This window comes from Periophthalmus magnuspinnatus, chromosome 6 (genome assembly GCF_009829125.3).
Source record: "Periophthalmus magnuspinnatus isolate fPerMag1 chromosome 6, fPerMag1.2.pri, whole genome shotgun sequence".
Classification (NCBI taxonomy): domain Eukaryota; kingdom Metazoa; phylum Chordata; class Actinopteri; order Gobiiformes; family Gobiidae; genus Periophthalmus; species Periophthalmus magnuspinnatus.
In genome coordinates, this window is record NC_047131.1 from 2,608,490 (window position 1) to 2,852,815 (window position 244,326).

Below are 244,326 nucleotides of genomic sequence, written 5' to 3' on the forward strand. Positions count from 1 at the left end.
ACCTGCATATTTAGGCAGAGTTTTTCTCTCAAACACTGAAAACACTCTGTTTCACCTTGTGATGTCATGTGGTAATGCATGAAGTGCGCCACGGTTTTGCAACAATTTTTTGTTCTAAACGTGACAAAATAGACAAAACAAAGGTAGTACACGATCGAGGACACTGTGGATGTTTGTACAAGTTATGCTAGACTCATCTCTGTGGCAAAGAGTTAAGATTCCAGAACGACACTGGAGTAGAGGACCATATTTTTTTATGTAGATGCACATGTATTTGCATCTGGTAAGGCATTTGACTTTCACACAGGGGGACCTGGGTTCAAACCTCCCCCAGCCCCATTGAGCAATCATCAACAGCCAATTAGCATGAGTCACATGAGTGCTGCAGAGAAAAGGGGCGGGGCATAGCAGAAATCACATGACAGTTGCAGAGAAAAGGGGCAGGGCTTAGCAAGAACCATGTGAGAAAAGTGGTGGAGCTTAGCATGAATCATAGAACTGTTAGATGAGGGTAAATCAGACAACTGTCACAGAGAAAAAGCATAGAAAAATTGCACAGTAAACTAGTATTTTCCAATTTGGGTCAGCAAAGTATAAATCTATTCATTTTTCATACATATATTCATATATATATATATATATATATATATATATATATATATATATATATATATATATATATATATATATATATATATATATATATATATATATATATATATATATATATATATATATATATATATATATATATATATATGTAATTACTTGATCAAAAGTACAGTTTAAAAATGTAGTTAAAGAAAGTGCAGATACCTTTTACGTCATTATGTTCCACCACTGCATCTCTACTTCATCTGTTCCAAAGTCATCCAATGGAAACAGGGCTATAGAGGACCTTTTTTGTTTATATTTTCACAAAGTATAGTACTTCAGATGAAATAAAATGCCAACTGGAATAGAACATGGTCCACATCAATCTTTCATTTTAGTCTCATTTTCATTATGATATCCTGTGATGACGCACACAACTCCACATCACATGGGGACCAAACCCTGTACACGAATGCAATAAAGACGCTGGCAAACAACATAATGGCAGCCATATATCAATATGACACAGTTTGTACAAGTGAGTGTTAGTTTCTGTGTCCTTTAAGTCCCCTTCACGTCCCAAACATTGCATCACTTTGCAGGTAGTGGCCTCCCCGAAGAACCCTCTGATTTATTAATGTGAGAAAGTAGAGTTTAGAGCAGCAGATGGGGAAGAATTATTAACATAAAGCTCGTATAAGTAAAAGGCATTCATCATTGCACATAATAATCATATAACAGGACCATGTATATTTGATGAGACTCATCTGCATATTGTAATCGCGTGTAATTGACTGGAGATACATTATATAATATGATTGGTTTTAATGTTTTGGAATAGTTTCTAATGGAGATTTCATTTGGTCTGCTGAATCTGCTGATCTGCTTTGGCCAGGTGTATCGCTAATAGAATAAAAGAGTTTGAAAAAATGAACTAAACCAATGTTCAAAGTCTTCTCTGGCACACACATTATTATTATCATTATTATGTTATTATGTCAAATAACCTTGTTCAGAATGAGCTTGTAAGGTTTTCTATAGGAAAGTACAGAAAAGACGTCTCCCTGCTGAAACCTTATATAAAGTAAAGTTTTGTTTAAAGCTTAAAGTGTGTAAAATGTCCAGTGTTTCTGTAAACCAACAAGTCAACAACACACCCTTCTCTAGCTCAGATCAATATAGGTTAATAAAGTTTTAGTTATTGACACGGAACCACATTCAAGTCCTGAACAGGGTTTGGTCTTAAAGCCTGGCATCACCGCATGATTTTTCTTCATCTTATAAGATTGTTGAATGTTGCACTACACGACGTGGGGAAGGTAAATTGTCTGGCAACACAAAGACACACTGAGATGGTGCACGAGATCAGTCATGGCTACAGCGAAAGTCTGTCTGAGTGAATATCAGGCTCCAGCTCTGTGTGGTAACATGTCCGTAACTGTACAGCTTCTCTCAATTACGGAATAAAATACGGAATCTTTGCATGATTGAAAAGCAAAGTCAATGAAATTTACGAGTCTAAAGGAATGATACACGGCCTGGCCAAAAAAAAAAGTCGCCACATGGATTTAACTAAGCAAATATGTTGGGGTTGCTGCAGTTGGTCTGGTCTAGGTTCAGCAACAGTCTGTGCTCAAAGAATGAGGTCAGCTGACACCTGAATATACTGAATGACCAGGTTATTCCATCATTGGATTTTTTTCTTCCCTGATGGCACGGGCTTATTCCAAGATGACAATGCCAGGATTCATCAGGCTCAAATTGTGACAGAGTGGTTCAGGAGCATGAGACATTTTCACACATGGATTGTTCACCACAGAGTCCAGACCTTAACCCCATTGAGAATCTTTGGGATGTGCTGGAGAAGCTTTGTGCAGCGTCAGACTCGACCATCATCAATGCAACATCTTGGTGAAAAGTTAATGCAACACTGGATTTAAATAAATCTTGTGACATTGCAGAAGCGAAATCAAAACAATGCCACAGTAAATGTGTGACGTAATCAAAGCTAAAGGCGGAACAACCAAATATTAGAGTGTGTGAGCTTTTTTTGGTGGCAACTTTCTGAATGAAGCTGTCCCAGTCAGTTAGTCACCAGTACTATCAGAACTCCCGATCTGAGTAGCCAGAGACCGGGAGTTCTGATAGTACTGGCGACTAACTTTATTAACTAAGTGGACACCCGGCTTTATGTGGAGTTTGCGCAATCCCTCAGTCGTTTCCTCCACATCCACAGGGCATCTCCATCAGTAACTTCATGCACAATGGGCCAATCATCTGGTTACTGTTGCTACTTGATGAACCAAATTTAAAATCTCCCGCTGGGTCTCCGTACCCCCATGTGGCTTTGAAGGATGAATGAAAAGAAGAGAGTCCGCTACCTGTTTGTCTCCATGGAGATGTTGTAGTTTTCTTGAATATCATTAAACTTACCTATCTGTACAGACACATAATATTTTTTGCCAATACAAACCACTGTAATTGATTAAATGCGAGGTAGATACGTTTATTGCTAGTCCTACATTCCATTCAAAGCAATAACATCTCCATGGAGACAAGCAAGTGACCAAACCTTTCACCTGGAACATTTAACCTACAGTAAAATAATAATAAAAACATTTGTCTTGATATAAACAATATAAACAACATACAATCCAGTAGATACAGAGCTCCATTTGACATTTGCTTACTGATGAGATGACACTGATGAAAAATACGTGCCTAATAGACTGGACTAGGTGTCGAGAGCAAAGGGAATATTTAACCACTCCTATCAGTGCATAGTGTATCCATCAATGTAGCGCCCGCAGACACTTGGGTTAGCATGCGGCAGGTGCTGTGATGGCTGTGAGAGTGAAAGTGGCTCTCAAAATGCACGATCGCCTGTCATCCAGAGCCTTAGGGGGGAACGCCGCTGCCCTATGCCCACTCCCTCTCTCCGTTTGCAAGGAAGGTGGCGTAAATCTGCGTCCATTGGCTGGTGGCGCGATGGCTGTTTGGGGAGTAGTTCAGATTGATGGAGGAGATGTTGATAGATGGAGGTAATAAAGGGTGGATGTCCTGTCTTGTTGCTGGAGATGGGGCCCGCATGAATGAGGCGTCTGGGAGCCATCCGCACGACGCTGCCCTGTCCACTTGTATCGCCAGAGCACGCCACACTTCTAAGGCTAAAGAAACAATGTGTGCTTTTACATTTATGCTGAATGAGGGAACTATTCATGGGTTTCAGGTTTCTGTTAAATGGCTTTTTAGGACTTCATTTACATTGAAAAGATATATTTTGTTTAACATTTTTAATCGCTGTGGCAACTGTCATAATTCTGTGTCAAATGGATAAGTCTGTACATTGACAAAAATGTGTAGGCTTATTATCAGGGTTGGACTAAATACAAGTACTATAAATAGTAACTGTTTGGTAGTATTCTTCAAATCAAAGTAACACATCATGGAACTTGATCCTGCAAGTTAGGCTTCAAACGACACAACATCAGTAAGAGAAAAAAATTGAAAACATATGCTCTTGTGATGAGTGGTGTGCTATTTTTCCTCCTCTAATTAGTGATACATAAATCAGAACAAACAGTTCTGTTAAATCCTGTTCCTTGACTATAATACAATGTAACCCATTGTGTATTCTAAATACTCAGAATACACTGCTCTGACTGGCCCTTGTAACAGAATGTACTTGAAAATACATTTTAATGCAGGTATGTAGTATTCTGTACCTAAAAACATTCTTCCCCACAGTGTAAGATTATTATTATTTTATATTGTGGGTTAAGCCTGAAAACTTGTAACTGATTTACATTTGTCCATTAATCACACAGACCTGAGGCACAAACATGATGGCTCCTGTACTGCCCCAACGGCCCCTCCAACCATCACCACTTACTACAGTAAAACATTCACTACACAAGGGAACTGTCACACAATTCATACAATGAGAATATGCAATGCTAGCTTTAGAATTCATTGTTTGTTTTTTGTTTTTGTTTTTTTTATTAACGTCTGCTATGGTTTTGGTTTATTGTTCTTTTTTTCTAGTAAAAACTTACTTGAAAAAACAATAATGTTGATAGCCTATGTCATATGTTCTATTTACGTGTTAGTTGAATGTGTAATCATTCATACGTGTTTAGTGTGAGTTCTTTTCTCAAATGGAAAACACTCTGTTCCACCTTGTGATGTCATCATGTGGTAATACAGGAAGTGCTCCACTGTGTTTTTAAACTCCATACACCTTCACTAGAATCATTTGGATCATTTCAGCCCTGGAATTGCCAATCTCTACTGAGCTAAAGGTAAAAGGAGCTGTTCACTTGAAAACGACCACTTCATGACATCACAAGGTGGAACAGAGCATTTTGAGCTTTTGAGATGTAGACACATCAATAATCCAAGATTATTCAAACATGTATGAATGAAACAAAACACAACTCCAGGCATATTTTTGATGAGGTAACAGCATTATAACATGGCTTAAAGTTCATACGAGTAATTTTTTCCTAATATAAGACCTTTAAGACACATTTAAAATAGACATAGATTATTTGTGTTGGACCAAATTAAAAGGATAAAGTGGAAAGATATGCAATAAAACAGTAAAGTCAACAGATGAGTTTGTGAGTGTGATGCACTGGTAAAAGAGCTCTTCCTCACTCCATGTTGGTGAAGTTGAAAAATATTAAGCAGGATATGAGGCTGATAAATCTTTATGGCTGGATCCGAGTAGTCGCTCACTCATATTATCAGATTATGTAGTGCTTTATGAATAGGGTGGACATCCAGCCGCAGCCATTTTCTACCAGAACTGTACCAGTATCTCCCCATATACCCAGTGACACATACTGTGTCTTGTTTATTACGCCCATCTCAAACCTCTGCATCTTCATCATCATGGCTGCACTCGGGTCATTAATTGCGTGTCTAAACAGCACTTGTTGAGTGATTGCCATGCATGAGTGAGAGTGAAAAATCCAATCAAGTCTCCCACCAGCCGGGTCGACTGAAGAAAAGAAGGGCCATGCCAAATTGCAGTGTTTGTGTCAACATATAACGCGTTAATGATCTCAGATGATAATTGCCGGCTGGGTTCGGGGCGAGAGGAGGCTGGAACTGAGTCAGACTTCCCCACGATGAGAAACAAGAAGCAGCCCCAAGTGCTCTCCAAGTGACACGCTGCTGTAGGCAACACAATTCATCACAGGCACATGAATATTCAAGCGCGCTCACCAGCCTCTCCTCCGGGGCGGGCCAGATCACGCCTGCATTAAAGTGCATATGACAGGTTAGACTACTCATTTCATGAAAACATAATCAACATAATTATACTGAAGATTTTACTACAAAAAAAAAAAAAAAAATCTTGCCTGTGTTTTTTTTTTTTTTTTTTTTTTTTTTTTTTTAAGTTCATAATTTTACTTCCTGTTGGATTCGAGCAGCAAATAAGATATAGGTAATTCCATCACTCTTACCTAGCAGGCATAATGTTCTTTTGCACAATACTTATGACTAGAATTATGCAAAATGACAGCCTTTTTGTTCAATCAACGTTTAATCTGTCAGAAAAATGTGCTACTTAACTGCACATACACTGTCTACACATTTTGGATGGAATTTTTGGTGTTGATGACACAGGTAGAGGTCATAGACTGTACAAAAAAGTAAACTAAGTGAGTGTGACGTCACCCTCAGTGTTCGACTCCAGTCAAATGAAGCTCATCGAGGCTGGAGCAGTTATAGAGACAATTTAGAGCTGAGTTCCATATTTGGAATTCCGACAGTGAGTATCATAGCAACCAAAGAGCCAATCCAGAGCGAGGCTGTTGAAGGTAAGGCCCCTCCCCTGCCTAGTGGTTGAATTTACTGCTACTTCCTGTGTTTTGTACTTTTCTTCTCAACTTTTTTTCCTTGAACTGCCACTTGCCTGATGTAAAACCATAATAAATATTCACCATAGGTACGATCCCACCAAACCCCGTAATAATTAAAAAAATCATAAAACCTGTCATATGCGCTTAAAGTGTGTGGGATTTGCTGTGGACTGAAGCCACCTGACCCATGCGCCCTCTCATTACTGCAGCTCTTCGCCCGCTAGGCCGCGTGCCGGAGAGGGGGATGGGGTGGAGGGGCGTTTCATTAAAATAAAAAGGACATTTCACTCACACGGTGCACTAACAAGCCACAGGTCAGCCGCGTAAATAATTGTGCGCTCACCTGGCTCCTCGCAGGTCAGCGGATGATTGGAGAGAATGGAGACGGGGCTAAAGGCTGGTTAGTTAGATCATCATAAAACCTATAGTTAAGGAGGAAAACGAGAAGTTTAAAGTCACAGGAGAGACTCAGGAGATGCGGTTGAACCTATGGATAATTTATTCAATGGAAAATATTTGCATTGGGTAATTTTACTGCAACACATTTGTCTATGTTTGTGTTGTGCTTTTTAGGTTGAGAAATTTGCCTAATTACTTCAAAGCTGATTTGATTCCTGCTTCTGCATCCTGCCATGGTGTCCTTGAGCAAGACACTTCCCCCACCTCGCATCCACTATCTGCATAAGCTGTGAAAATGTGATGAAGTAAATGGTTGAATAGTTGCATAATGTCTCAACCAGTGCCAGAAACATGCATATTTAAACAAATTACTGCTAAAATATCATCCTATTAAAGAGGCAAAAGCTGTGTCATGAAATTTTTTGGTTTATGTAGAAAGAGACTTAATAGAGATTTAATGCTCAATTCAACTGCCCTAAGTGAAGCGTACAAGGCCAGCGGTGGTAGCCAATGGTGTGGGGGGTTCCTTTGGGCAATTTAGCCTCATTTCGGAGTGTCTTCTTCAGCCTTGACAGGAGCTGAGGGTGCCACCAATTGGTTTCTTGGGCATTCTTTTTTATCTCCACCCTCTCCCCAGACTGCAGTTTAAAAAGCGAGTAGGGGGAACTTGACTGACGTGCTCTGGCCTCGACTGTCCCTTGGGTGGGGGGAGAGAGGAGGTGGGTGGGTTTGGGGAGGGGGGTTGGGGGGGGGGGCAAACTGGCTCGCACTTCTGATACAATATTCTCCCGGCTGGCTGCATGCTCTGACTGTCAGGGAGAGGGGGGGAGACGATATCGCCCCCATGTATTATTCATCAGATCTTTCTTTTTACCGGGGCTTTGCTGTGTGTGGCAGCTATTGTTGGGGAAAAAAGAGTAATGGAGCTTGTCACAATACATTAACATAGTTTATTGTTCACAGGCACAGTTTGGAAACAACTTCACTTCCTTTGAAAGGGGCTATTGTCTGTCCCCCGAGTAGGAATTAATGATATAGGAGCGGATCACTCAGATGGGCAATTAAGAGAAGTTGCAAATTTGCTCTTGTGTGTCTTCAAATAGGCACTTTACGAGCGGCTCAGTCATGGTGACTAATTCTCATTCATGTTTTGTACATCTAACTAACTCAACTAACATATATTCTGACAGGAATCTTTCAGAAACATCATTCTTCAGTAATTTGGGCAACAACTTGTTTCTTGGAGAGGAGCTCACCTGTTGCTAGGTCATTACGGATGGATCACACACAAACAGGTACAAATCTGGATACAAAAACGCTCAAAGCAGTTTAGATCAATACTTTCTGGTAAAACATGCTTTTTGTGAAGGCGATCTAAACTCTGATGATAATGAGGTAAGGTCTGTGGACTTTCAGAAACACAGAGGAGCTATTCCTGGAGTAAGAAGGAAAAACATGCACGATAGGTATAATCCTCCAGCTAAGGTACTCCTGTCCTGATCAGCCCCTGCTCCAATGACAATAATGGGTCAAATGCAGAGGACACATTTCTCTATGGAAACAATAAGGTGTACTTTAACTTCAACCATAATACATTTTAATGATTAAAACAAAATGCAACCCAGGTCCATCTTTGCTATAAAGAAATATCATTTCATGTCTAAAGTCAGCTGGGCCTAACACACGGCTGCACTACTGTAACCCTACTGTAACCCTTCATCTGACATGTTGATTGAATATTCTCCAGCTGGCAGAGATTTTCCTCATCAACTGAAAAATTCCCTGTTTGATCCCTGCTACCACAAATGCCTGCTGCTGTTGTGTCCTTAGGCCAGACACCACCCACCTTTCCTGCATCAAGCTGTCAGAGAAGAATTCAGTGAAGGAGACAGCACCTTTTATTACAGCGCATCATCCACATCAAAACTTCTGCAACCTGTTCGCCAAAATAAAAGAAGTACTATATTTTATTAGCATAAGCAGCGTGTGATATTTTGGTTATATCGCAGCAGTCACCACCAGCGGCGATGCCCAGATATGACACAGACGCGTGCTGGCCTGTCTATTTGAAGCATGTTCGCTGCCTCTGCTCGTGATCAACTTGGCATTTACTTGTTGAAAAATCTGCAAGGGAAAATATCTCATCTTTGATGCTACATGACATCCCCCTTCACCGAGTATGACAAAAAACACGGGCCTCCTCCTTTTCCTCACCAGCGCTGAAGCCAGAGGACACGTTCTGTCACTGTGCAGTAAATAAGGCTGTATATAATGGAGCCCAGCCAGAGGAGCGAGGACCTCCATAGCAGTGCATATATATGTATGAGAACATGGCAGAGGCAACGGCATGTGATACTTCAGGGCTTTTTATATTGGTGGCACGATGATGAAGTGTTTAAGCTGCTCGTCTCACAGTGGGGTTGGATTCCATGAGTTAGTGTGTGTTCCCCATATCTAAGTGGTTTTTCTGATGCCCATCAGCCCAGGTAAAGGTATAAGCCAAACTAAAGTAGCTCAGGTGACTCATTAGGTTTGTCACACTGCAGGAACCTTTTGCAGGTTCTAGTACTTGTTTTAGTACAACCCCCTTTTGACACACTTGCACACCGAGGAGGAACAAGGGAGCTAGTATTTTTTACACGTGTAATGCACTTTACAGGCTTGTCGAAGCCTCTCAGAGAAGCTGTGGTCATTATTCATTCACAGCTCATTCAATGCTGGTAAGCTACTTCGGTAGTCACGGCGGCCTGGGGTAGACAGGCACAAGTGAGGCAATCTGTGGCATCCCCATCTGAACGTCACCACTCACACTCATGTTTACACTAGGCAAGGTGGATTAAGTGTTTTACCTAAGGACACAACAACAGAACAGAAACTAATGGAGCTTTGGGTTGGTGAATGAGTGCTCTAACCACTAAGACTTGTTGTTGTTTTTGAAGGTCAAATGCAGAGGGGGAACTTCCTTATGCCAACAATACATCATTATATTATTTTACATGTAAAGGTCAGTCATCAAGTTTGGACAAGATGTACTACACTTGACAATGGATAAGAGGAATGACAGAAATACAGATTGCAGTATATCTGTTAGCTATGGGAATACAAACTAACCTAAACCTAAATGAATGGAGGGAGGAGGCAAAAGTACCAAGAGAGAACCCATCTTAACCCCTACATTATACAGACTTTACTAGGAAAGATTCAAGCAGCCAGAGCATCTATCACACAACCCCCTCACACCAGCTCCTCTGCCACAGAATCCCATATATGCACAATAACAATGATACTAGTACAGTTTTATGTGTGTTGTTTATAGGGAGAATGTTTAAAGCAGAAGTGACATGAGGACATAAAGAAGCTTGTGCACAAAGTGAATACAGAGAGGATGCACGGCTCGACTGTTGCATCAGACAGAATATAGGCTGTGTGAAGACAAAAGAGCAGATGGATAATAAGAGGGACTTTCACAGATGAGCATAAAAGCTAAAAGAAAAATACTTTTAAATGGGGCGAATTACGCAAAAGCATTTTTTTCTTTAATATTTCTACCCCGTTGTTCATTTTATTTCCTCTAATCAAAACCATACTGTGCCAACCCACAGCGTCGGTTTGTGTCATTCACTCCAGTGTAAATAATCCTGGATTCTGTCTGACACTTGTTCACATTCAAACTGAAATCTGACTCCTGGAGCTTTAGGTTCACTCATTATTCACATCAGGTTTAGCAGTTTACATGTCATAAACTGCTCAATTTGTAGTGAGAAATCAAACGGACCATGATTAAAAAGAAATGAGATGATTTGGCTTTTTACACGGCTCCATAAATCCAATATGACTTTGATTTTGAGTGCACATGTAACCGCAGCCACTGTCTCTTCACATGTTTGTGGTGCACTGACTTTAAAATAGGCACAAACAGAATCAACTATGGCAGTGTTTACATTTTTGCTGTTTATCCTTATCGTTTGTATATTATCAATAAACCATGATGAACGAACATGTGAATATGAAGAATTATATTGTGTATTGTGTGTGTGTGTGTGTGTGTGTGTGTGTGTGTGTGTGTGTGTGTGTGTGTGTGTGTGTGTGTGTGTGTGTGTGTGTGAGTGCCTTCACAATAGCAGCTGCACAAAAGACTTTCTGTTTGACTAGAGCCAGTAGAGTGAAGCTCCAGCGCCATCTGCTGACCACACTGAGTAAGTTCAGAAGTACTAAAATGGTTCAGTATCTTAGTGTTTTATTGTTCTCTGCTTGTGTCACATTATCTGTATATTTGTTTTTTTGTTGACTTTTTATGTGAAGCACTTTGGGCAGCTGAAGTTGTTGTTAAATAATAAATGCTATATAAATAAAATTGAATTGGTTCACAGTAGTCTGGACCTCAAGGGTGTTAAAACAGGAAGAGATAATCAAGTTTCATTTTCTACAGACATAGGCCTGGACTCAAATGGTGAGTCTAAATGTGGATTAGTCAGTACTAACCTATAATAAACACAATCCAACACTGAGTTTGTTATGTATTTGTATGTTTATATTTTAATTTTTATAAATGATGCAGCATAAAAATGTACCTTCACCTTTAGATTGGATAAGCTGTTGGTAGTGACTCAATTAAATTTAAGTTTTCTTTTATTTTTCATCTTTAAATATGTAACTTCTACAAATAAGTAAAACATTTAAAAAGTAAAAATCGGATAAGTGAGTGAAACCAGTGTTACTGAGCTAATGGGTGACAGCAGCTCAAATGGTAGTGTTGGCGGTGCAATTCTAGCTCCTACAAATGACTGCTGTTGTCTTGTACTTGGGCAAGACACTTGACCCACCCTGCTCCCAGCGTCTGTGTACACTGGTGTGTGAATGGGTGAGTGGTTCCTTGATGTAAAGCGACTTGAATTTGGAAAAATACTATATAAACATGTGATTATTTACCATGTAATGCACTCTCTGATTTCTCATGCTGAACTGTGCTTACCTGAGCTACTGAAATTGACAATATTATCACACATTTTTATTTTCTTATGGTAATGGCATAGATAAAAAAAAAAAAAAAAAGTAATCCAATGTCTCTGGACAAAAATTTGTGACGTTTGTGCTGGTAGAGTAGACACAAGTTTAGGTATATTGTATTGGTGTTTTTCAGATTGTACAATGTGATGATGTCATACTTCCAAAATGGGGGCAAGAGCCAGATTTCCCTGTTAATGACATTGCGTTTTCCTACAAAAAATTCCAAACCTGATCATTTCTTTTAGTCACTAGACTCTAGAACTTGCTACATCACCAGACAAATCTGAATTTTAGCATCTGCATCAAGTATTATTGGCCTATAAAAAGCTGTGAGGTCATCTGAAACCCAGAAACAGGCCAAGTAATTCAAGATGAGCCTATAAAACCAGGCCTATAGAATGCAGATATTTTATTAAAAACAAGCAAAAGCCAGACAGCTCGTCTTTAGTTTGTTCTTTATTACACATTAAATAGGAGTGGTGAGATTCATGGCAAAAAATAGACTCATTTGAGATGGGATCACCACTGCACATTGCCCACAGCAGGTGTGTTGTAAAGTGGTCACTCATTCACTTCCCTTGACCTGGACCCAACCACATACACAAAGAGAGGAGACAAACTCCTTTAAAAAGCAACATTCATTTTAGACACACCAACCAAAAATGAAGCACAATTTACAAAATATGCACCGGCATTTCGGTATCACAACTATACAAAGGTTGTTAAAATACGATCCAGGTATAAATGATTCAGATGTAATCCGAATGCAGTTGGCACGCGATAAAACGGGAACATGGGGAGAAACTACACGTCAGTATTGTTAACAGGCTTCCAGGATTGCATTTACAGTCGTCTACTTCATGAAAAATGGAAGTTAAAATAACCGACAAATTAACAAGTCTGGAATTTTCTGCAATGTCTCTTTTCTACAAACAGCGTGTTGTCTTTTCTGAGTACACACACACAAGTAAATGTTTCACTACAGTCTAAAAGTAGCACCTAATGCAAAGAAAAGGCAAATTTAAAGTCCCCTGGGAAACAAGAGAGAAACCTGTGGTCAGATGGAAATCAACTACATAACCAGACAAGTTGTTTCAAACATTTGAATCTAAAAACAAAATGGCAATTTATAAGATAATTGAATCAACCTCAAGTAAGAGCATCATTTGAACTGACTGTGGCCCATTTAAAATCAGTTCAAAATTGTGTTCAAATGCAGTTTTTCAGTTTTTTTTTATTACAAATACAGCATTTGAACCCTTCTTTCACAAAAAATCTTGTTATGCCATACTTAAAAACAGTTTAAGACACAATCAAATTTTGTTATTGGTAATTCATTTTCAGATTCTAGATAATTCTGTGACAATGCAACTCTCATATGGAGCCGTATTCATGAATCAACCATTATCAGTAATAAAAAATCCTAAAGAAATCTCTGCTCAAACCTTGCAATTACCATATTCCTCTTGGCAGGCTCTGCAAGTTACTGACAATATTTAGCAGACCAAAACCCGTCGTAGACTGGGACTACATGTATGAACCATTCAAACCAAAACAAAGACTTCGGACATTCCCCACACGATACAACAAAGTTAATAGCCAGGATGGTTAAAGTATCTGGACAGGAGTAGTAGTCGGCATGCATACTATGAAAGACAGAACTAAGTCACAACAAGAAGAGGTCATTCATGTTGGGGGTCATTACACAGTGGATTTTGTCTATCTTGCCCCAATCCAGTTCAGAATACATCAATGGGATTATAAATTAGCTCTTTGGCACCCCAATACTAAAAAGGCCAGCATGCCTCTTCTAGCGCTCGGGGGGAAGTTTGATCCAACTGAAACCGTTTGTAGCTACAGCATTAAAATTGTATAAAATGTCCAAAATAGATGTTGGGATGAAGGCCACTGGCACTAACATAAGCTTATGGTGTCCGACTAGCAAACAACAAGGTTGTCAAAATGGGTACTTTAAAAGAGGCTAATAATTTAGTGTAATGTACAAAAATGTTGGGACTGGAACTGTTCAGTGTGGGTTGTTTTTTAATCCAGGGGGTAATTCACATGAGCGCACACTTTGTCTTGGACTTCTTTTTCTTCTTTTTGCCCTCCTTGCTCATTTTCTCCTTATGCTTCCGGATTTCTCGCACTAAAGTGTAGAAGGCATCGTCCACTCCCTGCAAGGAAGAGGGAAAGAGAAATTACAGCAAAGTTATTATTTCAACAGTATGAGGCGTGTGCTAGCTAGAACGCATTTGCATTTAAATGATGTTTTGGGTTTTCAAAAATGCCTGAAAAAGGTCAGTGTGGGGATAAGAGCAAAACACAATACAACCACTCTGGTCTGAGGTACTGAACTGTTGTTTTTCCCCACTCCAATTTTTATTTGAAGGGATTCTGTGAAATTAAAACATGAAAGAATCAGAATAACCCAGGGAGGTGCAGACGTTAAACTTGTCTGTAACATTCAGACATAAACTGTAGAATCTATGTACCAATTATCTACACTATCAGAGTTTACCTGAGAGATAAAATATTATCTCTCATATTATCCCATTTTCTTATCCATGTTAAAATGTTGTTTCCTCATGAAAATCATACCTGGAGTTTTGTTTCATTTCATTCACACATTTAAAAACACATTTAGGCCAAACGGAAAACACCCTGTTGTACCTTATGATGTCATGTGGTAATACAGGAAGTGCTCCACTGTGTTTTAAACTCCACACACCTTCACTAGAATCATTTGGATCATTTCAGCCCTGGAATTTCCAATCTCTACTGAACAAACGGTAAAAAGTAGCTGTTAATTTGAAAACTACCACTTTATGACATCACGAGGTGGAAGAGAGCATTCTGAGCTTTGACTTACCCTTTATTATTAGTCTTTCTCATTCACATGTTTCTGATGAGCTAACACCGTCCTAACATGGCTTACAGCTCACAATAGTTAAGTTCACATAATATAGAACCTTTAATACTCAATGGGATATCATCGCATCAAGTTTTTATACCAAGTACCACCTAAAAGTACTTGGGCAATATTTTGGACAACTAAAAAAAACATAACATAATAATTAGGAGAGATTAATATTCAAAACCCTCCTAAACCAGGATAATACTAAGAATTTACTTCCAGCCAATTCTAAACCAGGTCTAGCCCCAACTAAACCAGGACCAAATGTGGAAATGTACCGTATACCTTAATGTTTATATTCTGTGCTCATCTACAACATAGATTTATAGGAATACAATACAACAAGTTATTACAAAAGCAGCTAGTGTCTGCAAATTGCACACCGAGATAAAGCAGAAAGAAATTACCAAAAGTGCAAAGCTCGGCAAGATGCTGCAAAATAAAATCAAGAGTTTGTGAGGGGTCATTTAAGGGGATGAGACTTGGCCCAAACTCCAGCTCAGGAGAAGGCTCTTTCTCCCATAAGGACTCATGTAACAGAACAGCTCACATCCTCCAGGAAAGACTGCAGATAACAGCTGGGATTTACAGTAAAAGTCCAATCATGACCCCTCCGCACACAGGCCCCTCCCTGATTCACAAAGACTGGTTTTCTTTCACATTTGTGCACCTACAGCAATATCGTATCGTCATTCAACCTTCTGTACTTAAAATGTCATGTAGTTTTTCAAATTATGGATGCCACAATATAGGGCGGTGCAATATGGCGATAAAAATACAATCGTGATCTCATCCATGTGATTTTTTTTTGGGTATTGTCAGATTGTGATTCAGTGCTCGTCTGTTTAGCGGATCTCTATGTTCAAACAGACTTTTCCCCACTCAGTCCTATTTTTGGTCAACCTCGCTAAAGGTGCTGAGTGAGTGACAGGTGGAATTAACCAATCATAAGTACAAACTCTCATAAGCAGATGACTTTATTTAGCGCGTTAAAAAGCAAGTGTACATGAATCATGATTTAAATAGTTCCAAGGGATGAGGGGATACTGCAAAAACAATACCACAATTTCCTTGGAAAAAGATCACATTTGATGATTCATATGGGTGTGCAAAAATATAGAAATATTGATATATCGTATTGTTTCATTTAATGATATAGTATTGATATTGTGGGCAGATGTATACTGTATCACCAAGAGTATTAGTTTTTTGTATATATTACCAAATTATTCTGTCACAGTGGTACATTTGTGTGGCTTGTTTAGAGGGAAAAAACTTGTTTATGCAGAACATTTGACATTTGATTCACTGTTTTGATTAAAATAAACCTATTTTATATTAACTTTGGTTTAACAAAGACTTTTAGTATTACAGTTGTTTTAGTCGATACGTTGTGATCCTTCAGAGCCGTTAAAAACTGCACATGTCCCTGTCCATGTAAATGTGGAGCTCGTATAAGCTGTGGAAGAGTAATATTAACCAGTGAAAATCTGATGTGTTCTTCTAGTTAGCAAAACACTCTAAACAAAATTTACTTTATGTTCATTCATCTTCAGTAAATGGAAAATAAAAAAATATAAAAAATGAATGTTTATTTTTTTGTACAAATGGGGCTGATCATTAAGCAGCTCGAAAGCCTTTATTTTTTTACTGAATCGAATCGTTTTGTTGCCCATGTATCGAGGTATGTATCGTATCAGCAACTTCTTAATGATGCCCAGCCCTAATGATTCATGTAACTTTCTATTTTTTGTAACCTTAAAGAGATAGGTTCACATTTCACTGATTGGTTAAACCCACGGGTCACTCACTGAAGGTCTTACTGACCCAATAGGAGAAGTGGATGGAAAAAAGTGTTGTTTGAACACAGACATGCATTAAACAGAGGAAAAGTGAATCACTATATGATGAAGTGACCAAAAAAGCACTTAGTCATAAAGATGAGATCACGGTTTCATTTTGATCATTTTTACCGCTATAATCACCCTGCCCTATACTTTTATTCAGAGTGCAATATATTATTTACCATAGGTTTATAAAGCAACCACATTAATCATATGACGGCATTGAATTATATCAGGATGAAAGTACTGTGGCTCTATGCAAGTGTGAAAGCAGACCATAAAAGGCTGTGCAATGCAAGTCAACATTACCGATTCAAGTAAACAGACCCAGTGTGAAACAGGCATTCATTGACAATCAGCGAGAATGCAGAGAAATTCTACAAAACATAATTATGAATAAATTAATATCCAAACTGTTCAATTACAGCAGCACCACACGCCCAGAAGTACCCAGCAGGACAGCTAAGAGACCCCAGGAAGCCATGTCCCATAATTCTCCTGTTCTTATGTCCACAGAGGGTCCGCACACACACACATTGCCAGAGCTGTGGGCGCTGCTGCATTCACTTACCCCTTTCACTGCACAGTGCACTTTTTAAGCTTGACACAGCGCGGAGTCTTTTCTTCCTTGCTGAGCTTATTGAGGCGGTACTGCCTGATCTCCCGCACCAATGTGTAAAAGGCATCCTCCACTCTCTGCGCATGAAACACACCTTTTCTCAGTGGGGAGGAATCAACAGTGGATATACTCAATGGGCACTACATCCAAAATACTACAATTTTAAAATCATCTGTGTGCCAAAATGTGATGAAAATGTGTGAGAAATATGTAATTGTAGCCAATAGTAGTGAACTGTGTTAATGACTAGCTGTTCTGCCAAAAGGAAAAATAAATTAATACAACCAAAACTTTGCTGAAAATCTGCCAACTTTAAATAAAAATTCTTACAAGCAACCATCTGTGGACAGTGAACATATCTGCCACATGCCAACTACTCTAATTAATTGTGAGAATGACAAATGTATTCATTAATTATAGTCATCTGTACTATATACACTCAAATACACGCCATTTGCTGGGAAAAGAAGTTTGATTACAGTGCCTTAATAAATCAAAATGGCACAAGAAATGCAACTTAATTTGTGATTTTGATTTAAAAAAACTCTCAAAAAGGTCTACTGTTAGCATTTGTTACTACTTACTACTAGTGAAAGTGTGATGGGTACAGTTTTACATGTAGTAATGGACTACATAAAGTATAAATAAGTTGGTGTTGGTGAGCAGAGCTGTGAAATCAGTGTAGCGTGGATGTCCCTCTCCCACAGGAGCCAGATCACAGCAGCAGCTCAGAGGCCATGCTCTCACAATGAACCAGGCAGCACAATTTACACCACTCTTATCCTCATGCATACTCCTGTCACCTCTTAGTCCCCATTTCATTTGGTGCACCGGCATTTTCCAGACTGATTAAGCCACTTAACATGCACTGATTAGATAATCACCCATAAAATAAAAATTATTAACCAGTCAAACAACCTGAAACATGTCCAAGAAGCACTGATTTGATCATAAAATCCACCGAAATTTGACATGAAAAGGAACACACCGCATAATTTCTGATTCCTGATTATTATCCATTGACACCCATGATTGCCTCCTGCTGAAGCTGATTGAAGGTATCACAGAGACAGCCCTCACCGCTCACATGCTCCACATACCAGCAGAGGATTATAGCCATAATCTGCTGCTGCTGAACAGTTGAAGGAGTGGCCGTCTGGCCTGGACTCTCACCTGTCTGGTTTTGGCTGAGGTCTCAATAAAGGGAATGCCATAGCTGCGCGCTAAATCCTGAGCCTGCTTGGTGTCCACTGTCCGGGACGGGAGGTCACACTTGTTTCCTACCAACACCATTGGGACGTCCTCTGAGTCCTTCACCCGCTTGATCTGTTCTCTGTTGAAACACATTTTAAAATATAAACAGTGAAAAAGGTGACAGTTCATGGATGCTCGGAGCAAACCTTGAACTGGTTTGACCAGTTCACAGTTAAGACATGCCATTTAGTTTTTAAATATCTGCAAATACAATGCAATTTGTGCAAAAAAACACATTACATTGTAATTAACATGTAATAAGTCTAAGAGGCCAGGATGAGCCAATCGAGTCAATCCACACTGGACCCAAGCTCACCTGTAGTGGTGAATGTCCTCAAAGGACTTGATGTTGTTGATGGCAAAGACACATAAGAAGCCCTCCCCTGTCCTCATGTACTGGTCTCTCATGGCGCTGTACTCTTCCTGACCTGCAGTGTCCAGGATGTCCAGGAGACACGTCTCGCCGTCAATCACTACCTGCTTTCTGTATGAGTCCTGAAGCACACACAGGTCCAAACAAGAAATGATTAGCATGAATAAATCATGAGCACAATACAATAGTATTAAAACTTATATCTGAAAAAATACAGTACAAAGATACACAATGAACCTTTTTTACCTCGATGGTTGGGTCATATTCATCCACAAAGTGATTCTGGATGAGTTGAATAGTAAGTGCGCTCTTGCCAACACCACCAGCTCCCACCACGACCAGCTTATACTCTGTCATGATTCACCTGAAAACACATAGCACAGAGGGAGAGCTGCATTAGACCAGGAGCAAGAGCAAAAAGAGACACAGGACTGACACAGTTTTGTCCTCCACTGTCGATAGCTGCAGACTGACAACACAAACCCACCCCAGGCACAAATCCATAACTTTAGATCAAGGCGGACAGAATTGACCAGAGGGTTCTGCACAGTCTGCTGGCTTTTTACAGAAGCAGCATCAATAACAGCAGTGGTCCTTTCTTTTCAGATGGTACAGTTCACTGCTGTCAGAGCCCGCAGCCTGCAGCCAGGGAGGAGCTCTGATGATCACGGTTCAATCTACACTCAGAAAACTAGTAGCTAAATACAGCACAGGTTACAGGCTAAATACTAGGTGTTGCTTATCAATTTGAATCCAACTATTTCAAATAAGATTGTTGCATATATAGGCATGGGTAATACATGAATAATAAATAAAATGGTGATTATAACTCCACAATCTGCAAATATGTAGAATGATATTGAGATTTAGAACAGCCTTATGGCACACTGCATCAACTTACTCACTCCTGGCTAGTGTTTGGGGAAAACCAAATCAATATTGTAATCTACACTAAGAATAGCATTATGAGCTAAAGAGTATTATTTTAGGATATGATCTAGCCTAGTTTGATCTTAAACCTGTACCTTCCCCATTACAATAGTTTCCAGTTTTAGATGTAGTTTAGGTATTTCATGGAACTGAATTAAGGACAAACTGATAGCTCTAATATGGCCTACGATAGGTCAACATGGGCAGGGTTTTATATGGTTTTGGCACAGTTGTATATTATTTTGAAAAGTCATGCCTTTAACTGGAGGGATGCCTAACAGTGTGCTGGATCATGCCACTGTGTGTAACATACCAAACCTATCTGTGAAATACCTTCCCTGTGTGAAATACCTTCCCTGTCTGCCCACAGTAGTAATAAATGAAACTTTATCTCTAGCTTTCACACAGGTGCAGTTCTCTTGATGACCATATGTGTCACCCTTTAGAAGTCAAGGTAGAGACCAGTGTAGTAAGTAGTATAAAATAAGACTGCATTATTCTTACTGAGAGAATGGCAACTGCACATATTACAGAAATCGGCCCATTTTAGTCATCACTGTGCATGTTCAAATATTAGTAAGAATGGACAAGATTAAATATTTTATGTTAAAGGTTATGTTAAAGGTTTTCACTATAAGCAAGAGTATATAATAACTTTAGAACCAACTGAAAATGTCTGACATAAGTGACATATGCAAATTTAACTAAACACCTAATCTGATCTGTCCCCAAAGCATCTGCCTTTAAAGTTGCCATGCTGCACTGTATTCCTGTCATTCACCAGAGCCTTTACAGCTGACAAGGGACACATTGTAAATATTATACATTTACATAGCATATTTAGAGTATTTAAACACTTTACTCAAAGTTGCCAACATATGCATGAGTATATATATGCAGGAGTATATATATATGCAGGAGTATATATATATGCAGGAGTATATATATATGCATGGGTGCAGTGGCTTGTATTGTATAATGGGCCTATGTGATCTAGTTGCTACATAGAAGCTTTTCACAATACTTTGATCTAATTATAGAAGTACAAATGAAATTCCTCCTCTTCGTATAAGCAGGCATTAGCTCATAAAGAAGGGTCTAAAGACGAGAGGAATTCAGATCCGTGTTGTGCGCTTGCGGCTCCACGGCTTTAAAAACACCGACACCAGACCACAGCTAACTAGCTTAGCATGTAGCACACGGAAGCTTTCGGTTAAAACATTCAAAACTAACACATCCTTTACACTCCGGGTCACACACCGACACAACACCACAGTTAGACACATTTACAAACACCACTGACCAACATTTCATTCAAAATACCCGAGGTGCAGATGTTAGAGCCCCTCAGCCCGGGCCGGGGAAAGTCCTTTGCGCAGGGCCGGGGCCGGGGCTAGCAACGGGGCGTAGTTTCAAATAACAACACAAAGTACCATTAGTCGTGCACTTTGGTCGTTTGTCCTTGTATTTCAGTCGTGGATTCACACATCCTCACACATAAAGCAGACACGGGCTCTAAACGTCATTGTCATTAGTTTTACCTTTAGCGAGTGGAGTTCCGCGTCCGAAGTAGCGACCAAAAAGTCAAGCAGAAAGCGCCCGCGTTTCACCACATTTCTGCATGTCCTGTGTTCAAGCAAAACCCCAACATCTACACAGCTCTAACACGGTCCAGAAGCAAAAGGGAACATGCAAAAAAGCGGGGAATTTAATCGATTGATCGTTCCATTAGCCCTGCGCCCGGGCCTAGCTGCTCTCGTTGGCCTCTTCACGCGAGTATGGGCGTAAACCGGGGCGCACTTTACCCACAAAGCACAGCGGGGGATTGCAACCGGTTTGTATCAGACATGTCGCAATGAGCCCTCACTTTCTTTTGTTTGGGCCACTCTGCACAATTACATGGCGATTATAAAACACGTGTAACAAATAGTTTTTATTAGTTTTTCACAGAAGCTCCAAAGTGCAAATAAGTAAAAGGGAGAGTGCTGCGCTTGCATCAAACTCTGCCTATGGAGCTGTGTCTGTTTTGGTGAGCACTTAGGGGTAATTATTTACGTCTCTTATGCTATTTCTCCCAAACAAATAGTAGTATAAGTAAGAAGCAGCGGTTAGGTGACACGCTGTGGGTTTCAGGTGGTCTCCTCTGTGCGCGCTGCCTGCTGTTCTCTGCTGCATGGTCAACAAAGCCTAGAGGGCGACTCCTCTTTATATAGGCTCTAAATATAACTGGAATGTGCAAGAGAGACGTCATTCCCAGGCAAGGAATTGATTTGGCAATCCGTGTCACGTTGCCTCCCTTTTCCTCCGACTGCTTTCTGCGCTCATATAAACGCGATTTTATCCAAAACTATACGTTCAACTGTAACAAAACAAAATTAGAACAAGTATTCTACAGCAATGCGCTATATTTTCTTAGTATGTTGTTGGCCTAAAATAAATAATCTTGAAGGTTACTTACTTAACCCACGTATTTCGATTATCTTAGAGATGAGCATAGTCTATCAAAGTGTGAAAAATATACAATAACTTTCTGTGGATTGTATATTCTTTTTAAACGTGAAAATGTAAGGTTCTTGTGAGGTCACTGGTGTAACACGTTACAGCTCTGTGCGCTGCTCCGAGAGACCACAGAGGGGCAGTGCGCCTCTACTTTTGTATTTGGGTTCAGTAAACATATTATGGCATCTGAAATGAGCTTTAGAGTTTAAAGTGTGTTATCCTAGACAGTCAGATTCGAATAGGCTATTGCGCACTTAAATGTAGAGACATATAGACTTGTCATGTGACAGCTAGGATTTGGTAGCCTATTATATCCTGTTAGCTGCTGTATCAAGGTATATAGGCCACAGTGGCACATCTTGCCTACTGCTGTTGATGTGAACCTAATTTAGGTAATACGCCTATGAAAACAACTGCTCAATTCTAGCCAATTCTAATTCTGGAAACAAAAGGTTATGGGTCTTTTATACATTGGGTCTGAGTGCTATGTGGACAGATATGGGCTTTTTAGATTTCTTGGAGTGCGTTGAATTTATCTCCTCCTGTGATTGGTTTATGGTGATTTACTTTGATGGAGCATAAAGGTTCCATTTATTTTTGCTCTGTGGTAATTTGCCTTTTACGCACGACTCTATCAGCCATAATATGTAGATGAGAAATTGCAGCATTTGTTAATAGTAAAAATATTCTTGCATGAAAAGTTGACTCCAGGTAGCATCCCCATCGAGGCCGTGTTGCAGCTTTAAAACAGTCCACAATGCCTTGCGGTGCGGTGTCCCAGATCCAAAGCGATGTATTTACCAGAGGGGTGAGGATAGGGTTGCCAGATGTGCGATAACTATCGTATTTGTACGATAATGTTGACCCCTATACGATGTACAATCAATAATTCCAAAAGGGCCAAATGTATGATCATTTCAAAGCGTCAGATAAAGTCATATTTAATGCTTGTCTTATCTGGAGTCAGACTAAACCTCCATGTTCACCTTACACTTGATTTCTCATGGTCCACAGATAAACGGACCCAGGATCAGTAGTAAACAGTCCTGTCACGCGAGTGGAGCAGTGTGTGCGTGCCGTGTCCTGACATTTGATTGGTCAACCCCGACATGTGCGCTCTGCGCTTCCAAAAACAAAATATTGGCGCTTACAGTCGGTGCGATTGTCTCTTTTATAAATAGATTAATAGAGAGAACAGAATTTGCCAAATGAGTGCAAACGCTGGACACTGTAACACTGTATTTGTGGAAGAAACAGGGTGTCAAGCTACAAGAATAAATAGAGGAGCAACTCCACCACTCCGTGACACGACAGAACAACCCACGAAAGGCCAACGCGGTTTAATGTTAATACTAATGTGTAATGTTCATGGTTAAGTTCTGAAGTCCTGCATGAGTCCTTTGTCTGATGTTTAATGCTGTTGCGCACAATATTCTGTTTAAATAATAGCACGTTGTGAAGTCTAAGTGCGCACAGTGCGCACAGGTGGTTCGTGGTTCAAAGGCTGATTGTGTGTGTGTGCGTGTGTCTGTCCTTTGAAGCAGACAAGTTATTCTTTATTTAAGACATTGCAAACATATTTTAGCGCGTTATTTTCAAAATTTTTGTACTATATGATCATTTGGGCCAAAACACGATCATTTTGGCCTCTGTGCGATATTATGGTTTTGAGGATCTGGCAACACGGTGTAAAGCAACGGCACGGCTGCTCTTTTTTCTGCAGCCTCATATGAGACCGCTACTGATACACACACGGAGAACGCTTCAACTTTACGAGCGAGAAGAACAATTGTGTCGTGCGTTTGTTGTCGCCCCTCTGCTCCCCCACATCTCCGCTGTTTGCGCCTGAACGTCACTTTGTCGCAAGTGACTGAAGTGATTTACTGCTCAGTGCTGGAGCTTGGGTAGCTTTTTGCAGAATCAACGCATTTATTCGGTGTTTCATCCCAAACTTGTGTCCGGATAGGGTGAACCGAGTTGAATCCTGTTTCTTCAGCAAAGGTAAGACCATTATAGTCGTCTAATCACAGCAGCTTAATGCGCAACGCCATGGAGTTTTGGATAGGCTGAGATAACGGGAACATTTCGGAGGAATAGTTGCGTGAACCCGCTGCTCTGCGACCTAGTATTTCCATTTCAGAGCCCAGCACCCCCTTTAATCAAAAATGCACGCCAATTGGACTTCTAAAGACATAGATTCTGTTGGAACTGCCTGGTCGCATCCAAGCCAGGAGATTGTGAACAGAGCCTATTTTGGTCATTCTTAATTGGGTTTAGCGGTCTGACTAGCCAAAGCACTCACTTGTTGCTGGGACCTTTGCACATTTATAAAGACATCTGATTTCTGTGCATTGTTGTGGTATTGGTTTGTTACTGCATCTGCAAGGGCCAACACTTTATAGCCTACTAATGTTTTATCTAAGATCAAGATGCTATGGATTTACTGCAATAATAACCAACTTGTGCATTCTTAATTTAGTTTGTTCCAACTTTTTTAAAATCTTCAAATCTTACATGGAGTGCTGTTGTACTGCATTTGTTTTAGAAAGCTTTGATGTCTGCTGCCTACCCCCTCTATGGGCCCCTCTCCTCTGCATTTACTGCTTACAGTCTAGCACAGGACTAGTGAGCAGTGGAAATAAATGTGGATATGGCACTGGAACAAAGGCGGTATTATTGCTGGCTGAGCGTGCCGTCCAGATGTGCAGGATCCTGGCAGCATTGACCTCTCCAACGGGGGATCTGAACTTAATAGTTTAATATTAAGCAGCAAAGGAGAGAGTGGGTGCAGCCTGGAAGTTGTGCCAAGGTGCAGACAGGGCCATATCAGATACAGACATACTGGAGCATCAGATTGAACAGAAATATAGTTTCAGTTGCTGTTTGTTTATTTGACTTTATCTGCTTTATCATCAGTGGAGATAAGTTAGGAGTTATCATGCTGTTTAATATTTACACCTCAGTATTTGGGAGTTTTCAATAGGCCTATGTGAGATTGTGGGAATTGGGGAGCCTCAGTTTTGCACAAGTTCAGTGACAAAAGATGTTTTGTTCAGTCATGTTTCAAAAGTTCAAACTAAAATGTCTGTGTGGGCTGCAGTGAAACACAGTAATATAGTGTGTAGTTCAGATACATGACATGCCGAAAAGTGACCCAACAAGATTTTGCATGACAGAAGCTGGTCAATGGACAAAGCTGGTCTCTGCGCATCAAAACAGAGATCACAATATGAAATTTCAAGTTTTCACCAAATTATTATTGTTATTTTCATTGTGATATTGTCCAGCTTTGCCAGGATATTTCACATCAATATAAAAGCCAACTCATTCAAATGCATTTTAATACTTTGAGATAAATAATTAAAATCGTCAACTACATAATGATGGCTCTCCGATGTCCAAAATGGAAATCCAAACTGTAGCACTTACAAGGACATCATGAGACAAAACATCTAAGAATAACATATCCAGATGGCCCAAAAAGGACCATACTGTTATGAATAATCATGCACAGAAATGCTTCTCCCCCAATATGGTTCATTCTGACTCATATTAAACAAACCCACATACAAGGTGTCACGGCAAAGCTATTTAGTGTCACATTTCCGTCTGGATGACAGATACACAGGGAACATGTCTCTTATCTGTTAGTCATGGCCCGTTGGCTTCTCACAGCCCTGGAATGCAGCCTGGCATCTTATCACTGTACTCTTTACAGGATCAAGGGCCCATCTTTGGAAGCAGACTATACCACACTGTGTTTATGCTCCTGAGAGGGTTTAAAGAGCGCTATCAGGCATTTTTTTTCTGAGAGCAAAACTGAAACTGTGGTATAAAAAAATGTAATTATTATGACAGCAAAGAACGTACAATCTAAAATAATTTGTGTAGAATGTTTTCAAGGCATTGGTCCTAAATCATTATGGTATTAAAGTAAGTCTTTATTTCAAACTGCAAACATGGGAGTTATTTGTTTACTAAAGCCACAACTTTATTGAAACATAACACATCTACTACTATAATAATTGTTACTTTATGAAGAGGATCAAAGTTATCATCTTGTGTACTGCTTGTAAGGTTAAGGTGGTCACAGTTTTGTCCCTGTAATGAATTATTTTCCTCTGCAGTGGGGACCCATCCCCAGATCATGAGCTAGTCTTGGTCAAGACTATGTTAGCTGAGGGATTTTACCTTTTGTGCAGGTTTTGAGTTGACGGGGGAAACCAGAGACATGAGAAGAACAGTCAAATTTCTCACAGAAAGGCCTGGGCTTGCCAGGAATCAAATTTAAGACCTTCTTGCTGTGAGGCGAGAATGACAGCCGCTCAGAACATCCACAACAGTAATTTTCTCTGATCTTTCTCAAATAAGCAAAATAGAGATGCACTCTACAGCTCACTGTTGGTCACCTTTATAATAATGGCTTACACTTGTAATGCGCTTTTTCAAAGCCTCTCAAAGCACTACACTATAGTCATTATTACCTTTATAACTGAAAATGTCAGCTTGACCAAGTGCATTGCTGTTCTTGACCACCAAGACTGGTTTAAAAATGACCAATGCACTGTTAAAACACTCCTGGTACTAAGCTTTGACACAGACTAAACAAGTCAATCCATAACATTTAGTCTGATCAAACAGTATGAAGTACACAGTTTTGTCTACCTTTCCTTATTTGCTATGATTTTAGACTAAAGCTGGACTATACTCTGGCTTCACATAGTAAACTACAGCATCTGCGACTGACAGCCTGCGGAGCTCTATTTCACAACAGCTCTGTTACCAATTAGAGCAGCGCATAAATGTCTAGTAATTACATGTTGCACCACGGGGAGCGCAATCTAAAATACAGTGGGTTAGTAATCAGTGCATACTAAAAAGTGTCTGCCACTGCTAAATCTGAGTTTGTTAAAAAAAATGCCCCCATTGTTCTTAATTACAAACCACAAAATCTAAAATGAATAAAGTGCTGTTGCTTATTAGCTCTACAATTTTAAACGTCCAAAACAAACAAACAATGGTGTCCAAATCTGGCGAGGGACCACATGGCAAAGCTTTGACTGTTTTGAAGGAGGTTCTTGAAAGCATAGACCATAAATATTTTCCTGTGAGATCATATTTCTAGCTCTGTTGCTTACCCTGCAGGCTTGTTCCTGAGCAGAGCCGGATTGGTTTTGTTTTAAATGCAATGAATGCCCAGTTTGTTTGGCTCAAAATGATGTCTTTGTTGAAAAAGTGGCACTGCACACAAGCTGGTCTCCTTGGAACTTGTAAATGCACAAAAGAAGTGTGTTAAGCAATTCCTGGGATACAGTATATTGGTGTTAGTTGCAGAGAAGGTGGTTAGATTTTGGAGCAGCCATAGTAACATATGGAAGGAGTGTGGACACCAGCAGACAGTGGAAGCTTTTTCCCTGCCAACACTGAGTGCTCATGATGTGTACCAAGCAGCTCCATCCTAAACAGTTCATGATACATTTGTCTTGATTGCTTTTCCAGACAATCAACACTTCATTCACTCATTAACTTAATTTAAGATCTTCATGGAGCAGCAGTTACTCAAGTCACACTGAACCTTTTACACTGGGAACGGCAATGATCTTGCATTGCCACAGGAAGAGAATAGGACAAGATCTTGTGAGACAAAAAGATTGTGCACACATGAGAAAAATGATCTTCTGAGATTGTCTTTCCCATGTGTTTACATTTGGATTGGACAAAAAGGGGTTAAGTGTTGGCGAGTTACGTCTCTTGAAAAGCTGCATTTCCAAAAAGCAGAGCTACAATGACAGTAAAAAATATTAAAGTAAATGAAAATGGTGAGGCCAAAATTGAGATCTGAACCACAGCATTTATTTATTGAACATTTTAGCTCGTCTTGGCTCATTCTCGAATTACTAACCTTTCTTTAAATGGGCAATTGTCTGTGCCAATCCAGTATACTGTAGAGAGAGCTGTCCCCTGGATTGGACCCATTCTTCAAATGCCATCACGGCCGCCTTCCGGGAGCTTCCTCGCATCTTAAGCCAGGACCTTAGTTTAGATCTGGGTTATATCTGATGATTCAATTTAATTTTTTAAATGGGATTTGTTTTGTAAATGTAATCTAGAAGTAATCTGACCTCCAACTAACTCAAATAACTGATCACAATATTCAACATGGTTATTATCACATGCTTTTATTAACACATTGTGCACATAGGTAAACTGCTGCTCTCTTCTTAGTCTTGTGTGGCCCTATGCAGCCGATTGAAATTCCCAGCCTTCTCTCACCTCAGCGCTCAGCGAGGAATGCACTTTTGAGTCAACAGTATTTGCGCAGCGAGGGTGAGAAAACAAATGTATGCAGGTCCCTGATGGTGTGAGGTTTAGAGGCAGCCTGTGCTGCTGCAAAGCCTGGGCTTAAGGAAAATACAACTATATAAGCTTTTGTGTGGACGGCCTCTTTGGCTTTAAACAGCAGCACACATCGAAAAGTGGGCATCTCCCCAGATCAGAGCTAAACACACTTGTTTTGGTACTGAGCTGGTTAGCTAACATCAGCACCATCGCTGGCATTGGCAGTGTGTGTTCATATCAAAGGGGTTGTATGCTTTAGTAATGATTATTTATACCTTTGAACACATTGGCATTGAAAGTTTTATATAACCTAAATGAATGTGTGTATTAGAACAAGCTGCATGTCTTAATACACACACATTATTAGAGCATCTTTAACGAATATCTCTATCTCTAATAATATCCCTATATGCAAATCTATGCAGGGACTAATGTGTCTGTACAGCAGTGTTGTCACGATACTTAAATTTCAAACTCAATTTCAATACTCAGGAATAGACTTGATGCTCAATATCAATTTTGATGCCATGCTGATACAATAGAATGTGTCAGTATTAAATAATAGAACTTTCTTTTATATTCCCATATGATATTTAATCTGTGTAATCCTCAGTGTGCAGTAGGTTCATAGTGGTTCATGTGTGTATACTAGTCTATGTGTCTTATACTTATGAAAGATACAGTTTAAGATCATTCTAAAGATTTTCAAGAATGGTTGATTTCTGTCCAGTGAATGTGACTTTTTTAATATCAATACATGCTTAAATTAATATCTAGTTTCGATACTAGTTTTAGCATTGATTAGAATCTGATTTTTGATACTTTTGACAAAACTAGTAGAGACACACCCAAAACATTTAAGCCTGTGTGTTGGGTCCAAACAACAAAACTGTAGAAAGAAAGTCGATCCTTGCAGCAGTTCTTTTTATTTTCATTTCCTATTTTCAGTAACAGCACCTGTAGTGTGGTGACATTTCAGCATCAGTATGAGCTGTTTGGAGAGAGTTTTGTGTTTGTTTTTACGGTTGCTCAGTTTAGTTTATACAGTGTTGCTACATGAGATTGGATCTGCAGTATTATTTTAGCAAATGCAATTTGCACATGCCAAGACTCTGCAGTCCTACATAGATCTAATTTAGTTTTTTAGTCCAAAGTCAGTTCCGATTTAGTTCTGGTTTTGGTGGTTTGATTCTGGTTCTGTCCTGTTTTTTAGGCCTTGTTTAGTACTAATCTTATGAGTGTTTAGGGCTTTATTTTCATTATGGTGACTAAATACAGGCAATTGTACTTGATATTCAAGATACAGTTTGCAAAAACAGGTACATTTTAAAAAGTCATCAAAAGCTTGCAGTTTAGGCAAGGCACAATCCCTACACAAAGTAATTCAAAGTGCTTTACAGAATTAGAAAGACATTAAAATCACAATACATCAAATGAAAACAAATAATGATCAAAAAATGAACATTAAAGAGAAGAGGCAGAATAAAACCCTTTCAGTCATATGCACAGCTGAACAGAACCGTTTTGAACCTGAATTTAAACATTGTCAAAGTAGAGGCCTGTCGCACATCTTCAGGAAGACTGTTCCAGGTTTTAGCTGCAGAAAACTGAAATGATGATTCACCAGTCCTGGTTTAGTCCTAGTTTAGTCCTGACTCTGGGACCAGCAGGAGGCCGGTCCCTGAAGTCCTCCTCATGTGAGATGGTTCATGTGGCTCTAACATGTGGGAGATGTTCTTTGGTGCTGGTCCATGGAGAGACTTGTTCAGCTGCTTTAAAGTCTATTCTCTGAGCCACAGGAGCCAGAGACCTGAGCCACAGGACACATGTGTGAAGTACTTCCTGGTTCTAGTCAGGACCCGAGCAGCAGTTTTCTGGATGTACTGCAGCTGTCTTGAGGGTCGTTTGGAGAAATGCAAGTCTTTGTATAGTAATGTTTGCAAAAGCAAAAAGCTTGTTACATCAATCAGGACACTACTCCATCTTTCTTGATAAAATCCACCACTGGACATCATTTTCATTGACGATATATGTACAAGAAAAAAGAAATAATTTTTAACTTTTTTTTTTTTTTTTCAAAACTGAGATATCCACTTTTGCAATTGAACTCTTTGTTTCTTAATCTGTGCCGAGAGTTGAGTCATTTCTTTTATAAACAGTTATATAAGCATAACCCATTGTGCCGTCTTCCTTTGTAACAGAATGTTTCCTCTGGTGATCGGGGCCTGGTTTGCATCAAAAGTCTCCATAAGACTTGTCCTTTGTTAGAAAAGAAAGTCTTGACCAAAAAAGTGACAGTGCTTTGGCCTATTTCACCACAACTTTTTTTCTTTTATCCTCTTCTCTGCAGCCGCTAACGCCATTTAAGGACAGTCTATGTGGAGGACAAGACTGTTTCCAACCAGCCGTGAAACACACCAAGAATAGAGGGATCAGGACGAGGAGTAACACAGACAGATAGTAAGTATAATATTGCACCATTCAGAACATTTAGTAACAAGACAGTGCTTTTGTGTGTAAAAGAACAAGAGTAAGTGCATTCAGTGAGCAAAGAGTTAATCAATGAGTGTCTGGAGTTAACAAAGACGAGGAGATGAACATTTACAAATATTGATTCACAGTCGGCGGAACAGAAGTACATAGAAATTCTTTGTTGTCCTGAATACTTTTTTTAATCCATTATGCTTCAGTTGTGCATTTTGTCAACAGACTATTCATGATTATATACTGGTTAGCTATAGTTTTGTTCTGGGTACTGAGGCTTAAGGACTTGCCACAAATTTGTAAGAGAAGAAAGAAATCAATCAGAACGTTGATACTTCAGAATAACTTAAGTATAAAATGTATTATGATACTATGAACTACTCTTAGCAGTACTGTTGATTCAAAAAGTACTAACTAATGGCTTGTCTCCGTGATGATGTTAATGTTTTGCCTCAAATGTTCTGCAGTATGGCATTAAACTTATCTTTCATGCATTCATTCACCTGTGACCTGTAACTGACCCTGTCTCCATGGAGATAGATGCGTTTAATGCCATACCGTGGGACAGTCCTGCAAAACTATAACATACTCACGGACACAAGTAAGCGATGAACCCGTCACCAGAAAAATTAAAGGGCTTGTAGCCAGTTTTTCTCCATGTTTTGCTCTCATTGTTCGATAATCAGGAAATGTGTGTTAGCATGCTGGTTGTTGTTGGTATTACTGTGATGGCAAAACTGCGGTCTGGTCTCTGAAAGTTGTGAAAAGCTCTTCTAAACTCATCGCTGTGAATAATTAGGACGCTCTGAATGCATAAGGTAAGTGAGGAATAACTCATCACTCACGGTAACATAGAACTGGTCTGGTTTTCTGGTTTTGTAAATTTGACTTTGCGGTGCTGCTGATGTCTTTTCCAGCAGAAATATTGAAAGAATAGTCAGTCCAAGAGCGGTCTGGATGACTTTGTGAAAGTGTGGGGTGGGGGAGGTGTAATAGACGGGAGGGGGGGGGGGGGGCTTCAAACAATGGGACCTTTTGACTGTGGGGGATAGGTGCACTGAAGGTTAGATCCACGCGGAGCCGATAGCATCTGGAACGCTGCCATTCATTCCCTGTGTCTCCGTGCCGTGTCCTTGAAGGAGGTCTGAGGTATCCCGCCTGCTGAAGATTGTATTATAAGGCAATCTTTGTGGCGACAGTTAACCTTCACATTTGTAAGTGTGACTTTGTGACCACGTGAAGCCATTTGTTAGTATAAGAAAGTATCGCAGTTGGAGAGCGGGAATAGGCTTGTGTTTTGTACCTGCTTGTCTCTATGGAGATACTATACAACTGAAACAAGCAGGTCACACCACAAGGCCAAGTTACAAGTCAGAGCTATGGAGAGGCGATCCCACTTACAGTAATAATGCATGTTTTCCAAGGCATTTCTTTTAAATACAATTGAGTAAATGCACAACAGATAAGCGAGTTTGATGCCGTTCATCACATGCAAAGCAATAACATCTGTACAGAGACGAGCGGGTCACGTAAAGGCACATACTGCACCTTTAAATACCAGAATGCTTGGATAATAGAGGCAATTTCGCTCGCAACCGGGACATATAAGAGTAGGTAATGTGGGTTAAGTGCATTACCCAGTGGTACAACAGAAGTATCCACTCAACTGAGTGTCAACAAGCAGTTTCCTGGTTGAAGGGCATACTCCTAGTGCACTGCAACTCATTATTTGTTTTAAGTAGTAGTAGTAGTAGAAGATGCTCAGTAGTGTGGTGTTAACTATATTTCAATTATCCAGCTACTTTGACTTTGAATAAACATGGCTCTGACTCCGACATTTGTGTTCATTTAGCAAGATGGGTGTCCTCACAAGATGATACATAACACATTACATTCTGGTGCTTTAATAATAAGTTGTCCAGATTGCTGTTTCTATTTCTGACTCATATTTGTTTACTCTCTGCTGTGTTTTTGTTTCTCTGAACAAAAGCTAATCTGGAGCGGGGAATGTCTGCTGGCACCTTCCCTCTGCCTCCGACCGTCGTGTGACTATTCATAGACGAGAGGAGCAAAACAAGCTCTCCCACAGAGCAGCCCGTTCTGCACACAGGTACCTCTCATCACCGCTCTGCTAATGGGCCACAGAATAGTGTTATGATAAATCAGCCTTTTTAAGTGTTTAACAATGGTTTAATGTTGTCCCATATTTCAAACACACATAGCCTCTACTTTGAAACCTTTAGATCCACTTTTTCACTCAGCCCTTCGTTTCATAACAGGTGATGAGTTTAAACCCATCCCTGTTCACTCTATGAAAAAGTAGGTTGGCCGTTGCTATCTGTCAGAAGAGAACAACACTGTGTGAGACTCCCTGAATATCTCACTTGTTTGTTGAACTTCGATACGAGAAATTCCAACACAAGATCTCATGATTGTCTATGTCTAAAAACCGGCTGCACTACAAGTGAAATAGGAAAAAAACATTAGGTTATTTGCAAGGACATGCAAAACCCGAATACAATGGTGCCACAAAGACAATTTAATAACCTGCTGATAAACATTTATAATCACACCTGCTCCTGTTTTTACTGTTTTATATGGACCTATGTAGTTATTTGTTTTGTTTTTGTTTGTATTGTTCTGTATTTTCACAAAGGGCCCATGAAAAGGAGTCTCTGCACTCTCACTGGACTCTCCCTACATAAATAAAGATAAATGAAATGTAGGGGATTTCTTTGTTTTGCTATTTAATTATTGCCTTGGGGTGTAATCTTCCCTCCTGTTAACCTCCTGTAAACTTTGTTATATCACATTTATTTAATTAAAGGCATTTGTATTGCCAAAAAATGAATTCTTGACTTACTGAATTCTTACTGTGAGGAGGGTCAACTCTCCATGGATCTGAGCTGTAAAATAATCTGGTGTTGTTACCTACTTGGCTCCATGAAGAAGATCATACTGGCGTTTCCAGGCAAATCAGTAAAATCTCCATGGAAACTCCAAAAAGCTTGCATAGGGTACCTTTTAACATGCATATCTGCTTATTTTCCACTCTATTCATGAAACTGGAAGGGCTCCTGTGCGTGAAACCGTGCTTTTAGTTTTTACTGTAAAAGTCTGCGGTGGACCTCAGATCAAATCAAAGTGTTCAAACTGAAGGTGAAAGCCAAAGCTGCAGTATATACATGATCATATATTTAAGGGCACCTTCACACTCTGCCTGGTTTGGCCCTGGTTTGAGTCAAGCCTAGTCCTGATGTAGACTTGGTTTGGTTTGGTCCAGTCCCTGTTTAGTCCTAGTCTAGTCCAGGTTTAGTTTAGTCCCAATTCTGATGTGTTTTTTGTGCAAAGGCGTACAAATGTCTTAAAAAAAGTACTTACTCAGTGCTCAAAACCCTACATCCCCTATCATCGTTGTATCTAATAGCAGTGTGTAAAATCTGTGTTTAGCTTCCACCACAGCTTCACATAACAGTCTGTCCTTAAGCATATCCTGACTAACCGTTTCCTGTTTTGCCTCTTGTTTCCTGTTGGTCGAAGCTGCCGGAGGGCCATAGCAGTGACTACCATGTTAGGGCGGTCAGTGCGGAGAGGGCTCTGACCCAGCATGGAGCTCAAGGTGTGGGTGGATGGAGTCCAGAGGGTCGTGTGTGGAGTCACCGAGGCCACCACCTGTCAGGAAGTGGTCATCGCACTCGCCCAGGCCATAGGTGAGTCTGAGGAAAGGTGAATGTTTTATGAATGCTTTGTTCCTTTTAAAAGAATGAATATAGCACTGGGAAATTAATCACATTTTAATGAAATTGTGAGTAGTATTTCAATTTGTCAGTGATCAGATTGGTGGTTTCTAATTGAGACGTCTACAACCAATACACTCTATTCTATCTAATTATTATTTTTTTAAATTATTACAGTTTTGTTTTTTTGTTTTTTTTGCAATTCTTTGATGATTAATAGTAAAAAAATGTACTTTGCTTTGTGATTCTGAGTCTAAATCTAGAACATGGCGTACTCCTTGAGATTGAATGGGGCCCAGTATAAGATACCATTATGCCATTGTAAGGAGGCTTGAGCGTAGAGTTGACATCACTCCCCACACAGAGCAGAAGGAGGAGAGGAGAAGGAGAGGAGGGAAAAAGTGACTCATCCCCCCGTCCTGCCAAACTCCACACTGAGACCCTCCTCTGCCTTTTCTGTTTTGGACAGACGCGATGATGACTTTGTAAAGAGATCTGATATCAGTACTGGTGGCTCTTAAAGAGTCATAATGATATGTTTCCAAAGAATATTAGTCACGTTGCTGCCCTAAAATAATTCTGCTGCTGCTGTGTTATTTCTGCATGTATAAATAGGCTGTGTTTACTGAGGTTGTATTCTTCTAAACAGATGTAGACACTTTCATAGTTCATAGTCAGGCATAATACACCGTCACTGGACTCATTTTAGCTACCGTATTTTCCGGACTATAAGTCGCACTTTTTTCATAGTTTGTCTGGGGGTGCATCTTATACTCAGATGCGACTTATGTGAAGTTATTCAAATATTAATTTCACATCTTCGTTATTGTCGCACTGACAACCACGCAAGGACACTCTAGACTTGTACCAGTATAACAGCCATCTACTTTTGGAGTGGTGCTTCATCCACCTCCAGAGTTGGTGGAGTTGTTGTGTGACACCGAGGATGAAGAATTCAATGGATTTAGTGATTTGGAGTGAGATCCAGAGTAAACTTGTTAGCTTGTTTTTTATGCTTTATTTATCTGTTAACTGTTAAAAACTTACATTAAAATACCAGACACATGTTCAGCTCTGTCTATGCTTCATGTAGCTGAATAAATATAAATGTGTTATGTTAGTGTGCTGTACTGATATTCAGCCTGTTAGACGTTTTATTGTTATTATTATATCTTGCCTTTTAAAGATAAAATGTCTGTTCTTGGTCTTTAATTTTGTAAAATAAATTTCTCAAAAATGCGACTTATAGTCCAAGGACGACTTGTATAGGTTGTTTTCCATCATTATTACTCATTTTTTCGCTGGTGTCACTTGTACTCCGGAGCGACGTATAATCTGGAAAATACAGTAATTAAACTGGCTTCACTACAAAGCATCAATGTTTGGGTCATGTTGCTGTAAATAGCTATGCTGCTTTTTGACTGTAGTGTTTTAAATGAGATGGGGACTGAAAAAAGTTGGTTTATTGATAAATATAGTGAGATGATGGATCGTATCACTATATACAATAACAATTATCAGGCTCTACTTTTGAGGGTGTTTCTTGTCAGTATTTCTTATTAAATTACTTTGAATTTGATCTAATACTGGCTTCTGCCCCACAATTGAAAGTGTAGCATCAAACCTGATTCAGCTAAGGACTGGGCTATACTGATTTTGATACCACAATAATAATAATACAAAAAAACAAGTAATTGTAGTTTCGCTTTGTGGTCCTATTCTTTTTTTATTGTCAGCTAATTTCAATACTGTTTTTTGTATTGATTAGTATCTGGGTATACCCTTTTCGACAACCCCATTCTAAAGAAAATAATTGTAGCATGTATAATAACCTGCATATTTTTAACCTGCTCATTTCCCTGTGTCCTGTGCTCTGTCCTGTGCTCTGTCCTGTGCTCTGTCCTGTGCTCTGTCCTGTGCTCTGCCCTGTGCTCTGTCCTGTGTTCTGTCCTGTGCTCTGTCCTGTGCTCTGTCCTGTGCTCTGCCCTGTGCTCTGCCCTGTGCTCTGCCCTGTGCTCTGCCCTGTGCTCTGTCCTGTGCTCTGTCCTGTGCTCTGCCCTGTGCTCTGCCCTGTGCTCTGCCCTGTACTCTGCCCTGTACTCTGCCCTGTGCTCTGCCCTGTGCTCTGTCCTGTGCTCTGTCCTGCAGGTCGCACTGGCAGATACACTTTGGTGGAGAAATGGCGAGACACTGAGCGCCACCTGGCCCCTAACGAGAGCCCTGTGGCCTCTCTGAACACATGGGGTCAGTATGCAGGCGACGTCCAGCTGATCCTGCACCGCACCGGCCCCTCCCTGACTGAACGACCCCCATCTGAGGGCCCCCCGCTGAGAGGCCCTGAAAGAGGACTGCACCGCCAGAGCCTCCCCCCTCTCGCTAAACTCCGACACCCCAACAACGACCACTCTTTACGTCGCAGAGAGCCGCGTCGTAAGTCTTTGACATTCACTGGAGCGCCCAGGAGTCTGCGGGACATTCTGAGCGGGGTTCCCTTGAGCGAGGGGGAAGCAAAGCGGAGATATCTAAATGGCAACGGAGGAAGTCATCATCATCATCATACTGTTCCAGCTATGGGTACTGCGTCTCCGAGTCTATGGGCCTGTCGTATGGAGGACTTGGTCAGACTAGTAGGCCTGCAGCGAGAGACTTTGAATGTTCTTGAGAGGAAGTTGGAGGCATATGAGTCTGAACTACACCTCTGGGATGAAGGGCGGAGAGCAGCGAGAAGTACTGGGGACTTGTGTAACGGAGTAGGGTTGATGGAGGAGATTCTGAGATTGGAGAAACATCTGAGAAAGAATGAGGTGGAGATGGAGGAGGAGGAGTTTTGGGCCACAGAGCTGCAGATCGAGCTGGAGAGCGAGCGGCAGCTAGAAGACAGGCTCCAGGAGCTGCGCATGCGTCTGCAAGGATGTGAGCAGGAGATAGAAGAGAAGCTCGCTGTGGTGCAGGTGACATAAGTGAATTATTGATGCATTTTAAATCCATTTTATGTATGGGATGTAATACTGTGGCTATATAGAGATGTCTGTGTTACCACTACCACCCTTAGTCGTCCAGGTATGATTCATAGCAAAAGAAAAGTCAATTCTGTCAACTGGACAAAAGCTTTAGAGTGAAGCTCATCCAAGCAGCTTCAGTTCTGGTCAGATTACTGCTGGACACTGATTTATTTCTATCTGAAGATAACTAACACCTCTGTTAGCTAGGTGGGCATTGTAGTTAACTCCTCCCATCAGATAGACATAAAACAGTGTCCACCTGCAATCTGACCAGAACTGGATGATACATTTTCACTCTAAACTTTTGTCCAGTTGACAGAATTGAATTTTTCTTTTGCTATATAGAGATGTTACATTAACAAAATACATTTATCATTTTGTAAACCTGTTGGTCAAGTGTGGATTACTTATTTGAGGTAGAAAAGCAAAAAAATAAAGAGCTGCAACCCAGAATATCACTATTAATGTCACAACATTCGATCCGATGATAAAAAATGTGTACTGTTGCCCTAGTAGATAAAAATTCAATATCTTTTGAATAGTCAAACGTCCTCAAAATGTAACCTATAAGGATTTTTCCTGGATCTTTCTCATGTTGATAGCAAAGTACTTACAGGAATACAGGCCCTGATTCAAATCTCCACATTCTTGGATCTGATAAAAACCACATCAGTGTATAGCTCAACATCACAAGAGCAGGTCAAAAATGTGAAAAGCTGTTGGTCAGACAGGCAGATTAACCAACATTCACAGGAAACACCAAATGGATAATGGTCCCAGAGTGCCCCCTGTTCTTAGATCCTTCTTCTCTGCAAGGAAACATATGTTTTTATTTCATATTAAGTAAAACACCACTTAACTAACATGTTTTTCTTTTTTTGTTAGGGTGTGGAGGCGGGTCTGGAGGAGGAGCGTGTGCAGAGAGAGAGGCAGGAGACCCAGTGGGTGACAGCGGCAGAGGCCCGGGCTCAGGTGCTCCGGGTGAAGACAGAGCTCAAAGCCCAGGAGAGGCAGGCTGTGCAGCTGGAGGGCAGCTGCCGGGCTCTGGACCGCTCACTCGGACAGAGCAGTAAGAAGCTACAGGTGTGACGCTCCACCAGTAGAGTGTTGTTACAGCGTTGGCTCTGCAGTCCAAATATTGGCAGTGTGACTTTAGAGTGAATATAATCCTCTTTCCTGCCCATTTCTATAATTACAGCTATTTGCAAAGTCAATTCATTTTAAAATATTCCATATTAAAGTCCGAATGATAAACTAATATTAAAACATATATTTTGATTATGATGTTTTTTTGCACTAAAAACCTTAAAAACATGTACCCTTGTGAGCAAATGTATTCCCATGAAAACTATTGCTTTGGAGGAAATGTTCTCTATGGACAATGTTCTGAAATATGGTTTGAACTGTCGATATTTTATATGCATGACTTTGACCCTCACATCCTCCCATATCAATTTTCCACATTGGTTTTAAGGGCTTGTGGCTGTCTGACTTCTGAGTTCAAATGCAAGAATTGTATGAAGTAGCACATTCATGACTCCCAGCCTTTAAGTTAATCTGAATGATTATCAGTCTAGGCAAGGACACTACTTCCTCTTATGCATTGGAAAAGAGCAATTTACCTACCTAAATACCCACCTATATAGCCAGTGAAGATGGGTAACTTAATGTTATAACAATTTAAACTACAAACGTGTGAGACTGACAAGAACAGCTCAGAAATTCAAAAAAATGTATTTCTTAAGGGCCCACAATATTATAATGTAGTTTCCTCATCAAAAACGTACGTGGAGTTGTGTTTTGTTTTGTTTCACTTATGTTTAACACACAAACCCTGCATATTTAGGCTCTATCAAAAGTTCTTCTCTCAAATAGAAAACACTCAGTTCCACCTTGTGATGTCATGCGGTAGAAGTGACCTACTGTGTTTTAAACCCTTCACTAGATTTGTGTGGATAATTTCATCTCTGGAATCGCCAAGCTCTACTGAACTAAAAGCAAAAGGAGCTGTTAACTTGAAAACTACCACTTCATGACATCACAAGGTGGAACAGAGCATTTTGAGCTTTGGAGATGTAACAGACTAATAATAAAGTGTTAATCAAACATGTGTGAATGAAACAAAACACAACTCCAGGTCTGTTTTTGAGGCGGTAACAACATACTAACATACTAACATGGCTTAAAGTTCACAAGTCAGTTTTGCACAATATTAGACCTTTAACTTGATTTTTGTTTTGTTTTTTTTCCTTCGAAGGACATGCAGCAGGAGTTGGAACAGTTGACAAAGGAGCTGAGACAAGTGAACCTGCAGCAGTTCATCAGGCAAACTGGCACCAAAGTGACAGTGCTGCCAGCCGAACCCACGGAGGAGGAGAGCGCCCCCAACAGCCGGGGAATAGGTAACATCTTAACCTCTCTCACTGAAAATGATCTCATTAAAGGGAACCCATATGGTATTATTTGCCTAAATCATGACTAACCCATGTCTAAACACAAACTGAGTCTCAATCTTTAAAATAATCGTTTTCTCAGGTATGTTGAGGTAAACAGAATTACCTCAACATGCATGAATAAATCTAAATACAACTTTGAGTAAGTTAATGACCGGAAACAATTATAGCATGGTTAACAACTCATAAGTCAATTTTGCATAATATATCCACTCTAGGAATCGCTGAGGGGTCACGGATGCACAATGTAGCGAGCAGACCACCTTAATATTTCTTAAAATCCTATTGGTATTAGTTTCTTGCCTGATGTGTGGTATTAGATGCCATGTAGATTCCAGATTCCATGTTCAGATCACTTAGCAACCACAGGAACTGATGTCACAGTGAAAGTGCATGGACTCCATTTAGCTTGTTTCCTTGTGAGCGGGATAATTGGTGCACAACGCTTTTTATATTTCCCAGTCAGATTATGAGAGAGTGCTGAGAGCAAGTGACTCATCCTCTTGTTTGTGAGTGTGTAAATTTGGAATGGGGGAAATGCATCGCAGGCTGAACAGTGGAGAGTGTAGAAGAGAAAATGGAAAATGTTTAATATGCGTCATTTTCTGGACAATTTTGATAACATTGTACTTTTCCATGAGGTCTCCAACAGGTAAATTTCCAAATTGTTGAACCTGATACCAGCAACTACACCCTACAATGGATTATATTTGCATTTTAACAATATACATTTTAGCTCCTCCCATCTGTATTAAATATTATGAGCGTATAGCAATAGTATGTATCACTATTAAAACATTTGCAGTGTCATCTTTCAAGCAAGACTATAAAGTGATACTTCTGCTCTTATTCACTTTTTGTACTGTAGTTGAACCTTGGACAAAACAATCAGAAGCACGTATTCACATATTTCTAATGAACCGCAGTAATATCACCAGGATAATCCACTATTGAGAAATTCATTTTTGTCAATATCACCTGTCCCTGGAGTCTAGCGTATGTTTTACTCATATTATAATAACAGCTGCTGGATATGAACAGATTTGGCAGCATTCATTGAGACCCTCTGCGCTCATTCCCTGGTCTCTACCCTCTCCTCCCTCCTCCTCCGTCACCCATCCTCCCTCCCCCCGTCACACTCTCCCTTTTGCAGGCTCAGGGCTTTCTCCTAGGGCTTCTCGGACCACCAGGACTTGTTGTTTTTGAGGGGAGCCACCCAGCAGTAAACAAACATTGTGGATCGTTACGTAACGTGACCACACAATAGTTTCTGCCCCCACCAAACTGCTATTCAAACACTAAACATTACATTGTGGTTTGTTGTTAGATCTGTAAACTATTTGGGTAGCTCACAGTATGAAATGTGGAGTATTTTGTATATTCAGCTTTTTGCCACTTTGCAATGTACTGTACATAAGAGTAATCCTTTTCTTTTATAGTTACTCCTTTTATAGTGTGGCTGCAAGGTATTTTTAAGCCAGATGCCCTTTCTGCTGCTTATACTCCGACTTGTATGGGCCGTGTGTTAGTGAATTGCCTTGCCAAAGGAGTGTTTGGACAAGATTTGTTTTTATGAGAGACTCCCTTCTTACTGCTTAAATTATGACTTGAGTAGACAAAGGTTTAGTGAAGTGTCTTGCCAAAGGGCACTTTGGAGTGTGTGTTTGGACAAAGACTGAATTAGTTGTCCTCTGGTTGATGGGAACGCGCTCAATAAATATTTTCAAAAACAAGTTGGGGATTTTAATATGGAAGCTTATAAACATGGAGCTAAATTATGAATATTACATTAAAAGAAAAGTGTCTTAAAAGACCCCAAAATATGAACATGTATTTCTTGGATCTTGAATCGTGGGTTTAAATATCGCTTTGAACTCACATATAAAATGCTCTTTAACAGTTTCTTGACATATGCAGACATTATCACCCAATTACCATGTGCAGAGGTAGCATTAGAGCCCACTGTAACGAAGGTGATTTAAATAAGTGATGAATGGAGTGTGGGTGTCCTCTCTATAACCTTCCTTCACATGAGTATAAATCTGCAAGGTCTTCAGAGACACGCACATTTACTGCATTAGCGCCTTTCTGCAGAGCGACACACTGCCCCCTGGTGGATACTCACATATTATGGAGCAAAAAAAAGGGGGAAAAGAGGGAGGAAGACAGAAAAACAAACTGAAAAACAAATCTTCTATGTACCTTGCTATATTTCTCTTTTTGTGTGTGTGTGTGTAACTATAATGTGTTAATTAGTAGTTAATGTTAAGTAGATTAATAATTTTACCAATAGTAAACTTATAATAAATACATGGGAATAAAGTTTGGTAGTTGCAGCAGTCCTCATGGTGTTGGATTTAAAGTTGTGATAATTAGAGCTGCAAAATATAATGCAATTGAATCAAAATATCCTGCAATTTAATCAAAACCACAATCTGAGTTGGCACACTTCTGTTTTAATGTTAATTTTATGATTATTTGTGTTGTTATTTATGTTTTGATTTGTGTGATTTTAATGTCTTTCTTATTCTGTAAGGCACTTTGAATTACTTTGCTATTTGGTAATTGTGGCACGGCAAGGCAAGTTGTATTTGTATAGCACAATTTGTACACAAAGGATCCAATTATATAGGTAATCGAATGTCCTATGCAAAGAAGAAAATATCCCTCTATAAAAAATAGTAATAATAATAAATCTTGTTGCACCTGCAGCTTAGACCTTTACAAAATGTTCTGAAATACATGGGCTTCTTATTGTTTCACCAATTCATATTTTTTAGTCTTCTCTCAAATGTTAATGCTGTTAATGTTTACAATGTGCACTCTGAACAAAATCTACTTTTTTAAACATATATGCCAAATCTAATCACAATAGAATCATCTAGAAGTAATAATTATACTTCTAGTTGTCATAAAAATCATATATTTTACACTACACTAGCAGTATTCCATTCAAGTATCACATTCTAATCTCACATTTGTATCTTGTTTTTTCAGATCTACTTCCTCTCACTGGCTCCCTGAAGCGCCCTCCAGGCTCCCAGCATGCACCTGGCCACCTTCGGGTGCTCCACAGTCCACTGACCTCTGGCCTTAACCCAGAAGGCATCTATGTGTGAGTGAGGGAGCAAGTCTGGTCTTAACACAACCAAAAACTTAAGGACATGAGTATTGCAGTACAGGATACCTCACTAATACACTACTATGCACTGTTACTCAGATGTGTGTGAAAGCTACGAGTTTGAGCTAGTATCGTCAGACTAAAGCACTTTTGGAGTTAAAAGTCGATGTAAACTGATTAGGTGTAATATTAAGACTACTGGCAAGTGGAATGAGCGCAGCAAATTATCAAAATATCTCGAAATAGGCAAGAAGTATCCAGATTTGAATTAAAGACAGCTGAATCCATCCTGTGTAGAGTTCAACTATGGGTCTATCCTGCAGCCAGGTACTTCTGACCAACATGTCGCTTCAAATCTGGTGAAATCTGGTGAAATGTCCTGGGTTGCTACTACTGACAGATTGCCCCAGAGACATTGAAGGATGGGTCAAATGCAGATTTATACATTAAGTATGGCCACAATACAATAATAAATGATAGAGGATTGGATAAATCAAGCAGCAAGTGAACGTGTGAATTTTAAATCTTTGTCAGAAGCAAGAAAATGATGTTTAGGGGTTCAAAAAAACAGGGATAGACCTAGAACAAGTGGGCAAACAAAGTTGATCATATACAATAAACAAAACTGATAGAAATTTTAAGAGGCAGCACAATAACACTCTATAATAACTACACTTTAGCCTTAATGAAGCATGAACAGAGCCTCATTCATAATAAACACATTAAAGTTCTTTAAGAAGATTCAGGTTTAATGTAGCTACTCTGGTTTTCTTCATAAAAAAAAGAACTTTACATTCCGACTGATGTTCATGTGTGTCAATATTTAATTTTTTTCACACTTTCCACACCTTTTAACACCGTGAAAACTAAAAGACGGATAAAGGAACATTTTTTTTAGATCTGATACATGTAATAACATTTCAAATAAGCAGTAGTTAAGTAGCATATTTTGAACTCAGACGTCTTTTCTTTGCACTTTTCGCTCAATCTTTTCATTTTACTACTACTATTTTCTCCCTCTGTTTAACTTCCAGGGTAAAACATGTGCTCACGTGACTCACAAAAGGTCAGTTCTTTTTACACATAAAAGATATATGAAATTAATAAAATAAAGACAGCAATATTTTGACACATCTTGATCATTTAGATATAATTTAAATATAGAACAATCATTTTTTTAACTGACTTCTGAAAACAAATATACTGACACATTACAGCTACACTTACAGCTTAATCAATACCTTAACCTTTACTCCTTAATTAAGTAGTAGCTGAGCCTGAATCATTCTTAATCATTATGAATTAAGTCTTTTTTCATACTTTATTAAGGCTAATTGAATTGTGCAGTTAACGTCTACAGTCCTGGCCAAACTTAGCTCAAGATCTTGATAGATAATCTGTTGCGTACGGCTCCGGATCGCCTGTCCAGTGACATTCAAATAAAAAGGACAAAATAAAGTGTACTTTACCTTAATTTGCATATGCTCGTTTTGGAGTGTGGTCTTAATGTTGCGCCTGATCAGTATCACGTCCTATACTGCAGTATTTTGTTAATAGTGCACATGTTTTGGCAACACACTTTTAATTATGACGTTTGTAACTTTATGTACAATATAATAGCGTCTTCATTTGAATATTTTAGCATCCACTGAATAATTTTTTCCTGCATATTAACTCTGCAATTGCCTTTTAAACAGTTTTGGAATCTTGGTATGTGAACTTATGAAGTATTTAGCATATGCATTGTCTACAGTGATCTCCGCAGCATCGTGACTGGGCCTGATGATGAATGAAGGAGCCACTAATAGCATCTGTTTTAAAGCTGTTGAGATATCTTTTTGCATATTAAACGTTATGTGTAGCTGTTCATTTTAAACTATGCACAGGTGGATTTGTCCCTGTTGAATGTTAATCGTCTGTATGTGTCCAAATTAGTGGCATATTGTAAATAACTTTTCTTATTCCAAGCTTTATTTTGAGGATACTCTATTTTATTACCAAGGGGTTGCATTTTTGGTCACAGAAATGCAGTAGCCACATTCCCTCTCTGGTGGTTGAATTGACTACATAGTATATTTTTGCCAATTATAATCTTGCTTGTTTTTTTCTGTAAGGATCGGCGGTGGCCAAAGTTGCATGATTGTATTGTTGACGCAGCCGTATCAAAATGTGCAAACCACTTTCAATACAGTATTAACCTTCGTTAGCATGTACATGTGTCATGGTTAGAAACAGACTTTGTGAGTAAGTTAGTAATTAAAGAGATGGTCCAGTATTTTGTAAAAGGGCATTTTTAATACAAGGATTCAGTCATACTTTGATTCAGTTGTAAAAATACAAGTTGGAGGAGCGGACAGGAGCAGTCGTGAAGGTTTTGTGGTATGTTAAATGTATAGTCGCTTACATGGATTCAGTCCAGTGAGGTTCATGTTATCTTCGGAGTTTTTTTCAGACCAAGGTTTCGTTTGTTTTCATACTTGACAGTTTGGACTGCTCACTAGTGGTCGTCCTCAGTGGTGGTGGTCAGGTGATTTTGCTGTGAGGTGTCCGGTCAGCTGATTTTAAAAAGGCTTTGGTGCTATATTCTTACAGCGTAGGCAGGATGACGGCGCCATCTGCTGTCCGACTTCTTCAGGACAGTATCTCAGACGTGTGAGAGGACAAGAGAGAACTATTATTATATTATGGACTGGGACGGAGGACAACATCGTCACTGGATTAAGGAGGCAATCGAAACACAGAAACATGAGCACGGGACTTTAAACCGGGACAAGGGGGGCTTTTTGCTCTCACACACCTGGGATACTTTCCTGAATATAACATAAGGACACGTATGAATGTATGTACGGCTATGTGAAGTCAATAGTTTGGTTCAAGTTTGAAAGGAAAAAAAGCCTAAAGACAGAAGTGCAGTAGGTATAAGTGTGTTGCCCATTCACACAATAACAGTACACAATTTGGCAAGGTTTTAATGAGCCTCCCTTTGAGTTGTGAGTAAATACTCAACCCCATTGTGCCACTCTAGCCACTAAATTTGAATGCAATAGGAATGGGATTGCATAGAGTCTGAGTTATGTTTGCATTCAATAGTGTAGTCATTGTAGTCATTGTTGTGTGTGTTTTTATTAATCTGTTCATGTATTCAAACTAAGCACACACTACAATGTGGCCATTTAAACCACACTATGTCGGTTAATGTTATCTTAAGTTTATATAGTCACATCATCCATCATCTCTATTAATTAATGTTCTCTATACAGAGGACAGACCCTGCTTGCTTTTGTTTTCCTCATAGTTCTGTTGCTTCTTTCTGCTACTCCAAAAATACACCAACAACTGTATGAAATGACTATTAATTAAATGTGTCTGGCAATATCCTGGACTATCTCTTTAAAAGAATAGTATGCAAATCTTTAGGAACTCATTGTAGATAGTAGTTGAGCTGCTAAACATTCAAAGTGCCTTAAACGTGTCGAATTAAAATGCAGTAGTGCTTTAGTAGTGTATGTTTGGATATTAGTGCTATATACAAGGAGACACATTAGCACATATGTCTAATTGCAAATGAAATATGCTGTCATGTGTATTTGAAGATGTCATCGGTATTGTTATTGTTACACTATAGATTCTGCGTTCATTTGTGTTTTAATGTTTAGTCAGTTATTTCAATATGTACAAGGTGATAAATGAGAATAATTTTGTACTTGTGGCATTTCAGTCGAATCAGGGTGAGTCAAAAGAGTAAAATAATTAGGTAAAATGCCTTTACAGTAGATTAAAAGTACAGAGAAATAAAATGGACAGTTTAGCATATCATGAAATTTGAATATTACTGTAAAATAATAGGTCGACATTATCACTATGTTCTAATTTTAAACTTTATAACATTTATAAAGAAATACATATTTTTGTGATATAGGCTCATTTGAAATCTGATTTACTGACGTGTAATAATCTAGTATTTTGTTCTGATCATGTTAAATGCCGAATAATTAGTGTTTTAAGTTAGCGACAAGTTAAAACATCAGCACTATTTTCAAATGTAACTATTAAAAATATCTGTAGTGACAGTTCAAAGTATATTGGTGGATTTCCCTTTAAGAAACCACTTGCGCTTTCCACTCTGGGATGAGATGTCTTGTTTGTTGTTTACAAAATGCTATGTTAAATAGATCATGTACGATTTGAACTGTTCAGGTGCAGTTGTGCTCATGTTTCTCTGCCTTAATAAACTGCATTGTGGGATGTGGCTGCTGGTATGATACGGATTGCATGAATTAATAAAGTTTCTGAAAAAAAAAAATTGCAGAGGACTGTTCTTGTTCATATATTGTTTATCCAAAGCTTGTAGTTTTTTCATCTCACCGCTAGATGGCAGTATGTCCTTGCAAATGCTGCCTACAGTAAACTTTAAACCTTAAGTGCACTTATTATGGAATAGTATTTATTTGAGCTACTTTACCCCTAAATATGATTCATTTCTTTGTTATGAACAGAGTTACTGTAGAGTCATTCCTCTTTTTATCCCTCCTCACAAGAGACTACACACCATTAACACAGGCCTAGTTTACATCAAAGTATATTTTTGTATTTGGTCATTTGGAGTGATCTTCTGTCTCCACTCAATACCTGTTATTGATTTATTTAGTTAATTATGAAACCAGTCTTACATAAAGGTTTTGATAATCCCAGTTTTGATGTTAGTCCAGTATTTGAAATCCATCTTGACCATTATGTAACTTTACTACTTGGGCATTTAAACTAGACAAATATAGCCTACATCCCAGAAATGAATCAAGATACTCCTGAAAACATGCTCTAAATTAGGAGTTGGTGTTTACTTGTGGATCTACAGCAGTAGTTTGTTTGACCACAGGGACCATCCACCTAACAATGTATTGGGATAAAATAGAAATGGGCTACTTTCTTGACTGGTTTATTGAATAGTGTGATTTTTGAGCAAAATATTTTTAAAAAGATAAAACCATCTGCAACTTTTTAATCTATATTTTAGACTGACTTTGCTCCAAGGGTGTCAATAGCTTATACATGGCCTGCACTGAATGGTATAATATCTTTAAAGTGGTGATATCTTGAGGGCTTATCAGATATATCTTTAGTTCAACTTCAAGCCAATTAGAACTAAAGGTAACAGACTGAACATTACATAAGCAGTTATACAGTACTGGTAAGAATAATAGTGGATTTGCTCCTTCTCAAGCTTCTCCCATGTTCTGAGCTTGGCCCTTTGTTTTTCAGACAACCCAGATTGACAGTAATCTCACATTTAGCACATGACATTTGTTTGAAGCCTACTGTACATTCCTCTGTGCCTGTCAGCTGACTCCACTCCCTCCAAAACACAGAGAGATGGTCTGCTCAAAAACCAGGAGAGAAAAACAAGGAGTCAGTGGGTGTTTTCATGTTTATTTTACAACTCATGAGCAATAATTTATAACAGCATATGTGTAAAGCATTAACGAAATGTGCAACAGTTGCCCAGTTTAAAAAATTCATATACTTCTACAACAATGACAGACGTATAATTTCTGGTCTATTCACAAAATATATATATTAAGACGCACATGCCACTGTAGAGGCAGAGATCTGGAAAAATACAAAAGCCGTGTTGGATGGAAACCAAGTGCAGATGATTTTTTGCAGTGAACAAGCTACACTTAAAGGAGATAAACTTATAAAAACAGGCACCCTCACTGGTGTGCCATCACTCTAGCTGCTTCATCAGAATAGCTCATTACAAAGTCTGGTGTATACAGTAAAGAGTTCCTAAGAGTTCTTTCATGATAACTGCTTACTTAATGGGACAAAGCAGAAGAAAAGTGCACTTTACGCCTCGCACTGTAAGGATGATCATACAGTATGTACAAACATATCAGCTGGGAACAGTTACATTCAATATCAAAGGTTCATAAGGTGCTGTCCTAAGATCTCCTGCAGTAAACTGCATCATTCAGGCGCACGTGTGCTGGTCCACAGCCGCAGGCTGTCTGATTGTTTCTCTCTAAAGGTAAACACTGGGTTCAGCAGAAAACTGACAGAGCCATGTTTAAGTGAATACCACCTCAGGGTTGGTATTATTTGTGCAGATTAGCTAAAATGTTGCTCAAATTTTGTCTTTTGTTTCCAACTCTCCTAACCCCATGTGAGTATGAGATGAGGTAACAGGGGCAGGATGAATACCTCATTCAGGCCCGTTTAGTGCACATTTACAACTTGATGAATATAATAATATGTACAAAAATGAGCCAATAACCTTGGCAGAGGTCAGTTATAATCCCTACATCCAAAAAAGCCTCACTGATTGGGTAACTGCGCACTGTTGCAAAGATTTGGCACCAAACTGTTGCCGCTTTGAAAATATTTTATCAAAGAGGATACAAAAGTCAGCACAACACCCCATGTGAGCGTCAATCATTGTCGAGAATCATTCATAGTGATTAAGCGAAGTGCAAAGGCACGCACTCACAGCGGTCCCTACGCGACATGGAGCTTCCACCATGAGACACTTCAGTCCGTTTGACATGCAGAGAAGTGCAGCGGGCTCTTCTCAGCTGACGTTTCTGGTGCGTCATCGTCTGCGCTCTCGCTCGTGGGACTCACCTCGTGCTCCTCAGGTGAAGCAGCGTCGGCCTCGCGTGACCCCTCGCTGTCAGCTGTGAATGAGTCTTTGGTCTGAGCGGCAGCCGCCAGGTGCGCGGAAAGACCGGGAAACGCGGCAGCGGCAGCTGCTGCGGCGGAGGCGTGCGCGGGGTAAAGCCAGGGGAAGGGGGAGGCAAGGGCTGCTGCAGGGTACATGTACTTTTCAGAGCTGTTCTTGTCGAAAAAAGGCATGTAAGAGGCTGCGGCAGAGGGGTTAATGAAGTAGAAAGGCATGCAGATGGGCGTCTGCTGTCCAATATTAGTTATTCCCATCAAAGAGTTCATAAGCGAGAGTTCAGGCCTCGTGGGGTCAGCACTGCCCAACAAAGTCCCGGGCCAGTTCATCTTTGGTTTCTTAGCCGCGCGCTCCTCTCCAAACTCCTGCTTGATTTTCACCGGTTTGGTGCCGCGGCTTTTGTCACACTCCTTTTCTTTGCCCTCGCTCTTCTCCGCTTCGCCCCCGTACCCACTGTCTGTATCCGTGTCGTTCTCATTCAGCTCCCCGCCCTGGGTCCTCTGGATCACCGGGACACAATTGGCCTGACCATCACTCGTTTTCTGCCCATCCTGCTGCGCGTCCCCGCTGCTAAGCAGCTGATGTTGTAGCGGGGGCGCGCCCGACTGGAGCTGAGCCAGAACTTTGTGAAGGTGGTTGATGAGTTGTAGGCACCGCTGCTCTCGAGTGGTCCAGTTCTCAAACTGAGCCAAATATTGCAGGACCTCCTTGGCGCACGCCTGGAACCCCGACTGGAAGGCGTCCAGGTCCGCGTGGAGAGATGGCTTGATCGAACGGTCTCCTGAAAACAAAAACAGTCACACCTGAGTCAACTGGAACGTTTAGGCATGACCAGACACGGCATGCGTAAAATGTATGATCCAAACAGATGCATGACTATAGACCATCACATTTCAAGGAAACTTCTTCTCCTCGTACCATTCTCCAGAGCGATAATCTTCTGGTGCTGCTGCTCAGTGACTGCAGTCAGTGCATTTAAATGCTTCAGCGTTAACTCCAGCACCACGGCTTTCTCCAGATGTCCCAGGGTCTATAAAGACAACACGTGTCTGGTTAGATTATTGTCCTATATAGAAAGTACGGTAAACAAACCTTGAATCACTTTTGTGCTTTACCGAGAGCTTTAGGTGTTCGGGCAGTAGATCTTTGAGCTGACCAATACATTCGTTAATCCGATCCCGTCTCTTTTTCTCTATCAACCGGTGTGGCAACTTGTATGCGTCCTGTCGGCAGAGAAACACAGGGTTCAACACATACACTTTATTAGCACCGTATAAGCACGGATAACTTTGGTGAACAGAACGCACCTTGCCGCCGTCTTCTCGCTTGATTCCTCTCTTGGACTTGCACATATACAGAGCGGGGTAGTCCATCCTAAGTCATACAAAACTACAGTTAAACACAAAATTGCACTGAGTTGTAACTGATTGCCCCATAGTAAACTCACCCCAGAAAATCTGCGTGTTCCATGAATTGTCTGTCCTGTAAACGTGCTATTCTCTCGTCCATCGCGTCTCTGTCTCTTCGTCTTGGGTTCCTTTCTTATGTCTGATTCTCGTGCGTAAAAGTACCTCTCTCTACGGCGTGGTTTGAGCGGAGGGCTTGGAGATGCTGCACTGTCCGTGTCTGCGCTTCACACTGCTGTCTTCACTTCCCCTGAGCTGCCACTTTGCACAGCACTCAGCACAGTGGTCAGAGCGCACGCGCGTCTCTCCGGTAGGAAACAGCTCCCGACTCACGTGTAGGCTGCACCAGCACAAAGTCCGGTAATTAGAGCTAGTGTGTTACAGCAGCCATCTCTGCTTTTCCATAGCGCCGTGCTCGAGCCACTCCAACACCGAACTGCGCAGAGAAACGTGACGCAAACCATACAGCACCCAAGCAGTGTCCCCGCTTAACCCGCACAACTTGTATACCATTATGGAACAATCACAATGTTGACCTTATATCAGTCGCTCAGCTCTGTGAAAACAAGATACAAGATCAGCATCAGCCATGTAATTTTGTTTATTTTGTAATTTTGCCGATTTAGAAAAGTTTGTTAGCCTAGTTGCCCTGTGCCAGAAAAATAAAGCACGACGACGATCTGAATGCGCGTGCCCCAGCCATTTGTCGAGTCACTCTGGGTCTCGAGGGCATTCAGGGGTAACCTGCTCATGCCACATTCATGTTTTCAGTCACCCTGGCAACAACCGCCCTATGTGCGCAAACACGTGCGTCTCTGCGAGCAAACAGGCACGCTGATGTTTATGAACACAAGCCACGCAGTCACAACTTTCTTAAAAATGTGACCACGTAATTTGCTCATTTGGTGCTTTTGGATAAGTTACTTTAAAGTGGTAACACCTGTTGTCCTGCTCCGACTATAAGTGTTAAATTTTAAAAGAGCCGAGCGTGCGTAATGCCCTCACATGCCTCGTGATCACATTCCCCTTCCTGTCAGTCATGTGACTCCTCCTGGCCCGCAGCAGCGCTTGTATAATCGCGCTGACAAAGAGCCATCCAATCAGCAGTGCTTTTAATTTAAGAATAACCTGCGCCACATTGGCTTTGATTCAGCTCGTACCCACTGTTTATCTCCTCTGTTTCCCACCATCCTAAAGCCATGAAACCCGAAAGAACCGTGTGTTGCAGTACCCCTTATTCCTCTGTGCCCCCTCTCCCTCCTCTTCCCTCCCTCCACTGTGCTGCTGCTGCTCTAAATGTGGCTCCCTTTCGGAATCCCATCCAAATGTTTTCCATATTAGTTCAGCGCCTTCTCCTTTTCCACAGACGAGGTGGCCCGGGCAGGGAGGGGCCGAGTCAACACACAGCAGACCAGTCAAAGCACTCGGGGAACAGTGAAAGTTTGAGAGCGTATTATTGAGCGATGGGCCGGGGGCAGAAAGGGTCGTCGGACATGGAGAAGTTAAAAATGCGAGAAGAGAGTCCGGAGCCGGAGCGCGGAGGATGTCGCAAAGTGTGCCGCTTCCCCCTGCTCCTCGCCCTGCTCCAGCTGCTACTGGGGGTCGCTGTCGCTGTTGTGGCCTTTCTCAAGTTGTCCATCACCTCCTCCCTGTTGGTCAGGGAGACGCCACACTGGGCTGGGATCATTGTAAGCGCAGTGCTCACTATAATAAGGCAAAGTTGCATGAAGTTGGCGCTATCCACTTCTTGATTGTTTTGCATGGCGCACGTGTGTAAACATTCATATAGCACCTTTATGAGAGAAAGTGACCCTTATTTTAGACTTCTGTCTAGATTTGGGTTCAAGTAGCAATAACTGCAAAGATATCCAGGTCAGAGATACTTTTAAATATCAAGAGGTACAAAAAGTCACAGTAAAGGCAGCCATATGTGACAATGTAACATTTGGCGTTTCCGAAGCTTGAGGGCAAAAAATTTGCTTAAAGGTGCAGTATGTAACTTTTCTGTACACTTTCTAGAGGGTCTGCTAGCTGCCTGTTTCCATGGCGACGGTATTGCTTTGCCAGGAATGTTTCACAATAGTTATATCTTACAAAAAAGCATTATTTTTTCTCCTTTATCACGGAACTTAGCCTGGTGGAGTCAGCTGCTTGTGCCCATGGAGAACATTCTATAGGCAACGCAATAACATCTCCATGGACACAGTAAGGTAGTAGACACTCCACCAGAAAAGTTACACAGTGCACCCTTAAGGTAAGCTGCATGGGACCCAAGAGTATAAATCTCCTCAGGTCACATAGACTCCCAAGTAAACAGGAAAAGCCATAGTATAGAGTAGGTTTATAGTCTACTTCAAACAAATATGTAACTTATTACGACCCATCCCTGCTGATATCTGTTATATAATAAATGTACAGATTCTGTACGTCTGTCCTGATGTGACAAGACAGATCTGTTTTCTCATGACCTTTGAATGTCTAGTGACCTCACAATATCTGTTTACCTGCGTGCATGAATGGAACTCTTTGTCCCCAGAAAAATAAAAATAAATGAATATATAGTAGGCCAAGGTTTGGTATTAGACATGTTCCACCAAAACAAACAGCAGTAAAAGCAGACAAAAAGGCAGGTTAGTAACAAGGTGAGTTTGGAGTTGGAGTGGGTAGGTACTGGAGTTGGAGCAAGTAGACACTGCTGTTGGAGCGGGTAGGTACTGATGTTGGAGTGGGTAGGTACTGCTGTTGGAGTGGGTAGGTACTGCTGTTGGAGTGGGTAGGTACTGCTGTTGGAGTGGGTAGGTACTGCTGTTGGAGTGGGTAGGTACTGCTGTTGGAGTGGGTAGGTACTGCTGTTGGAGTGGGTAGACACTGCTGTTGGAGCGGGTAGGTACTGTTGTTGGAGCAGGCTGGTAGGCAAGGCAATCTGAGGGTTGCCGAAAAAATAAGGTTAGCTAAAAATTCAAAGCTGAGTTTAGATGTAAAGAGCTTAGAGCCCAGAGTTTTCTCACTGTGGTAAACTGACGATCTGGCAGAGAAGTGCAGAAAAGCCAAGGTTAAATACTGCAGCTGGTGAGACCATGGGATGCAGGTGAAGCAGGAGTAGCCACACCCACAGCAACAACACACATGAGGGAGGGAGAGCACAGAGGAAAACTGACACTATAACACCAACCTATTGAAATGTAATTCTATATTCTGCTTATATTGGTTATAAATGTGTCAGAAGCTATTTACAACTCAGAGTTAACTGGAGTTTTAAGCGGTTTGGTCCGACACTCTACTGGGTGGCTATATGTTGGTACAGCATGAAGGGAAATAATGTATTTGTAAAATCTGACATATATGATCCTCTAATTATTGACCATGAAGAAAAAATATTATAAAAATATCTGACATATACTATACAATATTTAGTGCTATGCCAAAGAGTTTTACAAAAGTTCTCAAATTCCAAACAAATGCAAAAAAAAAAAAAAAAAAAAATCCATTTAAAGATGCATAACTTTCCTGCTGGAGGGTCCATCACCTGTTTGTTTCAGTGGAGAAGTAAATGCTGTGTCTATAATGTTCCACAGTGTGGCATTAACTGTATTTCTAACTTTTATTTATTTGCAGATGTTTTTATTGCACAAAAATCCCTTGGGAAAAACATGCATTCTTACCCCACACATCAGATCTGTAAAATGTAACCTACTGGTGGTATCTGCTTGTCTCCATGGAGATAGATAAGTTTAATTCCATAATGTGGAACATTCTAGGCAAAGCAAAAACATCTCCATAGAGACAAGCAGATGACATACTCCCCATAAGAAAAGTTACGCAGTGCACCTTTAATCCTGAGACAAAAGTGAACTTGTGCGTGTCCTTAAACCTTTACATTAGTCCTTACATTCAGGTGGGGTGATTATGTAAATGATTTGCAGACTGCTGCTCACAGTTTGATCTTGTTTATCTTACATGGCATTGGCTGAAAAACAGATATCTGTGGACACTGCATCCCGAGTTCTCCGCTCACGAGATAAAGCCGGCGAAAAACACTGAGGTCATCGAGAACCTTCCAGACAAACCTGGGAAAAAACACTTAAATAAGATGCTGCACGTTAGTCACAAGACCGCTTTGCACTGACGAGAGAGAGAGAGTCATGAACCAGAGTAATGTAATCAGATGACACTTTCTGCTGAATCATATAAACTACACACCACCTGAGAATAAAAACAGCATGTAGAATTTGAACTACTGCAACATCTACTGTCAAACATGTCAGTATACATGTGTAGCCTATAATATGGTATATATGTGTAAAGCATGTTTCTGTGGTCCTGTGTTTTTCTACTGTTTTTTGGTGCATGCACATTTGTCATGACATTATTTTTCCATAGTTTGATCAATATAATTCTAACTTATTAACATTAGATACTGTAAAACACTGTAAAATTCTTATCATATTGATTTAAACATCATTTAAAGTCAGATAAGTCAAAATATTTATTTGTACTACAAGCCATTTCATGGGAGCAAGAAAATACAATAGTTATAAATTCAGTTTGAAAAGAAAAAAAATAAATAAACTACTACTCATTTTTGGTGATTCGACCCACCTCTGCATAAATAGGGGAGCACTGGGTCTATTTAACAAACGTGGCAAGATTGCTTTTTCTGTACAAAATGCAACAGAAAGCAACATGATTCACTGGATACTATTTAAATGTTTCCCTCATCTATTTTTAGCTTTGTTTGGTCTCTGTCGTGGGCCTGGTCCTGTACTGCGTCACCTCCCACCCAGATGAACGCTCCTTCCTACAATATACAGTCAAGGTAAGCGATTAGTGAACTGCAAATCTGGATGTTTTGTGCATGTTTCATTGTGTGTTTAGTGCATTTTCCCTTAGGTTATTCAAGTATTTGTCTTACATCCTTCTGCTACTGGTCACTTCTGTAAAATTAGTTTGGGCACTTTCACTATTCCTAACCTATAAATTAATGTATTATGGGTTAGCGGTTACAATCTTTCACTTTCAATTCATCTAACATCCTCTGCTGGTTAAAAGAAGGCATTAACTAGAATGAGGAAGTACAGAGAAAAACAAAAACAAACATATTGGAGCTTTATAATAAAATGAAAAGAAGTGATGCCTTATTATGTACTTTGTAACTTTTCTGGTGGAAATTCTATCACTTGTGTCTACGAGATGTTATTGCTTTACCTGGAATGCTACACAATATGACATCACATGTGTCTGTCACCATGGAGACAAGCAGGTAATGCCACCAGGCCAAGTTACAGGTCAGGGTTGTGGATATAGTGTGAATGCAGGATTTTCAAAGTGTTTAACAATAAAAACACCTTGTTGAGTAAAGGCAACATAAATGTACACTGTGATCTGTCCAGGTAAAGCAACAACATGGAAGCAAGCAGGTGGCTGAAAAGTTACATAGTACGCCTTTAACTGCGGTTCTGTGGCGTATACATGACATTTAACCCAGATGCTCTTCTTGATTCTTATCTATCCTGGCTTTGAGAAGCACCATTATACAGACTGGCACTCTAAATGTGTGTTGTTTTTTGTTTTGTCAGATCAGCTAAAACTGACTGACTGTACTGCCAGTTTTACTACAAAATCATTATCATTTATGCACTGTGCTACTCAAGCTAATGTCTTTGCCCTTGAATGGAGGTATTTAAGTATGCACAGCTCATTTAAGTAGATGCGGCCGTGGGCCCTGATAGCCTATAAAAGTATTTATAAGTGTCAGTGGGCTGCTGCAAGGGGACTGCTTTCAAACAGATATCAAAGGTCATAATGAAGACAATAACAACTTTAATACTCTTCTCAAAATGTTGGTTCCTGCTCATGATTGCGTTTTATTTTGCTCTTGGGGAACTAAATAAAACATAGGCTCATCTGCAAGGAATCGTTCTAAATGTAGCGAGGTCAAAGTATAACATAAACACTGTATTTAAAGATGCGCTATGTAACATTTCTGAAGGAGGGTCCACCACCTGCTTGGCTTCACGGGGATGGTATTGCTTTGTCTAATATGTTCTACACCAGGCCAGGTTGCAAGTCAGATCTGTGGAGAGGCATCCCTGATCACAGTAAGAATGCGGGTTTGGCAATAGAACACCTGAAATTGAACAAATGCAACATACACAACTGTAATGTCACCCTATGGAACATTCCAGGCAAAGCAATACCATCTCCGTGGACACAAGCATATAGCGAACCCTCCACCAGAGAAGTTACATAGTTAAGTACATAGTGAAGTAAAGAAGCATTTGTTATTTTCTTCTACTGCCATAACTGTATCCAAAAGACTGCTGTGTCGCTGGCCCGGACACTCCTATCTCCTCTCAGCGTCGGACGTGCGTTTTGCTGTGAATAATGCCTCTGTGTGGTGTTTGCTTTGGAGTCTGAGCCAAATGTCTGTCTCTGGATTAATCATGAGACATTGGCCTAATCAGCCTGTGGATTTTATGATTAAAAGTATTCTGGACAAAAAGACTTCATTTACCGGAGCACATGTCCCCTCAGGCCACACAGTGGGTTAGGAATATTCTTGGCAAAACAAGAAACTCTGACGTTCATGCTGCAAGAAACCAGATGTATAACAATTATGCTTTAAATGTGCACTTTTTAACTTTTCAATGGAGGGTCTGCCCCCGTTTGTCTCCATGGAGAAATGATCGCTTTACCTGGAATGTTTCACTGTATGGCATTAAACTTATCTATCCTACATGTGTTGTACATGGCTTGACAAACATGAGTTCTTACTGTGAGCGGGGTCACCTCTCCAAAGATCTGACCTGTAACATGGCTTTGTGGTAGCACATCCTCAACTTCACAGAGAACATCTCCATGGAAACAAGTGGCCTGTAAGTCAAATCACTGTGAGGGTTTGTTAAAAGACCATTTCAGATATATAAACCCAAATTTGAATTCAACCTGGTGCAATGTTTTACTGTTCAAGAATCAGAAAGTGCACGGTTAGCATGCTACTTGTTAACTTGCCTCTGAAAGTTGTGAAAAAGGCTTATAAACTCATACCTGTGAATAATTATGATGGTCAGAAGCCATAAGGTAAGTGAGAAAAGCTGAAAAATGGTTTAAAATGAACTTTTTCTGTTCTTCATACCTCAGTAAAGTAAAGTACAGCTCTTTTGAATGTGCACGATCATTCAAGAAGGTGGTGAACCCTCCACCGTAGAGACATCATTGTAAACCGTACCTTACGCTATTTAAAAATCGTACTTATTTTTCCAGCTGCTCTACTTCATCCTGTGCTCCATCGGCCTGGTCATTTCCGTTCTGGTCATCGCGTTTGCTGGGCACCACTACACCCAGGCGACTAGCTTTGCCTGTGAGCGCAAGGGGCCTACCTGTGTGTGCACCATGGAGCCTCAGGACCCTATAGCGCGTACTTTCTCCTACCTGGACGTGGACGACTGCGGGTACCTGACCAGCGACCTGCCAATGTTCTTCCTCATCCAGATCCTGCTCAACCTGGCCCAGGCTCTGGTCTGTGCTGCGGCCTGCTTCATCATGTGGAAGAACCGCTACCAGGTGTTCTTTGCCGGGCTGCAGATACCCTCATGGCAAAAGGTCTAAAAGAGAGAGACAGTCAATGAAAAGTGCCTTTATTATCCATGGATTTTAGAGTGATAAAAATTAGGACCGTTAACAATAGGTTGTGTTCACGTGACCTTGGAACTTTATATAATTCCCATAGTTTATTATTGAGCTGGAGCACAGGTTATGATTCTGTGTTGGAATTTGCTGTTTAACTCAGATTTATAGACCTGTTTTTTGTGATATCCTCATGGCAGAAGGTCTAAAAGAGACAGAGACAATCAGTGAAAAATGTCTCTTCATAAAATCCATGGGTTTCAGTGATAAAATAGAGGACTGTTGCCAGAATACTTTATGAAGATGTGAGTCTGTTCACCGGTGCATCTCCCGTTTTCAGATGGGAGTGACGGACAGGTGCGTTAGCCAATCCGAGCCATGCATAATCTGTCCATATCAAAACAAATATGTCTGCTTATGAGGTGAAAAAAATCACCTCATAAACAATAAACTCAAAATGTCTAAATAAAAAGTTGTGAGCAATGAGCTGCTTCGTTTTACATGCGTCACTGAAATAAATAAATGTGATCCATGGTTTTGTCTGAGTCTGGCTCGAGGCACGGTGGAGGGCGTTTGGACTGATATCCGTCTGTATGAAAAAATACAGACAAATATCATTCTGGACTTGCCATGGCTACGGTGCTAGTTTTTCTTCATTATGAAACCTACGGATAAGTTTGTATTTTGAAGTTTGTTTTCTACATGTGGCAGTGTACAGTAAATGTTCTTGCTGAATTATGTTTACAGGGGTATGTGAATTTTAAGATTTTTTTGTGTTACAGCTAAATATATATTATGTTTTTTTTTTGTTTTTTGTTTTTTTCATTTAAGCTTCCTGTCATGCATGATATTGTCTGTTTTATTTACTTCTGTTGAGTGTCATTTTTGTTTTCAGGATTGCAAAATGGAAATATTTATGAAAGAAAATTCTAAATCTCACTGGAACTTTCCTGGTTAAATAAAGAAATATATATATATAAATACATGCCTTCTACCACTTACCAGGAGCATAGAAAGAATAATACAATGCAAATTACATAACTATTAAAATGATGTAATGTCATTTGTGTGTTTATAAAGCTAAAGCTGGATTTTTCTCCTTTAAATGTGTTTTTGTGTTGGTCACAATCCAGGATGGGAGTCAGGAAGTCTTTAACAGTCAAACTACTGAAACCACAGCAGAGGGGGGTGAGAGGGGGACTCCAGACAACCGGCTGTCACTGTCATCTACACCACACATGTTTACAGGCTTCAGCAACGTGGAACACTGCCTTATTTTTAAGAATTTCTGTTATATTTACTGTGCCACATCTGCAAAACGTGTGCAAGACTCAACAATGTATCGAGATGCTAATCTGATATGGTTGAGATTATATTGTAAATCTAAATCCAAAGAAATCCAGACACTTGATTTGGAAAACAAAGTAATATTGTGATAATATTGCTGTCTCCCTTGTCAATTTGAAAGCAATCTCTATGCACATTTATTGAAATTAACCATTATATTGGTTAATGTATTATTTTCACTGTTGAGATTATATTAAAAAGGTAAATGCATAGAAATCCAGACACATAATTTTGCTAATCTGCTAATCTGACCATCTTCCTTGTCAGTCTGAAAACAACCTCTTGTCTATCTCTTTTAAAATTAACAATCAAAACAACTAATTCATGATGAAGTAGATTATGTCATTTAATGCATTTTCCCATCATGCATTTCCAACTTGCACGACTCTATCCTGTCCCATTCTGTGTGTGAGTGCGATCATTTCTTATGATGATATGGACAGGTCATGTGATCTGTAGAGCGAGGAGCCAGACAGGAAGTCACATGCCAGTCATCCCAGAACTGGTTTATTTTTAAATGACAGTTCACTTAAACCTAAACTGTCAACAACAACTGTGTGTGTGTGTGTGTGTGTGTGTGCGTGCGTGTGTGTGTGTGTGTGGCCAATGCTGCTTCCTACCTCAGGGACTTTTTATAATGTCATTTGTCACAAGCTTGGCCAATGTACTTGACGCTTGTTTTTTCACATTTCAGTCCTCTTATTGAAAAGCATTATGTAACTTTTCTGGTGGAGACACAAACAAGTCCCTCCTGATTTGAACGACTTTGTGAGGACCCAGTGAGGACCTTTCCCAATTTTGAAGATATAATAGTTTGATTTGAACTGCTTAATCGCTATTACAACGGAAGGCGGTTCCCATAGCTCAAAACCCATGAACTGATTTGCCAAGAATGTTCCACAGTATTGCATTAAACATATCTACCTCTAGAGACAAGTAGGTGATCCAAATTATAGATCACGTCTTTGAACAGGATCAAGATGTTTTTCACCTATAAAATCACCTTTAATTCAATAAATTTTAATGCAAAGTACTGCGATACTGTTTGACATTCCAAGTAGTTAAAAGGTAAAAAAAAAAAAGTTACACAATGCACCTTTAAATTTTTAAAGAAATATGCTGCAGTGTGAAAGACATTTTTTTTACAAGCCAGATGTTTGGAATTTTAGTATCACCACTTTAACATTGGACTTTACGGCTGTCAAAAGTACCAAAAATCAGATTAAAAACGTGACATTCACAGTCACATTCAATGAACCTTTCCTGAATCGCTGTAAAATGATTTTGAGCTGTTGTAAATGATACTCTATTGTCTAAATAAAAAGATCATCATTGTGGTATTTAGTATTGGCTCTTTACCAAAATCAGGTTTGAAATGTAAGTAACACTAGTAAGTACTGAATATTGTGCAGGCCCAAATCAAAATGACTCCCTGTGTTCACGAAGATGCTGTTAATGTCTAACAGAAATCCAACTGCTCTTACTTTGTTTTGGTCAAATGTTTTCTAGTAGCGTTGCTCTTTGCCTCGCTGTGTGTTTGGTGACAGCTGCTCACCATTATGGCCCTGTGTGTGAGCTCATGTTTATGTGTTTGAGGCAGAAGGAGCAAACAGAGTCCAGCCAAGAAGGACGGACGGCGCTGTGGAGGGTAACTGACGCCAACAACCCACCCAACATTACAGAATCAGTAAATGTTTAGTGAATAATGATCATCCATAAACAAACACTGGGAGAGTTATAATGTTCAACAAACATACACAACAGTCTTAGCTCAAATGTTGTGTTCTTGGGCAAAACACTTTTCCCACCATGTGTATTTAATAACTAGTGGTGATGGTAGGCTGGAAGTTGATACTCGCTGTACAACCATAATACTTCAAAATGACTAAAGCGTTTATTCACTTAACATACCTTATTGCATATTCTTTGCCTTGGTCACTTGGATAATTATAATAATAATAACAGATCAAGTCTTATGTATCACTTTTTCAGACATTCATAAACACTCACAAACCACATTCACATTAGCTCATGTGGATGAAGTGTCTTGCCTAAGGACACAACAGTAAACACTAGAGCCGCTGCTGCACCACTGCTGGACCTAGTATTCCCAGTGGTGTCCCATTCAAATACTAATACCGCTTAGCCTCTGAGATCAGACAAGATCGGGCACGGACAAGAAGGTATGACCACTTCTCACCATCACTAAAGCAGCACCCAGCCATTCATCCCCCTCTCCTTCCTCAAGATATATTTAAAAGTTGGCAGACCGACGCTGTAAGACAGAAAAGTAAATCGACAGTTGTCACCGATGACTCACCAAATATAACACATGATTATGGACAGTAGGAGAAAAGCCAGACTGCCCCAAGAAACCCAGCCAACTCCAGCTGTGATCGTGTCTTCCAAGCAGAAAACCCCATACTGGCACATACGCACATATAAATTCTGTTTCTCACATTGGTATTTAATGTCTGATAACGTAAAAGATCAGATCTGAGCTGTAAACTGAGCTGATGACGTCTCCATTGAGCACATTCCTGGCAAATCAATAACTCCTCCATGGAAACAATAAGGTTACGAACTCAATGCCCCTTTAAACTAGTGTATTTGTATAGAGAAGATAAAAAACCCCTGGGTACACAGTTTGCTGCCCTCTGCTGGTAACCAAGAGAAGACAATACATTTGGACATATTAGCAGCATAGCTATTGTCAACATGGTACTTTATCTTCAAAGTGATCACAGGTTAAGAATCCAAATAATAAGAAATGTTTTATGCAGGTAAATGGACATTAAAGATAGAGAGTTTCAATTACTGGTACTTCTAGCCAATCAAAAGAAAAAAAACAAAACAAAACATGGACCTTCAAGATCCACACAATTCAGATGAGGTTAATAAAAAGAATAAACCAAAGAACCAAGGAACAACCCTATTAAGTGCTAGTTCACTCAGAGTTAAGGTAGAATCATATAATGTCCTTTAGTTTAACATTAAGTTGAATTTAATTAGAGATTTGACTTTAACTTTTACTACAAAAATATCACAGTATAAAAGTGATCCCAGAAAATCCCAGATACAAATTTATTACAATTGACAAGATAAAATACTTTCTATACACATTTTAAACATGGGTCAGGACGCACACAGTTGGACATACACAATACAATCAGGGCTGGTCATAAGGATTTGACTGAAATTTAAAACTAGAAGAAAAAAACAAACATTCAAACAGCAACAAGTAACTGATTCAACACCAAGATTTGAGATTTGGAAATAAAAACATTCAAGTAAAAAGCAGTTATTTCTTCACATTAATTAAAACACAAATGAAATGGTGCAGTGACGGCACTGTTAACAAGGCAAAGATTGCAAAAATAATACCCAAAGCTGTGTTAACGTCCAGGCAAAACCCTTCTTAAAAAAGTGCACAATTAGCAAATGAGGTGTACCATTTTTAAAACGTTGACTAAGTAAGGCAGCATTAATTGTTATTACAAAAATATTCCAGTTAATAACTACATTTTACATAAATATTTGACACACATACACATTGAATACCACTTCTGGTCCCTTCAAAAAGCACTCACGGCTAAAATGGTCCATACAAATCCATACAAAGGTTTATATTGCATAACATGTTTAACACAATGTAACTGGCAGCTTGACAGAACGTTGGCAGGTGAGTGACAAGCCAACCAGTTACAGAGACAGGAGGACAGTGTTTGTAGTGGCTAAGTGACCACCATTTTGAATTGCAAAGGGCACTGTGTGTGAAGGCGAGGTGCACCCATAGGTGGTGCCTTGCTGCGGTGATGGGTTTATGAAAAAGTCCAGCCTTTTGAGCCCCTCAGTGTGATGGGATGTGGTGGTTGGACTGAGACCCGAGGAAACCCAGGCGCTGTTTGTTCTTTCTCTGTTCTGTCATCTATGGATCAAGAAAACACAGGATAAATTAATTATATTCTATTCAAGGATGTTTTTATTATGCCAGATGCCCTTCCTACATATACTTTGCTAAAATTTCACCCAAAACCATACAACATACAAATGAAAGAATAACAAGCTTTCATATGATTTTTCTCCTTGCTCATAAAACGCCAAAAATAAAAACACCCCCAGTAACAAGTATTATTCCAAATAATAATAATACAACAAAATATGCAAAAATCCAGCCTTTCCTGTGAGAAAAAGTATAACATTACTTTGGTATTGGTTGGAACTGGCAGATACGCAAGACCCATGTACACTCGTTAAATCAATGTGAATATATCAAACTGACCCAAAACCAGGGTAAGTACAAAGTGTTTCATCATTAACTCTGCAGCATTCTATGAACTAAAATGCATAAATATATTTATCAACAAATTATTCTGAAACGATAGCCTACCCCAGACATAAGACCCCAAACTAATGTGCTTCTCTTTGCGATTGTATTGTATTCAATTTGAAAACTTAAATTCATATAGGCTTAAAGGGCCCATATGGCGCTGTTTTCTGATGTATGTTATAATGTTTCCACTTCGCAAACAGACCTGGAGTTGTGTTTTGTTTCATTTAAACATGTTTAACACACAAACCCTGTATATTTAGGCGGAGTTCTTCTCTCAACCCAAAAACACTCTGTTTCACCTTGTGATGTCATCATGTGGTAATACAGGAAGTGCTCCATACATCTTTATTAGAATCATCTGGATAATTTCAGCTCTGAAATTGTCAATGTCTACGGAAATAAAGGCAAAAGGAGCTGTTAACTTGAAAACTACCACTTCATGACATCACAAGGTGGAACAGAGCATTTTGAGCTATGGAGAGCTCGACAAACTAATAATAAAGTGTTACTCAAACATGTGTGAATGAAACAAAACACAACTCCAGGTCTGTTTTTGAAGAGTTAACAACATTATAAAATGGCTTAAAGAGTTATTTTTGTGTAATATAGGACCTTTAATATGTGTTGCGTATTCACATAACAAAATTGGGACTAAACCCAAACTTAAACCTGGACTAAACCAGAAATGGAACGAGACCCGACCAAATCTACAACAGAACTGAAACTAGTGTGAACACAGCCATATACAGCACGGTGTATGAGAAAATCACAGGATCTCAAAGTTGCTGTTGCTCATTAATGACTCCAGTTACATCTGACGCCTTGTTGTATAAGTGTGCATGTCTTAATCAGGTGCTTCTGGCTCGTCACACCAGTTCCATTTGCACTGGTTTTTACTTGCGTCATTGAGTCAAGCCTTTGGTCCTTTAAACCACTACATGTATCAAAAAGAAGTGTGTGCAGAGACATAGGCCTGGATATGTACACACTTATATACAGAAATAATGTTTGGACTGAGAGAAGAGAGAAGAGAGAAGAGTAGAGACAGGAGAGAAATAGAGAGGGAAGACAGGAAGAGACTGGGGAAGAAGTGAGGAGAGGAGGGAGAAAGAGAAAGATGAGAGAAAATGGGGTATGTAGGAAAGAGGTAAGAGAGATATTAGAGAGGAAAGAGAGGAGATTGCAGAGGAGAGAGAAGAGGAAAACAAATGGGGATGAGGAGGGAGAAACAAAAAAGAAATGGAGAGCGAAAGAAGACAAAAAGAAGAGAGAGGAGAGGAGAGAAAGGAGAGAGAAAGGGGAGACAGGAGAGGAAAGAGGAGGGAGAGGGAAGAGGGGAGAGAAATGAGATAGAAGCGAAAATGAAAGGGTGGGATAGGAGGAAAAGGAGATTGAGGAGTGAGAAGAGAGAGAGGGAGGAGAGGGAGGAAAGAGAGTACAGAGAGAGAAGAAGGGAGAGGGTACAGAGGAGAGAGTAAGAGGAAAGCAGATGGGGATGAGGAATGAGAAACAAAAAGAGAAAGGAAGGGGAAAAGAAGACAAAAAAGAGAGAGGAGAGGAGAGAAAGGAGAGCGGGGAGACAGAAGGAGAGGAAAGAGGAGGGAGAGAGTGAGAGAGAAGAGAGGAGAGAGAGAGAGAAGGAGAAAGAGGGAAACGGGGAGAGAAATGAGATAGAACTGAAAACGAAAGGGAGGGTGCGATAGGAGGAAAAGGAGATTGAGGAGAGAGGAGAGAAAGAGGGAGGAGAGGGACAAAAGAGAGGACAGAGAGAGGAGAAGAGAGAGAGGGTGAGGAGGAGAGAGTAAGAGGAAAGCACATGGGGATGAGGAATGAGAAACAAAAAAGAAAGGGAGAGGGAAAGAAGACAAAAAGAAGAGGGAGGAGAGGAGAGAAAGGAGATAGAGGGGAGACAGAGAAGGAGAGGAAAGAGGAGGGAGAGAGTGAGAGAGGGAAAAGAGGAGAGAGAGAAGGAGAAAGAGGGAAAAGGGGAGAGAAATGAGATAGAACTGAAAACGAAAGGGAGGGTGAGTTAGGAGGAAAAGGAGATTGAGGAGAGAGGAGAGAGAAAGGGAGGAGAGGGAGGAAAAAGAGAAGAAGAGCTGAGGTCAGCATTAGTCCTAATGAGCAAACAGCGACTGGAGAACTTCCTCTGGGTCAAGTGGAGTTTAAGAGCAGAGATGCTGATTTGTTGACTTCACATCTTTTTAAGTTACAAAAATGAGCAAAAACATTAAAACTGGATGATTCAGAAACAGAACATGTAAACATATAATCCAAATATTTAACCTATAACAATATTTAATACTGATTTAAAACATACATTCACTTTGAAAGGTGATATAGAAATGTTATTTTTCATATTAAAAATGCCTCACCAGATGGCATTTGTTGGAATCATTGATGTTATCATTGGCAATATTTAGTGAAAGAACAGTCATTTTTTTATGTCGGCTGCACTGAAAGAGCAGGAGATCAAAGTCTATGATGTTTCCTCAACCTTTTATACACAGTATCCTTCAGTCACATAGGCCAGATGGGTGAAGTGTCTTGCTCAAGGACATAACAGTTTGCACTAGAACTGGAATGGAGCTGCCAAAATGCTTGTAAGAGCTTTCTTCACAACTGATCCAGGAAAGGTTGCTTAATTCTTATCAGTGTGTGGGGGAGAAGGATAGTTATCAGAACAAAGTGACTGTGGCGTTTACTGGAATATTCAAACATGTGCTTCATATCAGTAATTTAGAAACCTCCCTAAAAGTGACTTGTGACTTTTTGTCAAGATTAGATAAAAATAACACCTGATCTCTTAAAAAAAAAAAAAGAAGTTGCTGTTTGCATCATCTTGAATCTCATCTCAAAATGGACTTTTCTCCCTGTTGACATCTTTACAACGTTGAATTTGAAAAGAACTAGAATGAACAAGGCAATTTGTAATGCTGAAGATATTACAGCACATTCCCTACACGTTAACATGGAAATTATGATACTTAAAGAACTGACTTCTTGATTGCCACTATAGAGCTGCAACATTAATCACTAATCACTATTGAAATTTGAACAAACACAATTAGCAAGCAACTAGCTAGAAGAGTACGTTTTAGCAAGTAAATGCAGTTTTGAAGTACTATAAGTTCCTCCACAAAACAACAAAAATTACACTCATTCTGCATAAAATCTGCTAAGCCAGTAGTTTAGAGCTGTACAAACATGTTCTGAAATGTGATACTAGTATTAGTTTAACAGTTTATTTTCTCCTAGATGGAAGTGTGCACTTTGAACAGAATTCTATTATTTAAAAAAAAAATCGCTAATTTTATCAGAAAAAAACTGCAATACAATATTTTGGTTCACCCCTAATAGTGACCATTCATATTACGATTTAGACTCATTTTATATTAATCCTGAAGCCTTGATCTCACATTTAGCCTTTGTTTACTTGTTGTGAGTTGTTTTTGCACATCTGGCTGAGTGAAGGAGGAACAGTGCGGAGCCTATGACTGGATCACATGCAGAGGAGGCAGGTGATGAGAGCGCCGGTCACATTGTGGACTCATTCAAACAGCCGGAGGCACAAAAGGCAGACCTAAGTCTCCCCCAGACGCCCCTCCACAGATCTAACATGTCACCTGAAGAGTTTGGACATCCAGATTAAAGACATTTGTGAGTGTACAGCAAAAACAAGGGGGGGTTTGAAAAAGCAGACGTCATTCCTCGCATGTGATCAGTCTTCCCTCAGGCGTTTTAGGTGGTCGGGTCAAGTGCATATAGGGTTAGGGCTTATGTGGTAAACAACTCACTTGTTTTTCACTACCTTTTTATGTTAACTTTACCTGCATTGTAGCAAAGTCAACTGATTTGTGCTTTACATATAATAAAAAAAGTGTATATCCTGCTCATTGATACAGGATCCTGCTTGAATTTGATTTTTCCTCTATATTTTTAGTTCTTGTTTCACTAAAACAATTAATTCTAAATAAAAACATTAGATAACAAGTTAGAAGACTACTTTTTACTTGAGTAATGATATGTTAGAAAACAGTTTTCTTCATCACTACACATTTGAGCATCTCTAGAACTCTTTCCAGTATATTTTGGTTGGATATACACTTACACAGACTTCCAGTCAAAAGTTTGGACACTTCTTTCAATATTTTTATTTTATTTTATTTTGTACTACTTTCTATATTTTAGAAACATATAAAAGACATCAAATATATGAAGCAAGATATATAGAATTATGTAGTAAAGAAACAAAGTTAAATAACTAAATATTTTAGTAAGCAGAATAGTGGCTATTTGAGGATTTGAATATAAAATATACAAAAATTAAATAATATATAAAATATGTAGTACTATTTAGTAGAGTTATTTAACTTTTCTTGACTCTTAACTCCATACATCTTGCTTGTTTATGTCTTTTGTATGTATCTAAATAAAGAAATTTGTCAAAATAAATAAAATAAAAAAAACATTAAATGAGATGGTAGTGTATATCAGCAAATATGAACCTGTTTTGCTTGTATTTAAGCAAACAGAAAAGAAAAAGGAGAAAAGATTACAGAGAGGATTGATATTTTTGATTGAGTATATTCAGACAATCCTACAGTATTTTTTGAGGTGCTGGTGACTGGAGGGCAGCATACAGTACCTGCTCCTTGAGTTCGGCCAGCTGACTGGAGAGCTGTGCCACCAGAGTCACAGTGCTGTCTAACTTCTCCTGCAGACAGCGCATCTCATTCTGCTCACTGTCGCCCTCGCTGCTCACCAGGGACATGGCTCTCATGCGGGGGAACCACTCCAAGTTCTTCTCCTGCACAGAAGGACAGGGACAGATATAATGTGACAGGGGCAGACATGATGTTGCAGATAAGTGGAATAAACGGGGAATTTTCAACTTGTCAGACTGTTTGGTATAGGTGGACATATTACATATTACTTTAGTCCAGGAGTGTCCAAATTTTCCATCAAGGGCCACATGTTGAAATACAGACAAAGTGGAGGACCGATCGAAGGCCGTTGACTGGTGGACAATACAGTGAATAATTCAAATGGGTGCATTTAGCAGAAGACCTTAAATTAGACTAAGAACCTCAATAGGACACACTAAAATGTTTGATATTGACTTATACAAGGTAGGCTTCAAAACACACAACTTATGTGTGTTTGGGCCAAAAAATTGGTCTGAGGCCCGCGTTTGGCCTCTGGGTGATACTCTGGATATGTCTGCATTAGTCAGCGGTTTAGTCAATGTTTTTTCAAGTATGAAAACTATACATCATTGTGTGTTCACTTTTAAGTCGATTAAGAAACACAAAGGATTTTGATAAAACTATACACTGGTAAACTCTCACTCTCAATAATCCTCTAATTCAGGGGTAAATGCGTACTCACTTTTTAATATTTCACTCAAGATACGCTACATAACTTTTCTGGTCCACCCTATACTTGTCTCTGTGGACATATTTATGTTTATTTATCGTTATTTCTACAGGGAGAGCCCAATGAGAGCACTCAGGCTCCTTTTCATGGGCGCCCTGCTCAAAAATTACAAAGAAAAAACAAACAAAACAAGTAAGTACAGAAGTCAATTTAAAACATTAAACACACACTTAGTCCTTACACTTATACAATCATGTGATCTTGTATTAAATGTTCTCATATTAATGATTAACAAATAAGTGAGATATTCAGACAGTCTATCAATCAGTCCCTTAGAAATATATTTTATACAGTGTTGTTCTCTGTGCTCAGATAGCGATGGCCAAACTACTTTTTCACAGATATTACTGCATGGTAACCTCCTCAAAATATATACTTTTACTTGTATTTTTTAGAAGTGGCTTGGATGAGCAGCGAAACGTCTTCACTCTTACAATGATTTGTCCAGTTGACAGATTTTTACTTCGTCTTTTGTTATGGATCAGACCTGGACGACTGAAGGTTTAAACAGATATTTTTTAGGAAGTAAAACACAAAACAAAAAACAACATACTGAGGAACATTGCAGACTGACACATCCACCTGAAAAGTTGTAAGACTGTAACTTTTGGTTTTATTTTCATTTTATCTGCAATATCTTTCAGCGCTTTTAGGTGTCTTGCTGCCCTCTGCTGGCAACAGTGGGGAGTGAAACATTTTAATGACAAATTAGCAGCAAGGCACAAACACAGACAGATGTTTATGTGAAATGAACAATGTAAGCTCAGAATAAATCTGGACTTAAAAAGAGTCGTAGATCCTGGTTTCAATGGCTTAAACTACTGTTCAAAGCCACTGTATGAATGAAGCAAAGCACTAGCCCCAGCTATGTTTTTGAAATAAAAAAACTAAACACTCAATAACATTCATTTAGCATAGGACTGGGCTGGCAGTGGCTTAGTGGTAGAGCATTCGCCCACCTATTGAAGGCTGGTTGTTCTATCCTTACACTTTTTTTTGGTACCAAACAAAATCTGAGCTAGTGCCTCCTTCCTTGTTTAGTCTCCTGACAGTTTGAAGCCCGTTAACCGCAGGGCTGTCTCTTAGATACTGCACACCACAATTATACACTAAATGAAGAGGAAGTGGCATTTGAATTCGCACCCCCTCCACAAACTCCTTGTTAATGTGAGAATGAGTCACTGTGGCCTATCCAGAACACCACTGGGAGTAGCATGTAATTAGCCCACTGTATGCTACCATGCAAAACGCACATCTTGACTTTATTGTCTGTTGTTTAGTGGCAGCAGAGAGGACAGGACAAGCTATGGGCACTATACCAGCGAGTAATCTAAAGCTTTGGCATTATGTAACCGACTTAAGTGTGTTTGTACATGCGTGGGTGTGTGTTCTGCTGGGGGGGTAAGTGAAAGTGTAATTTATAACATGTACACATTCAATACAGTACAGGCACACGCATTAGCTGATCTTATGTAAAGATGGTTTCTCTGATAATAATGGCAGAAAACGATACTTAACAGTGGCCATAGAGCATCTAGACGGAGCGGTGTATTCTATTATACCCATGTTATTCAATGGCAGGATCCAAGGTTTTAAACTGAGGCATTATGCAGTAGTCAGGGGATTTCAACTGCATTAGGGAACTTCAGCCTTGATATTTGTTGTTTATCAAAAAATAATGCACAATATATGTCTGGAAAACAAGTAAAAGTTACTCGGTCTTGGGTTGTACTCAGTTACAGACTTACATTTTTAAGTTACTCAAATAAATGTAACAGTACGTTTTGGTCTTTGGTTTCAAAATGTGATTAAATCTGCAAGTGACAAAAGCTTTGTTAATATACACTATTAAAAGCAGTAATTTTGTTTTTCACAGTGAACCAGTGCACATTAATTATCACCTCCATTGGCTGAACTGTACTGTAGTTCCTAGACAATTACATTTTTATCAACATTCCTTCCCTTTTTCAGCCAGAAATTTTGAATTTTTGGGCTCATTTTGGATACCCATGACTTGCCTTGGCTTAGCTTCAATGTCTTAGATTAGTGGATTGAGAAAAAACTAAAACTTGTCATTTGTCACAGACCACAACCCGTGATTTTTGAACCAAACATTTATAATGAGATTTAGAACTAGAAATTTGTAGACAATAATGTGTGTATGCAGGTCAGGCGGGCCACACAAGACCATAGCCAACCAAAACAGTTGGTTAGAGCCTCCCACTGGTCACTTACTGCAGGTTAAGTTAAACAATGACCGTATATTTTGTTCATTGTAAAACACAATATTGATCTGAAATGGATTCATAATACAAATGGGTGTTTGGACTTTCAGTTCAGTTCACACTGGAATTTCACACTGGCAAGCAGCAAGATTTTCATTTACTGTTTTTAAAAAAATGGCTATAGGGACATAGGGAGTAGGTGAAAACGTAATTTTCATAAAATTCCGTGAGCCTCAAAAGGATTACTCAAACATACATGAAGCAATCAAAATGACTCTTTGGGGGAACACTTATGACATAGTTAAAAACTCATAAAAGCTGATTTTACATAATATTTCACCTTTAATCATTTTGTAAATATAAGCTATGTATTACTAAGATGTTATATTATGTCAGCTTTTATCACTTTGTTAATAGTTTAAGGAAATACATAAGAATAAGAGTTTCCTTTATTTGTAAAAATTTGCCAGAGGTGTCAAAGTATTTCCCACAGTTACAGGAGCCTGTGTAAAGAAAATGGACTAGGCATCATTAGTTAGAGCTGAGAATCAACGCATTTGCAACATACTATGGACACTTGTTCAAGCTAATTATTGCCGTTAGCATCTTTGGGCTGTAAAATCTAATTGAATTGCTTCCTTTTACACTTTTTTTGGAGTACACAAATCCTCTGTGTCCACAAAACTCAACCAACAGCCTTGGTGATGAAAACGTGGGTCTTTGGAAAACTCAGAACTGATTGATTAAATAACCTCAAAGATAGGCTCGCTGAGGTTATGATGTAGAAATACACTGTTCTGTTTGAGTGGTTGGTCACACACTTGCAGACAGAAGCATCATGGGAGTTTGGGGGGGTCTCCCTACTTTACCGCAGAGGAAAGTACAGTGTGAATGAATGAGTGACTGTTTAGTGATGCTCTACTGATCGATTGTACCACCTCAGTGAGAATAGGTCCACAGGCGCTCATGTGCTCGACAGCTGACTGAGAAGACGCCACATCACTGCAGAACATACTCTAAAAATCAATAGTACAGGTATTCTTAAGTCAGTAATATGTGTTCATCGGGACATTAGTGCATTGGTTAAGTGTTACGTGGTCAGTAGCAACTGGAAAGACATTTGACTTGACCATCGTCCAAACTGGACTCTGATCCTTTTGCTTGTCTATTTTTACCATTTTATACCAAATTAATATTATTCATTGTTTTATGTTGCATCATATTGCCTGTGCACTCCGATTTTCTTCACCGTTTATGGCTATAAAGCTTTTTCTGATTTCTGATTGTGAAATGTGCCTGGGGCCCAACGTGTTAAACACAGAAAATGGAAAAGTGAACCAAAAATAAACTTTCAAAACTGTAACTGATTCACACGAACACGGTTGTTTGTTGTCTTGTTTGTTTTTCCATTCATGGGCCATGAATCTGGAAATGAGTAAATGATAAAAAAGTAAAACATTAGTGGTTGTGCAAGATTGGATTGGATTTTTAAAACAAATTTTTTACTAAAAAAATGGCATGACAATTATTTTTGGAGCCAATGTATTTTTTTGTTTTTGTTTGGGCCCAACAATATTAATCAATAAAATGAAAAGTAAAATGACAAATTGTGTTTACTTATCCATATGCAAGCATTGCTGCATTATTGGAAGAGATAAAACATTAGAGAAAACAAAATGTTACCTTTAAACTAGAATAATCTAATTTAATAAATACTACATCAATAATATATTATATCAAGGCCACTGCTACTACTGTTACTTCACTAATTAACATGCACTTGTATGTTGCTTACCCCAACATAAACATTTCTATAGTGTTGTCACGATACAAACATTTCTAATTTCAATACAAAGGAACTTGATACTCAATACTAATTCTGATACCATGATAATAAAACACTTTCTTTAGACAATAGAATGCAATTTTCAACATTAAATGGCAGTACCTTCTTTAATATAACCATAACCACCACCAGATTTTCAGGAAAGGTTCATTTCTGTCCTGTGAATGTGACTTTTTTAGTACTGATACTTTCTCAGATGAGTATCTCTTTTCAGTACTAGTCTTAGTATCAATTAGTATCTATTTTCAATACTTCTGTCAATCCCATCTGTACCAACAGCTTCCCTTATCTGATGTGCTAGACCCTATTATGCAAACAATTGAACTTTGACCTCCCTGATCTCAGACTGGGGGCAGAGGAGATAACGTGTCGTGTAGAGTGTGTAGTGTGTGTAGATTGTGTAGTGTGTAGTGTGAAAGGGAGACAGAAAGGACAGGGCAGCACGTGAACACAAGGCTGATCTATTAGCTGGCCACTTGAGATGGGTTATGTAACAGCGCTGGGACTAACACACTACCTGCTGGCCCTGCACTGCGGCCACTACTCCACACACAAACATTATTCACATGTACAACAGGTAACTCTACACCTGTCCTTTTGACAGCCTGAACGAAGAAGCACACAAAGACTGGGGACAATGCCATTAGGTTTCAGCAGAGTTTTCCCAAGGAGTAATCGGACAAATAGGTCTTCAAATCTCCTTGTACATGTTGTAAGATATATTTAGAGGATGGACTGACTTTGTTGAGGTCGTAGCCTTAGATTGTGTTATGATATTCACTAAAAAATAAACAAATAAATCAAACCACAAAAAAAAAAAAGTAAATAGGACAAAATTTGACCTTTCGTGAATAGTTTTAGAATGGCTGATATAAAAACTAGTTTAAAAATTAACTGTATGCAAGATTTGGATTTTAAATTCCAAAACCATGACCTGTGTGTGTCCATGTATGAAAAATATACTGATAACAACTGTAATGCTGGTTTATTCTTAGTTGTTTATGTAGTAATTTGGTGTGTTTGTTCTCAAGACAATTATCTATGAATTAAACCTAAAAGGATTCTCTGTGATCTGAATGGTCACTACCTAAACTCCAGCACATGCAACCAATAATCATTAATCATTTGGCTGTTCTACTGCAGTATACGCTAACCATATACTGAGCATGTATCTTTTGCCCTCTATATACAGATTAAGGCATTGGCAAGCAGGTTCAGTTGTAATTGCAATACCTGTAAAAAAAAAATTGAAACTGTAACTTGCAATTAGATTGGCCAGCCTGCCTATCTATGCATCTATGTTATCTATATATCTGCTGTCTGATAGTGTGCCAGCTTTGGTCTGACAGAAAAAGACCAGAGAGCACAGTTAAGTCTGAACAAAGGCCAGGTGAGGGGAAGAGGAGGGGGGCAGGTTTCGCATCTGCCATCTATTGGTAAAAAAAAAAAAAAAAAAAAAAAAAAGCTAGATAGATTGGAGATAGACTCTAATGCCTTGTAATTGGATGAGTGTTAAACATTATTAGTATAAAATGAATAGATGTAAAAAACGAGTTCATATATTATAATTTTAGGTACTTATTTGACAGACATCAGCTTGTGTGAGACCGTGTTAACCCCCCTGCATGGTACATTAGAGCCCCATCATATAAATTCTTTACTTCATTAGCCCATACCTGGATTGGCATCATAGGAGCCACCTGCTAGAAGCCCAGCCAACGCATATTAATTCAACGCCTGCTACCCCGTCCGTTATGCAAATTGGTCATTTTAATGGGTCTATTCTTATGCCCATCATGGCTGAATGTTAATCACAAAATGTGCTATTGTGCTGCGAGGCTTCATTTGAATCCATTAACCTAACAGCTACACCTTTAGTTGCCCTTACATCCCGCAACTTCTTGTTCTTGTGTGTTAGTGAGCGAGTCCGCGCATTGGAGATAATAGGGCCGGAGCGGGTTTAATTACTATTTAACAGAACTGTGTCCCAGCAGGGTGGAAACTTGGCAAAATGAAGACTACCTAAGCACAAAGAGTGGTCTCTCCCAGGCAGTGGAGGGGAGAGAGGATAAATTGGGATGCTTGGCACAGGCCTGCAGGCTCAGTCTCATTTTTTCGATCGCTTGGTGTGCTGGAGAGGCTTGCCGCTGTGCAAGTCTGAGGAAGAAAGACGGAGACTGTAACTAGTCTCCAGCATCATCTGTATTCTGCAGGCTACAACGTGCCAACAGTGCACAAATTAGGATTTTGAACGAGGGTATTTGTTGGTTCAAACGTCTTTAGAATAATAAGTGGAATATGTTAGGAATGGTTTTCAGAATTGATTCAGTCGGTTCATATTAAAGGTGCAGTGTGTAACTTTCTGGATTCTGGTGGTGTCGGGCACCTTCTCGTCTCCATGGGGGTGTCGTTACTTTCTCTTGCATTCTTCCACAGTGTATGGCATAAAACATCTCTATCTCCATGGAGACCAGCAAGTGACACCACCAGACCAGTTACAGGTCAGATCTGTGGAGAGGTGAACCCACAGTAAGAATGCAACGTTATTTCTTTTCCCAGACATCTCAGTCTCCGTAGAAACAAGCTGCTAGCCGTCTCCCACCAGAAAAGTTACATAATGTCCTTTTAAATGTCAATGCCAAAAATTGTGGTAAGATAAAAACTTACTGCGATCATTTGAGCCACGTAGCTCTCCGGGCCGGTGTACTCAGTGGGATCCTTCACCCTCACCAGGACCAGGAAGTAGAGGTAGTGCCACATGTTGTGTTCAGATTTGATGTGCTCCTCAAACGAGACGGTTTTGTTGTCAAATTTGTCCCTTTCCAAGCCTACAAAACATGGTCACATTCCTCATCACCGTTCTTAAATGACATATCATCAGTAATACTTTAACTATAATGTAAACCTTTTGTTTCAATACATAAATTTAAGGTTAGTTTGAGGACATTTTTGAAATATTAGTACTTGAATTAGCATGGGGTTAAAAGGAAAAGTGGGGGCTATTGTCAGAGCTATTAGAAGCAATAATTCATTCAAAAAAGATTATCTCTACTCTTGAATAAATCTTGTATAATCTAAAAGTTGTCAGTGGCTGGTCAATTTTATGTCTACTTTTGGGAAACAAACTGCATTTCAAATGTCCACTACCTCTTTCACCTTGTCAACTTGTCATAAACATTACATTTCCAGTACCATTATTTGATATTACGCACCACATATGAAGCATGTTGTTTTCAGAATCTCCTCCTTCCTCTGCTTTTCACTCCTCAGGTCGGCGAAAGTATCGATGATGACTCCAAAAATGAGGTTCAGGACGATGATGATGACCACGAAGAAGAAGAGCAGATCATACACCACTCGCGCCGCAAACAGAGGCTCCTGCAGAGACGGCACTCGTCAGACACACATAGCACATACACTCAGTCAAAATGATTAGGCTAATGGATAATTGTGATTGGTCTGGTCACAATATAAGAATTAAGACTAACAAAATAGATAACTGTGACTATTTGAGGAAAAAAACTGCATTACCTAAATTTCAAATCCCAAAGGGGGGAACATATAAAGAAAAAATATACGGATCCACATATACAGCTATTCTAGAGCGTGCAGAGCTTTAGAACATTTTTTTTTATATATACAGCAAAGTAAAGCAGGGATGGATGGCTAACACTTTGGCTCCTTCTTGAATTTGTGATTGACAAAATACTTTCTGATACAATGACCACTGCATTGAATAATAAAGTGCTTATTTTACAATATACTGAGTGAAAAAAAACCCATTAGTCATCATTGCACTTTGACAAGAGTTAAGTTGGGTAGCCCATCTACAAGTCATTTCAGTTCAATCTACACTCCCAACAGTGACCCCAAATTTAAGAGCAGTTTTATGTCACTGTTTATGTCACATTAACTTTTCTTTATATCCACAAAGTTGGATTTAATAACGCTGGCCATATACTTGAGGAATGACAACGTATAAGACTATGTGCATGAATACATTTCACTGTTGTTTTGGTTGTGGTGTCAATTGTAAAACTGCAATGTTTCACTAATATTTAATCATGACCCTGGACACAGGACAGATAGGACAAACTAGTGTTACCTCTTTGGAGGGTCTCCTGAGGATGTCCCCCACCCCTCCTCCATTTCGAAGGCCCTGGTTCAGCACCGTGATGATGCACATGAGCAGAGTATCGCACACTCGCTCTGTCCCGTCATCGTCCCCTGGAGGGAATAAACAAAGGACAAGACAAAGTCAATGAAATCATCTGGAACATCGTCTTTCAGGGGGTACAGGCCTATCTCAACATCTTTGAGCCTCAGACTTAGGATTGTGGTCAAACAAACAATGGCCTTTAATGCACACAACTCACCGACATGTAAAGTAGAGCTGAATGATTGCGATTTTTCTCACAAACGTTGAAACTGCAATTACATTTGCAATTTGATATTTTATTCTGTTCAAATTTTGCAAAAAAAGCTAAAATATGAGCTGACAAACAAATACAAGAATCACAGTTCAGAACTTGTTTGTATAGATATAAACTACAGGGTTAGCAGTTTTTATACAGTAAAAGACAGAATATTTTGTCGATTCAAGACTTCAATCTTTGTAGCCTTTGAAATTTTCTAATTGCAAATAGAGATTTTGATTCAATAGCAGTTTCTCTTGTACCTCTCACTGTAAATCACGATGTCAATGTGATCCCTTATTTACGCAGGAGTGGTTCAAAAGGTTACAAAAGGTTTTGAAGGTAGTGCTATGGACAATGATTCATGTTATTATCAATGTTTTTTCATTGTTCAGACACATTTTGAATCCCTTTCTACCTTAAAATTCCCATGTTCAGATCAAGCAGACTCGACCTACAGAATTTTGGTTATTTTAAGACAAGCTGTATGTGTTAGAAGGGTGTAAGGACGAACTGAAGTGAATATCTCTTTATCCTTTCAACCACAACACCCTCACCTCTTACCTTGCCAAAAATGATTGAGTCACCCTTTGTCCTCATGTGGCAAGTCCAGAATGATATTTCTCTGTATTTTTAATAAACTGGCATATCAGTCTGGTCCCCACGCCCCCTTTTACACATGAGCCCGACCAAACATGACGCAATCACATTTGTTTTTTTTTAGGTGACACATCTGAGATGACGGAGCTCACTGGTCATCTATCATTTAAAAAACAAAATGACATTTCTCTCACCTCAGATTAACAGAGTTTAGTGCTTCGCTCACTGATTCTGCAGAAATCCGTGATGTTGTTCAATCCCTTGTGATATTTATTTTTCTCCTTTTTCCTTGTAAGTAGCCATATTTGTTTTGTTATCTGAACTTGGGGAGATATACCGATCACACTCACATCTTCATAAAGTTTTGAAATAAAGAATTGAAGAAGTGTGGATCCCAGGCAACCTTTTTCCCATTTGTCCGCTTAGAATGATGAGGTTCTATCAGTGGTTGTGTTGTGAGTAGTTCTGAGATATTGAAGTTCTGGCCTCTCATAGAACACAGTGGAATCGGGAAATAAACCTAAAAAAAAAATTACCAAATACCACAAAATCTTGATAACGTGTACAGAATGTATTCGGGAAGAAGAACTCAATTTCAACAAAACGTCAGAGAGAACGTTATAATTCTAAGGGGATGAATTCTCTAGATGTCAAAACAATTACTTTTACTTGTTGACTTTACTAAACGTAAATGAATAGCTTCCACTTCCACACATCTACAGGTAGGTTCATCCTGGTTTAGTCCTGATCATCATCAAATACAGTCAAATGTCCGTCAATGGAAACAGATCTCTCCTTCAATTTGTTTGCACAAGATTTCTTTCTTTTCCACCCCGTTTTTAATTTTTTTGCTAGTCAAGAAATGGGGTCTAAGGACAGGGAACACACCAGCACAATTATCCACGGGGTTGTTTCACAGTTGACAGTTGAACATCTATCATTTTTCTTGTCTGTTTTGTTGTTCAATATATGTTTTTGTGTTTGATCAATTCCGCCATTTCTTTAAAGCGCCATGAGGCAACTGCTATCGTGATATGTGACAGTAATAAATGGTCACTTGTCAAACTAAACTAAAAATATCTCTGTGGAAAAATTCAGTCTTTCATATCCTCTAAAATACTTTCATACACGGCGCATAAACAACCTAAAGATTTGAACAAAACTGTATTATTACTATTGCTGAACACTTGGAAATGAAAAGGATTCTGTTCAGAATGCACATTGTAACTTGTAACAGCGATTCTATTGTGATATACACACTTCTTCAATACTATATGAAGATGTGAATATGTGAATACAATGGTCCCTCGCTATACATGCAATTTTACATGTTTTTTTATATACGGTATGAACGTGCATTGTGTTCTGTGTGATTGGCTAAGGGAGTGTAGACCATTGTCGATCACTCTCCTCTATGCCAGAATGTACAAAATGAGTTCAACCAAATTTACATAAATGGACACAACAGCAGGTGGATTGACAGGTGGATTAGCCAATGAGGGAAACGTATATATAGATGTATAAAAGATACAGAGAGATTTCATTCTGGTCATGCCAAGCAAATATATTATACATCTCTCAGCCTTATTTTATTCTTATTATAACTGCATCCTTTTTATAAATACATCCTGTAGTAAGAAATATATAGGAGGAAAAGTCCATCTCCTTTTATTCTAAACATTATCTGAGAACAGCTCCATACAAAGTGTCTATAGTGAATATTAAATGCCAGCTCAGCGTGACAGGGGGAGCAGTGGAGGGCGAGTGGTACGGTCACGTGCACGGCCCTATAGTGCAGGTGACCGTGGAGAAGCAGGAGAACAAACACCCGAATGACTCACCTCTCTGCCTCATCAAGTTTCATTGTGTGTGTGAGGAGCACTATGATTACCTGTGAGTGTGAGAGAGGCCGGGGAACCTATCAGCTACTGACCACGGACGAAAGGTCACGCCCACAACGTGTCAGGGAGAGACATTCAAAGTTACATCAATGTACTGGTGACTTAAACAGGCAGTTTCATAAAATATTTGTGGCTCTTGTAAAGCATTCTGGACAATACTGCTGTTTTTGTTAAAATAATGTGTACTGTGCAAAGGTAGGAGTTATTCAGAAAATATCTAAATGTTTTTGCAGTATATTTGTGAAATATTTTGTGTGCAATGTATATAATAGTTGTCTGTAAATGTATTGGTTGAGGATCACAAAAATATGAATGGACGGAAGTGCAGAAATGTAATTTTTTAACGCTTTTAGTCGTTTTTTATTATTGGCTGCTTAATTCAAATTTTGGCATATCCCCAAAACAGCTATTTTTTGCCCATTTCTAGTAGCATGTATTGAAAATGGCAAGGCTATATTGTCAATTATAACTTACCGTGAGGTGAAAACAATTAAAATGCTGAAATGAACAGAACTAACCCACACAGGCACTAATGCAGCTAAACCCGAGCTCTCACCAAATGGGATTAAACGAAAAACACTATGAAGGTTTGTTTTTAAGGTGCAGGCGACCTTATAACATGGCTAAAGGTTCTTTTGTAATATCATTGCTCAATGTCTCCAAGTCTTACCAGAACTAGGACAGCTATCCTTGGTGCATGTTTTTGCAAGTCCATTATTGCTCAGCAGACCTTTTCTCTCTAAAAAGGTAAAAAAAAAAAAATCTATTAATTTGGACACTGGACAGTATAAAAAACAAAACATATAGGTACATATTATATTACTATATTTTTTTTCTTTTTTTTGTCTCTGGTCCCATGATAATAACGCAAATCAATATTTACAAACTTAACTAACATAATTCAGTGATACAATACCAGTAAAATGAATGAAATTTTGGTGTAGTAGAACAAAACATAAACTGAATAAGAGTACACTGGGCAGTCCTATGGTAAAAAGGTAAACCCAGATCCAAAGGAGGGTCAATAAGACATCTCCCCTATAGAAGCTCTCAATCTCCATAGAGTTCACTGAGAGCTCACCCACAGCCCACAGACAGGCAGACAGGAGGGCGAGCATGGGGCTCTTACATAAGACTCCAGTGCCCTGTGTCTGCCGCGTTCGATTCAGAAAAACAGAGGCTGAAGTGGTTACTGTTCAGGTTATGCAACAGGTGCACATGTGCGAGCAGGTTGTTTCTGACCGGCAGAGCTCATTAACACGCCCACACTGCCCAGGGTTTGTAAAGCGTGACTGCAGCTATATATGTGCAGGGAACTGTCTGCACAGCCTAAACAATGGGGAGGGTAAAGCAGAATGGGAGGCCATATGAATTATAAGGATTATGAGGGTTTGTGAGGCATGAACTGTGGGTCGCAAGATGATTTCAACATTTCAGTTTAAGAGAAGATTACCTTTATTTGCCCAACAATGGAGAAATTCCAATGTTGCAGCACAAAGTTTAAGAGCAGCAAGAGACTAGAAATATGCACTCAAAAACTATAAATAATTAGAAACATACGAATATTCAACCCTGTGTACAAGCATAGAGCAACAATACCAGACTACACTATAATGGGCTATGACTATGATTATGTACAGTGTAGCTTATTTACAAATTAAGGCACTGCGTTTAATAAATGGTTTTATATTTATTTATTTATTTATTTATTTCAGGGACAATGCATATTAATAAACATTTGCATGTAAATATGCCAGAATTAGTCCGAGGGCTATTTTTCATCCGTAGTCCCGGGAAAACAGTAGATTTTTTGTGAAAACACACAGTTCAAATAAACAATATTAGACTTGATTTAATGTGTTTTTCAGGTTGAATTAAAATTTTTTCATGGCCTCAAAAATGTGGGAACGCCTGAGGTAGGATGTGAGATAAACGCCTGAGGTGAGATATGAGATAAGGTAAGGAGCTTATTCCCCTCAAAAGAAAACAACAATATGTCTATATCACCTCGTCACCCAGCCTCAGATTTTGAGCCAGGGTTTGGTTGGGAGAACCAGGCTTGAAATAATCGTTTTGTGCATATGTCAAGTTGACAGAAGAAACCAGAGCACCCAAAGGAAACCCACAGGAGAGTCGTCCAGTGCTGGGAGGCAGGAGTGCTAAAATCTACAGCTAATGCAAGTTTTACAGGAATTGAAAGTATTGCACTCTTTGCTACAGTCTGCAGTTTTCCCCTTTAAAAAGAGCCTAAAATTAAAATGTGATGGAAAATAGATATTCGATGTAGTTCCTATTTTAGCTTGCATTTATTGCATTTATTAAGCTATTAAATTTAAATTTATTGGAATTTAATTAGTCGGTGGTCCATGGTAGAAAAGGTTTCTCTGACATCTGGACAATGGTTGGAAAATATTCAACTCAAATATACGTTAAGTTAATGTTTCCTCATACAATCCCCATTGAATGATTTATATTCATTAATGGTCCTTTGTTAGATAATTTCACCTTGATAAAACTGGCTCTGCAGCAGTAGTAATAACTAAGCTAAAGAGTAATCCAGTGTGTGGGGTAAATGGCAGGGTAGGTCATACCTGCTGGTGAAAGGCGGTCCACCTCCATGCGGAAGTCATGCTTGAAGAACAGGAAGCCGATGATTGAGAAGAAGTAGACCAGAAAGATGGCCAGAATCGCTGTCAGGATAATGGAGCGACCGTTCCGCGTCACACTCTTGATCACATTTAGCAATGTCTCCTCACGGATCACCAGGTCGAACAACTGACAAGACATAAGTCATTTCATTATATTGTACGGAATATTACTGGGTTTCAGAGAACAACATTCTATAGGCCATTAAAATTTAAAGGTGCACTATGTAACGTTTCTGAATGAGGGTTTATCTCTTGTGACAGACGATAGAATGCATGTTTTTCAAGCTACTTTGAGCAAGATATTTTTAGACACTCAAGGCAAAAACAGTAACATCTCCATGGAGAAAAGCAGATGTCAAATCTACGTTCAGAAAAGTCACACAGTGCCCTTTTAATACAGAATAATAAACAACTAAAATGTATTAATAAAGGCTAAAATAAGGGTTTTTATCTTACTAATAGAAATGATCAGGTTCAACATTTGTGAATTTATCGGATATTTCACAGTTGTATATTTCTCAAATAACATTTTTCAGTTTCACTTTTTGTTAAAAATCAATGCTAGTACTTATCACACGTTTATGAAAATGTGCCGTTTAAACCCATTTTGTATTTCTTCTTGAATTTTCCGACCATCTTAACCATCTTTTGCTATTGTGTGCATCATTGTCACCATGGTAACTGCAGAATATTACACTTGCCCCCTTAAAAAGAGAACAAATAACAAAATTTCTCACCAAAAAACTGTAGAAAAACTCATGCACGAAGAGGCCCAGGACACAGATGAGGGCATAAGCCAGATGGTAGATAAACAGTGTGTCCATTACAACGGCTTTGTAACCTCTAGTGAATGTTCCTTGATTGCCAACAAAACTTACAAGAAAAACTAACTTGTTGAAAAGCTAGAAAAGAAAAATGAAAACATTGATTACTTAATGCCATTATTACATCTTGATACTGGAGTACATGTCACGCACTTACATTAACAGTACCCAATAGTAACAGAGCTGGACCCAGGCCCATAGTGTAGATCGCTCTAAGAATAAGTGAGACTAGAAAGAACAGGATGCCCCACGGTTTGGGCAGGACGGGGAGCAGTGTGGTGAAGACTCCCAGGGACACCCACAGCAGAATGTTCCACAGAGGAGACAAAGTGCCTGTAAAAATAAAATATCACTGTAATAATTAGCTAATGTCACAATCTAAGACCACACTGTCAAATAAAAACACAGTGATTGCTTCAATATTTTAATTTGATGTTGTTATTTGTGACTGTTCAGGCCAAAGATAAATGATTATTACATTTGAATATGATTTGATTAGATGACAATATTAAATGATTTGACCGTTTGTGGGTTTTTTGCATCGGCCCTTCAGATATGACTTAATGTTTCCCATTGTTGTGGTCCTTTGTCCTTTAAATTATATGAAATCAGATTATGTCTAGACATTAACTCTTAACTTATTGAGTTGTTTTCCCCAAATACTTTTTTTTTTTAACTCTTATTCGAGTAATTTTGGACCACTTCTTTATACTTTTTACTTGAGTAATATAACTGTTTCAATAGTTTTTAGCACTGCCAGAATGTTGCACTGTCTCACCATTAGATGCATATTCCCTAAAAATTACTTTGGTTAAGTACACAAGTGCACTTTTTAGGGCAGTGACTTCCAAAAATAAAAAAAATATACATTTTTCTTTATCATGTCAGCAATTCTCACCCTCGTCATCATCATCGCCGAAGGGGTAGAACACAGCCACGACCACGTTGAGCAGAAACGCCAAGTAGAAGGAGATACTTCCCCAGAGAGAAATGTGCCGCGAGAACCAGAAAAGTGCCTTATTTTCTGTCAAGACAACAACCCCAAGTAAATACTAGCACACACCAACTCAGCACTCACTCAAATACACTACATATTCTCCCAGTTATATAGGCAATAACAATGAATTATCATCACAATTTCACCATCCTGCTACCAGATATAGCACCATCATTATTGGCCAAGCACAAACTTACTGCGAATCTTCTTCTGCCACCTCATCTCATTGTAGAGGTTGTCAAATTGCTGGAAGAAGTCGTTAACCTTGCTGCCCTGGTCGTCCCTCTCGGTGGTGGTGAACACGCGTACTTTAGACTCCGTGGTCAAATACTCACAGATATTAGGCACCGGGAACACAATCTGCTCCATGGTCCGATCGTGCCGCACAATCTGCACCGAAAAGAAGGAATATGGAGAACTTTGGTTGCAAATTGAATGATAACAAGATTTCTTTATGCAAAAATCTGACAGTTGTTCAAGTGGATTACTTAAATACTTTTATTTAGAGATGGAAGATATAACATACAATTGTAAACATTGCGATTGAACTTGTGGAGATATTCAAAATTACAATATTAAATAGTAAGTGATTTTATTAAATTTTTTGAGCAATACATTAACTTACACAATTTCGAGACATGTTTTAACACATTTCTGATTCAGATTTTTTGTATTGTATTTTCCACATACCAAACTTCTACCAGAGCAATATATAATAGTAAGTAGTATAGTAGATGTTAAGAGAAAGACATCTTGTGAAATACATTTGAAGTATTAACTCTAAGAAAATGTTTTTTTTTTGCAAATGAAAACTCAACATGAAACTATAATAAATCATATGTTATCTTGATTTATACAATACATTAACCACATCTCACTATTGCCGTTATGTTGTATAGTAAGCTTTAAATTGCAAATCATGTAGTTTGCTGAATTAAAAGGTACAGTACTATACCAATATACAAAACTAAATGTAAGACTGGCCAGTGTACCTCTATCTGTGCGGTGTGGTTGGCATAGTAATGTAGAGCGTCGTCTTTCTCGTGGTCCAGGTCAGCTGCTAACCCAGAGCTTGACCCTGGTCTCAGGCTCTGCTGTAGGATCTTATTATGCCTGGCCAACTGCACAAAACAACGTGGCATTTTTTTAGATTTACACTTCATATAGTGACAAAACACAAGCAAGTTTAGAATACTATTTTACAAGACAGAAACAAAATGAGACACCAAATAGAGAGCAATCATTTGACTCATGCTGTGCCAAGAAATATATTGCTGGATTTGAAAGGGCATTACAACATCAGGCCTGACATGTTTGTAAAATGAGGGATAAGACAGAGACAAAGGCCCTCTTCCAGGCCAAAAATGAGTTAGGTTTGTGGAGATGCAAGCCTGTTCACAGTAAGGATGCATGATTTAAAAACACACTTTTATTTTATTTTAGATTTTGGCTAAAAAGTTACATACCATGTGCTGCACAACAAAAATATTAAATCCGAAGAAATAAAATTAGGCCCTGCTCGACAGTTATTGTACCTGATGAGCAAGAATGTAAATGTTGTGTCCCACGTCTCTGGGTTTGATTTTATCCCCAACACTGTCCTCCTCCTCCTCACTCTCCAGACCCTGAGTGTAGGCCTCCTTCATCACATCCACCTGGAGCGGAGACATTTACAATCATTAGAACACAATATAAACAAAAGAAAAGAAAACTATTCACAAAATGCATAATAAAGCAGACACTCTCTCCAAGCAACGTGGAGAATATGCAAACCCAATTAGGGCTTAAGATTAATAATAATCGCACTTTCATGGGATTCCTACATTAGTTTAGCAGTTTATAATTCCATTGTCTCTCATTTTGTGATGCTGTTGAATGTGTTGAAAATCTGGACTCTTAACATAAACTAGTATTAAAACATCAAAAGAAAAGTTTTGATGGATATCTATCCAATTGCGATTTTTCAGCCATAAATGTCTGTTTCACAATTAGAATGGAGACTATTTTAGTATTTTGTTCTGCTTACCAGCTCAGTAGGTCTCATCTTATAGAGGATCTTCTCAGCATTTTCACTGTCATGGCGGCTTTCCATGATGGCCAACAGGAGTTTGGAAGCATTGTTCTACAGCAAAGGTAAAGCCAAAATCTATTTATTTACACGTTTTAAAACATATATACAATGAATGATTGGGTAGAAATGGGAAATATAGACATTGGATAATATTGTAATTGTTGTTTTGGAGATATGCAAATTTTCTTGCTGCCTATAATTAAAACCATTAGAAACGTCTAGTGTAACCTTCCAAACAAAGTGCCATTTCTGCACTTTTGTGGTTAATTTTATGGTTCATTCACTTTTTGCACTAGACTTCAACCGTTAAGTCATTTAAAGGCACATTTTAAATGACTGTTTCAATGTGCTGCACATAGTGAAAGAAAATCAACAATTAAAGGCAATAAAAACATCATAAAAACAACAGAGAGAGTAAAAAATAAATCAAACAATAAAATAGACAATTTTTGTCAATATTGGCTGCTGTTTGCGTATAAACTGAACCAAAACATGGTTCAATACCAGCTCAATATTAATGAGCATACTATAGCTTGCATTTGTCTTGTATTAATATATACTGTATGTAGCTGCACTAATTGCTGCTGCCACAGTAGGAGCCTCTAACACCCTATAAGAGGCACTTACCTTCAGCTCCAGTACCAGGTCCAGACGATTCTTCCCCAGTGGGTTTATGGGGTTCACAATTAGAGCTATAATGATGTCGATGCCATTGGACTCGTGCCTGGCTATACACGACTGCAGGGGATAGAGGTAGTTAGTGAAGAATTTCTGTCTGTATTAATGTGATAAAATGACTAGAGCTAAATATGCAGATTATTGTTGCAATATAGTGAGAGTAGTCACTGGCAGGTTGTGTTCACGTTACATCACAATATTAGGTAACTGTCTATGCTTTATTAAGGCTCTTAAAAGTGCCATAAAACTTAATTCATAATGAACAAATAGTTTGTTAAGAAAACTACCAATTAATCCAACAAGTCACAATTTCAAAAATATGTTTAATCAATACAATTACAATGATGTTAAGTGATTAATTCACCAAGGATAATAGTATTAGTTGTATTAGTTAAACAGACTAAAGCAGAGGAACCTATAATCCATTCAAATGGCACAAATGGCATATCAGTACAGTCTGCATGACAGTGAAATACATTTTCTTTCAGTTATAATACCAAAGTGTGAAATTTGGATCCGGTCTCAGATATTTCTAATCGTCATGATCAGCCTGTGTCATTTTAATGGAAAGAACTACAGCTAATAATTATTATATCGACTTATCATTCAATATACGATAGGAGAAACAATCATCAGTATTTATTGTGGGTACTTTTTTTTGCACTAGTGGGGAATCTTTGGTTATTTTCTGGCTATATGATAAGATTTGAAGTGTAGAATGTTGAATAAATAACTTCTATGACTCATTACAGATGTAAACTACGCACTTAAAGCTTTCATTTAGCTGTTTATTTATTGCAACTCATGTTTTTTAACAATACTGTAGATTTAGAGTAGTTTATATGGTTTAAATCTGCTCTTGGGTCATTGTGTCAATGGCATAAATTAGTTTCAATGTTATTGTTTACCATCTATATTTACTTAAACAGTATATCGCACTTCAAACTTTTTTATTGTGACAGGCCTATCTACAGCCAATCCTCTGTGAGTAAAAGCATGTGGTATGGAGCAGACTTATTTTGGGTTAAATGACAATAATTAAAAGTATGTACTGTTTATGTTCATGAAATTCCTGTAGATGGACATTTTAAATCAATGAAAATTATGATTGATCAAATACAGGAAAACTTTTTTTTTTTCTTTTCATATCACCCAGCCGTAATCTCCAATAAAATCTTACCTGGTTCTCGTGGCAGGGTCCTTGGCAGTACTCTGTGATGGTCTCTAGTGTCTGTCGTACCAGGTCCACGTTACTCTCATTGATATAAAGCCCCAACAGGCCCAGGCCTCCTGTGGTGCTGCCACAAATACAGTCCAGAAACTGCAGAGTTTCACACACCAGGTTGTAGTTGGTCTTATTGTTCTGGTTTCTGAGGAAGTTCTGGAAAAATATGATGAGAAAAATGTTCAGTTAAGCAATGTTTACTAGTATAACTTTAATAATAAGATATACACAACCTATTATTTAGTATTACTTACTGAGTACTTCATTAGAATAATGCATACCATCATCATAAGCTTTTGTAACATGCAGAATTGCTCAGTGTGCGGTTTTAAAATATCTAATACCTTGTGTTTAGAGGTAATTTCATTTTAATGTATTTTAAAAATGATCAAATTTGCACAATAAAGCTTTTTGAGTTATTTCTGTGTAGCCTGTCCAGACATAACATCCAAATAACAGACACTTGGATTCTTACTTTTTACTTTACATATATAATTTTACATATATAATTTTGACCACTACCATTACCACTTAAATGTACAACATGCAACTTTTCTGGTGGATGGTCCACCAACTACTTGTCTCTGTAAAGAATGATTTGCTTTGCCAGGAATGTTTCACAGTATGGCATTAAACTATCTTCATGAAGATATGTAGGTGATGCCACCAAGCCTTGTATCTGAGGAAAGGCTAGCCCATTCACTGTACAAATACATGTTTTTTTAAGGTATTTTTGAGCAATAAAAATACCTATAATTGAATAAATGCACAATGACTCTACCCACCTCCCATTAATATTTGGGTATGATGAAAAACGTATGTAAGAAAATACCTGCAGCTCTGAGTTGTGGTTTTCACAGAGTAGCTGGAGGTATCGGAGTATAGGATTCATGATTGCGATGGAGGGGCTCATTTGGGTCTCCTCCAAGACCTCCTCAGGCCCGATGACTTCATTGTTCTGCCCCAGCCCCTCTATATCAGGATCCAGCTCTTTTCTGTAGGCGCAGAAAGCCTTAGACGTCACAGAGGAGGCCTCCTTCAGCTGACCGCGCATGTCGTCTCTCATGTGCAGGCTGGAGTCTTTACCTAACAACAGAAAATATTTATTTATTTATTTGATTGGGATAATGAACAGACATGATACAACACGAATATTAACACACCGGATTATAGCCAAAGGATCATTTCCATCCGTTAAATGGTAACAGGAACAGAGAATGTGCTTTTAGTATTACAGTATAGGATCTTATGGTAGATGCATTAATGTCCTCTCTTAGCATGTGTTCTGGAGCACGCTTCATCCAGATAACGATTCTTAAAACAGTCAGTGGTTATTTTAGTAGTCAATTAGTCGATTATTCATTAATAACACTGATGACTACACAGTTTGCAGGGCTGTGAACTGCTGGGCATTTTCCCATCAAAAACACCTAGTAGGGGTTCAAAGTATAAACGTATGAGGCACAGTTGTGACACAATAAGGCTTTCATAGAGTGATGTGTCACATGCCCTCTGACATGTGACTGAAACAGCAGCCTGTGCAGAGGTCAGTACAGTGACAAAGCTTTAAGATTTTAACTCCTCTATTGTTATAATCCAGGACCAAAGGGGACCTAGGACCACCCAAACTGTAAACTAGAAATTATTTTACAGGCCTTGGTGAAATGAGAAATAATAATGACAATCATTCCTCATATTGATTGATCACAATTTTTCAATTCAATTTGATCTTTTTAAAAACAAGTAAAATTGGCTGTCATTTTCTTTTCCTGAACACAAAAATACAGAATAGTATAATGCCATTCATAACAAAAAGCAGTGAAATATTTTCCTCTGCTCCAAGCGACAAAGTCAAAGTATTAACTGTGGATCTCTTGATAAAAAAGACCTACAGTAAGCTGATCACTGACAATTACAAATGATGGACGCGCAATCTCAATTCAAACTCTATTAATTGCACAGCTCTAGTTGTGTTTTGCCCATCATTCATACTTTTATCAACAAAAAGTCTATTCTGAATTTAATCAGTACTAAAACTAGTATTAGAATAAGATATTCCCATATTCATACTGAAAAAGTGACATGGAATAGGACAAAATCTGAGATGTCCTGAATAGTTTTAAAATGGTATTGAAAGAAACTACTATTGTTGATTTGAAAATAGCACTCAGTTGTCTAAAGAATAGTCATTTGTAATAGTAAATAATAATAGTACATTTTTATACCAAGATAATAATACAGTTCATCAAGCCTTTCGTAGGCATTGAAATCAAGTTTGAAATCATGTCAGCACAACTCACCTGTACCTTTACTGTTTGTGAGTAAAAAAAAACAGACTTTCTTGTTCCTTTTGACAGGGACTTTGACTGAACATTGTAGACAGGAGCCTCTCTTAGCTTTGAGGTGACAGAGGCAGCCTGTGTGAGGGCAGATCGGTGAAACGCTCTGTTACTTGGAGTTACCTTTCTTAAAATAGCTGTAGATCATTCTGGGCAAAGCAATAACATGTCCATGGAGATGAGCAGGTGGTGGACCATCCTCCAGAAAAGCTACATAGTGCCGTTTTAGACTACTACTATTATTTTGAGTTGAAAATGACACTTAGCTTTCTAAAGAATTGTATGTTGTATTGTAATTGCAGTACAAAAATCATTACCAGTTATCAATCCATTCGTAAACACTGAAACAGAGTTTTAAATGTTTGTATCATGACAAGACAACTCATCTCCACTGCTACTGCCTTGTTTGGTACCTCTAAAAACAGACCTTCTTCTTCCTTTTGACATAGACTATGACTGAGTATTGTAGACAGGAGCCTCTCTTAGCTTTGAACAAGGCAGCGTGTGTGAAACGTACTGTTACTCACGCTTACCTTTCTTGAAGCGGCTGCTCCCGCCCCCCTCGCTGTCATCCTCTCTCTTCCTGCTGCTCAGCTCAAACATGTTGACTGACACAGTGGCTCGGATCTCCTGCTGAGCCACCTGCATGTGGTCATAGAAAACTTTGAAGAAGCGCTCTGACTTCTTCTGCTTGTGGAGTTGGTGGTAAAAGGAATTCTGTGTAGGAAAGGATTTCATAATTAGTCTTAAATACGTTGGGTTCTCATGTCAAAACAACATTTTAAACCAAAGGTAGGGCATGTTTATAAAAACCTAAACAGTAACATAACTGTGTCCACAAATACAAGGTAGACATGTTCAGATCAAATAAAGCTTTTACTGCAGTTTTTAATTACATCACATTATGGTCAAGTTGTTAATGTTATAATTTGGTGTTTCATTTCTCAAGATGATTATTCAATCACAAAGCAGAATGAGCCTCACACGAGTCTCTCATCTGGATTGCCAATTTCAATGCTGAAATCCATTTGGTTTAAAAATAAAATGCCATCCATCCATCCATTTTCTTCCGCTTATCCGGGACCAGGTCGCGGGGGCAGCAGTCTAAGCAGGGACTCCCAGACTTCCCTCACCCCGGACATGTCCTCCAGCTCCTCCTGTGGGACCCCAAGGCGTTAAAATGCTCCTCTCTGATCTGAAACATCACTGCCTAAACTCCAGCACCTGCCTGTCCATAAACTGAGAAGGGAAAAAAAACCTTGTCCTCTATGTGCAGGTTAAGGCACTGGCAACCCAGGTTCAGTTAATAATAATAATAATGCCTTACACTTGTAATGCACTTTACAGGCTTGTCAAAGCCTCTCAAAGCACTACACTATAGTCATTATTCATTTAGTCCTCAATTATGATAAAATAGTCTTAAATACACTGCTTGGCCAAAAAAAAGGTCACCACCTGGATTTAACTAAGCAAACAGTTTAGGGTTATTCCAAGATGACAATGCCAAGATTCATCGGGCTCAAATTGTGACAGAGTGGTTCAGGAGCATGAGACATCATTTCATCACACATGGATTGTCCACCACAGAGTCCAGATCTTAACCCCATTGAGAATCTTCGGGATGTGCTGGAGAAGGCTTTGTGCAGCGTCAGACTCGACCATCATCAATGCAACATCGTGGTGAAAAATGAATGGAACACTGGATGGAAATAAATCTTGTGATATTGCAGAAGCGAAATCAAAACAATGCCAAAGTGAATGTGTGACGTAATCAAAGCGTTCCAACAAAATAGTAGAGTGGGTGCCCTTTTTTTGGCCAGCCAGTGTATAATACAATATAATACAATGCAATGAATAATTAAAAATGTTTGATCACCTGTATCTGCGTGTTTCCCCCCTGCAGGAGAGCGATGCCCAGCAGGATGCTCTCCTCAAACACGCGGTCATTCTTGGTGCTGACGATCAGGTCAATGACCAGCTCCGAGGCCCCCACACTGTCCAGCAGACACTGGATCTCCATCACACTGCTGCAGGGTTTGTCAAAATCCAACAAGGGCGAACCTCCTTTACACACAACAAGGTCACATTCACATTAAAACACCACTAATAGTTTACTAAGAGTTAAATAATTTTGCTGTTTAAATATCAGGATAAAGATTTGTTGAGCTGGTTCAACATATTCTCTTTCAGTATAAATAAAGTAGAAATACATTTTTGACACTAAGTTGAGAGAGTGGTGCCATTATTCAACCAGAAAGACTTGTCAATTGAAATCACTTTAAGCCATAACATTAAAATAACAAGATTGGGGAGCCAATCTCAAACAAATAATGATGAGGTCCAATATTTGTACCTCATAATTTAGACAGTTCTTTCAAAAACAGTAACTCTCCAAAGTCCCATAGAGTTACATAAACATTTTAATAGTCCTGGGGCTGATTGAGGGTTGAAGATGTAACTACCGGCACATAATCAGCAAAGCAATCAATTAGTTTGAATAGAGAAATATGTAGTTGTCAAATGTAAGTGTGAAATTGGTGTGGGGCTTATGTTTTGTTCAGTCCATAGCGTCTACTGGGTTTATTTAAGGTTTTCAGTACCTCCAGATGAGGGTTTGACAAAGGCACTGGATGAGCTGTTTCCACTCCCGTGCTCTGTCTTGGAGAGGAGCTTTTGATTTCCGAAGTAGCGTGTGAGGAGAATCTTTCTTAACTCATTTCCCTGTGGAGGCACAAATCACTGTGTTAAATCCATAACTCAGTCTGAGAGGAATGTGTCTATTTCAACGGCTGCAAAAATAATACTTACGCAACGAAGTGGTAAAAAACAAAAAAGAATCAATAAACATGTTTAGTTTACAATGTCTGAGCAGAAATAAAACATGTTCTCGTCCTGTGGGTAATCAAGACAAAGACAAACCCCCCCCCCAAAAACCCCAATGATACTTCACATATATTTTGTCATGTCATTTAAAGATGCAATATGTAACATTTCTTAAGGGGGGTCTACCTCCAGCTTCTCTCTATGGTGCTCCAGAGTTTCTATCTTGGATTTATCAGATTAAAGGTGTTTGTATTGCTAAAACATCTCTTGAAAAACATGTATTCTCACTGTGATCGGGCTTAGCTCTACACAAACAGATGTAGATAGAGAAATTTAATGCCATACTGTGGAACATTCCAAGCAAAGCAATGACATCCCCATGGAGACAGGCCCGTCGTGGACCTTCCATTAGAAAAGTGACACATTGCACCTTGAAATAAACATATTCCTTTTAAGTGAATTCAACTAAATCCAGATGTCGCAAATTTTAGATTCATGCTATTTATTGTTTTGCACCAGTTCACATTATCGCCAATCCAGACTGTGTAGACTGCACTAAATGAATGACAAAGTGGTAATGCTTTTTCAGTAGTAAACACAGAGAACATTTACATCACAAAGGCATTACTCATAAAACACAACAGTACACAGTTTTCTTTGCGTCTGACACAAACATTTTATGGTAATTGATGCAGGTGAGCAGAAGTGAGATGTTGTCGCTGTGGCAACGTAAACGACAGACAGGTGACAGCACGCAAGGAAACGTTTAGATTATATAGCACATCACAACTGTATGGATGCACCACGTAAGCATATGTTACCACGGCAACCAAGCGCAGGGGCCTTGTTTGTTTTGTCTCAGTATTGACACTATTGACTAACTAAATGGGAAATTAATGAACAGAATAAAAACAAGTAAGAGTAACAGGTAACAGAGGTACAGTACTGAGTGGATTTTAAAGGTGCATTATGTAACTTTTCTGCCACATGCCAGTCCCCATGAAGATGTTATTGCCTGAAATGTTTTACGGTTCAGCTTTAAACAATTTTTCTATCTTCCATTTAAGAAAAATAACAGCTATTTTTATTGCTAAAATACTTCAACTACTTCTTTGAGGTAAATAAGTTTAATGCCTTATTGCAGAATATTCCAGGAAAACCTATAACCTCTCCATGGAGACAAGCGGGTGGCGGACCCTCCATCAGAAAAGTTACATAGTACACCTTAAAAGTCACTGTTGTTACTATGGAAAATAATAAACCGCTGTGTTTTTTTTGTTTTTTTCAGTATTTTCCAGGTGTTTTCCATTTATAAAACTACTGCCACAACAATCGTAAAAAGTATTATTAACTATTAAAAAAGTAATATGCTGCTGGCGCTTCCAACACAGCAAGTCAAAACGTATAAATAGACCCAAAATTGTACCATGGAGTAAAAGCATGGAGTCACAGTACATTAAACAACTACTCACATTACGAGCACTTATACTTGTGTAATTGAAAAGGTATCAGAAGAGTGGGATGAAAGGAGAGAGGACGAAGAGAGGAGGAGACAGAGAGAGGACAGAGAGGAGAGATGGGGAGAAAAGAGACAAAGACAGGAGGAAGAGAGGAGGAGACAGAGTGAGGAAAGAGAGGAGAGACAGGGGAGGAGAGACAAAGAGAGAGGAGTGAGTAGAGAAAGAGAAAGAGAGAAGGTGAGAGAAAAAGAGAGAGAAAGAAGGAGGAGGAGAGAGGAGAAGCTCATGCTCTGGTGTCAGTAAACTCTCCATCTCATCTGCAGTCTGCACCAACACTGTCTGACTCCTCTGTCTGCTGGAGCTACTGCTACAGACACGCACAACCACACTACACCACACAAATACTCACAAACACACCCAACAAAGCAACTGCACAGCCATAAAGCCATTCTGCTGTGTGATCCAAAAAAGTGTGTGACAAGACATTGTTTCATCACTAATGTGAATGATCCTATTCAACATTTATGAATTTTACATTTGGATATTTATATTTTCAGTGCAATCACTACAGGAAAAGAAGCTCTTAACCCACTCTGTGAGAGGGACCTCATCATGGACTAGAATCTCAAACAAGTCAGTAAAAAAACATTAAAAAATGTAATTAAATTAAAACTATGGCAAGGCCCATGCATTATATCTCTATATCTTATGGGTCACGTTCATTTTCCTGTTATGGACTTTCGAGGATTTTTAATGAAGACTGAGCAACAATGTTTTGAATAATTAATTACTATGGCAACTGTCCTCAATTTGTATCACTTGTGATGTGGTGATGTAATCCAAATGCTATAAAAGCAGAGCCAGTGAAAGTAAATGTCAATGGTAAAGTTGCTTTCAGGGAAGAGAGCGCCACTGAGTTTCACTGAAGTCAGACAGAATACAAGAGTGGTATGGAGAGGCCAGCCAGCACTGACGAGAAAAACTCCAGTCAGGTGATGTAAGAAAAACAGTGGTAGAAGAACTGACAGAAATGAAACTGGTGGGAGGAAGAGGAGGGGAGGAGGAAGAAGAGGAGGAGGAGGGGGTGAGACAGGAGCAGAGGAGCAAACAAAAGCCCGCGTGAAGCCGACAGCGCGAATGTGCTGGTTTAAAATGTGCACCGGCACGCCACACTGCAGATGGGGTCCAAGCAGGGATGAGCTGCCCAGTCCCTCATCAGCCTCAGAGCTCTGCTGTCTGCTCCACTGAACACGGACAGGGAGACAACGGCAAACACAAAACCAGACTACTTTAAAGGGGAAACTATGCTTTAAAAAGGCTATTTATTGTACTACTTTCCTGTGTTGGTATTTCTTGATTTATAATTTAAAAGGTGTACCATGTAACTTTTCTTCCTCTACCAGCTTTAAGTCAGTTTAGTTTTGAACTGCGCAAAATCACAATAGCAGGACTTCCTCTATGGAGATGTTATTGTTTTGTCTGGAATGTTCCCCAGCATGGCATTAACCTTGTCTGTCTTGAATTTCAATTACAGGTGTTTTTATAGGTGAAAACACCTTACCAAGGCTCACCTCTCCACAGACCTGACCTGTAACTTGGCCTGGTGAGCCACCTGCTCGTCTCCATGGAATTAGGCTGGTTAAGTGCCATACTGCAAAAACATTCATACAAAGCAACAGCATATCCATGGAGACGAGCAGATGGCCAACCCTCCACCAGAAAAGTTTCATGGTAGATCTTTAAAATAATGTATAGAAGTTTGCCCTTAGTGTTTTACTTTCCAGCTGAATGCTTGGATTGATATTTGATGCTCTCTACTGGAAACAGTGCAGAGAAATGATTTTGAAAAGAAAAATGAGCAGCAAAAGACAGATAGAAAGCAGTGAAAGAGTGATGGAAAATAAAGCACTAGAATGAAGTGGAGGCTTAAGGACACAAAATAAATAAAGGGGTTTTAGTTTCTTGTTATACGCAGCATTATTTTCTCATTCAAAAGAGATTTAATGTTTTCTTTTAAATTGTTAATCACTATGGTAACTATTCTGAAACCCAGAACCCATGGATAGGACAGCCCAGTGAACAACTTAGACGTGTATAAAGAGAAAAAAATAAAAATCATGGCTTTAAGGTGCAAACTAAAATGTATACAGAGGTTAATTTAGCATATATTTCCATTAATGAGACAGGGGAAAATGAGAACCAAACTATGTCTGGAGAAGAGGAGTTTCAACTTGGGTTTACACAAGGTCATTGAAGACTGAAACAGAGGGGGAAGGAGCTAAGCCAAAAACAGGTTCACATCAGGGGAGTCTATTAGCTGTCCTGTCAGTCCTGCACTAAACCTGAAAGAGCTCAGCGGACAGCGGACAGCCACTTTCCCCCAAAGACCAAGTAACACTGGAGCTGACCATCACATCCAGCTTAAGTCAATGCAGTGCGGCGAAGTATCAGCTAGTTCTGTTGTCACTTTCACATGATCCTCAAATTAAGTGGGTAAATGGTATGGTGTGGTATAGTACGCTTTTATTTGGACAGGGACAGTGCACAACATTACAATGACTTTAAAAAACAGGAAAGATGTATGGTGCCACGTTATAGCTAAAATACTAATTACCACCTGTAGTCCCTGGACAGGCTGATACATACATACATCTAATACAACACATCTCACCCCTCAAATACGACATTTCTAAAAACATTCAGTCCACACACACAAATGCACAAGCAAAACAATTTATTTACACACACAATCACTCAATTTCAGATATACAAATACTCACTAATGGGTGCAAACTTGCTTTGATATTAGCCATTTCTTTGTCACATGTGTAATCAGTATGAAAAAAAAAAAACATTATCTAATAAGAAGTTCTTGAGATAAATGTTTTCGTATTTACTGGAAAACAAGTTAGTTAAAATCCGATTAGTAATGTTCAGTTTCTGGATCTATGACAGCGTTTCTCGAAATGTGGTACGGTTGCAAAATTATGTTCACATTTTTCTCCCCATGTGGGTTAGTCCACGTTCAGAGTGACTTGGTTTAGTTCAAATTTATTCAAATCAGTTCAAATCTGACTACACCAGGACTAAACCTAAACCAGGAGTAGAACTGGACCAAACCAAGTCTAAATCAGAATTAAACTGTGCTAAACACACCCAGACACCAGACACCACTCCTCATTTATTTTTGTGTGAAATAGTATTTGGTGTGAGTACTTGCACTGATCTATACCATAGGACTTTGACGTGGGGTTTATGAGTTATGGCCCGGGCTAGTTGCAAAATCATTTGGTTTATTTGACATATTGTTTGTGACTTTATTTTGTCCCAGTATATATTCATAGAAAACAAACTTATCCTGCTGTGAAGAAGCACAATTTGATACACACAATAATACTTTGGGGTCCCTAGTCCCTTTTGCATTTGTGAATTTGTGGGGCTTGCTCTGCGGCATATAGATAACAATATTCCACCATGTTTGACACCAACATACGTCTTGAATGCACTGAGATGATGCATTGTATTACTCTATATAAGTTAGCATAGTGTCTGCAGCAGAGCACATTAACAAATCTCAGCTGCCTGTACCTAGGTCTTTCAAGCCGTCATCACATGTCGAGTTTTTAAGATGGAATTTTACAGCAAATAAAATGGTTTGAGTCAACAAGCGCATCGGCAAAACAAATTAAGACTTCATGTGAGAGCAATTTCCACGACTCCTTCAGTTAAATACAAGACTGGTAAACAAGCACTGAGCAAAGGGCCAACTGTTAGCAATGGGACATCCAGGCTGCAACTGTTACGTGTGATTCACTAATAATGTTTGTTAGGGCAAAATAAAACAGGCAATTCTTAAAATAGACTGTGCATGCCAAGTTATCAGTCGCTGCCTATGTAACTTTGCTGGTGTCCATCTGCTTGTCTAAGTGGAGATGTGTAACGCTATGCCCTGAATGTTCCACGGTACGTCATTAAATGTATCTCTATTACAAGTTACAAGTTAACCTGTAATAATGCATGGGCTTTGATGTATTTTTAAACACCTGTAACTGAAGCGTAATGACATTCAGTGGAACATGTCATGAAGCAGATGGCAGACCCCCAGCCAGAAAAGTTACATAATGCTCCTTTTCTTTTAAAATGCCTTTTTCTTCAATACCATTATGCCATATTTGTCCGTTTGCGTTTGAAGGTAATTATTCTCGTCTACACAATGAACCCAATAGGTTGCCTTGGTAACATTAGGTAACTCACTAGAGGATTTAAAGCACAGACAATAGTAACCTATGCATGTCCGCCGATGTAGAACTAACAATACAACATTCTGGCTGGCCAACACATTCACCTAAACTGGCTATTTTTAGAACAACAATCAATTTTGTCAATCAATTTTTATCAATTTTTTTTCAAATTACCAGTGAAATGCTTCTTTTTTTAAATGAGAGGTCTATTCATGGGTTTCAGCTTTCTTTTTAAAAAGCAACATTTTGAGGACATATTATAAAAAATATATTATTATATCACTTAAAAGATAATATATTTTTCTTGCAATTGTTAATTCCTCCAAAGTCTGAACTGAAGGAATTGATTAGGACAGGTCGCCATAGCAATTGTTTTTATTTTGAGCACTGACTGACAGCCTGTTTATTTTAACAGGACAACATATTGTGACTAATCAATATTAGGTGGGAATTTATTTATTTTTTTCTGATTGAATGACGAAATTATAATCAGATTATTGTTACTGGGCTATTCTAAAAAAACAAGATTAAGAGTTTGAATATAGACATGCTCTTTGTATAATTGTTTACATCCTTAAGAAACCATTGTATATAAATATAAAAACAAAACAAACAAAAAAAACAAGATAAATATAATTGTAATAAATCTCATTACAGTAGAGTTAACACATTGATTTCCCTAGCACCTGTTTTAGTGTGTACTTGAGACAAAAAAGATTGGGAACCACTGCCTTATGACATCAGCAAAACCCAAAAATTACAACTGGTCGGTCTCACTCAAATGTAATCCATCCTGTTGCATGTCATGTGGCCCAGACAGCATGAATGATCTCACTCACATACTCGCCCATCCAAATAACGCACTGTAACTGTGCCTAACATCTGTAGACCACCACAATCCAGGTATTGATTACTGCATGAGCTACGTGACTTCCAATACGTCAATAATTCACACCAATAATCCATAAATAGCTTTGCACTAGTTTAAAATTAGCTTTTATTTATATGTCTACAACTGGTTACATATGTGTGTGATATCTCAGAAAAAAATAACGTGTATATTATTTGTATTATCTTGATAAAGATAATAATTTCAACGTCTGATAATCAGGAAGTGCAATGTTAGCATGCTAGCTGCTGCACGCATTTCTGTAATGGCAAAACTCCACTTTGGTTCTTAAAGTTGTGAAAGGCACTTATAAACTCATCACGGTGAATAATGAGGATGCTTGGAGTGCATAATAATAAAAATAATTAAATAAAGTAGGCCTAGTTCTGTTTTTCACATTTTTAAGATGGTAAAAATCATACAGTTTATAGGTAGCACTATATATTGCACACAATACATAAAACGTACAAAGCCAGTCGGAGGCTAGCCAGACAGACAAACATGTGCTTATACAGTGTTGTCATGGGAACCAACATATACCATTTGAACACCTGACCGGAGAGAGCCAAAGAGGAAAAGAGAAGATGCATATAACTCAAAGGTGGATTTCTAAATCGAGTGGAGATTAGTGAATAAAAAGCTGTTCAAGTCAATTTAAAGCTTAATTAAATGACTCTATAATACTATTAGATGTCTGTGAAGTTGATAGTTTGTCTATGTGGCTGGCTTCACTGGAAGAAACCGGTCTGTCTGTGCATGTGCGTGCTAGTATTACACTGTGGGGACTATAATCTGTACACACTCAAATGAGGATGTGCCTTCTTTATGGGGACAAAAATCAGGACCACATGATCTGAATCCTTTATTGTTAGTGCAACACCATGATTTAAATTTTACATATGGGTTGAAATAAGTTAAAGCTTAGGTTGAGGTTAGGCAAGTAGTGACTATGATTAAGGATCAGTCTCCAGGAAATGTAAATCAATGTCCCCAAGAAGCATGAAAACCCAACATGTGTGTCTGAATACAGCATATGAGCAATACCCCTGTCTACATGCGTGCATGTGAGGCGCTTAGTATCGAGAGGGTGCTAATCTGTAAATCTGCTTTGCTTGGGGCAGGTGGTGTGAAAGTTGGAAAGGAGAGAGAAATAGAAGAGACAGGACCAAGCAAGAGATAGACAGACATGGTGGTGCGCATGAGGAGAGTGTGAAAAAGGCAGGGAAAGTGAGGAAGATTACATAACCATGTTTTGTATAAAAGTCGGAATAATTAAATGTTATATGAAACCACCTTAAGCTAAGCAATACATGTTTTATTATTGCTGTGAATACAGTGATATCTTACAATATTGAAATGTATCTAAAATATATTCTTAGCTAACATACATATTAATACACACCTTTTAGTATAAGTGAAAAAGTATAATCTTTTTTTTTCTTTTTTTTTACATTGTAGTGCATTATCCTAACAGAAAGTTAAAGCAAACACAAACATTACTATGTAAAGCAATCTTCACTTGTGATTCTAGTTGAAGTTGGCACTGTTTTCTTTCATTTACAGTATGAGTAAAGTTCCTGGCATGACCCAGCCAAACCCCGACCAAGGCTGAGTGCTTGCTCAGAGGAGAGAGAGAGGCAGTGTGTGACAGAGCGAGACAAAGCAGAGGAGGGGCTGTGGACGGGCGAGAGACACAGAGCTTACAGAGAGAGAGAGAGAACGTGATGGTCCACGTGCGGCTGGCTCAGCCACTGCAGCCTGTTACGTAAGCGCACCCCCTGCCCTTCTCTCATGCACTGAGCAGACTCGCTCCTCTCCAATCCCTCGCCCTGCCGTGGCGGTGCTCACATGTCTCCTCACATGGCCCCCCCCCTCACTCCGCCCACTCGCTGCACCCCAGGGGAGCCACCAACCTCTGCTGCCGATGCTGTCACTGTCTGCCGCTTCCTCCCTCATTATTTCCATCAGCGCTTAGCTCCAGCTCTAGTGAGCAGTGAGGCAGCAGCTCCACGCTCAGGGCTACGCAGATATGACACAGGCCACACAGACAAACCAGACACTCTCCTACACCTACACACCCACGTCTCACATATCGTGAGCTGCTGTCTGCAGAGCCTCTTTCAAACAACACGCTTTTCAACTTTGAACTCCTCTAATGTTGAATCACACATCTGTTGGATCATTTGCACCTCATTTGTTGAATGATGCAAACAGAAAACTTTTGGTTGTGGAGTCTACAGCTCCGGTTTATTTAAAAATGTGTAGAAATAATAGTCTCATGGTTGAGCTATTGAACAGCACATAATGTGTGAACTGCATACCAAGTATATTTATATCACCTCCTCTGACACACAGCTGGAGTCAACTCGCCAAAACTTTCCACAAGACTTCTTTGCCCCACAGGCTCACCCTCCCAGCACCTGGAGTGCACAAACATGTGCCCTCAGTCACCGCACACTACCCACTGGCCCTTCATGTCAGTCACTCTGCGGGCTGCGAGTGAGGGGGTGCAGGAGACAGCCTGTGCCCCCCTCTCTGCTGCAGTATTGATTTGTTTGTTCGGTGTGCTCCCCCAGTCCTCCTCCTCCTGCTCCTTCCCTCTCTTCCTTTCTTCCTCCTATTCTCTCTCTCAGTGTGAGTGTCCTCAAGTGCCTCACTGCCTTATGTAACACTGAGAGGCCCACAGCATAGTGATGAGGCAGTCTGGGCTCTGGGCCGACAGACCTGTGAGGAACAATGGCTACAGCAATGCTGATGCGACAACTGGAATACGGGGGTTTAGACACAGCTTTTAATACACAGCAGGTTGGATTTCATGAAAAAGGGCTGGTGTACTGGTGTGGTATAATAGTGTGGTATATTAGTGTGATATTAGTGTAGGACAAACTCACAGACTCTTGGAAGAGCTCCTTTTTGTCCAGCATCTCCCTCAGCGTCTGCAGCACCTTTATGCACAACTTCTCTTCTTTTTCCATCAGTGTCTTGGTGTGTTTGATCAGCCTGAAAAAAGATGGGAGAAAACAATGTACAGACTGCTGAGTAGAGGTTATATGACTAATTAACACATAGCTAATTTCCTTCCGTCGTTCCCCATCTGCTCTCATAAACACACTCTCATTCATACATCAGTGTACTTCAACACTAGAGACAAGGCAGGTGAAGTGTCTTGCACAAGGACACAACAACAGTAAACATGAATCGAGACTGAACCACAGACATTCATGTAGCTGAGCACTCTATCCACTTAACCACTGTCGCCATATTATTCTTAGAAATGATTGGTGCAGAACTATATTATGGCGTGCACTGCAATGTATATATGTAAGTACAAGTATAGTAACGTTACTTTAACTTTCTGATACTGAGGACTTCCAAAGAGCCATTTTGGGTGAGAGTGCATTGAAGTAGTTATTTATCCTGAATGGCTCTCCTGGAGCAGGTAAAAATAAAATTCATTTTCCTTTTTTGTGTCAACATTTACTCAAAGGTATAAAGACAATAAAGACAGACTGCATTTCAGATCATATTTTGCTGTTGGATGGTGGTGTGTCTTACTTGGACATGAAGGCTCCGCTCTCACAGCGGACTCGAGCCGGCTCAGGGAACAGCAGCTCAGGGCTGTGCAGTACGTCCACCAGAACTGAGAATTCAGCCTGGACCTTCGGACTGAATTGCTCCTCCAGACACGACACTACACCCTGAACACACACAACACATGGTTTAATACAACCACTGTGAGACATTTGGGATTCATGGACAGGGATTTTGAGGCTCTTTAGACTCCAGTGTGGTTTCAGTTGATGTATAATAGGCCTATGACATTTAATAGAGATGTGGAGCAGGTAGAATGTATATTGCTTAAATACGACTGTTCGGTGATATATTGAGGCATCATACACATTAACAATAAAACAATAAACCAATGTACCCATATGTTTTTTGTACTTTATGTTTTATGTTTATGTCATAAAATACAGCATAGCTAACACAGAAAACTGCCTCATAAAAACCTATACTTCTCACCTCTTTACAGATCTGAGCTGTAACTTGGCCAGATGGTGTCACATGCTTGTTTCAATGAAGATAGATAAATGTGAAGTCATACTGTGGAACATTCTAGGCAAACCAACATCTCTAAGGAGACAAGCAGGAAGCGCCACCAGGTCAAGTTACAGCTTTCCCACTCACAGTAAAAATGCATATTCTTAAACCAGTTAACAAAATGAACAGAAGATTTGATAGAAACATAATAATTGAGTATACCTGAAGTTTTTCAATGATGTTTCTATAGTCAGGGCCGCCCAAGGGTTCTTTACGGGGGCGATTTCGAGCAGATATCCTCCAGTCTTTGGCTGCTCGGTGCACCATGGTGGTGTGAACCTTCAGGGACAGGGTATTGACCTGGCTGTCCAAGTCCACTGGAATTGCTATAGCCCGTGCCTTAGCTGAAGACAATTAATATACAGTGAATGAAATATAAGTTTAAATATTATAACTAGAATTGTCAAAAGTATTAAAAATCAGATAATTATCGATACTTTTTGAAAACTAATACCAAAACTAGATTTCATTTTAGCAAGTATCAATACTGAGATTTATCAGAATGAATATTAGACCTCCTGCTAAGATAAAGAAAGTACTTGTTGTACTTGCTGTAATTGTTGTACTATAATCGGTATCGAGTATTGAGTGTATTCCTTAGTCCTGAAATCTTGGTGTCACTATACTAAAATCAAACTCTAATTATAACACAGTAATTCAATTGGAGGCATAGCACTTACCAACATCTGCTAGTGTTTTGATACAGCTCTCAATGTTTGTCTTCTGAGCTGAGATGATCCAGGTGCAGTTGTAGAGTCGGAACGCAGACTGGAGCAGCTTAATAAAGACTGACTGGTTTGTCTACAAAAACAAGTTGCTGTTGTTAAAATGGCAATAACAGAAAGAAAATGTATAATCCAAGTGGTAAATATTCAACATTACATCTGATTGAAGGTGCATAACTTTTTCTGGTGGGGGGGTATGCTGCTACCTGCTTTTCTCCAAGGAAGGGTTATTGCTTTTCCGGGAGTGTTCCAAAATACGTCATTAAGCACAGGATTGTTTTTAAACTCAAAATAGCGCAAAAGCATTCTTATTATGAGTGCGGTCATCTCTTCACAGATCTGACCTGTAACTTGGTCCGGTGTCCTCACCTGCTTGTCTCCATGGAAATAGGCAAGTTTAATGCATTGCAGTTCAGCATTCTAAGCAAAGCAAAAACATCTCCATGGAGATAAGCAGGTGGCTGTATCATCCATCAGGAAAGTTACATAGTGCATCTTTAACATTTAGTAAGATGTCTTAACATCTGAGCCGAGCATAGATGTCAACAATGTGACAATATCAGGTGAAGGTGTAGCTACTGTCAAATACTTTCACAGTGAACTTGGATGTGGTGAATTTGGGTTGCTGCACATTTCAGTTGCTAGTCAGAGGAGGAACAATACCTGTAGGTTGGAGTGGTTGACAGAAAAAGGTGAGCTGAAGAAACCCTTGACAATGGCCATCACTGTCTCTGTCACATACTTCTCCAGAGCCTGATCGGCATGGTTACGGTCTGTGGTGCTGTTGCAAACCTGGAGCGACAGGGAAACGTCAGCGCACATCACCCACGCACACAGAACATACAGTAATATTGACAATACTTGGGACAACAAATAGAAATTAGCCTTGGCTCTAACCCGGTTTTCATTTATGCGAAATTATATCTTTCCATTAACATGCACTGTCCCAGTCAAATGCATAAATAAATGAATGTTAATGATTTAAAAGGTTGATATCTGGCTAATAAAATAACAGTAAACAGGTGTAAGTGGTCACCATGTTTATGTGCGCCAAAAACAATGGCCACCAATCACTCACCACATTCATACTAGGAAATGTGAATGAAGTTTCTTGCCCAAGGACACAACAACAGAAGTCATTAGAGCCCTGCTACCCCACTGTGACACCTGGTATTCCCACTGGTGTCCCTTTCTAACCAGATCCAACCCTATTTAGCCTCTGAGATCTGACAACACCAGCCTTGACCAGGTGGTTTGACGTTAGAGTCAGAGTGCACCAAAAGTTGCCTGTATCACCATAGATTTGGTCTGCAGTACCAGTATTAGCAGAGGACATTGTATCTGCACTATCATCCATGCACAGTGAACTATTTTAACTTGGCAGCAGGGAGAGTTTTATATATTCTGACAAATACTCTGCCTCATCATTTTTGGACAAGTTCATCCTGTACATGTGAATGTGACAGAGCCTTACACTGGCGATGTCCACCAGGAAGTTGTCGAACAGTTTCCAGATGTGATTGGACGTATAGATCTCCTTCATTTCTACTTCGGTGTCCACATAACAGTGATTGACAAAATTCACATATGCAGTTTTCACCTGGTAAAAAACACATGAGAAAGAAGCTTGTTCAGTTGCAAGGTTTCAAAGGACATGACAGAAATATAAACTTGTGGTGTTAAATTTAGAGGCAAATTACTTAGTAGTAAATATTCTGACAATGTGGTGCAATTTATATAGCTCGTTAGTGGACTTCAGGGATGCACGAGTTTGGAAAAATGTCTTATTGCAATTCTGCCAAGCATGTGATTACATTTGCCATGTTTTTGTAGTAGGATTCTGTTCAAACGTCCCATTTTAAAACTTAAACATAAAAGTTAAAACTAACACATTTCAGAACATGTCTGTATAGATCTAAACCACAGGGTTACACGTTTTATATAGAATAAGACTAAATCAGTTTTGCTTAAATAATTGCAGTCTTTGTGATTTGCTAATTACAATCATTCAAACTGTGATTTTGATTCAACTGAGATGTATTTTATAGCCCTAGTAGACTTTGTAACATATCTAAATGATCCGATACAATACAACACTGATAAATACTGACTCAAAATAAGCAATAAAGATACCTCTGGAATGCACTGGCAATCTGTAACCACTTTGACGATATCATCCAGAGGCAGCAGGGAGTGGCATTTGAGCTCAGTGTAGACATTTTTGCCCTCGGTGCAGCCGGCGAGCAGCTCCACCAGGGTCATGTGATAGGCCAATGCTCCATCCTCATCTCCACGCTCCCGCTCAGATCCCATCATCTGGAGCAGCACCGGGAAGGATGAGCGGTCGTTATAGAAGACCAGCACGTCCTCGCCTCCATTTACCAACTGTGAATCCAGGAGAGAAGGCATCAGGGAATAATAAAGGATTTAATAATATGCACAACGTGACTAGGCCTGTCATGACTCATTACTATATCGACTTATCGTTCAGTACAATAATGGAGCAATCATTTTTGAGGGTCAATATTTATCGTGGGTACTTTTTCTTTGTACTGGTGGGAATCTTTTGTTATTTTTATGCACTACAATAAGGTTTCAGCTGTAGAGGGTTGAATAAATAACTTGACTATGACTCAAAAATTCAAACTAACTACAAAAATGGTTCATTCTGCTATTTATTTATTTATTGCAGATGTTTTTTAAACAATATTGTAAATTAAGAATACTGCTAAATTTGTTATTGTGACAGGGCTAAATGAGTAAAATGCTGCTTTTGGATAAGATGAAAGGATGGAAGACTTTTCTAACCTCAGTCATGACTTTATCTTGGCATTTCTTCACAAACTTGCCGTCAGCCCTGACGATGGTTTGTAAAAAGCGGAGGTACTGAACATGTCGTCCATGAGTTTCAATGGAGTGGACAAAATGGTGAACGACGCGGTCACTGATCTCATGACACAGCTGGTAGTTGTTCATAAAGATATGGCGCATCGTCTCCGCTTCCAGCAACTGAGAGATTGAAAAAAGACGTCTTATAAGAAATAACTGTAAAAGACATTATGTTTGAATATTTTGTGTCATTTTGTCCTATGGCAGCCCTTCCACAGCACTCTTTCATTGCAGTGACATTTATTTAGTGTCAATAAATGGCCTCAGTCAGGCTTATTGCTCACCCCTGGAGTGAGGAACAGGTTCAAGTGCTTATGTAACAGAACTTGGTTCTGAGGGTTTCCTCGGCAGAAGTTCTGTAGGAATGTGTGAGCCAGCGTCATGATCTCATTCATTTTCTCATCCGTCTGTGGAGAACAAACCAAAGAGTATTAAAGACACACCAGCGTCATAAAGGGCAAATGAGTGACTCACCTTCTCATAGGGGATCTGCAGCAGGTCCAGCACCACCGTGTGGGCGCCCATGTTCTTCAGAAGTCTCTGCTGCTGCACACGGCTCTTCTTACTGGGATAACACAGCTTACTCAGACGCAGAAGGATCTACACATGACACATTTATTATATTTACTCTATAAATGTAACATTATAAATATGTAAAGACATACGGTATATGAATGTCACCTCTTTAACAATGTTGTAGTTGTTTGCTTTGTTGCCATCAATCTGTGGTTTATGGTCTCCATCCTGCACTGGACTCAAAACTACTTCCTGTTGGAGGAGAAAATGGCTCGTTAAAACAAGCATAAAAGGTGTGACAAATGTAAGTAAAAAAAACACTTAAAATTATCCACAAATTAATGTGTGGAAACTGTTAAGTGTCATGTCTGACCATCACACATCTCAAACAGACAAGAGCATGTGAGATGATCTGACCTCGATGTTCTGCTCCTTGCCCGGCCGCACCCCCAGTTCTCCGCTCTTCTCCACCCACAGCTCAGACTTCTCCACCGTCAGGCGCAGCTGATCCAGGTCTGTCTTGATCTGTTTATAGTTATCCACGTCCTGCTCTGACACCAACAGCTGGACCTGCAAAACCACACCACCAGTGAGAGACAGAAATCAAACATATAAGGGCATTATAGGAACAACTACATTAAAGCAAATAACATTTTTCTCAAATTTTAGCTGCTCAAAATTATACAGCACAACTCAAACATGTTTGAATGAAACAAATACAATTCCAGGTCTGCAGGGATGTTACAGACACAACATTATGACAAGGTTACAAAGTAAATCCGTCAGTTACTTTGGGACATAAACCTGTCACATAGTAGGAATGTAAGATATTCAAGATATTTTTGACAACAAAAACACCTGTAATTGAATAAAAACAAGATAGAATAATTTAAAGGTATACTGTGAAACCTTCCAGCCAAAACAATAAAAATATAACTAAAAAGTTACAAAGTTAGTGCCCCTTTAACCCACACAATAGCTTAATCCACACTGGCAGAATACTTAGAGTTTGTGAATATCAGTGGAGACGCTACCTGTTTGAAGGCCTGCAGCACCTCGGCTCTCTGGCTAAAGTGTTTGAAGATGAGCTGAAGTGAACCAGACACCAGCGGGGGGTAATCTTGCATGATCAGATGAATTAAAACTCGCAAAAATGTCCGCCCCCCCTCGTCATCTAACTCCACTGCACACACTTCTGAGCTGAAACGATAAACAACAAATGAATCAATGCAAATTACAAAGGTTTGATTTTCTTTGTGAAATGTTTGGTCCTACCTTCCAGCAAACATGCACTCAGCCCGCGTGGCAATCTCATCTATGTCTGGGTCTGACGCTGTGTCGATAAAAAGAATCACATATGTAAATGTGACATAAGAAATCAATGCAAAAACCCTAATGGAATTACTCAAAGTGGATATGACAGGTTTTCATGTTTTGGTTTTTTTTATGTATTACTTGATTTAGTGGCATAGTAGTAAATATTTATCTTAGTTTTACATCAGTTGCAGTGGCAGTTTGAAAAAGGTTCAGAAGAAAAGTACAAAAACACAGGAAGTAGCGCCGCCATCAACACAGAAAATACCTAACTAAAATGCAGGGACCATTTACGCACAAGCAAAGCATTTCTCTGATAGTATAAACCATCATTTAACAAAAAAACGGCATTGTCTAAATTGCACAATCAATATAATTAGACTAATAAAAATAAATGACAGGTTTTGACCATTGTTAACATTATAGTTGCTAGGTAACACTGATGGAATTACGTCTACTTATGTTATATCCGCTGCCCATGTTCAACCAGGAAGTAAAATGATACACTTTTAAAACTAGGAAATACTAGGCAACATTTTGAGTAAAGTCTTAAATCTAATCATGGTAACTATGTTTTATTGAAATGACCTAACCTGTTAATTGAATGAGGACTTACGTATGAACAAATTCTCTGTTGACAAGTTCTTCTCTCCAAATTCTTTCTTGTAAATTGAGAGCAAGTAAGTTATTCTGTAGTCCAGCCGAACACTTAAGATGAACTTGAAACAAAAAAAAACATATAAAATTTTAATGACAATGTAATTATTAATAGAGGGTTTGAAATTAGAGTGCAAAAGAAATGGTAATGAACTTAAAGCATCAGGAAACACTGCATTTCACACCTCACTGTTACCTATGCCTCTCAATTAATCAACTACAAACATATTCATTCAAATAAGTGATGGGACTTTTTACATTTCAATTGCCTCTCTGGAACAAATGAAAGTCCTATCCCAAAACCTAAGCACCTTTGTTATTATTATAATCATATATTTGTGTGTTAGCAGTTGTTATGCAGGATATTTTGTTGTTTGGGGAGGAAATAACATTACTTCAAAAATTGCAGATTTGCTGATTGCATCCGTTTAAATTGCGATTTTCACTCGACTGCGATTACCGGTAATCTTGCACCCCCATTATGAACCTACTTGAAGGATCTCTATAATCTTCAGTTTGGTGTCCATGACCATGACGTCTTCGCTGTCAGGTAGAAAATGTCCCTTGGCATATCTGAGCGAGGGAGGGGAGTCAGGAAGGTTGTGTGGCACCCCTCTGCTCATCACCATCTGAGTCATCATCTCTCCCACTCCATGGATGGTACGCAGGACATTGTTGCCTTAAAACAAAATCATATTCAGAAAGCTTGGCACATTTAAAGGTACACTACATAACTTTTCTAGTAGGGGTTGGTATACATTTTTCAACATTTCCTTGGATAAGTTATTTCCTTGCCTGGGTATGTTCCACACTATAGCATTACACTTCCATACTATCCTCTCTACTTGGCAAAAATATAGAGGCATGTCTAATTTGTGATTCAGGGCGATAGACTTAAAGGTTCACTATGTAACTTTTCTGGTTTAGGGTTTGCCATTTGCATGTTATTGCCTTCTCTGGGTATGTTCCATAGTACAGTATTAATGTCTATTTTGCATTTAGACAGTTACAGGCTCATAAATCACTTGAAAATCCTGCATTGTTGTGCTCCAATGATCTGACCTCTAACTTGGCATTTTCTCTATTGAGATAAATACATTAATGCTACTGTGGAACATTGTACGCAAGGCAAGAACATCTCATTGGAGACAAACAGGTGGCAGATTCGCCTCCAGAAAAGTTACTTTGTGCATGTTTGAATCTGTTGCTCTGAATCACAAAATGCAGACAGATGCTTTCATATTTGGTCAATCTGAGAGGAGATGAGATTGTAGAACATTTAGAATTGCAGCTTTAAAAATAGCACATATTCTGAACTGCGCAGGAACAGCTTCCTACCGGCCTCTGGGCCCTTGTTGAGCTTGTTCATGAAGGTGAGTGGGTGCTGAACAATATCCAATATTGCCAGCAGGGTGCGTGTGAGACGGAGTAGTTCACTAAAACTGTAGAAGCCAAAGTATACCAAGTTGCGGGCCAAGTTGACCACCTAAGGGAGACAAGTTATACAGGTTAGAATTTAAATATCATGGAAACTTTCACTAAAATAATAATAAAAACTTGTTTACCTCAAGTGTGAGTTCATTCTTGTCTTTGTCCCCAAATGGAAATGGTTGGCTGACCACATCTTTGAGGTACTCCTCTACAAAGTCCATTATAGGAGAAAACTTTCTCTTCATCTCTTCTTGTGAGGTGTCAGTTGACTCATATTCAAAACTGGCAATAAAAAAATTTAATAGTTGCTGATTATAGGGCATATACATGTGCAAATTTAATTGTTGTAATTATCAAATTATTAAGACTGCATTATATTATTTAACTAATGTAACATTCATCTTATCTAACTTTGTGCTTTAGACATAAATCATAATGTAGTAATGTACTAAGCTGAAATTGATTTTAAAATGCAAATACAATTAGATAAAGATATAAACAGTAAATATAGTCAGGGTAGCAATAACAATAACCTCAAAGTCATAGTAAGTTAGTAAATCTGGGATATAAAATAATCACCGTAGTTGCATCATTGTGTAACTATACAGCCGTATTTTTAGCCTTACTGTTGTTCTATTTCTGTTTTCCCTCATGAGTCTGTTCAAAAATACAAATCTGATGCACTGAGAACAATCTGGGAATTAAAAATGGGTACAGAGAGTCTGGGGTGTCTTAGAAAGAATACTGGTGCCAAATATCGGCTCCATTTTCAACACTGGACCAATACCAATATCTGGTGTGAAATGAAAACAGAAACGTCAAGGGACAAAGCATACTCATGAATAGTGATTTCTGATGGGATCTCGGTCCAAAGGCGGGCATAGCGCACGGGCACCACAGACTCCTGGGGGTCCCGGTCAACGTGCATGTGCAGCATGAGGCGGCAGAAGGAGGCGCGGAGGTTAAAGGGCAAACAGTCGTCAAACATACAGCGCAGGATCAGGTCCACGGGCAGCTGACTCGAGATCTGGTTTATGGCCAAGTACTGACGGTCCAGGCACATGCGAGCAAACAGGTTCAGCTGATACCTGCGGGGGACAGGGATGTCAAGATATAGCGATTATTAAAACACTAAACTTATATATATAGTGAGAAAAAAATGTAATACTTTTGTGTTTATTTTTTATTATTGACACCATGCCCATCCAAACTGACATTCTGAATTTACTTTCATTCACAATAGATTATTATTTGTTTAGTATGTGGCAAGGAAACCAGTTCAGCAGCAGATAGGACTATTCTTTTAGTACATCAGTTTTGTGAAACTGGTTCAAATTGGTTGGAGTGATAAAGTTAAATTAATGTGACATAAACAGCTACATAAAGAAGTATGTTACATTTAGGTGAACTCTTTTTAGTGTACAGATTTAATTAAAACATGTTTTGCCATTTTTTTTTCAGTTTTTATTACTATATTGTGACCTGAATAATCATACTTACCACTTAAGCTATTCATTATCAAATTGCTGGCAGGGAAAATAAGCTATAAAAATAAATTTTTAATCCACTGCTTATATATTCATTTGGGTGGCACAGTGAGGCAGTGTGACTTTTTACTCACCAACCAGACTGAAGCTGGTTCAATCCTTCCTCAACAGCCTCTTTGAATCATCTTAAGAGACACTAACTGACTGATTTAATTCCATAAATGTATTGAATAAAATATTTTCAAGTTAACAGTTCTATATAATACCGTATATAATTGTGTAAAAATAATCTACAAAAGTAAGTAACCAAATCATGTTTATATTGCAGTACTAGTGGTTGTATAATGTTTCCTTATCACAGGGTTAGGGTCAGAAATACATACATACATACATGCCACTTGAATGATTTTGATTAAGTCTGCTTCATTTATTTTTTACTTTAGTAAGTTAAACAGGAGTTGTCGTTGAGTAATCTAATGATGCACTGATGTAATGTCACTGCGGCAGTCACCTGTAGTATGTGATGATGTCCACGTCCATCTTGTGGTTGCCCTTGGCGTCTTGGGCCAAGTGTCGGATGGATTTTCCGTGAGGCTCCTTGTGGCTGTCGATCCAGTAGAGCCAGACCTCCTCCTCCTCCGCCTCCTCCTGCATCATGGACGACTCCAGGGGGGTCTCTGTGTTCGCTATAAGTCTGAAGAAGGGAAATCAGTACTGTAGTTACATATTACACTTATTAAATGTGCAGCTAAGAACACATGTAAAGGAGGTAAATGCGAAGTTATTATTATGGTAAATTATGACGTTTCCCCCACCCCAAAGTTTTTCCCAATGAAGATTTAAAAGAACACAGCTGAATAACATGACCCTATGCACCCCAACAGGCCAGACGACCACACCATATAAAACAGCAAAAAAAAAAAAAAAAAAGAATAAAGGAGCACAGTAGTAAGAAGTTAAATTTTGGTTTTAACTCCAGCCCATCAACCTAGATCTCCTGAGCATTGTTTAAGTACATAAATTGGATCAATTTAACCTTAAGTTTGGAATTCTATTATTATTATTATTATTATTATTATTATTATTATTATTATTATTATTATTATTATTATTATTATTATAAACCAATCTCTCTGTAGCTACAATGCATGATGTTCAAAGCTTTCCTTAAAACAATTACCGTAATATTGATTTATTTACAATTACACATTTGACACAGTCTAGTGGATTGTCTAATCAGAAGACAGAAATAGTTCCTTACATTAGATCCATGGATTTCATAAGTAAAATCCAATAAACCGAAAAGTGGCGTGTACGTATGTGACAACTAATAGCATCCCAGGTTCAGTTACGATTGAACTGACACTTTTTAAACCAGTAAGAGCACACGGTACAGTGAGACGTCTTTTCAAAATGCTTCACTTCCCACTGTTGCCAGCAGAGGGCACCTGACATCCCATTTAAAGACACTACATGACTGATTTCATAATTTTAAAAGATATGCAGTGGCCCAAAGTTATACCTTCTAAACATCTGATGATCGCATTGCAGTGTCTAAGAATTGTGACAAGCATAAACTCAAAGTGTTGTTTGCTTTACTGTCATGGAAAAATTCCAATTAACACTCCAATGCACGCTTCCTGATTATCAGTCAATAAAATGCTTTCACATTAGATGCAGACAGAACACAGCAACCTCATTTTGACCTCAAGAGCTGCTTATACAATATATCAAAATACTACAGGTACAGGGCCTTTAAGTATTTATAAGGCTAATGTGTCACCTTAAATATCCAAAAAACAAACAGGTAAATCAGCACAATTTGAGGAAAATTTGGCCATCTATAAATGAAGCAATGAAATGTGACAGAATCCACCAGGCAACTTAAATATAGAGCAGCATGTGACTCACTTGGTCTGGATCAGGATGTCTGCGTTGGTGGGGTTCAGCATGAATTTGCAGATCAGCTCCTGTGTGACGGGGATGGCGGTTTTATTTGACACACACAGATCCGAAAGATAATCCAGGAACCTGCAAAAACACAGGATGTTAATGTGATGTCCAGGTACAGGTATAGTAGCAGAGTGGTTAGCAATGTTCGTTTGTGTAAACACATTTCCCCGTTTGGTCCTGGTTTGAGGCAAGTTTTGTCCTGTAGACCTGATTCTTGTCCTGGTCTAGTCCAGGTGTATTTCTGAATTTAGTCCCAATTCTGATGTGGTGTGTGCGCACACGTGTAAATACAACTAGGGCTGTAGTCGAAGAAATTCTTGGTCGACTAAAGACATGTCGTGCAGATCGATTAGTCGACTAAAAAGGGGACAGGCCAAAGCTCTAAAAACTATTATGTCTCTTTATGTATCTGCACACAAGACTGCACCTGCACAGGAGTTCATACAAAAACAACTACTTGTGCAGAAAAAAAGTAACAGGAAACTACGATTATTCTGCCTTTTTACATATAAATACCAAAAACATCAAACTATTTGGCTCACTCACTCACTAACTTCTCCTTTCTGCTGTTGTCCCACATAAATAAAATAATAGAATTAGTCAACTAATACAAAGTTTGGTTGACGAAGACAACATGGACCAATGAATTGACTGAACGACTAAAGGCCTACAGCTCTTAACTCAATCCATGTTCTCCAGCAGTAATTGATTGGGGACATCCTGACAGCACTATATAGACATGAGTAAGCTTTCCACCAATTTGTTAGAAAGTTGTAATTGATGTTCACTGTTTGTTTGGCCTCAGATATAGGGGTAGAAAATAATGTATCACAAAAATACACAAATATGCTAAAATTATTTCCTCAGTCACCTTCGCTTACATTTGTGAAGGATGCACATTGACCACAATACTCATATAAATTATTAAAACTAGCCAAAACATATTTCCAGACAAGAGCATGGAAAAAGCATAGAAGAAACAATAGTGTACCCAAACCTTTGTTATTGTTGATGTTCTCTAAAGTCAGGTGTTTCAGAGCAGCTGTGCACTGATGGGCAGTGTGCTTGTCTCACCTTGGCTCTCTGTTGCGCCGCAGTAGGCTTACAAAGGTCTCGATCTCTCTGGCCGTAATGTGTTTCTCCAGAAGTTTACGGTTGTTGTGAAGTAGAGCTGTAATTGTGTCCTCAGCAAGGATTTCGTATCCGATCTGGGACTGCATGATGGAAAACTTCTTTGCTATGTGCTCCTGCAACAGTTAAATACTAATTACAAGGTGGACAATGGAAGTTGGAGCAAAACAGCCATTACTGGGACGACATGGCAGGTACATTTACCTGTTTAGTAAAATGTTATAACTAGAATAATCAGATAACCCAATAATTAGATCTGATTTTTGGTTAGTCCTGCCTACATGGCATTGCAATAATCTGATAATTCCAAAAGTCTGATCATTATGTGATTTCTAGTATGCATGTAACGATAGGAGATGCTTAATTACTGATAAGTGGGATAAGTATTGTAATTGCAACAGTTGAGTAAGAGCAAATATTGTAACGAGTACATGCTTTAATCATGTAATAAACTCTATGAATTATGAGAAGAACCTGCCTGGTTCTTGCGGTAGTCCTGCTGGGAGTGGCGTAGGATCCTGTAGCAGAGACGCAGCATGTATTTGAAGTGGGCGTAACGCTGGTCCCCCAAATCCTCCAACCTCAGCATCGGCCCATCACCCTGGTCTTCAAATGGAGCCTTCAGGATGCCAAAGATCTGATGGACATTGAGACACACATTTTAAAGAACATACTTCCACCAATGAGTGAAAATGTTTTTTGTTACGTTTCATTTCAACCAAGATGAAGATTTACTTATAGAAAACATACTTGACGTTTGCATAGAAAATATATTTGATATTCTAAGTTTGCATATCTACAAAACAACTACTGTTATATTAGCAATTTTCAATATATTTCCCACCTCTCTGAGTAACATAAGAAAGATACAAATTGATCATTCTCTTGCATTTCATTCCATCACTGAAGTCTCCACCTGCCAGGGTCCAAGCACCAGACTCTATCCATTCAATAAACTGCACTACACCTCTCCCATTCATCTGTGTCAGTTTAAACCTGTGCAGGTTAAAAGCACCAGAGCCTCTGCTGACCTGCTCCAGTATGTTCTGCTCCCTCATTAGCTTCTGTCGCTCGCGGTTTGGCGTTGACGTGGCGACAGAGAGGACGTCCTGACCATTGTTGGGCACCACACACACAAAGAAAATCAGCTCCTCCAAAAGCTTAGTAACAAACCTAAAACAAACAACAGGACAGTAATAACATGTTAAGACATTAGGGATGGCCTCATAGCCCCTGTTTGTGTGTATTTGGTTTTTTGGCCTGGGACAAAAGGGATCTAACAGGTTTTGGGGCAAAGACGATTTGAATTTGGTTGTCTCTTTTGGATTTCTGTGAGCATGTAAATGTACTAAATCAAATATTGCAAATCTTAGATCTTAGAAATACTGTACTACAGATTATATTATATTCCAGATAAATAATAATCGTGAAATGTTCAACTTGAATTTATGGGCCTAACTGCAAATATTACAATATTGATCTTGTTATTGGCGAATATCCAAAGCAGCAAGATGAATCAGCTACTGTAGTTAAAAAATAATAAAATAAAATCCAGCCCAGTTATACCACATTAGACACTTTGCATTGGTGGTTATGTTAGCAAATGTAAATTTCTGATGATATATTATTTCACTGTGAATTTAAAGTGATAGTATGTAACTTTCCTGTCGGTGGAAAGTCAACTGCATGATTCCATGGCAATAAATAGAGACAAATGAGGGCATACTGGCACACTGTGGAATATTATAACCATAGGAACAACAGTTAGGTTTGTGGAAATACCACTCTGCTCACAGGATGTTCTCTGTTTTTCAGTGCAATAAAAACATCCATAATGAAAGAACAGGCTTTTTGGAGTTTTTGTCCAAAACGTTACATACTATAGCTTTAAATTTAGGTTAGGCTTCGAACAGGTAATTTGTTTGAGATTAGGGCTTTGAGACAGGTTTGTTAACTGGGTCTTGGCAGAACTGCAATGAGAAAAAAACTGATGCAATACTATATCTGCTGGAGAAAGCAACATTGGATTGTCCCTGACAAGACATGGGCTTTATTTGGTACCTCCGTTCATTCTGAGCGATGTTGCCGTATCGAAGCTTCCTCACAGTGGATTCTAGGACTTTGTTTGCATCATTGGCAAAATCCAAATCTCTGACTTCAGATCGAGCCACAGACACAATGGCAAACGCCTCTTTGTCTTCTTTGGTGGGACATGTGCCAATCTGTTAAGAAATAGATACAAGTACACTAACAAGAGGCTGTTTCAACAAATACAGGGTTAATTAAACCATGATTTCTAAACATTTAGAAACAGACAGAATTAACTAGTTCAAATAAACACGCGTTGTATTAGAGGTGTCAAAAGTCAAATGTTTATGCCATAGTTAATTTACAAAGATTAAGCTACAGTTTTACAATTCACCTAGATGCCCATTGTTTAACAAAGAATTTGTCTTTTCCCAGTACAGATGTAATGTACAAGCATGAAGTGTTATGAAGTGTTTTATTGTCCAATGACTGGGAAGTGCGCATTAGCATGCCAGTTGTTGTTAGATTTACTGTAATGGCAAAACTCCGCCCTGGTCAATGTGATTTGTGAAAAGCTCTTAGAAACTCATCATGGTGAATAATTGCAATGTCTGGAATGCATAAAGTAAGTGAAGAATAACTTTGGACCACTGCAAACTGTAAAAATATGAAAACCAGAACTAGTTAATTTTAAAGACAAAGGAAAACAAACAAAAAATCTGATACAGCACCTTTAATCAGATTTTGATGTATACATTTATTTAGGAATATTGTTTATGTAAAATGAATTACATTTTAATTAGATACTGTTGCTTCTTATATTGTTTTTAATGATCACATTGTAACATGTGTAATCACAATTACCTACAGACGGAATTGATCCTATTAACAAAAACAACATAACAGGTAATTGGGTATAATTATCCACCTATACAAATATTTACCTTGAGCATAACAGGGCGCTCCTCCTCTGTGTCAATTGGGATGTTAGTGCTCGTTACCCAAGTGTTTGTACAAAGATGCCTTAGCCTAACATACGAGTTTCTGTAAAAAAAAAAAAAAAAAGTTTATATATATATATATATATATATATATATATATATATATATATATATATATATATATATATATATATATTATATTATATATTATATATATATATATATATATAACAAACCAAAAATATATTGAGAATTATTTTTAAACCAAGAAAAGAAACAAAAATAAAATCAGCTTGATTTCACACAAGTATGTATGGCATTTGTCCCTGTGTGACTTCTCTGACTGACCTGGGCACCAGACAGTCGGCCCGCTGCAGAGTGGTGGTGTCCAGCTCAAACAGGGATGAGATGTCGTTCCCGTGAGGCACAGACACCAACGTGAAGGCGATCTTCTCCGCTGCTTGGCTCTTTCTTTTGGAGTACACTGTGCCATTTTCATGCTGCAGAAATAATAGACATTATTTATATTATTTGTCTGGAATGCAAAACCTTAACCTCCGGCTCTACTGTCACCCCATTTGAAGTGTAATAAAACATACTATGCCATACTATGTTCCGCAGTATGGCATTAAATTCATCTGCCTAGCATTTGCTCTAATGGTGTTTCTATTGCTAAAAATATTTTCCCTGTGGATAGGGTCAATTTTCTAAAGATCTGACCTATAATGTAGCCTGGGGGCATTACCTGCTTGTCCCCATGGAGATGTAAGAGCTTGGTCTGCATCAAACACATTTCCATGGAGAGATCTTCCCGAAAAATTGCATAGCGAACCTTTAAAATCCAAGTGTCTATATAATGTATTGCAGTTAAACAGCAGTCTCATGTACTGGTCATTGGAGACACCTCTTAGTCATTATTACAGCGCTCACTTAAGTGCACTGCATTTAGTCAGCCCATCAGGGAAGCACTATCTTTACTCCCATCCCACTTACATCACCTGCCTATAGCGGAGGGCTACTACTTAAAACTACAATGTATATAACATTTTTGCCTCAATATTATTCTTTCACATAAGTTTTCCTTATTAACAACTTTCTAGACAAAAAGATTGACTATAAAATGTCAAATGTCCGTATAAGTTAACCCACTACGACTACTTAAAACTATTAAAACTATTAGTGCGGATGTGAGGGGCAGTTGGCTGTCACTGCTTCTTACACTAATGAGGGATCAGGTTGCAGGATTGCATTAACTACACTAAGAATGAAATTTTGACCTTAACTTTTTTTTGTTTTGTTTATTTATTCAACAGGAGAATGTACAGTCATATAATACCCGAGGGCAAAGATAGGAAGGAAGCCAATTTCCATCCAAAAATATATTATGTCTTTGTTTTCCAATTAAATTACTTATCTAATACTTAATCTTTTCATAATGTGCAATTGCAATTAACATTTAACTTGAACTTCATCCGAAATAACCTGGCTGAATAAATGAGGTAATACATTTCATAATACGTTTATTTAATAAGACAAATCCAAGAGATGAAATGGATGAAATGAGATGATTTATTTTTAGTAAACACTGTAGCATATATACCTTTTACTATTGTCCATATGTGGTACTATACAATACATAACCAGTCATAGCCATAGTTATTTAGCTTCAAGTATAGTTTTTGGATATTGTCGTTAAAGGTTTAGTTTTAATGCCCATTTCTGAATCTGGCATACCTTTTTGATACCTTTTACTTTTTTACTTTTTGTAAGTCTACTGCTGCTTTTTGTGCACTTTTTGTAACAACCATGAAATCTCCCCATTGTAGGTCAAGAACACTGAAGGTTGTCATCTTCTCATCCTATATGTGTGACGTTACCATGTGGTATTGTGCGCAGTAGTTGTTGCCGATAACGACCTGGTTTAATTTCTTTTGTGCATGTCATTGGGCAGCTCCCCTGAGTCTCTCAGCCTCTCCGTCCTCCCACTCCACTCTCTCTGCCGTTGGTGAGTCACCCAACAGCTTAGCACAGGCTAGCAGAGCAGACAGCACGTCCCTCCTCCTTCCTCTATCGCTCTCTCTCTCCATCTATCTATCCCCCTGCTTTCTCTCTGTCTGCTCTCTCAACCCCTTTTCTCTACTCTTCCTCCATGTCTCTCTCCACATTCCTCCCACCCCCCCTTTTCAGTCTCTCTTCATTCTCTCCATTTCTCCACTTTCTTCACTCCTTTCCTCTCCCTAACCTCTCTTTCTTAATTCTCTCCTCTTTCCGTCACCCTATTTCCTATTCCTCCCACACTCTCCAACTCTCCCCTCTCCCTCCTTCCTTCCTCTCCCCACATCCCCCCTTCTCTCGCTATCCCTCTCCCTTGCCTTCCCTCACCCTTTCCTTCTCTGTCCGTTGTTCCCTCCTCTATCTCTATCTCTCTATCGCTGTCTCAGTCAGTGTCTTACTCTACCTCTTGCTTTATCCCACCTCCCTCCTCCATCTCCCCCTCCCCTCTTTCTCCTTTCTCTCCTCTTTCTCCCTTTGTCCCTTTCACTCTCTCCCTCTCTCCTCTCTCCTCTCGCTTTCCCTCTTTCTCTCCCTTCTCTCCTCCTCTCACAGGGCACCCCCACACCCAGACGTTATGTAAGGATCCCCGAGAGTGTCTGAATCCTGCATGTGCATAGGGAAGTGTGAGGCTGCCTCTGCTCCCTCACACTGGCAGAATACAAATGTACAAGTTGGCTACCAGCTTTAAGTAACGTCTACATTATATAGATTCAGACTTGGGCCAGACTTTTCTGTGTACAAGCTCTGCGTTTTGAGTTCAGGGAATTCATAACCAATAGAAACTTGGAGAGGCAGACTAAAGTTACAACAAGATATATTTTTTTTATGTTGAAAAACTTTTAACTGTTACGTAGGCCTGGGCAGTTAATTGTGATTCCTTGGTGTCTAATCGTCAATGATATGGTTGAGGTTTTTGAATTGAGATGACCACAGCCAATCAGTAAAAGCGTGTGGTTTGGAGCAGATTCCAGGAAGAAATTGTATTATTTATTTTTGTTAAATGGTACAGATTGTAAGTATTGTATTCATTATGTTCATGAAATCAACACCAACAGCCAAGTTTATAATTAAAAATTGAGACTGATACATTTTAGGACATAAATATGGTTAATTTCCTATGTCGCCCAGACCTACTGTTAGATAACATTCACAACATGCTTCTACTATTTATCTCAATGCTAAAGTATGCAGGCCTAGCAACAGTTTTGCATAAAGTCATATTGGTGCAATGTCTCAGCTGATTTAAAACACATGTTTGTGGCTAACTCACCTCAGCTTTGGGCTCTGTGTCATCTTTGAATTCTGGGTTTATCTGCAAAACAATAATGTCATAAGTGACCACAGAAACAACAATAATATTATTATCTTTGTAAACTCTACTTTAATATGTGCCCTGGTGTCAAAAACACTACACATTTGTAGAACATGGCTCATAATAGTAGCAGATGCAGAGGAAACACTGCCCCCTTGAGCAAATAATATGAACAGCACTGGACGCCTGGAAATTTAGCTTAGAAAAATAATGTCACAGAATTTAGAGTTAAATGTAACAGTGTGTAATAGTGTATTAGGAACAGTACAAATAATTTACTCCCCATACTCACTGGTGGTAAGCTATTAAAGACAAATGACAGAGAAGTTATAAAGCTGTGCCAGTAGGTCTGTTATGATATCAAATTTCAAGTGCAAAATGTTCTACAGTTATACTGAAACTGCCCTTAGCACAGAAAAAAGAAACAGTAAACCCTTTTTTAAATGAACACTATTGTTAAAAACATGAACTGCCACAAATAAATAGCAGAATGAAAGCCTTAATAAGGGAGTTAGTATGAATAATGAGGGTCAAATATGTCATTTCTAGGTCTATGACTTATTTGACCCTTGATAGCTCAAATGTTACAATGAAAAAGGGACAAATATTTATCCACTGTTTAAATAAAAAGTAAGGATGAAGTATAAAAAGTATGTTCAACTCTTAAAAGTATTGTTTGTCAATTAGCTACTGAATAAGCCGGTTAAGTAATTATTGTGAGGTGTAGGTGAGGTGTCCTGCCCAAGGACACAAGGGCAGTAGAATAAACAAGATTCCAATTAAAGATAATCTCACTACCACTTGAAGAACTGTTGCATCATTTATTTATTTATGCTTTATTTGCGTACAGTACTACCTTAAACCCAAACAGCAACATAATGAGAAATATTATATAACTTACTTCAGCTGCCAAGTAATTTCCAGTGGCCAAGTGTTTGAAACGAAAAAGGCTGTTCCACTGCCCTGCCCCGCCTCTGCAGGGGTCATAGTGCACAACCTGTTAAAAGAGAATACAGCTATAAAAAAATAACTTTGTCATATTTATAATGCTATTTGGAATCAACCTTGGTAAAATATTTATTTAGGTTGTGTCTTTCCCACAGAGTCAAACATAGATGGTAAATGCATAAAAGTCATGGTTAATTTCAATGAATGGGCCGTCTTTGTACAGAATGCATTGAACTTGTGCTGCACTGATGGAACCTCAGAACAAGGAAGGTAACGTGAGATGATCTGACAACAGGCTAAAAGCAAACAAACAACGAGAAGAAGCTCATTTAGGTATCCACTGAAGAGGAACTGCACGAACAATTGACTATTGTAAATAAAAGGAGATGTTACTGGATACTGGCTTGATGTATATAGTTTAGGGGAACTATATTTTTCCCTTTTGCATTCACAACACAGAAGCTTCCACTATTTATCATTTCATATTTTACATTGTTTTATTCAAATATTTTTCCTTATTCTTTTATCAAGACTTACAGGAGGTGACTTGTCAGCTGTTTATGACAGATGCCCTGACGTTGTATATGTAGTGTCTTGCCCAGAGACACTACAACAGTATTCTATTGGGCAAGGTTTGAACCAGTGACTAAGGTAGTAACATTTTGACAGAAAATGATTTTTCTGACTTAAGTAATGCAATTGTAATTAGATAAACAAGTCACGTTTTTAAATCAGGTTTCAGCCATCTCCACTCGATTTGAGTAGTTGTGAAACCATTTTCACAAAGTGTAATATTTTTCTTAATTCAATTTGAATTCAGTCTTAATTCAACCTCATGCATGCAGCTATAGTGTAACTGACTTTTCTGATTGGAGTGGCCTAAATCATATTTTTGTCAATTTTCAGTAACTTAGCATCAAGTTCACATAAAGTTTCTCTTTTGCTATGGATCAGAACTGGATAAGTGATGGATTACACAGATTTCTTAGCATGAAGTCATTTTTGTCTTTCTATACAAGTTCAGTAGGCCCTGAAGGACACAGGCCAAACAATAAAAAAATATTTTGATTCAGTGAACTTTTTGCAGGTTCTGAGGCGTACAATTACTTACCAAAGTTTCATGCCAATTCGACAATGTTGTATCTTGTATGTATACTATAGGGGGCGTTATAGGGCCAAGTGCTTTTTTCTTTGTTCTGTTCATATCTGGATTCTGCACCAGTGATAACATTTTGAGCTCTCTCAGCCAATGCCTGTGGCTGTGAGAAGTCATCAAAGAAACAGGAAATTAAGGTGTTTTTCACTGGTGTGCTATGGGCACACAGTGAAGAGCATCCCAAAAACAAAGTATTACAAGGTCTCTTCATATTGTATGCCAGATCTGAGCTCATTTGGACCAAAAACCTAGGACTGGACTGGAAGTCAAACTGGCAATGAAATTTAAATCGAATATGGCCGACTTCCTGTTCATCATGGGACAGTGATGCTCTATCACCGTTTTGAATTTTGTCAGCGTACGTGAAAATTTACTTCTCTACAATAGGGGTTCCAATTTGAACCATTTTTTCCCCCAGTCCCATTGGTGGCGCTGTAGAACTGTAGCATTAAGTGTGAATCTCGTTTGGACAAAGCATGTGTGTGTGTGTGTTGTTGTTTTTTTTGTACTGGCACCCCTGCTGGTGAACTGTAAAAAAAATGCCCTATGTTTCATCCCAAGCATCTCAATCTAAAAAAAAATTAGAAAAAATAAAGTAAAAATAGAATAAATAAAATTATTTTTGACGCCACTTCTAGATGGCACTATAGAGTCTGTGAGTGTTGGACATTCTTGCGATTCTCCTTTTATATATACTTTTTTCCAGGCCAAGGCTTTTATACCCCCATGTGAGACTTTTCATTGATGGTCAGGTCAGAAAAATAATTGAAAAAAAAAGAACAATACCCACTGCAAGTAAAGAAGTGTAACTGGCAATATTTAACAATATCCCTCATATTGTTCACCAATAATTCAGTGGATTCACATCGCACCTTTGGAGACACCCACAGCACTTTACATTACATTATTCCACACTTGGTGGCAGTAAGCTGCTATTGTAGCCACAGCTGACATGAGGTAGAGAGACGCAACGCTGGGAAGCGCAATCCAAACAAAATTGCCAGTTCAATGGTCACAATTAGCAAATAGCAAACACAGCAATTTTAAGTAATTGCATTTCTTTCCCAAACCAGTAATTATCCTGACTTTATGCAGCTAAAGTGTTCTTGAAAATGTAAGAAGGCTCAAAACAGTTCTGTTTGGCTATACATATGAAAGGTTTTTATTCTGCACTCATTTAATGTAAATTTTATGATATATAGATTGTTGTTTTTTTTGCTTGCATTGTGACTTTAATGGATTTCTTATCTGTAAAGCACTTCAATCTCATTGCAACTGAAATAAAATGTATGTCAGAAATAGTGCACTTAAGATGATTTTTTATTTTTTTTTTTCAAAGTCATGCAGCTGTTTTATAGTATATTTTGCAGAGTTTATCATTTAACCTTTTTTGTGTTTGGGTTAGTAATGGTGTTGTCTAAAGAAACGGTACCAAAATCAAGGATGTGATTTTGAACATTAAATAATAGTACTTTCTTATCTCTTCCCATGTGTCCTTATATGTGTGTACTCCCTCAGTGTCCAGTAGATTCCACAGGTCCATGGTGCATATTAGTCTGTGGTCTTATACTCGGTCTGATACAACTCAAGGTCAATCTAAAGCTGATCAGGAAAGGTTCATCTCTGTCCTGTGAATGTGACTTTTAGTATCAATACTTGTTCAAATGAGTATCTAGTTTTGATACTAGTTTTAGTATCTATTAGTATTTGATTTCAATATTTTTGAATACCCTACTTTCTTGTATTTGTTTTGACAGACAAACAAAATTTAATCCAAAATCATGCAGCCCATTATTTACAGTACATTTGACAGTTTATCAGTCGTATATTGCATCTGCTCCTCACCTCGACCTCCCACAGGGCCTTGGAGCTGGTGGCTGAAGTGGCCGACTGTCTTAGGGTCGTCCTGAGGAACACGTGCTGCTGCTTCTTGTACTCGTCTGAAGTGAGAAACTTTTCCTGCTCCGCGTGGAAGAGCCTCACCACATCGCCCTGGAAACAAACAACAGAGCAGTATATTATATCAGATTTCAGTTATTAGTATCTATTTCAAATACAGTTGGGTTCAAAGTTTCCAGTATAACGTCGAAAATAAATAATATCTGGTTTACAATACTGATTTCTACTTTTTCTATAGATAGGTAAAATTACAACCAATTAGCTACATGCATAAAACCCATCATTTTAATACTATTGACTATGATATCAGAGCATTAGCGCTGGCCCTGTACTAAACTCTCATCTCAGTGAAGAGCTCATTACTTCTAAAAATAAGCAAACTAAACTAAAATGTACTAAACAAACTCACCCCTTTCAAGATGTCCTCTCTGTAATCGCTGAATTTCATGAACAAAGTCACTTTCCAGCTGGTGTTGCAGTTGACTGCATTAACCTGTAGTGTGAAAGAGGGTTGGGGTAGTAAATTATTCTTAAAGCTAGTAAAAATAAATAATTAAAATAAACTATTAAAAATGATGATGGCATACACAACATAATCACTTTCACACAAAGCACATTTAGTTTTTCTCAAGGCTTTTTTAAAGTTTTAAAAGATACTGGCCACTTTTTCAACACACAATATTTGGAGATAAACAGATCTCTCCATGTACCATTTATGTTTACTACATAACATGACCATTTGATGTATAATACCTCTTTGCATCCGCGGTTGTCTAGGAGCTCAATGTTACTGGCATGAAGAGGCTGGCCCGCGTTCACTGGCATCAGGACCACCTTGTCCCCAACCACCACCTTCAAATCAACACACAGGATATATATTAAAAGTGCGCAGCGTAAATTTTTGGGTAGAGGGTTCGCTCCCGGCTTGTCTCCATGGAGATGTTATTGCTTTGCCTGGAATTTCCCACAGTATGGCATTATCCATCTCCATGTAGATAAGCAGGTGACAGTACCCACCAGATCACAGGTCAAAAATTGTGGAGTGGCGAACCTGCTCATAGTAAGAGAGCATGTTTTTCAAGGTTTTTTTGAACAATAAATAAAAACATAAATTATAGATACACATGTTTAATGCCATACTGTGGAACATTCCAGGCAAAGCATAACAACTAACAAGCAATTAGAAAAGTACATCTTAACAGAGATATACAAAAATACAACTATATTTATAGTTTTAAGTATTGACGTGAGCAGAAACACTCAAATTGTCAAATACAAAAGTGAAGAAAAACAAGTGGTGCATCCGTGCAGGTGTGATGCATGGTCTAAAATCTATTCATTCATGCCATGATAAAAACAGCACACAGAAAAACTCATTCTAGTTCATATCAAATTGCTGTTTTCTATGTTACTCTATGGTGGCCCTATAGTGATGCAGCATTCCAGCCTGTTTCCAAAGAACTGCCAGTTTGTGCAGTTGCTATTGGAAACACTTACACACAAGATAAAACTGATCTGACTTCTAAATGTTTACATGCAACACACAGCCTGTATTATGACTACATAATGCACAAATATCATGCACAATCAAAAGCAATACCTTTAACCATAGGAAGCTAAAGCCAAAAGAAAGGACAAAATAGACATGTTACTGGAACAGGACACGTAACTGGTTTATAACATGTAATTATTCACATAAAAAGGTGAATCTGGTTACTTGTACTGTTGTAGGAGAGCAGGCCTTTAGTTATTTAGTCCATTAATTTGTCAAAAGTGTCATTTTATTATCTTTATTAGGATTACAAAGAATTATATGGAGCACAGCAGAAAGGCCTGGGCTGAGGTAACAGGAGCTCAGTAAAACATCAACGTATTCTGCATTTTTTAGACAACACTTTTCTTATCAGTGCACCTTGTGTCAAATATATGGTTGGATCTTTCCCTTTTAGTTTGCCTGGGATCCAGAATACACTCTTCTCCAACACTTTACAAAGATGTGAGTTTGGTCACTGGTGAATCTCCCAGAGTTCAAATGGGCGTGATAGACAGGTGGACTAGCCAATCAGGGGTATGCATGGTTTGCCCGTATCAAAACAAATATGGTTGCTTAGGAGGAAAAAAAGAAAGGAAAAAATATCACAGTGGACTGAAAAATATTAAGGATTTCTGCTGAATATGAGAGAGATTTGATTTTGTTCAAAATGATGGGTGGCCAATGAGCTTCTTCATTTCACATGCATCACTGAAATAAACAAATCTAACTGCACGGTACTGTCTGAGTCTGGGTTGAGGCACGACAGAGGGAGTGGTGACCAGACTGATATCCCTCTGTATAAAAAATACTGAAAAATATTATGGACTTGACAGGCAAACCTTTTAGTCAACTAACAGATGCACAATGCAAGTCTCAAGTCAACCATGAATGTCTTTAGTTGCAGCCATATTGTATTAAAATAGCGACATACTGATAAGTCTTACATTATCTCCCTCACTGCGGAGCTTCCAGAAGGGCTGGATGTTGAACCAGGAGCCCTCGTTTCCGTCCGGGTCCAAAGAAACTCTCATGGCATTTTTCTCCAGAAGAGCCGGCAGACGCTTATTCACCGTCAGGTATTTGTTACTCTTTATGTGGAGAAGCTGTAACGGAAATATATGGTATTCATAAAAAAGATTTTGCCAATAATGCTTTAGATTTTCAAGAACATGAATATTTGAAATGGTTAATAAAATCTAATTTGCAGACTTTTTATCCTCTTTCTTGACACATGCTGTGCTCCAAAAATGGGGTTGTCAAAAGTGTCAATGCATTAATGCTGATTGATACTAAAACTAGTATCTGAAATAAGAAACTCGTTTGAACAAGTTGGATGTTTCCTGAATAGTTTTGGAATAGATCATGTGTTCTTGTGTACTGAAAGTTACATTCTGTTGTGAGTGTATTTCATGATCACCATGGCATTGTGAAAGTTTTGAATCAGGTTGAGTCACTACCTGTACTTTTGATGATCTGTAGCTGTAGTATCAAAACAGTAACACTGATAATGACAGTGATTTGTAGGTGTAATAATACACCCACCTCTGTACCTCTGTGACTGAACGGCCTCTGGTAAAATATAATGACTATAATGACTGACCCAACCCAATGTAAACATAAAGCAAACACTCGCTAGTGCTAGGAGTGCTAGGAGTGCTAGGAGTGCTAGGAGTGCTAGGAGTGCTAGGAGTGCTAAGGAGTGCTAGGAGTGCTAGGAGTGCTAGGAGTGCTAGGAGTGCTAGGAGTGCTAGGAGTGCTAGGAGTGCTAAGAGTGCTAAGAGTGCTAAGGAGTGCTAGGAGTGCTAGGAGTGCTAGGAGTGCTAGGAGTGCTAGGAGTGCTAAGAGTGCTAGGAGTGCTAGGAGTGCTAAGGAGTGCTAGGAGTGCTAGGAGTGCTAGGAGTGCTAGGAGTGCTAGGAGTGCTAGGAGTGCTAAGAGTGCTAAGAGTGCTAGGAGTGCTAAGGAGTGCTAGGAGTGCTAGGAGTGCTAGGAGTGCTAGGAGTGCTAGGAGTGCTAGGAGTGCTAGGAGTGCTAGGAGTGCTAGTGCCATCTAATATCTGGGCCGTACCTGGATGACGTTACTGTATTTGACTATTTCTCCCAACAACTTTTTATTCTCAGAGTCATTCTGCTTCTGCTCCAGCTCTGCAGCATGCTGGGAAACAAGAGATATGCAATGAACAATCAGACAACACATAAAGGAACTAGGAAGGTAGCAATAATAGCAATATTGTGGAATAATAGTCTCACACAATATGAGAATACATTTAAAAATATCATTATCAAGATTTCCTCAGATAAATATAGGCCTTGGTTTGTTGCAGCTGGTAAATAACATCAAACTACCCATATTAGACTGGTTATCTCTGTATATTCTACAGACTCTCAGTTTAGTCTCATCCTCCTCTGCTTCTTCTAAAGTCAAACTTAGGCAAAGTCGTGTATTCAAACTTGTGTAGATTAACAGTGTTGAGAGCTTCACACATTGATTCTGCAGAATTCTGTCTTTCTGTCTTGCCATAGCGTTTCCCCTTGCTTTTCACTCATAAACAGCTGAATTATGTAAGTCCCTGATTGGCTAATTCACCTGTCAATCACTGGAGATAAAACCTGTCCAGACTATGTAAATATAACTCTGTGCATTCTTGGCTGGTCAGGCAAATAGATGATTTCAAAAGGACGAAAATACAGGTATTAAACAATTACAACAATTCTGTGAGGCTTTCTACAACTTTGCAATAAATTATACAATGGGAGCATACAAATATATACAAAATATACAATCACTATTTATACAAAAATAGTGATGGGTGTTGTACCTGCAACTTCTTAAAGAGGTCGGCCTGGGTGTTGTTGTTTCCCTGTTTCCCTTGTTTGGCTTTCCAGAACTGTTTCTGTGCAGAGTATCTGTTCATGGGACACACCTTAAACAGGCAATCTGACAGAAGAGACACAAGTCAATCAGTAAAATAGCCCTTTATACTTATGCAAGTGCACTGTAACTGCAAAGGCTTGATCATCTAATAGACACAGATATGCCATTTTAATATATGACCACACATACACTCACAGTTTAGATCTTAATTTCATTTTTACTGTAATAAAACGTAAAGCATTATACATAGTTACGGCAATGGCAATGTTAACGGAATACTTATATCAGCACATACACATTTCAAAGAATCTCACTACGACCTCCAAACATAATATTCCACTCCACAGCCCATATCAGGTTAAAGTGTACTGTGTAGACAGACTATAACTTAGTAGTAATGAACAATGTGTTTTTAACATCTAAAAACATTGCAAGAATCTAAGTTATACTGTCAAAACCAAACTGTAATGTCCTGCTCACTGGCCTCTCCAAACGAGCCTTAAGACAGCTGCACTACAACCAGAACACTGCTGCTCGGGTCCTGACTAGAACCAAGAATACTTCACACATGTGTCCTGTGCTCAAGTCTCTGGCTCCTGTGGCTCAGAGAATAGACTTTAAAGCAGCTCTGTGTGAACAAGTCTCTCCATGGACCAGCACCAAAGAACATCTCCCACATGTTAGAGCCACATGAACCATCTCACATGAGGAGGACTTCAGGGACTAAAACCTGGAACAGTCTTCCTGAAGATGTGAGACAGACCTCTACTTTGACAATGTTTAAATCCAGACTCAAAACAGTTTTGTTTAGCTATGCATATGACTGAAAGGGTTTTATTCTACACTTTTCTCTTAATATTAATTTTATGATGATTGTTTATGTTTTGATTTGTTGTATTGTGATTTTAATGTCTTTTATTATTCTGTAAAGCACTTTGAATTACTTAACAGATGAATTGTGCTATACAAATAAACTTCCCTTGCCTTAATGGATCTCTGTGACAATGCTAATTATTTATGGTACTGTAATATTTTTTTCCGAGTTTAAGAGCATAATATCCATTATTTACACACAGCACGCTCATTTATTAATCGTTAATGTATGCAACACACTGTACCTCTGAACTTTTTGGGAGGATTGGCGAGGTCTCCGGCATCAGGCTGGACCACACAGCGGTCATCCACCAGTCTGTAACAGAATAATAAAGCTTTCAGTTTATATAGCTTTACACAGTCCAAGACATTTCATCCTGGTGTTATTGTTATGTGACATTGTGCAGCTCAAACAGTTACGCTCGGTCAGCCAGGAGCATTTAGCATTTGCATGAAGAGTGGTTTCTCTCACGGCCAAATCACAACGGTTCATAGGCTTCACTATTTTGAATACACAGTTCACGATACACATGGCTCATGGAGGAGGACAGGGAGCACGCCAGCCGTGCAAGAAATATATCTCTTATCTCTGATCATTTATCATTCCATGGTGCTCTGCTAAAGCGTAGGCTGCGGTTTGTGATTATGGTAGAGACCGGAAATTTTACTGAATGCCTTGTAGTGTGCTTAACATAATGTCATTATGAAACTATTGCTACCATTATGGAAAAGGAAAAATTTAAATCAGTTTGAATTTGGACTGGGTGAAATACCAAAAATTTAATCATTTTAGTTTTTCTTAGATAATATTGAGACCCATTTTTATTTGTATTCATTTCCTGAACATAAACAATACAGACTTTTAGTCATTGCCATTTAACAAAAACATTTTCAACAATTTCTTCTTTCAAGTCTGAATTCTGACCCAAACCACATGCTTTTCCTGACAGAGGACTGGCTATAGACTTGTCCATTTAAAAAGATCTAAGCTTAATATTGGCAATTAAAAATGACTGAATCTCTATCAAAATTAGATTAATGGCACAGTTCTAAATTGTACTTTATCATCTATTCAGATCAACAGAATGCAAGCACACAAAACTGTCTTCCTTCTTTCTTGTTGACTCCTCTTTCCTCTCCCACCTCCTAAATACTTAACCCACATGAGATTTTCTTCCAGTTGTTTGAAGAGAGACAAGCCATTCAAATATGACCTCCTAATATAATTACAGGCCTGATTTTAGCTTGTAAAATACCTATACCTAGCCATCTATTTTACTAGTCTGTATAATTTTTAAGGCTTTAGTCAAAGGAAATTCTTAGATGATTAAAGACATGAGACTAAAGACTGAAAAGGGGACGTGACAAAAACTCTCAAAACTATTACGTATCTTTGTATGTCTGACGCAAACGCCACTCAAGAGACTTGTATAGGGACGTTTATGCAAAAACAACAATTAATGTGAAAAAAAATAGGAAACAGTGTATTTGTATCTAAAAAAATGTCTGAAGTAACACGTTCATCGTCCAGAGGAGATTGCGGTGTCCCCAAATGTGGGACCACACTCACCAAACAAGCCTCTGTCGCTGTGAGTCACTGGAACAATCTGCCAACAGAGATTCTAACCTGCACGTTTTCAAATGTTTGCCCGTCTGACAGAAACAGCCGATGTCTAAACACATTTGTACACATGAGGGAATGTGATTTACCATAACCATTTGTATTAGCCCGATTGACCAATTACTCAACTACACAGCGGAATTACTACAGCGCTAATCATTTTAAAAAGAAAACTAGAATAACATTTGCAACTTCAATCGCCCTTGGTGTAGTTTATAATTGCTGCCACTGCTGAGGGAGAAGTAACAAAAGAACAGTTTAAAAGGGTCTGAGGGTCTAAAGGCTGACAAAGACCCAACTCTGGGAAAAAGGAACAGAATACAAATACACGAAGGAAACAGAGTGTGTGGCCCTCCCCGGGGAGCAAGGTGCACCTCTCTGGGACTATACCTGACTAACATGAAAATCAATGGGACTCCAAAGAAAAGAAGAACTGATCAATATGTGCTGTGCGGAAACAAACAAAAACAAAAGTGTTAAAATATGTTGAGATAATTATTAGGGGCGTGTGATGTATTGTCTAAATCACATCAAGTATCGCCTGGTCTTTACGATACCAATAGATTTAAAACAGGACCATTCTAGGTCTAAATTAGGGCTAAATAAGGTATGAATAGTTCAACAAGGATTAACCCAAATCCACATATCACCCATGGTTTGAGAAACTCTGGTCTAGATAATATTGAAATTGTTAAGGTGTGCACAATTTAAAAAGGTAGGGTATGCACAATTTTTACTTCAAATTATAAACATTTCTTAATTTTATGCCCAAATACAATGTAAACATGTCCAAATTAAATAAAAAATAAAGCTTTGGCTGAATTGTAATGTCGATTTATTTTTAATTACACCATTGTACATGACGGCCAAGTTGTGGGGGTTTTCATTTACATGTGTATTCTGCATTCATGTTAACAAACCAATAACAAGATCTAATCATCCGTACAAATATCAAACACTCAAAACCAAATACAACTCATTTTCTCTCATAGACTGTCCCAGAATGGAGCCGACTACCAACTGCCAACTAGTTTTAAACTGGATGTGGACATCTTTTTAAAGTCATCAGGGAAAACTATCACACACTCGCTCTACTTCCATCTGTTTGGAGTTTGCAACTAGAACCAGACGTTATATTTTGCCAAAACGCCCTAAGGTTACAACATTACTAATTATTTTATATAAATTTGTAATGTATGTGATTGCTGTTTTCTTATTATTCATTCATTGACATCTACTGAACCAAGAAGGAAGACAATACACTTTGCACAACCCACTCATTTCAAACAAAACTGGAAGCCCACCCACTCAACTGAAACGAGTCAACATTTCCTTTTAAGATATATCTCTTAATCATTTCCTTTATGCCGTTATTAGATTCACATATTGGCATTAGACAATAGGCCATAGGAAGTGTTATTAAGTGGCAAGACACTAAACAGGAAGACTATCTGGAAAAGCCATGTGACCTTACAGCACAGTTCAAATAGGGGCAGGCCTCGAGCCGAGTTAAACATGAACCAATGATAAATATTACTAGGCAGGTTGGGTTTAAGCTAAATTTAGCCTGATCACTAAAAAAAAGTGCAGAGACAGAAAAACAGTAATGCTGGGTTCACTGTTGTGCTTGTGGGTGGCATGTTTAGTCACTAGAGTGTGACATGAATAAGAAAGAAAAACTTTGCAGTCAGTTAAAGCGTGTTAAAACTTGCTGATGAGAGAAAGGCACAAAAACTTTAATTCTGACCTGCTGTATATTTTCAGGGCTTGACAGTATCACTGGCTATTGGACAAGGTTTAAGCAAATATACTCTGGTAGTATATTTAGGATGGGCTGAGGAAATAATGGGTTTAGGTTTCTATGCAAATCTTAATTTCAATTCTGTCTACAGTAAACAAACAAATTGAGGAACAACTTTACTGTATATCGCTCAAATGACCACTTGTTTATTTTTTGTTGGTACTAAAAGAGTTAATGTGTTAGCAGCAGTGATGGAAGAAGTACTCAATTTTATTACTTAAGTAAAAGTAGGGTTCAAATGTACTGATTTTGTTGAATTTTGTGACATATTTTTTTCCTGCCTGTTTTATGTGTGTATTGAGAGTGTTTCCTCAAATTATGAATTTGTTAAAAATAAATACTTCATACTTTTCACCAGGTCTCAGAGAAGAAAAAAAAAGTAATTTTAAGTCCAGTTGAAAATGTAGTGGAGTAGAAAGTACAGATGCTGCCCTCAAATGTAGTGAAGTATAAGTAAAAAGTATTCACTGGAAAATGTACTCCAGTAAAGTACAGATACCTCAAATTTATACTCAAGTACAGTACTTTACTCCGTTTACTTTGTTACATTCCACCAATGGTTAGCCGGGCTGGACAATAAAAACAGAGCCATGATTTTATCTGTTTGATGATATGAAATGTTGGTGATATTGTCATATTTTGATGCATCTTTGAGTAATCCTGCGGTGTCATGCCTTTGATCAGGTCATACATGTAAGCTTTAAGGCTCAAACACGGTATTTGTATGTGAATATTCCCCAATAAAACATAATGTGTCTTCTTTAATGCAGCGTTACAGGTTCAAACACAGACACACGAAGCCACTTCTTTTACTGTCAGGACAGATGGGGTTGACCAATCACAATGAAGTACAGTTTCAGTAACAAGGGATCTAGGTCTGAGCTAGTGTCTCTGTTCACCTGAAAACAATATCTGAAACTTGACTTTATTTCTATTAGAAACTGAAAATATACATATATATCCCAATATCTCAAGAACGTCTACAGATGTATGAACACTTCCCTCACTATACTGGTATTAGCAAAGATTTCACCCTCTCCTTTTAGTCACCTCTTAAAGGCGGTGATATAAATATAGTACTAGTATTGTACATTTCTAGTTAGTGTGTACAGGATAGGCCTATGTTGCCTTTATAAATTTTGTTGTAGCATTGGTTTAGGCAGATATTAACATACAAAGCCCTCATGAATCCATTTAACCCATGTAAGCCCTAAGGTGTCTACAGAACACAATCATTTGAAGTAGCCCTGTGTAAACATGGGCAGAGGCCTGGTTATGCACTCTCAGGGAGTACAGCTCTTTGCTTTAGATACTGCTCCTCCATCTCTGTGGACCTTGAGTACTCGCCCTGCACACAACAGAGCCCACAAAGAGTAATGACAGAGATAAGGTTTCTGTTTATTTACCTCAACACCAGAGTAAAAATACAAGACACTTTTATTCAATCTATTTACGCGTTGGAAAATGAGGTTTATGGGAATTTAGCCTTGAACCAAATCAAATTTGAAAGTAAAAATCCAGTTCAAATTGAGTCTAATTCCAAAGTAGATAAACAAATTGCTATTCAAAAGGTGATATTAATAGTAGAAAAAAAGATGGGCTTGTTGTTTTGGAAAGAAGGCTGTGCAAAATTTGAATATTGAGTATATCGTTTAAATTTTTTTTTAAAAGGTGCTGTTTTGTGAGTATTTCACAGTCAATTCACATTTGTCTGATACCAAAATCTCAATATATTTAAAAGACATGTTTTAAGACATTTCTGCTGCACTGACACAATTCAATATTGAGATTCATTACTGTCAATATAGCCCACTCCTAGTAGAAAATTAGATAAAGTCATAACAACAGAGAAAAAAATGGTAGTAGTAGGTCATTATTATCATTAGTAGTAGTAGTAGCAGCAGACAGTAGTAGCAGGAATAGATGTAGTACTGGTATAAGTTGAAGAAGTAGCTGTAATAGTAGCAACATTTACAGCTGGTGGAAGTACATTCTTTAACTGTTTAACTTCATCTTGATAAATAACTTAAGTAAAGCTCAATGTTACGCTTTCAAAGGTCTTGGTTATTTCTATCTGTGATGGCTGCAGATAGACTTAGCAGGAAGAATGGAGCAGGAAGCAGAGAGAGGGAGAGGGGTGGGTGGGGCAGCCTCATTCCTTGGGGCCAGAGAGCACTCAGAACCTGCCTACCCAGCATTTCACCTTCTTCACTGACGTATGCAACTACGGAGGAAACAACAGCCAAACAAACACGTGGTGCCAGTGCAAAGAAGGACAGAGAGGTGCAAGTCTATGTTAGTGTTGTTAAAATGTCGAATTTGATTTTGATACCAAGGAATAAAATTGATACTCGATACTGATTCCCATAACACTATGCTAATAAAAACACACTCTTTCTTTAGACAATAGAATGTCAACATAAAATCATACTACTAGTGGTGTTATACTTGTTCTGATACAGCTCAAGATCATTCTAAATCTATTGAGAAAGGGTTCATTTCTGTCCCGTGAATGTGACTTTTTTAGTGTTGATAGTACCTAGTTTCGGTACTAGTTTTAGTATTGATTAGTATCTGATTTTCGTTTCTTTATCTGTTGCTTTAAAATGCTTCTGACAGGACTAAAATCTCATAGGAACACACAGCCATGCCAAATCACACAATACAAATATGTATACACTTCTTATGGTCAGTGTACACACTGAGGTATTAGGCTGAACAGTGTTAGTGTTAGAAACAACATCACAAGTTGATTCAATTTAGTTAGTATAGGCCAGTAATAATAATAGCTTTAGTTGCAGTAGGTATCATGGTTTTAAAATTAGTAGTAGAAAATAGTTATGGAAGTAGTTTAAGTGTAGTAGCAGAAGTAACAGTGGTAGTAAGAGTTGTTGCAAACACAAAAAAGTGAGCCAATAGCTTATCCATGCCATTTGCCTTAATCATTAACAATTTAAAACAGAATACAATATAATTTAAATGGGAAAAAAGTCCTCAAAATGCTGAATATAACAGCATATAGGACATTATTAGAATTGTGGAAGTGACCAAACATTAGCAGTTATTGTCTCGTTTAAGTGATAGCTATTTTACAACCATAGGGACATTATCTCCCCTGGTTAAAGCCCACCATTAATGGGGCCCTCTCCCCTCTCTTTGCTTGGGGCCACCTCTTTCAGTGTCCCGGAGAAGAGGGGGTGGACTCAGCTGGACACGTCTGATGACCTCATAGCCTCCAGAAGTGTCAAAGCTCTTGCATCTGGACAGACAAGACAGCAGGCAGCCTCCAAAGTCTGAAAACAACTCCCTGGAAAGCAGCCATTGACCCCAGTGGTGCCAATGGTTACATACAAAGTTTAAAAGTTATAGTTAGGAAAAAGTGTGAAATATGAGACTGAACTATGGATGAGAAGGGATGAGATGCCAAACAAACGCATGCTGCCAGTGCCAAAGACAACAGAGATGTAAAACGTATGTCTCTGTTGTAGAAAAAGCCTACACTTAAATATATTAAGTGTGGATCTATAGTTTCATAATCATTCTGACAGGACTGATCAAATCCAACACAACTCTTCCAAGAAAGCAGCTATTGACCTTATCGTGTTGCCAATGGTGCCATGCAAAGTTTAAAACGTTTACAGTAAAGATAAAGGGTGAAATGTGAGACTAAACAGAGATTATGTCAACTGAACTCCTCCCGCTGAGAAGGGAAAGAGATGCAAAACGCAGCACTTACCCCAAAGTACTGATGAATCCATTCACTGCGCCTTCCGCGTAAAGAGACACGATGTCTCCAATGTGAAGGAAACTGGAGCGGTGTTCTGACATTTTCGTGTAGGACAAAGTTGTAGCTAGTTTCCCATTTAAAAACTTCAGTCACTTCTTTTCGTTCGTACAAAATAATCCACGCGTTAGAGCGCCTCCAGTTTAACGACAGTCCTCATGGTGCGCTCAGTCTTCCTGCTCTGCATATCTACGAGTTGGCGCAGAAAACCAAAGTGCAAAGTGTGCAGTCGAATTTCAAAAAAGCCTTGAGTTTTTGCACTTATTCAGCTCCTTCCTGTATGAGACACAGCGCAGAGGTCTGGCTCTTCTTCTCATCCACTTCAGGGGGAGGAGACTGCTGCTGCCAGGGCGCATGGACACTTCACTACACTGGGTTATTTTCCTCTTTTACGCGCCACCTGTAATACAATCAGGTAAAACTAAACAGTAAAATGGAGCATCTAAAACTGTTATACTTAATGATGCACCTGTTATTTAATGAGCCTACTTTGCTTTCACATAAAACACCATCCATTCCAGTTGTTTCCATGTGTTAATTATTTTCTTATTATTATTAGTCAAGTGCATGCAGCTAGAAAGTTAAATTAACAATCTATCAATCATCAGATACATTTGCCCTGTTTGTACTTCACATTTTGTCACAGCAGAGGGCACTAGAGCCCAACCCAACCACACGCTTCACCATTACTTTATAAAGAACAGCTTGACACTGCCCCCTAGAGTTACAAAGAATGGCAGAACCCCACCTGCTCTTAGAGGGGTGTTTAAACTAGAAACAAAAGAATCCCAAAAGGTCACATTGTTGTCAGTAACTGGTTTATTGGGTCAGACTCTTAGGTAAGTACTTTGTCCAACTAAACTTGGCAAAACAAAAGTGTATGTTTGTATTGGACGATCCTTTTCAAACTTTCTCACTGTATGAATGATGTACAAGCAAATGGGCATACAGACTGCTCCTCCTATGTGACTCTAGAGAGGGAAAGAGAGAGAAGGGGGGGGGGGGGGGGGGGGCAGAAAGAGAGAGAGAGAAAAAGAAAGAAAGAGACAGAGAGAAACAGGGAGAGAAAGAGAGAGAGTGAGAAAGAGAGAGAGACACAGAGAGAGAGTGTGTGTGAGAGAGACAGAGGCAGAAAGAGAGAGAGAGGGAAACAGAGAGCAAGAGAGAGAGAGACAGAAAGAGAGAGAGAGAAAAAGAGAGTGAACAAGAGACAGAGAGAGAGAAAGAGAGTGAGAAAGAGACAGAGAGAGACAGAGAGGGTGTGTGTGTGTGTGTGTGTGTGAGAGAGAGAGAGGCAGAAAGAGAGAGAGAGAAAGTGTGTGTGTGTGTGTGTGTGTTTGTGTGTGTGAGAGAGAGAGGCAGAAAGAGAGAGAGAGAAAGTGTGTGTGTGTGTTTGTGTGTGTGAGAGAGAGAGGCAGAAAGAGAGAGAGAGAAAGTGTGTTTGTGTGTGTGAGAGAAAGAGAGGCAGAAAGAGAGACAAAGAAACAGAAAGCGAGAGAGAGATAGAAAGAGAGAGAGAAACAGAGAGCAAGAGGGAGACAGAAAGAGAGAGAGACAAAGCAAAAGAGAGAGACAGAAAGAGACAGAAACAGAGCAAGAGAGAGAGAGACAGAAGGAGAGAGAAAAAGAGAGTGAAAAAGAGACAGAGAGAGAAAGACAGTGAGAAAAAGACAGAGAGAGACAGAGAGATAGTGTGTGTGTGGGGGGGTGAGAGAGAGAGAGTGTGTGTGTGTGTGCGCGCGCGTGTGTGTGTGAAAGAGAGAGAGGCAGAAAGAGAGAGAGAGAAAGTGTGTGTGTGTGTGGGGGGGGTGTTTGTGTGTGTGTGTGAGAGAGAGAGGCAGAAAGAGAGACAGAGAAACAGAAAGTGAGAGAGAGAGAGAAAGAGAGAGAGAAACAAAGAGCAAGAGAGAGACAGAAAGAGAGAAAGAGACAGAGCAAGAGAGAGAGAGAAAGACAGAAACAGAGAGCAAGAGAGAGAGAGAAACAGAGAGCAAGAGAGAGAGACAGAAAGAGAGCAAGAGAGACAAACAGAGCAAGAGAGAGAGACAGAACGAGAGAAAGAAACAGAGCAAGAGACAGAAAGAGAGAGAGAGAAACAGAGAAAGAGAGAGACAGAAAGAGAGAGTGCAAGAGAGAGAGAGAAACAGAGAGCAAGAAAGAGAGAGAGAAACAGAGAGCAACAGAGAGAGAGACAGAAAGAGAGAGAGAGAGAGAGAGAGAGAGAGAGAGAGAGAGAGAGAGAGAGAGAGAGAGAGAGAGAGAAACAGAGAGCAAGAGAGAGAGAGACAGAAAGAGAGAGCAAGAGAGAGCTTTGGTTCCCATACACAGACGCACTCAGTTGCACCTTTCGTCGCTCATTGGCTCCACTCCCTCATTGGCTGTGCACCACACAGACCTGTTCCTCTGCTAGTCGCCGCCGTCGCCGCTGCTGCCGCTGGGACTCATTTCTGTTTTGTCGCCAAAGGGGTTGAGTTTGAAGTTTGACTCTCGAGCCGTTCGCCTGTGCCCTCCTCGCGCCGATGACAGACGTAAGTAAACCGGACAATAGTTAAATGTTAACGAGCCTCTTTCCAAACGCGCGTGGTGGTTTCTGTTTCCCACAGTAGCAGCAGCAGCCCGTGATCTGCACTTTTATTGTTGTTCTTTGATGAAACATGAGGGTTTTTTACGTTGTTATTATTGTAAAGATTGTGTATCATGTGAAGATCCAACAGCTCACGTGGCACAAAATAAAAATTACTTTTATCTAATTTGGCGAAGGTTAAAAACAAAAGGAGCTGCTACCAGAGGATGGCGAGGACTTGAAGCATCTGACACGAGTTACTTTGACTGTTACTTTTAAATGTTTGACTCCGATAGACACTGTAAGAAACCATGCGTAATGGAGCATCATTGTTCTCTCTTTTTGTCACCCCCCTTTACGCACAAAGATGTCAGTGCGCCAGCTCACGTTGTATTCCAGACTACAGTTTTGAACTCTGGTCAAATCCCCTTTCAGAGGATTAGGGCTGCTGTGTGCACAGTCTGTCTAATTTCCCCCAGTCACTATTGACACTTTTCCATTCTTTTTTTCTGCAGAAGCCTGAGAGGTGACTGGTGTGAACAGTGTTGGAATGCAACAGGATTACCATCTGACCTTACCCAGGAGAGGCTGAGGGAACCAGACCATTAGCCACAACGTTTTCAAAGTTGTGCTGCTCTACAATGCGTTTACAATGTCCACAATGACGCATGTGATTCTACAGGAGAAAGACGGGGATATTGAAAAGAAGCTGGACTGGAGTTACATTGAGTGGGCTGAGAATGAGGTGGAGCCCACAGGTGTTTGTTCTGCACAGACTCAGACAGACTGGGACCTTCCAGATCGGACCGACCGGGAGACCCAAACCAGCAGCCCCATTATCATGCACATAGACCTTACACGCACTCACTCCAGGCTACGCCACTTGTCCCTGGCGGACAGTGATGCCTTGGCTGCACCTTATTTTCAGTTTGACCGTCAGGCACCCGGCCGCATCTCCACGTCCCCCACCCTAAGAAGAATGAGGAGCACCCGGAGACCCCAAAGTGAGCCTCGGGACCCTGTGATAATGGGTCCTACTCAGGAAGAACCCTCTTCTGTCGTCGCACCCCCTCCCATGAGCCCTCAGTCCCCTGTACACAGAGTTATCTCCCCTCTGGCCGTAAGCCCCCTTCCCGATGGCAACCACTGTCAGGTTCAGCAGCACATTTCATCGTCAGGGCGACAGCGAACCCAGTCCCACAGATCAAAGACTTTTGACAACGGTGTCACATCGCCCAGACAAGACTGTCACAGCAATCATCTCAGCCTCAAAGATTTTGTGTTTTCTGATGGCAGTGAATCAAAGGTGAGTTTAATATCAAATCAAAATGGTATCAAATTACTATTTTAATGGTGCAATTACCAAATCACAAAGGCTGCAATTATTTAGATAATGTAATCTGCAAAGAACAAAATATTCTGTCTCATAGAAAAATCTTGTTGTGCATATAGTTTAGACCTCTCCAAACATGTTCTGAAATTCATGCGAGATTGTATTAGTTTATCAGTTCATATTCTTGTCTTCTTGCAAATGTCAATGCTCCTGGATTTGTTTACAATGTGTCCACAGATATATGTTTTTAAAAATATATTGCAAATGAAATAGAAATTATGTTAGAAAAATAGCAATTCGCTTTTCTTTTTCATGTAGCCCTATCAAGCAATCAGGATCGAATAATCGGGCTAAATGCATTTTTATTACTTTTAGTTATGTAGATTTGAGTTTTTTTAGATCAATATGAGGTTCACACTTTAAAACACCAGGATTATATGAGAAAACTGTGGAATTAAAATCACTAAACTAATACAAGAATCACATGCATTTCAGAAGAACATGTTTATAGAAGTTTAAATGGAGTTTAATTGTTGTTGTTTTTTTGTTTTTTTACAAAATCTGGCCAAATAGACTTGAATTTATAACACATACTCTGACTACCTAAATAGTAAAGTCCTAAAACTTGTCTCTGCAACCATTCAAATTGTCTCTGCAACCATTCAAATTGCAGTCTTATTTGCTCTTATTTGCTCTTATTTGCTCATTCAACCCTCGTGATAATCAAGACGTCAAATTGGTCCCTTCATTGTCCGTTATTATCCATTCCCACTAGTGCATACTGTACTAGACCACTGTAGTTTTTTTTTTGTTTTTTTTGTTTTAATCCTATGCCTATAAATTAAATCGCCACACATTCTTCTAACCTCCGCTCCGTCAGTGTGCCTTGCCTCCCGCAGCGGCCATTCACAATGCAAGCTTTTGACAGCAAATGAATCAGCAGTTACATGCACTGACAGCTCAGACCAAACCCACTGCCTTCAGAGCCCTGGGAAGTGGTCTTCTTGGGGCCCCCATTCACCGCAGTCAGCAGTCACCCAATAATAGAGGGGTCAGTGAACGATGGAGAAACATAATGGGTAGATCTATTGAGCAGCTCACCGCATTCAAGCAGCCACTTTCTCAATGGAGTCCCGACAATTCGACTCCGATATCACAGGCTTTTGAGCCCGAGCGCCCACTTAAAACACTTGATTCAAAATTCTGTCTCTTTGAAAGTGATATAGTGCTGTTGTTAGCCATAGGAGGTCCTTTTTGTGGGTTTCTATTTTTGTTTGCGGTGGAAGTAAGATCAGGCTAATGCGGCATGTAAACGGTGTAATTACAGCTGGTGGAGAATTCAAACAATGTGACTTTTGTAGAACTTATTGTCAACAGTTGATGCTTTTTGTTAAAGTCATTTTGAGATCGATAAATGTATTTAGCTGACTAACAGTGTACAAAGGGTTTAGTGACTCGTACAATTGGCAATAATCCAAAAAATACAAAAAATGCAATTGTGGTATCAAGATCATTATCTAATGTATATTATAAAAATGTATTATTCTTGCTGTTTCTTAAAAAAGGTTTTGATTTATCCCAGTTAGTGTCACAATAATAGAATATAGGAAAGGCTTAGTGCTCAATACTGATTCCAACACCACAATTAAGATTTAAAACATATTATATTTTGACATTGGAGTGTAATTTTCATCATAAAATAATAGCTATTAACTTAATATTAGCATGAATTGATAAACTAGTTTGGCTACAGCAAACCTATTGAAGAAATGTGCAGCTTTGTCCTGTTTGTGTATTTTTCAGCATTGATATTTTTACAAATAACTTTCTACTTTCAATATGAGCTTTAGTGTCAATAAATATGTAGTTTTTTGATGACTTTATCTGTGTATTAATTTGAGGCCATATTAACCACTGGGACATGGGATCAATGCTTGTAAATACTACCTTGGTTTACCATTTTCTTTGATTAGCACGTCAGTATTACTTTCTTTTATTTGACCTAATACTGATCAATGTTGTATATGTCATAAAATATTTGAATATTTCCATAAATATGTCTCATATTTTTCCTTTTCTGTTTACAGGAGAAGGAGCTGAGTCCTAACAGGTAGGTGTACTTTGAACTGCTTTGCATGTTGTCTGGGAACAGTGTGTCAGCGGTGCAAATATCAAGAGTCCACTTTTGCATAAAACGGGCGTAATCCAAAAAGGGTTTCTGTAGCTGCCTGACTGATTTACATCGATGACAACTACTCTGCAAACATTAATCTAAACAGTTTATAACACCATTTAGGGCTGCAAGATTGAGATTAATATGCAGTTATCGTGGTAAATTCTGTGTTAACATCATATTTTAGGGAGGTGCAACCAGTTCTAATCATCAGTGATATATTTTATTATTTTGTTGTTTTTTTTAATTGAGGGAGAAAAAAAGTGCCAATCCTCTGTTTGTTTTGGAATTCAGAAATTGCTATTATAATGATGTTTTTTGTTAAATGGCAGTGATTAATAGTCTGTGTTGTTAATGTTCAGGCAGCACTGAAAATATTTGAAAATATTTAAAAATTGCTTTAAATTAAGATTACATAAAATACAATTAAAAATAACATGATTGGTGAGTATGCAGGATATTTTATAATCAATTTCACTCAATTGCCATGGCTCTGTTTTGGTAGGTAGTTTGATATTACAAGTTCAACCTGAGATATGGAAAAATTCTGTGTATTTATTTATCAAATTTATGAAAAAATCCAAATTAAAAATACTAAAGTCACAGCTTTTTTTATCCAGAATGTATGGCATAAAAACTTAAATATCTGACATATTACCAATACAAACTTTCTTTAATTAGCAGATTCAAGGCTAAAAAAATTCCTAGTTTAAATATTTCAGCACTTATTTCAAATGCCATCAAATAATTCTTTCAATCAACAAATTCTCAAGCCTTACATACATTTGGAATCTATTACGTAACGTGCATATTTCTGAGTGATCCCTGTGCCGTGTGTGCCTGCCCGTGAGTTCAGCGAGTCCCATTGTTCATTCATTGTGCTATGTCTTTGTTAATGAGGCATACGCTTAAGTTTGGAGAGTCCCATGGTTATGTAGGGGCTAGACAAATGCTCATTAAAGCTGTTTTCTTCCTCTGCCACCCGCGCCCCTTGCTAAGGGCCGGTCCCACCGCCCACACCACCCTTACTTGATAATTAGTCAGGCTATTGTCTTAGTAATTACGCTCTAGCAATCCAGGTCCTTACAGTGGACAGGCCGGGGGAAGCCTCTAGTCGATGGGGACAGTTTTGTTCGGGAGAATCATTATTTGTCACAGGGGACAAAGCAGTCATTTTTGTGCGAGGTTTGGGTTGACACAGAGCCAGTTTTCGGAGAGGTCACAAAGCAACAGGGTGGTATTGTGTACAAGACACAGCAGATTGAATGGAAAAGATGCACTGACCTGGTTAGAGCGCTCCGTGTCTCATTAAAGCCTCAGGTGCTGCAGCAGGATCATATGCAGTCAACTGTTGAATACTGGACTTTAGAGGAGTATGTAACTAATACAGTGAGCTAGGCTGGTCCTATACTAAAACTAGTATCGAAATGAGCAAATACTGATACTAAAAATGAAATTAACCTTTCCTGAATAGCTTTAGAATTAACCTAAACTGCATCAGAACAAGTATAAGACACAGACTACTATACACCCATGGGCCACTATGGAACCTACTGGACACTGAGGGATTACACAAATATAACACACATGGTCTATTCCTTACTATCGAACTCAAGATTGAAATTTTATTAACACTACAGTGAGCCGAGAATGTGTTTGAAACCTGTGTAATATTTTAGGGGTGTGTTTCAGAATCACAGCATTGTAAAAAGTGACACATCGCAGTTTTTAACAGTTCCTCTAAATGTGCATGGAGATTCTCCCCACCTGCTTCTCTCTCTGGAAAACTCCATACAAAGCAATAAAATGTCCACGGTATGGCATTAAAACGTTCTTACTACATAGAGAAAATTAGAAGAGACCATCAGACCAAGTTGTGGAGAGGAGTTTCTACTGACAGACTGAATATAGGTTTTTAAAGATATGTTTGAGCTATAAAAACACCCATAGTTTAACACTGGCAAAGCACTGTATACATCTCTCCATGTTGAATACATAGAAAAATAACTACGGTGAGCTGAGGACTTGCAGAAGGAAACCGGTGCACTATTATAAGACTGGTTTTAGTTTGATTTTGGGTGTGAGAGCTGTCAAGAATCTGTCAATCTAAATAAAACCACAGCAAATCACAGAACTGGAACAGACTGAGACGCATGACACCAGCGAGGTGCATGGTCTGGGAGTATTCTGTCTCAAAATGGAATAAACATTTTGAATTTTGGGGGATGTTCAGTTAATCAAGTTACAAATTCGTCCACAGCAATGTAGTCAAATATACAATTCATAAACTTCTAATAATAATAAGAATAATACATCAGTTTTATATAGCGCTTTTCACTGTTACTCAAAGATACTTCACAAACAAGGACAGAACAGAGAGAGTTCCACAGGGTCGGGCAGTGATTGCGAATTCTGAATGAGATGTGTGCATTTGTTTTGCAGCAGGTGTCACAAAACATGACTAATAAATTCTATTGGGTCTGCACTCTCTACCGGTTCATTTTGTTATTGTGATTTTTGTCATAATGTAGCAGCCGTAGGTTTAATCCCAGTTAGTTTTTTTTGACGTGATGTTTTTGTAAGTATAAACACCCCTAAAAGCGTGACATTTAGCTATTTCCCAAGATGCAACACGATCCCCACAGTAGCAGTGAGCCTTAGCGCTGCCTTGTGTCTTCACCTGCACAGTAGTAACTCATGTAACTGTTGTGGACTTTAAAGCTATAGGCGTATGTACACTCCACGTGCTTACATGTATTTACTGCTGGAACAAGTCTTCCCAGTCAAAAATGTTGCTACTGTTTTCACTCAGGCATCTGCAGAGGTGGGTAGTACTCACATTTACTCAGTTTACTTAACAGTAGCCTTACCAGAGTAAAAGTTTGAGTTACTTTTCCCACTGAAAAGCTTTATATTTATTTGAACTTTTGTGTTTCTTGCACTGCTGCTTCAGATATGATTTAGTTTTTCTCATTTTTTTCCAGATGTTGTGCATTGTTTCATATTTTGTCCTTGACTTTAACATATAAAACATGTTACATCCCAACAGTTAAGCCTCTCTACCCACCTCTGAGCATCGGGTCATACACAAGGAAGCAAAATTCGCATGAACCTTGTCACTGTTCTCTTGACATATACTGCACTTCTGTTTATACATTTATCATATTTATCTATTCCACCAATCTGCACACTGGACTTCCTTATTGCATAGGTAACAACTTTTATCTGTCCTGACGTAGTTATGATAAATGATGCATATTTGGGAATGTGGATAAGACGAGTTGTAATCTCTAGTACAGTGTGTGTCAGCAAAAACACACCGAAAACTTGTTTAGATTTACATGTGTCATGTTGACCAGTTAGTGCTGATTTCTGAATATTTCTAGTGGTTTGCAGAATCAGGGTGTTTTCAAAGTCTTCAATTCAACGACATAAATTTTGTTGTTTTCATTTGATTTGTATGTAAAAAAAAATATGACAACCTGGACTTTAAAGGGCTCATATTACACTATTTTCTGATCCGTGTCCTGATGTTGTTTCGTCATCACAAACAGACCTGGAGTTGTGTTTTGTTCTATTCACATGTTTAACACACAAACCCTGCATATTTAGGTTCTTCTCTCAAACTGGAAACACCGTGTTCCACTTTGTGATGTCATATGGTGATACAGGAAGTGCTCCATTGGGTTTTTAAAGTTCATACGCCTTCACTTGAATCATCCAGTCTCTACTGAACTAAAGTTAAAATGTCACTGTTAACTTGAAAACTACCACTTCATGACATCACAAGGTGGAACAGAGCATTTTGAGCTTTGGAGATGTAACAGACTAATAATAAAGTGATACTCAAACATGTGTGAATGAAACAAAACACAACTCCAGGTCTGTTTTTGCGGAGGAATCAGCATTAGAACATGGATTAAAGCTAGAAGAGTCAGTTTTGTGTAGGACCTTTAAGAATAGACTTATTGTCATTTATTTGCCATTTATTAATGTTTTATGGCCGAGCTTAAAATTCACTTCATTTTTTAGGACAGATTTTTTGTAAATTATTTTAAAAGAAAAAAAATATAGTAAGACTAATAATACTGCAAACCAAAATAATAGAAAGGTTTTAGTTAAAAATGTAACTTGCTGCATAAGAAACCACTTTAGACAACCCCTCCGTGCACATCTTTATATACACTCTCACACATGAACATGCTGTCGTTTGAGTGCAGATTACATAAGAAAATGGGCCAAGTCAAGACGGCTAGAACACAAGTTGAGTCTAAGTTGTGCCTGGGGCCCAAAGGTAGACCTGTGTTTCTCCAACTTCGGTTTGAAACTCTGAAATGTAACTGAGGGGATTGTGTGCGGAGTCGACAGCCTGACAAATGGGTGGGCCAATACAGAAGACAGACGTATTACACTTACAATAGGAGACCCTTGTTAATTGTCAGTTTAGCGTAACCTGAATGGTACTTTGAATGGTATTTCAGCTACGCCAAATGACAAAGAGGAATTCTATCATTTCCTCTGGCTTGCAGTATGTCTACAGATACTTTAGAATAATGGACCTTCAACTATGTGCAAGACGAACGCTTTAAAATGTTTGTATAGCAGGGCTGTCCGATTTATTGCAAAAGTATTGAAGGCATTGTACTTAAAAAAACTGTGAAAAACAGAACCAGTTCATTTTAAAGAGTGTGCAGTCGTCTTAAGTTATTCCTCACTTACCTTACCTGCGTTTGAATCATCCCAGTTATTCACCGGGAGGAGTTTATAAGTGCTTTTCACAACTCTCACAAACCAGAGCGGTGCTTTGCTGTGACGGTGAAGCAAACAAGCATGCTAATGTGGACTTCCTGATTATCGGACAATAAAATGGTTTCTAATGAAATACAGATGCCACACAATGGAGTTATTTTGGCCTTAAGAGCTGCTTATGTAAGTTATCTGTAGTGGGGCCTGACAGAAGTGGACTGGTTTTAAAATAACAATGTTAAAAATGGCTGATTTTATTTTTGATTTTCCTTAATAAGTCCTGTATAGCCTTAGTTTTGTCTCTGTTAATATTTTTATTTTGAAACTGTCTGAGTAGTAAATTAAAATATTTGCATTTTTGTTTTTGTATAACTGAAATTATTGTGCCAAAAAGTATATTAAAGTATTGCAATGATATTAATGTTGCAGTACTTAACAGTCATATCATATATCGCAATACTTTTCCATATCATGCAGCCCTGTTACACAGCATCACATGAGCCTGCTAAACAAAATAGAATAATAATTTTGACATCTTTCTCTTGTGTCCCAGGCTACAGGAGAGGAGGCGGAGCTCTGTAGTGGTCAGTTTACCGGGATTGGACGTTTCACCTGGAGATCTTTTTGTATCTAACGGAGCAGCACATTTACTCAATGGTTCAACACTTTCAGGTACAACATGAATTGATTAAAAGTACTGTTTCATATAAACTTTAGTTGATGCAAATTGTTTTATAATTAAAACATACTTATTGATAATCCTAAATTCACAGCTTGGTTTGCACATCAGCTAAAACGCACCAAGGACAGATGTAGGTTATGTGAGGTTAAGGTACAGTTAATTATTTCCATAGGGAAATTTATCCTCTGCAACCTGTCAGGAGCAGGTGACGCCAAAGCGCAGCCCCCAGGGACCCGTCTCAAGCTTGGTCAGGACTACCTTAGCTGGAGGATTTCTGCATATTATGCATGCTGCATATTAGCTTGGGTGTCAAAATGTTGTAATGATTTTCAATTACATAAGCAGACAGTAGATTGTGTTTGAAGACTTCACCTTTATGCATCTCACTTTTTAATCTTATAACATGTGTATACAAATGGGGAAACATCAATTATAAAACAACATTTTTATTCATAGGTATCACCTTTTCACATTTTAATTTTCACCAGTCAACCATTGAAGCTGTTAATTGCTATGGCAACAGTCCTAATTTTTCATCATTCTGAAGCCCATGGATATATTTACTACTTGAGTTATTCCACTAGAACAGGTTCAAATCTAAAATAATTCTGCCATTGTATGAATAACTATAACTAACCAATTATATCTACATTCTATTGCATTATAATCCATATAATTACAAGTCTGTATATTTTGTCTTTCCCAGATCATAAGAAGTCGAAGTGGCCCTTCTCGAGGCGGAGCACGGTGGGTGTGCTGCTGGTATGATTTGACGTATCTGTCTGTGTTGTTTTATAACTGTAGCTTGTTGTTTATGGTGCACTTTTATTTAACTGTGGGTCTTGGGTCTGAACATTGTTCTCTGACCCACTTCCCAAAGCAGATTTATGTGGTTCCTCTTATCCCATTGGCCGTTAAGATTTGAGGTTTGGCAAAAAGCTGAACTATGATTAGAGTGCTTTTAAGGGGAAACGGGTGTATATTGCAAAATCAGATTGAGTGTTTACTCGTATTATAGGTTAATTTAATTTACTTGGAGTACTATTATGTTTGAGTCACATACATTTAGGGCCATTGAATTGGAATCAAATCATCAATTATCATCTTTTTTTTTTATGTTTTTAAGATCTACATTTCTGTAAAAGCATGTTGTTTGTAGCCAAGTTCATTTTTTGAAGAAATGAATTATTTTGTGTGTTAAATTGCGCTGATGAAAAGTTTGTCTTGTTTATGTTCATGAAATTAGGACTGAAAATCCTTTAATTGTTGATCGTTTTGTTGAAAATAAGAAAAAAGGCACATTTTTGCCCAACCCTACACACTCAAATGTGTGTAGGGTTGGCCAAAAATGTACCATGATTTTTGCCAGACATCAGGTTACATTTATCAGACTGGTATTTGGCAAGTAAAATGGATAAAATAATCAAAATGATTTAACTATAATTATTTTTAATAACTAATTTTTGTCTTTAAAAAGATCTATGTATTTGCTACATTACACATCACCCTTTTGATGCATTTTGTTAACACATGTACAGGTGTGAATAGTCGGAACAACATCACTTGCATCAGAGTTTACATGTCATTAATAATCTGACAAGTCCAGATATCAGATGATCAGTTTTTGATGTGTGGGAAAACGTAGCCACTGATGAAGAGTTCAATAGTATTTCCCATATGTGCGATCAGAACTTGACATTGATCTTTGTTTGCAGTCTAAAGGGAAGTTACAGATCGGCACAGCGTCAGATGTGGAGAAGTATCTATCAACGGCACAGATTCAGGATTGGAGGAACCCAGATTTCCAAAAGTACAAGGTGAGACAGAGTAAAGCATTTTAAAAGGCCATGCATATGTTAGCTCAGGCGTTAGAACATATTCTATTCAAACGTGCACTATTTGTAGAGCTAACGGCTGGATTCCTTATCCAAATAAAAGACTTTAAAGAGAAGTGACTCAAATGACAAATGACAGAAACATGTTCAGCAAGAACCAGAAATTCCAGGTTTTTCTCACACATATAAAAACAGTGAGCCGTCACTGCGGTGGAGGCTTCTCTGTTCAATACAAGCGTGAGGAACAAATGTGTTTGTTTTAGTTGTGTTCACGTCATGCCATAACTTGGTCAAAGACTTGAGATGAAGAGCAGACGCAAGTGAACTTAATTATTTGTTCACACATTATTAATGGTACACTGTGTACATTTGTAGATGTACGTAGTTCCATTTACTTGACTGTTGGGTTGGTCCTTGTTTATCATGCACTCCATACACTGCACCATAAGCCACATGAGATGTGATCAGCAAACCAAAGAATGTATGTCCATGACAATACATGTGGTGGTCTTTTCTTTCACCTGTGTGTAAATAAACCCTGGGGACGATGTGCGCTGGTGGCAGCAGTAAAGCACTTTCAGAGTGGCTCAGATGGACCGAGGCTACCCGCACGCACAGAGGCAGAAGAAGTGTCTCAAGTTGTGGATCTGTGTTTCCTTGTCAGATTTAATGATTCTAAAGGTAGTTCCCATAAATATACAGAATCCAAGCTTGTCTTTGATTCAATTTCAACACTTGCCCCGCTCCAGAGTGCACCAGGGGCCACTACGAGACCAGGTGGCAGGGACAGGCCAACATCATTCAATATATAAACATGTTTAATTTTATCAATAGCTTTGAGATGAATTGATTAGGAACATCCTGACATATTTAAATACAATACACACATTCTCAGATATAGACAGTACTGCCACGAAGTGCTTAACAATACAGATAAAAACTGAATATGTGTAAAACACAAATAAAGACAATATAACAAGGTTAAGTACACTACAGAAAGTCAAGTAAAAAAAAGAAAGTATGTAGAAGGAGGAAGGAAGTATCAACTCTGATGTGTAACAGGAGGAGTCCCAGAGTTTAGAGCCCGTTACTACAAAGCCTGTATTTCCTCTAGTTTTGAGTTTGGTGGTCTAAAAGTAGCTGGTCCGATTCCCGGAGTGTGCGATGTAAGCAGTTCACATACGAAGGTGCCAGATCATGAAGAGAGTTAAAAACAAATAACGAAATCTTAAACTGGACTCTAAAAACCACAGGAGCCAATAGAGGGAGGACAGCACAGGGGTGATATGCTCCTGGCATCTTGCTCCTGTTATGAGACATGCAGCTGCATTTTGGACCAGCTGTAGACGGCGAATGGAGCCCTGATCAAGGCCATAGTACAGTGAGCTACAATAGTCCAGACGTGATGTAATAAGTGCATGAACTACCTTTTCCTGCTGATTAGGAGGCAGATAAGGCTTGACCTTCCCCTACAGTCTGAGCTGGAAGAAGATGGTTTTGACTACAGAGCTCATCTGTTTGTCCACGTTAAAAATACCATCAATAAAAACGCTAAATCTTTTTACAAATGGACGGCAGCAGGTAGACAACTGATTAAAGGCACTGTTAAAAAAATAAAAATAAAAAAAAAGAAACTGTGGGATTTGGAGAATGCAATCTGTCTTTTTTTTTTGTCATTTAGGCCCAGAAAGTATCTAAGATATTTTAGTGTTGCTTCAGAAAAAAATCTGTTAGGTACGCATATTTGTCAAGCTGGGACAGTATTTGACAGTGTTAAATGCTGCTGTCAGATCTAGGACCACCAGCATAGAAGGGCTACCAGTTTTTGTGCTACACCACTGTTTTTTAAACTTTAGACAAGAATGGTAGTGTAGAAACTGGTTTAGAATGACTCACTTTGAGACTGAAGTGTTCAAAAGATCTGAGCATTACACTTTTAGTTTAAATGCAAGTAAAAAAGATGTATTATTATTTGTGAAATGTGGTGCAATAGCTCAGATAAATGTTTTTAACGCATAGAAGGCAGATGATAAATTACGCAGGAATTAGAGTAACTATCACTAATCTATAGCAGCTTCACCCTGATCCACGCAGCATGGATTTATGTAAACAGACACAAGTGATGATCTACTCTCACCTTTTAGTTTTACACTTTACACTTCACACTGGATTAATAGTGTTGTTTTATGGACTGGGGGTTATTATTTGCAGAGGACAAATTCTACTGGATAATATTGATGAGAATACTGCAGTTTAATAACGAGAGGTTAGTAATAAAATAATCTTTGAATGATTTTGGCTATTTCCTGAGTTTGTATCTTGCGCCCCTGTGTCCATCAGTCTGTCTGCCCCTGGTTCGGCTGTGGCCGTGTTGATGTTTTGTGATTACAGTATGACAGAGTAGCTCAGGGTCACTCGGACACCACACACGAGGAGCGCCGCGGATTCAAAATCACACATGAAGATCTAAAGGCGCGTCACCTGCCCAAAGCCAGGGAGAAGAAAATGGGGTTCCAAATCGGACAAATTATCCTGTAGTGCTTTAGACTTCATACAGTCTCAGAGAAAAGTGCATGCATATGACATCCTCCATCTTAATTGTGACCTGTTCTTTTCCTTCCTGAAAATTCACGATGATCCAGGATTACTGTGTTGCGGAGTTCATGCGGGAGTTCCAGGTGAGCTCTGCCCCCGACCCCCACACCTACAAGAGACAGGAGGCCATCTGGGAGCTCTTCACCAGCGAGTGTGTTTACTTCCTAGATCAGCTCATGGTCCTTAAAGAGGTAAGTATCTCATATTTTACTCTCCATGGTGATCTTAAAGACGCTGTACCCGATTTGTACTGTCTTTACAATGTGAAAAACAGAACTAGTTAATTTGATATACTGTGCAGCAGCCCAAACTTATTATTAATGCATTCCATTTCCAAGTAATTATTCACTGCAGGTAGTTTATAAGTGCTTTTCACAGCTTTCAGAGGCCCGAGGTGAGATACAGGCCCTTTTAAAGCAGTAGCAACATGAGGATTTAGCTTGAGAATGTCCACAATTTAACCCCTTTGGCAGAACATCAGAAAATATTTGAAAATCATTATCCTGCACATGACACAGTGGCGGAATAGAGTCGCCAAAAAGTATTCTGAAGTAAGAGTACAGTTACTTTAAACCAATATTACCCAAGTACACAGCAGTGGAAATTATTCAAGCAAGACTCACACATGTTACTACTGTTAATACTGTCAACAGAAAGCTTTTGTCACTGGTACACTTCAAAAAAGTGACCAAAATGTTCATTCAAGCAAGAGTACTGTTATGCTTTATTATATATTATTTAAGTAAAAGTTTGGCATCTTAAAACTACGAAAATTCAGAAAAGAGCAATTATATTAAAATGTATTCAAGTATGGTATGGGGTGGTATGGTCTGCTTTTATTTGGACAGGGAGAGTGCACAACAATATATTAACTTTAAAAAACAGGAAGGATGTGTGGTGCCAGGTTATAGCAAAAATACTAATTTCCACCTGTAGTCCCCAGACAGGCTGATGTTAAGTAAATGTACCATACCTCCTCTGCACGGTGATTATAGCTGCAGTGGATATTCTTGACAACTCTATCCACTCCCTCCCTCTTACCCTGATCTGCTGCACTATTTTATTAATAAGGCCGAAAATAACTTCCAAATCATGCAACTAAATCAGTACCATGCCCTGTAATAATGTGCAGTTCCACATTACATCTTAATATTATGGAGAAAAGTGTATTTTTTGTCCAGTCGCAACTAATCTAAACTGCAGAACAAACATGCTAATATAAATTTACACAAAAACATGTTAATTTACCTGTTTATGTCCAATCTTTTATTTTATTCACTTGTGTTTGTTGTTGAAAAGTACCATCATGGCAAAAGTTGTAAATGTAAACAAATGCTTTTACCCTTAAGGGACAAATACATTCTTTCAAAACATACAAAAACTGCCCTGAATAACTACTCCAGCACAAATAAATCAACCCAACGTGTTGCAACCTAAACCTCAAATTCCTGAGGTTCCATTGTTTTATCCTGTGCAGTAGTCATTTAATGCTAGTGCAGCGGGTAGCTTAACTTTGTCCTTAATCATATTATTTTGTTGCATTCAGGTGTTTTTAGCCACACTGATGGATCTACAGACGCGGAACTGTCTAACTGATGTGGACGTTTGGAGGCTGTTCGCTAACCTCAAAGAGCTTTGTCTGGTGAGAGATTAGCTCATTGAAAAATTTATGGCTAGTTTTACATCATTGCTCTTCTTAAATTAGCTCAGAATTCTAATCGGTGTAACTGATAACTCCAGACTTTGGGCAAAAACAGTGAGGTGGACCTGAGTTGGCTGCAGAGTGTAAGGTTTCTCAATAGTCTTGCTTAAAGAATTAGTGCTACAACTAGACAGACAGACAGATATTCACAACATTTATACCCAGTTCCAAAAAAAGTTAGTCATTTTTTTCAATTAATTTAAAGGTGTGGTATGTAACTTTTCTGGTGAAAGGTCTACTACCTGCTTGCTTGAATTTCAATATTACAGGTGTCTTTATTTCTCAAAAATACCTTGAAAGACAGGCATTCTTACTGTGAGCGGAATTTCCTCTCCACAGTTCTCACCTCAGCCTGGTACCTTGTACCTGCATGTCTCCATGGAGATAACGAAATTTAATGCCACACTGAAGATAATTCCAGGCAAAGCAATTGGTGGTTTTCAGATGTTGAACTTGAACTATAGTAAGTTCTAGGGATGAGCCACTAATAGAAATGATCAACAAAAATCTGAATTTTAATAGTAATAACTTTATTTGCCGATACATCTGTATTAAATATTATTGGTTTCTAGAAGATTATTGACGTCCTTTGAAACCCAGCAATAATGTCTCCATAAACCTATTCACATGATAATGAATTATTAATTGCCAATAAAGAAACCATATATAGTCTATGATTCCAGGCTAAGAATGTCAATTTAGTCTTCCTTAAATGTTTATTAGTTTAAAGTGCTTATGGCATGTTAGATTGATAACTTTAACATATTTAAGATAATTATATATGTATTTATTTTTATGTTTTTATTTATATTTGAAGTTTATTTTATTGTGTGATTTTACTTCCTGGTTGAACTCAGGCAGCAGATATGACATACATGGAGGTAATTGCATAACTATTTCCTAGCAACCATTAACCAAAACAAAACCAAAATCTAAACTGCACAATAGTTCTGATTAGATTAATAAATTAATTAAAAAAATTACAGTGTCTTTATTTTGCTAAATTTAAAAAAGTAAAATAAAGAAAAATGTTTTCCTTGTGAGTAACTTCTCATATGCACTTTAATAGATGAATGTGAATATAATAAAGAGTCAAAGAGTCAGTGAGAGGGGTAAGACTAGGCCGCAGACACCTGACACTGCTCTGTTGTGCAGGTGAGCTTTGGTTTCTTGAACAACCTCTTGCGTGTCATCAAGGACACCCTGGCGATAAGCGAAGAGGGCGGGCCCACCCTGCTGGAGCTGCTCAGCAAAGTAAGTGTGACTCAACCTGCTCAATTTCATAACCTGACCTGGCAACACAACTCCAAAACCTTTACAAAATCATTAAAACTTGTGCATGACATGAGTACAAGGCTGTACAAGAGTGTGTAGTGTTACTATCAGGACTACTGCTATGGGACGTAACAATGCTAACTTTAGGATAGCTGTGCTTTTGTGTCATGCTTCATGTTCACAATGATTTGAAAAATAAATCATATCTATTTTCATGACAAAAAATAAAGCCAGTATATAAATATATATGTTAATCTGATAAGTAACATCTTAAACGGGAATCTTTTGTCATGATATATTTGAATCACAATGAGTGACAATGAATCACTTCCTAGTTAAATAAAGTTATTAAAACATCAATACAAAAATAAGAAATTAGCTGAATTTTATGGCTGTACAACACCTACATTAAACTACATTTGAATTGTTTGTACACAGTTGCATAAGCTTAGACATAGACTTAAAGTAAAAAAAAAAAAAATGAAAATTAGAGTGACTGATTCTGTACATGTCAGTAACTGTTTGAATGTCTCACTGTTTATGCAACTGACACCAGAACAGACACAATCACTTTTTTGTCACTGTCTGACATGAAATCAGACTAAAACTTTTCCTGTTTTATGTCAATTAGGATTAACAAAATGTTTTCTGTTTGCTAAATGCCAGAAGAAAGAGAAGGATTTTATGAGACAATGTTTCATTATTTTCTTCAAAGTCAGAAGTTCACATACAGTAAGATTACTATGACTTTAAACAATTTGGGAAAACCCTGATGATGATGTCATGTCTTTGGAAGGTTAATTAGTGACACACCTTTGGATATATTTGAAGGCACACCTGAAACACACTGCTTCTTTGTGGGAAAGGTGAAAGAAACCAGCCAAGATATCAGGAGGAGCACTGTGGACTTGCACAAGTCTGGTTTATCCTTGGGTGCAATTTCCAGATGCCTGAAGGTGCCACATTCATCTGTTAAAACTATTATACACAAAAATAAAGACCATGGGAATGTCCAGCATCACACCGCTCAGGAGACGGGTCCTGTGTCCCAGAGATGAACGAGCTTTGGTCTGAAATGTGCAGATCAACCCAAGAACAAAAGCAAAAGACCTTGTGAAGATGCTGCTGATGGCATCATGTGGAAATACTGAAGCAACATCTCAAGACATCAGCCAGGAAGTTAAAGCTTGAGCACAAATGGGTCTTCAAATGGCCAAACTGGTTATGAAGTGGCTTAAGGATAACAAAGTCACTGTTTTGGAGTGGCCCTGATCTCAATCCTGTTGAAAATGTATGAACAGACCTGAAAAGGCCTGTACGAGCAAGACGGCCACAAACTTGGCTCAGTTACACCAGTTCTGTCTGGAAGAATGGGCCAAAATTCCTACAAAACTATTGTGGAAGGATATCCAAAATTTTTTACCCAAATCATACAAGCAATGGAAACAGATACTAATAAAATAAATCCCTAAAAAATCCTTCTCTCATTGTTCTGACATTAGAAATAATTTTGGTAATGCTGATGGACCTAAAAAAAAATGTATTCTGATTTCATGTCAGACTGTGAGGAAAAAAATGTATCTAAAATATATCTTTTTTATATAGTCTATGTAAACTTCTGGTTTAAACTGTGTGTTTATTTTGTTAATGAGTGTCTCACTTGTTTTTGTTGTTAAAAAAAAGAAAGAAAAATCTGATATCACTGTCATTTCAAAGCCATAAAACATTGCAAAGCGAGCCAAGTGTTATATTTATGTGTGGTCTAGAGTCTAGCAGATGAGTTCACTGATTACAGAGGGATAACTTGAAGTGTGCATGTCTATCTTTGGACAGGTGTTTAAGGAGAGTATATGTCACTGCCTTCAGACCTATTGCCTCAACTACACCTCTGCTCTGCTTTATCTGGACAGCCTCAAACCCAGAGAGGACTTTGGATCTTATGTGAAGGTACAGAGAGGGGGAGCACTCATTTGTGTGAAAGCATGGGGAGGACTCTGTGTACTTTGACAACATGGCAGACTAGACCGTGCCAAAAGACAGGACACAACAGCAAACAAGCATTCAATGTCAGCTCCGCATGCCAACCACAGGAATGTTTTCCGTTTTAGAACTTACCGCTACTTCCTGTAACACAAACTGATGTCAAAATATGATGAATATTTACCACAGGTACTATCCCACTACACCAACTTAATTAGACAAAGATGAAAGCCTGTCATATAAGGACTTTAAGTGTGTATATGTTGCATTCATGTTTCTACAAATTGATTATGTCATAATTTCAGATGGATAATCTGATAAAATTCCTTTAAATGATAACAATCATATCTTTAGGGTTGAATAATGACTCCACTTTCGGAAGCTGTTCATGGGTTGCAAGCTATTTTAACTGTCCTCTGTGAGTAATTAAGCAATTCAAAAGCAAACCAAATCAAAATATTATATCTTTTAATGGGGAACAGTCCTCACTGGGTCCTTCAAATCAGGAAAAAATTGTTTTTCTGGAATCGATGAATAGTGAAAAAAAAATTAAACTTTTGCTGTATCTGGACTCTCACTTTTGTTTATTTATTCTGATAGTTTTTGCTTAATGTTGTTAGGCCCACTAATGACAAATATTAACCATAAACCAGGTCAATTCCACCATAGAATTCAGTTCTGTCCTCCGCACAGTTTTAAACCATATCACATGGACCAAACCTATTGTTTTGATTGGAGGATATAATTTCTATCATAGTTTTCAACACCCATCCCCCATTTTTTCTGTTAAATTAACACCATGATGACTTCTTTCACCTCATGACCTCTATTTTCTGCTCTGACAGAAGGCTCACTCTATCTAAGCTAAACACTTATTTGTTCACAGTAGCTTTTAAAGGGCCCATATTAAGCTATTTTCTGATCATCAAAAATATACCGGAGTTTTGTTCTATCCACACATGTTAAACACACAAATCATGCATATTTAGGCTGAGTTCTTCTCTCAAACGGAAAACACTCTGTTCCACCTTGTGATATCATGTGATAATACAGGAAGTGCCCCACTCCATACACCTTCAGTAGAATGATTTAGATAATTTCAGCCCTTAATGCACATATGAACTTTGGTTCAGTTCTTATTGCTGTGAAGCAATATACAAATGCACAATACAATGCACAATATACTCAATATACTGCAGTAAGTATCAATGTAGCAGTATTAGCTGATGCATTAATCAATATTGCAACAAATTCAATATATCGCAATAACACCAAGTAAGTAATTATGTTAAATAAAGTTACATTTAATAATGATTTCCTAAAGTCCAAAATTAGCCTTGGTTTAGTCATGGACTTGTCTCTGTGAAGTCTTCATGTACTTTTTTGTTTTAATATAACTGAAATGACTGAGTAAAAAACAGCCATATCACACAAAATCCATTATCATGCAGCCCTAATTTGATCCCTCCTTTCTCTTCCAGTGGTGTGAGAGGAACGAACAGTGCCGGAGGCTGCAGCTTCGTGACCTGTTGGTGGCGCCTTTGCAGAGGCTAACCCGATACCCTCTTTTATTGAGGAATATTGCAAAAAGACTTCAGACTGAAGAAGAGGTCGCAGGCCTCCAGTCTGTGGCGGATCAAGTGGATACAGCTATTTGTAAGGACCATCTGTATGTCAATATAGGCACCTTTCATGAGGTCATGAGTGGAACAAAGGGGAGCAGCCGGGCATAGCACTGGTATCTGACTACACTTGTCCACTTTGAATGAACTGTGGTGGGACTTAGGGTTGTCAAAAGTATTGAAAATCAAATAATAATTAATACTAAAACTAGATAATTATTTGAGCAAGTATCTATACTAAGATGTCACATTCACAGGACAGAAATGAACCTTTCCTGAATAGTTCTGGATTAATCTTGAGCTGCATCAGAACAACTATAAGACACATAGACTAGTTTACGCCCATGGACCACTATGACCCTACCTGGACACTGACGGATTACACAGATATAAGGACACATGGAACTATAAAAGAAAGTACTATGATTTAATGTTGATAATCACATTCTATTGTCCAGAGTGTTTTACCTTCTTGGTATTGGTGCTAACAAATCAGTATTTGTTAGTATTAAAATCAGGTTTGAAATTTTAGTATCGTGACAACACTAGTCCACAGCTGATTGTAGCCAAAGTGCTTTCTCTCACCATTTTTCAGTGCTGTACAAACAGATTAAACCAACTAAAGCTTAGGAAGTTAGGTTATCTCAAGACAAATAGAAGAGACTAGTTTTAAAGCCACATGTCTCACGCTTGGGTGCAGGTTTTGTGTTTGTTTTCCTTTATGTCTCTGGACCAGTTGTGGCAGTTCATTCTAACCTGATGGACAAGCTGCAGGTGCAGGTGAAACGTACTTTGTTATCAATTAAACCAAAGCTCCCTGATCATATTACCAAAGCGCACTTTAACCACAGTATTCAGCTCAGTCAGGTGTGCTGGGGGTGGAGGGGTATTTATCACTTTGTGAGAACTGGAATCGCTGTACATACTCACTGTGAGGACCTGCCTCCTTTATGGGGATAAAAATGATGTCTCCACGATGTAAATAAGATCAGCAATATGGTTTAAAGTTTGGGGGCATCGATCCAGCTTTTGCAGTCTTGATACATGTGATACAATGGCTTTAAGTGTTTGGTATCAGTTGATATCAGCTATCGGCAAAGACTGAAAACAGCATTTATTTCCTTTAAACAAGAGTAAATTAGGACATGACTCAAATGTTTCCCTCAAGTAACTACTGAACAGCTTTGTGTAAATAAAAGTTTAGACATTACTTTCTGGACCAGCTACAACCAGTAAATAGTCTTGTTACATAATTTTTTTAGGCCCAACCAAGATATCTGCTGATATACCAGTATCGCTGCTGATATCCGATATCAGTGTTGGATCGATGCATTCCTAGTTCAGATGTGGGATAAATTAGGTTAAGGTTGGGGTTAGGATAGATCAGGCAAGTTCTAGGGACTAGGGTTAATGTTACGACTGGTGTAAAGGAAATGAATACAAGTCAATGTAATGTCCCCAAAAGACATGGAAACCCAATCTCTGTGTGCGTGCGTCTGTGTTGTGTGTGTGTGTGTGTCTGTGCGCCTCTGTGTACGTGTGTGCCTGTGGGTGCGTGTATGTGTGTGTGCGCGTGTATCTGGGCGATGCATTGGCCCTTTATCCTGTGGGCACAAAGCGTTTTACAGCACAGTGACTCTGCTGTGTGACCACGCCCGTGTTTGGGAAGCTCCCATCATCGCTCTGCCAGGTCATTAAGTAACTGTTAGTCACCACTTAATTTGTTCACTCATGGCAAACATTCTACATGCTGTGTCCCTGTCAAATAACACTGACAAGTAACAATTATACCGTATTAGTCACATGTGTTTCCTCTGTGACTTTGTTGTGCTGCATAGTTCCTTATAATTTCTGGAGAGGAGTATTTATTAAGTGCCTTCTGAAGTAGTGCGGTTTGTTTTCTTTTCATCTCTACAATTATTGGCTACTCATCTCCGACTATTATATTCATATAAAGGTACTTCACAATAATATTACTTAAATAGATGTACAAAGTAGTGGTCCAAGAAATTACTCATTAAGCAGTGAAGAACATCTGGAATTTTCAAAGGATAAACATGAAAATGCAGAAGGAGTGCTGCAAGAAACACAAATGTTCACATCATTTCTTATTGTCAACATGTTGCCAGTTCACTGTAGAGTATGTTGTGTGTCTTTAGGTGATTTGGAGGGGAAGGTCAAATGGCTGGACAACTACCAGAAGGTAAAGCAGCTGAGAGACGCTCTAGTGTGGTTGCCAGTTTGGGAGAGGGACAAACGTGCCTTTATTCCAGAGGTAAGCCCATGGGACATTAAACTATATGTACAGTATGGTCTGTTTATATGTAATGGCAGGTAGCCTCTTTATTATTTTCTGTTATAAAGAAATGTTAGGTTGATCTAGAGAAAATATTGGAAACTTAAAGTGCATATGACAAGCTTTTATGTTTTTTATAATTGTTTGGTGTGGTAAATATTTATCTTAGTTTTAGATCATTTAAGTGTTAGTTTGTGGGAATAAAAGTTGCATTTTATTTAGCGGTGCATTCTCAAACTGAATCCCTCTACCTATACACACCTATGGCACAGCTGCGACAGGGATCTTTCCTCTGGTCTTAGAAACTGGAGGTTTTCTCCAGCCTCTGAAGAAGAAAGACTCTGTGGTTTATGTGAGTTGGAGAAGTGGATAGTGAAGCTCATTTTTTTGTTGTATTGTCCATTTTAAGTCCTTTTATTTGATGAAATGTTCATCCAGTGCCCTGATATGTTCTGGTGTAATGACGACAACAAGATGAAATGGTTGTTTAATTCTATTGTTTATAAGTTGGCTTCATTTCTCTGTAAAGCCTGGAAGAAGCAGCAAATGAGTTTGTTTAAATGAGTAAGTTTGTTAGTAGCGTCTTCTAAGTCCATTAAAGGGGTTGGCATTTTTTGTATTTTTGATTCATTCATATATCAACAACACCAAAAATGTCCAAAATCCAGGGACAATTCACGCACAAGGGATGCACTTTAAACACTGAGTTAATGAAATAGAGGTGTAGTCTTCTATTGTTATTAATCTAATCATAACAATTGTGCAATATTTGGCCACTGTTGCTATGGTTGCTAGGTAATGTTTCTGAAATTATTTGTGCATGTCACATCTACAGCCCATGTCCAGCCAGGAAGTGAAATTATATTCTCCAAAACTTAAAAACATATTTTTTTTGGTAAAATATTAAATATGTTAATTGTGTCTTAGTGAAATGAGTAGTCTAACCGGTCAAATGCAGTTTAAGTATGTTGTAATCATGAACACAGTTGAGTGAGTGCCTCTCTTACAGAATCTGAAACATCTGCTCAAGGCGGTCACTTTGGAGAATCTCATTTCTCACCGCAGCCTTCTCCATGAGGGCAGACTGGTGCTGACAGGTGAGGACCTTCTGGACTCGGCGTATTTGACATTGGACTAGGTCCAGATTGTAGGTATTACACTCTGTTACACTGTGATTGGTCATTCAAAGTGATAGAGTTTAGGAAAAGGGTTAGGATTAAAGTTCTTCTGTTTGTTATAATTTGATGTTTTGGTTCTCATGACAATTATCCAATCATGAAGCAGAATGAGCCTCACATGTGTCTCTCATTTGGGTTCTGTTCTTTCACGTGAGACATGACCTGTCCATTTTCTGAGAATTAGACAAATATGTGCTCAATATGCAGCTTTAGGCTCAGGCAACCCAGGTGAAGTTGTGATTGTAATACCTTTTTAAACCAGTAAGAGCACAGGCCACATACAATTACTTTAACTGACACGTGTCTCCAGATGTTTTTGATGATTTAATTTCTGTTGTACATGTAAACACACCTTAATAATCAGATCAAGTTATCTGATTTCATTTTGGCAAAAGTAAATGTCCCCAGTGATGCAGTGCCAGTTATATTTGATGTCAGGTATAGTTGCCAAATGTGGCCCAACCAGTTACTGGGTTCATGCCAGGGTCAAATAAGTTTGACTTTTCTTGCAATAAATCAAATAATCAATTAGATCACACGAGTAAACATAAAATGTGGTTACTAAGTGAGAGGTAAACATGATTGGTACCACCAATCTCACCTTAATTCACCAGATTAAATTCATAATGAACAATTAGTTTATTAAGAATGACTAATTAGTAACTACTTAATTAGTAGTTACTAAGTAACTACTAATTAAGTAGTAGTTACTTAATTAAGTAGTTACTTAGTAACTACTTAATTAACACCCTAGTTCCAAACCTTAAGCCCTTAAGTAAGTAGTTACTAAGTCTGAATCATTCTTAATAAACTAAATGTTCATTATGAATTAACTTGTTAGTTGTAGATCAGAATTCATTTTGTGTGTTAAAATGAAAATGTTTTTTTGCAACTGTGTTTGCTTGTGTAACAAAACTAATACTTGGTCTTACCACCAGAAAACACCAAGCTCATCGATGTTTATCTGTTCCTTTTTGACGAATTTCTTCTTATCACAAAAATCAAGAGAAACAAAAAGGTATTTTTTTGAGAAGTGCTTCGAGTCTTCTTAGATTCTTATATTTTTTCTCACATTGTGTCTTATATATGTATGTATATGTGCTTTACCCAGCGCTCCATTGGTCCAGAACAGAACCCACTGAGGATGCCTCAGAACCAGGAGCTGGACCAGCTGTTGAAGGAGGGCTGCACCTTCACTGTGGTGGATCAGCCAGTGTCTTTAGACCGGCTTCAACTCAAGAACATCGACCAGCTGAACGCATCAAGTGAGCTCATTTATAACCGTGATTCAGTTATTGTTCTATTAAAATATTAAAATGTGTTACACATTCTAATAACAAAACTTGAATCAGCCAAAATAAAACATGAAGAAACACATAATTCATAATGAAACAATGGCTTATTAAGAATGCACCTACACAAGACCCAAACCCTGAGCTGTTAATTAAAAGTAGTTCCTAAACCAGAGTCATTCTTAATAAACTATTTGTACTCTATGAATGTCTTTGTTCATGCTTTATTAATGCTATAAATAATGTCGTTATATTACCCCCCAAAACATTCATGTACCGGGAATTAACTTCTGTTCAGTGTGATATGAGTGCTCTGCAAGGCAGGCGCTTTTTCACATCAAAGCTTGTAATATTTAAACAGTTAAAACATTTTAAAATGTTAACTTTTAATATTTTTCAGCATCGGGTCTGCCTCATTCCTTTATTATTATGCACCAGAATCGGTACCAGCAGTGTATAGGAGCCTTCATACTTCAAGCTCCCTCAGAAACAGCCAAAGTAAGTCATTTACACTGTGCTTTCTTTGTGCATAGACAGAAAACCATTTCCCATTTTGATGGTGTTTATTGCATTAGAAAACTTAGTCTTTACTGTGAGCAGGCATCTCCACAAGCTGACTCTAGAGAAGGCTTCCTCCCGCTTGTTTTCATGGAAATATTCTTTTGGCTGTAATATTTCACAGTATTCCGCATCTATCTTCATGGAGGATTTTCAAAATTATGGTTTTAACTTTTTAATTTTCCATGGAATCATGCAGGTGACATGCCACCTCCAGAAAGTCCCATACCTTTAATGTGTAACTGTGTAATATTATTTGTCATGTTCAAAGTGTAAGTTATGCCTTGGCCAGTTATGTAGTAATCATAGTTGATGTGTGTTTTCAGAGAGCTTGGATGTCAAAGATAGAGGATGCTGTGACTACTGTGCTGAAGCAGGACTGTCAGCAGCTGCGACACAAGAGCACCTCCTTGTGGCTGGAGTCTTCACAGATCTGATCCTCAAAGCCATTTACTGTCAATGTGCACTTCAATGTCTCGACCCCAGACATCTTCAGTGACTGTATTAGTACTAGGAATGTTTTTGTAAATGTGTCATATGCCTTACAGGGCAGCTACTGCAGTAGTGTACAATAAATGTGAGATTATTTAGAAAACTGTGCTGTTTTTCACTGGGTACATTCATTTACACGGACAGTAAAAATCTGATAAACCATTACCCGGTATATAGATGTGTGGTGTGTGTTAACATGCACAAAAGACATCTGATCATCAAAATCAATTGGTGACACATATCAGTTAATCACTTTTAGAGTAACTATTTGGGAGAAAGTATAATGAATTTTAAAATAACACATTCAATCTTAAACATTTCAGTTTTAGTTTGATTGACCTTGTCGAAATCTGCACATGTGAACAATCAGAACAAACTGGATTACTCAGGTTACAGATTTTTTTGATTTATAAGAATTGAATGTAAACTGCAAAATCAGCATCTTTTTTTTCTGATATCTCTGCAAATCACAAAATTTGATGCGAGTAATCATTCATTTAGATTATCTTAAAAAGTGCAGAAAAGGGACAATCTGATCTGATCTGATTCAGTCTAGATGTAACACATGGTAGAAACATACTGTATACTTTATTTAAGTTAGTCAACTGGAAAATAAACAGGTGCAATATGTACTGAAGAAGTGAACATACATTACAACATTATTTTCCTCATCACTTCATTCAGGTGAACTGAGATCACCATAAATCTGATGTTTAACACTGGCCTAAGGCACTCCTTCAACCCAAACATGACTATGACACTGTCCATGATCCCTGACTGCAGGCCTCTCACGATAAATACTCTGTCAGCTTATCCTTCAATATATGATACAATAACATTTTGGGGGATTTTTGTATAAAATGCCTAAAAATTCCAGTTTTGTCACAATTTTTGGAGTTTAATCAGGCTTGGAATTAGATACCAACAAATCCTTCTGTACAATTGGTCAAAATTTTGTTAAGTACAAGAGTGGAAAGTTTGGTGTATGTTGGCACTAAGTTAGTTGTTTCCACATGAAAGTAGGCCATCATATTTATCATGTTTATCACTTTTACTTTGTACTGGGGAGACTTTTCTTATTTTTCTGCTCTATGATTAGATTTGAGCTGAAGAGGGAACTCACTTCTATCAATCAGTTTCGTTCTGCTACATTTTTTAAAGATGCCGTACATTAAGAATTGTTGTTTTGTTTTTTTTTGATAATCCTACTTTGAGTTTATTGTATCAAGGGCATAAATTTGTTTAAATATTACTGTCTACATTTTTTTCAGTATATCGCACTTGAAATTGTGTTATCGTGACAGGCCTACCGGACGGCAACAGGCTCGCCATAGCAACACATAATAAGACATTTGTTTCCACACGCGTGTCCACGGTAGTCCATTTAAAACACATTACATTTAAGTTTCTCTCATTACAAACATGTACAAAGATTATTAAAACAGCATTAGCAACAGTGTTGTCAAGATACTGACATTTCAAACTCAATTTCGATACTTAAAAATAGACTCGATACAGATTTTGATAGATAATTTAAAGCTCTTTTTGGAAAATATTGTAATTTTATTAATAGTAGTATTTGTTTATTATACCATGTGGTCTCACGATAAAAGTCTACATGAAACCGTTTAGAAAAGGTCAAATTTTATCCAATTATGTGATTTTTTTTTTTTTCAGTATCGATATTTACTTAAATGAGTATCTAGTTTCGATAATATTTTTAGTATCGATTACTATCTGATTTTGATACTTCTGACAACCCTATTTAGCAATGGTTTAGTGAGATGAGTGAAAAATGCAGAAGCCTGTAGAAGGGAGATAGTCCGACATCTGTGTCCGGGCTCCAAACCCAGATTAATAAGGTGCAGTTAAACTACCATTTTAGGGACTGTACAATTTGATTTGATTATTTATATACGTAGATTTACATAATATGAATTTTCTAGATTTATAAATGGTGCTTTCATGTGCCAATCTGAGGTAGAAAACAAAAACAGACACATGTCCTTTGCCTGCGGTAGTGCGGTTGAGATGGACATTCTTCAATAATGAGCATACAAGCACAAAGAACCAATTGTGGAGCCTCAAACAAGCTGTCCACTGCCAAATACCAAAGCTACCCGCACCGCAGTCTTCTGGCCTGCCCCACTTTAGACAATTATACCCATATTTGACAACATTTATAAATTAAAAGGAATGGTTTTCTACAGTGTTTTTCATCTACAACTTGTACACTGCAAAAAATACATTCTGAAATAAGACAAGAAGTTAAACGGACGCTTTTTTTTTTTTTTAATCTGTGTTGTAATAATGTTCATTCACACATGTTTAACACACAAACCCTGCATATTTAGGCTGTTAACTTGATAACTACGTCATAAGATGCTACAGAGCATTTTGAGGTTTGGAGATGTAGACAGACTGATAATAAAGTGTTACTAAAATATGTGTGAATGAAACAAAACACAACTCCAGGTCTGTTTTTAAGGAGGTAACAGCATTATAACATGGCTTAAAGCTCACAAGAGTTAATTTTGTGTAATATATGACCTCTAAGACAATCAAAATGTACTCAAATCAAGAAAATCACTAGTTAATTCAACTCAACTTGTCTTAACTTATCTTATTTAACATTTTATTTTTTGCAGTGTACTCATTTAAACTGCGCCAGAGACAGAGAGGAACAGTCGCACACATAGGCCTTCTGCACACACTAATAACACATCACACACTGTTAACGTCACACAGTTATTGCTTCAAAGCGAGCACTTACACACATGCACACAAACATTAATCTTTAGTGCGGTGAGTAGAAACCAGCAGCAGAAAAAAAACAAGAGATCCTGCAGGCACCTTCAATGGCTGCATGTCAAAAGCACCAAATGAAGAATTGATAATGATAAATGTGGACAAAATGACATGATAATCTTACAGGTAGCTGGTAGGGATGTCATTGGTGTCAAATTTTACAGTCATTGTGAGAAATTTTACAATTATTGTGAGAAGAGACATCACAATTTTACAATACTTTAAAGTTTGATCATGCTTTCAATGATCATTAAATCTTTTCATTTTCTTTCATTCTTATGGTCTAATAGATTAAAATGCCTGTAGTATTCGACCAACTTCATGAAATATAACTTAATGGGTCACAATTTGAATGGATGTAATTAGCAAATCTCACTAACAAAATATCCTTATTCTTATTCTGCATGAAACTGCCAGCCCTGTAGTTTAGTTCTAAAATGTGGTTCTTGTTTTAGTTTGTCAATTCATATTTCATTTTTGTCAATGCTTCTAGATGCGTTTAATAAAAATACAAATTGCAACAATCGCAAAGCTTGTCAGAGAAATCGTGCAGGGCTGTTTGGGTTTTCGCTTTCTGAGGAATTCTACTGGAGTCAAGTCACTGAACTTGGCTTCCAAACTGGTCAGTATTCATTTTTGTTATAGTGGCTGAATATTCATATCCATTATAGATTATCTTGATATTGCAGATACGGATAATCTTGACATCCCTACTGGCTCCTTTTACATAAAACTGAAATAGAGAATTAAAACAATTTAAGAACAGACTAAGCTAATAATAATAATACCTATTTTCCTGTTGTAGACATTCTTTGGTCATGAAATAGGCTAGACAAAGAAAAATCTATTCCACAAAGGCAATGTACAGTAACAAACAAAATACCTTTTGGTTATCATGTAAAAATACAATTGCAAAAAAGAAATCCTGCAAAATTATAACCATTAAAATTAGCATTACCAAATTATTTTCAGTCTTTCACATCATAGTTTAATCACTTTTTTATAACTTCTTAAACAGTGTTACTGCCCTGAAAATCAAAATGAGTTATGTCTTCTGCCATTTAATATGCAGAAATTTCTTTTTATGTTGTGTCCAAAATATTTAGAAATTTGAATAATATATTTTTCTGGATACAAAAGAAAGAAATACTAGCCATAACTGAACTTGTCGTTACTGTCTTTGCCTTTGTAGAAGACACAGTTTTGCCAACAGTACTTTCTACTTTCACTTTTGCAGATAGTTGATGGTAGGTATGTCCCAACCATAGTACAGCAGTCACAGATGATCCAAAATGAAAACGCAAGACGAATGGCATTAATGTCTCAGTGTCGCCCCCCTCTGGCAGTCCACAGGAGTAGCAAAGGCACAAAAACACAGACAATCCCACTGCATTTTTTTAAAGAAGTTACATGTGGGAGATCAGTACTGGGTCTGTCCTTTATAGTGCACATTAATTTAGATTTTACAAAGAAAGGCTGTTAGCCTTGGAGCTCCTCAAAGCACGTCTCACAAACTCGAACAGGCTTTTTAGAAGATGGAGTCAGAGCGTTCCTCGATGAACACTCGGCACAAAATATGTTACCACAGTGCCTGCAGTGGTGCTGAAAGAAATGGGGAAAAGCATAATATTGACTTTGGTGAATGTATGTCATAAGGACAATAATAAGATAAGATATGCCTTTATTAGTCCCACAGTAGGGAAATTCCAGAATAATATCAATATAATATGGAAATACTTAAATGGATGAGTGTAATTAAAGTATTTTTATTACTAAAATGAACTGGCACTCCCATTTGATTGTGTGCATTTGCATGTTCTCCCTGTGTCTGGGTGAGTTTTCCTCCGGGCACTCCAGTTTCCCCCATCGACCCAAAACATGCACATTAGGTAAAAATAATAGGTGTATAATAAGTGCTTTGTTACATCTTTGTTAATATTTATAAAGTACTTGCATGAATGATGATTCAATTAGACATAAAACTGAAGTTGAGGTCTAATGTAAGGTCCTATTTAGAATACCATACATCTGTCTAGAATTACAGATCACCGTATTTACTGTTCTTTGATATAATAAATATACATTGAGGTGTTGAACCCCATTATTCAGTCTTACCTTCCTAATCGTGACCGAAAACCCTTTCCCACAGGCCATACAGTTCTGCACCTCACTGTCATCGGCCCACTTCCTGGTTAGAGACTGTGACTGCTTTATCTGAAATGTAAAAAGTGCATTGACATACTATATTTATATAATAGGTTGCATTAACATCACTACATGAACATCAGAATTTGATGTCAAACTGTCAGGTAGGATTTGTTTGACTCATTTATAACTGGTACAAAGTTCAGCGTCTTCTCTGTCACCAAAAACAAAAGTGAAATAATTTCTTTACAACAGCTACAGAAAGTGGTGCCATTATTCGACCCTGAAGTGGCTTGGCACTCAAACACTCTGAAAAATATTAAGTATCATGTAGGCTGAAATGAAAAGCATTTATAGTATAGTAGTATAGTTTTCTGTATTTTTAGAAATTTCTAGAAACTGATCAGACCTGGAGGGACTGGTTTTCTCGTCCCAGTTCTTGCATGGCAGCTGTGGTGTCATCCAGTTTGCGTCGTAGTTCCACCACTTTAGTCTGCAGCTTCTCGATTTCACCCTCCCCTTTAACGCACCTGTCACACACACACACACACACACACACACACACACACACACACACACACACACACACACACAGCAGTATGTTTAATTAGGCACTCAAGGGATCCTCCGTTGTCATGACTTGGCTGGCTGCCTGGCTGGGTTATATAAAACTTTAATGAAACATAGAATGTAGTTGGACTTTACAAAACAATTATTAAACCACTCTACAAATAAACTGAAATAGAATTCAATTGAGAAATGGACTGCACAGGTATTTGTTATTATACATCATTTATTTGAGCTTCTTCCGTACGTTTGCTTGTGTCCCTTAGACAAATGATTCTAACCTCTTTGTCCACAGAGCCCCCTGCTTGTACCAGATGTTGCTGTGCCACCCAGTAAAAGATTTTTTTTTTAAATCCTGATGAGCTTTAATTTCAGATAAACTGGCACACTTTTTTTGTTTCTAATCTTTTATGAGGTTTTTACCCTTTGAATTGAATCTGATGACCTGAACCTCTGACTGAAAATGTGCAAGGAGAGAAAGATGATGAAAATGGGAAGGGTAGTAGTGGGACAGTTTTTGTTTGTATATGTCTACAACTGACTCCACAGATATTTTGATCCTGTAAGCCCCGCAAATGTAATAACAACTGTCCATCATAAATATAATAACCATATAACCTAAATGCATTACGTTTGTAGATACAAAAATGTTGTCCCGCAAATGTAATAACTTTCCACAAACATAATACAATGTTTACTGGTGAATTAAGAACTAGTTTAGCTTATAGTATTATGGGTGCTTACCCACTGAACTGTAAGTCCACAGTTTGATCCATGCTACAACAAAAGTCCATACTGATTTAGGCTTTTGGGAAAGACATTTAGGCCTACAAAACTACAACAGAAAGGAAACATCTCGGTCCAATGCTGGGACACCATAAGCCCTAACTCAATTTTATTTATTTGTGCATTTACAAACATTAAACATTAATAACATTTCATTAAAAGAGGGCTTTTTATTTTAACAATCAGAAAGATCTGGAATTTTGAGCTATCTGGGTAACACATTTTCTGTTTTCTCTTGTTCTGCAGTGATGTTGAGATTAGAATTATAGAGACCAAGTGCAGTGTAAAAGTGTAAAAGTAAAAATTTAATTTCATTCATAATTTCATTTGAATAATATTTGCTCAGTATTACGTTTGTGGGAAATTATTACATTTAAGGGAGATGATTACATTTGTGGTGCTTTTTACATTTGTGGGGATTATTATGTTAGTGGTGCTAACAAACGCACTGTTTTTGTTTTGTTCTATTTAAGGTTAACACGGTAAGTACCGGTATGTGAATTATTTACAAACAAACACCTCACCTCTCCAGCAGCGCCCTTCTCTCGTCCTGGTTGTTTTGGACAGTAGCCTCGAGCACAGCAATCTCTCCTCTCAGCTCATCTGTCTGTTTCTCCAGCTCACTGACACGTCTCTGGCTGCCCTGACACTCCCTCTTCAGAGTGGCCACGTTTTCATTCAGAGCCGTCACCTGGATACTCAGCTTAGCCTCTGCCTCCTCGCCACGCTTCACCTGCTCCTCTCTGGAACGCTTCTCTGCTCCCTGAAATGTTACAAATTTAGCACATATTAGGGGTGGACAATAATAATCTTGGTATTTTTGGGAGTACCCTGATATTTGAGCAATCAAACAGAACGGTGTTTAACATGCCTTTAAATGTAACAGTTGAAGCTTAATCATCCAACATGTAAGCACTGCACATTTACCAGCTAGTACAGAAGCTGTTTTTAATAATGACAGATCAAATATTGAATATCTTCAAAACTAAATTCACATTATTAGTAATTTGATTGCCCACTGCATGAAATGACTTAAATTCAGAATATTAATCTGGAATCTTGACGTAAGAGAGGTGATGTATGGTGTTTGCACTTTTAGTTTGTGTGGATAGAATAAATGGTAACAATGTAATTTCCTAAAATAATTAATAAAGCATATATCTCTGAGTATTGAAAGTCATAAATATCTAGAGGTATGTAAAAGAATCCATTCCCCTAGCACATCAAAACTACTGAATTTAAGATGCCTTGAATCCAAGTAATTGTAACAAATCTAGATATTATTTTTGCAGTGTATCATACCACTTGGTCTTGCAGAGCTTTGGTTTGTGCGAGCAGAGCCTCCTCTTTCTTGCTCTTGCTGTCCTTAGTGACCTGATGTCGTTTCTGTTCCTGCTCTAGTGCACCCTCTGCTGCCTCCACTTGCTCTGAAGTTCCAGTTTCTGCTGGATCAGAAGCTGTTTGGCTTCCTGCAGCTCCACCAGCTCCTGAAAGCAGAAATAAATAATGTCCAGATGCATTTGAAGTGAAATAACTACTGTTTTGTTTTTTCATCTAGAGAGGATTATATGGAGTTGCAAACTAGCCTAGGCTATAAACACTGTGATACCCACTTCATCACTGGTCATCTATCAAGTCAAACAAGACAGAATTTGTGCACCTCTAATGACCTTGTAGCACATGATTATGTTACAGGGGAAACTGGACCCCACAAATCTACAGATACATCAGGAGTGCTAGTAACCACACTATGTCCAAACATCTTTAAACACAAAATGGCCAAACAGAACTATTCCTCTCCAAGTGTATTTCATCATGTAACTCATTACTCAGACGATGTGTTAATATGACAGTAGGCACACAGTAAGAAAAGTAGGTGAATATTGTGTAAAGATTCTAAGTTTGTTTTTATGGTTTTAAATGACTAAATGTGTTGTTCACTGTTGGTAACGTACCACAAGATAAACAAACATTCAGGTTCATGTGGTTGCCATGATGGGTATATAAGATATCTAGGCTGTTTACATAGGACACAACCCAGAGCAAGAGGATAGATCTTTCACAATAACACATTTGGGTCCACCACCTGCTTGTCTCCATAGCGATGTTATTGCTTTGTCTACAGTATTACTCAGTATGGCATTATACTTGTCTACCTTCATAGAGACAAGCAGGTTACGCCGCCAAACAGGTGGACTTTGAGAAGTAAAAACACCTACAATTGAATAAACGCAAGATGGATAATTTTAATGTCTAACTATAAAACAATTCCTGGCAAAGCAATAACATCTCCATGGAGGCAGCAGGTATCAGACTCCCTACTAGAAAAGTCGCATAGTGCCCCTTTAAAGACTTACTATATGCTAACTCCCCATATCTCACCTTTTCCGTCTTCTCCTTGAGTGTCTTTAAATCTGTGGTTAGTTTGCTGTTGTTCTTTTCTAAGGCACCTTTTGCTTTGTTCAGTTCATCGACTTGGTTCTTTCCCTTCTCCACCTCTCCCTTCATCTGAGCCTGAAAATATTTTAAATAAGATAAATTAATATAAAATAAATACAATATAAAAGGAACAGAGAATGATTTTAACCATTTGCTTGTTCTGCTCCTTTAGTGTCTCCTCCTGTTGATGGATCCTCTGGTCCCGTTTGGCCAGCTCTTGTTCCAAAGACTTGGTGCCAGATTTTAATTCCTGAATTTGAGCCTCTAAACTTGTCTGATGAGTCTTGTTAGATGCTAATTCCTCTTGTGCCAACTTTAGCTTGTCTTCTGATACCTGTGATCAAAACAAGTCATTTCAAAGTAGGGAAGAGCAATCTGGCACAAAACAACATCTGACATATTTTTTAGCACAATTTTCAATTAAATGGACTTTTTTCTTAATAAAAACTAATAAACATGGCTTTCAATCTTCATGATCTTAACAGTCACATTATTCCATCAAAGGCTGAACTTTGCTCTAAACCATATGATTTTACTGGCAGATTATCGGCTGCAGAACTACAGAATGAAAAGCCCCAAGCTGATCATTGACAATGTGAAATGATCTTGATTTGATTAAAATGTAATTGATTTCACAGCCCAAATCATAGTAGTGACTGAATTTAAGATTTTGTTGATGTTTTTTACATGTCTAAAAGCACTGGCCCCTCCTAGCATTTATATTATTACCCTCCCTCCTAACATTTATATTGTTAGATATAAGAAATATAAGATATTAAAATACAATACTGTCACTAAAAAAGGCTACAAAACTAGAATACGTAGTGCTGACTATGTATATGGACAGAATGAATAGCAGGTAAAGTAATAGATCCTCATACAGTATACTTTCATAGTGTAATTATAATATACCTTTAAGTCTTGCCGCAGTGCAGACACCTCAGACTCTTTCCCATACAAATCTGACTGGAGCTTCTTTAGTGAGTCCTGATGTTGCTGTAAAGATGTTTGCAGCTCTGAGGCTCGACTTTTCTCTGAGGACAAAGTCTGTTCAAGAGCTGACACCTGGGTCTGCAGTTTCTTCTCCTCCTCTCCCTAAGAAAGATTCCAAAGGAGGACAAAAAAGTGTATACAATGAACTCTAAATTAGGCAAACCCGCAAACTGAAGAGCTGTCCTGAAGAAGCTCACGTACCACCAGTGGTACACATAACACAAACAAAACATAAATGTACATGGAAGAGTGTCATGGCCTCAAAAGTACAACCATTTTGAGCCGTATTTTCCGGACTATAAGTCACACTTTTTTCATAGTTTGGCCGGGGCTTATACTCAGACACAACTTATATGTGAAATTATCAAAATATATAATTTCACATCTTCATTATTGTTAGACTGACAGCTGCGCCAGGGCACTCTTGTGTACCAGTATCTACTACTCCTGTACCACTGAAAATTTAAAATTTTAACATTACGGTAATTTAAAAGACACCTGAGAAAGACTGAACAAAAATTCCCCCTAAAAGAAAATTGTATTCTGCTGAGTCTGATGACAGCCACGCAGAAGAGAAGGCGGCGCTTCATCGACCTCCGGAGTTGGTTGAGTTGTTCAGAAGTGACACCGAGGATGAAGAACTCAGTGGATTTACTGATTTGGACTGAGATCCAGAGTAAACTTGTTAGCCTGTTTTTATGCTTTATTTATCTGATTAACTGTTAATATCTTACGTTAACATTACGTTACGTTAACATACCAGACACATATTCAGATCTGTCTAAGCTTCATGTTAGCGTGCTGTACTGATATTCAGCCTGTTGTTCTCTATTTTTTATTATTATAACTTGCCTTTAAAGATAAAATGTCTGTTCTTGGTCTTAGGTTTTGTAAAATAAATTCCCCCAAAAATGTGACTTGCATTTTTTCACTGGTGCAACTTATACTCAAGAGCCATGTATAGTCTGGAAAATACAGTAAATATGTTCAATTATAACAGCTCATGCAATGTAATTACTGTATTTAGTATGAATAGGGACATTTGGGTTAAGACATCATGTTTGTTGTTTTGTTTTGTTGTTTTACTGCTCTTAGGTGTAAGGTAATGTGGAAAAAAGAAAACTGTGAAAAATACTGTAACACATCATATGAAATTGGAGGATTAGTTTCTTGTTATAAACTAATGCAGCTAATAATAATTCAATAAGACTGTTTACCTTTTGTACATTGACGTCCTGTAACTTTGCCACTTGTCCTTTCATCTTCTTAAGCTCCTCGTCAAATGTCCCTTGAGCAGCTTTAAACTGGGCCTGCAGTTTCTGGATGTCTTTCTCTTTGTCCTTTAATCCCTCCACAGTTTTGGTGCATTGTTCCTGTAATGAAGTCAGCTGCTCTTTTAAGTTCTTCTCTTCCTAAATTTTGGAAAGAAAAAGTTTGAAATTAAAACATTTTGATCATAAGTTTAAAGCACAATTTTAAATTTGTACCTCCTTCGTCTTCTCCAGCTGGTCCTTTGTTTCCTTCAGTGTTTTGGTGAGAGCCTCATTTGCCTTCATTAGTTCCTTTTTGGCCTTTTCATTGGTTTTGTCCTGGAGAAAAGTAGTTCAATAAATCACAACTGTACACTTTTTTCTGTCCAAATTGTATCATATTTTGTTAACTGAGTGGAAATAAAGCTTAATTATCACTTCTTTATTATTGTGTTTAGCTTCTTTCAATTTATTTTATTTTATATGGCATATTTCTGACAACATTTTCTGTTCAGTTAGCTATTCAGATGTTTACCTTCTCGTCCATGGATGCTTTATAATTCTTTTTCTCCGTCTCTAGTTGACCTTGTACTTCCTTGAATGCCTTGTTAGCTTTCCCGAGGTTTTCCTGTAGGGATAGAAGCTCATTCTTGTGACTGTCCCTCTCTTGTTGAGTCTTGAGCAGCTCCGCGCTCAGACCCTGCACTTTCTTCTCCTGCTCTGTACGTTGACTCTTTGCCTCCTGAGTCACTTTGTCCAAATTCTGCTGCAGAGCTCCTCTCTCTTTCTCAGAGCGCTCAAACTGTTGTTGCATTTCAGTGAGTGCAGCCGTCTTCTTCTGCAGCTCCTCTTGTAGCACCAATGCCCTTTTAAACACAAACAAAAATACATTAGCATTGACTTAACAAAGAGACTGTATCTGAAAGGCCAAGTCAAAAGGTAGCCATCCTTTCTTTACTACATAATTCCACATATCTTCATAAATCTGATGTTTTCTGTATGTATATAAAATGTAGAAAGTAGTAAAAAAAACACTGCACACACATCTCACTCAGTGTTTTTTTTCTGCAAACTTTGGACTGCATATTAGCGCTGATAGCTGGAATAATGACACCTAAAGAAATTCTTGAGACATGCTTAATGCAGCGATTGGTCGCCTAAATAGGGATATGGTGTGGCACTGGCAAGCTGCACTCACAAAATATAATAACGCATACAGAGACGTACCAGCAACTGCATATGTACAAAAAAAAAGGTTAAACACAAAGTCAAATAACCCAAAGTTCTCTCTCCTCTGCTGTGGTCCATATACATTGTTTTAATCCCCCTCGAAACAAATTAATCGACTCATTAAAATTAACTAAAGGCTCACAGCCCTGGGTCCTACTCTGTTCAAAGAATCAGAATGAAAAATGTTGTAGTGTAAGACAATTACATTTTTATGCATTTCGTGTATCAAGGATTCTAAAGGAGTAACTAAAAGGTGGAATGCATCTATTTTTCTCTCTCAAATCAATAGAATATCAGCTACTGACAATTCAAATAATAAAATCTGCTTTAAATATATTACGTGACAAATGTCCTTTTGAACTGAAACAGATGTGCATTAAGACTAAGCAAAAAAACAAAACATATCTAGAATCAAACATCCATACATTTAGAAATCCAGTTATGAGAAAATGAAAGTTATTAAGAGTAGTTCAAATACATTACCCAGCCTTTTCCTTTTCTAGCAGCTGGTGGAACTCTTTGGCTTTCTTCTTCACCTCAGAACCTTCCTTCTGGAGCTTCTGCACTTCTTGATGAGCTTTATCTCGTGCAGTTTCTACCTCACTGACCTGAGACTCCAATTTCTGTCACATATTAATAATAATTAGTTTATAATGTATAATAATAATAATAATTAATGAAAAGATATTTAACAGAATTTTTCCCTAACCTTTTTGTGTCCCTCAAGCTGCTCGACATTCTGTTCTGAGGCCAACAGTTTGTCTTTATATTCCTTCACAGTGTTCTCGAGTTGAATGCACTGCTCCTTTCTTTCTTTGAGTTTTTGAACTTGCTCCTCAGCCTTTTTCTGGAGTTTGTTTAGTTCCTATAAAGGACAAAATGGATACATAGTGTTATATGGAACCTGAATTTGTCATAATAAAATATCTGTATTGGGGAGACAGTAGCTCAGTTGGGAGAGTGTTTGTCAAATCCTGCTCTTGACATAAACATCATTGGTTGAGCGGTCAGATCCACTGATCCATAGGTTGGCGGTGCGATTCTAACTCACACAGATGAATGCTGTCGTGTCCTTGGCCAAGATACCTTGGCCAAGATACCTTGCCCTCAGTATCTGTGTACACTGGTGTGTGAATGTGTGTGTGAATGGGTGAGTGGTTCCTTGTTGTAAAGCGCTTTGAGTGCCTTGAAGGTAGAAAAGCGCTATAGAAAAAATGTGACCATTTACCATTTTAAACATGTTTTAAAATGTAACCTGTTGCTTGTCCTGTAGTGCATGTTGAGCGGTCTCCAGGCTGTTTTCAAGATTGGCTTTTTGTGAAGATTTAGCAGCCTCCGTGGACAACAGCAACTCGGTCTTTGCCTTGAGCTGATGGAAAAAAAACCCAAAAAAAACAACATATTTGTCACTGGATAGTAGAAAATTCAGCTAAGTCTTGCCCTGAAAAGTATATTAAGGGAGACATATTATGTTTTTTTCCTAGTATTCAGGAGTAAACTATAGCATATATCATTAATTTAAATGTTGTTCTTTGTAAACTACATGTTATCTTAACAACTTAGTCATGGAAATGGGACTAGTGACTTCCTGTTAAAAAAGCAGCATTGATAAGCCCGCCTACTCATAGTTGAATTTCATTTTCATTTACTTGTTTTTACTGTTGAAAAATGGTTATACAACATTTTTTAACTTTTCGTGTGGGATAAATACAGGATTACTCAAACATGCATGAATCATTCGAAACACAACTTAAGCTAATAATGAGGGAACACTTTTATAACATGACTACAAGCTTATAAAAGTTAACTCATCTTTTATAAATCTAAGTTGTACCTGGGAGTCTAGCTGGGACACTTTCTCTCTGCTTTCTGTGAGCTGAGCAGTCAGTTCAGTCACAGAGGTTTCTAGAGTTTGGGCACAGTCCTGTGCGGTCCGGAGCTGAGTTTTCTGCTCCTGGATCTGTTTATGGAGGTTATCCTGGGCTTGCTTGTTGCTTTCAGACTGATTCTTCAGCTTGGATGTGAGCTGTGTCACCTGAAAGAAAGATAGACACTTTATCGTCAGATCATCACAAAGAGGTTAAGAATATTTAACTCAACATTTCACTAATAATTTTAATGGTCAAGTGTCAGATTAAGAGTATGCAGTTCCGTTATGTCTAACAGATGACTGTAACACTTTTAAGGTTAATGTTCCTTCATTCATATCACTGCACTGTATTATCTATTTGTGTACAGTAATTAAATTATCCCATAATTATATCAAAAGACACATATGCCAATTCATTAGTTAAAACTGCCAGTAATTTATATTAGATCCTATTCAAAATGTTACCAGTCCAAGTTGTGTACAGAACACCGGTACAGCTGTCTTTTTAATATAGTGTGTACCATGATAAGTATTTTTATTCTTGAAGAGGTGTACTAATAGATATCTTGCCTATCTATAGATACATTTTGAATGACTGATTGTTTTTTGTTTTTTTCATTCAATGACAATTGAGCAACCATTCAATGATTTCTCAATATTTTGCCCTTTATATTAAGTAACTCTGCTACCTTGTCCAAGTGGTTTCCTTTGTGGATTAATCAAGTATTGTGTTTCATTATTATTGTGTATTATACACTAATTGTAAATTGGTAAAGTGGTTAGTACCTGTTCCTGGAGGGCATGGTTCTTCTCCTTGAGTTGGTTGAGCACAGCCGTCTCTCCCTCTCCGGCCTGGATCTTTGCACACAAATCCTCTCGCTCAGACTCCAATTGGCTCACGATGTCTTTACTCTTCTGCAGCAGAGCCTCAAGGTTCTGGATCTTCTGGTCTTTATCTCCAATCTGACGTAAAACCTGCTCCAGATCATTCTAAGGAGAATTGAAAATATATTTATAAACCGATTAGTTAGTTTGAATTACGAGACTTACACTTGGCCAATCACCACATCAAAATTGTGACTTAACAGGAACTAAACCCGAAACCAGGACTAAACCAGGACTAGAAAGATACCAAATCAAATCTACATTAACATTTCTGGTGGAAGGTATGACACCTGCTTGTTTCCATGGAGATGTTCTTGCTTGTTCCACAGTATGGCATTAAACATATCCATTTATCTTTTGTTTCATTATGCGTAGTTTCACTGCTGAAAAATACATGGGAAAAACACACAACAGGGTCACCTATCCACAGATCTGATACGGTGGCATCTCAAACTTGTCTCCATGGAGTCAGATAAGGTTAATGTCTGTGGAACATTCCAGGTACAGCAATAACATCTTGTGGGAGACACGCAGGTGACAGATCCTCTGCCAGAAAAATTACAGAGTGCACCTTTAATATTGGTTCTAAGAGGTACCTGTGCCTCTCTGAGTTTGCCATTTGTGTTCTGCTGAAGAGCCTGGAGCTCCTGATGTTGCTGTTTGGCCTTCTCCAACTGGTGCTGTAGATCTGTGTTTTTGCCCACACTTTCCTTTAGCTGCATGATAAAAAAAATCATATTTTGTTTGACATATTTCTTCTATCATTCCACATTCCGGGTACCATCCTGTTTGAAACCTACCTGTTCCTCTGCACGGGAGAGCTTGAGTTGTAGATCTGCTGCCTGCTGCTCACGATCTTTGAGTTTTTCTCCAGACAGTTGCCTCTGCTCCTTTAGACGTCCTTGGACCTCGCCCAGTTGTCTTTCAGTCTCTAATAGTTTGGCGTGCAGCTACGAGAGAATCAACATGTTTGCATTATACTGCATCATGTTTCTGTCTGAGTATCAGAAGCATGCTAGATCATTTTAGTCCACTAGTTTGAAGGTTGGCAACTAAATCCCAAACATCACTAGAAGTGCACAGGACTATTGTGATGCTATGCCGCATGGAGTGAATGAATAATGCACGTATACTATATAAATCCAATGCATTATTATTAGTAGTAGTAGTAGTATTATTATATATACATTTCCTAATTTTATTTTACTTATGAACATCTGTATTATAAGGCTTATTTGACACATATTTTTTGACATGCATTTTGAAAAATGGAATTATTTAGAGTTAATTTATTCATTTACATTACATAATTATTATAAGAACTATACATGTGTTGTATTGTTGTATTGTAAATGTGTCCAAATAAGTTATTTAAGTCTATATAAGATGCATTATTGTCCTTACCTGGCTGATTTCTGTCTGTTGCTGGGCACCCTGGCTCTCCTTCTCCTCTCTTTGCTGTTCCAACTGTTTCCTTTCCGCCTTCACCTCTGCATGTTTCACCTCCAGCTCTGTGATCTCACTCTTTAACCTGCCCACCTCCTCTGTCCTCTCCTGGAGCTCAGCCTGGGCCTTCTGCAGTGAGGCCTCTGCTCCAGTGGCCCGTGTCTGGAGCTCATGCAGCTCCATCTCTCTCTCCCTCAGTCGCTCCTCCACTCCTTTCTTTGATGCTTTTTCAGACAATAGTTGCTTCTCTGCTTCCTGGTGCTCGCTTTCCTTGCGGGCCAGCTTTTCAGATAGAAGCTGTAAAAAGCAAATAAACACAAAAATGCATAAATTGTATATAGTATAGAGAGAATCTTGTTAAAATAGTGTACATTTTAGGATCCTAGTGTGCAAAGTGATAATTACAATACATACTAACATTTTAGTTAACACATTTTTTTTAAGTAAGCTTCAAAACCTGACTTATTTTCTCAACATAACAAATTTGGTTTGTTAAGTTGTTATATCGCTTCAGAAAAAAAGATAGTATTGAAGACCACCTGAAGCCACTGAAACCTTTTCTAAAAGATATTGTAAACAGATTGTAAACAAAACATGAAGCATTAATAAATAAATAACTACATAAATAGCACAATAAACAGAATTAGGTAATTGTAGTTAGTGCCTATAATGAGTCATAAAAAAGTGACTTATTTGATCTTCTACAACTCAAATGTTAACACGCAGCAACAACATTTAGAAAAAATTGTGCACATTGAATAAATATTGAGCCCTTAATAATAATCTTTCATTTTAAGTGGTTTATATAATTATCATGATTTGAAACCAGCAACAACAAACCAACAAACAAATTAATAAACTATCTATGTATGGATGCATGTATAAATTGAGCATTCAACTTTATGGCTGTCCTTGTCCCACGCTATAAAAGCTATAGAAAGAACAGTCACCTCACTTCAAAAGAGCTCTCAAGACTGGAGCGTGCTATAGCATTCCCACAGGAGGGCTCACCATACGGGACTGCTTTGTGTTATGTAAAGTACATGTCAGGGCATAAACCATGTCATAAAAGAGACAGGAGCTATGAGGAACAAATGTTGTTAATAGCAGAGCCGGGTACTAACTAGGGACTATGACAGGGCATCTGGCTCACTGTCCAACATAACAACTGGACAACAAGTGTTCATAGTATATTTGCCCCGATTGTATTATTTAAATATGGCTTAGGAAGAATTACACTTCCATAATCATTGGGATACAAACCTAAAAAACGCCTATTGATTGCTCACCTGTCTGTTCTTATCCTATATCCTTTTTGCTTTTGTCTCGTATGTGGTCATAGGATAAGTATAGGTATTGGGTCCGTTTTCTGCCTGAGGTGAAACTAGGTCACAGCCAAATGCAAAAGCTACTTGTGAGTCTCATTCAAAGAAGTTAAACCCATTGCAGGAACTCTGCGCGACCATGTTGTTGTTACTATCCAGTTCCAATTGTAACAGTGGTGCAATTTTCTGAGTCCAGAGCTGGCGTGCCCTTGATCCCCCTCTGCTGGTGGTTTAATTATAAAGCTCCATGGGATACTGTCAGTTACTAAAGAAGGCTGATGACAAAATGGCATTGTTAGAAGACATAACAGGGAACGCCAGGCGGCGAGGCTGGTTAACATTAGTGTGAGAAGGTTTTCAAGATGGTGGCCGTATTTGTGTTATGTAAAAGGTGATGTTACTGCCTGGTGTTTTTGTAAATTGTATTTGTGAAGACAAATACTGAGCTAAAAATATTACAAAATGTTTGATATTACCATGAAATAAAGTAGAACAACCAAAGTAATTACTATGTACTGAATTGAGATACCATGGCTGACCATGCTACTATTGTGCGTGTGTAAATTACTACTGAAAGTCTATGTATGCTCAAAACCTTTAAAAGGTGGGGGAGTATCTTTCTCTGTAACAAATCATTTACACTGATCCTGCCCAGAAAGTATTCTAGAAAATACAATATAAAATACAAAAATGCAAAGGCTGCATTCACATTTGGCCCTGCTTTGGTCTTGTTTGTCCAGAGTTTAGTCTTGATGCAGACTTAGCTCTTTCCTGGTCTAGTCCAAGTTTAGTTTGAGGTTTAATCCCAGTTTAGTCCCAGTTATAACACGATGTGTATGCAAGAGAGAATACAGTCCTAGAAGAAATACTTGATTACTTATTACCTGGTTTTGTTGCTGTAAATTATTCAGGTTGCTCTGTAGCTCATGGATCTGTTGTGTGTAGACGGCCGCTTCCTGTGGCCCTTTCTCCAGTTCTGCCTTCAGCTGTGATATGGTGATCTGCATGGTCAAGAAAAAGGAATGTTTAGGCATTATTACTGCAATAATAATAATAATACATAAAACTGCAAAATGAGAAGTACACAAAACATCTTACAAGTTGTAACAGAAAATAAAATTAAATGCACCAGATCACAAATTAGGGCTGCACCATTTTTCGCAATCGAAATAGAATTAATTTGAACTTGCAATAAGCAAAATTCAAAGTAACATCATTTCCTGTGCAAGAAACTTCACATCATGATTTATTATGTATTCTATAATTGAGACTCTACAAATGCATGTGATTATAGTATAGGTTTAGCGGTTCATATTCCAGTCAGTGCTGCTGGATGAATTTAAAATGTGACTTTGAACAGAATCCTACTCTTAATAGTATAGCGATTAAATGTGCATTTGCTTTATTTTATTAATTGCTGTTAGATTTTTTTTTTCCAAAACCGTGCAGCCCTACCATATACCACAATAAAGTTGTGAAATGAACCCAACAGAAACATTTTTACCTCCAATTTACGTATCTTGGGAAGGTTTACAGTACGTGAAAACATGAGGAAGAAGGGTAAGGAAAGAGAGACAGACAGAGGTAAGTTACAATAGGTTCAATCTACTGTGAAGGGCAGATCTGGTGACACATGGAGGCATTACAGTGCAAAGGAATCCAACATACTAATGAATGATTTTTCTTAAGAACTATTTCAAATTATGATTTATAGAATATAGGCCTGAGCTCCTTAATGAGTGCAATATATATGCACATGGTCTGGGGTGAGAGAGGAGGACAGTTTCATAATTCACACAGTAATTATCTTGCAAGTGCCCTATAATTAAGGTATACCTGATAAATTAAGGTGACCTGAAGCATTAAGACTACATTAAAGGTGCATTTGTGTAACTTTTTCATCTTCTTATCTCCATGGATATGTTAGAACTTTGCCTTTAATGTTCCGCAGTACGGCATTAAACTGATCTATCTTGCATTAATTCAATTACAGGGTTTTTTATTAATCAAAAATACAGGCTTACAGGGTCACCACTCCCCAGATCTGACCTATAACCTAAATGTATTGTATTGAATTTTATTGAATTTTTATGACAGACTATTTAAATTTACTTACTCAAATAGCCTTAAAGTGCTTGTTTTAATGCATATCTGTGCTGCATGATGAAACATACCTCGGAGGTTGTGTAATTGGCCTGTAGTTGCTCGTAGTGTGTTTTGAGGCGTTCAGACTCCTCCTCTCTCTCTCGTGTCATTTGGTCCATCAACGTCTGCACCTGCACCAGCTCCTTCTGCAGCACCTCCACATCCTCCACTCCAGGCCGCTGCAGCTTTGGGGACAAGTAGGGGGCTCAATATTAACTGAGAGAAAGTGCTACTCTTTTAGAGCAGGTACAAGATCAATTATGGCACATTTCATAATGCATTCACATGTTAAAGTAATACAACTGTTAATAAAATGAAATTGTAGTTTAAATCCTACAAAAACAGTAGGTAAAACTCACACTGTAAAAAAAAAATCCAATTCAAAGATATGAAGTTCAGTAGGGGCTTATATTATGTGCATGGATTCATAGAGTGTGTTCACAATGAATTGAGCCCATTTTAGTGCTGATGTGGACTTGGTTTAGTCCCATTCCAGGTCTACTACAGGTTTCGGGTGTAGTCCTATTGAATCAAAAGTCATTATTGACACCTGATTTTAAGCAATTGAAATAAACTAAAATTGAATCAAATGTAAGCCTTTTTTAAGGTAAATTTATCATTTTGATTTAAAATGATTTACAATGACACTGCACTGAGATAATTTCAGTGGGGGCTTAATTATTAATTATTATATTCCAAGAACAAATGAATTAAGGCGTGACATGTCTGTGTTGTGACTAAATGGTTTGAAATAAAAATAACTGCACCAGCTCAGTCTGGAGTCTCTCATTCTCCCCCTTCTCCTTCTGCAGCTGTTCAGAGAGTTTGGCGAGCCTCTGGTCAGCCGCCAGTCTCAGGCTCTTCTCCTCATCATAGCGGGATTTTAAGTCTGTGATATAAAACAAAAACTAATACAGTTACTGCAATGCAGGGCATGAGTAAAATATTTTATTACTGTTATTATTGTAGCACCGGGAGTAGTATGGCAGTTTCCTCATAGTGGGCAAAATAATAGTTATTTGAAAAAGACGCTGCAAAAAGTAAAATCTAGCTACATTAAATATACTTGAATTAAGAATATTTCACCTTGATTTGATTAAACTTCAGTTGAAAATTATTAAAATTATCTACCAATAGAAAAAATATTGTGTACATAATAAATTGCATCTTGTTATGGTAAAACGTTTTACACTTAAAATAAGAAACTATATTTTACATGAAAAAAAATATAAAAATATCCAATTGATAGATCTACCTAGATCTATCTAAAATCTACTCATGTCAAGTTAATTTCTTTAGCTTAAATTATTGGAATTTAGAGAGAACGTAGATATTACTTTTTGCATTGGAGCAACAACACTAAATAATCATAACATACCTGGTTGTTTCCTGTTTCCAGTTAATTATTATGTTACTTTGTATGTAAACATTGACAAAAGCATGCTGCAGTCAAGGCTAAACCGTACTGAGCGACACTTACCCACTATCTCTGTGGCCAGTTGAGCAGCCTTTTGCTCAAACAGGTCTTTCATCTGTTTGATGTTGAACTTCTCTGTCTCAGCTTCATTGAGTTTCCTTTCCAGGGCTATAACGAACATTGTTTATTAGTCAATGTTGCAGCATATTTCCTAAAATAAGTAAATTTACATAAATGTCATCTCTCCTACCAGCATCCTCTGGGCCATCGCTCTGTGGAAGAAAGACAATCATGAGTCAGCCTATTTTTAGATATTTATACAATCATCATAATCATAATCCTTGATATAGTTTAAAATTCATTACTGGCTTCAGTTGTCCTTGAACTTTGTCCAGTTCTTTCTTGAGCTCTCCAGAGAACCATCTCTCCTCCTAATAAAAGAGCATTTCATTCACGTGTGCTTGGAAAACATAATACATTTACTCTAAAGAAAACACCACAACCTTAAGTGATGCATGCAAGTCCTGAACTTCTTGTCGCAGCATTGTTAGGTCTTCTCTGGAAAATGTGTTAATAATAAATACAATTGTTATGGAGTATACAAATGGCTGATTTGATTGTATTTATGTTTTTTGGGAACATCCTTACCTCGTGGGGGCCATGTGGGCAGGGAGGTCCCCAGTGTCATGAAAGAGCTCATAGTGTTTGAAGAGCTCCTCTGCAGTGTTGTGAGATTTCATGCACTGAGGACAGATAAACCCCTACACAAAATATATAGGCATTAAAGATAATTCTTTATATAGTAAAGGAGTTTCAATGCATTTTAATTCTGGATCCTATCAAAACAAAATCACTAGTATTGCCCATCACAAATGAACTGAAGAAGTGGCTTGTATGAGCAGTGAAACGTCTTCACTCCAAAACAATTTGTCCAGTTGACAGATTTAAACTTCGTCTTTTGCTATGGAACAGATCTGAACAACTGAGGGATTACACAGACATGACAAATGAATACACATTTTTACAATAATCCAATTATTATTATTGTTGTTGTTGATAATAATAATAATAATAATAAAAATAATAATAATACATTGTTACACACCACTAGTAAGAGTTCTGTAGTTCTTTAAAATTTTGCACAATAAGGTAAAATAATAATACCTCAGAGGTCTGGTCATGGTTCTGTTCTGTGCTGGGCTGCTCTGTCTCTGCATTCTGGGACCCTCCTTTCCCAGGAGTCTGAAACAACAAAATACAAAGAAGAAATCTGTCAACTAAAATTATAAATAGACCATAGAGAAAACCAACAGGAAAGATGTTATGGCCAACGTTTACTTTGATGAATAGTGACATATTTATATTGAGTAGTTCTATTACTGTTTGAACAAATTATTGACCAATTGGACAGTTTACCCAACACACCTCGTAGTGATTCCAAAGGTCAATACAACAGTTACTTCAAAAACGCATGCATGCAATAGATGACAGAGAAACACTTAATGAGTAAAGTAAGTGCACTGGTATTTTACAAATTCATGTGGAAGTTATAACCCACTTTTATCACTTAAGACATTATGTTTTATTGCAGAGGAAGAGGAACTTCTGTAAAATATCCAGAGAATGCAATCACAAAGTTGTGATGGTTGATAGTATTTCATATTTTAAAGGAGTGGAGAGAAAAAACCCTGATTTGACATGAGAGTCGCAGTGCATCATGGTAAATGTAGTTTGATGTTATGCTAGATTAGCGTGTATGCTCAATTTACCCTCCCACTTGGAAACTCACGTGACAAGCCATTGGCAAAACAATTTAGTATAACCTTGTCTTCAATGTATCCCACATTTAAACACTGTAAATTAGCTTGAACCTTTAATTGATATCCTGATATCCACGACTTTTGCCAAGACGTCAACATTAGATTAGCATGTGAGAGGAGGACGATGAACTGAGTAATGCTACCGCTAACATGGATAGCTAGAGAAAATGTGTTTTTCTTCAGACGTTATATACGGCAGTCGTGCATTTTAGTATATCGGCTTCTACTGAAAAAAGCACAGCTGATGAAAACATTATAGATGAGAGATAAATTACAAAAACCATTCATGTTAGCACTGGTTGCTAACTAGCGTCCCTACCCTGGGTGCACTCGTTTTGGGCACTACAACATACCGGACTAGTCGCTACACGTAAATCCCCATAGTTACCGCCCATCCGCGACACACCATATTCTAAATCAGAGATAGCCGCTATATAAACAGGCCTATGTTCTTCATAAAAACATGATATTTTCAGTAACAATGGTGTTGCCGCAGGTATAAATGACACAAAGGCTTACCATTTGAAGTATTCGTCTAAGCATTGTCCAATTTTTGCCCGTTCAAAGTCTAAATCCGTGGGGTTTTGCCGATGTAAAGTTGAGTCGCTGTGAACGAGAACCTGATGAGACTCCAGCAGCAGATGGGCAGGTCAGAGGAGGATGGCTGAGTAATACTCAACCTCTTTAGTTACATATTAAATTATTATCACTACAATAAATGCCGTCAGTGTAAACGGACAGATAATTTGACTGATATTGAGTTCAAGTTTGCACACTACAGTATACAACTAAATTTCACATAGGATCATGGTGACACAGACAATCATTATGGAATAATTTTATTAAATAAAATTTTTTGAGTAAATATGTAAATTATTTCCTCTACCAATACCACCATTCTTCTATAGTAATAGATAAATAAATAAATAAATAAGGATGAGCTATGATTGAGCAAATCCAATAATTTTAATATGGTTTTAAAGAGAAACACAGATAGATTTAACAGCAACTTACATCTTCATTCAAATCATTGACACTGTTGTATTTAAGGCACTTATAACTTATAAGAAGACACATTGTAAGATCAATGTAAAATCTATACCATTGTAACTGATACAGTTAAACTAACAAATATTATTACAGTGGTGGATAGTTGTAGATGTCTTAATCCAAGTATCAGTTTCTAAACAACCAACTAGTTTGTACTGTCATCAGTGGTTGCTTAAGCTGTACATGAAAATACAAAATACTCTTCACAATATCTCGTAAAACAACTACATTAGACATAAAACTGTAATAGGTAATTAACAAAGCACACCATTTTCTATATAGATTTTTTTTAAAGACCCCTCTTTCGCGCTGACCTCAAACGGTAATCACCTGTAAAAGACTACAATCAGACCACTCACTTGTGGCACTTGTAAAACTATGGTTTAAAGGTCCACTATGTAACTTTTCTGGTGGAGGGTCCACCACCTGCTTGGAATAATTTGTCCCACAATAGTGCAATTATTATTACAGATTCTTCTGCAGTATGGCATTAAATGGCATTTATTCAATTACAAGTGTTTTATTGCTCAAAAATATCTTGCATTCTTACTGTGAGCCGTGTCCATGGAGATAGACGTTTAATGCCAATGACGTACTGAAGAACATTCAAGCAAAGCAGGTGATGGACCCTTCACCAGAAAAGTTACATAGTGCAACTTTAAATATGACAAAAGAACATACAATGCACTTTATGCCCAAATCCATCTCAAATTCAAAGGCCACCAAGGTTAGATTAACTGTCCATTTCAGAGGATTCCATCATATTGGTTCTCTTGGTTCTCATATCTCTTGGTTCTTCATGTTATTATCTGTTGACTAGCTCTGACCCTGTGGAACAAAGCACATAATGTGCCGGGCTGTTGTCAGTTGTGGCGTTTCCATTTGCCGGGCCACAGACAGGACTGTGTGTAGGATTGCAGTGGCTTATGAAAGTCCGGAGGTATTCTGCGTGGTCAGGCCTGTGCTTCTGGAGCTCTCTAATGGCTTCATCAACTTTGAACCATTTGCGTTTTCTTCCTGTAAGAGAAAAAATGTTCTGAGAACAATGAAATAACCAATTTGTATTGCAATCTACCAGTGCAGTAATGAACTAGTAATTGTTCATAAAAAAAATAAATAATAATAAACAAATAAATAAAAAAAAAAAATATATATATATATATATATATATATATATATATATACACACTTTTTTAAAATGTATTTATTTATAGCGGACAGTGCATGTTGACCAACAGTAACTGTTTAACATGTCAGAATTAGCAAAAAAGGCTAGTTTTCATCTGTTGTCCGTTGCCATGATGTACAGATGGCTCCTTATAAAAACATTTGCAAGCATGGTTAAAAAGTAGAAAAACATTATTAAGTCTTAAGAAGTGAATCATAGCGAAGAAAAATAATGAAAACAGACAGGTTATTAAGAACAGCATGCAATTACTAACAGTAAAAGATTATGTTAAAAAAGCACAAGAAAATGAACAAAGGGGCAATAAAAGATTTGTTAAAGCAGAATTACAAAGAAGCACATGCAAAGGACAAACACTATAATACTCAAATAATAATTAATACCAAAGCTTATCATTTCAATCTAAAACAAATCCAGGCAAATTTTCCTGAATAATGAATGGTCAGGCATAAGACCACATGGTTAAGAAGGTACTTTTATTTTGTGTTGAATGGTGCATACTGTTGTCTAACACTGTATTTATGATGAATGTGTATTGCAGTATTGCAGTATTGCAGTATTGCAGTATTGCAGTATTGCAGTATTGCAGTATTGCGGTATTGCGTATCAAGATGGCTCAGTGGTTAGCACTCTTGCCTCAAGAATGTTCCAGGTTCGATACTTGAGTTGCCTGGGCCTTTCTGTGTCTGGGGACTTCAGTGCGCAATAAATCCTCCAGCTAAGGTAGTCACGATCCACTGCTCCTGATGGGTTGCCCCAGCAGCACTGACAGATGAGTCAAATACAGAAGACAAATTTCCCTATGGGGACAATAAAGGCTAACCTAACCTTAACCTTTTCCTTCAAATTGAAATTATAGAATCATAACAACTAGTCCCGAAGGTAAATATTTGTTCATCCAAAATAGGATCCAAAATTGAATACAAAACTACAATATTGAAAAACACAGAAGTGTAAACAGATGGCTCTAAAATTGACTGAAATGTCAGGCTTGAGTTATTTCACACAGTATTTAACGTGACACACTTTTAAATAAACCCAAGTTGCATCATCTCTTTCAAAACTTTAGTGCCAAGTGTAATTTTGACCAATATAATATTTATGTAAGCTTCAAGCAATCCACTGATTTTCACTGCTAAATGGGTAAACACAGATTGGTACAGTAAGTTAAAAAAGGGGGCGGTCAGTCTTGCCTCAATGACAAGGGGCATTAGAGGACATGCAAGAAGGGGGTGTGGAGAGTGATGAGAACTGGAATACAACTGGCCACTGCAAACACTCCCCTCAATGTCTAGACTTATTTTGGACAAGCTATAAATGATTTCCTCATACATACAGATGCAAAAGGAGTACATTAAAAACTACCCTAGATTATTTGACTAAATATTCACATTATCAAATGGACAATAGAGATAAAAAATATACAGACTAAGCCACATTACATACTGTTAAAATGTGTATACTTCATGTACTTTTTGTGGTGAAGGGTCAAGCACCTGCTTATCTGCATAGAGATATAATTGCATTGCCTGGAAAGTTCCACAGTATGACATTTAACTGTCTATCTGCATGGGACAAGCTGCACCGTGACACAAGGCCAAGTTACAGGTCAGATCTGTAGAAAGGCAAGTCAGCTCACAGTAAGAGTAGACATTTTCCACAGTTGAAATTTTTCAAGGTACCTGTATTTAAATAAATTAAATATAGGTAATAATAGATATTTATATTTAATAATAAAACTTACCAATGTTGACAGAATCTTCCCAATCTTCCAGTGTCTCTGTCACAATGAGGATATAAACGTATGTCCGATGCTTTCTATTTTGATTATGCTGTAAAAAGAGGAATAATAAGACTTTTCAGATGCATTTGAGGGTGCATTCACACTTGTCCTTGTTGGGCCCTTGTTGGGTCCTTGTTTGGTCCAGAGGGTAGACCTGATTTGATGCTGTTCTAGTTCTGGTTCAGTCCTGGTCTTGTTCAGGGTTGGTTCTGAATTTAGACAAAGTTTGTGTGAAGTGTGAACCCACCCTTAAGACTCATCTTTTCAAGAAAGAAACTGCGTATGCTCACCTCAAAAATCCCCAGAAGTCGACCAAGTTTTCCTTTAACACCAGCCTGCAAATAAAAATCAAAACAAGTCACTCAGTTTGTGGCATAAATACTTTCCGTTGCCAAAGCTCTTGAATTCTGCACTGATTGCACTGCACCATTGTTGTGGCATTGTGAATAAGGTAAAGTGCACCAAAGAGTCAGACAGTATCCAAGAACAGTGCAGCTCACAGAAGGCGACCACATGACTTTGAGGAGGGCACAGCTGCCATGTTAGGTCCAGACATACTGTAGATGACAGGATAATGAGACTAGAGGTGAAGTTATAGAAGGCAATAAATCATGCTCTACTTTTACATTTCACAAACGTTTTTATTTGACAACAGCTAGTTTCAGTATGTCATCTTGGATAAGTACCGTATATACAGTAACTTGTGGGAGTTTTTGGTCCTATTTTCAGTTGCAAAATATTGAATAACAGAAAGTACAGTGCACACACGCTAAAGTGGCATGCATAATAAATTAGGTACAGTATTTCACTTTCAGATTTTTTGGCAAGTTGGGTCAAGTTCTTGTCAAACAACACAGTGACACAGTATAATAGACTAGATATAGTCAGTACACTACAGTATAAATTGCGAGAAACAGTCAATCAGGATTAAATAGACAACCAGACTAGGGCAGTGGCCACATGTTTCAGTGACACTATTTTCTAAATATATATAACATCAAACATCCTAAATATACAATGTTATGTATTAAGTATAGCATAGGTTGCACTGGCATTCTATAATTTGATGTCATAATTTCAGAATGGGCCAAGTCACTATTCAGGAGAAAGCCTTACTCAGCACAGAGCTCTTGGCCCGAGAAACTCTGCTGCTCTCACACTCAGACACTGTTTTTGAAGAAAATATCCAAGGACAAAAGGAAATGTTGAACCTCATCATATTTACATGGGCAGGTCCAACGTTTTCATGTTCTTTTTGTGCCAATATACAACCTACACACTTTGAAACCTGCATGAATTCACTAGGGCTGTAGGCCTTCAGTGGTTTAGTCAATTAAATGGTCAATGGCATCAACCAAAATTTCTATAAATCCAGATTTTGTATTGATTATAAAGGATTTATATGGTAAAGTTAGTGAGTGAGTGAGTTGGCTTAAAATTTGGTGTTTATATATAAAAAACAAATTAAACTCATATTTACATTGTTTCCTAGTACTTTTTTCTGAATGATTAGTTCAATCGGACCTGTCTTTAGTCACCCAAGAATCTCTTTAATCAACTACAGCCCCAGAATTCACTGTGTATTGAATGTCTGATTGAGTAGTGCCATTGATTGTGAACAGTTCTGAAGACATCGACCTCCTCAAACACCTCCCGCACAGCTGCCCCACACGGCTCCTCCTCAGGTTCCATTCCTCCTCCAGGCACGATCCACTGGTCCGGGTGCCGGCTGCTGCTCACCAGTAACACCTGCCAAGGGAGAGGCCTCTGTCAACTTCATTCATGGTTTTGGCTTGCTGTTATATGCAACATTTTGAAAATTCATTCATAATATTTTGTTAATTTCTTGTCATTCTGAATCCTTTGAATAGGGCCTAACCATGGACAAAGGCCCAAAATCATGGAGATACAATGGAGATTTTAAAAAACTGTCAGGACTACAGCTGGTGTTGTCACAATACCAACATGTCAAAATGTTAAAACATTTCAATACTAAGGAAAAAGGCTAGACACTCAATATAACTTTTAGGGAAAGTTTTGGGAATGGTTTGGAGAAAATATCTAATTGTGATTTTTCTGACAAGCATTGCAAATACAATCAAAGTTGATCCATCAAGAAGAAGTGAGAAAAAGACTGACATATGAACTGACAAATCACATTTTAGAGCATGTCTGTACAGATCTAAACTTCGGAGGGGAGCTTTTATGCAGAATAACACTGTATTTTTTTTCTTGTTTTTGGAGAACATTATTGTACTTCAAAAATTCTTCACTTTGAAATTAATCTTGAAGGCCTATAGAGATACAGAACACTATGTTTAAACAACAGAATCGAAAAGTAACCACACAATAATACTAGGTCCTTCCCGTTCTCAGGAAAGGTCCAATTCTGTCCTCATTACGTGGTTCTTTTCAGTATTGATACTTACAATAATAGAATAATCTAGTTTCCATACTTGTTTAGTATTAAGTAGTATCTAAGTAGAATAGTTTGACATTCCTCTCTACCTCAAGTGTCTGGTATTAGCTAGATGTAGAGTTGTTCATTCAGCAGCACATGTACCAAGCTCCTTTCATTCAGTACATTTATTAATCGTAGCATGAGAGTGATGTGGTGTCGAGTCGGTTAGAATAATGTACCAATGTGATTTTATAAATAGAGTCCATGTATAATTATAAATCAACTTGTATACAATCTTATATGGTGGCAACTGGCAGAGTGTCAGAGTAACATTTTCGCCTCCTAGCAAAAAGATCTCGGGTTAGATTTCTTGATTGATAGGGCCTTTCTGTGTGGAGTTTGCATGTTTTCCTCAAGTCTGGGTAGGCTTCCTGCAGGCACACTGGTTTCCACCATTGCACACTGAAAAACATGCACCATAGGATACTCCAGATGGGTACTTCTGACCAAAACTCTGTCTCACGATCTGGGGATGGTTTCCTCACTGCTCCTGCACCGGTTGTAAAATTGATTGCAAGTAAGAGATTGATTTAAAGGAAGACAAAAAAGTATGCGACTAAAATAATCACAAAATCTGATAGTCTCTTGCGTTTTTAAGTATGTATTATTTTATTTTTTTATGTTTTTTAACTGTTGTGAAAATATAAATAAATCATGATATTACCCACCAACTAGACAGCTGTTTAAATGTTGCTCAAGGACAATTGCTGTGTCTCTGGGCAAGACACTTCATCCAAATTGCCACATTCATGTCTGGTTGTGCCAAATTGTGTGACTGGTTCACTGTGGAAACCATCACCAACAGATTTAAAATATTGTAGCATTAAAATATAGCAAAACTGTGTCTATAAAATGGTGTGAACAAGACATAAATGTAGGCTGGGAGTCCTCTACCATGTTTAACCTGAAACAAATTGAGAGGGTCTTTTTTGAGAAGTGTGTGCTCCTCTGGTGTTCAGTCACTTGACCTTAAACCCTATCTGGCACCAGACTGACCCACATAAAGGTCACAATGTAAACACCCTGTACGTGGACATGTAGCCCCTGGACAAATGTTTAATGAAATGACACACAAAAGAGAAAAGATAAGAAAAAAAGTGCAATAATTGTAACAAATAAAGAATGCCAACTACATCTTTAGAAAATATGCATTGTGCTTTGTCTACATAAAGCTTTTGTCACTTATTCATGAGTTTCCGTTTGCCGCTGGACACCATTTTGAGGACTTTTTTACCATTCAAAAGGATACAATAATTTGTTACATTTGTAATTCATTAATTCCCAACCCTGGATCTCTGTCACTGTACGTCTTATGAGGACATTAGGTTTCCTTACATTCACTTCCTTTCAAAACTTTAACCATAGTTACTACTTTCCTAATTTTAACCTAACCAATGGTGGAAGAAGTACTCAATTTTGTTACTCAAGTAAAAGTAAAAGTGTCACATGAAAACTCTACTTAAGTATTTTGTTCAAGAGTTTTGATCAACAGACACAATTTATAGATTTTTTCTGGCAGTTTTTTTTTTTTTTTTTTGGTTGGCTCAAATAAAAATAAACAATCAGCCTTTTCAGCAGGTCTCAAACAATAAAAAAACACAACAAACTTTTACTTTACAGCCCTATTCAAAAATGTAGTGGAGTACAAAGTATAGATACCAGCTCTCAAATGTAGTGACGTAAAATTAAAAAGTATCCAAAATGTACTTGCATAAAGCACAGATACCTAAAATGTATACTTAAGTACAGTACTTTACTATTGTTACATTCTACCACTGACCATAACCTATTTAACTTGTACCTGAAGTTAAAGGATTTACATCACAGGACCCTGATAAAGGATATGCACGCAAGCCCTCATGCTGTGAGTGTGTCCTGTTTACAGATTTAAGTCCCAACAAAGTGATACATACCCACCCACAGTGTCAGTGCATTGACAGGAACTTCAGATTGATGGCAGTGTGTCAGCTGTAATTAGTCGAAGGGTCAGTAAGGTAAAACCCAGAGCTAAGAACCATAAACATACATTACATTCAGCAACACAACCACTCCCACTGACACAACCACTCCCACCGACACAACCACTCTCATCGACACTGAGACTCCCACCAACACAACCACTCCCACCAACACAACCACTCCCACTGACACTCCCACCAACACAACCACTCCCACTGACACTGACACTCCCACCAACACAACCACTCCCACCAACACAACCACTCCCACTGACACTCCCACCAACACAACCACTCCCATCAACACAACCACTCCCACCAACACAACCACTCCCACCGACACTGACACTCCCACCAACACAACCACTCCCATCAACACAACCACTCCCACCAACACAACCACTCCCACTGACACTGACACTCCCATCAACACAACCACTCTCATCAACACAACCACTCCCACCAACACAACCACTCCCACCGACACTGACACTCCCACCAACACAACCACTCCCATCAACACAACCACTCCCACCAACACAACCACTCCCACTGACACTGACACTCCCATCAACACAACCACTCCCATCAACACAACCACTCCCACCAACACAACCACTCCCACCGACACTGACACTCCCACCAACACAACCACTCCCATCAATACAACCACTCCCATCAACACAACCACTGCCACCAACACAACCACTCCCACCGACACTGACACTCCCACTGACACTCCCATTGACACTGACACTCCCACCAACACTGACACTCCCACCAACACAACCACTCCCACCAACACAACCACTCCCACCAACACTGCCACTCCCACCAAAGCAACCACTCCCACCAACACAACCACTCCCATCAACACTACCACTCCCACCAAAACAACCACTCCCACCAACACAGCCACTCCAACCAACACAACCACGACCACCAACACAGCCACAATCACCAACACAGCCACTCCCACCGACACAGCCACTCCCACCAACATAGCCACTCCCACCAACACAGCCACTCCCACCGACACAGCCACAACCACCAACACAACCACTCCCACCACCACAACTACTCCCACCAACACAGCCACAATCACTGACACAACCACTCCCACCAACACAGCCACTCCCACTGACACAGCCACTCCCACCAACACAGCCACTCCCATCAACACAGCCACAAGCACCAATTCAATAGCTTTTGTTGAGCTGGACATAAATGCAGAATCTTTTGACAAATTTCCTTTTGTTGCTTTCAAGTTTTTGGGACCACACCCTCCAAAAATCTTTTTAAGTAGGCCAAATAGGCTTCACCAAACTCATTCTGATCATTTCACCACTTCAACGCACATCCCTCATCAATCTTTTAGTGTCAGGTTGATAATGTTTTGTCATTTCAGTGTCTACTGACCTTAATCCTAATACATGCACCGTGCAAGTGAGAAATCTTTAACTGTAGTAATAAATTAGCAGCCCTTTATCCAGTGAGGCAATGACTTGAATGTAGTTTAAAAATAGTCTGTGTTGTATACACTAATTGCAGCAGCCTAAACCTAATGACACAACTCAAACAATTTTCCACAAACACTGTGTCAAATACACAGAGTGCCTCTCATACATACTCACTCTGAGCAGCTTTATAAAAGTCCTGCCTCAGCAGTTGTTATTCTACGTGAAAATAACAGAGCTTAGTGTTTGAGGTCAGTGACCTAACTGCACCTCTGTCTGAGCAACAAGTCCAAAACAAGAGCAAGTTTACAGTCTGTATATGGTCAGTTGATGTTCAATACCAGAGAATTGGCGCACTTTAAATTGTTTCCAAAGGCAGCATTACTCCTATGTGTTTAGTTAAGAACAGGCCTGAATGGTTTCGATGTAATGGTTAAGCATTATTTGGGCCCTGGTAATGTCCTCAACTGTAATTGATGTGTCGAGGAAGTGACAGTAAACCAAGAATGTAAATATGGACATGGTTTACAACATTAAATTGCCAATAATGTTAGCTCATGATTAGTATGACGGTTAGGGAGAGCCCGTGACCACAGAGCGGTATCAGAATGAGAGTTCTGTTCCAGATTCCTGGTCCCTGGTCAGTTCTGGGCCAGGGGGGGACAGGAGCAGGCTGGAGCCCAACGACACAGGAGGAGGACACTGATATGCACGAGCAAATCTGTCTGGGGACACCAAGTGCCTGCACCTTGTTTCTATAAATTGCAGCTGTAGGGTCACTTGGAGTGTCCCACTGGTGTAAGGCAGCCTTCACCCGAGCCCTCTCCCCTCCCTCTCATATGAGCCCCAGTGGGCACTGACCCTTGGGACAATTTTGAAGTGCTACAGTGCTACATACTGTACAGGTTACTGTAAAATACAGCAATCAGATATTGGAGGAGTGTAGAAGTTGTTATTATTATTATTATTATTATTTATTTTCTTGTTTTGCTTTGACTATTCTCAGTTAGTTATAATATGTGTGATTTGCAGGGAGACACTAGACACTGATGAATATCATTAGTTAAACACGCATAATAAACACTGGGCATGCTGTGATAAAACTAATTAAATGACTAATTGTCCTGGAGGTGAAATGCTCTCCAGCTGCGTACTGTTGTGTGCTGTTGTGTGCTGTTGTGTGCCAGCCTGCAGGACCCCTGTTGTGCTGTTTGCCAACTAGGCTCAGTTCATTGTGTTAACTCCACTCTACTCACCTCCAGACCCAGATAGTTTCATATGATAGCCTACTCTTTGGTTAATTCAAACACAAACTGGTCTATGTCAAACCTGTTTCAACAACACTATAACATTCAGATATGCTATGTAACTTATAAGTCTTCCAGATGTGCTTACCTCGTCCTCCTTCTCATTTTTAAAGCACAGACACGCCGCTCGTCTCTTGTAGCCCTCGCAGTCATACGTCCTGGTCTGGTTGGGTTTAATCTTCATCATATGTTCCTAAAAAACTGGTAAACCGCTTCAAACGAAAAAAAAAGAGTTCAGTGCGCGTATTGGGTTGAAGTATAATCCAAATCTAGCCTGTGTTGTGTGTTTAAAGAGCTGAGAGGTGTCGGTGGGTGAGTGGATCCGTGCCGCTGCTCCCGCGCGTCTCCATGTGCTCCGTGCGCCTCTGGCTCTTCCCGCGGAGCCCTCCCTGCCCCTGTGAACACGCTTAAACAAACTGTGTGGTCAGGGCGCTGCCAGCTGACCAATGAGCACACACGCAGGGATTTTACGCCTCAAACTCATTTCATGATATTTATGCTTGGATATTTTTTTTTTTTTTTTTTTTTTTTTTTTGTAGCGTCCGTTTTAAAGCGTAATATTCACTAATTATGCAGATTCTTACCTGAGCCTAGTTTATTTAGTCATATTTAGAAGGCAACAAGGCAAGTCTAGATTATTTGATGAAGCCTGTGAAACTACGGAAAGGAACGCCAAAAATTAATGGTGCCCTCTGTAACTTTTCTGAGGGAGAGTCGAACACCAGATTGTCTTCATGGAAAGGTAATTTCTTTGACTGGAATGTTGCATAATACGGCATTAAACGTGCTTAAACGTGCCATCGGGTCAAGTTACAAGTCAGATCTGTGCAGAGGTAACTTCCACTCAGTTTTCTTTTTTCCTCCAGAGTAATTTAGGAGTAAAAACACCTGTAATTGAATAAAGGCAAGATAATTTGTTTCTCCTGGCGTTATCTATCAGGTAGCTCCAGTTGCTATGAACAGGCCCAAAATGTTTTAATGTTGACCTTGTTTTATGATGAAAGTTGAGATAAGACAAATTCTGCCCCACCACAGTGCACAATTACTTTGCCATATTGTCATACTTCGGCAGCTAGGAGCTTCCCTCTAGTGGACAAAGACTGCAGTATGCTATAAAAAAAAACAAACATTAAACTTATCAATCAACAGATTTTATTTACAGAACATAAACAGATGCAAGTGGACCATTCATAGCATTCAGAAATCAGGAAAATAATTCCACCCCCCACCCCACCCCAGCCCCAAGATTCAGAGAAATAATGAGTTTATAAACAGTGAATAAAATACAGGCTTTTAGACCATTGGACTCATATGTTAGATCCTGCAACCCAACCCTTCACAACCCCCAGTCGTACTGACAGCTCCAAGTAGCAATTGTGTGGCAAAAGAAATGCCATCAGAAGAAGCAGACCAAGCAAAAGCAGAGGTGAAACGTGTGAACAAGGCATAGTTAGTATGAGCGTAGCAACAGTTTTTCACATAGATAAGACAGGTAAAAACATCTGTGTTAAAACTAAAGAAAGGTCCATTCTATTCTCCACTCTCCTCTTCTACACCACAAACTTTGGACTGAAGTAGTTGGGTTATGATCTTTTCTGCTGGGATGCTGCAGGCCACACTTGTATCCCTCTCTAGATGAGTGCCTATTTAAAAGCAGCAAGTAGTAACTAGATAGAAGCATTTATAGACAAAGAAACAACAAAGAACAGTGTTAAAAGAAAGATAAAAGGTTGACCATTTCTAGCGCGACTTTCCACTGCACCCCTATGTCCCTATTTGACCCAGAGATTACAGATCTCTTGCATTGCAACCCTACATGTAGCATTTCTGTTTGAAGCGACTGTTGGCAATGCTTTGATAGTCAATGGGCAAATAAAGTTAAGTGAGTAAAACCTCTGCCCATGCATGTGAACAGTAGTGAAGGGAGACAAAGACGATCATTTAATTGCGTGTGTGTGCATATAAATCAACTGTCAGCAGATCTTTTCACTTACAATATATGTATGTTTATAGTATAATATAGATGTATATTTTATCATTAAGACCCGAGTCCTTTATATGCAAATGGAGTATGAAGAGGTCTTGGCTGAACATGAGGAGTTGTGTTCACACTTGACTTCCACTTCTATCTCCAGTTCCTCTACACTTCATTTTTGTTTCCAGCATAAAGCCTGGTCCAAGACTTGGCTAAAAGTCAAAGCAAAAGTTTTAATTAGAAATGCGACAAAGACCACCGTAGATTTTTTTTTTGCTTAACCAAACTCACCTGTCTCAATGGCAATTGCTTCATTGGCCTTCCATTGCTCTGCCACATCATTTGCTAGGGGGTCATCAGGGTTGGGTGCACTTAGTAATGCCTGGATTGACAGAAGGACTGTGCGAATCTGAAGAGCAGGTGACCATTTATCTAAACAAAATTATGTATACAAAAAGGGAAAAAGTTTAATAATTCACATTGTTAGTAAAATGTAGGTTCTATCTAGCACAGGCTAGGGCTGTCATGGTGAAGGCAATATTGCAATACCACGGTATGATCAGTCACACTGCACAAGGGCTCAAGTAACTGCGTTTTGCATTTTCATGAGGCTCCATGCACATGACCGACATAATTTTACTACTAAACTACGAACCAATTCATGTTTACGCAGCTCTAAGCACTCAGTACTCTGCCCGCTCCCACATGAGTTTAGTGCAGGACAGCGTTAAAATGTAACATAATATAATAATATATCCTTGTAGCTCATCTCTAAAAGTACATTTAGTAAAGAGAAGTGTCTGTCACTCATGCTCAGTTATTGTTTTATATAGCTATTTTTCTAATATAACCATATTGTATTGTATTACATGTGTTTTTAGGGTATGTGCGATACCACATACACCTCAGTGCTAAAGCACATTACCACAAGGGAAATTCTTTAACCACGACAGCCCTGGTACCGGCAGAAAGAAACTGGGGATAACTGCAGCATAATGCAAAGCTTTACAAATACTCACCTTTTAAAATGTCAAGGCATATTCTTCCCAGTTTGTCTACATTGGGGTGATATATTTTGGTCATAAAGCGTACTTTAGGAGCTGCCATGGGGTATTCCTCTGGTAAAAAAAGTTCAAGCTTAAAGGTTCCCCCCTCAAAAGGAGAGTCCTGAGGTCCAGCGATAACCACATGAAAGTAACGTGCGTTGCTCTCATCAGGAAGTGCTTTAATGCCAGGAACCGGCTCTGCCAACAAACGTTGAGTTTCCTAGAGGGGACAAAAAAGTAAGAGCAAACATTAAGGACTGAAATTTTAGCACAATTGTTTGCTGAGGGTATTTTTGTTTTGATTGTTTCACCAGATTGTAAATGGAGGACAAAAAGGCTGTGGGGAATGCATGCAAGATAAGTAACTGTCTTTTAGAGGTTACATAGTCCTTCACCACAAAAAAATGCCCTAAAATACCTTAGTGAAATTGGTCAAAGCAAATATGTATAATTTTCCTTTAAAAGATGGTTTACTTTGCAACACATTAAATCAAATGTAATATTTAAATATGGCTAAATCAACTTCTGATTGTAACTGTGGGAAATTTTTGAAATATTTCAGATAACCCACAGTCACAACTGTGCAGTAAAAACACAGACAGAAGAGGGGCTCCCAGCATCAGTCACACGGTCAGAGGGCTCTGAGGCTTGAGGCACCAAATAGTAGTGTCAGCGCTCCACCGCTGACTTCACTCAGCACCTTTCAGCACATTTACTACATAAAGCCAAGGCGTTGATCTTGCCTTGCGTCTGACTAGTTGAAATACAATTTAATATGACACAGTCTTGTCCAACTTTGGTGCAGCTGCTCCGCACTACAGTACACAACAGTACTATGGACTGGGTTTGGGTCTTAAACTAAAAACATTTAAATATAATTCAGGTTACAGACCCAGAGAAAGTAATTGTAATGAAGAAGACCAGAACGTCCATCTGGAGAGGTTTCTTTTGTGAACTGTGTAGTCTAAACTGTGGTATATTCAGTTCCTGAGTCGAGCTAAAAGAACGTTAACTAGCCGGTTTAGCATACTTAGCCTAGTTAGCTAGAAATGTTAAGAACTCATTCGGGTAATATGCCGCTCTGTAAAATACACCTGCATAATTTGTTCATTATTTATCAGTTATTAGAAGGATCAGTGTATTTTATCCACAAATATACAGCATCTAAACATAAATAAAGGGAAGTTACTTTAGCAAACTGACGTTAGCAACCTTGTGGCTAATACTTAGCCTACTAAAGAGAAAACCGGGCGGGTGAACCCAGTTGGACAGCATAAACATACATTCATGTAATTTTTATTTGCAATGGGAAACATACATTTGTTGAAAAACGATATAATATGTTTCTACCTTTATGATCCTGCGAGGCAGACCTGCCATCTTGTTGTAAATGTGCTCTTCAGCTCCCTGGCTCAGCAGCTCGACTGACAGGCAGCAGCAGCACTACTTCCGGGTTCTTTCACGTCACGTACACTGCTCAGGCTAACCGCGTTTCGTTTTTCTCAAGTCAAGTGAGCGGCCCACAGATTTTGTGCGCATTATTGTTACTTTACGGTAACAGCATGTACATGGGCTTTTCGATTGAGAAGGGAATTTGGATGGACAAGATTAACTTAGAATGTTCACATCTCTCATATACTCACCAAATGTAAGACAATTTTAAAGGAACTGTGTGCAGCTCTTACTGTTTAAAAAGTACTACAGTCACATTTTCACTTGGATTGCAGCATGGATGGTTGCCAGTACCCAAATCAGCACATAATGTACACATACAAGTTTTTCTCAGTATATTGACAGGCCCTGCCTCATGTGAAAGCTCAGAACCACCAGAATTCTACAGCTGAGCTGCAGAGGCTGCATTGGCACTAATGACTGGCTGCAGGTGCCGGGGTTTAGGTAATGAGGATCAGAGAATGCTTAAACTAACTTGATTTCAGCATTGAAATTGGCAAGCCAAATGAGAGACTCATGTGAGGCTCATTCCACTCTCAGATTGGATAATCATCTTGAGAACTAAAACACCAAATTATCACATAAACAGCTTTGCCATCATGTTCAGTGTTTTGTAATTAAGAATGAATCAGCATTACAGTTGTTACAGTAAGAGGTTTATTTGAACATAATTACCTTGTATCTGAGGACACAGACAGGTCAAGTTTAACATATTTTTTTACATAGGTCTGCAGTTCCTTGAAATTTGATGGTGTTTTAAATTATATTTAAATTAAAGCCTCTGTTTTCTCAGTCGTTTATTAGTTAGTAATGATATAAAATAATATCTCTAGTAGATGTTATTTCTACCCTAATACCATTGCCATATCATATTACTCTGTTATATAGTAATGTACAACCTCTTTGTACAACACTGTGTCATAAGAATGTGCTACATGCATAAAGTGGATTTGGTGTTAGGATTTAGAGAGAGAGTTACTCATACATTATTTTGTATAGACAACTGTAAACATAACCAGCAGCTTTTATCTATCCGTCCATTTGTAATATACAATAAAAAGCTTTTACACAGTTTTGGGCTAGTGTCTACCTCTGCTCTGAGTATAGGCTGCTGATGGTAGTATCCAACCAGGTCTAAAAGTGGACTAGGGCAAAACCAGGTCTAAATATTTGTATTTGACTTGCAGATGGGTCTGTCTTGAAGGAGCTTGTCTGAGAACCAAAGTGTTAATGCATTAAAATGAACTGATGCATAAAATGACAAATCACTCTATTACAGTTTTTAACAATAATAATAATAAATTGAATGGAGTAGACCATTGCTCATGCTGTTGGAAAATCCTCTGACACTTCTCACTTACCAGCTGTGTAGGAAATCTTTTTCTCTTTGAGGAGAAAAGGCTTAACTATTCCCTACACAGCTGGTGTGTCTGAAAAGTGTCAGAGGGTTTTAAACACGACACAACTATACTGAAGCACACGACTACGATGAAGCACACAACTACACTAAAGGGCACAACTACACTGAAGCACACAAGTACACTGAAGCACAGCTACACTGAAGCACGACTACACTGAAGCACGACTACACTGAAGCACACAGCTACACTAAAGGGCACAACTACACTAAAGGGCACAATAACACTGAAGCACAACTACACTGAAGCACAACTACACTGAAGCACACAAGTACACTGAAGCACAGCTACACTGAAGCACGACTACACTGAAGCACACGACTACACTGAAGCACACGACTACACTGAAGCACACAGCTACACTAAAGGGCACAACTACACTAAAGGGCACAATTACACTGAAGCACAACTACACTGAAGCACAACTACACTGAAGCACACGACTACACTGAAGCACACAGCTACACTAAAGGGCACAACTACACTAAAGGGCACAATTACACTGAAGCACAACTACACTGAAGCACAACTACACTGAAGCACACGACTACACTGAAGCACACGACTACACTGAAGCACACGACTACACTAAAGCACACAACTACACTAAAGGGCACAATTACACTGAAGCACACAAGTACACTGAAGCACAACTACACTGAAGCACGACTACACTGAAGCACGACTACACTGAAGCACACAACTACACTGAAGCACACGACAACACTGAAGCACACAACTACACTAAAGGGCACAACTACACTGAAGCACACAAGTACATTGAAGCACAACTACACTGAAGCACACAACTACACTGAAGCGCACGACTACACTGAAGCACATGACTACACTAAAGGGCACAATTACACTGAAGCGCACAAGTACACTGAAGTACATTGAAGCATGACTACACTGAAGCACACGACTACACTGAAGCACACAAAAGCACACAACTACACTGAAGCACACAACTACACTGAAGTCTCCCTAATGGACTAAACCTGTGCTTTTATCCTCTCCTCAGCAGGAAGGACCTCCCACAGATTTGAACTTTAGCAGTATCTCAGTTTAACTGCTTAATTTATGAGCGCCTATGTCCCTGTGTTCAAATAAAAATATATACACTAAACAATGGTCTGGCACTCTACCTAAAAACTAAAGTAACCTCAAATTTAAAGTACACTCTAAAAATATTAGTTTTAAATTAGCACAGTTGAAGTATACTTGAATATTCTTCTTTTTGTAAGGGATCTGCAGTGACTAGAGTGTAATGTCCTGTATATATCATGTAGGGCAGTAATGTTCACACAAGCACCAAGTCTGCAGCCACTCTGAACATGAATGAAATCTGCAGAGTAAAAGGAAACGTTCCCGAATGAAGCACACAAGGGGCTTCTCCTGCAAAACAAATCCTTCTGCACAAATCTATAGGCCGCATCAAAGCCTCAACCTCACCTTCATGTGCGTTCATTTGAGGCTTTGTGCACCAGAATACAAGAGAAAACATCAAGTCTTCACTTCCATGGAAGAAGATCAAAAAGGGGCAGGATGAGCAAGAAGTGGAAATCGCTGTGGACCAGATTAAGCCATGGTTTTCAGAAATGAACTGAATTTTTATTAATCCGATGAAGACGACCTCGTGTTGTTTGACTTTTACCCATAAGACAAGTAAAGCTTTCAAACATGTTAAAACTATACTCTCATCATTATCATTTTTTCTAGCAATTAGTCAGACGTAGTAGACTAGTAGACTAGTTTTGATTTTCTGTCTCACTCTATCTCTCTCTTCCCCCCATCAATTAGAAACTGCCAATTGGTAAGAAGCTTTCCATTTTATAAAAGATGTTTTATTTTCTATATACTGTCTTATCATAGCTGATGTTCTCTATTATTTCATCAACAAAGTCTCCAAATTTCAGACACTTGAGCATGCATTTCCTCCGTGTAGATGCGTCCAGTGAAGAATTCAGTGAAACCTGTAAGAAAGATAGCACTGTTAACACACTTCAGTAGTCTTAGTTTTCATATCCTGAAAATTTGGTAAATTTACTTCTGAAAAAGATGCTTGTAGTTTGAACCTCTTTTTCCTTTGAGTCACCATTCAAGTGCTGGGGTGGGGGATGGTGCAGATTAGACAACGAATAAAAATATGTATTAAATAAATATCACGTGAGGAAGTTGAGCCTATTAGATATTATGTTTTTACATTTTATAACATGCATAATTTATCAGTAGAGAGGAGGTGAAGAGTAACAACCAATAGACATTTTGGAAAGAATTACAATACAGTAGTTTAGAGATGATTGTATTTATGAGCAGTTTTATTCTCTGCAGGTGTTTTGACACTAATTTTATTTTATTTTGGAAGAGTAGACAAGTATTTATCAAATCCTTCAGTCCTTTGTCAATTCAAACCAATTAGTGCTTTTTTAAATCAGCAAAGTTCCTTGATTATAGTCATATTTAGTGAAAGGTGGTTGACAAAGTTGGACATTTTGCTTTGCTTTTGTTTTATTTCCACTTTTTCAGTGAAGATGCACTCACTTGTCTCTATCTCACTCACCTTTCTGTACTTTAGGGCAGAAGAACCTGTTACAACTGCAATGACAATGGGAGGAAGAATGTAACGGTGAGTGACATGACGCACAGAAAAATGCTCAACTGAATGCCAAGAAATCACGTTCACTCTAAAGCCGCCATTTACATCAGCAGCCCACTTCAGAGACACTGCAAAACACAACCAGCTTAATCACACTGGAAAAAATGAATGTATCCTTGTGTCAAAAGGACTAGTAATCCTGTATATAGACATCAGGATGGAACGTCAAAACATATAGCTGTTACCATGGAAATACGCCATTTCTGTGGCAGTAGTGCAAAACGTCCATTGAGACACATCAGCCAAAACAATTACATTAAAAGTAATCAAAACGTGGTGAACAACATCCTGTTAAACCTCAGAATCAGAAGACTTTTATTGTCAGTGAACACAGCTCACAAACTAGGAACTTATTTCGGTGATAAAGTGCAACATAAAAACACTGAATAAAAGGAATTGATGGATTTAATGGACCGTAGCCTCCTGCCAGAGGGAAGTGGCTCAAATAGTCTGTGTCCAGGGTGAGAAGTGTCAGCTGCTATACGGCCTCTGGGTCACTACTGGAAAATACATGACTCGTTCTATAGTGTCAGAATCACTGGTGGAACAATGTAAAAGTTAGTTTACTTAAGTACAAATTTTAGGCATCTGTACTTTACTTAAGTACATTTTAAAGTAGACCACCTACTTTTTACCTTTACAGCACTACATTTAAGAGCAAGTATCTGTACTTTCTACTCCACTACATTTTTGAACTGGACTGAAAGTCTTTTAACTATAGTTCGGGAGCTGCTGAAAAGGCTGAGGGTTTATTTTTAACATGTTTATACAAAAATATTCAAATAAAAACATCTAGAAAAAATAACTGATTCAATTCAATTGTTTCTGTTGAACAAAATTCAACACAAATCTTCATCAAAATCACCACATTTGAAAATGTATAAGACCTCAAAATATGTACAAAGTACTTTTACTTTCTACCCTCTAAGTACACTTTTAAATGGATACTTTAATCCTTTAAGTAGATTTTTTGAGGTGATACTTTTACATTTGATTGACTATTTTTTTATTACCACAATGTGTGACCCAGGCTGCTACCTCGAAAAACACTGAAGTTTACTTATTTCAGACTAGTTGGTTTGATTTGTAACCACTACAGACTTGTGTTATGATTTATGTATTAAAATCAAGATTCAGTTTGCAGTACACATTTTGACACATCCAGGAGCATCAACACTTAAGAAGGAGAAGATTGAAATCTGAATTAACTAATATAGTAATACTAAACTAATACAAGACTAATACAAGAATCCCATGCATTCCTGTACATGTTTGTGTCTAAACTACGAGGTTATTAGATTTTGTAAAGAATAAAATCACATGGAAACCCAGGAAACATTTATTGTAGTTCTCTGCAGAGGACATTACATTCATTTATTGCAGACTTTTCAACTAATTGCTAATTGTGATTATTCTGTAATCTTCTGGACTAAATATATCTGTAAATTTATTTATTTATTTTTTTTCTGTTTCCCCTCTCCTCCCATGGCTTTTATTCAGACTCACCTGTGCTCTCTGCTCTTCTGCTACCAGGCCGGCACACTATCAGGCTGCATTAACGAAGATAATATCTAGTGGTGATATGTGAGAATACAACAGAGGCGTGTCGGCCAGTCTAAATACAGATGGTACCTGTAATAGAAATGTAAACTAAATACCGGCACATTGCATCCTTCATGACTGTACCTCATGAGCTGTGCCTAATCTGCATGTTTATTTGTTATGTTATGTGCAAAAAGTAAAACAAACATATAGTCTAGCCATATATGTTGGGTTTTGTGTTGTGTATATTTTAGATATAAACAATAAACTAGCCTCAGTAGATTTGATTTACCCGTTGTAATATGTATACTTGTTTAAATTGCATAACATAACTTTAATCAAAAGAGAGAGAGAGAGAGAGAGAGAGAGAGAGAGAGAGAGAGAGAGAGAGAGAGAGAGAGAAAACGTCATATGGAAGCTACGTAGACTAAGTATAGCCTACTTTATATTTTCTTTCAATAAATAATTTTATCAGTTTTGTTACTACTGCATTTATTTTTTGTATTTTTAAGTTTTAGTTTTAGTTTTTTTTGTTTTGTTTTTTTTTTTTGTTTTTAACTGAATTTAACTTATCATTATTATAACCATCTGACAAAAAGGCTTGCCATAGACTTTATTTGACCTGTATTACTACTATTATTAATCTTCAAATACATCTAGAATGTCTACCTCTATAGTCTCTAGACTTTTTTTTTTTTTTTTTTTAATAATGTATGTTTAGATTTATTCTGATTCATTTTAATATTCAGATACATAAAAACAGTTCTAAAAGTGCTGAACAGAGTTGACAACAAAGTTGAAAAACATCAATGCACTATTTATTTATTCTAATGATGTAGCCTAGTGTACAACACATATTTCCCTACTTCATTTAAATCTGTTATTAACCGTAAAATTACTATTAAAGAACCACAGAAGCAGGAATTGAGTAACTTGTATTTCATTAGGCCTGTTTAAATTATAAAGGCCAAAACACAAAATAATCTTAATACTGACAACAATCGTCATCCTAAATGTACTAGACATATTTGTACTACTAATACTAATAAATATAATATAGGGTTTTCAGACAGTGGCTATGGTGTAAATTGACTTTTACTGTAAATAGGGGTAACCATAAAATTGCACATTCAAAATTTAGGATTGGCTCATGTGATTTTGGACGCCGAGCCTTTTTTAAATAAAAAAGTGTCCTTGTCTGTTCCCAGCTACCGATAATTCATTCTACCAGTAATTCCAACCAATAACCAAATAATTCAACCTTACATGCCACAGTCTGCCAAAGCAAGCGTAAAATTAGTAATAAATAAATAAAAAAAGAAACATGATTTTCAGTCTTCATAAGAGCTCAAAAACTTTCAAAAAACACATCGTGGTGAGGGAGTAGTGGGACTGAAATGTGAAGTCCCGCCTCTTCCAGATATGTCTGTGTCAATAGTCGGTATGGACACTACCTTCATTTCTCCTGCATGTCAGAGTCACTGCTATGTGGACAGAAGCAGCCAACAGGACAGTGCTGCTGAGTGAAAACCTAAAGGAACTAAAGGAAACATTTGAAAAAGATGTCCACGATGCAAGTTCCCCACTGCAGAGAGAGAGGTAAGATAATCTGTGCAGCCTATTGAAATTAACATTTCAAGATTTTTACATTAAATGTTATCAACTCTTAAAAACATAGGAAAGGCCTGTATATGCAAGGGATGTGGAAATTAAGCTTGGATACTCTATTATGCCCGATAGTCTACATTTTAAGACTGTAGCCTGTCTAGTCTAGTTTTAAAACTATTTTTACTGTTTAAGATAGCATTCATTTTGGCGTAAATAAGGTAATACAGGTATCTTAAATATGATATTATGTTGTGAAGTAGTTTTGGGATTTTTCTCTCTCTGATCGAGAGCTCCTAAATTCTCCATTGTCCCACACACAGTGGAACAGATGAACCAGCTGCTAATGTAGCCTCTTCTCTCAGTGCACAGAATGAACAGACAATATCAGCAACATCAGGGCCTGTTGCTCACACTCAGCTTCATGAGTGGAGAGATTGTATTTGACAGCACCACCGCAGACTGCCCAGTACATTTGTCCTGCTTGGGTGACTAACACTTTTCAAGTTCAACTCAGTTGTTGTTTTTCTTTGTTAGGTCCATGGGGCACAGGATGCTTTCTGACCATGTTCCTCATTGTGAGTGCCTGCCTTAGACCAGTTTTACTCTTAAACCCTCCTCCTGTGACAACAGCTCTGCAGTCTGCGTTCTCTGCCGCTCGCACCAGCAGTGTGATGGGGGGCAAGCAGAGGGCAGTGACCTTTGACCGACTCATGGTCAACATCGGAGCGGACTTCAATCCAGACACTGGCTTCTTCCGCTGCCGCATCCCGGGAGCTTACTATTTCTCATTTTCTGTGGGGAAATTCCCAAAGAAAATGCTCTCTGTGATCCTGGTGAAGAATGGGGAGGAGGTGCAGGCCATAGCTTACGATGATTATCGCAAGAAAGGAAGAAAAGTGCAAAGTCAGAGTGTCATGGTGACCTTGAAAGAGATGGACACAGTGTGGTTACTTATACAACAGAGTCCTCAGTATGCATTATACAGCAACATGGGCCCATACATCACCTTCTCAGGGTATCTGGTCTATCCTGAGACCACCTACATCAGTAACCACCTGTCCTCTTCCTCTGGGCTGCCCCCCCACTGCCCCCCTCAGACAGAACACTGGGGCAGGACTGATCTGCTGGGTGACCTGCAGGGGCCCCGCTCGGCCTTCTCTGTGGCACGCACCTCCACACTCCTGGGACAGAGCCGTCTGCAGCAGCAGAAGCCTGCTCTTACTTTTGATGTGGAGTATGTAAACATAGGGGGGCACTTCAACAGATCCTCAGGCATATTCACCTGCCACTATCCAGGGGCGTACTACTTCGCCTTCACTGTGGGCAAACACCCTCGAAAGGCTGTGTCAGTGAAGCTGATGAGAGGACAGGGAGATGTTCAGGCCATGGTGTTTGATGAGGACACGTCCAAGAGGAGGGAGATGCAAAGTCAGAGTCTGTTGTTGTCTCTTCACCATGGCGACACTGTGTGGCTGTACAGTCAGCAAGACGAGCGCTACGCTGTGTACAGTAACCAGGGGCGATACACCACATTCTCTGGCTTTCTGGTTTATCCTGAGGCTGAGAGCATCAGGGCCCATACCACACAGGACAGAACTCACCTCTAAAGTTACCTCTCATCTCTTAGTGCTGCTGTTTAATATTTTAAACGTTAGAAACACTTTATGCCATTTTAGTCCAGAAGATGGTGCTATGACATAACAGTGAAATGTTGATATACAGTCAGAGCTCTTGTGTTTTTACTTTATTTTCTATAAAATATAGTTAATATAAATATAGTTATAGTTTTATGCATTCAAGAATAGTGCCAGTGAAAATAAGAGTGCCAGTTTTAGTCATGTTAGTAAAAATAATTTTTATACTGAATTTATACAGTGAAGCTTTTGTGTTTTTCATGCCATATTTTAATAAATAAAATGTGTTCATAATTGTATTAGTCCACCACTGTACATATACATTGTGAATTGGAGCACAGGTATTGTTAATTATTTTTCTCGTTAATGACATATCAATTTTATTCATAGAGATAGGTTCTCAAAACTCTTAAAACACACAACAAAATTATTTTATTTAGCTCAAACAAAGTCCAGTGTTTTGTACTCTCTGGGAGGACATGTAGTGTGGGACAGTGTTTTGTACTCTCTGGGAGGACATGTAGTGTGGGACAGGTTTTGTACTCTCTGGGAGGACTTGTAGTGTGGGACAGTGTTTTGTACTCTCTGGGAGGACATGTAGTGTGGGACAGGTTTTGTACTCTCTGGGAGGATGTGCAATGTGGGACAATGTTGACTTTAGGTTCAGAGTACACCAGTGTCTGACAAAGTCCATTAGACCAAAGCTCACTTGGATGCCATTCTACCAACTGCACAAATTCTAATATTTGACTTAGTACACTGTCAAGAAAGACAGAATCAGCTCCACTATAAATATGTTAAGCCCCATTCACACATAGTTCCCAGAAAATTGCTTGGTACAAGATGCCAGAATGCTCAGCAATGCGTTCACCAATGCTTTCAGTCCCAGAAAATTGCGGGGTCTGCTGTGTTCACACTTAAAAACACTGTAGCTCATTTGCTGCACAGGTCAGAAAAACAACCCAGGAACTCGGGTCAAAACCTTCTGCTTGACCTCTGCACCTCCACGTTACCTGCTCTGTGCAGATGAACCAAAATGTGATGATTTGCCAAACACATTTGAGCTCTTTGACTAAATGTGATTACATTTAGGGGTTAACTGTCAGTCATTCATATTGAGCATTATGAGCAATGAAAACTGCACAAGAAAGAACAGTTTAATTAATTACCAATATAAAGTAAACAAATAACCGTTTAGAAGGCTAGCAGCATCAACTCTTTCTGGTTAGCTCTTTAAGCTCTTTTATTGATGGTGACATCAAAATCCAGATATTCTGAGATAAAAACACATGAATGTAAATAAGTCTGAACCCTGACATCTCACCTTGGAATCCCGGGTTCCCAAGGACCACATGAAAGGAGCATTAAAAACATGAAAAACAGAACTAGTTCATTTTAAATGCTTTGCAGTTGTCCAAAGTGTAACCTCACTTACTTAATACATTCAGAGCATTGTAATTATTCACTGTGATGAATTTATAAGTGCTTTTCACAACTTTCAGAGGCCAGAGCGGAGTTTTGTAATGCTGACAATAAGCTAACCGTGCACTTCCTGATTATCTGACAATAAAATGCTTTATAATTAGAAGCAGATAAGACATACTTGACATCAAGAGCTGCTTAAACAATATATATGTAGTGGAGCACAAATTGAGCTCAAATACGGGTACAGGGCCTTTACCTTTGCTTTAACCTGTCATTTGCCTCTGCACTCTCGCACAGCAACGTGCTTCTGCATCATTTAGACTGGATGAAAACGTAACATAACCACGCAGAGTAAGTAGAAAACCAAACTTGTAACCAAGGAAACCACGTTTGTAACCAAGGAAACCAAGCAGAAGTACTGGCAATTTTCTGGCTTTATTCACACATAAACCTTCCCTGCATATTACTGGTAATTTACGGGGAATTGTTGGGTCAAAAATGCAGGGAAATCCATTCTGTTCACTTATGACACTGTTCTGGAAAAATACAGGTCATTGCCTGGGTCAGGCTGCATGTGTGAATGGGGCTTTGGAAAGTCACTGCACATCCCAGATCTCACAGAGCAGGGGTGTAAACTTGTGATCATTCACTCTCCAGGACGTAATGATCTCTGCGTGGTAGTGGTTGAGGCTACGGAGCTCTGTGAGGCGTCCCAGTAAACGTGCAAAGTACTGGGGCTCGTGAGGATGATGAAGGGTGCACAGCTTCTTTAGCACCTCCAACATGGGCTCCTGCAACCTCTCCACCGCTGCGTGGTCCTTCACGTACGGCCTGTCTGTAATGGCACAATAAGATGTTACATTAGGTGTTACATTTTAGCCACTGAAAATGAAAAGATTCAAATCAATGCTAAAACTACTATCAAAACTACATTCTCCTTTGAGCAATACAGGAAAAAAATACATAAATAGTAGTAAGTTGGACATTCCCCAGGTAGTTTTAAATAGTCTTTATATCAGTATTCTTTAATCATCTGTGTGGTATTACATTGCATATAGTTACTCCATTGCATTATTCCTTTACCCCTGCAGTCAGACTGATTATCAACTTGCAAACTTCACTAAAAAGCGGTCACATTATATTACCAAAACATTGCATTAGGTTTAATTCAATTTGTTCAATAATAACACATTTTGGAATTCATTTTGGTTTAGGGTAATTTACTTCAAAGATCCTTTTTGGTTTTAACTCATCTGAACAATATGAGCGCATGACCTATTGGCTTTTGGAAAAATGAGCTCAAACCAAAATGTCCGTTTACACACACATACCTGGTGTTAAGATAGTTACAGCCGTGAGGAGTGCCTGTTCCTCTGGAGACATGAGCAGTTCTCCTATACTTTTGTAAAAGTTGAACATTGGTTTGATGAACTCCTCTGATATACCTAGAGAAGATGGAGAAGAGGGTTTGAGTGGCATTTCTTCTAACATAAATATAATGTCTTTCTTACATAAGACTGCACTTTGAGCCTGGACAGTTAGTCTAGAGCAAATGCAGACTGAAATATACAGCTAAATCACACATTAGCACATGGAGAACAGGGCTGCATTATAATAAAATCACAATTGGACTGTATTTATTTAAGTAACAGCGCTTCCTCTGCAAACAACTAAATATCTCATCTCCATGGGGTCTTAATAGTTTACCTGCACAAACATGTTTTGAAATACATGTGAATCTTGTATTAGTCTAGCAGTAAATGGTAAATGGTCAGATTTTTATGGAACACTTTTCCATCACTCATCCATTCACACACATTCATACACCAGTGTACACAGACAATAAGGCTGAATGATAAGATTGATTAAGTGTCTTGCCCAAGGACACAATAACAGCATTTACCTGTGGGAGTTGGAATTGCACTGCCAAACTGTGGTCAGTGGATCTGACCGCTCTACCAATGATGTTTATGTCGAGACTAGCCTTTCATAATAAACACACAGTTCATGCAGAGGTCCATGCTTTATTAAGGCTAATTAAACTATAGTTATTATAAAGTGTTACTAATGAAACCTGTTACTAAATCCCAATTGCAATGGTTGTCCAATATGATTTAGCCCTACTGCAGAATATTCTCAAATTCGACAGAAAAAAGAATAGACTTGCATAGAAATAATCTAAAATATACTTGAAATAATGGGTATACATATTTTTGGTTCAGTTTTGAGTTCAGAGGGGTGGCTGTCTGCATGGGAAGCATCATCATAGCTTCAAAAATGCCAGTGCAGCTCAGGGGGAGAGGGCTGGATAAAAGCTCTCATGATGTTGTGATAAGAAACAATGGCTTCCTCAGACAGAAGACTGGCCTTTGGTGAGAATATATTTTTATCCCATTCAAAACAGAGCAGCGCCCAGGGACCAGCCAACCCCCCCCCCCCCCCCCCCCCCCCCCCCCCACACACACACACACACACACACACACACCCCCACACACCCGCATACACACAGACACACACACACCTACATGTGCACACACACATACACACACACACACACACACACACACTCTGTCACACAACTGTCCCGCCTGAGTGACATAATGACAACCACATACATAAACATGAAGGTAAACCAATGGAAAGTCATATGGCCGAGCTCCAAGACAGTGTTTCCCAACCTGAGGTACAGAGTTTAATACAATGTGTAATGGAATATTGGGCCTATTTGATATGAGAGATTACACAATCTAGGCTTATTTCAGCCTCTTTGTAGTATATTTTACATCCTTAAGGATGTTTTGGAGGAAATCGGACAATTATTAAAAGAAGAAAATATAACAAAGAAAATAACTGAAAATATACAGCTATAGTATACAGATATATTTGCTTGGTACTCAGGGAGAGCCTGAGACAAATGTGGCTTTCTGTCATCATTATAAGATTATAAGTCTGATGTGAGTAGACTTGCCTCTCCACAGATCTGACCTGTAACTTTGTCTGGTGGCAACATCTGCTTGTTTTTACACAGATAGACGCCATACTGTGGCTTATATGAAATAATATCTCCATGGAGACAAGCCTGAGGCACACCTCCAGCAGAAGTTCCATAGTGTCATGATGTCAGTTTCCCTGTCCTCCCGTGCTCTCTCCCCCTCCCCTACCTGTGTGTCTGGAGCTGGGTGGAGTGCCTGACTCCTCCCGTGCACACCTGGGGTGCATCAGCCTAATCACCACCACCTGCTGCTGAGTACAAGAAGGCTTGGCAGTCTACACTCGGTGCCAGACCGTCCGCGTGTAAAACGTGAATGTTTCTTGCTAAGCTTTGTTATATGGTACTTTCCTGCAAATGCTCATTTGGATTTATGCACCCTCCAGATTCCTGCCTCTACTCGCCCAGCTCCTGCCGCCACGTTCCAGTCCCGGTATCGCTTCCAGCTCGTCTTGTCTCCTGCTCGTCTCGTCTCCTGCTCGTCTCGTCCCCAGCTCGTCTCGTCTCCTGCTCGTCTCGTCTCCTGCTCGTCTCGTCTCCTGCTCGTCTCGTCTCCTGTCCGGTCCTGGTCTCTGGTTTGTCACCCGCTCCCCGCTCTGGTCTTCGTCTGCTCCGCCCGCCCTGGTACCGCACCTGCTTCTATCCCCGTCCTGGTCCTGTCCTGCCCGCCTCTACCTGCACCGCACCCGCCTGACCCGTCTCCCGCTCCCCGGTTCCTGTACCTGCTCTTGTGACTTGTTTAAAGACTGCATTTTCACCGCTGTAAATAAACACTGTTAAAACTGCTCTGGTCTGCATCCTTTGGTCCTATCCGCACCGTTACGACAGAACGGTCTGGCCAGAATGGACCAAGCAGGCTCAGATCCGGACCAGACGCGCCGCCTCACGCACTCTCACCCCGAGGCGGTGCTGGGTCAGCATGAACAATCCATTCGGACTCTATTGGAGCTAAATCAGACATTGTCCCAGCAGGTGGCACAGCTTAACCACCAGGTGGCCGCGCTCCTCGTCACCCCGCCTGCTGCAGCCGGAGCGCCGCCACGCCTCCCGGAGCCGAGAGGCACGGATCCGGAGCCGTATGCTGGACAACCTCACCTTTGTCGCGGATTCCTGTTCCAGTGCGAGTTCATGTTCCAGCAATGCCCTTCTCGTTTCAGCTCGGGGGCCACCAAGATCCGATATATATGTGGATTACTCCGGGGCAGAGCTCTCCAGTGGGCAGAGGCGCGCCTAATGAAGACGTCTGTGGATAGCCTGGATTTTAATGAATTTGTGTCCACGTTTAAGCTGGTGTTTGACCACCCGCACTACCAGGACAATGCTGCCTCCCGGTTATTGACTCTCAGCCAGGGCTCCAGGACGGTAGCGGATTATTCCATTGAATTCTGGACACATGCGGCGGAGCTGGACTGGACGGACAGCGCGCTGCGGGCTGTGTTTGTGCGGGGCCTGAACGAGACTTTGAAAGATGAATTGGTTTCCCGGGACGAACCCCCCGACCTGCGGACCCTCATCTCCCTCACTCACCGTATAGACAACCGCCTACGGGCTCGTCGCCGAGAGAGACGCCGGTCACCGGTCCCGCCGGAGCCACGCGCTGCCCCGCCCCCGCCGGATGAGCCCATGCAACTCGACAGGACCCTTGTGTCGGCCGAGGAGCGTCAACGGAGGCGTCGTCTGGCCGGGGCTTGCCTCTACTGCGGTGAGCGCGGACATTATGTGGTCACTTGCCCAGTTCGGCCAAAAGGGGGGGCCCACCAGTAGCACTGGGAGTACTGGTGGGCGAGCAACACATCCTGGACTCTTCTAATAGACTGCGGCTCAGCGCCACCCTGTGCGTTCGCACAGAGACCTTATGCGTTTCTGCCCTTATCGACTCCGGGGCTGAGAGGGACTTTATTGATGCCCAAGTCGCGGAGCAGCTCGGGGTCTACCTGGAGCCCCTCGAACGCCCCTTAAATGCCCAGGGGCTCAATGGACGTTTTCTGGGGCACATCACTCACATCACAGAACCTGTCACCGTGATTCTGTCCGGCAACCACCAAGAGAACCGTCAGTTTCATGTCCTGTCCTCCTCCGCTTCTCCTCTGGTCCTTGGTTACCCCTGGCTACGCGCCCACAACCCTGTTTTCGATTGGGCCAGGGGCGGAGTTTCGGGCTGGAGTCCCGATTGCCACGCCAAGTGCCTTCGGTCCGCCCTCCCTCCGGCCGGGAGGTCCGTTCCTGTCGCTGATCCGTCCCCAGACACCCCCAATCTGTCCTCGGTGCCTGCTGAATATCACGACCTGGGGGAGGTTTTTAGCAAGAGCAAGGCCCTCTCTTTACCGCCCCACCGTCCATATGACTGCGCCATTGACCTCCTGCCGGGTGCCCCACTACCATCTAGCAGGCTATATAACCTGTCTAAACCTGAACGCGAGTCAATGGAGGACTATATCCGTGGGTCCCTGGCTGCCGGAATCATCCGCCCGTCCACTTCACCCGTGGGAGCGGGGTTCTTCTTTGTGGCTAAGAAGGACAAATCCCTGCGGCCTTGCATTGATTACCGGGGTCTGAACAATATAACTGTAAAGAATAAATACCCGCTTCCCTTACTGGACTCGGCATTTACGCCCCTCCACGGTGCGACCATCTTCTCAAAGTTGGATTTGCGGAATGCGTACCACCTGGTGCGCATCAGGGAGGGAGACGAATGGAAGACGGCCTTCAAGACACCCCTGGGACATTTCGAATACTTGGTTATGCCCTTCGGTCTCACCAACGCCCCTGCCGTATTCCAAGCCCTCATCAACGATGTGCTCCGTGATTTCCTTAACCGATTCGTCTTTGTTTACTTGGATGACATCTTGATTTTCTCGCGGTCCCCCCAGGAGCATCATCAGCACGTTCGCCAGGTTCTCCAGCGCCTCCTCGAGAATAAACTGTTCGTGAAAGCTGAGAAATGCGAGTTTCACGCAGAGGAGGTCAGCTTTTTGGGCTTCATTGTGGGGCGGGGCCAAGTAAGAGCTGACCCTGAAAAGATCCAGGCTGTCACTGAGTGGCCCGTTCCTACCAGCCGGAGACAGCTCCAGAGATTTATCGGCTTTGCCAATTTTTATAGACGTTTCATCCGGGATTTTAGTAGGGTTATCTCGCCCTTAACTAAACTCACCTCTCCTGCTTTGCCGTTTGCCTGGTCTCCTGAGGCGCAGACAGCCTTCGAGAAGCTTAAGAGACTATTTACCTCCGCTCCCATCCTGCACCAGCCCGACCCTTCACGGCAATTCATCGTGGAGGTCGACGCCTCCGACTCGGGAGTGGGGGCCGTGCTTTCGCAGAGGTTCGACCCCCACAACCGCCTCTGTCCCTGCGCCTTCTTTTCCCGGCGATTGTCCTCGGCCGAGGTCAATTATGACGTGGGGGATCGGGAGCTCCTTGCCGTAAAGCTGGCCTTGGAGGAGTGGCGCCACTGGCTCGAAGGGGCGGAGCAACCATTCATCGTCTGGACCGACCATAAAAACTTGGAGTACATCCAGTCCGCCAGGCGCCTCAATCCCCGTCAAGCTCGTTGGTCCCTCTTCTTCAGCCGCTTCAACTTTCTCCTCACCTACCGCCCCGGATCTCGGAACGTCAAACCCGATGCCCTCTCCCGCCAGTTCGCCCTGGAGGATAGCCCGGTCACCGCAGAAACAATTATTCCCTCCTCGTGTGTGGTGGCCGCGGTCCATTGGGATATCGAGGACACCGTCCGAGAGGCCCAGACCAACGACCCCGACCCAGGTAACGGCCCTCCAGGTAAACTGTTTGTTCCCGATTCTGTCCGGTCTCAGGTGCTCCAGTGGGTCCATGCCTCCCGTTTCGCCTGCCATCCTGGTGCCGGTCGCTCTCTCTCCCTCCTCAGGAGACGCTTCTGGTGGCCCACGATGGACACAGACACCCGGGCTTATGTCGCCGCCTGCCAGGTATGTGCTCGGGCCAAGGCCTCCCACTCACCCCCTTCTGGTCTCTTGCATCCTCTCCCAGTTCCTCGTCGCCCTTGGTCCCACATCGCCTTGGACTTCGTGACGGGCCTTCCCCCTTCCCAGGGGAACACGGTGGTTCTCACCATTGTGGACCGCTTCTCCAAGGCCGCCCATTTCGTTGCCCTGCCTAAGCTCCCCACAGCCAAAGAAACTGCCGACCAGCTGACCAGTCATGTCTTCCGACTCCACGGCATCCCGGTGGACATCGTGTCCGACAGAGGGACCCAATTCACCTCTCAGGTATGGCGGTCTTTCTGCGACGGTTTGGGGGCCACGGTTAGCCTCACGTCCGGGTTCCATCCACAATCTAATGGGCAGACGGAGCGGGCCAACCAAGACCTGGAGTCGGCCCTACGGTGCACAGCCTCCGCCAACCCCGCGACCTGGAGTACTCACCTGCCCTGGATAGAGTATGCTCACAACTCCCTCGTGAGTTCCGCCACTGGTATGTCCCCCTTCGAGGCATCGCTGGGATATCAACCCCCTCTCTTTCCCACGGAGGAGAGGGACCTCGCCGTCCCGTCGGTTCAGCGCCATCTCCAGCGCTGTCGCCGGATCTGGAAGAAGGCCAGGGCGGCCCTTCTTCGGGCTGGAGCGCGCACTAAGGCGACGGCCGATCGCCACCGTGTCCCGGCGCCCGTATACCAACCTGGCCAGATGGTTTGGCTCTCCGCCAAGACGGTCCCGCTGAAGACGGACTCCCGTAAGCTGTCCCCCCGATTCCTGGGACCGTTTAAGATCATGAGGATCATAAATCCATCGGCGGTGCGCCTCCAGTTACCCCCGTCTCTCCGGATTCATCCGACCTTTCACGTCTCCCAGGTTAAACCAGTCCGGACCAGCGACCTGTGCCCTCCGGCCGATCCCCCACCGCCCGCCCGAGTCATTGACGGCCACCCGGCGTTCACCGTCCGCCGCCTGATTGACGTTCGTCGCCGTGGTAGGGGCCTCCAGTACCTCGTCGATTGGGAGGGTTACGGTCCGGAGGAGCGATCCTGGGTGCCCAGGGCACGCATTCTGGACCCCGACATGGTGAGAGACTTCCACCGCGCTCATCCTGACAAGCCTGGGGGTCCACCAGGAGGTGGACCTTAGGGGGGGGGTACTGTCATGATGTCAGTTTCCCTGTCCTCCCGTGCTCTCTCCCCCTCCCCTACCTGTGTGTCTGGAGCTGGGTGGAGTGCCTGACTCCTCCCGTGCACACCTGGGGTGCATCAGCCTAATCACCACCACCTGCTGCTGAGTACAAGAAGGCTTGGCAGTCTACACTCGGTGCCAGACCGTCCGCGTGTAAAACGTGAATGTTTCTTGCTAAGCTTTGTTATATGGTACTTTCCTGCAAATGCTCATTTGGATTTATGCACCCTCCAGATTCCTGCCTCTACTCGCCCAGCTCCTGCCGCCACGTTCCAGTCCCGGTATCGCTTCCAGCTCGTCTTGTCTCCTGCTCGTCTCGTCTCCTGCTCGTCTCGTCCCCAGCTCGTCTCGTCTCCTGCTCGTCTCGTCTCCTGCTCGTCTCGTCTCCTGCTCGTCTCGTCTCCTGTCCGGTCCTGGTCTCTGGTTTGTCACCCGCTCCCCGCTCTGGTCTTCGTCTGCTCCGCCCGCCCTGGTACCGCACCTGCTTCTATCCCCGTCCTGGTCCTGTCCTGCCCGCCTCTACCTGCACCGCACCCGCCTGACCCGTCTCCCGCTCCCCGGTTCCTGTACCTGCTCTTGTGACTTGTTTAAAGACTGCATTTTCACCGCTGTAAATAAACACTGTTAAAACTGCTCTGGTCTGCATCCTTTGGTCCTATCCGCACCGTTACGACACATAGTGCCTCTTTAATAAACTAATGTATATGATTAAGCCTAAGGGCATTTCCTCGTAAATGGCCAGTCGGCTGAAACAGGAGACAGTGTAACTTAAACCTGTCCAGAGATCAGCAGGTCGTTGCTCGGCTCCTCCCTACATCACAGAAATCACCCACATGAATAATTTGTGGAGGATCTCACTGGCTGTAGGGAGGACCACGAGACTGTCTGTCAAAACTTCTGATGGGGCTGAAGCACAGACAAAAACTAAAAGACCGTAATATAAAATGCTGTTGGATGTGTTCAGAGGTTCATTGATTGACTGACTGATTTAATTTCAAGCAGAAAACAGAAAATGTGACTTTCACCTTTAGATTAAAACAGCAGTTCTCAAAGTTTTCACTCCAAGAACCACCAACAAAAAGATTTGGCTTTCCAAGTAGTAAACCAGGTCTATAACAGGACTATTCTAGGGATAAACTAGGGCTAAACAAGGCCTAAAATGGGAATACATCATTGTTACTGTAGTTTCCACAAAGATATAATAATAGATATATAAGAGAGCACCCAAAAAGTGGATAAATGTAAGTAAATATTAGAACTGTAGAGGACCTCGCGTGCCTCACCAGTGGTACAAGCACCAGAGTTTGAAAAACATATTTTTAATATTTTCTAAGTCTATCGTATTTACATTTTACAAAACAAGCAAACTCAGCATGTATCGTCCCCACAACGTACAACACATGGATCCACACAGGGGTTCATACACATTTACACTTCTCTAAGTAGAGTGGGAAAGGTTTTGAAAATAATATGGCTTCAAACTTGCAAAACGTACCACTCTTGCGAATGCGCTCCTCCAGTACCTCTGTGTGGCCAGCAGGTGTCTTCCGATTGAAGACCTGGGCCGAGCGCAGAAACATGGCTTCCACAGCTGAGCCCTTCAACAGAGCTATCTGATCCTCATGATCCAACGACAGAAAACCTGACAAACCAAAGGAGTTTTATTTGTCTGAAGTAAAAACAGACAGTGTGTGTGATAAAAATCTAATTATAATCTCATCCCTGGGACCATCTATTATTGTTATTATTATTATTATTATTATTATTATTATTATGGTATTGTGGTATTGTGATTCACTCCTTTATAATGCAGCTCTATGTTGAAAAACTGACACAACACAGTGAAGAGTGAACTTTCAAAAACAGCAGATAGTCTTGAAGCGACCATCTGTAATTAGGTTGGCCAACACGCCCCTGTTGTATTCTCACATATCACCACTAGATGCTAGCTATGTTACTTCTGTTGATAGTGTGCCACGTTTGGTCTGACAGAAGAAGACCAGAGAGCACAGGTGAGTCCTCATATCTGCCATCTACTGGTAAAAAAATACATCATAAACTGTCAGATGATAACTTTAAAGACTGCATGAAGATACTAATAAAACATGAATCGTGATAAAATCAATCGCCCAGCCCTTTTTGACCCATAAAGAGAGAATACCTGGGATGTTTTTTGTAAACTCAACGAGAACTTGGACCTGACTTGTGGCCATCTCTGTCAGGAGGAGAAAGTTTTCCTCTGCACTGTACTGGTCATGAAGCTACAATGGAACAAGGAGAATAACAGTTACAGCTATACATGTCCATTTGTAAAGTTTATATTACCACTATAATAGTCATAATATCATGTTAAAATATAGCTGAATTTAAAGGTGCATTGTGCAACATCTGCTTTCTTTATGGAAATACTATTGCTTTACCTGGAATGCTCCACAGTATAGCATTAACAACTATCTTGCATTTGTTCATTTAACCAAATACTTTCAAAAACATACATTCTTACTTGGAGTGATGTCATGACCTGCTTGGTTCCTTTGAGAGAAGTTTAATATCATATTGTAGAACAAAGCAATAACATCTCTATATGGTTATTAGTTCTACCAGAAAAGTTACATACTGCACCTTTAAAAGCATCTATTAAAACCATCTGAATTGTTCTGAAATGCTGCCATCCTATATTCATAAACCCTCACCAATAACACAGCCAAACTACTCCAAACTACCACAACTGCAAGGAAATGATAAGTGAAGTCTTGCTCAAGGACACAACTACAGTTTGAGATACCTGTAAAAAGTCATTGAAATAGAAAATGGTATACCAGTCTCTTGGCGACATCCTGGGGTATTTGATGTCTTTCATAAGCCTTTAAAATGGCTTGCATAAGTACTTGTTGTTCTTTGGTGATCTCAACTTTGTCCTAGATAAGAGACACAGTCTGGCGTTAGCTTGGTGATATCTCTGGATCACTTGGTCCATTTGAGGCACAGACCTTGAGCAGTTTGGTGGTGGAGGTGACCTGTTTACTGTCTGTTTGCTCGCCCCCCTCCGTCTCTTCTCCCATCGATCCTGTGCCTGGTGACGACTTTGTGTTTTTCCGTAGCCTTTTGGATTTGCACTGGATTTCAGTGAGGAGGCCTGCAAGAAGAAATGGGTTATGGGTAATATATAACGATACCTTCTCCAACAGGCTCCTACAGCTCGGCTCCCACTGTGAAAGATACAGGACTACATTTATACCATACTCCTTACAACTGTACAACTCACCCTTATGGCACAAATAAGCTTATACCAGGGTTGGATAGAGTAGAGTGTATTCAAGTAAGAGTAACAATACTTCAAACTGGGAAAACTACTAGTCAGATAAGATTATAAAGTGTATGTAAGAGTACTATTACTTCAATAAATATTTCTCAAGAAGGAGTAAAACTATCCTGCTGAAAAGTACTGTTAAAAGTACAGTTTCTTTAAAGAGGTACTCAAGTAAATGTAACTGAGGACTACCCACCTCTGTCTTATAGTCCATACAACTTTACAACAACTCACCATTTTACTTGTACATTCAAAACTGTATATTTGCTACATTATTTTGAAATTGAATTGTATTACCATCTATTTTTTGCTCTGTTTGATTATAATGTTACATGTGAGCGACTGCGCCCAAAATAATTTCCCTTGTGGATCAATAGTGTTTGTCTAGTTATGGTGTAATTGTGGTTAACTGCAGACACTGGCAAATAGAGCCTTGCAAGCCTGTGTGCAATATTAATTACAAGTATACTGCACTATTCATGAGCAACAACAGTCCAGCCGGTCCTCCTGCTGTAGTGATGGGCATGAAAAGTAATATAGGCACAAATGGTAAAAACAACTGTACTCTATCTGGCAAAAGATGACATATTATCCATCTTCATGCACGGCCTTTGAGCAAATAAGAATAAAACGAAACATAATATAAATTGATTTGAATTGGTGGAGCAGATCTTTTTCCTGGTAAAATTGTCAGATGAATTTCAGGTTTATATTTAAGTTCAATCTATAATAACCAAACCTATAATCCTCTTTTTGGGGGTTCCCTAGCGTTCCAGGCGGGTGAGACAACATAGTCCCTCCAGTGTGTCCTGAGTCTTCCTTGAGTATCTCCTCCTGGTGGGATATGCCCGGAAAACTTCTCCAGGGAGGTGTCCAAGAGGCATCCAAAAGGCATCCAAAACAAAGCGGCCTCAGCTGACTTCTCTCAACAAGAAGGAGCAGCGGTTTTACTCCAAGCTCCATGACTGAGCTCTTCTCCCGATCACTAAGGGGAACTAGGAACTATTCTTATGTCAATATAAAGTTAGCTACTGTGTCTAAGATGTCTGTGTTAACCTGTCAGTCGTCCTGGGAGGGTCCATAGCAAAGCAATTAATGTTACAGTACTTCTAATAAAAATGAAATTTGTTTTTAAGAACTTTTAACTTGAGTAGATTATCTTTTTGTATTGTTACTCTGCACTTCCCAGAAAGGCATTAATATTCATTTGCTTAATTGGTTGCTAAATCCAGCATGTGGTATTGTATGAACATTTTCTATTTTTGCAACAAAAACTTGACCCTGAACTTTAATAAGGCGGACGCAGAGCTCCGTGACAGTGCAGGGACGTCAAGGTGGAAGATGACACCTCTGGACTAGTGGCGTCACAATACTCAAATTTCTCACGTTCAATAGGAAAACGCTTGATTCTACATACCAATTTTGATATGACACTGATAATAATGCATGATTTGGTTTTATACTGTTCTGATCCATCAAATTTTAAAATTAGATTCAGGCTTAGTAACTATTTCATTACAGGGTTAAGATTAGAGTAGTATTGTCATTCTTAATAAACTATTTGTCATGCTATTTTTGGGTTGTATGTACATTTTCAGTATCAGCTTGTCCAAATTAATATCTAGTTACAATATTAGCTTTGCATCCTTAACCCTATCAGTAGAGGACATTTGTGTTAAACTACAGGAGGAGTATAGAGGAACATTCAAACTCACATTCTGCCAGCATGCCCATCTCTTTGCACTTCCGGAGTCGACATTCTTGGCATTTCCGTCTCATGTACATGTCCATTTCACAGTTACCTCCGCTTTTACATTTGTACACAGCGTTCTTTGTGATGCTCCGGCGAAAGAAACCTACAACAACCAAGAAGACAACAACAGAAATAAATACAATGGGTTACAGTATATAGGCTATTTGTTCTGATAGTCACTGTATTGACTTCCAAGGTGCAAAGTGACATCACTTTTTGGTAGAGGGTCCGCCACTCTCCGGTATTTCAGCTTTGCCTGAAATGTTCCACAGTCAGGCATTAAACTTATTTAACTCCAAGTGTTAAATAACAAATGACACTACTAGGCCAACTACAGGTCAGATCTGTAGAAAGGAAACCCCAAATTTTGTATTATTTTTTATTTAGTGCAGCTCTTCTTTTTAAGATGCACTAAAAACATGAGCTGAAATGTTCCACAGTCATGCATTAAACCTATCTAACTCCATGAAGTCAAACAGGTGACACCACTGGGCCAAGTTACAAGTCAGATCTGTGGAGTTTTTGTTTTAGAAAATAACACATGTAATTTAATACATAACAGATAAATACAATTAATACCATACTGTGGAAAATTCCAGGCTCCATAGAGCTAAACTGGTGGCAGGAAGGTTACTACAACTTCCTATCTGTTGTACTGTATCTGTATTACTTCCTTTTAAAAAGTTTTCCTGGGATCACCATGCTTTTGTGTTATTGTGAGCTCACAAAAGTTTCTTTTGTTTTTTGCACCCCTGAGACTCTGTGGCTTTCCTGGGCTAGCAAAAGGTCATAACATCCATAATCTTACACAGTGTTATTGTTTAATGTGATCATTTCCTGTAGCAATGTCTCACACATCAAAATGTGTTTTATCTGACAGGCCTTGTTCCATCTGCTTTTAGATAAGAAGTTGTAAAAAGATAATATTCCTCGAATCCATTTCAAGTCCAAGTTAAATGAATGTCTATTAATAGTTCAGCAGTTTTTGGCAGCCAAACGGTGAACTGTGTCCAAGGACAGAACCTTTGACACAATTATGTACTGGAAATGACAGAAGTTCCCATACACTGATTTACCAAAGTTACACAGTGGAGCTTTAAATTGTAAATAGCCCCTTCTATGGAACAATTATTACAGTCCTACATAGAACATTAGGCCCAAAGACATGCATGAGCGTAGCCGGGCTCGTATTGCCATCGCATTGTACCATAGAAAGCTGAGAGGACACCTGACCCTCCACAGCAGCAGCAGAGTTCAGCTGCACCAAGCCAGTCAAACAGCAGGACACGGCCACTGTACCATTGTCTAAAGCCAGAGTGGAATTACACATAGTTGTACACTGTGTGCTGAATGATTTGGGAAAACATTTGAATTAGTTTGATTTAAATGATAAATAGACTGCTGCCACTGCGACCCGGCCCCGGATAAGCGGAAGAAAATGGATGGATGGATGGATGGATAAATGATAAATTGAAAGCATCCAGAAGAACTGATAAAAGGAAGTATGGAGCTCAACAGTGACCATCTGCTTTGGTCCCAGAAGTAAATTTTCCTTTTGTTTTTCCCATAGACAAATTCCAATATTAAGAGATCAAAGGCATCATGGAGGCTAACCAGCTACGTGATAGCTAAAATCCATAATGCAGTTGTTTTAAGTTAGAAGGTTTTTATGCAGAATAAGACAGGATATTTTTTTGTTTGTGGAGGACATTGTGACACTCCATTCACATTTTGATTCAACTGCGATTATTGCACACTGTGTGACTGGAATCACCCAGTCATAAAAACATGTAAAGGTCATAACAGTAACAGTTAAAACCACACACTACACTAGTTGTATTCTCAAGGTTAAAAGCATGTTTAAACCTGAGCTAATTGTAGGAGTATAGTTTACAACACGGTATAAGCATATACGAGAAACAGACTAGTACATTTTAAAAGACCCACACCCTGATCAAAGTAACTATTCATTTTTCAACTGGTCAACAGGTATGTTAAATTGATATGGAAATTCATAGTAGCACATTTAATCACAATACTACTGTGCTGTTACAATACACCTAATTCTTAGATTTAGTAACTAAAGCATACAGATGCCACAATGTCCTTTGTCCCATATCAGTCCTATTAATTAAACCAGAACAATCAACTAAGCTTTTTTGATACTTGTCATGTTGTTGCTAGTATATATATCTTCCAGTTATCAAGTTATTATTCTCTTACTGTGAGCAGGTTCACTTCTCTACAGACCTGACCTGTAACTTGGGCTAATGGAACTAACCAGGACAGTCCCGCTTAGATTAAGAATCTCTTTTTCAGGCGAGTCCTTGCCCCAGAGAGGAGGACCCCCACTCTGTACAGAAAGGCCCTGCGCCCTAGAATCTAACCCAGGACCTTCTTGCTGTGAGGTGTGAGTACTAATTGCTACCACCGTGTCATGGAGGCAGGCCAGTGCTGTAACATCCACCAGAAAAGTTACGCTGTTCACCTTTAATACCATAATGACACTAACTATACCTTTCTATTACACACTAACGAGACAGAAACAGTGCACTGTGAGGTGTGTATAGCCCCTCCCTCTCACCTTTGCAGCCCTCACATGTCAGAGCATTATAGTGGTATCCTGACGCCTTGTCTCCACACACCACACACAGCTCCTCCCCTTTAACACGGCCTGCTTGCATGTGCCTGGTCCTCTTGCACACTACAGGCACAGCAGCAGAGACCTCCTCCATCTCCGCCTCATAGCCCACCTCCAAAGGGCCTTTTCTCAGCTCGTATATCCCCGTGCTGTGTGTGTACCAGTCGTCCCCGTTGTACTGGGGGTAGTAGTTGTGGTTGGAGTAGTATGGTGAGGGGGCAGAGGACATGTGGGGCTCCATGGATGGATACTGCATGCTTGGGCAGCTGCTGAACGGCAACATGTCAGAGTCTTGCAGGAGAGGGCTGGCTTGGTCCACCAAAATATCTGAAGAAATGAGAATAGTACAAAGGAGTTACTATGTGTCAAATGGCCAAACAGTATAACACTTTAGGCTGCTAAAATAAAGCTTTTAAAATGCTTTTAGGACATAGAAATTTGAGATTTATAACTTCAAATCAGGACTGGGTGATATGGTGATAAAAAGTCATCTGAATCTACAAACTGTGTAATTTCTTTTTGCTTTATGCTCAAACACTTTTCCCTGCTCAGTATTCAGAGGTAGAGCATTTCTCCACTGACCTAAAAGTTGGTTGGCTCGAATCCCGGTCTCGGCATAAACATCACTGGTGTCTGCGTATGCTGGTGTATGAATGTGTGTGAATGGGTTAGTGCTTCCTTGATGTAAAACACTTAAGGTGCCTTGAAGGTGGAAAATGCTTTACCATGATCTTATTGGTCAGCTTTTGTCATGCTCTGAGGTGGATTCAACCAATCACAGTGAATCACATTCTTAAATAAAAAAGTATAAAGCTACTTCATTATGTACAGGAATTGTGATGAAAATGAAATTATGACATACACTCAAGAAAATGATCTTATCTTTATAGTTTCACACCACCCATCCCTACTTCAGTTACAACTCAGTTACAAATTAGCTACATGGTTTTAACAACATAACACCAGATGTGTATAGTTAATCAGATGTGTATAGTAAATCATTCATGCACTGAACTGATCACAAGTACGGGAAGACACCCCCAAAGAACTAAAATGTGTTTGTTTTTTATATGGGAAAAAGACATATTTGTATATTTCACACACAGTTTGGCTTGGCATTAACTGCCATCTTTTTCCCATTATTGTGATAATATTTAACCACAGGGGCAGCACTCCTGAACGGATAGAGACTAACAAAAGATTCATGAAATAAATCAGTGCAAAGAGTACACTGACGACCATAATCTCTGAAGCCCGTCTTTTAGTTCTCCAAAACAACATATAAAAACAATAGATGCAGCCATTTTTGTTTATGCCAGTGCAGGGCTGTAGCACAAAATTCTGGACCATTGGTAAAAATCATCTTGGGCAACCCGCACTACATATTGTCTAATGAAAAATGCATATTACGGTACAGACTTTATGAGGGGCCCATCCATGCACCGGGCCCCGGGTAAACAGCACCCTTTATCCCCCCACTCCGATAGCCCTGTGCCAGAGCTGTTGTGAATAGTCCAATAAAAACATTCACAGAAACGTTGCATGTTGTCCAAGTTAAAGATAACGCGGTTTGATTTGCGATACTTAACATGACCATAAAACTATAAATCATTAACAATTACTGTTTGAAGAGAATTCCTTAAGACAGTGGCTGCGAATGAAGAAATATGTTGTGTGCTGAGAAATCTATAGCACTTTTCCATAATTAAAAGGTATGGTTAAAAAAAGTCCTGCATCATATCATATTACAGTAGTCCTACAGCTGGTTAGCCTTCTCTAGTTTTGAAACCCAGATCTTGGTCAGGACAAAAAGCCTTTTAATTGTATTGTGTATGTTTTTGCTATTGGGCTAAACTAGATGCTACCAGGAAGCACTACCGGGACTAAGAGGGACAACTAGACAAAAGCAGAACATGCCAGCTGGAGACATTTTCAGAAGTCTATTGTGTCACTATTAATGCTAAATGTTGTATGGCACAACTAGGGCTGCAACTAACAATCATTTTTGTTGTTTTTGTTTTTTTATTAGTCGACTAGTCAACAATCATTGTACACTGAGATGTCTTAAGTACATTTTTAACCAAATAAAGGTTGAAATCTGCTCATTCAAAGCTTCTAGATAGAAAAATTTTATGTTTTATAAGGTATTTTATTGATGAGATTATGAGTTAATAGTGTCACTGTCTTTGATGTAAAAGTGCATGTGTTTTAGAGTCATATAGTTAACAATTATTATGAATGATTATTACAATTATTCAATAGTTGAGTAGCCGTGATTGTTCTGATTAATCATGCAATCCTAACTTTTACTGACAACATTACAAGACACCTGTACTAACCATAAGACCCATTTTTAGCTTTTTTTATTTATTTTTACCTAAAATGCCAGACCTCCTCCCCGTCGTTCACACTGACCTCTTGGTGAGTTGGTTTGTACCATGGCCATCTTGGTGGATTCCACGGCCCACTGTACTCTACGGTCCAATCCTTTCCGTACAACTAACATCCAGTTCCATTTTCAGGGGGTATTTTTTTGTTTTTCTAGCACGTTTCTAGATGAAGGCTCCGCATTTGAAGAAATGTACTGCTTGGTTCAGCTCATTTAAGAAATCTCAGAAAGAGCAAAGGTTGAATGGGCTAAATATTAACCAGACAATCTCTTTTGTGTTTTATTACAAGTAGCCACCTCGTGTTTCAAGTACAAGTCACTGCTACTGTCAGATTTGTTTAGGAAATTAATCTGTCGTGGCAGCATTAGCATGTGCAGGGATAACAGTTTAATGGTCCACCTGTTCGTCTCTGTGTTATTGCTTTGCCTGGGATGTTCCACATTATTGCATTACACTTGTCAATCTTCATGGAGACTATCCAGAGACACCACTAGGCCAAGTTACAGGTCAGATCTGTGGAAAGGCAAACTGTGTATGCATGCATGCTTTCAAGGTATCTTTAATGGATAAAAACACATGCTAGATACATACATCAATAACCGCTAGATATACAGTTTTATGCCATACTGTGGAGTAATCGATGTAAAGAAAAGTTTCTTAATGCACCTTTAGGTTTTGCATCATAACTTGTCACTTTACTGGTTTACCGGTGTTTCTAAAATAGAATACTGTCAAATTATCAGTTGAGTAAAGGAGCCAGTATTATGTTACGAATACTTAATCTGATAAAGTGACAGGACCTGTTATCTCTCTAACTAATAACAAACATTTAACCAGCTTCCATCTCCACCAAACTCCACAGGTCCATACACAAGCACTTTGATGATGGTGAAATTGCCCCATAGTCCAGTAGACTAATCACTAACTTTCAATGGTACAATAAATATTACAAAGTGCAGAATGTTTACACCTGTTTGAACTCTGGACGTACAGTACATTTTATAGATAACACCAGAGATTCCTTGTCAATTGAAGCTGCAAAATCATATTTTGTTCAATTATTTCCTTATTAGCTGGTCTAATCTCTATAAACCTAGAGTCTCTATATGAACAAGCAGGATTAACTATTTACATCTCAACACAGCTATGTTTGGCAGGATTAAAAATGACTGAACTGGAACAATACAGATTAACTCTCAGCATTGCCTCACCCTCTTTCCTGTTTACTAGTGCAGTGACAGTTATTACTTATAACTATCAATTACTCATCTTATACTTCTTTTATTGTGTTGTTTTATGATATTTATCCCCAAATGCTGAACCATGCTAGCCCTATACGTGTGTCATGCTCCTGTAGAAATCATGTGCAGTACTGTCACATCTTATGAATCATGAGTCACTTTACCTGCTTTTATCCAGTTCATACGCTTCCTATGCTGCAATATAAATAATACCGGTAATAGTCAGAGCCACTTATTGTATGTAATAATGCTGTAGCCCTTCATTTTATTTTATTTTACTATACCTGCACATTGTTGTGTGAGTGAAGTGTCCTGGTTCACGCTTAGGTTATTGTTAAAAGGCTCATATTACACTGTTTTCTGATCTATGTTATAATGTCTTTTCTTCACCACAAACATGCCATACTTCTTTCATTCAAACATGTTTAACGCACAAATCCTGCATATTTAGCTTGAATTCTTCTCTCGGACAGAAAACCACCTTGTGATGTCATGTGGTGATACAGGAAGCGCTCCACTGTGTTTTTAAATTCCATACACTTTTACTAGAATCATTTGAATGATTTCAGCCCTGGAATAGTCAATCTCTACTAAAGGTAAAAGGAGCTGTTTGAACTACTGCTTCATGACATCACAAGGTGGAACAGATGATTTAGAGCTTTGGAGATATAAATTGACTAATATTGGGGAAATCTGAAGCTATGAAAAGTGTAACTATTCCTTACACAGCAGGTGTGTCTGAAAAACTTCAGAGAATTTTCAGACAGTACGAGATTCCTGTTTTTTTTCAAACCTACAAATACTTTAAGACAGAAACTGGCTCACCCAAAGGACAAAACCCTGAGCCATAAACAAATGTAATGTAGTCTACTCCATTCAGTGTATTGAAGAGTGCAGTGAGAGCTACACTGGGGAATGTAGAGAATGTACCAACACTGTGGAGAGAGCAGCTCAGGTCCCCAGTCTGCTGTACATCTACATCTCAAAGACACTAACCACTCCTTTCAAGATAGAGAGGTTCAGATCTGAGCCAGAGAAAAGATATTGGTTTGAGAGAGGAAGGAGTTAAAGAAGCTATTTTTGTTAGGGAAGAGAATCCTTCCTTGAACAGGAATGGGGGCCTTAGACATCATCTGTCCCCCATGTATAACTCCATCCTCAGACCCAAACAAAGAGAACAATAGCAGGGTCTTAAGGTTAGCGTAGTTTCAGCTGAAACTGGAGACAATAGCTGTTTACAGTTTCAGTGTAGTTAGCCCCTCTCTTCAGATAGATATAAGATATAAGTATCTACCAGTAATCTGACCAGAACTGAAGAAGCAGCTTGGATGAGCAGCGAAACGTCTTCACTCCTACAACAATTTGTCCAGTTGACAGATTTAAACTTCATCTTTTGCTGTGGATCAGACCTGGACGACTGAGGGATTACACAGACTAATATTTGGGGTTACTCAAACATGTGTGAATGAAACAAAACACAACTCCAGGTCTGTTTTTGAAGAGGTAACACTATTATAACATGGCTTAAAGCTCACAAGAGTCAATTTTGGGTAAAGTAGGACCTTTAAGCTACACTTTATTGTCCACAAAGGAAACTTTGTCCTCTGAATCCTTCAGTGATGTTAGAGAAACTATTCAGCAGCAAGGCACAGTGCCCGGGACCCACCTCCAGGTCTATAACTAGTCTTTGACAGGAGTACCGTACATCAAAATCTGGACTAAACTGGGAACAAACCAAAAATGAATCTGACCTAGACCAGGACTAAACCAGGACTAGAACAGGACCAAACCAAGTCACATTTGTACTCAAACTGGGTTAAAGCTCAGACTAAAAAGACAATTGAACCCACCCTTGGTCTCTGTAGCATTCATTTTGTCTACATGCTCTGTGATCGTATGTCATGTGGTATGATACGTACCAAAGAGGTGCGCGTTCTCAGACAGAGAGAAGTCATCACTGGGCGGGAGCTGCAGTTGTCCCACCACATTGATGTCGGGGCCCACCCACTCATTCATTCAGAGCCTATAAGTGGGTCAGGAGGGCCTGCTTTTGCTATACTGTAACAGATACATATTATTAGAAGCAATTACTTCATTTTACAGCATTTTAGGCAAACATACACACACTTGCAAGTAGACCACATCACAATTGGAACTAAACTGGGACTAAATCCAAAGCCCTTATAATCCTGGACTAGATCGGGATGAACCAGGACCATAACAGGACCAAACCAAGTCTACATCTGATCTAAACTGGGCTCAAACCAGGACCCAATAAAGAATGTCCTAGTACTTTTCAGTGTAGGCCAGTGGTGGATGAAGGACTCAGTTTTGTTACTTACATAAAAATGTAGAGGCAAAAAGTTATCCAAGTAAAAGTATCACATGCAAAAAATCTACTTAGTAAAGTAAAAGTATTTGAGTTCCTGTTTAAAGTAAGCATTTCACACAAATGTTGAAATACTTACTTGAAATTTATGAAATTGTTAAATGTAGTGATATTGATTATTCTGCTTTCAAATGTAGTGAAGTAAAAGTAAAAAAAGAAAATATATCCACTGTAAAACTTTCTACTTGTACTTTGTTACTTTCCACCACTGGTGTAGGTTATATGTCAACAAGGTCATAATTTGCCTTTACACCGTTTAGAAACCATTGTAACATTTGTTTTAATAAAGCATGTGACATGGTAGATCTGGCATCATCATTATTGAATCCGATTTACCAGAATTAAAAACTATACAATTTGCTGTGGTGACTTTGACCACAGTGGTCAAGTTGCTGTCTACAGGCTGGGTGATAAAATGTGATACTATTGTAAACGTTTAGTTAGAAATACTATTGAGGTACATTGTATACATAATGTTCATAAAGGGTAGTAAAAAATGTGTGTTTGGCTTAACAGAACTGTCCTTTCTTTGTGCAAAATGTATGTTAAAATTAACTTGATTTAAAAAGTACAACTTATTTTTAAAGTACAGTACATACATTATGTCATTAATTACCTAGCCCACTTTCACGGCCATACAATACAATGTAAGTTTAATCTAAATAACCTGCTTATTCAGAGCAGAATTCCTAGTATTATTCTTCAATTACAAGAAGCTGAGGACAAAGTCAACAGTAGGCTGCTGTTACCATAGAAAGTAAGTCTGTATGTGAAATATATACGTATGTATTATTTTTATTTACCATATTGTCTTTATGTGAAATATATACATGTGTATTATTTTATTTACCATATTAACAACTTAAATGTAATTTGTTTTGTATATTTGAACCCACCTGAGATACTTCTTATAGCCTATATCACGCCTGACACATTGTTTTAATTACTTATAACACCTATAGAGTAATTTCCCCCAGGATTCAACCCACATCCCCCTTTACCAACCTACACATCTCACACTGGCACACAAGTACAACAAAATGTGTCAAATTAACATAACAGCTCTTACCTTCTGTTTTCCTTTAAGCTGTTACAATCCGAGTTTTGTTGAAAATGTGTTTAATTTTTTTTATCTCCACGGTGACAGCACCATCAGTGAGTATCCCTATATCTGTGTTTGGACGCAGTGAGAACATGTGTGAGCAGCTAGGGTCAGGGAGAGCTAGTCGGTGGTTATTAATTAAGCCTGTCCATTACATTCAGCCCCCTACAAAAAGAAGTCTTATCCAGTATGTAAAAATGAGTCAGAAATCCCACCCACAGCTGAGACCGCACATGCAACACTATAGAAGACTTTCATGACGGCCTGTTTTAGTAGTATTTGCTATTGATATTACCATGTTAACGCACTGATTCACATAACCAACATCTGACAACTGTTTTAAATGTGCTACTTACTTCTTGATAAACTTGAATTATATCAAATAAAACAAATCAATGAATTCGCTGTAATGTTAAACTGTATGTTGATTTAATTTTTTTTTTTTCTTCGAGATTTGCGTAAACAGTTTCGCAATGACACAACATTCGTCCTTGAACTTCTCAAGGCTGCTCTGTCATACCACTGTGATGCATGGCCAAAGAACTCCCATGTTGATTTATATGGACCTGAAAACACATATTGTATTAATCTGAACAGTAAAATTATAATTATACCAATAAAATAGTGCCAAAAACAATAGTTTAATCATTAATGGGTTGTTGCTCCATCTGCAGAGGCCCTCCTGAGTCAACAGACAGTCTCTTTGGAATAAACAGGACCTTTGTCATTGGCTGTCAGATATTAGTGGACTGTGTGGTGTGTGGCATGTGATGTACTGGAGACACTATAGGCACTCACTCATTCAAACACGCATGTCAGTTTAAAGCCGGCATATTGTGTAAATTTGTTAATTATGTATTAACAGTGTTCTTATTATTAACTTACTCAAAGCTGTATTTCAGTTGATCGATCCATGTTTGATCCTGTCTTATCTTGCATTTGAGAATTGAGTGCTCAGAAAATGTTTGTTTTTCACTTACCCCCTACCCCTGCCCACTGCTCTGCACCACAGAATGTATAAAGAAGTGGACTAAGGAAGCGTGACGTTCCCCACAGCGTTCAGCTCCAGTCAAATGAAGCTCATCGAGGCAGTTATAGGGACAAATTTGGAGCCGAGTTCGATGTTTAGGATTCTGACGAGTATCATAGCAACCAAAGAGCCAATCTGGAGTGAGGCTGTTGAAGATATCGCTGCTTCTTTAGCAGGGAGCGGGCGATTATCAACGCTCTCTATCAAACCTGTTGCTAACATTTGCCGGTGTGACCTTGGAGAAAGAAGGTGTCTGATTTATTTATTATTAATGTTCATAGCTTGATTTATGGACAAAGTAGCAAAAAACAAAACAAAACAGTAGAACAGGTTAATACGAACATTTTAAGACTAAAATGATGAGTCTGACCACAGTAGTTACGAAGCGAGGGGACACAGTTTTTCAGTAGAAAGTGAAATTGACCCAGAAGTGTGCCCATGCTCATTTCCTATTTGGAACAGCTAGCGGCTAGCAGGTTAGCCATGTCCATTTATATATTCATTTTATGGCACTTACAAGTGTATTTACAAGATTCAGATTCTGGGTTATACATGCTGGGCTTAAAAATGTAATGTAGCCATTTTTCACCCAAAAAAAAAAAAAAAACATGAAAATTTGCTAGTCGCTATGGAGAAATGCCTCTGTGAAAAAAGCAAGGAAGCCACTTTACAATGAGCTAAATTTGAAATAATGATCCACTTATTATGGTTCAGTGTAAGTATAAATACACAGAAAAATAGAGATTGTGACATTATCAAATGCAGATTTAAGGCATGTGTATACTGCGTGAGGAGTATCCTGCACTAATTGGTTTTCACAGGCCAAAAAAGTAAGAGCAGATAAGAGAAAGGATGTTTAGCTCACAGTGATAGGAGACAGAGCCCTGTGTTTAAAAAACAACTCATTTGAGAGCCTCGACATGACCAGTCCAAGCCAAAGACAGATTGCGTGTTAAAGCTCTGTATGAATGATTTAGCAGTCAGACGAGAACAAATTACTGCACAAAGAAGGTGTTAACGGGCTTGTATTTGTTTACAGTGTAAACTTTTTCATGTATTTTTTACTCATAGGCTATGATAAAGGCACTACAAGTGAATAAGTGTATAGTCTTCAGCAGTGGTGGAATGCTACAAAGTAAAAGTAGTAAAGTACTATACTTTAAGTACAAATTTTAGGTATCTGTATGTTTTAAAGTGGATACTTTTTACTTCACTACATTTGAGAGCAAGTATCTGTACTGTATCTGTCTACTCCTCTACATTTTTGAACTGGACTGAAAAGTAAAAGTATTTGTTATTATGGTTTGAGACCTGCTGAAAAGGTTGTTCATAATTTGAGCAAAATCAATAAATATAAACAGTTACAAAAAGCAATTGATTCAATTGTTTCTGCCGAACAAAATGCAACTCAAATCTTCATCAAAATCATTACATTTGAAGCTTTATAAGACTCGAAATATGCACAAAATACTAGTCTTTAAGTAAATTTTTTCAATACTTTCACTTAAGTAGATTTTTTCATGTGATACTTTTACTTGAGTATTTTTTGCTCAGTATCTGTACTTTTACTAAAGGAACAGAATTGAGTAGTTCTTCCACCACTGGTCTTCAGTATTTGAAATCTCTCATAAAGTTATATCTCCCATTATAATCTTTAGGCTAACTTCTCTGATAAACGGGTCCACTACTCTTATTATATCTAAACATTATAGGCTGTATGTTTCTTCTAACCTTTTAATAGGTCAATCAAATTTTCCATAAACCTATCCATTGGTAATACCTTCAGGCATGTAGCAGTTTGCAGCACTTTGCAAAGTTAATGGAAGAGGAATAGACTAGCATAGCGTAGCGCAGCATCACATTTAACTACGCAAAAGTAGTTTTAAAAGGTCCTCTATGTAACTTTTCAGGTGAGCAGTCTTTTACCCCATCAGTTACACCTAGAAAAACATGCACGTAGTCTTACTTTGAACAGGGTTGCCCCTCCGCAGATCTGACTAAGCTCAACCCATCTCCTTCTCCTGACAGGTTGTTCCATAAGCACTGAAGAATGGGTCAGATGCAGAGGACAGGTTTCGCAATGGGATAATAAAGTGTGCTTAACTTTAACTTTAACTCAGTATTATGGTAATGCCTGGTTGTTTCCATGGAGACAGATCATTTTTATGTTATAGGGTGTAGTAGAAACATTTTAGCTGGTGGCAGAACCTTGAAAAAATCTGGTATGTCTTAATTAAGAAGCTTATAATCAGTGATATCTGTACAAGTTGAGAACCAAAACTCCGTGTTTATTTAAGTGCAAGTCAATTAAATGCAACTGTATAATGGACTGTACAAAACATTTATATTGTGCCATCATGATAAACAATGAAAGCTAAAGTTTAACCCTCCTTTTGAGTTAACCTAATGAGTTATTACGAACTGTTCTGGATATAAACCATGTCCCATAGC

At 39.0% G+C, this 244,326-nt stretch overlaps 11 protein-coding genes across 14 annotated transcripts; 4 read left to right on the forward strand and 7 right to left on the reverse strand.

Annotated features, from left to right (window-relative positions):
* Window positions 1-13,909: 13,909 nt before the first annotated feature.
* Window positions 13,910-21,992, reverse strand: kras (v-Ki-ras2 Kirsten rat sarcoma viral oncogene homolog). The gene is made up of 5 exons (XM_033968560.2): window positions 21,352-21,992; window positions 19,127-19,244; window positions 18,824-19,002; window positions 18,427-18,586; window positions 13,910-14,050 (listed from the first exon to the last, which is right to left on the reverse strand). Exons 2-5 carry the CDS (start codon window positions 19,235-19,237, stop codon window positions 13,934-13,936), a joined length of 567 nt encoding a protein of 188 aa, XP_033824451.1. The 5' UTR covers window positions 19,238-19,244; window positions 21,352-21,992; the 3' UTR covers window positions 13,910-13,933.
* A 2,036-nt stretch (window positions 21,993-24,028) lies between these two features.
* LOC117372718 (ras association domain-containing protein 8) lies at window positions 24,029-47,737 on the forward strand. Its single transcript, XM_033968554.2, has 8 exons — window positions 24,029-24,310; window positions 30,999-31,108; window positions 33,123-33,242; window positions 34,673-34,842; window positions 37,018-37,820; window positions 38,757-38,954; window positions 40,129-40,273; window positions 43,322-47,737. The coding sequence occupies exons 4-8, from the start codon at window positions 34,740-34,742 to the stop codon at window positions 43,441-43,443; spliced, it is 1,371 nt and encodes a 456-aa protein (XP_033824445.1). The 5' UTR covers window positions 24,029-24,310; window positions 30,999-31,108; window positions 33,123-33,242; window positions 34,673-34,739; the 3' UTR covers window positions 43,444-47,737.
* A 1,116-nt stretch (window positions 47,738-48,853) lies between these two features.
* Window positions 48,854-52,013, reverse strand: bhlhe41 (basic helix-loop-helix family, member e41). Its single transcript, XM_033968555.2, has 5 exons — window positions 51,569-52,013; window positions 51,429-51,495; window positions 51,237-51,344; window positions 51,040-51,151; window positions 48,854-50,902 (listed from the first exon to the last, which is right to left on the reverse strand). Exons 1-5 carry the CDS (start codon window positions 51,628-51,630, stop codon window positions 49,974-49,976), a joined length of 1,278 nt encoding a protein of 425 aa, XP_033824446.1. The 5' UTR covers window positions 51,631-52,013; the 3' UTR covers window positions 48,854-49,973.
* An 808-nt stretch (window positions 52,014-52,821) lies between these two features.
* Window positions 52,822-60,259, forward strand: sspn (sarcospan (Kras oncogene-associated gene)). Its single transcript, XM_033968557.2, has 3 exons — window positions 52,822-53,215; window positions 56,257-56,343; window positions 58,791-60,259. The coding sequence occupies exons 1-3, from the start codon at window positions 52,991-52,993 to the stop codon at window positions 59,133-59,135; spliced, it is 657 nt and encodes a 218-aa protein (XP_033824448.1). The 5' UTR covers window positions 52,822-52,990; the 3' UTR covers window positions 59,136-60,259.
* A 3,285-nt stretch (window positions 60,260-63,544) lies between these two features.
* On the reverse strand, window positions 63,545-140,813 carry itpr2 (inositol 1,4,5-trisphosphate receptor, type 2). The gene is made up of 57 exons (XM_033968545.2): window positions 140,436-140,813; window positions 133,523-133,593; window positions 132,349-132,467; window positions 131,598-131,684; window positions 130,476-130,634; window positions 128,751-128,849; window positions 128,407-128,490; window positions 127,944-128,090; window positions 124,896-124,991; window positions 123,953-123,994; window positions 120,976-121,127; window positions 120,631-120,730; window positions 119,720-119,880; window positions 118,690-118,831; window positions 118,137-118,295; window positions 117,602-117,774; window positions 116,486-116,605; window positions 115,086-115,268; window positions 113,924-114,175; window positions 113,222-113,369; window positions 112,995-113,142; window positions 112,148-112,335; window positions 111,616-111,718; window positions 110,961-111,018; window positions 110,720-110,885; window positions 110,103-110,255; window positions 109,851-109,937; window positions 109,644-109,769; window positions 109,454-109,576; window positions 109,089-109,289; window positions 108,414-108,665; window positions 107,755-107,880; window positions 106,944-107,072; window positions 106,236-106,356; window positions 105,718-105,899; window positions 105,010-105,152; window positions 104,346-104,454; window positions 94,642-94,762; window positions 93,918-94,105; window positions 92,575-92,758; window positions 90,535-90,788; window positions 89,658-89,858; window positions 88,427-88,537; window positions 87,755-87,850; window positions 87,264-87,383; window positions 86,721-86,849; window positions 85,926-86,118; window positions 85,630-85,755; window positions 84,889-85,064; window positions 84,645-84,809; window positions 83,851-84,034; window positions 81,930-81,998; window positions 78,449-78,570; window positions 77,556-77,721; window positions 77,011-77,171; window positions 69,482-69,643; window positions 63,545-64,428 (listed from the first exon to the last, which is right to left on the reverse strand). Exons 1-57 carry the CDS (start codon window positions 140,525-140,527, stop codon window positions 64,351-64,353), a joined length of 8,007 nt encoding a protein of 2,668 aa, XP_033824436.1. The 5' UTR covers window positions 140,528-140,813; the 3' UTR covers window positions 63,545-64,350.
* Window positions 140,814-142,803: 1,990 nt separating this feature from the next.
* Window positions 142,804-168,908, forward strand: plekhg7 (pleckstrin homology domain containing, family G (with RhoGef domain) member 7). Of its 2 annotated transcripts, none has more exons than XM_033968548.2 (17): window positions 142,804-143,011; window positions 143,562-144,352; window positions 146,467-146,489; window positions 151,852-151,970; window positions 152,687-152,727; window positions 153,696-153,797; window positions 156,458-156,601; window positions 157,957-158,052; window positions 159,268-159,366; window positions 161,221-161,334; window positions 162,849-163,023; window positions 165,149-165,264; window positions 166,295-166,382; window positions 167,402-167,481; window positions 167,575-167,728; window positions 168,156-168,253; window positions 168,640-168,908. In XM_033968548.2, the coding sequence occupies exons 2-17, from the start codon at window positions 143,699-143,701 to the stop codon at window positions 168,748-168,750; spliced, it is 2,214 nt and encodes a 737-aa protein (XP_033824439.1). In that variant the 5' UTR covers window positions 142,804-143,011; window positions 143,562-143,698; the 3' UTR covers window positions 168,751-168,908. The 2 variants fall into 2 exon arrangements, with proteins under 2 accessions (XP_033824439.1, XP_055078492.1); XM_055222517.1 differs by having other exon boundaries at window positions 142,866-143,011; window positions 152,687-152,742.
* A 3,782-nt stretch (window positions 168,909-172,690) lies between these two features.
* Window positions 172,691-192,583, reverse strand: eea1 (early endosome antigen 1). Its single transcript, XM_055222497.1, is given in 30 exon segments — window positions 172,691-173,215; window positions 173,729-173,827; window positions 174,168-174,288; window positions 175,636-175,874; window positions 176,414-176,538; window positions 176,541-176,598; window positions 177,494-177,625; window positions 177,699-177,884; window positions 178,463-178,645; window positions 179,761-179,955; window positions 180,031-180,132; window positions 180,329-180,659; window positions 181,507-181,646; window positions 181,733-181,888; window positions 182,279-182,392; window positions 182,858-183,058; window positions 183,680-183,883; window positions 184,375-184,494; window positions 184,579-184,728; window positions 185,183-185,521; window positions 187,434-187,550; window positions 188,724-188,879; window positions 189,462-189,583; window positions 190,175-190,279; window positions 190,362-190,383; window positions 190,477-190,542; window positions 190,615-190,669; window positions 190,760-190,872; window positions 191,276-191,353; window positions 192,451-192,583. Coding segments are annotated over 30 exon segments (4,176 nt in total). The 5' UTR covers window positions 192,475-192,583; the 3' UTR covers window positions 172,691-173,092.
* Window positions 192,584-192,880: 297 nt separating this feature from the next.
* On the reverse strand, window positions 192,881-203,523 carry nudt4a (nudix (nucleoside diphosphate linked moiety X)-type motif 4a). The gene is made up of 5 exons (XM_033967756.2): window positions 203,222-203,523; window positions 197,589-197,699; window positions 196,241-196,285; window positions 195,912-195,999; window positions 192,881-193,998 (listed from the first exon to the last, which is right to left on the reverse strand). The coding sequence occupies exons 1-5, from the start codon at window positions 203,318-203,320 to the stop codon at window positions 193,787-193,789; spliced, it is 555 nt and encodes a 184-aa protein (XP_033823647.1). The 5' UTR covers window positions 203,321-203,523; the 3' UTR covers window positions 192,881-193,786.
* Window positions 203,524-204,268: 745 nt separating this feature from the next.
* Window positions 204,269-207,624, reverse strand: ube2na (ubiquitin-conjugating enzyme E2Na). Its single transcript, XM_033967757.2, has 4 exons — window positions 207,505-207,624; window positions 206,128-206,374; window positions 205,400-205,540; window positions 204,269-205,320 (listed from the first exon to the last, which is right to left on the reverse strand). Exons 1-4 carry the CDS (start codon window positions 207,532-207,534, stop codon window positions 205,274-205,276), a joined length of 465 nt encoding a protein of 154 aa, XP_033823648.1. The 5' UTR covers window positions 207,535-207,624; the 3' UTR covers window positions 204,269-205,273.
* A 7,097-nt stretch (window positions 207,625-214,721) lies between these two features.
* Window positions 214,722-216,555, forward strand: c1qtnf13 (C1q and TNF related 13). Its single transcript, XM_033967755.2, has 2 exons — window positions 214,722-214,824; window positions 215,368-216,555. The coding sequence occupies exons 1-2, from the start codon at window positions 214,788-214,790 to the stop codon at window positions 216,438-216,440; spliced, it is 1,110 nt and encodes a 369-aa protein (XP_033823646.2). The 5' UTR covers window positions 214,722-214,787; the 3' UTR covers window positions 216,441-216,555.
* A 159-nt stretch (window positions 216,556-216,714) lies between these two features.
* Window positions 216,715-241,012, reverse strand: nr1h4 (nuclear receptor subfamily 1, group H, member 4). Of its 3 annotated transcripts, XM_033968337.2 has the most exons (10): window positions 240,813-241,012; window positions 239,274-239,412; window positions 233,667-234,050; window positions 231,045-231,185; window positions 229,010-229,155; window positions 228,839-228,937; window positions 228,181-228,280; window positions 227,515-227,661; window positions 219,224-219,337; window positions 216,715-218,727 (listed from the first exon to the last, which is right to left on the reverse strand). In XM_033968337.2, the coding sequence occupies exons 2-10, from the start codon at window positions 239,368-239,370 to the stop codon at window positions 218,489-218,491; spliced, it is 1,467 nt and encodes a 488-aa protein (XP_033824228.1). In that variant the 5' UTR covers window positions 239,371-239,412; window positions 240,813-241,012; the 3' UTR covers window positions 216,715-218,488. The 3 variants fall into 3 exon arrangements, with proteins under 3 accessions (XP_033824228.1, XP_033824229.1, XP_033824230.1); XM_033968338.2 differs by lacking the exons at window positions 239,274-239,412; window positions 240,813-241,012 and adding an exon at window positions 236,139-236,328; XM_033968339.2 differs by lacking the exons at window positions 239,274-239,412; window positions 240,813-241,012 and adding an exon at window positions 236,101-236,328.
* Window positions 241,013-244,326: the final 3,314 nt, after the last annotated feature.

Coding starts and splice junctions, on each gene's coding strand:
- nr1h4 (XM_033968337.2), bottom strand. CDS start 239,370: ATGAATGAGTGGGTGGGCCCCGACATCAATGTGGTGGGACAACTGCAG. Junction 234,051..239,273: donor TGAGAACGCGCACCTCTTTG/GTACGTATCATA, acceptor TCATTTCTTCAG/ATATTTTGGTGGACCAAGCC. Junction 219,338..227,514: donor GGAGCGCATTCGCAAGAGTG/GTACGTTTTGCA, acceptor CATCTTCTCTAG/GTATATCAGAGGAGTTCATC.
- c1qtnf13 (XM_033967755.2), top strand. CDS start 214,788: ATGTCCACGATGCAAGTTCCCCACTGCAGAGAGAGAG. Junction 214,825..215,367: donor TCCCCACTGCAGAGAGAGAG/GTAAGATAATCT, acceptor TTTCTTTGTTAG/GTCCATGGGGCACAGGATGC.
- kras (XM_033968560.2), bottom strand. CDS start 19,237: ATGACAGAGTATAAGCTGGTCGTGGTGGGAGCTGGTGGTGTTGGCAAG. Junction 19,003..19,126: donor AATATGACCCAACCATCGAG/GTAAAAAAGGTT, acceptor TGTGTGCTTCAG/GACTCATACAGAAAGCAGGT. Junction 14,051..18,426: donor CCTCAGCCAAAACCAGACAG/GTGAGAGTCCAG, acceptor TCTTCCTTGCAG/GGAGTGGACGATGCCTTCTA.
- LOC117372718 (XM_033968554.2), top strand. CDS start 34,740: ATGGAGCTCAAGGTGTGGGTGGATGGAGTCCAGAGGGTCGTGTGTGGA. Junction 34,843..37,017: donor CGCACTCGCCCAGGCCATAG/GTGAGTCTGAGG, acceptor TCTGTCCTGCAG/GTCGCACTGGCAGATACACT. Junction 40,274..43,321: donor CCCCAACAGCCGGGGAATAG/GTAACATCTTAA, acceptor TTGTTTTTTCAG/ATCTACTTCCTCTCACTGGC.
- ube2na (XM_033967757.2), bottom strand. CDS start 207,534: ATGGCAGGTCTGCCTCGCAGGATCATAAAG. Junction 205,541..206,127: donor ATGCCTTGACATTTTAAAAG/GTGAGTATTTGT, acceptor AATTTTGTTTAG/ATAAATGGTCACCTGCTCTT. Junction 205,321..205,399: donor AGCAATTGCCATTGAGACAG/GTGAGTTTGGTT, acceptor TTTGACTTTTAG/CCAAGTCTTGGACCAGGCTT.
- plekhg7 (XM_055222517.1), top strand. CDS start 143,699: ATGTCCACAATGACGCATGTGATTCTACAGGAGAAAGACGGGGATATT. Junction 151,971..152,686: donor CAATGGTTCAACACTTTCAG/GTACAACATGAA, acceptor TGTCTTTCCCAG/ATCATAAGAAGTCGAAGTGG. Junction 167,729..168,155: donor CGACCAGCTGAACGCATCAA/GTGAGCTCATTT, acceptor AATATTTTTCAG/CATCGGGTCTGCCTCATTCC.
- nudt4a (XM_033967756.2), bottom strand. CDS start 203,320: ATGATGAAGATTAAACCCAACCAGACCAGGACGTATGACTGCGAGGGC. Junction 196,286..197,588: donor TGCGGGAGGTGTTTGAGGAG/GTCGATGTCTTC, acceptor TTTTATTTGCAG/GCTGGTGTTAAAGGAAAACT. Junction 196,000..196,240: donor GACTTCTGGGGATTTTTGAG/GTGAGCATACGC, acceptor CTCTTTTTACAG/CATAATCAAAATAGAAAGCA.
- itpr2 (XM_033968545.2), bottom strand. CDS start 140,527: ATGTCAGAACACCGCTCCAGTTTCCTTCACATTGGAGACATCGTGTCT. Junction 128,491..128,750: donor ACAACCGCGGATGCAAAGAG/GTATTATACATC, acceptor TTCACACTACAG/GTTAATGCAGTCAACTGCAA. Junction 123,995..124,895: donor GAAATTACTTGGCAGCTGAA/GTAAGTTATATA, acceptor ATTGTTTTGCAG/ATAAACCCAGAATTCAAAGA.
- bhlhe41 (XM_033968555.2), bottom strand. CDS start 51,630: ATGGACGAGAGAATAGCACGTTTACAGGACAGACAATTCATGGAACAC. Junction 51,152..51,236: donor CCGAACACCTAAAGCTCTCG/GTAAAGCACAAA, acceptor TTGTCTTTATAG/ACCCTGGGACATCTGGAGAA. Junction 50,903..51,039: donor GATTATCGCTCTGGAGAATG/GTACGAGGAGAA, acceptor TTTTGTTTTCAG/GAGACCGTTCGATCAAGCCA.
- sspn (XM_033968557.2), top strand. CDS start 52,991: ATGGGCCGGGGGCAGAAAGGGTCGTCGGACATGGAGAAGTTAAAAATG. Junction 53,216..56,256: donor CACACTGGGCTGGGATCATT/GTAAGCGCAGTG, acceptor ATCTATTTTTAG/CTTTGTTTGGTCTCTGTCGT. Junction 56,344..58,790: donor TCCTACAATATACAGTCAAG/GTAAGCGATTAG, acceptor TTATTTTTCCAG/CTGCTCTACTTCATCCTGTG.